The sequence below is a fragment of the Eumetopias jubatus genome, unplaced genomic scaffold (assembly GCF_037043125.1).
Source record: "Eumetopias jubatus isolate StellerSeaLion01/CBP00866 unplaced genomic scaffold, mEumJub1_p1.0 scaffold_5, whole genome shotgun sequence".
Taxonomy (NCBI): domain Eukaryota; kingdom Metazoa; phylum Chordata; class Mammalia; order Carnivora; family Otariidae; genus Eumetopias; species Eumetopias jubatus.
In genome coordinates, this window is record NW_028274811.1 from 14,551,682 (window position 1) to 14,840,039 (window position 288,358).

General features: G+C 40.7%; 2 protein-coding genes and 1 non-coding gene across 7 annotated transcripts in view; all 3 read left to right on the top strand.

The window, feature by feature from the left end:
• The first annotated feature begins 64,336 nt into the window (after window positions 1-64,336).
• On the top strand, window positions 64,337-192,225 carry DMXL1 (Dmx like 1). Of its 3 annotated transcripts, XM_088023239.1 has the most exons (45): window positions 64,337-64,863; window positions 80,168-80,293; window positions 83,185-83,256; window positions 85,991-86,069; window positions 90,649-90,781; window positions 95,000-95,066; window positions 96,199-96,377; window positions 100,358-100,547; window positions 102,371-102,539; window positions 106,177-106,389; window positions 107,230-107,483; window positions 107,595-108,279; window positions 108,370-108,491; window positions 110,863-110,952; window positions 111,033-111,138; window positions 113,659-113,778; window positions 114,081-114,302; window positions 116,711-118,396; window positions 119,282-119,389; window positions 121,845-122,014; window positions 122,761-122,858; window positions 123,891-124,056; window positions 125,426-125,687; window positions 127,479-128,572; window positions 129,036-129,227; window positions 131,999-132,075; window positions 134,930-135,057; window positions 135,579-135,827; window positions 136,175-136,288; window positions 143,627-143,805; window positions 148,585-148,715; window positions 151,177-151,262; window positions 152,415-152,616; window positions 153,623-153,740; window positions 157,486-157,548; window positions 167,749-167,835; window positions 170,663-170,784; window positions 171,490-171,631; window positions 175,095-175,155; window positions 176,824-176,951; window positions 181,117-181,209; window positions 183,614-183,705; window positions 184,991-185,043; window positions 188,007-188,224; window positions 190,117-192,225. In XM_088023239.1, the coding sequence occupies exons 1-45, from the start codon at window positions 64,777-64,779 to the stop codon at window positions 190,339-190,341; spliced, it is 9,258 nt and encodes a 3,085-aa protein (XP_087879365.1). In that variant the 5' UTR covers window positions 64,337-64,776; the 3' UTR covers window positions 190,342-192,225. The 3 variants fall into 3 exon arrangements, with proteins under 3 accessions (XP_087879365.1, XP_027959352.1, XP_027959353.1); XM_028103551.2 differs by lacking the exon at window positions 136,175-136,288; XM_028103552.2 differs by lacking the exons at window positions 136,175-136,288; window positions 157,486-157,548.
• LOC114209640 (U6 spliceosomal RNA) lies at window positions 177,348-177,454 on the top strand. Its single transcript, XR_003609372.1, has one exon. It is a non-coding gene; the product is annotated as a U6 spliceosomal RNA (small nuclear RNA).
• Window positions 192,226-202,615: 10,390 nt separating the features above from the next.
• Window positions 202,616-288,358, top strand: part of TNFAIP8 (TNF alpha induced protein 8) — a 111,708-nt gene continuing 25,965 nt past the window's right edge. The window contains exons 1-2 of one of the 3 annotated variants that reach the window (XM_088023240.1): window positions 202,616-202,774; window positions 254,549-254,720. In XM_088023240.1, the coding sequence (XP_087879366.1) occupies window positions 254,708-254,720 (13 nt within the window). In that variant the 5' untranslated portion in view covers window positions 202,616-202,774; window positions 254,549-254,707. Of the gene's footprint in view, window positions 202,775-254,548; window positions 254,721-277,532; window positions 277,716-288,358 lie in introns of those variants that run through there. The other 2 variants (XM_028103499.2, XM_028103497.2) reach the window with 2 other exon arrangements.

Consider the following 288,358-nt stretch of genomic DNA (forward strand, 5'->3'; position numbering starts at 1 on the left):
TCTCATGTTTAATATAATTTTTACAGGTAATCTAAAAATGATTGTTAAGAACAAGTGAATTAAATAGATGTAAGCAAGATCTAAGTTTATAAATGAAGTTTTCAGTAATATTTATGTCTACTTAAATAGTTTCCTCAAATCTTTTTGGTAACCTAAAACATTAGAGTTTGGCTAAGTTAAATTAAATTATGGATAGTCACTGTTACCCAGAACTGGGTTCCCCTCTCTGAGCCAAAAGATACAACCAAACCGAAGAATAGGAAAAGGAACGGTTGTACCTGAAACAAGTAAAGGAGACCACTAGGGATATTTCCCAACGTAAAGTCTCCTGAAACAACAAAACTGGGGAACTTTTAAGGTAATTGGGTGTATACATATTCATGAAGGGGCTTGAGCAATGGGGGAATTTAGCATAAAATTGGGGCAAAAGTCATCTTTTTTTAAAGATTTTATTTATTTATTTGAGAGTGAAAGCAAGAGAGATCACAGAGGGAGAGGGAGAAACAGGCTCCCTGCTAAGCAGAAAGCCCAATGTGGGGATCGATCCCAGGGCTCTGGGATCATGACCTGAGCCAAATGCAATCGCTTAACCGACTGAGCCACCCAGGCACCCCAGGGCAAAAGTCATCTTAAGGTAACAGTGCCTGATCAAAATCACCAGGGCCCACAAAGGTCAGCACCATCAATTCTCTGCCTTTAGTTGGGCCAGTATCTGGGTGCTCAAAGGGGTTTAAATCCTGCAAAGATAACTCAGGAATGTGCTTCAGGGAGATCTTTACTTCTGAACGAGCAATTGGGAGTTTTACCACTGATTTATTGTTCCTGATATGATTAGGCTATCTATGATTAGGCTATCTCAGGCCTAATAGTGGCTGTTTGTTCTTACGTTCTTTTGTTCCCTTAGGATTATTTCAGACTGCTGAGGTCTATTCTTTTGCAATTTCTATATATCCCAGGAAGTTCTGCAAGAAATACACTTTGGGCCAGTAGTGCTGGTCAGACCCAGACCACAAGATGGCAGGGAGCCTAAAATGACTCTTCTGATGTCAAGGAAGCTATGTCTTATCTTTCTTTTTCCAGGGACCCCTAACTCTTTGTGCTTACAATTAAATTTCTAGATATTTCCAAATAAGATAAAATACTGAAACATTAAATACTAAGCATAGGTTTATCTACTTTTGGCTTCTTATTAGAGAAACTGAAAGATATTTGGTTGCTACGTGAGAAAATAGAAAAAGGCATATCCTGGAGGGATGGGGTAACTGAGTGATGGACATTAAGGAGGGCACGTGATGTAATGAGCACTGGGTATCATTCATATAAGACTGATGAATCACCGAACTCTACCTCTGAAACTAATAACACACCATATGTTAATTAATTGAATTTAAATGAAAAAAAAGAAAAGAAAAAGGCATATCCTCTAGAAATTATGAAATATATTCATAAATTTGCACATCTAAAGAATGCTGGTATAACAGACAATTCACAATTACTACTTAGTTTTCAGAAGACATTATGGTTTCTGAGGACTAAAAAAAAATTCTAAAATATGTAATTAAAGCCACTCAGGTTTATAGAAAAGGAATCTTTGGAAAGGAATTTTAATATGTGAGAACTGGTAAGACGGAGAGGTTTGAATGATACATATGGTAATGGATCAGAATTGGAGACATCAGTATAAATTCATGTTTAGGTTAAGATGGATACAGATGGTTGATACAGAGAAATATCTGTAGATACGTATATGCACAGTAGAACGCATATATTTCCTTGTTCTGTCAGCTGACTGGGCTCAGGAGCAACAACATCCCCACGGCAATAAACACACCTATACCCACATCTTGCTTTCAAATGCTATTCAGTAATTAAAGGAACCAGGGATCCTTGGAGAAAGGGACAATTCCAGGACTGGGACAGGAAATATACAAAATGAACCTACACAGGGGTCCGTGGGTGGCTCAGTCCATTAAGCATCTGCTTTCGGCTCAGGTCATGATCCCAGCCACGGTCCTGGGATCAAGTCCTGCATCAGGTCCCCTGCTCAGTGGGGAGTCTGCTTCTCCCTCTGCCAGTGACCTTCCTCCTTGCTCCTGCCCTCACTTTCTCTCTCTCTCTCTCTCTCTCTCTCAAATGAATAAGTTTTTTTAAAAATCTTAAAAAAAAAACTCAAAATGAACTACACAGCATTTTATAGTGCCACAAAGTAAGGAAATGATAAAAATAAAAGTAATTTTAAAACATACACAATAATGGACATATGTAGAACGGACAAAGGAGCCAACTGAAAGAGAATGCAGCAGCCAAAATTAGAACAATTTGAGCCACAAAATAAATAACTCAACATGTAAATAAAAGTCTCTGAATTTATGTAGATATAAATAAATAACTGAGTAAATAAATAAAATGGGGGAAAAGAGACAAATCCCCCATGCAGAAGAATCCTAAATAATTTATGTAGATATGTAATAATTTATGTAGACATAACTCCCCACTCCTTAAATGTAGTCTGTGCATAGTGACTTCCTGAAAAAAAATACAGTATGGTAAGGGACTGGAGGGAGAGTACCTTTTCAGTGGAATAATCTGACAGATGTTCCCTCAGCAAGATGGTCAAGGTCAACATAAACAGTGATAAGTCATGATGAGAGATGATATTATGAAAATGGCAATTGTTCTCTGGGTTCTTCCTTTCCCAAAACCATAACTGCAGTCTAATCTGAGAAAAACATCTAACAGATTCCCAGTTGTGGAACTTGCAGCAAAATACCTGACCAGTGTTTCTTAAAACTGTCAAGGTGATTAAAAACAAAACCAAACAAAAAAGGTCTGAGGGCGCCTGGGTAGCCTCAGATGGTTGGGCGTCTGCCTTCGGCTCAGGTCATGATCCCAGGGTCCTGGGATTGAGTCCCGCATCGGGCTCCCTGCTCAGCGGGAGCCTGCTTCTCCCTCTGCATCTCTCTCTCTCTCTGTCTCTCATGAATAAATAAATACAAAGTTTAAAAAAAAAAAAAAGGTCTGAGAGCCTCTCACAGTTAAGAGAAGCCAAAAGACACAAAGTTACAAATGTATGATATTCTGGATAGGATCCTGCAATAGAAGAAGGACATTAGGTAAAAACAAAGGAAATCTGAATAAAATGTAGAGTCTAGTAAATAATAACATATTAATACTAGCTTATGAATTGTAATGAATATACCATAATGTAAGGTGTTAATAATAGTGGAACTGGGTGCTGGATGTAAAGGAATTTTCTGTACTAGCTTTATAATTTTTCTCTAAATCAAAAACCATTCTGAATATAAAGTGTTTTGTTTTGTTTTGTTTTTAAATGATAGTTGTAAGCAGTTAAAACATAAGCTACAAAAGGTTCCCTTTCATAACAGAAACATAAAATCCCTAGGACTCACCTTAATCAGAATTAAGTCCTATATGATGAAAAGAAGTAAAACTTCACTGAATGATATGAAAGATTTGATAACTGAAGATGAATAGCATTTGCCTTTGTAAAAAAACAAATATGATAAACATGTCATTTCTTCCCAAACTATATGATGAACCTAAATGGGGTCTAGTCACTGCTGGTAAACATGTAAAACGGTAGGGACACCCGGGTGACTCAGCTGATTGAGGGTTGGGCTCTTGGTTTGGCTCAGGTCATGATGCCAGGGTCCTGGGATCAAGCTCCATATCAGGCTCCCTGCTCAGCTCCCTGCTCCCTCTCTCTGTCAAATAAATAAAATCTTTTTTAAAATGTAATTTGGGAGCCGCTGGGTGGCTCAGTTGGTTGAGCGACTGCCTTCGGCTCAGGTCATGATCCTGGAGTCCCAGGATCGAGTCCCGTATCGGGCTCCCTGCTCAGCCGGGAGTCTGCTTCTCCCTCTGACCCTCTTCCCTCTCGTGCTCTCTGTCTCTCATTCTCTCTCTCTCTCAAATAAATAAATAAAATCTTAAAAAAAACACAAAAAAATAAAAAGTAAATAAAATGTAATTTGATGGCAGTTTCTTAAAAGTTAAATATATACCTGCCTTCAGACGCAGGCTTTTTACTCCTCCCCAAAATAAATGAAAATGTATGTCCACACAAAAATGTGTATTTAAATGTTCACAGTAGCTTTATTCACAGGATCCAAAAACTAGGGGAAAAAATATGAATATCCATCAATAAACTAACAGATAAACAAAACATGATATACCCATACTGATAAGGAAAATCTGTGTGCTAAGATGGCCGACCGAGCCAGCGAGAGAGTCCCAGTCCTTGCCCCAGGGCTCTTTCGGGTTCTTCTCCCTGCTCTGCTTCCTGCGCGCACCAGTCCGGGTTCTTCTCCCTGGCCTGCCCTGCCTCGCGCAGGTGCCAAAAGTGCCAAGTATGCAGAAGTAGAAGTGTATAAATTGCCCCCTTTGTGCTCAGGGCTCAGACCTTTGGAGATCACTGTCCTCTGAGCTGGCCGATGTTAAATAAACCTCCTATCCTCCAAGATCTCCAGGGGCCACTTGGTTCTTCCATCAGGCGATCCAGTCCAGGTCCCTTAACATTGGGTTCCCTGACCGGGAAACCCAACCACGCTGGTCCATTGTTGCCACCGGTTTGGGGGAAATGGCGGGGCGGTGATGGAATGAAGGATCCTAACAGAAAAGGCGCGCCCTGCCTAGTTTTCCGCAGTCTCCTGCCCCAGTTTCCTGGGGCCAGCCCCGCTCCGCTCTTCCCGCTGGACTCCAGGAGACCTGGCAGGTGAGGACCTGGTCCCAACATCGGATTCTGGTAAGGCCTGGGGCCCCAGGACCCAGACAGGCCCACCCCCATTGGGGTGGAAGGGGAGCCTGATCACTTCCCAGAGACCTCTTAGAGGTCTCACAGGTAGGGATTCCCAGGGAGCGAATGTAATAATTTCTGGAGTATGAATGTGTGAGTGATTATGCAGTCTGACCTGGCTTGCTCAAGCAGACTGATACTGTGACTCCACAGGATGGGTATCCTTAAGGGTCCCCAGAAGCCTACGGAGTCTGAGTAGGCCAGAGTCTGAGTACGCCCATCTGTGATTACATGGTGAACGGCATACGGTATATGGCGGCATTGGGATAGTTTCAGATTGTAAGTCACAACACTGAGACTGCTACAGCTAAGCCTCACCTAAGCTCCTGGATGTGTGGTTTTGCCCTGGGCTGTTGACTGTCACAGGCTGAGAGGGAGCAACAGGGTCTCCACCCAGTTAGGCTGAGCATCTTCACCAGCACTCAGCCCCTCATCCAGTGCGATGGGGCGTTGTCAGGGTTGGCTTCCTGGAGGAGGTGGTACCTCAAGCAGGTCTTGAAGAATGAGAAGGACTTAGAAGGGTGCTGGAGGGCGAGGTAACAGGCCCAGCCCTGGGGGGATGGACTCGGGAAGGATCTAACACACCCTCGGGACAGTTTTTGAGGATCCATGACCTCATCTCTTGGGAGGGCACCCACCTTCCACGGGCATCCTGGAGCCAGGCATCCGTGCCCCAGCTGGCTCAGACTGGAGGAAGCCCCCAGAGCCCCTGGGGAGGGTGCCGGTGCGAGAACACGGATGCCCAGTCCAGTGTTCTTCTCAGGCCCCCATCCGCTCTTATCCCGCCCCCCCCCACCAGCATAAGCACCCAGCCCAGCCCAGCCGTGGGCAATCCCAGGTCGTTGGGGGTCTCAAGCCAGCCCTCCCATGACCCCTACGCCATCCCCGGCCCACATCTGGAGCCGCTAGCTGATGGCGAGGTCAGCACAGAAAGTCTCAGCCCCCACCTGGCAAGGGGCAGCGCTGGACCCGGGACACATGGCCTCAGGCCGGCTCTCCCCCTGGCTGGGCGCTTGGCGGCCTTTGGCACGTAGCGGCTGTGTCTTTTCCTCCCTGCTGGGGCTGTGACGTGAGTGTGCATTCTGGGTCAGCAGGGAGACAGAGCCCAGCATGCAGAGTGAGAGCAGTCAGGAGGCACCGTGCCACCATGGCCCAGATGGGGAAACCGAGGCCCTGGAACCCCAGGGATCCCCCTCCTAGGGCCTACTAAAGGCTGGGAGGGGCTGATCCGGGGCTGACCAGGACCCCAGGGCTCCAGGACGAGGATAGCAGGGTCCCCCACTCCCTGGTGCCCCCTCGCCTGTCCCCCTGGAATCCCCTACCAGCTATGCCCAGTCATCACCTGCCCTGAGTCCCACTCCGTCTCTCATAAAGCCTTCCTGGCTCTCTCCCTCCTCTGAATCATTCTCTCACTCAGGGCAGAGGTCATTGTACCCCGGGCCATTCACCGAAGCCCTGCTGTGTGCCAGGAGCTGCCCGGTACCCTCCAGGGTCAGGAGGAAGGAGGCAGGTCTGAGCCCGGCCCCTGGGGGCCCTTCTTTCGCTCGGTGTGGATGGAGGCCCCCCGGCCCAGGGCAGGGAGACGTGGGGCTGATCGGGGAGCTCAGCTCATTGTGGCTATGGTGGCTTTTACTTCTACAGTGTGTTCAGTGCCATGCCTGCCACATGTGCCCCTCGCTGGTGGAGGGAAGCAACCCGCTGCTCACTCACTTGCTCGGCACACTTTTGTTGTGCACCTGCGATGTGGCAGGTCCTGAGGAGGTTCACAGACAGACAGACACGGTCTGTGCCCTCGAGGAGCTCCCAGTGTCTGAGGGAGGGCGGCAGGCATTAAATGACAAATCCAGCCTCATGTTATCCAGTTACCAGGTTCTAAAGGGAAATCTGGGGAGTGACAGTCCAGGGGGGCATGGCCTGATACCAGCAGGTCAGGGAGACCTCCTAGAGGAGGTGACTTAGAGCTGAGCCCAGAAGAGGAGGGGCTCGCCAGGAGGAGGTTGGGGGGAAGAGTGTGGCCAGCAAAAGAAACAGCATGTGCAAAGGCCCTGGGGAGGGCGGAGCTGTGGGAGTGTGAAGGGCTGGGATGGGGCTGGGGAAGGCACATCACCCCCTCACCTTTGCTGCCTGGCTGGCATCCAGCCCTTCCAGCCTCCCCTGCCAGGCGCCACCTTCCCCTCCCCTAATTTGGCCCAGCATTGTTCCTGGCCAAGCTGCCCACCCAGTGCCTGGCCATTGTCCGGGTGTCTCCTGCTTCCTGCCCTTGAGTCTCTTATCACGCAGAGAATCTGCTTGCTTGGGGGCATTTGGGGGCTGATGAGGCTTTACTGGAGCCAGCGCTAGCCCTTGCTAGCAAGTGCTGGCCAGCAGCGGCCAAAGGACACTCAGCAGAGTGGCCTGGCCTCCCTCCTTCCGGGACCTGCAGGACTGCCCCTCCTGTTCCACACCTTTCCCTCCATGTCCTACAAATCAAAGCACACCCACCTGCTTTTGACAGGCCCTTTTCTGGGCCTCAGTGTCTCCATCTGGGGTCATGGGATCGTGGGCATGGTCCAGACGCTCGACCAGGGGACAGAAGCAAGGCTGCCCTTGGCCCAAAGGAGGGGACACAAAGGTGGGGCTCTGGGCAGTCCGGACCACTGGAGAAGCCACGCTGTGCAGGCGAGGCTGGGGTTTCTCCCTTCCCAACGGGCCTGAGCCTCGGGCGACAAACAGAGGTTGCCACCCAGAAGAGGCTCTCCTGGAGGGAGGGCAGGACCCATGTCTACCAGAGCTCCCGCCCAGGCCAGGCCTTAGCCCCCAAATTCTCACGACCCCCTGGGAGGGGAGCACTATCCCCCCATTCTGTTTCATGTCGCATCTTGTAGATGTGACCACTGAGGCTCAAAGGGGAGGTGTACGTGCCCAGGTCTGTGTGGCTGGTCTCCGGGAGGGGGGATGCTGCTGCTTAACCACAGCCCTGCAGAGGTGGGGCCAGGACTCGGGGGCAGGACAGAGCTTCCCACAGTGAAGCTCTTTGGCTCTGCATGCAGTCCTCCAAGTGTGTGCACGGCTATTCATGGCCCTGCTGGGTGAGCATCTCCATTCCCATTTCACTGACGGGAAGACTGAGACCGCAGTGCATGTGTCCCTGCTGGGTCATTGCCGCCAACAACCCTCCAGGAGTCACCAGGGAGCCCAGTCCCAAGGATGTGCCTGAGAGGCCATAAAAGCCCTTGGTGGGCCGCTCAGGAGGCCCGGGGTGAAGGAGCAGCCTCCCCGATGGCCCTGGCTGGGAAAAGTTGGGGCCTGGCTGGTGCTGGGGTACCCTCTTGAGTGACACCCACAGGGAGCAAACCAGATGGCAGCCATCTCCGAGGGAGCTCAACTAGCCTGCACAGGCCCCCCAGAGGGCTATCTGGGTGCTGGGACCCTGGGCCAGGCACGGGAGCCCGTGGGAGTCCCTGCGCAGGGGGACCTGGTCTGGAGGGGGTGCCATGATGGTTTCTCCAGATGGGGCTCTGGACTCCATGGCCTCCAGGGATGCAGGCTGCGCCAGGTTTATAAACATGCAGCAGCAACAGCTGGGATTCGAGGAAGGGAGAGCTGGGAACCCGATTAGATCAGAAAGTTGCTGGGTGGGGATCCTGGGGCTGGGCTGCAGGTGGCCTGAAGATGGGGTGCTGGAGCCTCGGGGACCCCGGGGCCCTCCCCCAGCAGCAGGCCAGAGCCCAGGACACCAGGTATGGATTCAAGCCCCCACTGTGTAGAGAGTGCTGCCGTGTGACCTGGAGGTGCAGCCCCTCCCGGGTATGGGGGAGGTGCGCAGGGAGGGGCGCAGACCACACAGACTCCCATTCACCGCACGGCCTTGTGGCGGGTAAGACACGTGTCTTGCAGCGGGACAGATGGATAATAAATAGCTCAACAAGTGCATGGAACATTCTAGATGGCAAATGGGCTAGGAAGAAAGTAAAATAGGACAGTAGCACAGAGTTGGGCAGTCCGGTTTGGTAGGTACTGACCACACGTACCCACGGAGCCGCTGAAATGGTTTACAAGACTCAGTGCAAAAAAAAAAAAAAAAAAAATCTCATTAATAATCTTTATATTGATTACTTGTTAAATGCTCAAGCAGACTGATACTGTGACTCCACAGGGCAGGTACCCTTAAGGTCCCCAGAAGCCTATAGAGTCTGAGTGGGCCCGTTTGTGGTTCCATGGTGAACGGCATACAGTATATGGCGGCATCGGGATAGTTTCATATCGTAAGTCACAACACTGAGACCGCTACGACTAAGCCTCACCTAAGCTCCTTCGGGACATGGCCAGACAGGCATCTGATTGGTCTTCTCACCTCAGGAGGCACCTCCCCTTTGTCTGTCTCTGTGCCACCACACATGGGGACATCACCATGGGGTCAGGGCAGAGTAAACCTACAGTTCTAGAAACCATGATCAAAAATTTCAAGAAGGGGTTTTCGGGAGACTATGGAGTCAGGATGAACCCCAGAAAGTTGAGAACCCTATGCGAATTGGAATGGCCCAACTTTGATGTTGGGTGGCCTTCAGAAGGGGCACTGGATGTCCCAACGATTTGTCAAGTATGGCGAGTCATAACAGGAGAACCAGGACACCCTGACCAGTTTCCATACACTGACTCCTGGCTAGGAATTGCTCAGACCCTTCCCCCTAGGGTGCAGTTCACTTGCAATAGGCAGGGACAGGCCAGGGTCTTAATCGCCTCATCCAAGCGACCTAAAGAAAATCAGCAAAAGCCCCAGTCTCCACAAATCCTAGCCAGAGATCCCGAGGACAAAACGACCCTGCCCCCACTGTATGTACCCCCAAGACTGTCTACACCTGGTGCATCAGCTCCAGACACTCTGCTGCCATCAGTTTCACTGGCACCCCCAGGCCCAGAGGATCCACTGGCACCCCCAGGCCCAAAAGATCCAGAACCAGCAGCCAGGCCCTTGAAATACACGTACGAGAGACGCGGGAACCCGAGAGGCAGATGAAGACGGGATGGTCCAACCCAGCCATTCCATGATGTATTATCAGCCCTTTTCCACCACTGACCTCCTCAACTGGAAACATAACACCCCATCCTCTGAGAAACTATAGGCTATGGTAGACCTCATAGAATCCCTCTTCCAGACTCATCGGCCAACCTGGGAAGACTGCCAACAGTTACTCCACACCCTGTTTAACACAGAGCAAAGGAGGAGAATAATGAAAGGTGCACAGCAGTACCTAGAAGAGCACTCACCAGCGGGGGTCATCGACCCTACTGCCTAGGCTAATACGGCCGCACCTGAAGAGCAACCAGCATGGGACTTCACCACAACCGAGGGACAGGCCCACATCCGCTGGTACCAGGAGGCCCTCCTCTGGAGAATCCAGGCAGGAGCTAAGAAACCCATGAACATGACTAAGGTATCCTCGGTGACTCAACAACCAGAGGAGTCTCCCAGGGACTACTACGAAAGACTATGTGAAGCCTACAGGATATACATTCCATTTGACCCCGAGGCACAGGAAAGCCAACAGATCGTAAACACCTCCTTTGTGGTTCAGACCACCCCAGACATCAGAAAAAAACTTCAGAAACTAGAGGGTTTTGCCAGGATGAACATCACCCAACTAACAGAGATTGCCAATAAGGTCTACATGAAGAGGGAGGTCGCAGCCGAATGGGAAACTGACAAAAAGATGAAAAAGAAAGTCAGCCTCCTCGCCGCCGCACTGAAAGAGACTGCACAAAAGGCACAAAGGCCCTCCTACAGCTCCTGTCAGACTCGGGAAGACACAAATCTGCCAACAAGAGGTCCAATACCTTGGTTTCCTCCTCACCCAAGGGAAGAGAGGAAAAGGGTCATCATCTCCCTGCCACAGCCCCAGACAAAAAGAGGCCTACGAGAATTCCTGGGGGCTGCAGGATTCTGCCGCATCTGGATGCCTGGGTTCCCAGCAATAGCAAGACCCCTTTATGATCTCTCAGGGGGACCAGATCAAGAACCCCCTGCCTGGACTGAGGAAGCAGAAGCTGCCTTCACAGAGATAAAGACCACCCTGGGGCGGGCTCCTGCCCTGGGCCTACCAGATGTAGAAAAACCCTTCAATCTCTTTGTGCATGAAAAGGAAAAAATAGCGCTTGGGGTACTCACCCAGACTGTTGGACTCTGGCCATAGCCAGTTGCTTACCTGTCAAAGAAGCTGGACCCCGTGGCAGTGGGACAGCCACCATGCCTCAGGGCACTGGCAGCCACAATCCTATTCATCAAGGAGGCGGACAAACTTACGCTGGGGCAAGAACTTAACGTCAAGGTCCCTCATGCAGTTGTATCCCTCATGAATGTACAGGGACACCACTTCCTTTCCAACTCTCGGCTAGCACAATACCAAGGGCTCCTCTGCGAAAACCCGCGGGTCACCCTCAAAACAGTAAGGACATTAAATCCAGCAACCCTTCTACTCACAGAAGAGGGAACCAGACCATGACTGCTCCGAGGTGATGGATGAAGTCTATGCGAGCTGTCCAGATCTGCAGGATCAAGCCATAAAGAATCCAGAGCTCACACTGTTCAGCGATGGCAGCAGTTACCTACAAGAGGGTGCCTGGAAAGTGGGTTATGCAGTAACCACAACCACTGAAGTCTTAGAAGCTAAGGCATTTCCAGCTGGATGGTCAGCTCAATGGGCTGAATTATGCCTTAGTCCGAGCCCTCAGCCTTGGGGAAGGCAAGCAAGTCAACATCTATACTGACTCTCGGTATGCCTTTGCTACTGTACATATACATGGAGCCATCTACAAGGAAAGGGGCCTCCTAACCGCAGCAGAAAAAGCTATCAAGAACAAGGAGGAGATACTGAGACTCCTCGAAGCCATTTGGCTTCCAAAGGAAGTAGCAATCCTGCACTGTAAGGGACACCAGAAAGGAGATGGCCCCGTAGTGCAGGGAAATCATCTGGCAGATGAGGCAGCCAAGACGTCAGCCAGTGAGGACATGGACAGAGCCCCTTCCCTCACCATGGCCCTAACACTCCCAGAAGAAGTCCCTCTGCCCAGTTACACTAAAAAGGAAAAGGAATGGGCCATGGCTGAGGGAGCCACCCTAACTGAAAAGGGATGGGATGATGCCAGACGGGCACATCTTTGTTCCAACAGGTACTGGAGGGCATCTAGTCAAGGAATACCACCAAATCACTCATCTGGGGAAAACTGCATAGAGGCCCTTCTCAAGAAGCACTACTACATCAGTCAGCTGCCTGCACTATGCTGAGCAATGAGTGAACGGTGCATAACATGTGCTAAAAATAATGTTTGGTCTGCACCACTGTCCCTGCCAGGTGTCCAGAGGATGGGAGCAACCCCATTTGAAAATCTAGAGGTAGACTTCACAGATGTGCAGCCAAGCAGGGGATTCAGATATTTCCTACTAATAGTATGCACATACTCTGGGTGGGTCGAAGCCTTCCCAACCAGGACGGAGCAAAGCCGGGAAGTAAAGTCCTCTTGTGGGAGATCATGCCTTGGTTCGGCCTGCCATTAACAATCCATAGTGACAATGGACCTGCATTTGTGGCAGACATTGTACAGGTCTTGACCGAATCTCTCAGCATCACCTGGAGACTCCACACTGCTTACCAGCCCCAAAGTTCAGGGAAAGTAGAGCAAATGAATCACACCCTCAAGGGAACCTTAGCAAAGTTTTGTCAGGAGACTAACCTCCCATGGCCAGATCTGCTACCCCTAGCATTCCTGCATGCTCGCAGCATGCCCAGGACATCAGGGTTCTCCCCATTCGAATTAATATATGGACAGCCTCCTCCATGCTTGGGAAGCCTTCCAGGAAACTTGCATCAGGTTGGAGATAAAGGGATAAAGGAGCAGCTTCAGGCCCTGGGGCCACCCTAAATAAATCACAAAAGTACACCATTGAGAGGGCCCCAATCTTCTTAGGGTCTCAGATATACTTCTTCCAGACAGGGGACTCAGTTTGGGTCAAAAATTGGAAGAAAGACCACAGTGGACAGGGCCCCACACTGTTGTTCTAACCGCCCCTACTGCTCTCAAGGTCTCAGGTGTCACCCCATGGGTCTACCACTCCAGAGTGAAGAAAGATCATCATTTGGATGAGGAGCCGTGCCAGTGGAGAGTCCAGCCAGACTTCATGAACCGCTCTGGCTTCACCTTCGACGGGACCCCACCAACTGATGGACACCTGCTCACCATGGTCCCTGGCTGTCATCGGTGTGATTTCCCTCATCTTGGGAGTCAGACTCTACACTGCTGCCCCTCCTGACTGGACTTTTCCCCAGAGGCCTACTATTGTCATTGCTTATTGGGTGTCTCTAGGGTATACTGCACTTACTTGTCCACGGGTTTCATCTGCTGTCAGGTTAGCCACGATGGCTCCCTCTACCTAAGGTCATAGATCCCACTTTTACTGGCCCTCTGCTGTCTACTCCTGAGTGGATTTCACCATGGTTTTCCTGGCCCCAGTCGGTCCTGATCTTCTGCTACCTGGTGTGCTGTTCCTCTCCACTGCCTCTAGCTTGCCTGGCCAGGCAAGGGGGGCAAACTCTCATATCACCATTACTGGCAAATGGACTTTCGAGCTCATCCCCCTCAATCCCACACCAGTGCCCCCACTGACTTCTTCCACATGGGATGGGCACACACCAAGGGTTAACCTCCATTTTGATGGATGCCAGCTTCTTGATACCTCCTGGGAACTTCATAGACAGTGTTTCTACCATGGCCCTCACTCAGTTTACCAGATGGTAGATATCTACATCTGTGGGTGCCCTACGCCTCAAGAGCCAAACACCTGACCTCAGTTCTGCTTACAAGCCTAGGGATGTGAGGCATGGGTGGCAACTTGGCTGGGAATAGAATGATGGTCCACCAGGTGGTGCCTCAAACAGTGCAGTGACATCCGGATTTCCTTGTCACCCAATGCCACCCTCTCAGTCTTAGAACCCAATGCCACATCATGGGCTACAAGAATCGTTCTCCTGTTGGGCCAATATCACCCTATGGGAACCGACCCCATGGCCAAATTTATGATTAAGTCCATGTTCACTCCAAGCCTTACAGTCAACCCCCAGAGTCAGACAGAAAATAACTCGCCCTGGCGCATCCCTGGGTCCCCCATCCACACGCAGCAAGCATCTATAGCGCAACTGTTAGGTATAATTAACACCTTCCACCAAGCGTTTAACCACTTGAATCCACCCCTAGCGTCTGACTGCTGGATCTGTATGAAGCCCGGTCCCGTCCAATACCTAGGTGTCATCCTCAACCAATCTACCAGGTCACCTCCCACCTTGGCACTGGGGACCTCAGATTATCCCTTTCTGGCTCCGGTACCATTGTATGGCAACTCTTCCTCTCCCATCACGGGCCACAGTTGGGTCTGTGTGCCTAACAACACTTTTCTTGGTTGTGATCAAGGTGTATACATCTGCATCACCCCACACGATCAATCATGCACACTTGTCAGTCTCTTACCTGATCTTTCAGTCATCCCCAGGAGTGATGCCCCACTCATATGGAGATCTCCTAGCCAGCCTCAACGCTCCCCCATGGCTATCCCTCTTATCGTGAGTCTGCTGGCCACATCAGGTGTTGCCCTCGGTGCCACTGGCGTCAGGATGTCTCAGGCTCAGTACCAGGGATTAACTCAACAACTCACGGTGGATTTTTCCACCCTCACTCAGTCAGCCCTGACCCTGCAGTGCCAACTCGATTCACTGGCCTCGGTGTTTCTCGACTTGCTCACAGCCGCGCAAGGGAGGCTCTGCCTCTTCTTAGAGGAGGAATGTTGTTTCTATGCTAATGAGTCGGGAGTCATCCAAGAAACTCTGACCCAATTACAGGAATGAGTACATCGCCAGTGGGAAACACTCCAGCAGACAACTTGGTGGGATACCCTCTCACAATGGTTCCCTTTGTTCGCCCCCCTCGTTGGCCCCCTCCTATTGCTTCTCCTCTTAGTAGCATTTGGTCCTTGTATTCTTAATGCCCTTCCTAGGTTTATCACTACTCAAATTGCTAAAATCAGACTCCAGTTACTCCTTACTCACTATCGCCCCTTAGAAGATGAAAATGATGCCCTCTAAACTAGGTGTTTAAAGGGGTATCAAAGGGGGGAATATTAAGGAAAATCTGTGTCCTAAGATGGCTGGCCGAGCCAGCAAGAGAGTCCCAGTCCTTACCCCAGGGCTCCTTCAGGTTCTTCTCCCTGCTCTGCTTCCCGCACGCACCAATCTGGGTTCTTCTCCCTGCCCCGCCTCGCACACGTGCCAGAAGTGCCAAGTATGCGGAAGTAGAAGTGTATAAATTGCCCCCTCTGTTTGTGCTTGGGATTCAGACCTTTGGAGATCACTCTCCTCTGAGCTGGCCGATGTTAAATAAACCTCCTATCCTCCAAGATCTCTGGGTGCCACTTGGTTCTTCCATCAGGCGATCCAGTCCAGGTTCCGTAACAATACTAATGGAAGAATACAAACAACAGAAAAAAAAAAAAAAAGAATGAACTACTAATATATATAACAATGTGTTTGAATCTAAAAATCATGATGCTGAGTATGATTCTATATACATAAAACTCTAGAAAATTCGAACCAATCTATAGTGACAAACACATTGGTGTTGGCATGGGGCCAAGGACAGAAGAAGTGTTGTATAGCAAGTGGCTCAAGGAAACTTTTATTTTTTATATTTTTTATTTAAGTTCAACTGATTAACATATAATGTATTACTAGTTTTAGAGGTAGAGGTCAGTGATTCATCAGTCTTATATAATATCCAGCGCTCATTACATCATATGTGCTCCTTAATGTCCATCACCCAATTACCCCATCCCCTCACCCCCTCCCCTCCAGCAACCCTCACTTTGTTTCCTATGATTAAGAGTCTCTTATGGTTTGTCTCCCTCTCTGATTTCATCTTGTTTTATTTTTTCCTCTCTTTTCCTATGATACTCTGCCTTGTTGCTTAAATTCTACATAGGATAATTCTTTCTCTGATTGATTTATTTAGCTTAGCATAATACCCTCTAGTTCCATCCACATCATTGCAATTGGCAAGATTTCATTTTTTTTGAGGGCTGAGTAGTATTCTATTATATATATATATCACATCTTCTTTATCCATTCATCTGTGAATGGACATCTGGGCTTTTTCCATAGTTTGGCTATTGTGGACATTGCTGCTATAAACATTGGAGTGCAGGTGCCCCTTCGGATCACTACATTTGTATCTTTGGGGTAAATCCCTAATAGTGCAATTGCTGGGTCATGGGGTAGCTCTATTTTCAACTTTTTGAGGAACTGCCATACTGTTTTCCAGAGTGGCTGCACAAGCTTGCATTCCCCCCACAGTATAAGAGGGTTCCCTTTCTCTGCATCTTCACCAACATCGTTGTTTCCTGACTGGTTAATTTTAGCCATTCTCACTGGTGGGAGGTGGTATCTCATTGTGGGATTTTTTTGTTTTTTTTGTTCTGCCCGAGACAAAGACACCTGAGAATCAGTGCAACAGGCCCCTCCCCCAGAGGATCAGCAAGAACATCTGGCCAAGACCAAGCTTACTGATCACACAGAACTGCGCAATTCCAGTGCTTGGGGAAAATAGTACATAGAATTCATGTTTTTTTCCCCACTATTCTTAGTTTTTCAATTTTAATTTTTTTCTCTTTCCTTTTTCAACCAATTTCTTATTTTATCAACTTTTTAAAAAATCCTTTTTAACTTTCATTTTTATGTTACATTCTATCCTTTCACTGTATTTAATTTTATTTTTGTACATATGTAAGCTTTTCTTTCTTAACAATTTTGGGATGTAATTTTCTAATAAGCAGACCAAAATACACACAGGATCCAGTGTACTGCTGTTCTGTTCACCTGTCTGATTATATTCTCCTATTTTTTTTAAATTTAATTTTATGTTTTTCAGCTTGAGGCCTCTTCTGATTAGTGTATATTTCTCTGAGGTCATTGTTGCCATTTCAGTATTTTTTTTTTCTCTTGTTCATCTATTCTTCTATGGAAAGAATGAGAAGACAGAAAAGGTCACCTCAAAAAAGAGAGTAAGAGGCAATACTGACTGCCAGGGATCTAATCAGTATGGATGTAAGTAAGATGTCAGAACTAGAGTTCAGAATATTGATTGTAAAGATACTAGCTGGGCTTGAAAAAAGCATAGAAGACACCAGAGAATCCCCTTCTAGAGAAATAAAAGAACGAAAATTTAATCAAGTCAAAATCAAAAAGGCTATTAACGAGATGCAATTAAAAAATAGAGGCTCTAACTGCTAGGATAAATGAGGCAGAAGAGAGAATTAGTGATATAGAAGACAAAATGATGGAGAATAAAGAAGCTGAGAAAAAGTGATAAACAACTACTGGATCATGAGGGAAGAATTCAAGAGATAAGTGATACCATAAAGTAAAACAATATTAGAATCATTGGGATCCTAGAAGAAGTGGAAAGAGAGATTGGGGGGGAGGGGCAGATGGTATATTGGAGCAAATTATAGCAGAAAATTTCCCTAATCTGGGGAAGGAGACAGGCATTCAAGTCCCGGAGGCAGAGAACTTGCCTCAAAATCAATAAAAATAGTTCAACACCTTGACATGTAATAGTGAAACTTGCAAATTTCAGAGACAAAGAGAAAATCCTGAAAGCAGCTCGGGACAAGAGGTCCATAACCTACAAGGGTAGAAACATTAGACTGGCAGCAGGCCTACCCACAGAGACCTGGCAGGAAAGGACTGGCATGATATATTCAGGATGCTAAACGAGAAAAATATGCAGCCAAGAATACTTTAGCCAGCAAGGATGTCATTCAGAATAGAAGGGGAGATAAAAAGCTTCTAGGACAAACAGAAACTAAAAGAACTTGTGATCACTAAATTCACCCTGCAAGAAATATTAAGGGGTTCGGTCGGTAAAGCATCTGCCTTCGGCTCAGATCGTGATCCCGGAGCCCTGGAATGGAGCCACTTGTCATGCTCCCTGCTCAGCAGGGAGCCTGCTTCTCCTTCTCCTTCTGCTCCTCCCCTGATCGTGCTCACTCTCTCTTGCTCACTCTCTCAAATAAATAAATAAAATCTTTAAAAAAACAAAAACAATAAAAATAAAAATGATACCATCCTTAATAACTCAGAAGAAATATAGCTTACTATTTAGCTGACATCTATATAAGGAAGGTCTTTATAAGCATAAGGGCAATGCAACAAAAGCATAAATGACAAATGTTTATATGGTTACATTAAACTGTAGAACATTTGCATGCCAAAACCAACTTAATGAAATTTTTAAAAACTTAAAATCTATCACTCCCTTTTCACCCATAAAGAAAGGTCATTTGCCGTTTGACTTCCAAGTGTTTGTTGACATGACGGACAGAAAGATTTGGAGGGGTTATATCATGGAACCACTGAGTACGGATCTGGTAATCAGCCAATAGACATAGATATAGCCATATCCATTATTAAAATGCTGGTTTATAATAACTGCTGCCTGGAGCCCCACCTTCCCTACTCTTGGTCCAGCAGCCAAAAAGGTAAACTTGGCACAGCAGGAGGCCTCTGGGACCCTGATCCAGCCCTGCTATTCGCATCCACTCTGAATGAACAATTGGGCCCTATGTGATACTGATTATTAAATATTTTAATATCACCCTTTACTGTATAGATGTCATCCCAAAGCATTTTTAGTAGCAGCAGGAAGAACCATCTCTTCCCTTCCTCCCTCCCTCCCTCTCCTCCTGACCTAGAACTGTGGTACATGAGTTTACCTCTACAACTGCCAGGAAGAATGACAGAGAAAATTATTAACTAAAAATGTTTAAATAAGAAGATTCAGATAGTATCCAAGAAAATTATTATCTCTAATGCTAAATAAAAGACTTTAGTAATCTCTACTTCCAACATGGGGCTTGAACTCATGACCCTGAGATCAACTAAATAAAACACTTCAAAAGAGGGTGGAAAGTAGGGAGATCATGAGAGAAAAGCAAAGTGCAAAGAAGATGGATGGGGAGCCCCCATGAGAAGATGATGAAGGATAAATCCCCATCTGTCTGTGGGAATACCAAGTACACTCCCTAATCAGGGATTTCCAAAGTTGGTATCTATGGTCTAGGCTTATAGATGTCATGCCCTATGTTAAACTAAGGGGATAAAAATCTGAACCTTGAAATTACTTGCAAAATACCTCCTTCCTGACAGCTTTGAGCCCCAGAGATCATCTGGGTCTAACATGTCATTTGTTGCCAATTCCTCATTTGTGCTAATAACTAGAAGTCATATGCCCCCACCCCCACTTGCCTTTTAAATATTCCTGTATTTTGAAATGCAGTATAGAGGGAAATAGAAACTTTTTCTTAAAAGCTTCCTGGCAGCTATCTTTTGTTCTTCATCCTTAAATATCCTTGAGGGGGAAAGTTGCAAAAGTAATTATTAAGTAACTTTTGGTTTGGGGGTGCCTGGGTGGCTCAGTTGGTTAAGTAACCAACTGTTGGTTTCAGCTCAGGTCACGATCTCAGGGTCATGAAATCGAGCCCCGCATCAGGCTCCACACTTATGGCAGAGTCTGCTTGGGACTCTCTCTCCCTCTCCCTCTCCTCTCCCTCCCTCTCTCTCTCTAAAATAAATAAATAAATCTTAAAAAAAAAAAAAAAGAAAGAAAGAAACTCTTGGTTTCAAAGTTGACATTCCATAATCGGTATCTAGAGTCAAAATCCTTGAGCAGAGGGAGAGGATAGGTTTTGTTCATCAGCTTTCCCCCAAAGCAACAACCCTGTATGTGAGCTCCTGTAGTAACCCACAAGGACCTTAAACTCAAGATCTGTGCATCATCCTGTCCTTGGTGTTGTGAACCAGGAGCCTCAAAATGGTGCTAGAATTCAGCCTGAGATGAAAATATAGAAGCAGAAACCATCATCGTAGAATTGTGGAAATCTGGAATCACAGGCCTCCTTAAAGATAATCTTCTATAACCTACTTATTTTATAGCTAAGGAAATAGGGCCAGATATTTTAAGTTACTAATGAAACATCTGACAGCAAGGCAGTGCTAGACAGAGCCAAGTCTCCACTTCCTCTTTCATGTATTTTCTTAAAGGCACCAACTAAATAATTAGGAGAAATCAGACTGTAATAATGCTATCTATGGACCAATCATTCCATGGTAGGCAGAACACAGGACTTAACCTTCTTCTGTAGATTTAGACAGCTGAAAGTGAATATCTTATTTAGACAATTGGGGAAATCTGAATAAGGTCTGTAGATTAGAAAACAGTATTAAATCAATGTTCATTTTCTTCAAAATTGTATGGGGTTGTATAAGAGAATATCCTTGTATTGGGGAATTATACACTGAAGTATTTCAGCATGAGGCATCATGTCCGCAACTTCCTCTTAATTGGTTTTAAAAAGTGTGTTTGTGTATGTGGAGAGGGAGGGGGGAGAGAGACATGACTTGGACTAGAACGATAACAGAGAAATGAAAAGAAAGGCACAGATTGAGGTTGTGTTTTCCAAGTAAAGTCAAAATATTGGCTGATTGTTTAGATATACAGAGTAAGGGAAAAAAGAATCCTGGGAAACTCATAGATTTTTGGTTGGAGTAAATGAGTGATGATGGTGTCATCAACTGAGATAAGGAAGACTGGGGTGATAAATGAGTTTAGGGGAGAGCGGTGCCAAAATAGGGTACCAAAAATTCTGTTTTGTCCATGCCATGTTTCAAGCACCAACACTGAAATTATGTGGAGATACCAAGTGTGCTGTTGGATATAAGAATCTGGAATATTAAGCAGAGGACAAGGATGGAAATACAGATTTGAAATTAATGCTGATACTATTAAATGTGCTTTTTTTTTTTTTTTTAAGTAAGCTCCATGCCCAGCATGGAGCCCAATGGAGGGCTTGAACTCATGACCCTGAGATCAAGATCTGAGCTCAATAGTCAGAAGTTTAAGGGGCTGAGCCACCCAGGTACTACTAATTAAATGTGCTTTTGATTTTTAAAACAAAACAAAACAGAGATTTGGGGCACCTGGTTGGTTCAGCCGGTTGAGCAGCTGCTTTCAGCTCAGGTCATGATCTCAGGACCCTGGGATCAAGTCCCACATCCAACTTCTTGCTCAGTGGGGAGACTACTTCTCCCTCTGTCTTCCACTCCCCCTGCTTGTGCTCACTATGTCTCTCTCTCTCTGATTTAAAAACAAAAAAACAGAGATTCGACTGTAGCCTAGAAATACCAGGGGTTTATCTGATTCCAGAAGCAGATGCAAATAAAATGAGCCATCGCTGTAATTTTTATAGCTTTTACTACAGCTAGCTCCGTGAAATCTTCTCAAAGCCCTTTGATTGTATGGTAGACTTCCAAAAGATCTGGAACGTTGGTGCTTCTATATCTGTTTTCAGTTTATTGTTCATGGGGGTAGGACTGGTGGTGAAAGGAAAGGGGACAGATGAACAGGGAAAAATCTGATATTTCTCAAAACAAATGTGAATTGTTGAAATAGCATATATATATGATTTAACAGAAATAGAATTCTAAAATAAATATCCTTTGAATTTCATTATACTTTCGACCTCAAAATTCCTGCAAAGATGAACATGAGGTAGCCTTGCCAATTGACACACTCCTTAGAACAGTTTGAAACAGAGCAACACTACATTGAATTCCATGCTAAAGCAGATGGTGCTATACCAAAGCTCTGGTGTTGTTTCTGAAATTATAACTTTAATTTATATTTTCATTACAAATATTGAATTAATTTATATTTTAATTATTTTAAATTATAACATTTAATATAGCACTTAGCAATTTATAAAACCCTTTTACCAATCTTATTTCATTTTGTTCTTCCCTACATCCTTACAAGGTAAAGAAGATATATATATTATATATAAAGAAGATATATATATTTTTCCTTATCTGACAGATAAAGAAAAAAAATGACAGCCTTGGAAAATGTAGTGGCTTGTCTACATTAACATGGTTATTTTGAGTGACAAGACAAGGCAATGAAAGCCAGCCAGATCTTCTCCCTCTGGGGCTGATTCTCTTTCTGTGTTACTATGAAGACTCTCATTTTTTTCCAAACTGCTGAGTGGATATTTATTAATAATGTTCCCAATTTCATAATATACCAAACTGACATAACATAGAATGAAATGAATGCTTTGACATCATGAAATTAGATCAGAAAGAGCTAAAACTAGCATTTCTAGCTCCTGAGTTGCTATTTCTTAACTAATCCATTGAACATTCATTCACCAATCGTTCAGGGACAGATGTTCCACCATTGTAAACCATTGTCTCTATGACCAAAATACCTTGACCTAAAACCTATCACCAAAATATGCCTGGCATAAATTCTCCTGAAAATGCCTCTAATTCAGTTTCTTACCGCTTTTAACTACATTTTTTCTCAAGCTTCCAAAGAGATAATGGTTACATTATATAAGCAACATGCATGTTTTTAAAAACCCTTTTGCAGAAGGAAGTTTAAAAATCACAAAATTGCTGAAGCAGATGTGGCTATTGCCACAAAAAAAAAAAAAGGAAGTTTCAAGAAAAGCTAAACATACAAATAATGTTAGAATATCAGATGTTAGCATGCTGGAGTGGACTCATCTGGCAGTCACACATGGGAAATCTCACATTTTACATTTTGGAGACACGTTACACACAAAGCCCCTGTTCAGTGAAATTGTTATTATATGAGCATATGATGAATGATTTATTTTGTTTATTTTAGAAGAGGTGTGAGCACAGTTTAACACCAGCCCAGAGAATCTCAAGTTAAAATTTTCTCCTCTAAGCATCATGTTTCTCTTCTAAAATCTCTCTCTCTCTCTCTCTCTCTCGGTAAAAAACAGCATTCATTCTTGCATTCAAACTATAGCTTCTGAATACAAGCTCCAGAATTAGAATTCAATATGGTACCCTGTCAGTTGACAACAATTAATTTTGGCCTGAGGCATATAGGTAGAATCTCAATTAATTTGTTACTTATCCTGGAGTACTCCTGTACTAAAAACACAACTGTTATGTAAAACAGGCCAGAAGGCGAATACCAAAAAGATTTATACTCTTATTTAGCCAAACCAGAATTATTCTAAGACAATATAATCCATGATGTGAAAGATGAGTGGTATATGTAATTCAAAACAGTCCATATCTCCAAAAAGGAATTTAGGACCTGCATTTTAGTAGGATATGAATACTTGACATCCTGAGAGTTCACAACTGAAAAAACATGAAGTTATTTTATGAATACAGAAGATCTAACTGGACGAGAGGTAGGTTTGAAATTCTGGTTCCTAACCGCAATAGTTTCAAACCAAAAATCTTTGTAAAGAATCTGAAATGCATCCTGCTCTAGATAATTCACAAAGCCTGGCCAGCCCAATTACAGCTCTTACCCCAGTTCTCTGCCCCCATCTCTCCAAGTTCTCTTCACTCAGATAGAAGTTCTGATTCCCTGTCTGGCCCCAAGCTTTGGAACCAGTGCTGTCTTCCCTTTGGTAGGACAGTTTGGAAGTCCTTTTCATTCTGTTTTTGGGTATTTTCTAAATTCTCTATGAGAAGCAATTAAAAATCAGTTTTTAAGAAGCAATAAAAATATTTTTAAGGGATTTAAGGATCACTGGTTCAGCATGCAAGGGATTCAGTGATAAGTAATGACTATTCTTGCCATCGTTGCCTCCTAGCTCCAACTCCCAGGAGTGATCACCACCCTCAGACTCTGGGTCTTGTCCCCTCTACTATCACAGAGAGCTTGGGCCCTTCAGTGAGCCTGGCTCTTGCCACTCTCATCCCTGGAACTGGGCCCCCATTAACTGCTGGCTTCCTTCATTACAACACTCACTCTCAGGCCACCCCTTTCACATCTGGTTGAGCCTTTCTGAAGGTGACTACTTTCCTGGCTCACCACTGTTACCTGTTGCCGGGTTCCTTAGAGACCAAGTTCTGAAAGGCTTGGGGAGGTTGCCAACTGATGACCCATAGGGCAAATTTGGTCCTCTAACATAACTGGTATGGCATACTAGATATTTGCAATTTTAAAATGTCTTCAGGCCAAGGGCGCCTGGGTGGCTCAGTTGTTAAGCGTCTGCCTTCGGCTTGTGTCATGATCCCAGGGTACTGGGATCGAATCCCACATTGGGCTCCCTGCTCAGCGGGAACCCTGCTTCTCCCTCTGACCCTCTCCCCTGCTTGTGTTCCTGCTCTCGGTCTCTCTCTCTCTCTCTGTCAAATAAATAAACAAAAATCGTAAAATAAAATAAAATAAAATAAAATAAAATAAAATAAAATAAAATGTCTTCAGGCCAAAAAGATGTTCTCCAGTTTGCCATAGTCTCCAGCACTCCCTATTGTATTACACCTACCCCTTTATTAATTTTCTCACCTGCCTAGGAGTTGGAGCCATTTGAGTTAGAGCTCTAGAGAGAGAGCCCCTCCACTGTCCCAACAGAGCTCCCATCAATATCTCAGTGGGTTCTGTTTACCCCTTGCCTCAGCAGAATGTCTAATTTCAAGTCTCAATTTCTCCTGGTCTTTCTCACTCCATTGATGTCAGCAAGCCAACTGTGTGAAATGACAACACCATCTCGAGGCCAACAAAGAGGGGGATCAAGGGTCAATCCTTAGACACACTCTAGAATTCCTGACTTGTTTCCTACATCCCTCCAAATTACAGCTGCACTCTGAAGAAATTTGAAAAGAAACTCACCAGAAGAGGGAAGCAAAGAACAGCCCAGATGTGCATGAAGATGAATGACTACAGTTACTTTAGGAGTTAAAAGCAACAACCGCAAAGATGGACGGATGTTCATTGCCCGACCTCTCCATATGGAGTAGTTATCTTCAGAAAGTACAGCAAGTACTACGCCCACAATAGCCAAGCATTCACATTCCATGCAGTATATGATTTGTGGGATTTAAGGAAGCATTTCATATGAGCTTGGGGGAGATTTGGAGGGAGAAGGATTCAGGATAGGTGGGACCAAAAAAAGTCAGATGACAGAAGAGGCAAGCAAGCAAGCGTGGGTGGAAGTAAGGAGGAAGGGAGGCAGGGAAGCAGGAAGGCAAATTAACAGTTTATTGAGCATGTACTAGGTACCAAGTATGTACTAGGTACCAAGGACTCAATCCTTTTATAGACATCATCTCATTTAATATTCACACTGTCTCTTAAGTTCAGAGACTTGAGGATTTATTCAAGGTCACGGGGGGATAAAGCAACAAAGTCAAAATGTAAAGCCAAATCTGTGACTCAAAAGTCCTTGTGCTTTTCATTGTCACCAAAGTCTCTCCAAGGTGATTCATTTTAATTGGTGCAGCAGATGTGTTCATGAGAGCTAACTCAGTGGTTTCCCTTGTGGCTTAAACAAATAAGTGTGTTTAACTTTTAAAACGGTCCTGGGAGATAAGTGTTGTTTTTTCCTTTTTTCACAGAAAAGGAAACTAAAGGTCAAAGAACTTAAATATCATACCGAAAGTCAAGGGGTTTGCAAGCATCAGCACTGTCCCTTAGTGTAGGCAGCAGGCAGAAGGGTCACCCATTCTCTGGGCATCTTGCAAAGAGGGGAGCTAGGTAGGGCCAGGCGGCAGCTGAATATGTAACAGGGCTGTGCTTTCAAGGGAGGGATCCCACCCCCTGTGGCTCTCCCTTTTACAGGGCAGGATGACATCGGAATTATAAGCAAGGGACAGAGAGTCTGCGCTTGAGCACTAACTGGTCAAGCACTTGTCTGTGAACACTAGTTGGTTTGGGGCACAGTTCTTCCCACTGGGGAGAAAGGAAGCCACTGGTACCACAAGAAGGTGTTTCAGACGTAGCCCCTTCCACCAGTGAGGGGAGAGGCATCGCCTGCTCCAGCTAGTTCATCCAAACGACCCAGAAAGAACTTCTAGGATCCTTTAGTGGACAATCCAGCTTCTCTTTATTCATTCAACAAAAAAATTGGCAGAGGCAGAACTTGAATCCAGATCTTTCAACTTCAGAACCCAGGAAGGACTTAGAAACCTAGCCCTTGTTGAGTGAAGACAACAGCAGAATCCAGGGGCTATGGCAAAGTCAAGGTTGTGTCACATGACTTATTTGTGTTTTCAGGGGTTCAAAGAGCAGGTGATCGTCAAGTGGGTAAACGCCAGCATCCTGGTTCCAAGTGATGGATCCACTCATAATACCCCAGACACAGCTAAAGACTTGAGGAGGAAGATGTCTCCAACTGGGTGAGAAAGACCTCAGAGACTAACAAAGGAAGTCATAGGAAACCTTTTCCATTAAGCTCAAAAGACATTTCTACTTTAAGAGTTTGGCTCTTTCCTACTAATTAATAATATCATTTTTTGTTTGTAAAATAAAGTAGTAAACACGAGGGACTAATCACACATATAAGGAGTCCTATGAGAAATGCTTTCACGAATAACTTCTCCCATGATATTTTTAAAAATTTCCATTTAATTTTTAATTATAATTCATTTTTAAATACAGGTTTCCTTATACTACATTTACAGTTTTCTCTGACTGTTCTGTTTTCATTTTATCTTTAAAGTAGATTTAGAGCAAAGACCTGCATTTTCTTGTATTCTCTAAAAGGTCAAGGGATGTTTTGTTGTATCATGTGAAGAACCATTCTTATGAAACTGAACTGATCTGTGAATTTTCCTATTTTTATTTCTTTCTATCCTAAAACTGAACCAGAGATGACAGGGGAAAATAGTTTTCTTTTATAATAAAAAAATTCACAAATAGCTCATTCGATGAAGTGATATTACCTCCTTTTTGCCTGAGATCAAAATCAGGGCTCCAGTGTTCATTCGTTCCTACATTTGATCCTTGAAGGCATGGATTATGGGTCAAATGACACATTGCTAATGTACATGATTCACAAAGGTCATTTGAAAATGGAACATTCACAGGGCACCTGGGTGGCTCAGTCGTTAAGCGTCTGTCTGCCTTTGGCTCAGGTCATGATCCCAGGGTCCTGGGATTGAATCCCACATCGGACTCTCTGCTCCAAGGGAAGCCTGCTTCTCCCTCTCCCACTCCCCCTGCTTGTGTTCCCTCTCTTGCTGTCTCTCTCTCTGTCAAGTAAATAAAAATAAAATCTTAAAAAAAAAAATGGAACATTCACCCTGGAGATAGATTTCGTTTTTCTTTTATTTCCTTCCTTCTTCCTTCTTGCTTCCTTCCCTATTTCCCTTCTTCCCTTTGGCTGTAAACAACCTATAATTTAATTCATTAATATACTTCATACTAATAGTAAAGTTCTGTTTTGTGAAAAAAATGAAAGCCCTGAGTGTTAAAAGATAAATACTAGAAATTATTTTTTTTCTTACTGAATCTCTACTGCATTTTACTTTCTTTTTTTTTTTTAAAGATTTTATGTATTTATTTATTTGAGAGAGAGAATGAGAGAGAGAGAGCATGAGAGGGGGGAGGGTCAGAGGGAGAAATAGACTCCCCGCTGAGCAGGGAGCCCGATGTGGGACTCGATCCCGGGACTCCAGGATCATGACCTGAGACGAAGACAGTCGCTTAACCAACTGAGCCACCCAGGTGCCCTACTGCATTTTACTTTCTAAATACAGCTTATGTTACTGTTAATTTACTGTGCTTTGAACATGTATCTTGGTAGTTTTACAAGACCATTTCTTGGTACTTGGGATAGGTAGGGAGGTAGGGAAGTGGGGGGGTGGTGATTGGGTTTCCCTAGAAGCACATCCTGAGATGAGGAATTTGAGTGCAGGTAGTTAACTTGGGAAGTGAATTTCAGAAGCCCCATTAAGGGTGTGGGGAGGTGAGACAGGAAAGGGAAAAGTGGAAGGCAATAAAATTAGCTTTTATTAAGCAGATTACAGCTGTGAGCATCTGAGCCTCGATTCCACCAGATAGCACGCAGACAGGTAGAATTTGGTTTTGAGTCGTCCCATTGAGAACCAAGGCTTTCCTGAGGGAGAAGGGAGGTAGACATAAATACGGAAAGAGGGAAGATAAGAAAGACTCTGTGGTATTTGATTGGAACTGTCAGTATTAGTATGAACTCATAATTTTTAAAAAGCATGTGTGAGTGCCTGTGTGTGTGTGTGTGTGTGTGTGTGTGTGTGTGTGTGTGTGTGTGTTTAAAGGAAAGAACCTGGGCGCCTGGGTGGCTCAGTCAGTTAAGCGTCTGCCTTCGGCTCAGGTCATGATCCCAGGGTCTTGGGTTTGAGTCCTGTGTCACTTCAGGCTCCCTGCTCAGCAGGGAGTCTGCTTCTCCCTCTCCCTCTGCCGCTCCTCCACTTGTGCTCTCTCGCTCTATCTCTCTGTCAAATAAATAAATAAAATCTTAAAAAAAAAAAAAGGAAAGAACCTATATCTGAGGGAGCTAAGATAGGCAGTAGTGAACTGAAACAAGGTAAGAAATCCCAAAGGGGAAACCCAGAGGAAAAGAGATTTTTCTTCCTTTTTGGACAGTTTCCTTCTAGAGTTCTTCTCTGCTCTAAACAGGACATATTTTACATTTTTATTTAATGAGGGTGTTGCCTGAAAAGTCACTTTTCTATTACTCAGTTCAAGAAAGCAGGATAACATTTGCCATAACATAAGCCTTTCTTCATTTTTATAAAATAAACACGAGGAACTAATCACACAAATTCAATATTTGATAAGCAAAAGGGTTGTAATAGGAGGAGGGGTAGCATCAAGTAAAAGATTTGATCCTTTCTTTAAAAAACAGAGTGAGGGGCGCCTGGGTGGCTCAGTTGGTTAAGCGACTGCCTTCGGCTCAGGTCATGATCCTGGAGTCCCGGGATCGAGTCCCGCATCGGGCTCCCTGCTCAGCAGGGAGTCTGCTTCTCCCTCTGACCTTCCTCTCTCTCATGCTCTCTACCATTCTCTCTCTCTCAATAAATTTAAAATAAAAATCTTTAAAAAAAAAAAAACAGAGTGAGGTCATCCTGAGACAGGGAAACTGAAGAGACCCCCATGAGGAAAAAAAAACTATTTTTTTTCCTTCTCTGCTTTTCCAGCTTCTCATCTTGCTAGGACCTGCACACCCCACTCTACACATGCCTTGTAATATGAACAGCATGAGTCCTCCTGGCAAAGGACAAAGGACAAAAAATGATGGCTTTGGAGTCTTCCAGCACAATCGATAACATGTAAGTGTGAGAGGATGGGGTCGTCATAAACCTTGTCCAAGACCACCAACGCCAAACACGTTGACACCGAGACCCATGGCTTCAGGAAATGAGTGACTTAATGAGGGACACCTGGACCCTGTCCTTGTTTTGACCAGTTCCTGGATACCTAAGAGGACACGTGCAGCAAACCATAATCGTCAATAAAAACCCCAGACCCCAAGCAAAGAAGAGACTCATGCTCTTCTCCTTTTTGTGTCTCCCAGACACTCTGTCTGTATCTCTTTCTGTATATATATAGATCTATCTTCAATAAACTCTGCTTTCACTTCCTGCTGTTTGATTTCCATCCTTCGTGAAGCCGAGGACCCTCTTCGCTAGTCCTGTGGGACCACCTCTCTGGGTCTTCTGACCCCGCCTGCCTGCGTCAATCTGATTCTAAGAGTGGCAGATAATTCCAAGGAGCCTTTCCCCTGAGGACAGTTGTAACTGCAGGAAACACAAAACATCTAATCATGAGCATCAGCATACTAACAAGTGAATGAAGAACCGGATCAACATGCAGACGAAGAGCTCCAGGAAATGGACCTGAAATTTGGGACTACTTCTGTTCTGGGTATGTTACTCAGTTCCTGAAGAGGTAGCTGAGAGTCTGAATATATTGATATTCATAAATATATACTTGCTTTCCTTTGTCCTCTTAGCTTCTTTAGAAGACATAAAATTATTAAAGTAATAATTATAACAATGTATTTATTGTTTTGGCTTTGTGACATTTATAGGTGATGTTATAGACAATATACAGAACAATAATACCACAAAATGGGGGGGATGGAATAGATCTATATAGGAGTAATATTTTCATATCTCACTGAAATCAAGTTGTATGAATCTGAAACTGATGCTCATAAATGAAGATGTATATGGTAAGCCCTAGAGGAGCCACCAAGGAAATACGAACAAAAATACTAGTAAAATAAATCATTCCTGAAATTAAAATTTCCCCTTTTTATAAGACCACAGTCATTTTTTTAAATGATTTTATTTATTTATTTACTACAGAGAGAGAGAGAGAGAGAGAGAGAGAGAGAGAGAGACTGGCGTGAGAGAGTGTGAGAGCACAAGCAGGGAGAGTGGCAGACAGAGGGAGAAGCAGGCTCCCCACCAAGCAAGGGGCCCAATGTGGGGCTCGATCCCAGGACCCTGGGATCATGACCTGAGCCGAAGGCAGACGCTTAACCGACTGAGCCACCCAGGCGTCCCAAGGCCACAGTCATTTTGAATTAGGGCCCACTCGAATGACCTCATTTTTAAAAATTTATTTAAATTAAAACTTTATTTTTTACATCAGTTTTAGGTTCACAGCAGAAGGGCAGGCAATGTACAGAGATTTCACATATACCCCCTGCTGCTGCAACGAATGCATAGCCTCCCCCAGTAGCAACATTCCCACCAGACTGAAATATTTGGTACACAACTAATGAACCTAGATAGACCTATATTACTATTCTCACGTTTAAGTTTATTTAATGATGTAAGAAAATACACATTATATTGTTAATTGAGCAAAAATGAACACACAACAACCAGGTTTCCAAATCTGCTAGAAATTGTAGATACTTGCATCATTAAAAAAAAATGGAGGAAAACACCTCATACTATTTATGAAAGATTGTTTCTAGGTGATGAAATCATAGGCCATTTTCTCAATTATCTGCATTGTTTTTTGGTGCCCAAGGACCTCATCCTAACTTGATCCCCTGCGAAGACCCTCTGTCCAAATAAGATCACATTCACAGATACTGAGGTGAAGACGTCACCATCTTTAAGGGCAAGTACAATTCAACCCAGAGCAGCCGATTACAAGAATTAACCAAGGTAAAACACCCTCTTTATATCGAAGGGCCTTCTATGAACATAAAACGGAAAAATTTACCCAGTCCCATATAATCTCATCCTCTTCAGTCTTGGACTAAAAGAGAGTGACAGTCCAATGACTGTATTTGTCTGATTTTTGGCTCCAACAACCTTGCAAGAACTCCAGCTCTCTAGGTGTTGCCAGACTGTTTTGGGGTCCTCATGGAGTGACTCCTTACACTGTGTTCTCTTGCATGCTCACTAGTATCCATCACTTTCCTGCAGTACTGCTTCAGCTGATCCAGACCACGTTACCTTTCCTTGCTGATACCCAGGCTCCTGCCACTTGTCTCCTCATAGCGTCACCACTGCTCATGGATATGGTGTCCAACCTCTGCACCATTGGAGAGGGGCGACATAGTTCCCACATACTGCTATTGCATATTTATTTTTTTAAAAGATTTTATTTATTTATTTGACAGAGAGAGAGAAAGAGCACAGGCAGGGGGAGGGGCAGAGGGAGAAGCAGGGAGCCCGATGTGGGGCTTGATCCCAGGACCCTGGGATCATGACCCCAGCTGAAGGCAGACGCTTAACCCACTGAGCCACCCAGGCATCCCCGCCCCCATCTATATTTATTTACCCAAATGCCAATTCTACATGATCTTAGTAAATACAGCTTTGTAATAAGTCTTATATGTGATAGGGCAAGTGCTCCTCCCATCACCTACCTCTTTTTTTCCCCTTCTTTCTCAAGAATGTCTTGAGTGATCTTGGACCTTTGCTCTTCTATATTACATACATGTTAGAATCAGCTTGTTAGTTACAAGAAAAAGGTTATATTGAGGTTCTGATTGAAATGTCATTGAATCTATTGCCTTTTTCATATACTGAGTCTTCCTGCCATGTGTGGAATTACCTTGATGCAACGGTAGCCTCCCAGTATATTACTAGGCAGGCTATCTCAGACATCACAGAACAGAAAGGCTCAAGGCTAAATGAAAAAAGCTCACATCGCATGGTTTATTAAATCACTTTAAAATACACAGTCAGGGGGTGCCTGGGTGGCTCAGTCAGTTAAGTGTCTGCGTTCGGCTCAGGTCATGATCCCGGGGTCCTCCAATCGAGCCCTGCGTAGGGCTCCCTAATCAGCGGGAAGTCTGCTTTTCCCTCTGTCTCTCCCTCTGCTCGGGCTCGCTCTCTCAAATAAATAAATAATATCTTTAAAAAAATAAATAAAAATAAAATACACAGTGAGAAATAGGGGAAAGAGAGGGGTAAGTTAACACATTTAGGATAGGGTCCAAGCTACATGGCAAAGATAATAGTACCTGGCTCTTGTTTTCTCTGTATACTGCATGAGCCTTCCCCACGTGGGTGGATGGTGTGGTTTTGAGGACCAGAGGTGAGGTTTGAGCAAAGCAGCTCAGACAGAAGGTGCCCCGCACCAATGATATATAATTGCCCTACCAGAGAGACTCAGGGGCCAGCACACTTGGTTACAGCTTTAGCATTTCAGTTTAACCTGTTGAACAATCTTGGGTTTTATTTGCGTTATTGGGTAAGGGATACATGGGGCCAGAATGAGTGTCCAAAATGGGTGGTTGAATAAAGTCTTCATGAATATTGAATGCTTTCATACTTTATGTATACTTAGTATGTCCTGAATATTAAGTGCCTTTTGTGTATTGAATGTGTCATGAATATTAGGTCTTTAGTGCCTCATGAATATTAAGTATATCTTGGTTCTTTCATCCCTTTCTACTTAACACACATGTGTGCGCCATATTAACCTCTCATCCATAGTTAGTACATCTAAAGGCTTTCATTGATCTCGTTTGTTTTCTTTTAGAGCAGAATTGAATATTCTCAAACAAGACAATGTTGCACTAAGAAGTTGTACTTTTCATTTGGTTTAATTTATTTAAATCACTTTTAATATCTTTCATTCTGTTTTTTCCCTCCTTAAAGGACTCATGCAACATTTTTAAGTTATTCATTCCCAGGTACCTCCTATCATTTGTAGGCATTGTAAATGTGTCTTCTAAATCTTCAGTAATACATTTACTGACATTCTCTCACCCTACTCAGGCAATGCATTATACGTAAAAGAGCAGGATCTCTAAAGTCGGACACAACCAGGTACTCTACTTACTAGCTATGTGTTCTTGGGCTTTCCAACCTCGTGGAAGGTCAATTCATGAAATAAAGACAATAATACCTAATCCATGGCATTATTGTAACATTTCAGATATATTTGGTGCCAAGTTGTCCTGTGCATTGTAAACGGTTTAGTGGCAGCCCTAATTTTTATCCACTGATATCTCCAGCATGCTCCCATTCCCCAGTTAAAAGAAAAAAAAAAAAGATGAGAAAATGTATATAATATACATATAACCAGTAAGTTCTCAGTTATTATTAATGAGCCATTCTGGACATCTAGATAACTGAATTTTTATATTTAATGAGCATAGATTTCTTATTTCAATCAAGTTAGACAAAAATATGTCCAATATATATAAACTATCTGGGTCCAAAGAGAAAATTCTTGGAGTCATCATTATGAATTATTGTAAGTTCAATAGACGGGGAACGGATTTTACACTTGAATGTCTGTAGTATTTGGGGTAATTTATGTCCATCATAGGATTTAATCCCCAGAAGCTTTTAGAAGCAGGCACTGTTATCCTTTATAAAGGATCTTACCTCTTTAAAGGAGAAAGTTGAATTGCAGAGAAGGTAACCTCTCTAATGTTAAGTCACTGCTAACTGACCAGTCCTGTCTGATTCCAAAGCCCATGTCCTATTTGTCACCTGAGGGAACCACACAATGAATCCTTCAGAATAAATAATACATGTGGGGTTATTTGCCGTTACATCAAATGGCTCAGACCACGGTGGTTTTGAGTTTGTGTGTCTTGTTTTCTCTGTGGAAGACATGTGTGCAGCCATTCTATTGATTCCCTAGGCCATGATTCTCCACAGTCCATACGTTAGATTTGTTCCTTGGTAGAACCCCTGCTTGCTCAGGTCTAGCACAGCTTTGTGATTTAATGGAGGCTAGATCCCTCCCCAGCCCCAATGATCTTGATTAGTGCCAATTACTATCATTCTATTCCCCTTGCCAACGACTGGCTTAGGCATGGATATGTGAAACAATTTTGGCTAAGGAGACATGACAGGAAGCCTACTAGGGGGTGTCCAGCAGAAGTTTCTCCTAGGGCACCTGGGTGGCTCAGTCAGTTAAGCATCCACCTTCCACTCAGATCATGATCTTGGGTCCTGGGATCAAGGGAGCCGGCTTCTCTCTCTGCTTCTGCCCCTTTCTCTCGCTCTCTCCCATGAATCAATAAATTTTTTTTAAAGATTTTATTTATTTATTTGAGAGAGAGAGAATGAGAGATAGAGAGCACGAGAGGGAAGAGGGTCAGAGGGAGAAGCAGACTCCCTGCTGAGCAGGGAGCCTGATGTGGGACTCTATCCCGGGACTCCAGGATCATGACCCGAGCCGAAGGCAGTTGCTCAACCAACTGAGCCACCCAGGTGCCCTGAATAAATAAAATTTAAAAACAGAAAAAGAAAAAAAGAAGTTTCTTCTAGCTGATAATAATAGACCCATGGAAGAAAATGACTCCTGTTCTTCACCCTGATAACATATCATCTTGTGGTCATAAGTAGACAAGCCTCAGGGCAAGAACCAACATGTCACTGATGAAAGAGTGGAAAATGGAAAAATTCTGAGCCTTTAATGATATCATCAAAATTAATACATCGTGCATTCCTAGGAGGTAGAGCCTGGGTCATGCAGTTGGTGTTTTGTTTTGCTTTGTTTTGATCTCCTGTACACCACGTAATGGGCTGAACATCTTGTAATATTTTTAGATGCCTTCTTTCCTACAGGTGGAAACATTTGGAAAATAAAACCAAAATTAAGAAGGTTATAAAATGATTGAGAGAACCCTGAACGCTTTTCTTTGTTTTTGCCCTGTAATGTTATTTAGGAAATAGTCCTATCTCAAGACTATTCTACACTTTCAAAAAATGTTAAGGCTGACTACTTCATTGTTGTGGGAAGAGCAACAAGGAATGAGGTAAGATGCCAGGTGTTCATTATTGTGCCAGTTGTGTAGAATGCTGAAAAACCATTCCCTTGTCCTTAAAGGAGTGTGTCACACAGGAGGCGGGTGGCCAAAATGTTAATCATGGCTGGGAATCTCCCCTGCGGGCCTATCTGTGTGTTACACCGGTGGTACCACTATGATCAAGTCAGGTGGCCAGGATGTCTTAAGCATTTCAGGTACCAGATAACCCTCTGCCACTGCTGGTCATATTATTTTTGCTTTCCCCCATTTTCCCCTTCCCTTGGAGGCTGAAAGCATTCTTTTGTCTAAAAGTATATTAATATGAGACATTGTGAGAGCTTTTGTCATAGTTGTCATAGTTTGGGATCTACCCATGGGTAAAGTAGAAGGACTTTTCCATTCTTACAATCTATATTGTGTTTCCCTTGTACATTGGCATAGACACTCAATAAATTATGGTATGAGTGAACAAATGGATGCTAGTGTAAAATAAATGGAAATAAGTTTTGACTAATGTATTTATTCATTTATTCTCCTTGCTGTTGAAAAGCTCATTTAATAGTCATGACAAGGTAAATAGATAATTACAATAAGGAATTGCAGGTATTATGCTAGAGGTATACAGAGGGTACTATGGAGGAAGAGTGACTTTCTTAAGCTGTGTATTTCAAGCAGAGGAAACAGCATATTCAAAAGGACAGAGAGTTGTCCATTGTCTTTTGTGGCTGGAGTAAAGAATGAATGCTGGCCACTTCACCTACCATCTCCTTCCGGCATCATTCCCAGAACCATGATGCTGATTATGTCAACCTTTACACCTTTCAAGCCTGCATTGGGCCGTTTGACTTTGTAAGCAAAATCAGAAAGATCACAAAGTCGAAGGAAGACAGATGGGCATTAATGAGCCATGAGTGAGCTGAAATGTTGACTTAATCCATGGGGTAAAGAAAATTTATGAGCATAAAAGGATGAAGAGTATGTGAGCCAGTTGGTAATTGGAAGAGAAGCAAATAGACACCCTGAAACAGATTCCAAGAAAGTGGTAGAGGCGTATTACGAGGGAGTCCGTTACAGTTACAGATTTGAATTCTTGTGGTATCACCATGTTCCTTATTGATAATTACCATCTCAAGAAAGTTGGGCTGAATGAGTTTCTGTTCTTTACTACTCAAAAAGCCTAATGAAACCAACTTCTCTAACATGTGTTCTTGCTGTTCCTGTTGAGTAGGATTCTTCCTTCATTTTCCCACAAACATGTCTTTGTCATTTTTGCCTGCTTCCATCTTTTATGTCATTTATCTTAGACAATGTTCCTTTTCCTCTCTCCATCTAGGCATGCAGCTGACATCCTGAGCCTGAACCAACTGCCAGACACGCTGCTAGATGCTGGGGGCTAGAGTGATGACTCACACATGGTCCTTGCCTTCAAATCTGGAAGCAACCTAAATGTCCAAAAAGACATGGTCAAAGTAATTACGGTATGCCTGACGAAACAGGTGCCTTTACAGCCCTTAAGATCGTGTTATGAAGAATACTTAGTGACATGGGGAAATTCACACAGTCTAATGACAAATGACAAAAGCAGGTCAGGATAATGGTAGAGAATATAGGCTTTAATTTAGGCTTTGTAGTCAGATCAGTGGGCATTCTAGAGTTTGCTAAGACAATTTCTAAATGTATAATCTTGAATAAGTAACTCAACCACTCTGAGCCTCAGTTTTCTTGTCTATAAAATGGGAATGATAGTATCTACTTTTATATAAGGTCCTCGTGATGATTAAATGAGGTAATATATGTAAAATATTTAGTGCAGTGCCAGCTCATAAGAAATAGTTAATAAATGCAACCCAATATTAGTATATCATAGTATACTAAAAAAAATGAAATATACATTAAATGTGTATATAAAAACTGGAAGAAAATATTGTAAAATGGGAATAGTGAATTATACCTGAATGATATGACTATAGGTGATTTTTATTTTCTTCCTTATACATTTATGTGTTTTCTATATTTTCTACAACCACAGTGTTTTACCTTGTAACAAGAAAAGTTATTTGAAACAATTATTAAGGTTCTTTAAAACAGGTTAAATATTGTTTCCAGTTTGATTTTTTAGACAAGGGAAATATTACAAAATTTTAATTAGTAAAGTTAAAATTGGATTCTGTTGTAGTTTAAATTGTGATATTGTTCCAAATAACATGCCTAAGCACTTTCATTCTATTTCACAGTTTAACAAATACTAGATTATGAAGGACATTGAACTTCCCTTGCAAAATAACATATACCAAAGGTGTGTTTAGTTAGAAAGTCCTGCTCTAAATGAACAGTTTTGGAGTTAAATTGGCTGAGATTATGGGTGTGTGTGTGTGTGTGTGTGTGTGTGTGTGTGTGTCTCATCACAACAGCAGACTCTGACTTAGCATCAGTTCAAATCAAGTCGGTGCTGTGAAGACTGTGGATGAAGAGTCAGGAGGAAAGTATTGCTAGTCTCTTGGGCAGACAATATAACCATACCTATGTCTATACATAGGAATAATCACATTCTACCTTTTCAAAATTAAAGCATGGATCAAAAAATAAAAAGATACAGCCTCAGAAAACATGGATAGTCATGAATCTGGAGTCATTACACTTCGTGATTTCAAGCTATATTTCAAAGCTATTGTAATCAAAACAGGACAGTATTGCCTTAAAAACTGTTACATAGATCAACAGAACAGAGTAGAACCCAGAAATAAACGCAGGCATATATAGTTAATTATTTTATGACAAAGAAGCCAGCAATACACAATGGGGAAATGATAGTCTCCTCAATAAATGATGTTGGGAAAACTGGATAGCCAGATGCAAAGAATAAAGTTGGATCTCTATCCTACACCATACACAAAAATCAACTCAAAAGCAATTAAAGACTTGAAAGTAAGACCTGAAACCATAAAAACTCCCAGAAGAAAACACAGAGGGTAAACTCCTGGACATAGTATTGGCAATGATTTTTTGGATTTGACACCAAAAGCAAAGGCCACAAAAACTAAAATCAACAAGTGGGACTACATCAAACTGAAAAGCCTCTGCACAGCAAAAGAAACCATCAACACAATGAATAGACACCCTACAGAATGGGTGAAAATATTTGCATGTTGTGTATCTGATAAGCAGTTACTATCCGAAATATATAAAGAACTCATATACATCCATAGCAAAAAAATAAACAACCCAACCCAAAAATGAGCAGAAGAACTGAATAGACATTTTTCCAAAAAAGGACATACAAATGGTCAACAGGTACATGAAAATGTGCTCGGCATCACTCATCATCAGGGAATTTCAAATCAGGACCACAATGAGATATCCCCTCACACCTGTTAGAATGGCCATCCTCAAAGAAGTGTTTTGAAGATATGGAGAAAAGAGAACACTTGTACACTGCTGGTGGGAATGACCACTGGTGCAGCCCCTGTGGAAAACAGTACGGAGGTTCCTCAAAAAATTAAAAAAACAAAAAAAACAAAAAAAACAGAACTACCATATGATCTAGCAATTCCACTTTTGGGAATATATCCAAAGGAAATGAAAACAGGATATGAAAGAGATGGCTGTGGCTGTACTCCTGTGTTCACTGCAGCATTATTCACAATAGCAAGGCATGGAAACAATCTAAGTTCCCTCAGTGGATGAATGGATAAAGAAGATGTTTTATATATATATAACCATGTGTTTTATGTATATAACACATATAACACACACACATATATATGCACACAATGGAATATTATTCAGCCAGTTAAAGAAGGAAATCCTGCATTGGCAACAACCTGGATAAAAATTGGGCGCATTTGGCCCTCTCAAGTCTTTGCACTGGCTATGCCTTCCATCTGGAAGGCTCCTCCTCCAAACAACTGCATGGCTCACTCCCTCAATTCTTTAAGGTTTTTACCCAAAAGACACCTTCCCACAGAAGCCTTCCTCGGCAGCTGTCTCTAAAATTTCATTGCCTACTGCTGACATTTTATATACTCTTCCTTGCCTTTTATTTTTCAGTTCATCTCCTTCAAATATATTCCATATCTTACTAATTTCTGTAATTTATTATCTTTCTCCTAGAAAGCACACTCCACAAGGACCTGGAATATATCTGTTTACTCATTGATAATATAAACTGAAACAAAAGTTTCACAAAACAATACTTATCCTTACTGTGTGTGATTTATTCTGATATTTTCTTTTATTTCTTCTGTTAAAAACACTCACGGATCATGATCCACAGTTTATTTTTGTTTTTTTTTTTTAGGTGGTTTTTTTTTTTTTAGATTTTATTTATTTGAGACAGAGAGGGGGAGAGAGAGAGAGAGAGAGCATGAGTGGTGGGGAGGAGGGGCAGAGGGAGAAGCAGGCTCCTAGCTGAGCAAGGAACCCGAAGCAGAACTCCATCTCAGGACCCTGGGATCATGACCTGAGCCAAAGGCAGATGCTTAATGACTGAGCCACCCAGGCGCCCCGATCCACAGTTTATATTACACTAACCTAATGTAGGTTTTCATTGCATCTTGTGTGTTTGGTTTCAGAGTATAGCATCTCGCCCTCCCTCCACCCCTCCCACCCCCGTAGTCCATGCTCTCTGTCTTTCTGTTTATTCCCTCACATATTCTAAGTTCTATGAGGAGTCAGGGCCATCACTCACTGCTGTATTTCCAGCACCTAGAATAGCACTGTAACAAGTACGAGTTCTGTGCAAGCAGAAGTTAAAAGCCACAAACTGCAAGAAGTTGGCCACCACCCAGATGCTAAGCAGAAACCCAGAGGGAAGTAGAAACTATGAGCAGGTAGAGAGCAACAGAGCTGTAATCCATTTCTGAGTCTGTGCATATCTCTACAGCCAATGTCTTTACCCTCTCTCTTAATTAAGTTGCGGTTTTTGTGTTTTGAAAATCATGCTACATAAATAGCAGATGAATTAGACATTTTGATCAATCGGAGCAAACAATCTGAATACTTGGGTAAAATGAGTATCAAATTTCTAATTCTCACACGGGGGTTGACAGATAAACGGAGGAATTACTTTAAAGCCTGGAGACGGGAAGGCAGGAGAGTAAGCCTGCTTCAGTCAGCCCTCCTGTCCTCTTACCACCCAGCCATCTCCCTCCTTTGCTCTGCTGCAGGACCCTGCCACATGGGAAGGGCTCCTGCTGGACTCTGGGACCAGCAGAAGGATGATCTAGATTGTAGTGTGAAGGTGCTCTCAAAGGTAACAAAACTTACAGGAGTCATCTCTCTCTAGGTGTCCTTTCGTCTCAAGGGTTTAGGTGAAAACTAAATTTCATATAAGAGTTACAAAATCTTGAGCATCGAGTTTGACCACTGAGGGAGTGTGGTCTAACTCACTAGATTTCACATTGGAGGTAGGAGGCCAAAATCCCAGATAGAAATAACAGGTGCCTATGACTGTGTTGTTTTTGTTTTTGTTTTTAAAGATTTTATTTATTTGCCAGAGAGAGAGACAGCGAGAGAGGGAACACAAGCAGGGAGAGAGTGGGAGAGGGAGAAGAAGGCTTCTCGCCGAGCAGGGAGCCCGATGCAGGGCTCGATCCCAGGACCCTGGGATCATGACCTGAGCCGAAGGGAGCCACTTAACCGACTGAGCCACCCAGGCACCCTGTTTTTGGTTTTATACACAAACACATGCACATGCATGCACACACTCACACACACATTTGGGGGGTATGTATTAGGAAATATATATATATATATATTTATATATGTAAATATATTTCCTTGGCAGTGACCGATTTAACCATGAAGCTAATAAGTGTTAAACTTAAGTGCTTTTCATTTGCATGGGCCCCTTCTAAGAAATGAACCTAATTTTGTTTATTCTTTTTAAGAGGCCTCCAATTTTCCTACTCCATAAAATCTGGGTCTGCCCATGCCTTCAGGAATGTTGAGGGTAGAGTTACATGTTTTAGGAACTCAGGTCTGCCCAGTAGCACTAGCTCTTATGAGCCCAAACAGCTGTGGAACAAATTGAGGAGTGGCCACTGTGACATTAGAAGAAACGGTGGGGGGCGGGGGAGGAAGATGGAACAACATTTGGTTTCTACTTACCACTAAAGTGGGTAAATCAGGGCTCATAAAAAAATACAAATAGAGCTGAGAGACCATGGCTTAGCACATGAGTATAGGAGGAAATGCCAATAACCCAAATAAGTTCAGAATAAAAAATATACTTGCTCATCTTTATTTGACTTGTAATTTATACAGATATTTAGCTAATATTATTATGTACCATAATAATGTAAGATATTGATGATAAGGGAAACTAGGAATGGGGTCTATGGGGATTCCTTGAATTATTTTCTCCATTTTTCTACAAATCTAAAGCCATTCTAATCAAGTTTATTATTTTTTAAAAAAGGTTGTCAGTTATTCTAATAAAAGCATATCATTGACACACTGCATTTCTATTTAATGGCAATACTTTTGGGAGACTGACATTTGTTAATCTTAAAAAAATTATGCTGCAGACAGGTTTAATTCTACTTAACCAAAGTGGAGTAAGCAACTGATTTAATTCATTTAATTTATGGTAGGCACTGGATAGTGTGTGGATTTTTAAACTTAATTAGGAAACGTTTTTAAATTAAATCCAGCACTGAGTGTTTGTTTCTTTCCATTTATTTTATTTAACCTAATGATCAGAAGCATACTGAAGCAATAAAACTTTTTAATGAGATATTTCATTTGGAGAGGAGGTGGGCTCCCCCCCAACACACACTCACACAAATAGGTAATTCTAGCATTGGTCTATAACAAAACTCAACACCTGCTTGAAGTTTTATAAAACTATCTTTTAAAGTAAGGCTCTCTGGGTGTTATGCTGAGTGAAGTAAGTCAATCAGAGAAAGACATGTATCATATGACCTCACTGATATAAGGAATTCTTAATCTCAGGAAACAAACTGAGGGTTGCTGGAGTGGTGGGGGGGTGGGAGGGATTGGGTGGCTGGGTGATAGACATTGGGGAGGGTATGTGCTATGGTGAGCACTGTGAATTGTACAAGACTGATGAATCACGGATCTGTACTTCTGAAACAAATAATGCAATATATGTTAAGAAAAAAAAAAGAAGACGAAGATAGCAGGAGGGGAAGAATGAAGGGGAGTAAGTTGGAGGGGGAGACGAACCATTAGAGATGATGGACTCTGAAAAACAAACTGAGGGTCTAGAGAGGAGGGGGGTGGGGGGATGGGTTAGCCTGGTGATGGGTATTAAAGAGGGCACGTTCTGCGTGGAGCACTGGGTGTTATGCACAAACAATGAATCATGGAACACATCAAAAACTAATGATATAATGTATGGTTATTAACATAACAATAAAAATTATTTAAAAAAATAAAGTAAGGCTCTCTGACCTTACAATTTTCTAGCACCTTTTATAAGTGCATTGGAGCATTTCACAGGCACCTTATGGTGCATGTATAGTGACATTTCCTAAATGAGAGAAGCAGATGAGTCAAATGACTAATACCAGATTCTCTATGAGTCACAGGAGGAATTGTTCCATTGAGTCATTACCTGCCAGTCCTACAGTCATTTTCAGGAGAATTATTTAAACATAAACCACCTGAAATCATAGTAAGGCGCCATGTGCCTACCAGTTTTCAAAAGGAGGTTGTTTGAAACCAAATTTGAGGAGATTCCTTTCCCTAAAGATACTGCTAAACTGAAACACAAAGGTATTGTTCTCACCTTTAAAAAATATATGTAGACAAATATCTGTTGCAGTCATGCTACTCTTAAGGGCAAATGGTAGCTTAACCGACAGAGCTTAAATGCTATTATTCTAAAACCCTTTCTCTCTGTTATTGTGCCTATATAGGAGGTATATTAGACAAGTCAATAGCTCGCCATTAATTCTGTCAGTACTATCTCAGTATCCTAGCTTCTAAGATAACCACATATAAACAATTTAACAACATTGTAGCAGAAAACATAATTATGAAGTTTTTGAATGCCATAAACCAAGAATATCCTTCCACAGAGTTTTCACTGCCCCTTCCTTTAGTTAATGAGGTTTCTCATGAGAATACATAACAGAAATAGAACATCAGTATTTTGTATACAATTCCAAACTTAATTAAAATTAGTTCTTACTTATACCCAAAATAGGTTGGGCCCTGATAAGCTTGTTTTCAACCTATGAGGTACAAGCTTGTGCTAGTAAAAGACTGTGTTTCAGGTAACCCATTTAAAGCAGTATGGTTTGGGGTTGTTTTGTTGTTGTTGTTTTTAAGATTTTCTTTATTTCGTCCTTTTTAAAGTGGGTTCCATGCCCAATGTGGGGCTTGAACTCAGAACCCTAAGATCAAGAGCTGGATGCTATCCTGACTGAGCCACCCAGGAACCCCTAGAGATATTCTTTCTAAGTAATCTCTATACCCAACGTGGGGCTCAAACTCACAACCCCAAGATCAAGAGCTGCATACTCCAACTGAGCCAGCCAGGTGCTCCATAAAGCAGTATGGTTTTTTAAATGAGTAATAAATAGAAAAATACTTGATCTGAAGCACACTAGGGGAAAAAAAAATATTAACATAGATGATCCAGTAATTCTTGAACTGCTTGACATTGTCACAGGAGTTTCTAACCTTGTTGGTGGAGACCTTGAGGGCAATGAGAATTGTTGTGTCAAGTAAACAGCAGATTCTAATCAAATTCCTGGTTGCCTAGCTACAGTACTTGATAGTGAAAAAATAAAAACACTGTTCCCAATAGTTAGTACATGTTCTCTTAGTATAAATTTATGGTATCAGAGCTAATAAAACCCTGGGGCCTTGCCCTAAATGTGCATATAGTTTAGTATGAGGTAAGGCCTCGTTGAATCCTAGCAAAGTAGGATTAACTGCTAGAAATACCTAAAAGCCCTCCCTAGAGAGTTGTCTTATTGTGGACTGACAGCATGTACCCTGAGGGGAATACCTTGCCTTATATCATCACTCTAGCACCCTTCACAAATATAATACTCTGTATGAGTGGGATTACGCACCTTCCTTCATGATTGCCTCATAAATAATTCACTCTAGCGGGATCTAGGACCCACATCCTCAAGGACAGTCCAATTTCACTACAAATCTGTTTGACTTAAGTTTTCATTTAAACCAATTCCCATTTCCAAACAAATGACCCATTAATAGTGAGGGGGGTGACATAGTTCAACAAATTGCATTGAATGGAAAACCCAGTGTAGATGTGCTCTTCCCAAACACAGGTCTATCCAACATGACTGTGAAAGAGTTAGTTCTTCATGCTGTGACTGTGTTTACCCACTGGGATCTTGATGAGCAGCAGAACAGAGAAGGACAGGGAAGCAAGGCAAACGCGCCTAGACGCAGTGGGCAGCTCTAAGAAGATGTAAAACCTAATTGTAAAACTCAGGATAGAGGAGGTAGGCTAAGGACAAGGTTATCACTAAAAACATGCAAAAAAGAGGTAGAGATAAAAGAAGGGGCCCTCTGGGATTGGATTAGAAGCCCAACTTGACACAGGGCAAGATTAACAACAACAAAAACAAAGAATTCCCTAATATAGAAATCACCCTCGTCCCTGACTGACAAACCTAAGAAAAGACACTGCTTTATATATGTATGTGTAATTTTTTTAAGTTGCCATCTGGACTGTACAGCAATTGGCTTTCTTTTAAACATTATTTAAATTAATCCCAGCAATTCTGACATTCTATCAAGTTCATTTAAACGGGAGTTTAATTATATTAACTTTTTCCATTTTGTGAATCAATTTAGAGCAAATGGCCGGCAGGGAGAAACAATTCCTGTAGGAACTAACTGAATTTGACAGTAAGGGCAGAGCCAAATGTCTGGTTAGATTGGGAGAGTTGTGTCAAAAATCAGTGTGAGGCTATGTCCGGAAGAGTATCCAAAATGCAGTGGCTCTCTCCAGGAGCTGCATGGCTGGGAGACAAGAGCAGAAGAGAGACGTCTCACTATATACCCTTTTGTACCTTTTGGGTTTTTTACACCATATAACTGTATTATCTATTCAAAGAAGGAAATAGAATTTTTTAAACGTTAGATTGATGTGTTTCCCTTAAAATAGTGAAAAGATTGACGACAATGTAATCTAGTGGGAAGAGCCTATTCTTGAAACAGTCAAAGACACAGCAGATGTCATTCTATCCCTCAGGTTAATAAGCTCCCCTATCTTGTGATCAGAAAGAATGCAATCAAGTGTCTTTTGGGGTCAAAGAACAGTACTCCCGAAAGCCATTTCGCATCTGTATTTCATTGTGTGTCATCATACATTATTTAAGATAGTCTTTGGGGCCAAAAAATAGGTGTTGTTCCAAAATTAATACTTCTGGCTCCTGTAGATAAAAGGGAAAGTTAGAGCACAGAAGGAAAGCAATGTTGAATTTCTTTCTCTTCTAACATCTCAGAGGTTTTACTGATCCTGGAGCTGACAGAAACAGAAAAATCAAACTTTCAAGTAGGAGAATGGACGTGACCATGTATGACAGATATATGAATTATTCAGTGTAGCCCGTTTTAAGAGTTACATTAAAAAAAGTTTCCAATTGACCGTACTACTACTACTGAGGGGGATTTAAATTACTGAATCCATTTGTGATGACAAAGAAAAGATCTTTAAGGCTGAATTCTTCAAGAAATGGGATAGAGACATCAAAGAGCAGCCAATGGTGTGCAATGTAGAAGGTAGGAGATCATAATGATAACAGTATTTTTCTAGGGGCATGTCTCGGACTCTAGCTCCATACAAACACATCCTCCCTTCCTCTTTTCCTTCCTCCCTCCCTCCCTCTTCTTTCCTTCCCTCCCTCCTTCCTTCCTCCCTTGTTTCCTTCCTTTCTTCCTTCCAAGAAGACATGATCCCAGGCAGCGGTAGTTCTCAGACCTATATCCTGGATAGGTACTCGAATGACCAAACAAATCACATACAGCAAATACATGACAAATGCCATAAAAAAGAGCTATGGACACAGAAGGACAGATTTTGGTGTATTCTGACCTGGCCACATTCTGGTGCCTTGAGTTTCAGTTTTACCACAGCAAAACCTTGATCCACTGCAAATGAATATACAGTTTGGATCAAAGGCTGTGGTAAGGGAGAGGATTTAATAAACAACCTATTGTAAGTAGATGAATGGGTAAACACAACTCTGCTGCCCCTTGTGAATTAATGGCAATTATTTTCTGCTAAAACAATTTGTTCACTTATTACTGCAATTTAAAGTATTTATCAGTTTAAATGACCCATAGCTGTGCTTTGAATATTTGAGAGCAACTAATCACGTAAGACTACCATTCTGCTTTGTAATGCATTTGAGAAAACTGGAACCAAAGGTTTACTACCATCCTTATTACATTTTGCTTGGGCTAAAACCAAAATTAATTTTAATCTATTAAGACAATAATGAGCTTTAAGCTGAGTAAATTGGATGAGGGAAAACGCTAACTAAAATTTTGCTGGAGTTAGCCCATAGAGAAGGTAATCCAAACTCCAATATACATGCAAGGCATTTAAATCCAATCTAATAACGTTCTGTTCTCTTCCTATTATTCTTAAAAATTGTTTCCCCAAACCCTTCATGCTTTTTCAACTAATGCCAGCTAGCTATGGCTCCTTTTAGCTGCTTCTAACAGATTCAGATCAAGACTAGATTAGATACAGCAAGACTAAGCGATGGCATAAACAACCTCCCACAGCTAAACTGACCTGAAATAGGAAGGCAAAGAATCATAGAGACTGAGATGTGAGGTTCACAGAGGAAAACATTCAGTGTATTCACAAAGCCACTCATGTTGCAAGTGCCTCCTAGGGCCCAGGCATAGAATCCTTCTAGCATTTCTTTCCATGTCTACATCTACAATGAGACGCCCCAGTTCTGACCACATTTCAGTTTGTGACAATGATAGTTACAACTTAGGAATATTTGAAGGGGCTTGTATGCCTTGCTATTTTACTTAAAATAACAACCACCACTGACATTTATTATTGATAACATAATACTGTTTACTGTTTGTCAGAAACCGCGCTAATCACTTCACTGGCATTGTCTCTTCTATACCTCAGAAAGACTCCATGCAGGAGGTATTTTACAAAGGGAGAAACTAAGGCAAGGACACATAGTAAGTGTCATGACTGACTTAAAAGCCTATGCACTTATTCTCTGTACTGTACTACCTTTTGGAATTTTAGCGATGAGGAAGAAACCCGTGTTATTTATGTGACTATGGAGTGATTCACATTGGTATCTTGATGGTGTCTGCTCATATAAGTTATTTCAAGTTAAACCAACTTCATCCTCCTGTTTTACCTTTTAGACAAATCACATTCCTGTTAGGCATACATAAAAAAAAAAAAAAAAAAGCCATAGAACTAACAGCTAATATTAGCTGAGCCTCTAGCATGATTTTAGGTGCTGGTCTAATTCATGAAGTAGGTGCTATTTAAGCCCTAACATGCTAAGTTTACACTGCTCATGAGCACCAAAGCCAGGATTCAAACCCAGGCAGTCTGGCTCTAAGGATAGAAATCACTGCTCTATACAGCCCTTCAGTGAAAAGAGTTCCATTACTTTTACAGCATAACATTTCCTTCTTTGTGGCTAATCCTTTGGAAGAGCTAAATTTAAGTCAGAATTAAACATTGTAGGGGAGAGGAATGGCCATAGTTACTCAAGAGGTCTAGAGACCCACAGAATCAGCTCCCACTGAAGACCTTGTCATCAGCGCCACCCACTTCCTAATGGAGCAGCTGATAGGGTTCACTGAGGGTTCACTATTCACTGTATAGGAATAAACATGAAATTCTTCAGAGAAGATAAGTTTCTTCTGTCATTGCCCATCAGTTACAGAATGTCTGCTCCTCGGGGCACCTGGGTGGCTCAGTTGTTAAGTGTCTGCCTTCGGCTCAGGTCATGATCCCAGGGTCCTGGGATCGAGCCCCACATTGGGCTCCCTGCTCAGCAGGAAGCCTGTTTCTCCCTCTCCCACTGCCCCTGCTTGTGTTCCCTCTCTGTGTCTCTCTCTAGCAAAAAAAAAAAAAAAAAAAAAAAAGGGCGCCTGGGTGGCTCAGATGGTTAAGCGTCTGCCTTCGGCTCAGGTCATGATTGCAGGGTCCTGGGATCGAGTCCCGCATCAGGCTCCCTGCTCCTTGGGAACCTGCTTCTCCCTCTGCCTCTCTCTCTCTCTCTCTGTCTATCATGAATAAATAGATAAACTCTTAAAAAAAAATGCTCCTCCTATCTTATGGAGTCCATAACCTTGGGCTGAATGCTCTACATTTGTTTATCTTTGAAACATCTTAATAACACCTGAGTGGAAGGTCCACTATCAATACAAAATATTAATTTTACTTATCTTCAGGATTCTAAACTTAACTACAGATTTTTTAAAAGATTTTATTTATTTTTATTATTTAAGAGAGAGAGAGGGAGAGAGAGCATGAGAGTGGGGTGAGAAGCAGAGGGAGAAGCAGACTCCTCGCTGAGCAGGGAGCCCGATGCAGGACTCCATCCTGCGACTCCAGGATCATGACCCGAGCTAAAGACAGACACTTAACCCACTCAGCCACCCAGGCACCCCATAACTACAGATTTTAATGAGGCAACATAAATTAACATTTATTTAGTGCTTTAAAATTTCATAATCGTATTTACAAATAATTGCAATGTCATTTCTCTTCCTTAGTTGCAGAAATGGAAGTAACAGTTTGGCAAAGTGACTTACTTAAAGTGACATAGCATATTGGTAATTGATATTCCTAGCCTGCAGAGCAATTTGTCCATATTCAAGGTTCTAATGCCACTGACAGTTATTAAACATTAGCAAAAATGTATTGAGCATCTACCATGTTCCAGACACTATACTAATAAGTACTCTGGGTGCATAATCCGTTCCCATAACAATCCCACGATGAGTTAGTTGCTATCATTCCCATTTTATAGGTGAGAAAATGGAGTCTCAGAGAGGTTCGATCATTTACCTAAGATCCAAACCCTGGTCTCTCTCACTCCTCGGACTTCATTTCCATCTGAACCCTGGAAAAAGGAAGCACACAGGTAGAAATATTCCCCTTGCTTAAAATTTTAAAAAAAGGGAAGCGTTGGGGAGAGGACTGTATAAACGATGGCAATGTATCCTGAACCAGGAAGTATGATTATGAGCTTAACGTTATAAACCTGAACCCCAAAGAAGGGAAAAGATAAAAAGGACATGACATGCTCCTGTGCCTGTCATTAGGGTCTACATTGCTTATGCTCTAAATAAAAACCCACTGAGTAAGGACATTGAACTGTGGTTTCAGCTGGTTCAGTTCTCTCCATGTAGAGTGTTTACTAACAACACTGTTACTTCACAATAATAAGTAGAAAACCATTAGATGGTAGCCTGGAATGTTGGTTTCAGGTCATAAAGGATACTAAATAAATAGAAATGATACTTGTAGGTACACATAAACAGATACATACAAAGACACAGATACATATACAAACAGAATATTGACTGGCCAGGCCTGTAAATTACTTTGTGCACCTGAATATTAGAACATGACTTTTCCAATTGAATGGCATCTTTTCCAATTGAATAGTATCTGGTTAAAAGTAGATCCATTTGCACAAATTTATATTCATCCAGAATGAAGTTTCAAATATTTGCAGCAACTAGATTGTAGTGGGAGAAAGGGTATCAGTAGAATTTTGCATGTGACATAATTTTAAAAGCTGATTAAGTTCAGTTAAAAAATGAGTACAACTATCAGGATAAAGATATATTTATAATTGTGAAAATAGAAGCTTTTCAGGTAAAATGCTTTATTAATATTAAAATTATGCATTTACCCAATTACTTTCCTCTAAATAGCTTTATTTGAGGCAGGAATCAAGGTACACATTTTCCACAATATACATGTCATCTCTTATATGTCACTCAACTGCTCTAGCCACTCCAAGATGTTTCCCAGTCCCTGGACTGGTCAAGCCATTTCATAACCTTTGCTCAAGCTGCTAACTTTGTCTAGAAAGCACTCCATGTCCCCATTATATCCTCATCTCCCAAAGACTTACCTCAAGGGTAGCTTCCTCTGAGCAACCGTTCCAGATCCATTATGACTCTCCTTCCTTGTTTGAACTGACCATTTCCTCCATATTCCTTCTCCCTAAAACTTTGCCCACATGTTATTTCTTCATAGTGCCTATATCCCGTATTGTATTTTCTAACTTAAATGTTTCTCTTACCTGGCTGGACTGTAAGCTCTGTTGAATGCTGACTTTCTATATCAGATTCTTCAAAACCTCTCCAAAGATTGAGTTTTTTGAAGTGTATCATGAAGGCTAGGATCTTAGTTGAGTGCCAGAGCATTTCCTTTCACATTTGTATGAGCTCCTAGTTTTATGATAGCTATCTTCTTAGGAAACATGATGTTCAAAATTCTTTAAGTTGCTGGCCATCCTTAATTGGATTCCTTCTGAGGTGAAGAATTCTCTTTGTCTCCAGAGCACTTCAAGGACTACCACAAAAGTATATCTACTATCCTTGTAAATGTTCACACTCTTATCTAGCCAACAAACTCTACTGAGCACAAGGAGTTCTGACATCTGAGCAAATTTTTTCCTTCTGGTAAAGGGTTATATTCTAGAGCCGAAGTGAGTTTGTTTTATGCAGTGCATTTTACCTAACATTTTTCTATTTTAGTTTTAAAATACAACTCATCAAAAAAACAAGGTTAAGTCTGCATTTTCTAATTAGACTTCTAATAAATCTATTCAGGATGTGGATTTCACAAACAGAGGTTAGACAGTCATGAGTTTCCTCTTTTTCGGGCAATGAAAGGAAAGTAGCAGGATTTAAAGTATTATAACAATGATCAGAAATATGTAACAGAGAAAGTAATAGGATTTCCTAGGAGTTAAGCTTATTTACTTAGAAATGTGGTGTGTTTTCAGTGAAAACCAAAGATTGTACGGCATGAAGGAACATTGGAGTTAAAGAAGGCCCCCAAAACAGGTTGCCTCTGTCTACTAGTTGAGCTGCTGTGGTCACTGTGATTAAACAAACCACAGTGGAAGGCTGTTGAAGGGCTCATTTTAACTTGCAAAAGTTCTGTTCATGTTTGGGTTCCCAAAGCAGAGGTTTCACTACCAAGGACTTAGTTAAGTCATACAGCTGCTTTTAACACACAGTTTAAAGACATTGTTATTTCAGGGGCACCTGGGTGGCTCAGTCGGTTAAGCAGCTGCCTCCAGCTCAGGTCATGATCTCAGGGTCCTGCAATCAAGCCCCACATTGGGCTCTCTGCTCAGTGGGGAGTCTGCCCACTCTCCCTCTGCCCCTCCCTCCCACCCAACTCATAATTAGGAGTACAGCTCCACAACATATGACTCAGTCATGGTTTGAATGAAAAACAGTTGTTTTGTTTCTCTAGGTTTTTGACCTATGCAGGGATCCAGGGTCTGAGAATTAGGTTACATTTCTCCAAATATTAAGATTTTTCATTTTCATTTTCATTTTCATTTAGGATCTATAGCATTGTACTTAAAACCTCCTTGAGAAGTACAGAGATGCGAAATGTGACCCAATTCAAAATTAAGATGGAAAGAAAAATAAATACAATTATTACCAGTGGTTGTTAAAGACACTCCTGGTTAACTTGTCCGAGTAGAAACATGCAGGCTCTTGGCCCTTTAGGCATCTATTCTAGAGGTAATAAAGGAGAATTCTAGGAAAAGTTAGCTGTTCTATAAGGGAACTGTAGTCCTACCAAAAGCAGTGGAATCCCAAACACAAAGCTATATTAATCAGATTTCTTTTCATAACATTTTCATAGACTTATGTTTTGGTGTTTGAAAATTTTTTTGCTATTCAAGTGTGCTATTTTTCCTCAAATTTTAGTCTTCAGCTTTTGAGCTTTACCTTAGTTTTTTTTTTTTTTAAGATTTTATTTATTTGACAGAGAGAGACAGCGAGAGAAGGAACACAAGCAGGGGGAGTGGGAGAGGGAGAAGCAGGCTTCCTGCCGAGCAGGGAGCCAGGTGCGGGGCTCGATCCCAGGACCCTGGGATCATGACCTGAGCCGAAGGCAGACGCCCAATGACTGAGCCACCTCCCCTCCAGCAACTCTCAGTTTTTTTCCTATAGTTGAGAATCTCTCATGGTTTGTCTCCCTCTCTGATTTCTTCCCATTCAATTTTCCCTCCCTTCCCCTATGATCCTCTGCACTATTTCTTATATTCCACATATGAGTGAAACCATATGATAATTGTCTTTCTCTTACTGACTTATTTCACTCAGCTTATAATACCCTCCAGTTCCATCCCCATTGATGTAAATGGTAAGATTTCATCCTTTTTGATGACTGAGTAATATTCTTGTGTGTGTGTATATGTGTGTGTGTGTGTGTGTGTGTGTGTGTGTCTGTGTCTGTGTGTGTGTCTGTGTGTCTGTGTGTCTGTGTGTCTGTGTATGTATACCACATCTTCTTTATTCATTCACCTGTTGATGGGCCTCTGGGATCCCTTCACAGTTTGGCTATTATGGACATTGCTGCTATAAATATTGGTGTGCAGGTGCCCCTTCGGATCACTACATTTGTATTTTTGGGGTAAATGCCTAGTAGTGCAATAGCTGAGTCATAGGGTAGCTCTATTTTTAACTTCTTGAGGAACTTCTACTTTACTCAACCATCAATCGATAGACACTTGGCTGCTTCCACAACTTGGTTATTGTAAATAATGCTGCTATAAACATAGAGGTGCATGTATCCTTTGGAATTATTGTTTTTGTATTCTTTGAGTAAATACCCAGAAGTGCAATTGCTAGATCTCAAGGTAGTTCCATTTTTTAAACTTTTTGAGGAATCTCCATAGTGTTTTCCAGAGTGGCTGTACCAGTTTGCATTCCCACCAATAGCGCAAGAGGGTTCCTTTATCTCTACATCTTCACCAAAACTTGTTGTGTCTGGTGTTTTTGGTTTTAGCCATTCTGACAGGTGTGAGGTGATATCTCTTTGTAGTTTTGACTTGTATTTCCCTGATTCCAAGTGATGATGAGCATCTTTTCATGTGTCTGTTGGCCATCTAGAGGTCTTCTTTGGAGAAATGTCTGTTCATGTCTTCTGCCCATTTTTAAATTGGGTTATTTGTTTTTGGGGTGCTGAGTTTTATAAGTTCTTTGTTGAGTTATGAAGTTCTTTAACCCTGTATCAGATATTCATTTGCAAATATCTTCTCCCATTCTATAGGTTGCCTTTTAGTTTTGTTGACTGTTTTCTTCACTGTGTAGAAGCTTTTTGTTTTGTTCTAGTCCAAACAGTTTATTTTTGCTTTTGCTTCCCTTGCCTCAGGGGACCTATCTAGAAAAAAGTTGCTATGGTTGATGTTAGAGAAATTACTGCCTGTGCTTTCTAGGATTTTTATGTTTTCAGGTCTCACATTTAGGTCTTTAATCCACTTTGAATTTATTTTTCTCTTTGGTATAAGAAAGTGGTCCACTTTCATTCTTTTGCACGTTGCTGTCCAGTTTTCCCAACATCCTTTGTTGAAGAGACTGTCTTTTTCCCATGATAGTCTTTCCTGCTTGGCTGAAGATTAATTGACCATATAATTGTGGTTTAATTTCTGGATTTTCTAATCTGTGCCATTAATCCATGTCTATGTTTTTGTGTCAGTACCATACTGTTTTCATTACTACAGCTTTGTAATATAACATCAAGTCTGGAATTATGATGCCTCCAGCTTTGCTTTTCTTTTTCAAGATTGCTTTGGCTATTCAGGGCCTTTTGTGGTTTCATACAAATTTTAGGATTGTTCTAGCTCCATGAAAAATGCTGTTGGCATTTTGATAGGGATTGCACTGAATGTGTAGACTGCTTTGTGTAGTGTGGATATTTTGTGTGTGTGTGTAGTATGGACAATATTTGTTCTTTCAGCACATGAGCATGGAATGTCTTTCCATTTCTTTGGGTACATTCATCCCTTTTTAAAATAGGTTTACAAGATATAATTCACATGCTGTATAATTCATGCTCCTTCTTCAAGAAGAATTTGCATCCTACTTTGCAGAAAGACTTGAAGACTATCAAGTTGAACCTTTCTTACTTTACCTCCACCTTCTCTAGCTAAAGGTCTTTATCTCTATATTTACCATTTCCAAGTCCAACCCCTCCACCCTTGATTCCTTATATCATTGGTCTTTACTTCATCAAAAATCTTTTAAATCTTTCTATTTGTGTAAGGAATTAGTTCTTAGATAGGGTTTTCTGAAGGAGGCATAAGGAGAGGGTGTGACACAAATGGGGTTAGCTAAGCCATGTGGTCAGCCAGCAAGAGGTCTGGGCAAGGCGCTTGCTGACTAGACTGAGACTTCAGGGCTTGGCAAGCTTAGAAAACTGAACGGGCTTTAAAGCCTCTTCCCAAGGTAGCAATCAAGGTCAGAGAAGCAAACTAATTAGACTCTTCAGGATGGTGGTCCAGAGCCAGAGCCAGAAAGGACTTGTTCTCTGAAGCCTAGGAAACTATTGCCCTTTTATCTACTTTAGTCCAGGTATTCTCCAGTCAGCACCTCTCATTGTCAGAACCTTCTAGATACCAGGGAAGTTCGAACACTTCTTAATCCTTAACAAACTAACTAACTAACTAACTAACTAATTTTTAAAAGAAGCATGGAAGGAAGGGGGGAAGGAAAGAAAGAAGGAAGGAAGGAAAGATAAAGAAAGATAGTCTGTCTTTATCTATTCAAGAGCTGCCAGTAGCCAGTTTAAATTCAAGGGTTGGCTGGAAGATTGAGTTGCTCATGGTGGCCTAATTCTTCAGAGCCTTAAATTTTTTTTATTTTTTTAAGATTTTATTCATTTATTTAAGATAGAGAGTGAGAGAAGGAGCATGAGTGGTGGGGAGGGGGGTAGGCAGGGGGCTGAGGGAGAGGGAGAAGCAGACTCCCCACTGAGCAGGAAGCCTATCGAGGGGCTCGATCCCAGGACCCTGAGATCATGACTTGAGCTGAAGGCAGACGTTTAACCAACTGAGCCACCCAAGTACCCCAGAGCCTTGTGATTTTCTTCATAGTTTTCCACTCTCAGCACCCAGCTTAAGAAAAGGACAATGAGTAGATACAAAGGCAAAGACAATTTATAGATACTGTTGCCAGCCAACGCCTCCTTACAACCTCCTTGTGAGTTCCTGAAGTTCACTAATGACCTCCCAATATCCTAATCCAATGCTCTCTTCTTGGACTCGACTTCTTTTTACACTCTGAACAGCATACTTTTCCTTCTTTTTCAAATACCACACTTCTTAAAGTTCCTCCTATGGTTCCTACATGACCCTCCCACCCACCTGACTGCATTAGAGGAGTTGACCCCGACCACTACTGCGTAGTCACTAAGCTTTAGTTCTTTGTTCTCCACTGCTGGCTTTCTTCCCCTTCTCTTCCTGGAAACCACCTCCCTTTCTGAGGGTCAACTCTTGACACTTACTGAATATCTCCCAATTTTGCATTCCTGAGCTACAATCCCATCTCTCTGTCTCTTACCTTGGATGTCCTATGATTACTTTAAATTCAAACACTAAAATCAGTCTTGGCCTTACCCACCTAAAAAGGCTTGTCCTGCTATTTTCTCCCCATTTTTCACTACATTAGTAAAATGCCATTTCATGAGTCACCCAACTCTGTTAATCAGCAGCCTGTCTCTATTCCTACGCTTCTATGAGAAACTTTGAAAATCTCTTACCCCTTCTTCTCCAGGATGAAAATGTTCTAAGCAAACAAATGTACCATTTTAGACACCCAAGTTCATTATATACAGGAGAAAGAAACATGTAGAAATGCCATCCTATACTATTTTTTAATTTCATTTTTGAGAACACAAACTTGGTGAGATTGTTTTTCAGAACTATACACAGCAAAAGTGACTTTTTCATATATAGCAAAAAAACATTTCTTTTATCTACCTCAAGTTCTTAAGATTCAGGAAGCAAAAGACCCTATCTGCTGAAAATCCATTATTGATTCAGATAGATGTGCTTTAATTAAAGCACTGTTTACAACTTGGAGCACGTGCTCTCTCTGGATGCTTTTGATCTAAGAACTATAATCAAAAGCCTCTGCACTGAGAATATGGCAGTGTTCTTTCAGAACACAGGGAAAGAAAAGTACTCTGACCATTTGTAATTTCAGGCACAGAAATGAGGGTTTTTAGAATGCTGCTTACGGAATTTCCTTCTCAAAAAGGTTCTCTGTTTCTTTGCTATAAAGAAAAGGAAAAATCAACACATGAAGTCAATTCATCTCTGCTTTCTTCTATTTATTCAGAGCTCTGCCAGATTTTTTCTGTGGAATTAATTTTCTACCTGGTGTCTATACTTTTATTTTTTAAAAATCCTACCTGCAGCAATTGTGCCAAGTTATGTAGAGTTATATATAGAACACTTTTCAGGAATGATATTCTTCTTGGCTTTTTTCCTGTCTGATGTTCTTCTCTCTGCTGCTTCACATGTTAATATTTTCTGACAATTCAGGAAAATTGGAACTCTCTTGCTTGTTGGGCTGTAAGTTATTGCATATTAATCTTGGGATTCCAAGTGAAGAAACAGAATTAAAACTCAAACCCATTTAGGAAAAAAGAAAAGGTAGGGAAGATTTGGGGATCACATAATTGGGCAAGATAGGCATGATGCTGGACTGAACCAAGAGTTCGAGTGAGGTTGTCATGACATCCTCATCGTTCTGGTCAAAAATAGAACTAGCTCTACTTTTCTCTCTCCATTCTTCCCTAAAACACTCAATCATCATCTCTGGTCAGGGACCGTGGTCCTTTCTTTTAAAAAATGCAAGAGTTCTGGGGCGCCTGGGTGGCGGTTAAGTTGTGGCGGTTAACAGTCGGTTAAGAGTCTGCCTTCAGCTCAGGTCATGATCTCAGGGTCCTGGGATGAGCCCAGGGGGGGCCCCATGCTCAGTGGGGAGTCTGCTTGTCCCTCTCCCTCTGCCCCTTCCCCCCTCCTTGTGCTCTTTTTCTCTCACTCTCAAATAAAAAAAATCTTAAAAAAAAAAAATGCAAGTGTTCCCTGCTAGCTGCAGCAGAAAAATCCCAGAGAAGGATTCTGACTGACTCAGCTCGAGTCCATTCCTGAGTCAATTACTGTAGCCAGTGAACCTAAGGTGAGGCAGGACTGCCCAGTGATTAAGGGCACGTAATCTGGTGGGATTTTGTAGATTTCTGTCATCTACTTTGAATGTGCTTTCTGATGCTTGCCAAGTTTGTGATCCCATTGTCATGAGAACTGTCCCTGCCATTCCCCCCACTTTGGTGTAGGACCCTGGAGCCCAAGCATTGACCACGGAGAGGCAGTGAGGTTATGCTCACTTCTCATTTCATCCATCTCTCTCTAGCACCTATTTCTACTTCCCTAGGCAGAAGGGGTAAAAATAAGGATATGCTCTCAGTCCACTTCTTTCTAAATTTGGGATTATTTGTGAGGATTCTTATGATTTGTCTGTAACTTTCAAGGATTACTTCTTGGAGAGGCAAGTAAAGCCACACGAAGCCTGAGCAGAATCTTGGACTTGTGCAGGTGGGCATTTTTTTTTTTTTTGGTTTATCTCATGGGGTTGTGTTGCTTTCCTAATGTGGTTGTTGCTGACAAAAGTTTTACTGTTTTCAAATATATATTTATTAAGTATATATATAATGTATTTATTTAGTTTATATATATTGGTGGATGGTGCATGACCCAGCATTACTCTCCCATCTTTATGCAGAAATAGCCTCACTTATATTGCATAATTAAAGGGGCCACTTTAGTGCTTCTTACCTAGACACATATTGCTTCAAGGGTACTTGGCTATGTTGTCTGAGGCAGAAAAGAAGCTGGCAGTTTCTTTTGCTGGAAAATTTCATGTTCTGCCTCATCAGTTAGTCCATACCACATACATGATTGAGCGTAAGCATAGTTCCTGACAAGCTTCATTTATACTGTAATTGGGGAAAAACCTTTCTCCCCGCTCTGCACACACCTTCTGTTTTCTTTGCTTCCAGAATATTTTGGTGTTTTGTAGTTATTCCTTCCCACACTTGAGAAACATTCCCAACATTTTTGTTCGTTAATTTACCTTCCCTATCTCTTCTCACCTTTTCAGCTAGGGTGGCTCAGCAGGCATCCCAGTCATGGAGAAATCTTAAATATATATCACTAGGTGAAAGAAGCCAATCTGAAAAGGCTACACATTGTATCCTTCCAACTATATGACATTCTGAAGAAAACCAAAACCTGAGCCTTTGGCTCAGGTCATGATCCCAGGGTCCTCAGACTGAGTTCTGCATTGGGCTCCTTGCTCAGCAGGGAGCCTGCTTCTCTCTCTGCCTGTTGTTCCCCCTGTGTGCTCTAACAAGTACAAAAATAAAATCTTAAAAAAAAAAGATTCCTCCATGACTCATCATGGCTTAATACCTAATTTCTTTTTAGCACTGAATAATGTTCCATTGTCTGCATATACCACAGTTTATTTACCCATTTACTCATCAGTTATTCTATAACACATACATGATTGAGTGCAAGCATAGTTCCTGACAAGCTCTGTTTATACTCTAATTGGGGAAAAAAACTCTTTTTCCCCCTTCTGCATACATCTCTTTTCTTTGCTTCCAGAATATGTCGGTGTTCCTTCCTTGTTTTGGCAATTATAAGTAACATTGTTATAAACATTTATGTGCAGGATTTTATGTGGACATGAGTTTTCAACTCCTTTGGGTAAATACTAAGGAGCATGACTGCTGGATCATATGCAAGAGTATATTTTGTTTGTAAGAAACCACCGAACTATTTTCCACTGTGACTACCAATTTGCAGTCCCACCAACAATGAATGGAGTTCCTGTTGCTTCATATCCTCACCAGCATTTGGTGTTGTCAGTGTTTCAGATTTTAGCCATTCTAATAGATGCATAGTAATATCTCAGGTTGTTTGTTCTCTTATTGTTGAGTTTTAATAGTTTGTTGTATATTTTGGATAACAGTCCTTTTTTAGATTTTTTTTGCATATATTTTCCCCCAGTCTATGATTTGTCTTCTCATTCTGTTGATATGTCTTTCACAGAGCAAGCAAAAGTTTTTACTTTAATAAAGTCCACCTTATCCATTGTTTCTTTCATGGATCATGCCCTTGGTGTTGTATCTAAGAAGTAACATCGAACCCAAGGGCATCTGGGTTTTCTCTTATGTTATCTTCTAGGAATTTTATAGTTTTGTGTTTTATGCTTAGGTCTGTGATCCATTTTTGAGTTAGTTTTTGTTAAGGTTTTAGGTCTGTGTCAAGATTAATTTTTTGTACATGGTTGTCCAGTTTTTCTAGCACCATTTGTTGCAAAGACTATCTTTGCTTCACTGTATTGCCTTTGCTTCTTTGTCAAAGATCAGTTGACTATATTTATGTGGGTCTATTTCTGGGCTCTCTCTTCTGTTCCATTGATTTGTTTGTCTATTCTTTTGCCAATACCACATTGTCTGGATTACTGGAGCTTTATAGTAAGTCTTAAAATTGGCTAGTGTCAGTCCCCCAGCTTTTTTCTTCTCCTTCAATATTGTGTTTGCTGGTTGTGTGTCTTTTTCCTCACTATAAAACTAGAATCAATTTGCCAATATCCACAAAATCACTCGCTGGGATCTTGATTGCGATAGTCCCTTTTCTTTATTACTTTTCCAGAGTCCAGTGACCTCAGGTTGTTCCTGGATAAACAAAACTCCCTGCTGTTGTCTTGCTTCTCCTTTCTACACCTCCCCTTTTTTTCCCAAACAAAAGGTCCTACATATTTATTACTAAGTCAACCTATTAGTGCAGAAACATAAAAATAAAGAGAAGAGGCATACTCCCAATAAAACATGTCCAGCTGTCCAGATGGTAGTGATATTTTCAGTGATATAGTAAGATGTAAGTGATCTTGAAGCAGCCTAAGTGAGCACCATCTCATGTGTGATTCCTTAGAGACCTGAAAATGTTCTCCAAAGTCTCCTCTTGGAGTTGTACCTGATTCTACTACCAATTTTCATCCAAATCCATTGGAAAATCGGACAACTCCATTTTTGTTTCTTGGCCAGGAATTGTTTGATCCTGAAAGTCTTGTGAGAAGACACAGCAAAGGGTCAACTGCACATACCACAATGGCAGAGAAAGGGAGAGAGAGCAAAATTACATCTCCCGACTTCTACTTCCCCCTAATGAAAACTCCAATAGGCATAAGGAGAGTCATAGTCAGATGAAAGCCACAACTGAGGTATGTGTGTGACTTACTCATAATTTCAAGACTTTCCTAGTTAAGTATTTGCCTTTAACCAAGTGAATATCTACCTAATTGGAAGATTCTACCTTTTCCTTTTGTGTGTCTCTTCTCCCTCCATTCTTAATTCTTCTGCTCTGTTTGGGAAGAATGTGGAGGAAGAGCAGACTTCTGCCCCCACTGCTCTTACCCCTACTGTAGTGACCTTTGGAGATGACCCCTGCCTCCCCGCATCAACTCTCTTGTGTGTTGGAGAGAAGTGGCCTTCCCAGCAAAAAGTTGCATTCCTTGCAACTTGTTAATTTATTCTAATTTATTCATTTTGCCCCTCCCCCACACCAACCCCCATCTGAGCAGGGAGTACCGTGCCTCTTCCCTACAGCCTTCTGGTGTGGCCTGTCCAGGGAGAGGGCTTGGGTGCGGCCCAGTTGGAGGTTGATCTTGCTGTTAATGTTTCCTGTTCTTGTGTTTTTGTTCTCTGGCATTTGCTGAGAGAGAAAAGAAATGTGAGCAAAGCAGAAGGAGGTGGGAAATGAATCCAAACCCTAGTATGCCCGTTCCCACCCCACAACCTTTCCCTTAGTGGTAGCAAAGTATCAGGAGTCTCTTGGCTGGAGCTGTTTATCTTTCAACAAACTATGGTGTTTCTAGTTTGGGAGTGGGTCAAGGTAAGGAGGTCAGCTTTTCTTCCATCTTTAGGAAGGGGAAGAGAAAAGTATTTGGGGAAGATGGTTCTTTCTCCTGGAAAAATCACTGAAGAGCCAACTTAAAGAAGTCATCTCACCTTCCCTGTCTCCTCTCACATTGTCAGCAAGGAGGTTAAGTGGTAGACTCTGACTGAATTCACTTTGAGATTCAGGGGTCTTTGGAAAACACTTAAGAGGGCCTTTGCAGCCTACAAAGTCTGAGTTCCAATCCTTGGGTGGTGATATGATCCAAATCTAACATGACATTGGGCAGTATTTAGTCTCTTTTTAGATGTCTTCATTTGTAATATAGTGTTTGTTGCGATTTAAATGAAGTAAATAAAATACCTAAGAGAGTGTAGACTGGGTGTTTAAGGAACAGTAGCTTTTATAAATAACTGCCCTTTAAGTGCTTATGGGTAGAGAACTCTTCAGCTGAGCAAGTGAGTGTGAGCCAGGAGTCTTTAATGGCAATCTCCAAATTTTAGAGGTACTAGAATTAATGTTTCTATAGTAACAATATTACAAATGATGGCTAGGGTCCTATTTCATTGCTCAAATATCTATTTGGCCTGTAAAGACCGTGATAGATTTTGCTACAGCAAGGTTGCTGTTGCCAGTCCAGACAGGTTCCTGGGACAGTCAGTGTCTTAGATGCACAGACACCCTCATCTTATTTTTACCGAACAGTAAGTTCCAAATGCTTGTGTGAAATTCCAGCAACACAGTTCCCCTGATTCAGTCTTAGTTATAGGATGAGGGACTCTGTTTACTTCCAATCTCCCTCATCTACTGAGTGTTGGCAGCGGGGACCGAAGCCCCTATTGGTGGCTCCCGTGGCACAGGAACTGGGAGGACGGGGATTTATATTAATGAGTTTAGGATGAAGGTGGCGGGGAGGAGCATAATGACAAGGATTTCAGGAATCAGAGAGGGAAGAACAGGCATGAACACTTCTCGATCTGAGTGGGCGTCCTATATGCTCCTTTTTTCCCCCCCGGGTCTCAAACAGCTTGTTTGCTGTTCTTTACACTGTCACCACCCCCTGAGTCTAATTCAAGTCCCCCTTCCCCTTTGAGACTAGAACTTCTCCTGCATTGTTCAATGGTTAATTGTATTCAACTCTGCATTTGTGGTGTGAAAACAGCCATAGATAATACCTCAATGATTATGTATGGCTGTATCCCAATATAATTTTATTTATGGACATGTGACCTTTATGTAATTTTCACTTTTCATGAAATATTATTCTCCTATTGCTATTTTCAACCATTTAAAAATGTAAAAACCATGTTAGCTCAGGGCTGTATAAAACCAGACAGTAAGCAGGAGTCGCAGTGGAAGAAAAAAAGATAAATTACTAGCATTTAGCTGTTTCAATAAAACAGTTTATCTGCTATATATCAAACAGGTTGTTTAATGGGAAATTTAATAAAGTAGTAGGAGTATTTCTTATGAATAAGAAGTAAAGGAATACCCTGGATTTCCATTAGGTATCATAGTGCTATAGTTTTAGATAGACTAGAATGTCCTCAGAACATTTGTGGCAGTCTCAAGCATCCCTGGGAAGTTTGATTTGGACCGGGGTTTGATACCTTTTGGAAAACCTTAGAAAGAGTAACTATATGTTAAAAGGTTAGGTTTATTTAGTAACAATGATAATAATAATAACAGCTAACATCTATTGAACTCTATGTGCCAAACACTGTTCTTATTTAATCCTCATGATGATTATATGAAGAAAGTCTACTACTATCTCTTGCTTATATATAAGGAAAGTAAAGCACAGAGAGATTAAATAACCTAAGTGAGTGGTAAGGCTAGGATTCAAACTCAGGTAGTCTAACTCAAGGCTGAAGGAATTTAAGAAAAACTAACAGATGTCCTGAGTTGCAGGAATGAAAATGCCAAGCAAAATGTTGTTGATAGGTTAAACTTGCTGATTTTACAGATGAGGAAAATGAGTCTTAAAGTTCCAAGGTCACACAGCTAATGTGAGACCAGAAGTAGATCTCAGATTTCCTAACTACTAGGTCACTCAGTTTCTTTTATTCTGCTATACTGCATGCCCTTAAAAACCAAAAACTGGGCAGGATAGAATGAGTAAACACGTTGGGCCAGGTACAATTTATGTGGGACACAGAAAAAACTCCATTTAGAATCTAAAATATAAAATTAAAGCCACTCCGAATATGATTTGAAGATTAATAATTAAAACAGAAATTAAGTTGTAAGTATGTTAGACCTCAATAAAATAGTTTTTTTAAAAAACTAAGTTTTAAGTCCCTTATTTTTATAAAGAGACTGGGATAAATAATGGAATTCATTTACAACTTTCAAATAAAAAAACGGAGATGGCTCTTAAACTTGTTTTTAAAGTAACTTTTTATTGCAAAAAATTTTGGCAAAGGATAAAATTAATACTCCTCCCATCCAAGTATTGGTGTGAAGGTGTTTTTTTTTTTAACCACAAGAAAAGTATATAAAAATCAATTAAGCTATTTTTAGCAAACTACTTTTTTCAGGTGGAGAGTTCCTTATTTACATTCATCCGTTTCGCATTTATTCAACACCTACAGTGGAACAGTGACGGCGCTAGGGAGGACCGTCCGTATAAAATATAGGGAAGGAAACAGAAACATCTTTATCGATAATACCACAAAACTTGTGTCAAAATACACTGAGAGTATCTAGCAGTTGTAACTGTGACACTAATCATTTTGGAATCCTTAGGTTTTTGTTTGTGTGGGTTTTTTTGTTTTGTTTTTTTTTCCCGAAACAAACGCTCAACGTAGGGCTGGTGCAGTATTATTATCAGCACTACTTCAAAACCTATGTTCAGGACAACTGAGGTGAAAACACTTCATTTTAACACTTGTCGAGTATTTAAGTCTTTCAAAATCACCCTGTGTGGCGAGTCGGAAGGATGCGTAAGGCTGGAGAAAACTATCACGCCGGGACAGAGACCCTAGAAGGGTCGCGTCTATTTGGAGTCCCCAAGGGCCGCCTGGGGGAGCGGTGCTTGTTGGGACTTGTAGTCTCTACTAGGACGGAGGACATTGCACCTCCATTTATAATGCATTTCTCCCTTTCCAGCTTTCTGGCCCGACGGATTAAGCCCTAACCTAAAGCATAATTCGACTACTTCTTACCTCATTCTAGACTCATTGTGTTTCTGCTGGGGTCCTTCTGTGCAGCGCTCAAACCCACAGACTCTCTCACCAGTCTCAAAGCGACTGGCCTGTCCTCAGTGGTGGGCGGGGCCCTAGGTGGACTAGAGCTCGGGATTGGCCAGCATCTGACTAGACGAGGCGTTTTCTTATCCACTTGCTGATCTGTAAACTGTGGTGAAAAAGTGAGTCCTTTACCGCAGTACCCCTCTTCGCCGCGGGAAGTCTCGCGATATTTCGGCTGGGGCCCTAGCGACGCGTAGCGAGCGGCAAAGGCCAGTGGGGGTGGCGGGCACCGGAGCCGGGAAGGGACAGGTCAGGCAGGGAAGGCTTGCGCGTGCTGCCTGCGCCACTGGGGCTCCGCCTGGACCAGCCACCCGGAGCCGAGAAGAAGTGTGTGGACTGCGCGGCCCTCCTCGAGGCAGTCGGCCTCGGGTCTCGGCCCTTGAGTCCACCTGGAGCTTCACCTGGGCCCCCGCGGGCTGTGACAGGTGCGCGGAGGAGCGCAGCGCTGCGCGCTCTCCGCGGCCCGCCCCCTCCGGGCCTTGCCCGCCAGGGCTCGGGATGAACTGCGGGCCCCAGCTGAGCGGCTCCTGGCGCCTATCGCTGCCGCCGTCGCCGCCCCACAGCGGCCGCCGCCCCTGAGGGAAGGAGGGAGGGAAGCGGTAGCTGACCCTGGGCATGAGCCGGACGCGGCGTCCGTTGCTGGACTAAGGCGCAGACATGAACCTGCACCAGGTGCTGACCGGGGCTGTGAACCCTGGCGACCACTGCTTCTCCGTGGGCAGCGTCGGCGACCAGCGCTTCACGGTGAGTGAGGGAGGCTCCCGCGTCGCCCGTGGCAGGTCCGCGCCCCTGAGTCAGCCGGGATCGGCCCAGAATCACGAATCACGGGGCCGAGGCCAAGAACGCTTGGTCGCCCGCACTGGGGTCCCCAGGTCCCCCACGAAGGTCCCCGCCCCTAGGCCCGGGAGGACCTGGCTTTTGAGAGCGAAGGAGGTAGAAACATGTTCGTCATCAAGGCACTGAGTCGGAAGTTAAAATGTTTGGTAGGATTTTTTTTTTAAAGTTTCTAGTCTGACGTCCTTGGACTGGGATGGTTTATCAAAATCGTTTACCCAGAAATAATTGTTGTAATGTGTATGGGGGCTTTTCGTAGGCTTAAGTTGTCAAATGTAGAAACAGTTGGGATTGGTTTAATTTCTTTATACTAATTTAAGATCAAGCATCTTTGTAATTAAAAGATTACAGATTGTTTTAAGACAATTACTGATTGTTTGCTCTCAATATCTAGCGCCGAGTAATACAGTGAAAACAGTGTTTTCATTTACTTTTCTTCATATTCACCGGGGAATAACTTTAGAAAGGAAAAAATATTTTTCGTAAGTAATTCACTTTTGTCGTCCTTTGAATTCCATATGTAACAGTTTAGAAATCCTGGGGAACTTTTTGTTTATTTTAGATTGCTCACGTTAATTACTAAAAGTTACATTACAGTTTTTCAGTAAAACTCCTCTGGTGTGTAGTGGTAGTTCCAGGTTAAGATTTACTGAATATTGCTCGTTTTTCATTGGTCTTCCTCAGATATTGGAAGGAAGAAGGCCCCAAACTTCTGGCTACTTAGCAGTGTAGTGGCATTTTCTGCTTTAACTATAGTTTTTAATAATGATAATAATAATTTAATGTATATATAATAAATATAAATAATTTCAGACTGTAAGTAAGTACCACCCCCACTGGCCTTTGAATTCCTTTGTCTAAACATATTTATAATGCAGAGGATATTTGCTACAACTTGTGTTGTTATCTCTTAGTTATGATTAAAAGTAAAACTTAATTTTAGGTAAGCAAATGAAACAAAGTAAACAGCTTCACAGATCCCCCAGGTTTTCTTCTCTTTTACTTATGAATTATTTTGTGGTCTTTGTCAGTCAGAATAAATCTTAGGTTAAATAAAGTAATTATTTAACATCGTATAGGAATTCCATACCTGAACTGTGCTTTTAGATCTGTGACAACTAAGTATTTCGCTCTCAGAGAGCGTCTGTACCTCCACTCTGGAGAGATTCATGCACACCTTAGCTTACATTTGACGCTAGCAATTTTGAGATTCTGATGCTAGATGTTAATCTAGCCTGAATACTCAGGGGAAGAGTGAACTCTGAGGGCCTCAGGGAGCTACTACAAACTCCCTATAGCTGGACACTGCTCTCTGCTCTTGCTATTAAAGATGGAAGAAATGGAAGAAATAAGCAGCATCCCAAGGGGGTTTTCCTAGTGGGAGATTATAGGATGGTAATATCTCCTAAAGTTATGAGTGCTTTCTCCAATGTGAATTCTAACAACTTTTTCTAAGAAGGCTTTCGGGATCTATGCCATAGTGTGAACTTCAAAGTACATACAATATACTGGCCCATTTATACACTTGGATGACCCCTCTAAATGTATATAAAACCTTGGTGAATGTCTCCATGTTATTTTATTTTATTTATTTATTTTAGATTTTATTTATTCGAGACAGAAAGAGCGAGCGAGCGAGCGCACATGAGAGCGGGGAGGGTCAGAGGGGGAAGCACACTCCCTGCTGAGCAGGGAGCCGGATGCGGGACTCGATCCCGGGACTCGATCCCGGGACTCCAGGATCATGACCTGAGCCGAAGGCAGTCGCTTAACCACCTGAGCCACCCAGGTGCCCCCCATGTTATTTTAAAGAAGAGATGAGCTAATATACCAGAGACTATATGCGGTTATTCTACACCATAACGTTGCTTCTTCTGCGACCTTATTTTAAAATCTATTTCCATTGACCAGATTTTTTTTTTTAAGATTTATTTACCTCTCAGAGTGAGAGAGCGCGAGAGAGCTGCGCGTGCAGGGGGCAGGGGCATAAGGAGAGGGAGTGAGAGTCTTAAGCAGACTCCGCCCTGAGCGCGGAGCTAGGGGGTGGGGGCGGTGGGACTCAGTCTGTCCACCCGGAGCTTGCGCCACCCAGGTGCCCCTCCGGAGACCAGACGTGAATCTTCTACCAAGCCTACTGCAGATTTCTCCCAGATCTCAGGAAGGATTCTAGTAAATTAAAGTAAATTTTTCATTTCTTTAGTATAGAGAGATCCTAGTTCTCTAATTTGGGTGGTAGTTTAAGGATTAACAATCATCTTCTTACTTTGTACCCAATCCATCCTTGGCACTTTAACATTAAGTTGCTAATTTTATAACAAAACAAGTTTCTTGCCTTTAGTTTCCTCAACACCATATACATCTTAAATTTATCTCTCTTGAAATTGCCTGGTTTGGGGGCGCCTGGGTGACTCAGTCGTTAAGCGTCTGCCTTCGGCTCAGGTCATGATCCCAGGGTCCTGGGATCGAGCCCCGCATCGGGCTCCCGGCTTGGCGGGAAGCCTGCTTCTCCCTCTCCCACTCCCCCTGCTTGTGTTCCCTCTCTCGCTGTGTCTCTCTCTGTCAAATAAATAAATAAAGTCTTAAAAAAAAAAAAAGAAATTGCCTGTTTTTTTATGTTAAAAAGCAGATCTATTTATTGTTTACTCCCTGAATTCTGTTTTTAATCTCTTCTGATTTTTGACTTCTTTGATAGGAAGATAGCAAACATTAATGGTAGATTGTAAGTACAGAATTAAAAAAAAAATCTCTAGATTTCAGTTTGAATTCAGGGAGGGATATGAGATCTTCCTCTTGGAGACCCCTTTGCAAAATGATTTTATTTCTCCTGGTACTTCATGCCTTTTGTGAAGACATCCTGTGTTTGCAATTCCTCCCTTCTCATGTTTGCTGGTAACTTACCTGTTGTTTTGAAAGATTAAAAGAGATGAGATCCTCTTTTCCAAAGGAAGTCTGACAGGTTTTAAATGGAAATGAAATTGAATGCCAGCTCTCATGGATTCTAGATTTTAAAATACGTACTTACTAATACAATTTGTTTGTCTAAGTATTAGATAACACTTTTACTACTTAAGCTGGCATGAAATATTTTGACTTCCCTGTTAGTATGAGAACTCACAGTAGGCAGTGACCATATCTCTTATCCTGTCAAGGCACTTTATTTGTACTTTCATTATATCATTAACCAGTATTGCCTTGTGTCTCCCGTGGTTTCATTATGACCATCTAGAACAGTGATTAAGGTATTGGTGACTCCTGTTAATAGAGTTATTACTTGGATTTGATTTCCAGCCTCATCCCTTATAGTTAGTTGTACATCTATGAGTAAGTTCTTTTAAATTCCTTTTTTTCTCATCTGTAAAATGGGGCCAAAGTGGTACCTATTCATTGGGTTGTTACATGAAAATGTGCTAAGTTCTAAGTTCATTGTTTAATATATGTAAACCCCTCAAAAATGTCAATTATAAAAATTAAAGTTTTACTCATTCTAATCCTTGGCACATAAATACTGGTTGAATTGAAGAATAGTAGTTAAAGAAGCCTTACTGAAATATAATTAAAAGTCTCTGTGTTTTAAAATAGCTTTAATAATTTAGATTTGAGTCCAAATAAAATACTTCTCTATTAAATTTCCTTTAAACTTTTTTCACTTGTTGTACATTTTATCCTCAATATCAGGTGAGCAACGGTTTTCCTGTACACTAAGCAAAAATTCTTTATTTTTTCTTTCTTTACCTGAATGCTTCCCTGTCTTTTTTCCTTGTTAATTTCCTACATTTTTAGAGTGAAAATATGAGAGTAAACTGGTCCTGATCTGTTGACAACTTTTGTTTTTAGAATAAAAAATATTTTGTTTATGAAAGACAAATAGTTAAAAAGAGGCACACTTAATTTGAATCTAGATTTTCTAGTATTCCTGTGCATACTGATGACATATGTGCTTTAATATACAATAGATTTTTTTTCTTTTCATTTCATACTTTATAGTTAGTGTTGAAATGAAATGGAAAGGGAGTTAATTTATAAGAGACAGACTATGTTAATATTTAGGACTTCCTGTCTCTAGTTTGGAATTTAAACATCTTTGCTATAGGAGAGAGAGAGCGAACATGTTAGAGCTCCAGGCTCCCTTTTTTTGTATTAGCCCAGTGTTCACAGCCAGGGGACCCAGATTAGAAGTCAAAAGACTGACTGCAGCTATCTGGTTGTTGGTAGAGAAATGGAGGCTGAATTAGCATTCTTTCTCCTCTTTCTGTCATGGTAAGCATCCTTTAGTTTAGCTTTTTGTTTTGTTCACTCTAGGGAAACTTTTATAGGTGGGAGAATAGAAAGGGGTTTTTTGGTTGTCTGGTTTTTTTTGGAGGGGGCTTATGGGTCTTTGTAAGTGGAGAGAATACAGGAGGGGAAAGTTTGATACTATTTATCAAATCTGGAAAAAAGATTTTTGTGGTTCTCATATGCCATCACCAGTACATTAGACTTCTTTTTAAAAAGTGGCCTATTTTAAAATGCTATGTTTTAAATAGTATTAAGGTACCTTTAAGATTATTGAAGCAATACTAAATTTTAACATTATATGTTTAAAAATGAGAAAAATGTTAATTACAACATTTTACAATTCAAGTCATTTAACCAGGAATTATACCAGGAAGAAATTCCTTGGAGTATTTACCTGGTATGGTTGGTTAAAACAGAACAGTGAAAACAAGAAATCCAGGTGTTTTACAGACATCACAATACTTCCAAGTTCGAATATGAGCTGTTACAGCCTTGGGTAATTTTTGAAATTTAGAATATTTGAGAAGGTTTTCTGTCACAATTTCAAGTAAAAAATCATGATTATATGCTTGATAGCACATACATGAATTCAGGTCTTCCTGTGCATCTTGTTTAGTCTCAAAATTAGTAAACCTAATATTACAGGTACCTAATAAAAGAATTTTCACTTGTTAATTTCGTTGTCATTGGTTAGTAATAGATTGTTCTGATTACAGATCTCTTGACAGAAGCAGCTAATGTATCAATGATCAGTAAATGCACATTAATTTTGAGTACCAAATAGCATGGTAGTTTATTTGATAAGATAAATCAGTGCTGTTCTTACTGTTTTGATAATGTTATACAATATAGTCAGGACACCTTGAAGGCAGATTTTGAGAATTTATTTTAGAAAAATCTGTCAAACTAGTTTTAGATTTGGGTTTAGAAATACTATGTATCATATTACTTCTTACGTTTTTATTTAAACCACATTGATGGATTATATAAAGAATTCAGTGGTACATACTTGGCCACTTTAAAGCTGTTTTCCCTGTTTTTTGTGGGGAGAGTGCTTGGTATACTTCCATGCTTTTTACCTCATCATGTTGTATAACCTACAGAGAAGATTGAATTAATTTTAATAGTCTTCTAGAACTATGCATAAGAAGATGTGTCTATTTTAAGTGGTTTTTGAATGATACTCAGATTGGATTATCTGTATAGATTTATGTCTTTTTTTCCCAGCTTTATTGAGATATAATTGACATATATCATTGTTTAAGGTGTACATTGTGATGATTTGATACATGCATATGCTGCGAATGTTTATCACAGTAAGGCCAGTTAACATACCCTTTACTTTGCATCATTACTGTTTTGTTATTATGGTGAGAACATTAAAGCTTTACTCTTAGAGCAACTTTCAAGTATATAATACAATATTGTTAACTACAGTCACCATGCTGTACATTAGGTTCCTGGAACTTTCTTATCTTACAACTGAAAGTTTGTACCCTTTGACCAAAATCTCACATTTCCCCACCCCACAGCCCCTGGCAACCACCATTCTATTCTCTATTTCTATTAGTATAATGTTTTTAGATTCCATGTGTAAGTGGAATACATATATAGTGTATTTGTCTTTCTCTCTTTCACTTATTTACTTAGCATTATGCTGTCAGTGTTGTCACAAATGTCAGGATATTTTTCTTTTTTATGGCTGAATACTAGTCCATTGTGTATATATACCCTATTTTCTTTATCTACCCATCTGTTGTTGGACACTTAGGTTGTTTGCATGTCCTGGTTGTGAATAAATGCTGCAGTGAATATGGGAGTGCAGGTATTTCATTGAGATAACCATTTTATCATCTTTGGATATATACCCGGAAGTTGGATTGCTGAATCATATGGTAGTTCTATTTTTAATTTTTTTAGGAACTTTCCTACTGTTTTCCATAGCATCTATAACAGTTTACATTCCCAAAAAGAGTGCACAAGAATTTCCTTTGGTATACGTCTTCACCAACACGTTATCTCTTGTCTTTTTGATGACTGCCATTCTAATAGGTATAAGGTGATATCTCATTGTGGTTTTGATTTGTATTTCCCTAATGATTAGTGATGAAGAAATTTTTTTTCATATACCTACTAGCTACTTGTATGTCTTTTTTTGAAAAATGTCTATTCAAGTTCTTTACCTTTTTAAAAATCAGATTTTTTTTTTTTTTGCTATTGAGTTGAATGAGTTCCTTACATACTTTGGATATTAACTCCTTATCAGAGATGGTTTGCAAAATTTTCTCCCATTCTGTAGGTTGACTCACTGTTTGTGCTTTTGGTGTCATATCAAAAAAGTCATCACTAAGACCAATGTCAAGGAGCTTTTTCTCTGTGTTTTCTTCTAGGAGTTTTATGGTTTCAAGTCTTACATTTAAGTCTGTGATACATTTTGAGTTGATTTTTGTGTATAATGTAAGATAAGGTCCAGTTTTATTCTTTTGCATATGGATGTGCAGTTTCTCAACACCATTTATTAAAGAGACTATCCTTTCCCCGTTATGTATTCTTGGTGCCTTTGTCGAAGATTAGTTGACCGTATGTGCACAGGTTTATATCTGAGCTCATGATTCTCTGCCTTTTTTGTCCATGTGCCTGTCTTTATGCTAATAGCATACTGTTTTGGTTACTATAGCTTTGTAATATAGTTTGAGATCAGGAAGTGTGATGGCTGGAGCTTAGTTCTTGCTCAAGATTGCTTTGGCTTTTTGGTGTCTCCTGTGGTTTCATATGAATTTGGGGATTTTTTTTTTCCTGTGAAAAATGCCACTAGAATTTTAAGAGGGATTGCATTGAATCTATAGATTGCTTTGGATAGTATGGACGTTTAAACAGTATTCTTCCGGGGCGCCTGGGTGTCTCAGTTGGTTAGGCAACTGCCTTCGGCTCGGGTCATGATCCTGGAGTCCCGGGATCGAGTCCCGCATCAGGCTCCCTGCTCAGCGGGGAGTCTGCTTCTCTCTCTGACCCTCTTCCCTCTCGTGCTCTCTCTCTCTCATTCTCTGTCAAATAGATAAATAAAATCTTAAAAAAAAGTCTTTAAACAGTATTCTTCCAATCTAAGAACACAAGATATTTTTCCATTTATCTGTGTCATCTTCAATTTCTTTAATCAGTGTTTTATAGTTTTCAGTGTATAAGATCTTTCACCTTTTTAAAATTGATTAAGAATTTTACTTTTTGATGCTGTCATAAGTTTTCTTAAATTTCTTTTTTGAAAAATTCATTAACATAGAAATGCAACTGATTTTTGTGTATTAATTTCGTTTCCTACAACTTTGCTGAATTCATTTGTTCTAATTTTTTATTTTATATCTTTTGGTAGAGTCTTTAGGGTTTTCAATATATCTTGTTAAATGTAAACAGAAAGTTTATGTATTTCTTTCCAATTTGGATGCCTTTTATTTTTTTTTCATGCCTAATTGCTCTGGCAAGGACTTTTAGTACTTTTGAATAGACGTAATGAGAGTGGGCATCCTTGCCTTTCTCCTGATCTTACAGAAAAGCTTTGAGCTTTTCACCATTGAATATGGTGTTCATATTGTGGGCTTGTCATGTATGGTCCTTACTGAACTGTACTTGTATATCAGGGATGAATCCCACTTGACTGTGGTGTGTAATCTTTTTAATGTGCTGTTGAAATTGGTTTGCTAGTGTTTTGTTGAGGATTTTTGTATTTATGTCAACCAGGGATATTGGCATGTAATTTTCTTTTCCTGTAGTGCCCTTGTCTAGATTTCTGCTGGCTTTGCAGAATGAATTTGAAAGTATTCCCTCTTCAGTTTTTGGAAGACCTTGAGAAAGATTGGCATTAATTCTTCTTCAAATGTTTGGTAGAAATCACTGGTGAAGCCCTCTGATCCGGGCTTTTATTTGTTGGGAGGTTTTCATTACTGATTCAGTTGATGTATTATGTTTTCTCTGTTTTAATTTCTAAGAGAGAAAGTATTGATAGTGATAATGTACAAAAACTAAAGCCATTGAGGAGGGGTATGGGAGGATGGTTAACCTTAATATTTTCTTAAGAGTACAAAGAATTCCTGACACTAGAGAGTTTGAGAACCATTGCTTTATAGTATTCTTTTGTATGATTATACTATGGTTCATTTTATATTCCATTGTTGGTGGATGTTTGAGTTGGTTCTACTTTGGGGTATTTATGAATAGCTACAGATGTTCTTATTCATGTGTTTTAGTGCACATATGGACACATTTCTATTGGGTATAAACTTAGAAGTAGAATTGCTAGATTATTGGGTAGGCCTGTGTTTAGCTTTCCAAAGTAGTTGCACCATAATAATTTACATTCCTGTCAGCGGTTATGGGAGTTCTGGTTGCTTCAAAGTCCAAATAAGACATTCTTAATTATGGGAAGAAATTAGAGAAAAATTATTAAATTCATGCCAGTGTTTGTTTATAAGGCACTGAGTGATAGCATAACAGAGTAAGAGCATGTCCTTTCCCTCTAGTTATAACTAGGTTTCAGTCTTAGTTGTGCCTCCTGCTGGTTCTGAGACTTGAGCCAATTACTCAGTCTGTCAAAGCTTAATTTTCCTTAGCAGTAAAATGGGGTGATGATAGTAAGTACTTCACAGAATTTGTTGTAGGGATTAAATGGGTTACCAGTGAAAAGCACTTAGTATTGGCTTGTGGTATAGTGCCAAAGAGAAGAAAATAGGCCTGGAAGACTATAGTGAGTGAAAGATGAAAGAAAGCACAAAAAAGTGATAGCATTTTTTGTTTTAACTTTTTGAAAACAATTATTTAGGTTTTTTTTTTTTTTAAGATTTTATTTATTTATTCATGAGAGACAGAGGGAGAGAGAGAGAGAGAGAGAGAGAAGCAGAGGGAGAAGCAGGCTCCCAAGGAGCAGGGAGCCAGATGCGGGACTCGATCCCAGGACCCTGGGATCATGACCTGAGCCAAAGGCAGACGCTTAACCATCTGAGCCACCCAGGCGCCCTTATTTAGGTTTTAGATGTTTTCATTACTACATAGAAATAACTATTTAGAACTATATCCAGCTAGGCTGTCATTGAAAACAGAAGGAGAGATAAAAAGCTTCCAGGACAAACAAAAACTAAAGGAATTTGCAAACACAAAGCCAGCCCTACAAGAAATATTAAAAGGGGTCCTCTAAGCAAAGAGAGCCTAAAAGCAACATAGACCAGAAAAGAACACAGACAATATGCAGTAACAGTCACCTTACAGGCAATACAATGGCACTAAATTCATATCTTTCAGTAGTTACCCTGAATGTAAATGGGCTAAATGCCCCAATCAAAAGACACAGGCTATCAGATTGGGTAAAAAAACAAGAACCCATCGATATGCTGTCTGCAAGAGACTCATTTTAGACCTGAAGACACCCCCAGATTGAAAGTGAGGGGGTGGAAAACCATTTACCATGCTAATGGACACCAAAAGAAAGCTGGAGTGGCAATCCTTATATCAGACAAATTAGATTTTAAACCGAAGACTGTAATAATTAGAGATGAGGAAGGACACTATATCCTACTTAAAGGGTCTATCCAACAAGAAGATCTAACAGTTGTAAATATCTATGCCCCTAACATGGGAGCAGCCAGTTATATAAGGCAGTTAATAACAAAAGCAAAGAAACACATCAACAACAATACAGTAATAGTGGGGGACTTTAACACCCCCCTCACTGAAATGGACAGATCATCTAAGCAAAAGATCAACAAGGAAATAAAGACTTTAAATGACACACTGGACCAAATGGACTTCACAGATCTATTCAGAACATTCCATCCCAAAGGAACAAAATACACATTTCTTCTCTAGCGCCCATGGAACATTCTCCAGAATAGATCACATCCTAGGTCACAGATCAGGTCTCAACTGATACCAAAAGATTGGGATCATTCCCTGCATATTTTCAGACCACAATGCTTTGAAACTAGAACTCAATCACAAGAGGAAAGTCAGAAAGAACTCAAATACATGGAGGCTAAAGAGCATCCTACTAAAGAATGAATGGGTCAACGAGGAAATTAAAGAAGGATTAAAAAAACTCATGGAAACAAATGAAAATGAAAACACAACTGTGCAAAATCTTTGGGATACAGCAAAGGCAGTCCTGAGAGGAAAGTATATAGCAATACAAGCCTTTCTCAAGAAACAAGAAAGGTCTCAAATACACAACCTAACCCTACACCTAAAGGAGCTGGAGAAAGACAGCAAATAAAGCCTAAACCCAGCAGAAGAGAAATAATAAAGACAGAGCAGAAATCAATGAACTAGAAACCAAAAGAACAGTAGAACAGATCAACAAAACTAGGAGCTGGTTCTTTGAAAGAATTAACAAGATTGATAAACCCCTGGCCAGACTTACCAGAAAGAAAAGAGAAATGACCCAAATCAACAAAATCATGAATGAAAGAGGAGAGCTCACAACCAACACCAAAGAAATACAAACAATTCTAAGAACATATTATGAGCAACTCTATGCCAGCAAATTAGATAACCTGGAAGAAATGGATGCATTCCTAGAGATGTATCAACTACCAAAACTGAACCAGGAAGAAATAGAAAACCTGAACAGACCTATAACCACTAAGGAAATTGAAGCAGTCATCAAAAATCTTCCAAGAAACAAAAGCCCAGGGCCAGATGGCTTCCCAGGGAAATTCTCCCAAACATTTCAAGAAGAATTAATACCTATTCTCCTGAAACTGTTCCAAAAAATAGAAATGGAAGGAAAACTTCCAAACTCATTTTATGAGGCCACCATTACCTTGATCCCCAAACCAGACAAAGACCCCATCAAAAAGAAGAATTACCAATATCCTTGATGAACATGGATGCAAAAATTCTCACCAAAATACTAGCCAATAGGATCCAACAGTATATTAAAAGGATTATTCACCACGACCAAGTGGGATTTATCCCTGGGCTGCAAGGTTGGTTCAACATCTGCAAATCAATCAGTGTGATACAATACATTAATAAAAGAAAGAACAAGAACCCTACGATCTTTTCAATAGATGCAGAAAAAGCATTTGGGAAAGTACAGCATCCTTTCTCGATCAAAACGCTTCAGAGTATAGGGATAGAGGGTACACACCTCCATATCATAAGAGCCATCTATGAAAACCCCACAGCGAATATCATTCTCAATGGGGAAAAACTGAGAGCTTTCCCCCTAAGGTCAGGAACGCGGCAGGGATGTCCACTATCACCACTGCTATTCAACATAGTATTAGAAGGCCTAACCACAGCAGTCAGACAACAAAAAGAAATCAAAGGCATCCAAATCAGCAAGGAAGAAGTCAAGCTCTCACTCTTCGCAGATGGTATGATACTTTATGTGGAAAACCCAAAAGACTCCACCCCAAAACTTCTAGAACTCATACAGGAATTCAGTAAAGTGGCAGGATATAAAATCAGTGCACAGAAATCAGTGGCATTCCTATACACCAACAACAAGACAGAAGAAAAAGAAATTATATTCTTCAAATGGCACTGTTGAAACGAATAAAGAAAAAGAGAAATGATGCTAAAGAGACACAATAACTACATGTAATCCCATAGTCTTAATCTTGTACTTAGTTCCTCTGTTTCACTGTACCCTCCCCCACTCTGATTGATTTAAGTCTTTGAATATGCATTATGTCAATGTGTTTTCAAAAGTCGTTTTTTCTTGTATCTCTTCCACTTCATCCTACCCACCTTTGTAGGTAATCAACTTTATTGTTCCCTAGTTTTATCCATCCTGTGTTTTTTATTGTAATAAACAGATCCATGAATGTTTTCTTATTTTCCTTGTCCCTTACCCAAAAAATGACATATATGTCCTTTTGTACTTTGCTTTTTTTCACTTAGTAATATTCCGTAGAAATCACTCCATGCCAGTCATAGATGGCTTCCTTCTTATTTTTACAGCTATATGATACTCCATTACAGTTATGTACTATAGCTTATTCAGCTAATCTCCTATACACAGCAGGCTTTTTAGGGAGATACATTTACAAATTCTTAAAAATGATTAAGAAACAGAATGTACTGCAAATATGGTTTGAGTCGGTGCATCCTGTGTTTAATTATACAATCAAATAAACTGTAAAAATTTAAGCTCTGTAATCAAGAATACCAGAAGATATTTATTCTAACCCCTAGCGTGAAGTGTAGACTGCAGTTGGTTATATCCCTTTTCTCCCCCATATAGTAGTTTATTGTCATCCATTAGTTATAACTCTAAGAGAAAAAGTGGGGACTGAAAGATAGATATTCCAGCTAAGATCAGTCATTTTCAGTTGATTTGAAGTTTACCAAAACTAGAGAGAGAAAGCTTTGTATGTTTTAGTACTGTCACTGAGAGAAAGTCAAATGACAGGCTGTACTAGTGTAATACAGCTGCAGCAAAAGAACAAGGGTAATTCAGAACTGGGTTAATCTTTGAATGATCAAGGGTTAATTGTATAATAAGTTGGTATCTTCCTCTCTCTAGGGCTGTGTTTATTTCTGGGATAACTATGCACTTCTCAACTCTGCAGATGTTTAGTACTTGTATTAAACAGTAATTTTGTGAGGAACTTCAGGATTAATATGAACTTAATTCGGGAAAATTTAGAGTTGTAGTTGACAAAAATAGTTGCTATACAGTATCTGAAAGTAGGTAGACAATTTTAGGTATGGCAAAAGGAAAGCAAAGTTATGAAGACATGTTTAAAATATATATATGTATATTTCAGTTAATGGAACTCAAGTTTTTTGTTTAATGAGTAGGAAATCTAAATTGTAAACATTTAAATTTTGACAATGTTTTGGGATACAGTGACTATCGGTATTTTATCAGAATTTAATATTGAGGGGAAAAATCAGTTTCTAAAATATTAAGATGTTTAGAGTATTACAAATGAAAATTTTTCTTAAATTAGTTTTTGGAATTTATTCTTGCTAATAGTCTTGTGACAAGCCTTGTGGTCCCACTGTGGATATTTATATAGGTGAGCCAGACCATCATGAGATTTTTTGTTTGTTTGTTTACTGAGCCAATTTTTTCCACTATGTGACGCCAGTAGAACCAAACTTGATTGTCCCTAATTCCTTTTTGGAAAATTCTAGGCAAGGATACTTAACTAGGGAAGTCCTTATGGTGTCATACAAATAGCACTAGATCAAGAATCAAAAGAGATCAAGATTCTGAAGCCTACTCTGCCACTAAGAAGTTATGTCCGCCTATTTCAGCCTCATTTTCTTGTCTGTAATGTGAGCAGACTTATTTGTATGTTCTCTCAAATACCTTTCCAAATATTTTTTGCTGGCATGTACAGAAACATTTTGGCTTTGGCAAAAATTAAGGTCATGAAGTATAAATTATTATTTTCTACATTAAGTAAGGTATATGTGCAGGTGCAAAAGTGGTGAGAAAGTAAATAATTACTAATACTTTTTTTGAACTTATTTTTGGATGGGAAAAAGTTTGTGATAGATTTTTTATTGTCAGTGTCGTACTTCATGGTGGCCTATATAAGTAAATTCCAGGAAGACAGCCACGAAGAAACTCCTGTGATCTAAGAAGTTAGAGAAAAGGATACAAAAAGAATTCTGGTTGGAAGAGTTCTGCTAATTGTAAAGTTCAGAAAGAGCTATAAAATGCTTGCTAACAAGCCTTGAACAATACCTTTTTATTTGTTTGGTTATGGTGGCTGTTTTTGAAGTTAAATACTTCATTTATTCCATATGCATTTATAAAGAAGTGCCTTCATTTAGAATTGGAGAATAGAGCAGAGAGCAAGATACACTTGAACCCTATCATTTTGTTTTGTAACTTGCAGTAATGAAAATGGATAATAGGCAAGATACTTACAAATTGTGTTACCTGCTATGAAGAAGAATAAATAGTAATGTGATGGAAAGTAATGAGAGAGAGGGAGAGTGTATGTGTGTGCACGCACACGGTTGGGAACTAGGACCTGAATGTTGAAAAAAAGCTAGCTAGACAAAGACCAGGCAGAAGAGAAGTAGATAAAACACAGTAAGGTAGAAAAAGATTGATACGCCCCAGGACAAAGAAAGGCAGTGCAGGGACAGGGCCAATGGAGGGATGGAAAGAGTAGCTTGAGATGAGTTTGGAGAATTAGGACAGTAAGGGCATAGAACCATGGTAGGGAGTTGATTTTATTCCAAGTGCAATGGGTAAACTCTCAGGGGATTTAAGCAGGACAAATTACTTGCTTTAATAAACATTTTTTAAAATATTCTTTTATTTATATTAGACTGAGAGCGAGAGAGATCACATGGGGGGAGGGAGAAGCAGACTCGCCGCTGAGCAGGGAGCCTGATGTGGAGCTCGATTCCAGGACCCTGGGATCATGACTTGAGCCGGAGGCAGACGTTAACCGTCTGAGCCACCCAGGCTTCCCTTTAATAAACATTTTTTTTTAAAGTTTACCCTTTTTGGGGTGCCTGGCTGGCTCAGTCAGTAGAACATACAACTCTTGATCTTGGAGTCATGAATTTGAGCCCCACGTTACATGTGGAGTCTACTTAAAAAAAAAAAAAAAAGCATGACTGTGTGTGGAAAGGAATTAGAGGGAAGCAAGAATGGAAGCAGTCAGACTATTAATAGTAGTGGAGGAAGGAGATGGTGGTAGCTTAGACAAGAGCAGTAGCATTTAGTGGAGGTGGAAGAAGTGAATATTTTGCAGACAGGACTGCCTGAATTTGCTGATGGGACTGAATATCAGAGGTAAAGGAAATATTCTCAAATAATAAGAGTTTTTTTTAAAAGGGATATTTAAACTTGCTCTGTTAAAACATAATAGTTAAAAAACAGTATTTAATGCTAGTATTCTACCTGATAAATACTTTGACAAGTTTATCCTTTTTATTTTATTTTTTCCTTTTTTATCCCCCCCCTTTTTTTTAGGCTTATGCATCTGGATGTGACATTGTTATACTGGGAAGTGATTTTGAAAGATTACAAATAATCCCAGGAGCTAAACATGGAAATATTCAAGTAGGATGTGTAGACTGCTCAATGCAACAAGGCAAGGTTTGTAATCTTGTAATGTGAGATTTGTTTTGAATATGGTTTTTGTCAGGATAATCTCCAAAGTGTGTATTTCCTATTGAATTTGAAGCTTGCTTTGTTTCAAGGACAATGTAGCTACACGTTTCTTTGGCTCCCTAAGATGCACCATAGAGAACAAAATTCCTGACTCTCTCAGATGTGTCTTAGAGATTGTCAGGAAGTCTGCTCTTACATAATTTCAAAATACAACATAATCTTTTTCTGTGAGTTGATAAGTATTATTCATAGAACAGGTCTAAAGCTTACTTATTTAAAAATTTGAAGAAAAGGAATGACAATAAACCTTCGATAGTAGATTGAATAATAAACTACTGAAGAGAATCATTTGTTAGAGTCATTCTTTCTCTGTACAGGTATCTCCTTATAATTTCTGGATAAACTTTGTACTAAAATGGAGGTCAGCTCTTCTAAAGTGCATAGTTTTTATTAATTCATTCCAAGTCTCTAAGATTAATTTATTCCAAGTCTATAAGAAAAATGAAAAATTTTGTTTGGATTTTTATTTGCATATGAAAAGTAACAAGTAACCTTGAAAATAGAACAACAACGAAAGAATCAGGTTGTGATTCTTTATCAGGTGAAGTACAGTTCTATATAGTAGCAGAATTGGTAGTCATAGTTAGTAGGCAGCATAGTGTAAAGCTAAATACAGCACCATGTAGGCATAGGTAGCCAGGCCTAGGTATACTTGTAGCTAGAGTGGGCTCAACTTTGCACATTTACTTAATTTTTTGCTGGATATTTAAATATATTATTGCACTATATGATTCCACTGAAACATTTTGTGTGAGGAATTAAATGGACCCAATCTTTTTTTTTTTTAATCTAATCATTTCTAATGAACCTGCCAGTCTGAAAAGTTACCTCTTAGTACCTAGTTTGGTGGTACTTATGGTAAAATGAGTTTTGGTTCTTACCATCTTTACCTGTTTCTTGGACTACTGTGTTACTCCTGTGCCACTTCCCTTTACAGTACAAGTGTCTCTCATCTGTCTTTCCTTTGTTCACATCTTTCATTCTCACTATATTACAAAAATGATTTTTATTATGGAATGTTGAAAATCCTTGAGACTTCCCCCCCTTCTCTTCATGTTTGTTTGATATCCAGCTCTATAGTTCTATAATCTTCATTATTGTATTAGAACTTGCTTATAACATCTACACTCACATAGGCCTGGCTATGTTGGAAATCCCATTTAATAACTTTAAATATGAGTTATGTTTTCATGATAACCTAGATTACATGACAGTCCAGATTAAAATAAACAGGTCATTTGGTTTCTGGTCTTTTTTTTTTCTTTTGAAGATTTTATTTATTTATTTGAGAGAGAGAGAGCACAAGTAGGGGGAGTGGCAGAGGAGAGGGAGAAGCAGACTCCCTGCTGAGCAGGGAGAGGGCCACCCATAGCGGGGCTCCAGACCAAGACCCTGGGATCATGACCTGAGCTGAAAGCAGACACTTAACCGACTGAGCCACCCAGGCATCCCCTATAGTCATTTTCATAAAGGGCAGATTTCCTTTGTGTCACAGATATTCATACAAATAAATGACTTCTCACCGTATCAGGAAGAAAGTTTGCAGGTTATGATACTTTGAGATTTCTGTTTGCCTTTAAGAAGGAAGTGCTGCTTGATACCGTAGACATCCAGTATTTTAGCATTACTGGTTTTTTTCTCTGTAGGACTTAATTAATTTTCATTAATTTTCATGAGAAAATTCATCTGCATTTCTCTTATTCATTTGCTTAAAAACATTCTTTGCATCCCGTTACCTTGGGAAAGTTCAAATTGTTCACCTTGGCATGAGGCCCTGTACAACCTGGCTTAGATCTGCCTTTTTGGACATATGTACATCATTCTGTTAGAAGGGACACTGTTCCATCTCAGCTGGTAGTCACCTCTAGGCGTACATTGCCTCTTCTTCTAATCTTTGCACTTGTGTTCATACTTGTGTTATGCCTTTTTTCTACAATTGAATATTCACTGCTCTTTGAAGTCTGACCCACTCTTAAAAGCCCAAACTAAATACTCCTTCCCAGACTGACTCAGTGCAGGTGATTTCTATGTCCTATGAACTTCTCGGAACAATTAAAAATAGCCATTGAAAGTTTTTTTCCATTACATCCTCGTTCCTTGCCCCCTTCTTCTCAAGATTATATTCTCTTATTTTTATCCCTTATACATTTTTGTATTTATCAGTCTTCATTTCTGATATTTCATTGTTCTTCATTGTGGCTCACCCAAGCTATAATAGTAGCCACTTTTTTAAAACAGAGCCATTGGTTGAAAGAGTAAATTTTAAAGATACTCAGACAAAATGGAGTATTGAAAAAAAAATTTCTTAGAGCATTCACAAAGGAATAGATCTAAGTTTTATTTTTAAAAAGCTAAATACACAGTGACAGAATTGCCAGCTTTGAAGACAGATAACCTAGAAATGGATTAAGTCCTATCTAATTTCCACTTGACAAGGAATATATCAATACATTTTTTTCTATGAGGAAGGGAATTAATATTTACCATGTATCTTACAGGTAGTTATATATAGATGCTTTACAGATGTTGTTTTAATCCTCGAACTGATTCCATTAGGAAGATAGTATTATGCATATTATAAATATATGTAGAGACACTAAGGTACAAAGAGATTAACTTGCTGGTTACTCAGTAAGTGACAGTACTGGAATTCTGACTCAGGTATGGTGGTCTCTTAAAACTGCTATTCTCAAGTATGATAAATGAAATTGTGTGGGGGGGCTTATTTTAAGTTGTACTATTAATTTCTTTTGCTCTCTTGATTCATAAGTAAGTTAACACATCCATAAGTTTTCTTTCTTTTTTCTTTTTAAAAGATTGCAGCATCCTATGGAAATGTTATCTCTGTTTTTGAACCAGTTAACCTACCGAAGCAAAAGAAAAATTTGGTCAGTAATTTATCATTTTTCTTTTAGGAATTGAAATGTCTTGAGTATTAAAAGACACTATTTTTAAGAGTACAAAATCAGAGTGATCATCAGATAAATCGTATAAATTATACCATGATTAAAAGATAGATGTTAAATGCCACTTCCATATTTAAAATGTTTTAAATCTTAGATTGAAATAGAAGTAAATCAAATTGTGTTGATCAATTATATGTGGTTTTTTTTCTTCTGACATTTTTCTTTCATAATAAGTATTTGAAGAGTCACAACTTTAAGTTCGGTAGTTAATTATTGCTAATGGCAAACACCATTATCTAGCGAAGGGTGGCACTTTGTTTTCGGTTTTTATTATCTACTTTTATATAGTTTTTCTGCTTTTTCTTAAGTATTTTGTTCTTAGAGTTACATGTTTTAATTGCAGAGTCTTAATGTACCCTTCAGGACTTTTTTTTTTTTTAGCCCTTATTGTGTCATGTAATATAACTGTTAACAGGTCAATAAGTTTTTCTTTATGAAGAAACTATATTCAGAATTAGTTCTGAAAGCTGTTTAAAACAATAGTTTATAAATACTAGATTTCTTGGGTGCTTTAATGCTCTAAATATAATAGATCAGGTTATTTTACCCATTTCTACTGAAGGTTAAACTGGTGATTTAAACCATAAGAAAGAGGATCAGCATAGTATGGTCTTAAAACGTTATCTTAGGAGCCATAGGACTGCTTTCTTTCTTTCTCTGCTGCTTTCTAGCCATTTGATCCTAAGCCAGTCAGTCTTACTTTCAGTCTTTGCTCAATTCTGAAATTGGTTAATAGCTATTCATTCTTTGTGGGAATATTGGAACAATGACATGATGTCAAAAACTGTGCAGAAGTATGTTAACTATAAATAATTATGTTTTAATAATATACATACCTTTATATATATCTTTTAATATTTTTCATTTCATTTTCACTTAGGTCATTAGTATCTTACAAATTCCCTCTGTTTTAGTATGACAGCTGTTATTTATTTTTTTTTAATAAATAAGACAGCAGAGACCCAAAGGAAATTAGTTGGTTGACCATCAGAATAGCTGCTGAACCACAGAACTAAGTAAAACCAGCTGTATTGATTCCTAAGTGTGAGCATTCTTTTCCCTACCTTATGTAAATGAAAAACATTTTCTCTAGGTTAACTGATGCTCATTTTAAAATTTCATGGAGAGAGAGTCCACAGCCCTCCCCTGATTTATATTTGTGTTGTGTATTACCTAATGAATCCAATATTAGAGGCCCTGATAACCTATGAATTAGTAATTGATAGTAGTAGAAATAAGTGATTGCTGTGCTCAGAATGATGTATTTCAAATAGTACTTCATAAATATTTATTGAATGGAGGTAGCTGACTTTTAAAAAAGAGTTTTAGTTTTTGCCCATTTTCTCATGTACTAAATAAAATTGTTTAATGTAATGCTAAAAAGTCAGTGAGAAGAAGCTGGTTTATTAGTAGGCAGCACTGACTTTGCAGAAGGGGGTAAAAAAAAAAGCTTGATGAATAAGGGGAAAACTGGATCAAATGGAAAAATGGACCTGGAAGGTACATAGAATCTGTAATTTCTGGGTAGAGTCTCAGAGAATCTGTAGATTCTCATAAAAAAGATACTATTTCCTTTCCTGTATACATTCTAGAATATTTTTTTAAGGTGGTGATCTTCATGAGAGGAACACTTCAGAATCACCATGTATCCAGATCCTGCCTTGGGGATTTCTGTATCTGTAGGTGTGGGGTTGTGACTAGGCACTTCTATGTCTAGTTCTGGAGAGGGTTCTGATGTGCACTATGATTAAGAGCCATTCCTGCAAGGCAGTGTTTCATAAAAGCATATTCTGCAGACCACCTGTATCAGAATCACGTGAAGTGTTCATTTAAAGTACAGATTCCTCATTCTGGTTTTTTTGAGCCTGAACCTTTGGATATGTGCCTCAGAACATATCCAAAACATCTCAGGTTATTGCACTAAAGTATGAGAAACATTACATTAAAAGATTGTTTATGGGTCTCAGTCTTTTAGAGGTTAGTGAAATCAACTTAGTAGGCCACAGCCTAAATTTAAAAGAAAAGGAAGTAAAATGGAAAATGATATAGTAAGGGTAAACTTAGATCACATTTATGTGTGTGTATGTTTTGGGTCCCCTTGCAACATATATTTCCTACTGGTTTACAGGTAAAAACTTTTGAAAAAATGTTGCTTTAACGAATGAAAAAATCTTAAATTATATAATATAATGGAAGTATTACATCTCGTACTCTTGAGTTTTCACACGTACTTTTTGATCTCAGGTGAGGATGAAACATTAAAAGAAAAGGAAGCCTCAGATAGCACAGACACAGACACATTTAAAATTAAACTTGTAACTATAATAATATAAGGTAATCGTAATTTTAAAAATCTGAGGTTAACGAGAATGTTGTCCAAAGTGGCATATACTTACTGGATGTTTATGCTGAGACAGACTTTTGGACCTCCAGGAGTGGGTATTCATTCTCTCACTAATCTCTTCCATCACATATTTCTTATTATTCTCAACTAAATTGAACATTTTGTTCCCCATTAAAAATGACTGCATGGTCACTTGTACCCCCAAAAAATGGCTTCATGTATTACTAAGAATAATAAGCATGAATGTCTGTATTTGATACAGAAAAGCTGCCAATAATAATTGACTAAATGAGTTTTTTACTTTAATTTTAGGAATTATATAGTCAATGGCAGAAAAGTGGCCAATTTTTTCTGGAATCAATAGCACACAACATAACTTGGGATCCTGCAGGTAAGAAATGGATTAACTGAAATGTTAAGTGATATTTGTCACTTGCCTAGGCTGTTTCTTTTATTACTTTCCTGTATTTCAGTTCTGCTTTGTGTGAGATTGTGGGGATTAAGAAATAAGTAAAACATTATGTTCTTTTAGAGCTTATACTGAAATGAAGACAAATGCTGACTGTAATACCTATTGTTTTGGGAAAGAGACTTTAATTCTCTCTGGAGAATCAAAGTTTCATTGAAGAGGAGCTTTTTGGCCTGCAGTTAGGTAGATGTTAACATTGAGAATGGGGATAGATGGGAGGGGAGAAAAAGAAGTGAGTTCTAAGAAGAGATAATGTGTGTATATATCACTTACATATTTCTGATTAAAAAAAAATCCCAAAGCCATTTTTACTAATCTAATACAGTGAGCAAAGGCACAGAGAAAGAAAGCATAAGGTACATTCTCTTAATGCTTAGGACTTCATTGAGGCTGGAGTGAGTCTGGTGATAAGGAGATAAGACTGCCACATATTATGGAAGGCCTTTAAAGTTAGGCTAAGGTATTTGAATTTAATTCTTTTTGACTATCCAGAAAAATATTATAGGTTTTGAAAGTGGCTCATGATAATTTAAGTTTATGATTTTGTACGATTTTTCTGGTAGCAGTAAGTTGGAAGGAACAGGAGGATAAAATTTATAATTATTTATAATTACCTTTGCACAGTACGCATTTACAGTAATCTGAATGGGAAGTAAGAATTTATTTGAGGACCTTTAATGTAATAGGTTGAATGACTAATGAAAGGAGTGCAGAGATATGAAATGCATTTAGGCGATAGAATTGACATTACTTGACAGTTGGATTTTAGAGTATTTTGAGAATATCTGTGATCACAAGAGGAAGTGTGATATGTAGGAGTTATGGATAGTGGAACATAGGTTTTGTTTGGACATGTGGAATTTCACAGGCTTGCATATCATATAGCAATATCCAAAATATAGAAATTTTTTTTTAAAGATTTTATTTATTTATTTGACAGAGACAGAGATAGCGAGAAAAGGAACACAAGCAGGGGGAGTGGGAGAGGGAGAACAGGCTCCCCACGGAGCAGGGAGCCCGGCATGGGACTCGATCCCAGGACCCTGGGATCATGACCTGAGCCGAAGGCAGCCGCTTAATGACTGAGCCACCCAGGCGCCCCAAAATATAGAAATTTCTAGAATATAAGAAGTTATCTTTGAAACATAGAAGCCATCAGTTTAGAAAAGATAGCTTGCATCTTAATATAGTAGATGAACTGGCTGAGAAAAAAATATTTAGAAAACAAAGTTCAGAACCCTTGGAAATCATTTTAGAAGATAAAAGATTATCTTTGAGATACTTTTAAAAAAAAATCAGTGTTTTAAAATGTTTTTTCTTATGTAAGGATGTAGGATTGATGCCTTCTAGCTGGTGACGTACATGTATATTTCATGCGTACCAAAAGAGATCAGACATGGGTTCAAATTTGGCATGTAGTTTAGTACAGCAGTTTATGTATAACTCTACTAGATAGTGAGACTTATGTCCCAGATAATGCCTGTTTCTCCATTGCTTATTAATATTGTCACCTTCTGCTCTCAAAAAATTCCTATTTGGATGATACATTATATGGTTATTATAGCACAACAATTGTATTGTAATTATTTGTTTACATGGTTTAAATTTTTGATTAGACAAGGGCTGAGATTCTGGTTTATTCAGCATTTTCTTTATCTTTGAGGGGCCATTATATTAGGCTTCCAATAGGTGTTCATATATTTGACTATAAGTTTTATGATCATGAAGAAATTACCACTTGTAAATTAAGGTAATATCTATTTCACAAGCTAGGTTTTTTAATGATCAGATATGTCAGTGTATTTGAAAGTACTTGGTAAATAAGAGCCCTATTAAAAAAAATAGTGTTAGCAAGTGAACTAGCTACTTGAAGTGTCATATTTATAACTGCAATAAAAACATTTCATATTAGAATTAAGTGGTATTTCTTTAATAATAACATAATAGTTGCTTGGAAATTTTGTACCTTTGGTCTACCAGTAATAATGCTTTGGAGGATAGTATTAATGTTAAATTCCTCTGTCATCATTACAGAGTTGTATCAAAAGATAATTACCTATTTTCCTAACTATCTAGTAGTGACTTGACAACAGCTTATGACCATTCTCTCTTTATTCTGATTAAGTTAAAATTCACATAAAAGTTTATTATTTTTCTTTCTATAATCAAAAAGTTTAAAATTTAATGGTTTGGTTAAGAAATGGGTTATTGTAATAAATATTTGTAAGCAATTAGTATATTATTTTTGCAAGTGAACTCTATAAACAGATTTTAAACATTTTAAGTGAAGTATTAGTATTTTGGTTTTGATCGATACTTAACTATATGCCAGGTATTGGGATATAAAGAAATTTTTTCAGATGTTGCTACTAAATTGACTCTAGTGCCTTTGTGTTTGTTCCTGTTCCACTACCACATCTGGCTTAAATCATCAGATTTTTCTCTTTAAGACTCTTGATGCTTTGTTTCCCTACTTTATTATTCATACCTCTGCCCTTTGTGTTCAAGTCAATATACTGTACCATACGTTAGCTATTTTTGTATCATTTCATAACTGGGATTAATCATTTTGTATTCTATATTAATTTCTCAATCCTTCATGGTATACCTTAAGTTCAGCTTCAGTTTATGTTAAAGAAAATTTGTAAAAACTGAACTCATGAATACAGCGGTGAGATTGGCAGTTTCCAGAGGCAGGAACGAGGGGTGGATGAAATACATGAAGAATGGGGGTTCAAAGGCACAAAATTCCAGTTATAAAATAAATAAGTCCTGTGAATGTAATGTACAGCATGGTGACCATAGTTAACGATACTTATTTGTATATTTGAAAGTTGCTAAGAGAGTAGATCTTAAAAGTTCTTGCATCACAAGAAAAAAATTGTAACCAATGTGTGGTGTTGGATGTTAACTAGATTTTACTGTGCTGACCATTTTGCAGTATATGCAAAATCAGATCATTATGTTGTACACCTGAAATGAATACAATGTTATATGTAAGTTATATCTCAATTTAAAAAAAGAAAACTTGTGTCGTTATACTATACAGTGGAATAATAACCAAATGTAAATGGAATGTCTCATTGGTGCTTTCTAGCTGTTTTTATCTGTTCATGAGACTTTCTATCTAGTTGCTACTATTTATTGAGCTTCTGCTAAGTGCCTAGCCTGTGCTAGATGGGTAATACATATTATAGCTAATCATTAGAGCAACTCTATATACACTTCTGATTTTATAGATGAGAAGAAAATGGAGGCTCAGAGTTTGTCCCACTAGATCACATTCACATGACTAATTAAGTGACTTATTTGGGATTTAGACACAGGGATTTCTGATCTACAGTTTGTGTTTTGTCACAGACCCACTTTTGAAATAAAGTAATCTTTCCAGAGAGACACAAATCCACAGTCCTTAATTGCCAAAGTGAATGCCTTACTTATTTTGAACTTTTTGACCACAGATATGTCTCTTCCTTTCTCGTTTTTGTTTGGATGACAACACAGCCTTCTCCTCAATTACCCAAGTCATAAGTTGAAATCTGTCCTTGAAACCTCTTGTATCTCCTGTTTTTTAGTTGGTGTCAAGCCTTGAAAATTTTGCTTTTGAAATGGCTTTCAAATTCTTCTTATTTTCATATTTGATTCAGATCCTCATGATTTCTTTCGTGTATTATAGTCAGTTAACCAGGTTTCCCTGTGTTTTTGTTTTCCCTAATCTCATCTATCTCTAGTCTTAATTTTTAAAAAAGAATCTTTACCTTTCTTTGTGTACTGGAGCCTTTGAAAGCATGGTGAAAATTTTGGATTACCTCTCTAGAAAAATGTACATGCTATAAAGATAACTTTTGCATATTATCTCAGCAGAGGGAGGTTTACAGGCCTCTTCAAGTCCATCTTTTGATTACCCCCCACCCCAGTTCAGACCCCTTGTTCTAAAATACAGATCCACTTATGTAACCCCACACACTTAAAGCTCCCAACTATCTATAACAAGAGTCCAAATTCCTTATAAACTTCAAAAATGCTTTATAGTCTGACCCCAGAAACTTTTCCAACCTTACTTCTTTTTCCAAGTCTACTGTGCACTTTATTCCGTAGCCATAAACCAGATTATGAATCATTTTTGGGAATATATTTGAACTTTCATGACTTCACATCTCTCTTTACATGTCTCTACCAGAATGTGAAGTCGTTATGAAAAAGGACAGCACTTCATTTGTCATTGTATCCCTCCCAGTGGCTAGTGCAGTGCGTGGTACAAAGAAGATGCTCATTAAATGTTTGTTAAAGCAGAGATTATACAACCTATTCCCTTTTTTCCCAAGCTGCTCCAACAAAATTAAAATACAGCCTCCTTCCCTCTCCCCCAAATCTTGTTATTTAACTTTTCTTAGAAGTTGTGTTATTTTTATAGTATTATATGAAACTCTTGACCATGTGACTTAACTCACTAATTAAATACCTAAATAATAAATGGTGAATAATATATATATATTTTTAGGCAATCGTCTTTTAACTGGTTCTAGCTGTTTACAACTGTGGTCCAACGCTAACTTGGAGAAACCATCTGAAGATGAAAATCCAGATAAAACAGATCTTAATTTGGGGGACTGGAGATGCATTTGGCATTGCAAGTAAGCAATTAATTAGGGGATTAAAGTGATAAACCTGTTCATGGTGGGTTTTATTATAAATGACTTTTAGTTTGTGTAAAACAACACTAACATGGAAGTATTAATTTTTTATTCTGTGATGGGTCTTTTCTTACCTACAGAGGATGCACTATTTCCCATGTTCTGCAGATCCATTTTTTTTTTAATTGTTGAATAAAACACCTGGAAGGATACATAAGAAACTTGTTAAGCCTGTATAATTGTCATTAAATAGAAACTTGCTAAATTACACAAAAGGAGACAGAGACACTTTCCATGCTTTTGACTAGAAGTTTTCCTTTTGTGAAGAAGTGTATTTTTCCCAAGTTACTTTATAGATTGAACATAGTCCTTTTCAAAATTCCATTGGAATTTCTACTTTTGAGCATAGTTTTAAATTTCTTTTAAAAGGTTAAATATGGGGAAATCAGGGAAATTGAAAGAAATAAAAAAATGAAGATAGCATAGTAAAATGAATTCTAAAGCTAGAGCTGGTCAAGCAGTTTGTTTTTGATGTCGGAACAGATTAGGGTCCAGGATTAGACACAGTTACACAGGGAGATTCAATATATAAGGTGTCATTTTACATCATGGGGCAAACTTGGTATCTCTGTGGAGAAGAAAATGAAATTAGAGTCTGTTTCATACCTGACACCACAATAAGTGTCAAAAGAAGGAAACACTGAATTTCTATACAATGAAACAAATAATTAGAAGAAAATACAGGTAAATTTTCATAATTCAGAATTGCAGTGTCCATCATGGTAGCAACTAGTGACATACCGCTTTTGAGCACTTGAAATGTGACCAGTCTGAATTAAGATGTGCCATAGTATACAATACACACTGGATTTCAAGAACTTAACACAAAGGAAAACAGTTTAAAATATAGATTTTTTTTAATTGATTACATGTTGAAATGGTAATATTTTTGATATATTAGCTTAAATAAAATTTATTATTTTTTTAAGATTTTATTTATTTGAGAGAGAGTGATCGAGAGAGGCGAGTGTGCACAAAAGCAGTGGGGGGGCAGAGGGAGAGGGAGAAGCAGACTCCCTCACTGAGCACAGGCTCTGGGCCGGATCCGCAGGACTCCAGGATCATGACCTGAGCCAAAGGCAGACGCTTAACTGATTGAGCCACCCAGACTCCCCTTAAATAATTTCACCTGTTTCATTTTACTTTTTAAAAATGTGGCTACTAGGAAATTTAACATTTGGTTTATGTTCTATCACTACTGCATGAAAAATGCTGCCTTAGATTAGGGAAAGACTTTCTAGGTATGATGCCAGAACTAGAAACTGAAAGGAAGGGAAAGGAAAACATCAGTAGTTGTGACCATATCAATAAAAATTTCTGTAAAGCAGGGAAACTAAAAAGTTGAGGGGAAATATTTGCAATTTGGAGTTAATGCCTTTTTTAAAAGGAGGTCTTAAAAATTAACCAGAAAAAAACAGTAAACAAAAATGGACAATAAAGAGAAAAATTGTAAATGATAGTACGTATGAAAAATAGCAAATTAACTAAGAGTTGATGGACCTCACTCAAAATCAAGAAGTGCAAAATATCCAGAAAGAGTAGAACGAATAATATCCATTATTAGTGAGGGAGGTACTTTTATATTCTGTTAATAAGGGAATGCAATTGGTATTTTTCTGTAGAGCAATTTGGAAGTATGAATCGACAGACTTAATTTTTTTTATACCCTTGAGATACTAACTACAAGATTCATTCATTCATGCAGCAAATATTTGCTGAGTGTTTATCATGTTTCAGGCAGTGGTAAAAATGCTTGGAATATAGCATTGACCAGGCAGGGAGAGAGAGACTATAAACCAGTAAACTTATATGACAGAATGTTAAATGCCATTCTTCCTGAGTCAGTTTTATATGAAACAGTAATAAAATACATCAGATACCAAAGTGAGAATAAGGCAGACCTGGTGTAGAGAGTTTAGAGAGGAGGTTTCAAAGCAGCTGGTTCCATGTATTTTGCACCTCTCAGCTAGATCATATGGATTTTAAAAAGGGTTAACATATAGAGAAGGAATAGGATTTTGCAAAGAAAATTCTTTAGCAAGAGGTGTCTTTGCTCTGGAACCTTTCGTGTAAGCTTGTAGAGGGGAAGCAGCAAAGTGTTATATCGCCTTCACCGCAGGGCTTCTGGGCAAACCGAGAAGTTGAAATGTTTTTCGTGTATTTGGGAGAGGGGAAGAATCTAATCAAGATCAGAGTCCACAGTAGTGACTTGGACTAGACATACTATTTATTTGAGATGGTGATTTAATTAAGCAGAAAAGCCATGGCACTCGGGTTTCAATTTAGGAGCAGCTGATGATTACACTAATCGGAACACATTTAGGCATCGGGTTTGATCACATTCCTGTTGTGATGCGTTTAAAACACTGTTTATATATGTTAGATGAAGAACAGTAGTATGCTAGAGAAAAGTAAGTAGCGTAAGCTGAAAAGAGTAGAGATGACTTCTGAGTGTAGACTTGAAGGAAGTGAGGGAGCAAGCCATGTGAGGGGCTCTCTGGGGGAAGGATGTTGTAGGCACAGGGAACCTCAAGCACAGACTCTCCCGTCAGGGTGTGCAGGGTGTGTGTAGCTTGTGGCTGGAGTAAAGGCCACTTAGAGGTTATTGTGAGGCGTTTGCCTTTTATTCCGAGTTGGGAAGCTTTTGAGGATTTTGAGCCGAGGGAGGACTGAGAACTGATTTCCCCTTTAAAAGGACCTGCCTTAGCTGCTGTTTTGAGAAGACCTGGAGACAGAGGTCACAGTCATGGAGAGGATTGTCATGGAGATGAGGCACTTTTTAAGTATTTGTTTTAAGAATATCCTTAGAATTAAGCAGATGCATAAAAATGCATATACAAGGATGTTCACTGCACCACTTTTTTTGTAGCAGCAAAAATGAGAAAACAGCAGTGAGTAGTTAAATAACTTATTTTAAGGCGTTGCATATATCTATAATGGAATAGCATAGCCAGTAAAATAAGACAGACCTATACACGTTGATATGCAAACATGTTCGTTACATACTTTAAAATAAAGATTACAAAGCAAATTGTAAAGACGACCTCACTTTCCCTCCCCTCCTCCCCTATATCCTACCACAGAAAGTAGGCAGAGAAGGGAGGGTGGGGGCCTGGGTCTGGAAAGCTGTGTGTTAAAATGTTAGCAGTGGTTTTTCCTGGGAATGGGTGTTGTGGTGTAGGTGAAACTGATGATTTCATTCTCTTCTTTTGATACATATGTATTGATATTTTCTATTACATGTTTATTACATTTAAAATCAAGAAGTTATTTTTTTAGTTTCAGAGGTAGAGTTCAGTGATTCATCAGTTGCCTGTAACACCCAGTGCTCATTCCATCACATGCCCTCCTTAATGCCTGTCTCCCAGTTACCCCGTCCCCCGACCCATCTCTCCTCCAGCAGCCCTTGGTTTGTTTCCTAGAAGAAGTTATTTTAATTTGGAATGAACTGTGACAGAATTCCTCTTTGGCCTCCTTTACAAATAAATTTAAAATGAATTTATCTAAGCACGAAACTGGGTGAAGAAAAGGAAAGCAGCGATAGTGAAGGTGGTCTTGAGATCGGCATATATGGGTAGCCAGATAGGAAGGCAGTGAAGGGACAAGAGCGAAAGCTCCTTGAAGAAGAAAAAGGCAAGTGTGCACCAAGTGCATAGGTCAAGCTGACAGGCTGACTCCAGCCTGCTCGCAAGTCCCCCAGTAACCCACACATAATCTTTAATCAGGTCAGTGCTACCTTAAGGGAGAATTCATTTCAAAATCTTGATTTATTGTCCATGAAAATGTATGTTAGAATATAGATATCTCAGGGCTTTCGAAATTAGATTTCCAAACTGAAAAGTGAAACCTTTCTCTTTCTCATATTCTAAGGCAATGAGAGCTATGATTCTTTGTCCTAAGCTTTAAAGACTGATGATACCAGTCGTTCTTGCATGATTCTTATACATAGATAATTTCACATAAAAATAATTTTTATATTTAATTTAAACATTTATACTTTTCATTGTATATTATGAGATATACTTAAAATTGAATTTGAAACTTGTGTTATCACAAAATTTTCCACTATTTGAAGCAAGTTGCTGAACATAGTTTATAGAAGTAATATACAATTCTAATTTTTCCTTAAAAATTATTTCTTACCTGTTTGATTTACAGAACTGCTTCCCAAATTCATTTAATGAAATTTTCACCAGATGGAGAATTTTTTGCCACTGCTGGGAAGGTAATTTGTGAAAATGCTGTTGCTGTTGGTTTATTTTGATACATCAAAAACATGAACTGGCTTCATTCTTTTAATTTGTTTACATTGAAAATATTTTCTATTAAAATGTTAAATAGCAAAAATTGACAAAATATTATTGTGTTAAAAGGCAATATGGTATAATTGAAACATAGACTTAAAGGTATATCTGGATATAAATCTAACATTTACCAGCTTTTTGATTTTGGTCAAGTGGTTAATCTTTTTGAGCAAATACAAGAATTTACAGACTTTCTAGGAGGACATTTATAACCATTTTCATGTTTTTACCTGCTGATGTCAGAACAGTATATTTCCTTGAAATTATTCATTTGTAATCATTGGTTCACCGAATAGTTCCCTTACAACTAATTGTATGAAGTTAATTGTTCTCTTGGATCGTAGCTTTCTGTAGAGGGAGGATGTGAGATACCCTAAATCCTCAGGGAGGTTTTTGTTAGGAGAGAAGATTGACGTTAAGCATGGGAATGCAATTATAGCTTAAAAGCAGAACCTGGTACATTCTAGTCCCCTTGTTTTCCCTTACTCCCCAAATTAAGAGATGCCGTTTTCATTATACTTAGAATATTTTTATTATATTATTTTTATTATTTTATATTTTAATTATTATTTGATTATACTTAGAATGTTTTATATAGTAGTAGCTATTAACTCGTTATTATCATCTTCAATGTTTTCTTTGAGCATTCATTTGATACTTCATGAAAACTCTTGTTTTCAAAGATTAGCAGTCTCCATAAGCCTGCTGGTGGTAATGCATTCTTGTTTGATATTTGGCTAAGTCGGAAGACGAACCCTTCATCTCTCAGTCTTCTCAGTGACTCCATTTAGCATACTGTATGGTAACTAGCATTTTCCTTGATCCATTCCTTGCGAAGTATACATTCACACACTTTAATTCTCAAAGCACAATTATGGAATGTTGATAGAAAAGTACCAGAATTAGAGATTTTCTTCTCATTTCCTCCGTGCCCCACCATTCCTCCCATCCCTAAATTTCTGTGATTGCGGAGAAAATTCTTACCTTTGCTGTTTGACTGAATCTTTAATTTAATTCTGATGTGGATATTTTTCTTTTTTTTTTTTTTATTAGGATGACTGTCTTTTAAAGGTATGGTATAATGTAGAAAACTGGCGGACAGCTGTTACCTCTCCGGATAAAAGTTCAGAAAAACAATCCCAAGGAGAAATGGACTTTTCCTTTGTATATCTGGCCCATCCTCGAGCTGTAAATGGATTTTCCTGGCGTAAAACAAGCAAATACATGCCTAGGTCAGCGATTTAGTCATTTTGTCTATGTGTTAAGAGAACGTCATTTTGACATTGACTGCTCTTCTCACTTTAAGAATCTATAGCTATAGGACTTTTGCCTAGGAAGATTTTGGTAATATTAGATAATCCTTGGCCTGCAGATGTCTAGCCACGGGTCAGCTGTGATTGACACCTCAGAGGAGAGCCATGTGAAAGGACACTTGACCTCCATCGTAGCTGTCTTTAAGTGACAGAGTTGTACATCTTTCCTTCTCTTTGTTAGGTGTCCTGTTCTTTCGTCTCTTAGTCATTCCCCATATTGCCATTTGTGTGGAATTTTTCATGTTTCACTCCCTAATCTGCTACCTTCTCTGTGTATCTCCTCTGGTTTCCTTTTTGTTTTTAACTGCTTTATTGAAAGGATATACCGTGAGGCCTCAAACATTTCTCTAACTGTATCCAACATCTTTGTGGAAAAGAGAGTGTGGTAGTAGATTACTATGCCCTGCACTAGGTATTAGTTTAACCTATACGTGCATGTGCAAGTGCACCTGTCAATACTTCCTTTCTTTCCTGTGACCCTTGCAAGACCTGATATCCCATTGAATTTTTGCCTATACTTAGTAAGGCACAGAGACCTGCTTCTTAAGTGTAGGTAGAAATTGCTTTTTGTTTCATGGCCATTTTCAATTTGGCCACACCATGGAGCAGTACTGTTTTTCCCTTAACCTTTTGTCACTGATATTTAGTAGGACAGCTGGGTCATTTTTGACTTTAGTTTTGCTCTTTTGAGCCAGCAGAATATATCCAAATTTTTTTTACAAAATGTGTATTAAGACTGATTTTTTAAAGAATAGTTCAAGGTTCACAGCAAAATTGAGGGCAAGGTAGAGATTACCCCTATATCCATTGCACTCACACATGCATAGATAGCCTCCCCCAGAGTGGTATATTTGCTATAATTGACAAACCTGCATCAACACATTATCACCAAAAGTCCATGGTTTAGATTATGGTTTGCTCTTGGTGTTGTACACTGTATGGGCTTAGACAGATGTAGAATGACATGTTTGCATCCTTGTTACCTGATTTTTTTTGAGCTTTTTCTAGTACCATAGGTACTATTCTTCCTACCCCAGCCTACCAGTCCAGTAAAGCATGGGAGGAAGACACTGTAGGAACAGTAATGGTTCTGTTGTTAGGAGGATGTGCCCGAGTCTTCGGGCTAAGGGAGAGTGGTGTGGACAATCTATTGTTAGCAAAAGCCTGCTTCACTTTGAGAATGATTGCTCCGGTACCCCTGAGATCGTTGCCCACGTATGTAAAAATCTGTTTAGAATATAATGAGTTGTGGCATATGTTAATTCTCCTTTAAAAAGTTGTAAATGGCCCTAATAAAAGTAACTCATTGCAAACCATGAAGATTACATTATTTCAGAGGCTGATTTCTTCTGATATAGGCAAGTGTTTTGCACATGGTTAGACCACAAGAGTACTAAAAGAGAGATTTATGAAGTATTGTATCTTTTGAGAGAGGACAGTCACATCTGTTCCTGACCTAGTTCACACAGGATTGGTACAGGTGATCACAGGGTAGGCAGAAGCAGATGCCTTACACTGGGCCGTTACAAATGCCTGATAACACCAGTGAGACGTACCATTTCTGTTCCTGCCTGTGTTCATTTTATCTCTGCCAACTAAGTTCTGCAGCATAAGGAACTGTGGTATAGAACTAGAATTTTCTGTTTGATAGAGTATCTTGTAGAGGTCTCAAGAATTTTACTTTTGGTCCATGTCCTTTAAGAACCAGCTGATCTCCCCGAGCTCTTCTAGGTTTCATCTTTGCTTTACCAGCTGCCTGCAGGTATATGGTGGGAAGGCTGACCCTTTCTCATGAGAATGACAGAGATCCTGTCAAAATCAAAAACCATTGCTCTTTCTGATACAGCGTTTTCACTGGGCTGTACAGGTGCTTTGTTTTTCACATAAAATTAAGATACTTAGCCAAATGGTAATACTTTATGCAAGGTACCACTGCTCCCGAGAGAGATGAATGGGGAAGTGTTTGTAACGAGCATATACTTCTTCACTAAACACCGATGAATGCAGGATAAATTGGGAGGTTTGTTATACCCTCCCCAAAACATCCGAAAAGTTGGTTCTAGACAGCTAGTTTCAAAACCATCTTAGCCTGTTGCTACATCAAGATAGGACAGGGGTTGCACACTTACCATCACCTGGTTGTCTTTCATAGGGTTATTATAGCTTTCTTTGGAGGGAGGGAACAGTTATACCTAAATATGATATGCCATTGAAGAGAAAATCAGGTACCCTGATCTGAAGTAAGGAAGGGAGGTATTGCCAGAGAAATGCCTCAGACAGAGCAGGGTATTACTTCCATGCTCTCCTTAAATTACCTGGGAGCTGCTTGTACTGATTGTCTGTAAGTATCCTGAGGAGAGTCACCTGGGGCTGCCCTCACTCCCGGGTCAGAGCCCTCTCCGGGCTCTGCGCTGCGCGTTGTGCTGCTTTCTTGCTTGTTTTGTTGCTTTTGCCTCTTCTGATTGCTCTTATTCATTCCTTCAGTCTACTACCTTCTGCCCTTCCTTCATAAGTCTGCCCTTTCTGCCAGTTACAGATGGGCACCGTGAAGCTTCAGCTTTCCATATTGCCTTTTGATGTATTTTCTTTTTCTGATTGCCTACTTTTAATCAATCTGCTGTCACTGCCTGTGTGTCTGTGAATGTCTGTGCTAGAGAGATGCGGAGAGAAGGAAGGAGGTAGGAAGTCAGAAGGGGACAGAGAAAAAGTGAAGACAGGGAAAGACATGAGGGTGGGGAAAGGAGGGAGAACAGGATTGAGAAGGGAAAGGAGGAGGAGGGGCCCTGGCACGTGGGGAGAGGTAGAAAGGGAGAGTGGCCTGGAGAGGCTGGGAAACAGCACCTGGGGGGAGGGCACAGAGGGAGGGAGGGAGGCTCAGAGTGAATGGCAAGGGAAGCAAGTCAGGAGAGTAGGCAGAGTAAGGGGTGGAGAGGGGAGAGGTGAGAGCAGAGGAGGGAAGCCGCTGGGGAAAGCAGCCCACACAAAACATGCTGATTTCCTTTTTCTTCCCCTTTGTTAGAGATCTTCTTTTAATCAAGCAGATATGTTTAACAAAGTGACTACTACAGAATATTTTTATTTTTCTTTAATTTACTGAGTTACTTCATAGAAGCCTTGTACTGATTGTTCTTTTTAAATCTGATATGTTTGAATATGTGTCTATTACAGGATTTGTGACTTCTTTTTCTTTCTTTCCTTTTTTTTTTTTGATGAGTTACCCAATAAAAGGTAGTCTTTGTTGATGGGGATTCAACCTTTGAGCTCCTGATGCTTATGGGGTTTATTAATATGTATGTAATTGATCTTGCGTTTATTTTGTGACTGGAAAGACTGAATTCACTAGAAGTCAAGAATAAGGAAGGAGGTGGCTAGTAATTATTTTATCATGATTTTTCTATTCATGTAGTCACTGCTGTCTGCAAATGTTAAGCAAGGAGAGAATAAGTGTACTAAATAGTGTAACTTGTTACTGACTAGTGTGCGTGTAGCTTTACAGAAAGTAAAAACGAAGCATTATGAAGGAATCCGAATGGTAACCATCCACTGAGTAAATCAGAATATTTTAAAAGAAGATGTAGGTTTTTTCCTTGCTTATTAACTGAAGGATTATGGCATTGTTTCAGTCTTTGTTCTTTGGCTGTAAGAAGAATCTTAGATTCTTAAAACAAGAACTGCCAAATTCTAGGCAGAAAAGAAATGGGTTAGCAGGTATTTGCTGTGATGAAATCAAATACCCACTCAGTTTTAATGGTTTTGACTAAATACATTGCATACATGTATATTGACATTTTCGTCATCGGTACCTTTGTTGTAGGCGTTTAATTAATTACAGAAACACTGTAGAATGTTATACTGTTTGAGATTTATATTTTTGCCTCTAAAATCTTTTTATTCCTCAGGGCTTCTGTATGTAATGTACTGTTGACTTGCTGCAAAGATAATGTATGTCGTCTTTGGGTAGAGACATTTTTACCAAATGATTGTTTGCTATATGGAGGTGACTGCAGCCATTGGGCGGAACCAATTAATTTAACAAATAACTTCAGAAGAAACGCTTCCAGTAAAGAACGAGTTCAACATGCTTTAGATGTAAGTGTTTTTGTTAGATGTTATTTCCTACAAGTTTTAAAACCTTTTGTACATTGCCTATTTTGTAACATGCATCCTAATTAATATTCGAAGTTATATGGTTAGTTATGAAAAAAATATATATTAGAAAAACAGTTCTCAGAAAACTTTATTTTATTTGGTTCAAAAAATATGCTGAAGTATTTCAGAGCCTAAAACTACTTATAATTATGAAGTTAATCTTAGGTTAACTGATGGTAACAAAAGGAAGATACACTTAGCTAAAATAACAAATGAAAATCTGAAAATGCAAAGATTTGACTGTAAAAATAATTTATATTTTTACTTTGTTTAGAGGTTGGGGTGTTTTGTCCTGTCATAATTACAGGAATGATTAGAATAGTTTTATCAGATTCTGTTCTGTATTTGTTATCTTTAGAACCTTCTGGAACTTGAAGTTTTTTGTTTTGTTTGTTTTTGGTGGGTTTTTTATTTTTGTTTTTGTTTTGTTTTTGAGAGAGCGGGAGAGTATGGTGGGGCAGGGTGCAGAGGGAGAGGGAGAGAGAGAATCCTCAGCAGGCTCCATGCCCAGCATGGAGCCCGACCAGGAGCTCAATCTCATGACCTTGAGATAATGACCTGAGCTGAAATCAAGAGTCTGACACTCAACTGACTGATCCACGTAGGTGCCCCTTGAAGTATTTATTTTACTGAATAGTATAGAAAGTAAAAGTAAATTTTTGATGTTTAGATTAATTGAACATACACCAGTAATACAGATTCTTATTTTCTTGATATGGAAAACAAAGTGATCTAAAAGTGATTTGTCTTTGAATGCTTTGTATGATTATGGAAAAACTTTGTCACATTTGGAGAGTATTCTCAGGGCTCAGAATATAATTAAAAATATATTGCCTGGAGACTTAACAACTGATAGAATGGTTACGTGTAATAATAGCTGAAAGAGGTTGACTAGGAATGAAGACTCTCATTCTGTGTTTAGGTGACCTTGTGTTCTGTAGAAACTATTACATCATATGAAAGATGAGAATAAACAAATATCAGCACTCTGCCTTATGGGTCAAATGAAGTGATCTCTGTGAAAAAGCTTCACAAATCAGCCATGATATTTGAAATATCATCTTAATGTATGATGGCAGTATTGTTCAGTGCTTTATCGTCAGAAGGAGTAAACTGGACACAAAGACAGTATGCACAGAGACATCATTATCCACAGGCACATTGTTGTGAACTTTTGTTTTATGAAATTAATTATCAAAAAAATAAACCATATAAAAATTACAAAATATTGTGTGATGGTTGAAGGAAGTTAGACAGTTTAGTTCTAAGCTTATTCTTCAGATTTCAGATTTCCTGCACAAAAGTACTGAAAGATGTTTGTATATGTAAACTCATCTGAAATAGAGTATATATGAAGTAAGTCAGAGTAAGGCAGATACCATATGCTTTCACTCATATGTGGAATTTAAGAAACAAAAGAAATGAAAGAGACAAAAAAACTGAAGAGATGGTTACCAGAGGGTGGGGGGGGTGGGTGAAATAGGTGATGGGGATTAAGAGCGCACTTACCATGATGAGCACTGAGTAATGCATAGAATTGTGGAATCACTATATTGTATGCCTCAAACTAATGTAATGCTCTTAATTATACTGGAATTAAAAATTAGCTAATTAAAATGGAAAAATGAAATAGAATGTCTAAAAATCATTTATATATATATATATGTATGTTTATATATATATATATATATATATATATATATATATATATATATGCTTAGGACATTATAGCCACTGGTTTTACTTTGTTTTTACTGGTACAGGTAAATCTGAGACATTTTCGCAGAGGTCGGAGGAGATCACTTGCTGTTGTAGCACATACCGGATACCTGCCACACCAGCAGGACCCTCATCATGTCCACAGAAATGCTCCGCTGCATGCCAACGCACTTTGCCACTTTCATATTGCTGCCAGCATCAACCCAGCCACGGGTAATAGAACACTGTTCAACAACCGTTCTTGGACTTGAGTAAATTAATTTTATAACAGAGACATTTTACTTCTAGTTTTGAATAAGTAAAAAATTGAGGGTGACTTGCTTATCTAATTTTTCATTATAGCCAGCCAGCTCACTGATTACTTAAACATAGGTTTTCGTTTACTTGTTTGCTTTTTAAAGCTATATTTGGTTTCTGATTAAGATCTTAATAAGTCATTTGAGATTCTTAGTTTATTCAAAAGTTGAGATTTGAGCTAATACTTAACAGGTTAACAGCATAGAATAGTATTTTGTTAACTATTGTATAGTTCTTAAAATAAAACCGTTGTGTAGGGACGCCTGGGTGGCTCAGTCAGTTAAGCGTCTGCCTTCGGCTCAGGTCATGATCCCAGCGTCCTGGGATCGAGCCCTGCTTTGGGCTCCTTGCTCAGCGGGGAGCCTGCTTCTCCCTCTGCCTGCCACTCCCCCTGCCTGTAGCTCTCACTTTCTCTGGCAAATAAATAAATCAATAAAATCTTTAAAAAATAAATAAAACCATTGTGTCTAATGCTTGATCTTAGGTGGTCTTCCAGAAATAGGGCAGAAATATGTAGAAGTCATAACTGGAAGAATTAAGAAACTTACGTCAGTAGTCAAATATGTACTATTAGATTTAAAAAATCTAGAGTATCTGGATCTATCTATGAATTTGAAGATTTAAAGTGCTCATCTTTTAGTAAATGTTTTCTGTGAGTTTAAAAAACAGGTGGTCAGAGTTGGAATTTTAAAGAGGAACTTTAGAATATTACTGGGAAAAAGATTAAAAAACAGTATTTGCACATGATAAATACCATCTGTACAGAAAGTGGAAAGTGAAAGCCTCTTTTCACCTCTGCCCCACCCTAGTCGTTATCCCATGAGATAACCCCTATTGAGTTTCTGTATATTTGGAGATAACTCTTATGCATAAAATAAGCATAACCTATTTTTTTAAAAGAATTTTATTTATTTATTTGAGAGAGAGAATGAGAGAGAGAGAGCGAGCACATGAGAGGGGGAAGGGTCACAGGGAGAAGCAGACTCCCCGCTGAGCAGGGAGCCCGATGTGGGACTCGATCCTGGGACTCCAGGATCATGACCTGAGCCGAAGGCAGTCGCTTAACCAACTGAGCCACCCAGGTGCCCCATAACCTATTTTTTTAATACTCCATTTCTTTATTTTTTTAATTTTTTATTTAAATTCAATTAATTAACCTATAGTGTATTATTAGTTTTAGAGATAGAGTTCAGTGATTAATCAGTCTTATATAACACCCAGTGCTCATTACATCACGTGCCCTCCTTAATATTCATCACCCAGCCACCCCATCCCCCCTACCCCTCCCCCCTGTAGCAACCCTCAGTTTGTTTCTATGGTTAAGAGTATCTTATGGTTTGTCTCCCTGGATTTGCAGTACTATTACATTCTTCAAGGAAACAGCAATAAATGTGGTTCATTAGTTACCTGAATCAAAGAGAGAAATGTTTTGGTAAGTTAAGGGTAGAGATACTTCCACTAGGAATAAAAAGTGTTTGCTAATTTTCTTAGCTTTTATTTGGTTAACAACAGTCCCAGCTCTAAGAGAATCCATGAGCCAAGAAAATGAAAGGGGACGATATTGAACTATTTTTAGTAAAACCTTACATAGGCTTGGGAAATACCCTTACCTTTATCAAAAAACATATACCGGCAGTGCTTGTAATACCCAGAGGCAGCTCTGAGACTACTGGAGTTGTTGTGAAAGTCTCTTCGGAATAAAGGACAACATTTTGAGAATAAAGAAAGCTTGGTTTCTTACCTTTAATGGAAAAGGCTGAGGGATTACAGAAAAAGTAACCCTAAGTTCCAATGTAGCATCTCCCTGATGACCTTCCAATAAGGAAAACTCTAAAACCTTTCTTTAGCTAATAGGACCTTAAGGAAAAATCCATATATGTAGAATAAATCAGAGCAGAATAATATCATTAGCAGCTAGATTAGACACTATGGAGATCTCCTTTCCCTAAGTTAGACCTTTAGGAATGACATTTCTGGATGCTGTGTTTCTTATTGAAGGCCAAACTTTCAGATAGAGCTTCACTTATTTGCCCATCAGTAGAAATAGAGGAGAGGAGCTCCTAAGAGCATGTTTTTTTAATTCTAGTTCTTACACCCTTTCCCTGAAGATCTCTCATAAAAAATGGCCTTAATGAAATTCCTTGGGGTCAGGAGATAGAAGAAATTTAAGGTTCCTTTTACAGAGCATGCTGCTGCTAAAAGCCTGCATTAACCTCGCCTCTCCTTCTTCAATATTGAACACCTAGGCCTATGGTCTCCTAGAGGCATCGCTGATCTTTTTTGTGTTGGTTGTAACTTGAAAATCATACTGAATAGGATTCTTGAGGGCACTCTTTGGTTCCCTGGCACTAATTATATCCACCTAGGGATAATAGGATTGGCAGTACAGTCCCTCAGGACTTTTACTGAGTGTTTGGTCTGTGCCAAATAGCAACTAGAGATAGTGGTAGGAACTGAAGGTATAGTGGTGTTGGAAACTGGTGTGATCCTTGCTCTCCTGAAGCCTATCGTTAGGAAGGGGATAGATAAATACTAATGAAATAATTACAGTAATGAATGTGCATTTATAAACAGAGCTCAGATTGGATTGGATATATCTATCAACTCTTAGAACTTACCTCCAACAGAAGGGAGAGGGGAAAGGTTCTTTTATGCTTTCTTTATCATCCATCCCCTATAGTACTGTTTTTCATTGGTGTCTAACAATTGATTCCTTGTTCGAACAGGTAATTAAGTCAAATTGTTTCTCTTCTCCTTTAAAAAAAAATCAGTAAATTTGTTTGTGGAAAATAGTTTACCTTCCCTGAATCCATTTTAGCCTTTACTGTTCAGCAGATACCAGCATGATCTAGTTTATATTTGATTTAATATGATAGACAAACTTTTTTTCAACTCTCTATTAGTTAGGGATTATCATTTGTCACAATTTACTCTGAATTTGTACTTTAGTATACTTAATTTAACAATTAGATGAAAAATAATACCAAGAAAGAACTTTTTTTTACCTGGTTTTGTCTTGAATGTCTTCCTTGAGTGTAAGATGGGGATCTCAGTTTCTACTTTCCAAATTGAATCTTGATGCTAATAAATTGGCATTATCTAGCTTAGAGGTAAGTAGGACATTTAAAAATTTAAGTTGAAAAGTTGTTAAAATAGAGGTAAATAAGTCACTTATTCCTTTAACATATTGATGGCATTTTTCTTGGAGAAATTTTTAAGGAGACTTTCCTCTTAACATGTCTACAAATTATAGATTTATTTCTTAATGAGAATATTTTTTGAACTAAAGAAAATATCTATGTATATATAAATAAATTAGTCTGTGACCTAGAATATAGAATTGTTTTCCTTTATAATAGTTACGTTAAATTTACTATTTTTAAAGCTGTTATCATTAATAATATCTGTGGCAAACATTGTATTGGGAATCTTATTTAAAATCTAGTTTAGAGGTTTAAAGATAAATGTAACTGGTAAAAACAGGAGACATGAAAGTCTGGATGCTGGAATGATCGAAATATTGTGTGTATGTGTTTTGTTGTTGTTCTTATAGACATTCCACTTCTTCCTTCTATCACATCTCTAAGTCTAAGTGAAAATAATGAGAAGAGTGGGCCTTTTGTGGTACACTGGCTGAACAATAAAGAGTTGCATTTTACTTTGTCCATGGAAGTCTTTTTACAGCAACTCAGAAAAAGTTTTGAACAACCATCTTCTGAGGCCAGTGTAGAAGACTCTAATCAGGCAGATGTAAAATCTGATGAAGGTAAAGCTTTAAGAAGGATAAAAAAATGTTAAGTTTTATTGACAATAGCTAAGATTTTTGTATTGGGGTAACACTAGCTACTAGCTTCAGAAACTCAAAATTGCAGTGGCTTAATACAACTTTGGACTAGCTCAGTTAATAATCCAGTGTTGGTATTCCTGTTCCCGGTGGCTTGCTTTTTACAGGTTGATGCAGGCTCAGGATTCTCCATGCCTATGCTTCTGTCAACCCCTAAGGCCTTGCTACTTGAAGGACTATCTGTGGCCTAGTAGCATTATTACCTGGGAACTTGTTAGAAATTACCTATGTATTGAAGGAGATCTGGAAATTGGACACTGTAAATATATTCCTTTAAAGTAGTTTCTCTAAGGTGTCTCATATCAGTTATAAGTGCATATACCTAGAGCATCTCTAGTGTAGCTGACTCAGGTTTTAAAAATCCAATAATGTGAAGAAAGTACAAATTACATTCCAACTGAATTATTATTTGAATAATTCACCCCAGAATTATAGACCCAATTCTGCCTTCTTCATTGAGAAAAACTAAGGTCCAGGGAAGTAGTATGTTTTACTTCTGAGTAAATTGTGGTACAACCAGTTTACCTATTCTCCAGTCCAGTAATAGTCCTCTACCATTAATCCACTGACTCAGTTCTATAGGCCCTCTGACTGCTGAGTTAACTCTACTGGCCTTATATCCCTGGAGCAAAGTTATTTTTAAAGGGGAGCCAATTTCTTGTTTATTTGAAAGCTATTGTTTTTCATCTTGAATGCATTTACAAAGATCTTTCTTAATAGCTTGATTGTATTTACCTGGTTCATGAATTCTTTTGCTTATAGAAATGGATGATGGTGTGGATGATCTGAAAATAAATCATGAAAAGAAGGAATTGGGCAGTGATAAAATGGTACCAAATTCAAGTTTTGTACCGTTACCATCAGCTGCCATTGATCATCAGATTGAAGTACTTCTGTCTGAATGGAGTAAAAATGCAGACATGCTCTTCAGTATTCATCCCGTGGATGGCTCTTTGCTAGTTTGGCATGTGGATTGGCTGGACGAATACCAGCCTGGTATGTTTCGTCAAGTCCAGGTACTATTATTATGATCTCGGGAGAGCTGCTGCTTATTAAATGTGGGTACAGTTTTGTAATACTTCTTTGTATTATTTCATATGTTCTAATGCTTACTTTCTTAATTCTAGGTGTCCTTTGTTTCCAGAATTCCTGTAGCTTTTCCCACAGGTGATGCGAACTCTCTCTCTAAAAGCATAGTGATGTATGCCTGCACCAAGAATGTTGACTTGGCTATTCAGCAAGGGAAACAGAAACCTTCTAGCCTCACACGGTCTACATCAATGCTTATCTCTTCCGCCCACAGTAAATCAACTAATAGTTTAAAATTAAGTATTTTTACTCCTAATGTTATGATGATTTCAAAGCATGCTGATGGCTCTCTGAATCAGTGGCTGGTCAGTTTTGCTGAAGAATCTGCTTTTTCTACAGTTCTCAGTATTTCTCACAAATCCAGATACTGTGGTCATCGCTTTCATCTTAATGATTTAGCTTGCCACTCCGTATTACCATTATTGCTGACAACGTCACACCATAATGCACTAAGGACACCAGATGTTGATAATCAAAAGCAACCTTGTGATCCTGTAAATACTGAAGAGTGTTCTTTGGCACAACAGAATAAAAGCAGCATTGATGTGACATTTCAGGATCCCAATGCAGTTTATAGTGAGCTTATTCTTTGGAGGGTTGATCCGGTTGGGCCATTGTCTTTTTCTGGAGGTGTTTCTGAGCTTGCCCGGATTAATTCTCTACATGTTTCTGCATTTTCCAATGTGGCATGGCTGCCCACCCTTATACCCAGTTACTGTCTAGGTAAGCTTTCTGATTTTTATTTAAGAAACTTAGATTTTCTGATATCATCGTTTCAGGGTTAAATTTTAAATGTTTGTGAATACTTTCTAGGTGCATACTGCAACTCTCCTAGCGCATGTTTTGTAGCAAGTGATGGGCAGTATCTGAGATTATATGAGGCTGTTATTGATGCCAAGAAACTTCTGTATGAGCTTTCTAATCCTGAAATTTCTGTAAGTAAATAGCTTTTAAAATTAAGTGTATAGTATGAGGTTTTTAGATACTTAATTTATACTTTTTGGGCCTGTTCTAGAATTGTGACATATAATTTGTAATAAAAAGATGTATATTTTCTAGTTACTTTATTTTTTTCACATTTGCAATGTACCATTACAACGATTCTCAGCTTCTTTAAAAAGAAACCATTTCTTTCATTCATTCCGAAAATAGAGTCTAGTGTCATACAATATATGTTTCTCCAATGCTTCTTTGCCCAAGATAAATGAGGACTACTGGCAGTATAAATGTGGAAGTTAGGTTCGTTCATCTTCAGTTTTTTTCAAGGCAGTGGGAGCTGGAGTAATAGCAGTAGAATTTTAATCTTAACCCAGGAAGAAAAAAGCTCTCAGCTTGGTTGCAGTACAGTTAGGAGTCCTTCCAACACCATCCCAAAGCCTTTGTCTTGGGACAGGCGGCACTTCTTCCTGTGCACAGCTAATAGCAACCCACCGTCTGCATTATCTTAGCACCTCCAGCAAGCTAGTATTTCCACTCTTAGTTTTGGTGTTTTTAAATATCCCTTACCTTCAGCCATACTGAGCTTCTTGTTTAGGGGATTCAAGCCATCTCCTCAGCTACCAGTTAATGTTTTTGTTAATGTTCTGGTTATACAGCTGCATAGATGTCAGTGGTCTGCTCCAATCCTATCTTTTCCCTGAGTTATTTTTAATGTGTGGTTTTGCAGAATGCAAGGTTTTTCAAAAACACATACAATAGTGTTATAGTAGAAAAACATACATTTATTGAGGGCCTTCTATTTTTCAGGTAGTATTTAAGGGCTGGGAATTGAGAAGTGAAGAGAACAGACAAAAATCTGAGATTACATTCTAGTGAAAGGGTTATAGAAAAAAAGGTAAAAATATATTAATAAATAGTATAGAGAGAAACCATGTTGTACAAGGGAATGCTAGTAAGGTGCTGGTCAGAAAAAGCCTCACAGAAAGGGTACCATGAAGGATATGGATGTGGATATTTAGAGTATTTTCGGAATAGAAACAGCCAGGCAAAAATCCTGTGGTCAGGCCATGTTTGGTATATAAAGGAGCAGCAAGGAGGACATTGTGGCTGGGGCAGAGTAAGTGAGGTGGAGAGTAATCAGGGTTAAAGGTAGAAAATTAGCCTAGCCAGATCTTACAAGCCCTTCTGGGCCATTGTGGTAACTTTGGCTTTTACTGTGAATAACATAGAAAACATTGAAGACAATGCCAGATTGATACGCTCTCACTTAGGTTTTGAAAGGATCTCTGGCTGCTGAAAAATCAGACATGGGATGAGAAGTGGCATCAGAGAGGCTGATGCAGGGATCTTCACAGTAGTCCAGGAGAGAATCAAAGGGCCATAGGGCCATAGAGTGGTAGCAATTGGTAGTGGTAAAGATGATAAAATTGATCACATCTGGATGTGGTTTGAACATTGAATAGGCAGGATTGGACTGGATGTGGGGCTTGTACGAGAAGAAGAGGATGCTGCCTCATGTTTGTGTGTGAGCACAAGGAAGAATAGAATGACTTTGAGTGGAGTTAAGAAGAATGTGTCTAAGAGGCTGATTTTGAAGAGCAGGTGGATTTGAGAGCCTGGTGTTGAACATGTTAATTTTGAGATGACTGTTTGACACCCAAGAGACCTAGTATGCTCGTCTGTAGTTTAGAGGGAGGTCTGATCCGAAGGTATGAAATTAGTTGTCAGAATATGAATTTAAAGGTGTGGAGCTGGATGAGATCACGGACGGAAAGTAGAAGTGATAGGATTGAACCCTGGGGCATCCCATTGTTAAAAGTGTGGTGAATGTGGTACATAGTGGAAGCCAAGTGAGGACAGTTATTTCAAGAAGGGAGTGATCACTAGAATCAAAGTCTGCTCATAGATAAAGTGTGATGAAGATCGAACTTAACAGTGTGACCTTGACTAGAGCAGTTAGGACATACGTAGCTTTAGAAATCAGCATACATAGATAGTGTAGCAACATGTTTCTTAAGTTCCATCTTTCTCACCTCAAAATTAATGCCTAAAAAGCATTGATTTTAGAACACTTCTGTGACATTGAAGTCAGTCTTTCACATTTATAGATGTAAAATATTCTTCCCCCTAACAATTACCATGCCTTGCTTTTGTTCCTCTCTGCATCAACTGACCCATAACTCTTACTCATTCCTCTGTAATGAATAGTAAGGTAAAGTCCTCGAATGTTTATAATGAAAGCAACTTGTGAATTTATTTAGCCCCACTTGAACTTGCTTATTATTTATCTACTATGAAATTTTATATTGTTTATTAATTATTTTTTAATTGTTTAATAAAGGAGATATCCACTTTTTTTAAAAACAGAAATATGTTGGTGAAGTGTTTAACATCGTAAGTCAGCAGTCAACAGCCAGGCCAGGATGCATTATCGCATTAGATCCCATTACCAAACTTGTAAGTATTGTTTTTCTGGCCACTCAGCATTAGGTAAATAACATATATATCAACTTATGTTGGTGTTTATTTACATTCAGCAAGGCAGAAAAACCCAGCTGCTTCATGTTTTTCAAGAAGATTTCATTTTGAATAACCTTGAGAAGAAAAGTCTGGTGGGAAAAGACAGAATATTACCTGATGCAGGTAAAGAATAGTTTTTTTTTATGTAATGAGAAATATTATGTAGAGTGCGGTAAACAGTAAATAAAGATAAGTTGATATAATGTTTCATATCATCTATGTGAACTTAAAATTTTCCTGTGTAGGTTTGTGATGTTATTTACCATATACATACCAGTAGTTTTTTATTCTTTGATTTTTCTTTTTTAAGATATTTATTTGTTTATTTATTTATTTATTTGAGAGAGAGGGAGAACAGGAAAGAGCACGAGCAGGGGGAGCAGCAGGCAGAGGCAGAGGGAGAAGCAGGCTCCCCACTAAGCGCGGAACCCAATGCGGGGCTCAATCCCAGGACCCCGGGATCATGACCTGAGCCAAAGGCAGACACTCAACTGACTGAGCCACCCAGGTGCCCAGTAGTCTTTTATTCTTAAACCAGGAAATAAACATGAAAAATTAAAGGGGTTTGTCAATTATATTTTTTAAAATGCATAATAGAGATTTTTTTTTATTAGTAGTATAGAGTACTCTTTGCATGGATATAGTCCTGCACTAACGGTTTGGATAATATGGATGCCTGACCTTTTAGAAATCTACAATTTAAAGCAGTAGCTTAAAACTTCAAGTTATAATTTAAAGACAAAAGTGTTTTAATTCTTTTATAGTTAAACATTTAAAAAAATTAAACTCCTCCACTAAAAATTAACTGTTATTTTATATAGTGGAAAACAGAGCAAAATGAAACTCAGATCTCTTGGTCATCAGTTTTGATTACAGAGCCAAACCAAACTGAGAAATGTCTTTCCTTATAAATGAACCATACAGTTTTTGCCTGGTGCTTTTTTTTTTTTTTAATATTTTATTTATTTATTCATGAGAGACAGAGAGAGGCAGAGGGAGAAGCAGGCTCCCAAGCAGCAGGGAGCCCGATGTGGGACTCGATCCCAGGACTCTGGGATCATGACCTGAGCCGAAGGCAGACGCTTAACCATCTGAGCCACCCAGGCGCCCGTGCCTGTTGCTTTTAAAAGTCCGTTATTAATTAAGCCCCACGTAATACTATTTTCATTCTGTATTTGTTCCAGATTATTTTTCTTACTTCTCTTGTACTCTTAATTCCACGCATTTCCAGTTTTCTTTTCCTTTGAGGTTTGCACTGTTATGTTGAATGTGTAATTTCTTACCACTGTTTTCACTTAGTCATTTTCCCTGAGAATTTGTGAACTGTGCAAAGCACAGTGCTTTGATAAGCTCTGAATATAATGATGGAAAGATACTGAAAATGGAAAATAAAAATGTCAAGTACAGGATAAAGGGCTGTTTATATCAACAAAGTGTTCTTTATTTTTCCTTTTTTATATTGAAATATTAACATTAATATTTTTCTTTTTTTTAATCTCTTTAAGGGTTTTTTTAAAGAGATTAGGTGGAGTTTTGTTGTGATCTTAAATCTATTCTAGCGTTTTCTAGGATTCTTTAATTTTTAATTTATTTTTTTCTCTTTAAAACAATATTTTTCCTAGTTTTTCTTAAAATATCTTGGGAATTCTTTTACTCAAAAACTGTTATCTTCATTATCAGAGTTTTCCAGAAAACACCCAAGTATAATGTGTTCATCTTACGTTGTTCTAATATTAGGAACCAAAAAAACGTTTCACAGATACTTACATTATTAGGACATTCTTTCTTGTTAGTAAAATTATCAGAAATAGATTGATCTCTGATCTTTTATCTTTAGTCATAATCCCTTATCCTCTCCTTCCTCTTAATTCTTGTATAAGTGCGTAACTCACCCAGAACATATTACCAAGGTTACCTTTTCATTTAGTTTCTTAGCACAATACAACTTAAGATGTTTATGGTTATTTTTCTGATTTTTATATATTCTATGATTTATATAGTTTTTATAATTTTTCTTTACATAATTTTGTACATAGTGAAGACTAGTTTATAATTAAGAAACTTGGATTAAAGTCCATCATTAGACCAAGTTAATTTTTTTCAGGCAATAATGAGTCACTGATTTTATATTTTAGATGCAGTGTTTTTATTTTGAGCAGCTTGTGTGCTGCTTAAATGATGCAGTTTTGACTAAGAAAAGTTTTCTTAATGTGGTGAACGATGACTACTTTTATTTTGATTCTTAAACTTCGTTAATAGGTCATTCCATTATGGAAGTTATTTACTTTGAAATATGTTTGGCAATACAGTTTTAATCATGATATGTTGATTTAAAGTATCTGTCACATAGTGTTCCCACCTGTTCAGAAATTTTCTTATGGTCTAACCTATGTGAACAACGTGATAGTGATTACTGTGATATTTGACTTTTGTAAGCCTGTCGATTCAGGAATGAAAAGCATAGCATACGTTTAATTGTTAAAATTTTAATTTAATACAAATTCATGTGATCAGAAAGTTGATTGTATTCCTTAATGCTACTTTGTATATAGAATTTTAAAAATTCATTCATTTTTAACTTGCCATATTTAATAAGTTGTCTCATTTATCCATGTTAATAGTGAAAAATATTAATACCAACAGGCAGCTCACATAATGGATTTTCTGAGAAATTCTACCTAATTGTAATAGAATGTACCCAAGACAACCGTTCATTGTTACACATGTGGAATTTACATTTAAAGTCCATTCCTGTCTCATTGGGTGAGTCGTCTTTTTTTTTTTTTAAATCTTTTGAACTTCAAGTAGGCTTAAGTGAACAAATTATATATGGTTAGATAGTTAAGTACATATTTTTTAAACCTGTTCTTATTGAGTGAAAATAATTGTAGTTTTATTCAGTTACTTAAAAAAGCAAACGGATTCTCTGATTTTCTTTCCATAAAGAATCCTATTAATATGTTTTCTTATCCTTCATAAGGCCTTGAGATTATAAAATATAACAGTTTTAATACTTACAGGGTTCCCCCCCACCCAGTTTTTGGTTCTTTTCTTATGTTTTATAGATGAAAAAATAGATACAAAAATATCTGAAGCAGTTTGGCAGCCGGAAGAACATTATTCTTCTTCTCCAGAGAAGATCATATCTCCTTTTTCACAGAAGTATCAGGCTTGCAGAGCAAATCTCCAGAGCACCAGCAAGTTGACTCTGACTTCAGAAATGGTTTATAGCCAAGAGTTGCATTTGCCAGAAGGAGTTGAGATAATAAGTGTTAAGCCATCAGCAGGTTTGTAAAATTTGTGAAAAGAGACTAATCAAACTTGATAATCCATGAATATTTAGTAAGGTATTTAAAAAGAGGCACAACTTCTGTTTGTAAATCCACATGGAAGCAGAAATGGAAACACTATTTTAAGTATCCTACATTGAAAACTTAAATAAATTCTCATTATGGTTTTCACATTATTCTGACATTTGTCAGCCAGTTGTAGTCTTAAATATTGATTTCTGAAACAAATTTTCATGATGTCTTTATGAAGAAGAACCTGGAGTTTCCTGGGCAGAGATAGTAATGAGGTTGTGCCTTATTTACCAACTTTGATAATATTGGTAGTGACTGCCTGGAGCTGTGTGCTCTGAAGGATTCTGAGTGTGTGGGTCCTGGTATATATTTATCATCTTTATCCTAGGGCAGTGGTTCTCAAAATGTGATCCCCAGACTGGCAGCTTCAACATTATCTGGCACCTTGTTAGAAATAAAAATTCTTGGGCTTACCCCTAGGATTTACTGAATCACAGACTCTGGGGTGCACCTACCAGGCTGTTTTAACAAGGGTCCCACGTGACTCTAATTGCACACAACAGATCATGAACCACAATTCTAGGGTATCAAGAAAACCAACACAAAATCCATCTTTTTATCACCCATTTCTTTGGTTTTTGTAGTCAGAGTGTGCATTTTTGTTTTTTTCTACTTCTCTGTCTTTTTTTTGGACTGATGACTTTGAATGCTTTTCTGGTATTAGTATTGATAGCAATTTAGTGGCTTATAATAAACAGTGCCGTGTTATCAGGTACTTAATCTTTTTTAATTGGTGAAGTTAGCAGGAGTTGGGGTATTAACAGTGTTCTGGTAACTTTTAATTCTGCTTCTTTGTATATTTTACTAAAAGAGGCATCAGTGCAAGGAAAGTTAAAGTTTGAAAAAGAATGATGTTTGCATTGACACAATTTTAAGAGCTGTTCTCTTAGCCAGAATGGTATGATCTTCACTGCCGAACTCCAGTTAAAACATATGGCAAATGTAAGAGAAATATTTCTAGAAACAGCCCTCTTATTTAACTTTGGCCCAAGTTGAGTTTGGCAGAAGAAGAGGAGTTCTAGGGAAAGAGAAGAAATTCGTTTTGTTGGCAAAAACAGCATATAGTAAATGCTAGTCTTAAGAATTTTGTTTTTAATCAGGACTCTTCAGCAGGTAAACCTGCTAGTCTCTGTTCAGCTCAGAGATAACATGGACAGTGCTTGTTGTGTCCTTCTGCAACAGTGCTATACTCCTTGAGGACTTTAAACTTTATTAAAATTATGTTGAGGGGCGCCTGGGTGGCTCAGTCATTAAGCGTCTGCCTTTGGCTCAGGTCATGATCCTAGGGTCCTGGGATCGAGCCCCATGTCGGGCTTCCTGCTCTGCAGGAAGCCTGCTTCTCCCTCTCCTGCTCCCCCTGCTTGTGTTCCCTCTCTCGCTGTGTTTCTCTCTGTCAAATAAATAAATAAAATCTTAAAAAAAAAAATTATGTTGAAATGCTTTTGAAATACGATAAATGTTCTATATAACATTTATATATTATGTCCCTATATACATTTATATATTATAATTAGTAGTTTATATTTAATAATTTGGAACAGGAGTTGGCAGACTATGGGCCATCTACCTGTTTTGTAAATACATTTGATTGAACCTTGCCACACCTATGGATGACTCTTGGGTATACATGCTTTTGCTCTGGACTGGCAGGATGGAAGAGTTGCAGCAGAGACTCTGGCTAAGCAAAGCCTCACATAGTCACTGCTATCTTAAAGAAAAAGAAAGCTTGCCGATGGTTTGGGAAGTTAAGAGTATATAATTACGTTAAGGACAGCAAATGTTTGTCTCACTTAGGAATCTTAGCAGCATCAGTAGAATCAAATACCCCTCAGTTATGGAGGGCCCATTTAGTACATAGGTAAGCATGGGCTGCACACAAAATAGTAAAAACACTGAAGAGGAGGAGCCAATAAATGATGACACAGTTTTTAAAATGTATTGGTATCTTAAAAATGCAATTTATAAGAATTGGGTGAAAAGAATGCTGGCCTGAGAACCAGGACTAGAATTCAGGTTTTCTAATTCTGTCTTATTCTAGCTGTTTGATTTAGTGTAAGATACTACACACATTTGGTCAAGGGTCCTTATGTATAAAATGTAGGAATTGAAGTTACCTCAGAGTTCTCTTTCAGCTCTAGATTTTGGTAATATTTCCCTTTTTGTATACCTTTTTGATGTCATTAAAAGCTTTTTAGTGATCCTGTTGACTCCTAAACTAAATGTAGGCTGTCTTGTTAACAGTAGTTAATTCAAAGACCAAAAACCTTTGGTGCATGAAAACAGAAATATTTAACCACCTTTGACATTTTGTTAATAGATTATTTTTATTTTAGGCCATCTGAGTTCTTCTTCCATATATCCTGTGTGCAGTGCTCCTTATTTATTGGCAACTTCATGTTCGGATGAGAAAGTAAGATTCTGGAGATGCAGAGTAACAGATGGAGAACCTGACACATCAAAGAACGGAAAAATGGATCTTGTATACATTTGGGAAGAATGGCCATTACTTATTGAAGATGGACTTCATAGCAATAGTAGTATAACTGTCCCTGGTAGGCCTGTAGAAGTTAGCTGTGCACATACAAATCGGTTAGCAGTGGCGTACAAGCAGCCTGCATCTAATAGTAGGTCTTCTCAGGACTTCCTGATGCACGTCAGTATTTTTGAATGTGAGTCTACAGGAGGTTCATGTTGGGTCCTTGAACAGACGATTCATTTAGATGAATTGAATACAGTGTTAGATTCTGGTATTAGTATTGATAGCAATTTAGTGGCTTATAATAAACAAGAGGTGTATTTATCCAGTAAAGAGAGTATCACATCAAACACAAAGCATTTAGTTCACTTAGATTGGATGTCTAGGGAAGATGGTTCTCATATCCTCACTGTAGGAATTGGATCAAAACTTTTTATGTATGGACCCCTGGCTGGCAAGGTACAAGAACAGGCTGGTAAGGAAAGCCTAGCCTTTCCTCTCTGGGAAAGCCCTAAAGCTGTGCCTCTCTCTAAATTTGTCCTCTTAAGAAGTATGGACTTGGTTTCTTCTGTGGAAGGCTCTCCACCTTTTCCTGTTTCTTTATCATGGGTCCGGGATGGCATCCTGGTGGTAGGAATGGATTGTGAAATGCATGTATATTCCCAGTGGCAGCCATCTTCTAAACAGGAACCTGTTACAACAGATTCGTACAACGGGAGCACTCCATCTATAATAAGTTTAATAAAACAGAGCACCTCATCAAGTTCTGGATTACATCCTCCAAAGAAAACTCTGACTCGATCCATGACCAGTCTTGCACAGAAAATCTGTGGAAAGAAAACTGCCTTCGATCCTTCTGTGGATACGGAAGATTCAGGTCTTTTTGAAGCAGCTCATGTTCTTTCCCCAACTTTACCTCAGTACCATCCCTTGCAGCTTTTGGAACTCATGGACCTTGGCAAGGTTCGGAGAGCAAAGGCCATCTTGTCTCACCTTGTCAAGTGCATCGCTGGGGAGGTTGTGGCGCTGAATGAAGCTGAATCCAGCCACGAGCGCCGCCTCCGGTCTCTCGCTATCAGTGCTAGCGGAAGCACTACCAGGGACCCCCAGGCTTTCAACAAAAGTGAAAATACGGACTACACGGAAATAGATTGTGTCCCTCCGGTTCCCTTATACGCCTTACTTGCGGCAGACGACGACAGCTGCCACTCGTCTTTAGAGAAGTCTAGTAATCCGAGTACCTTAAATAACTCAAGCCAGTTGTCAAAAGAAAGCTATGATGAGCTTTTTCAGATCCCAACATTAATGACTGATCATCAAGTGGTAGAGACAGATGAGGAAACTGCCAAGCCCAGGGTCATCGACCTTTCGCAGTACAGCCCAACTTACTTTGGTCCTGAGCAGGCTCAGGTTCTCTCTGGCCACTTACTTCATTCCAGTCTACCGGGACTCAGCCGGATGGAGCAGATGTCTCTGATGGCCTTAGCAGATACAATTGCAACTACCAGCACTGATATCGGGGAGAGCAGAGACAGAAGCCAAGGTAAAACTAAATTGGGTACAGGATTGGAGGAGAAACTGATAATAAGTTTACTTATTTGCCCAGAAAATAATCTTTAGTGATTTTTATGAAAATTATGCCCAGGAAGGCTTTTTTAATCATTATTGCTCCTTTCCCAGTATATATAAAGTTTAACTTTAATATATGCTATTTATCCCATAAATCATAGTACTTTGAGAAAGTAGGCAGAGATTCATTATGCCAGCCATTTTTACCTAATTGCCCAATAATAGTAAAGATCCAGCTGAATCCTTTTGGAGTTTGGCAAAAGTTAACATTTTTATTAACTAATCACTTTAGATACCTGAAAATAAAAGGTGCTTTCTGCTTTACTTTTACTCCTGTTGTAATCACTATTAATTTGGTTTTTAAAATATTGAGGTTTTTTTTTTTTAATTAGCACTAATGTATATACTCCTACCTAGAATAGCAAAAATATAAGGATATTAAAATTAGGTCTTTTCCTCACCCAGAGAGCATTTTTTTCCTCTTAATCTCCTGAGTTATATATAAAAATAAAAAATTGAATGTAGAATTTCCATCATATCTCAACAAGATCTGAAATTAATAAGTCCAGCTTTGTACAGAGATCAGTAGGATGCACCCCTTGAACTATGCTTGAAAGGAACATGCACAGCTATTCTTTGCCATATTAGCAGCAGATTATTGGGATGGGTCTAGGACTTGAATCAAAACAGAAGATACTTTAGTATACTCCACAGTGAAGGTTAAACTCCTTTAAAATTTAGTCACATTTTGATTTAAATAAGATCAGATCTTATTAACATTTACTTGGATTTTGCTAATGAACTGGCTTTCTTATAAATACAAATAAGTGAATACTTTTTGTTTTGTTTTTTTTTGTAGGTGGAGAAACTCTTGATGAATGTGGCTTAAAATTTCTTTTGGCTGTTCGACTTCATACTTTCCTTACAACTTCCCTTCCAGCTTATCGAGCTCAGCTCCTTCACCAAGGTGATTTTAGTGGTAATCTACTAAAAGGAATGGGAGTAAAAGTAGGCTGGAGCACATTTGTTTGGTTTTGCCCAGATGTGATAACAATGACAAATTTGACACATTCTAAGTTTCCTTAACTTGCTTGTAAAAATACTTATTTCCACTTAGTTTTCTTTGCTTAAAATATTGGAATTTTTTTGGTAGATGGGAAGAGTTAATGAAAAAATGGATATTGGGCAGTTGGATATTCTGTGTTACATTTTCAAATGCACCGTACGTTAAAGGCCAATTAATACTGTTTTATTCTCTTTAACTTCTTTAGGTTATCTTCTTTCTCCTGTTTGACAATTATTGAAGTTCAGCTTTTTACCGAAAATCTGAGTAACATTTTTGTTACAGAAATAATATATATTTAATTTCTAATTGTCTTACAGAGTAGAGACCATTGAAAGTAAAAATTCACTTACACCCAAAACTACTCATTAATGTATATTTCAGATATTAGTTGAGTAACCTTTCAGATACTCTTAGGTAGTTAGTCAGGACTCAAAGTAACAAATAACTGTACTGAAATTTAAGGTAACTTAAAACAGGGTATTTCTTGGGTTAGGGTTAGTGCCCAGGAAGTTCAGAGGTAGAGCTGCATTCCAGCATTATTGGGTCTGTAGGTTTAAACAGTGTTATCGGGACTCCACAGGTTAGCCTCTGCTCATTGGTGTCTGTCTCTTGCTCTCTCTTTTCCTTTCTTTCTGTCTTTCTGTTTCCTCCTTACCTTCATTTTGTATTTAGCTTTGGAAAAGTAAAGCTTAAAATTCTAAGTCAAAATGTGTATTTATGAAACATTATTGAACTTGGTTGAGAGATAATAGGAATATAAAAATATTTAGAATATCAGTCCAGGGCGCCTGGGTGGCTCAGTTGGTTAAGCGACTGCCTTCAGCTCAGGTCATGATCCTGGAGTCCTGGGATCGAGCCCCACATCGGGCTCTCTGCTCAGCAGGGAGTCTGCTTCTCCCTCTGACCCCCCCCTCGTGCTCTCTCTCTCTCTCTCTCTCTCTCAAACAAATAAAATCTTTAAAAAAAAAATAGAATAGCAGTCCATTCACTGCATATGTGTTTTTCTTTTTTTTTTTTTAAGATTTTATTTATTTATTTGAGAGAGAGAGACTGAGAGATAGAGCGCACGAGAGGGAAGAGGGTCAAAGGGAGAAGCAGACTCCCTGCTGAGCAGGGAGCCCGATGCGGGACTCGATCCCGGGACTCCAGGATCATGACCTGAGCCGAAGGCAGTCGCTTAACCAACTGAGCCACCCAGGCGCCCTGCATATGTGTTTTTCTTTTTCTAAATTTGTTTCTTTCTTTCCAAAGACTTGGGTATAGTGAACACTTCATATTCCTTGGCATTTGATACTAGGTTTAAATGTTCAGTCCATATATGTCAAAGCCACATCTTACAATTAAGCATGTACTTCACCCAGAAATACTAAACAGAACATACCCTGAAGAGACAAAATAGAAGCTCAACAAGAAATACCACATGTACTGGCCAGTAGGTTCAGAGAATAGGTGCTGTAAATGATGCTGTTTAAATAGAAAAGTATCTGACATACTAGTTACCAGGTACGGTACTATTCTAAATGCTTTAACTATAGTATTTCAATCCTCACAACAATGTAATAAGGTAGTGCCATGATTATTCACATTTTATAAATGAGGAAAATTGATAAGTCAAGAGACTAAGTAACTTGCCCACAGTTCTATAGTTAGGGTTGGAGCTGGGCTTATTGTATACATTCGGATTCTGGAGTCTACAGTCTTTTTTTTTTTTTTTAAGATTTTATTTATTTGACAGAGAGAGAGGGAACACAAGCAGGGGGAGTGGGAGAGGTTTGAGAAGCAGGCTTCCCGCTGAGCAGGGAGCCCGATGCGGGGCTCAATCCCAGGACCCTGGGATCCTGACCTGAGCCAAAGGCAGACGCTTAATGACTGAGCCACCCAGGCACCCCTGGAGTCTACTCTACAGTCTTAAGTTCTGTTCAGTGTGCTGTCCCGTCTACTTAATGCTTTTTTAATTCCATGGAGTTAAATCCACAAAAACAAACGTTGACCAAAGGACAGTGAGAGTCAGCAATGAAGAACAATCATTTCAGCATAGAATAAAGCTTTACGTGTTTCTCATTTTCTAAGGAAAGGTCGTGGGTAATAGCTAAAGAACAAAAATACTCACAGTGGCATTTGCCATACAGAATTTTTTAATCTTTTAAAAAATGTTTTAATTATAGAAAATATATGCTTATTGTAGAAAACAATGAAGTGATAGAGTTGATAGGAGAAGCAAGGAAAAAAAAACCCATATTCCCTCCAACCTTAACTACTTAGTTGTAACTCTGTGAGTCTCATGAAAGTTTAGACATTTTTATGGCAAATATGAAACACACATTTCTTATAAACATTATTTTTGACATTTCTTCAGGCCTGTCTACTAGTCATTTTGCCTGGGCATTTCACTCAGTAGCAGAAGAAGAGCTGCTGAACATGTTGCCAGCCATGCAGAGAGATGATCCCACTTGGTCTGAACTGAGAGCCATGGGTGTGGGGTGGTGGGTCCGGAATACACGCACCTTACGCAAGTGCATAGAGAAGGTAAGTTGTGTTTTATTTTGGTATAAAAATGAATTAGGGGCGCCTGGGTGGCTCAGTGGGTTAAGTGTCTGCCTTCAGCTCAGGTCATGATCCCAGGGTCCTGGATTTGAGTCCCACGTCAAGTCGGGCTCCCTGTTCAGTGGGGAACCTGCTTCTCCCTTTCCCTCTGCCTTTCCCCCTGCTTGTGCTCTAATTCTCTCCATCCCCCCCATCAAATAAATAAATAAAATCTTTAAAAAAATGAATTAGTATATTCTGAGTTTCTTTAAAGGACATTCCATATTTCCTTTCTTGTTTCTCTTTCTTTAATTGAAGCAGTAAAATGCTTTTACATAGCCATTATATTTCAAAATATCACATTAATACAGGTTTTTAATGTTTATATTCTAATTCTTAAATTGCTAGTTGACACATTAGTAGTGTATGTCTGATTTTTACAAAATAGTATGTGCACATCTTTGGAAAAATAAAATAGTAACGAAGAGCTTGTAATGAAAAGTGTTGTCCTATGTTCCCACCTCTCTGTGTCTTTGGAGGCCATCATGATTACTTTTGTATAAAAAATATATGTATATCTGTGTATAATATGTGTTTGTGTGTGTGTGTGTATACATCCGTGCGTTAGTGTACATATTTTCTAAATTTATTGAACATTTAAATAAAATGTGCCAGTCTTCAATGTGAAATTATTTTGTTCATTTAAAAATTGTTTCTATGAAATTTTGACCAATATTTTCTAATTGTAGGTAGCCAAAGCAGCCTTTTATAGAAAGAATGATCCTTTAGATGCTGCCATTTTTTACCTTGCAATGAGAAAGAAAGCTGTGATTTGGGGATTATATAGGTAGGTGGGAAAACTATGCTTCAAAATGGGAAACTCTTCATGAAGAGTAAATGTATGAAGTAAAAGTAAAGATTTGTGGTTCTTGTTAAATGTGATTCTTGTAGATTCGTAGTTATTTTTGCATTTAAGGAGAGATTCATAGGAAAGAAGCCCAGGTGTTCTCCAGAACAAAAGAATCTTGATGAGGTCACTTTAGTTTGTTTTCAGGTTTATCAGTCCAGAAGAACATTTTTTTTGTTTGATTGTTTATTTTAAGAACTTCCCATGATATTTCTGTAGAACAAAGAACTAAACTAAAACCTTGCATCTGGAGTGGGGGAGATGAATTGGTGGTCTTGAACAGCGATCCACCCTCTGCCTTATCACGAGCTCATCGGCCAGGCCATCCCTCCAAACTACCCTCCTCCAGTGGTCCCTGACCTGACCCCATTATTGAGCTAGGGTCACTTGGACTTTGGGTCACTTGGTCATCTTTCACTAGTTCTCAGCAAGACTTGATAAACATGACCACCAAAAATAGTTCACCATTTATTTTGCATTCAGTTCCAGGTGATTCCATATGAATAGCAACCTTTGGGGGAAAATCATGGGTACCAGTCAGTCTTCTAAGAGACTAGATCTCTTAGGATTGTTTTGAATGAGGATACATTCCTTAGATTTTGATTACCAGTCATTATCAGGTGGGCATTGGGGGTGAAAGTGATTGATGAAGTTTAAATGGTAAAGTACCACACAAGTTAATATAAGGTATATATTTTGCATGGATTTAGACATAATTTCCTGAAGTACTGCTAAAGCAGTTTTCTTTATAGTTTGAAAGAAATTTTTTCAGTAGTCTCTGAGATTTGTATGAAGAAGTAGATGTTTACTGTAAGTGTTCTTTTGCTCAGAAGAGAAGCAGATGTATAGTACTTGATACGCAAATGTTTCTTTGGAGTCTTAACATTTAAATGGCTAACTTTGGTTAAAATTGGTTCTGATTGTGGAAACATTATGTTTCAAAATTTTCATACAGTTTTTTTTTCTTTATAGATCACAAAAAGACCCCAAGATGACACAGTTTTTTGGACACAACTTTGAGGATGAGAGATGGCGTAGAGCAGCTTTAAAGAATGCTTTTTCTTTGTTAGGCAAACAAAGATTTGAACATTCTGCAGCATTTTTTCTTTTAGCTGGTTGCCTCAGAGATGCAATTGAGGTAATGATGAAACTTCTTTAAAAAAGCATTGTCATCTTTTTAAGCTCTTTCTGTAAGCTCAATTTTTTATATTTTAATTTCAGTTTAAGTATAGTGGAAATTATGTAAGGCTAAATACTTAGTAATATTAAATAGTGACTTTTAAAATTTTGCCATTTAGCTTGAATGATACTTACACAGAATGAAGATTAGCCACATTGTATTGGTTGGTAGAGATAGTTGATCTAACTTTTAAGACTATTTATGAATAGGTTTAAAAAAAGTTTGTTCTATCAGTTTAAACATATGTGAATCTATATTTGGCTCTGTCTTAGTTGATGAACTGTAGCATATTTTTAACTGATTATTTTTCAGTAAACCTTAAAAAATTAAAACATTTGAGGTATAACCTGTCTATCAAATTGCTCTTTTTAAAAATATATATTTATTTGAGAGAGCGCACGCACGAGAGAGCAGGAGCAGAGGGGAGGGGCAGAGGGAGAAGAAGAAACAGACCCCCTGCTGAGCAGGGAGCCCAACATAGGGCTCAATCCCAGGATCCTGGAATCATGACCTGAGCTGAAGGCAGCCGCTTATCTGACTGAGCCACCCAGACACCCCTCAAATTGCCCTTGTGCTTGGAATTTTATACAAGTAATTCAAAACAGCTTTTTAATTAGGAAGGAAACCCTATATAGTCTGCTGAGATGGATGGGGAAGAGTAGAAGTTCTAGAAACAATGTCAGGAATGACATTCAGCTTGGGTAGCTCAGTTGGTTAAGCATCTCCCTTCAGCTCAGTTCATGATCCCACGGTCCTGGGTTTGAGTCCCGCGTCACATCGGGCTCCTTGCTTAGCAGGGAATCTGCTTTTCCCTCTCCTTCTGCCCCTCCTCCCTGTTCATGCTCTCTCTCTCTCTCTCTCTCAAAAAAAAAAAAAAAAAAAAAAGCGTCTCACTCCTGATTTCGGCTCAGGTCATGATCTCAGGGTCTTGAGATTGAAAGCCAAGTCGTGCTCCAAGCTGTGAAGCCTGGTTAGGATTTTCCCTCCCTCTTCCCCTACCCCTCTCCCTGCTGTCTCTCCTTCTCTCTCTCTCAAAAAAAAAAAAAGAAAAAGAAAAGAAAAGAAAAAAATGAAATAAAATGTTGTTTGAGTTGAATTTCTTGAGGGTAATTTAATATTTATAGGTTAATTCTTGTTGCAAGTAGGTATTTAGTAGCAGATAGATTTGCTAAAGGAAGCAGTATATGTTTTATTTGTTATTATCTTTGTTCACTTAGTTCAGATATCAGTGCCTTTTATTCATTGTAGTTATTAGTGAGTCAGTTGAGTTTATCTTAAAATGAAAGATGCCCCTGCTTATTTATGACCAGGAGTTCTTTTTTTGAAGGTATGTCTTGAGAAACTGAATGACATTCAATTGGCTCTTGTAATAGCAAGACTCTTTGAGTCTGAATTTGATACATCTGCAACATACAAATCTATTTTACGTAAAAAAGTTTTGGGGATTGATTCTCCTGTCAATGAATTCAGTTCACTGAACATAAATATGCATTATGATCCTTTTCTTCGGAGTATGGCATATTGGATTTTGGAAGATTATAGTGGTGCTCTGGAAACATTAATAAAGCAACCTGTCAGAGAGGATGATGGTAAGTTGTATTTCTAAGGTACTAATAATATATTAGCATTTGCTGGGTACAGAACACACTGTTGGGTGCTAAGGGTAATACAAAGTAAGTTGAAAACATGGACTAAGACTTTAAGGCTTAGGTGGGAACATAAGAGTTATGCATGTGTTTCTTTTTAGGTGGGGGGATTCCTTTTTTCAGAAAAATCCTTTGAAAACCAAGAACTTTGGTTTTTCTGTTTTTATAAAATCAATGTATTGAACATAACTATTATCAATGTTAGAGTATAAATTCTGGAGAAAATAGTGATGTAAGGGTGATTTTCTTAGGTGGAAGTTTGTGTATTTGATAATCAGTTTTATAATTTTTATAATAAAAATATTCAGTGTAAAGCAAGTTGACTTAAGTGATATGATTAATTTTTTTATGAGTATAGTAGAGAATTTTTTATAATTTTTTTTTGAGATCTACTTCTGCCTTTTGTTTTAGAAATCCCATTTGCTATAGCTTTTCTGGAGGTTAGTATAAAATGGAAATCTTTGTATAAATTATATAAAAATGGTATGTGCTTTTCAAATATTTTTCCATAGGTAGAATTGAATTGGTTCTGATAGCTGGTATCATAGGTGTCCTATTATTGGGAGTACTAACAGGCAAAGATTTTAGTTCATGGCTTTTTACATAGCATCATTCAATCAGGAAGTGTATCATGTGTCTTACTGTGAAAGACTTGTGAGAAAGCCATGTTCAGTTGTTCAAGTGTCCTGGCCATCTGAGCTGAAGATGTCTAGACCGGCTTTTCTGTGATGAAGGGGGGAAATAAAAGGCCTTTTCTTGTCACATTTTTATGCCTATACATATTCATGTCAAAAATGTATTTTGATTTGGAATTAATACATGATCACATACTTTTAGAGCCAATTAAATCTGTATTCTAGGAGAAAATTTTAAAAGGTAGTAGTGGTTTGGACCAGGATGATAGGAGTGGAGGCAGAGAAAAATGGTTGGATTTGGAATATAATTTTCAGGTGGACTAGATAGGATTGGATATGGAATGTGAAGGGAATAGAGTCAATTTTGATAACTCCTCTAAGTTTTTAGCTTGAGGTAAATGATATGGGCAAGACCAGGAGCCGGTGTGGAGGAGTGTTGTTTTAGACAGAGAAGACTTCTCTGGTAAGGTGACCTCTGAGCAGGGACCTGAGTGTCATGAGGTCAGTGTAGCTAATTGGGTGAAGAGTGGTTTACGTTAAAGGCTCACTAAATAAAAAGGCTTTGAGGCAAGAATGTGTGCATGGAAATGGAAATGTACTGTAGGCATGTGGATATAGCAGTTAAGATTTACAGGGTAAAGTTGGACCTGAAATAGATAATGCAAGTTATCGGTGTCTCGATGGTATTTGAAGCCATGGGACTGTTTGAATTCACTCATGGAGGGTAGATAGAAGTCAAGCCTTGAACTCTAGGACACTCTTAACATTCTAAAGTGGGAGATGAGGAAAATTTAGCAAAACAGACTGGGAAGGAATGTTGAGGGAAGTAGAATAAGAACTAAGAGTGTGAAAGTGGGTGTTTTAAGTAATCTTATATTGTTACTTGAAGAGGTGGGAAATCAGTATAACCTTTATTTTTCTTTTGTGTTAAAACACTTTCATTACAAATGTGTTCTTGTCTATTCATTGCTATGTATTAGTGTGTTCTCTTAGTAAAATGTTGTCGAAAGACCAGGTAGATAAAAGTGCCAAGGTAGGGAAAAGGACTGCAGTACAACTCTTGAACTTTTCTTAGCTGATAGAGTGAATTTTTTTTCAGATCAAGTCATGATGTCAGCCTGTAATCCTGCAGTTTTTAATTTCTACAATTATCTAAGAACACATCCTCTTTTGCTAAGACGTCATTTTGGATCATCTGATGTATTGTCCACACACATGAGTTTAACAGGAAAAAGCGGACTGGCAGGAACAATTAATTTAAGTGAAAGAAGATTATTTTTTACCACTGCCAGTGCTCATTTGAAAGCTGGCTGCCCTATGTTAGCTTTGGAAGTATTATCGAAGATGCCAAAAGTTATCAAGAAAACAAAACCTTTTTGCAGAACATCTAGCTTTTTGGATACTAGTCAAGACTGTTCTCCTTCTTCTCCATTAAAATTGGATGCAAAGGAAGATAAGTCTTCTGCTATTGATTGGTCACAGTCACTAATGAATGGTTTTGGGTCTTCTTCAGAAGGTTCCTCAGAGAAGCAGTCAAATTCCACTCTTTCTTTTGACTGGAGCCAACCAAGTGTTGTATTTCAGGATGACTCTTTAGAATTAAAATGGGACAGTGATAACGATGAAGAAGATGAGGATCTCCCTATTTCAATGAAAGAACTAAAACCTTTACAGAGAAAAATGGGGAAAAAAATAGATGAAACAAGTTCTAATTACACAGAATCTCTCAGCACCCTAGATGAAAACGACATTTTAAGTCCATCAGAAGATATAATTGCAGTTCAATTAAAATTTAGAGCATGTTTGAAGATTCTCACTGTAGAACTTCGTACATTATCTACTGGCTATGAAATAGATGGTGGAAAGTTGCGTTACCAACTCTACCACTGGCTTGAAAAAGAGGTGATAGCTCTTCAGAGGACTTGTGACTATTGTTCAGATGGTGAAGACTTACAGCATGCATTTGGTGAAAATGGAGATGAATTTGGATTAAATGGAGATGCTGAAGATTTGCTTCAGCAAACGAAAGTGAAACAACTGAGAGAAAATTTTCAGGAAAAAAGACAGTGGCTTTTGAAATATCAGTCACTCTTGAGGATGTTTCTGAGTTACTGCATACTTCATGGGTCCCATGGTGGCGGTCTTGCCTCTGTGAGAATGGAATTGATTTTGCTTTTACAAGAATCTCAGCAGGTATGTAACTTAGACGATGGCCAGTTGAAATAGTACACATAGGAGAAACGGTTTTTGGTATTGTTCTTTTTGTCTTTAAATATTAAAATTTTTGGTTGTCTTCATTACGCTCTTTTTTGTATGGTGCTTTGTATTATGAATTTGTAGAGTCGTGTGTGTGTAATGGTTTCAGGATCATTCAGCGTCGGGCCCTGTGATCAGGTGAATTCATACTCTGAATTCTTATATGAATGCTGTGTGAGCTGATGAGCTTCTCGTTAGGATAAGAGGTTGTTGTCCCCTCATTTTTTAATATATTTGGTGGAATGTTGACCTCCTCAGGTCCCATCTAACTCTATAAAAGTTTCTGTCATGCTTTTAATTTTTAGTTGTTCTAAGGTTTTCCAAGAGGCCCCTGAATTAGTGAAGTAATGGATTAAAACTATAAATAGTTGATTAACCTTTTTTTCCCTTTGTTTTTAAGGAAACCTCAGAACCAATATTTCCCAGCCCTCTGTCAGAGCAGACCTCGGTACCCCTCCTCTTTGCCTGTACAGCTAGTGCCAAGACAGTCGTTGCCAACCCGTTGCTGCACCTCAGTAACCTCACGCATGATATTCTGCATGCCATCATAAACTTGGATTCACCACCCCATCCTGACATCCAGAGCAGCAAAGTAAGGACGTTGGGTTCATTCTTTAAAACTTAGCTGCTTATTATGATAAAACCGAAAGAAAAATGTAAAGCAACACTTTTTAGAAATAGTTTTAAATATCAGACTACACGTAGGAATTGTTACATTACCACTTATAAATTTTTTGATCAAAGAAAACTTGTGGTTGTAGGCCTGGCTCACCTCACTTTGTTCTTATCCCAATAGGGTGTTTGAGTTTTTAATCACAGTGCTAGTTATTTAGTCTTATTTAGCCACTTTACTAAGATAAGAGTAATAGGTGTGTATACAAATACATGAGTGATTCTTTAGTATTACACTTAGGCAAAAAGCTGATTGCCTTTTAAAAATAGAAACTTAGAAATAATTTAGAAATTCCCTTTTAGAAATAATTTTGGTGTGAAGTTATTAATATACAAATAAAGTTTTCCTTTGTTAACATTAAAAAATTATATATTTTAAGGATAATGTGAAGTAATTTGCCCCTGTTGTTTCTCTAGGCCAGGCAGTGTTTTATTAATCAGCTACAGCAGAATCACCTGACATTCTTGTTAGAAGTTTGGATTCTTAAGTTGACTCCAAACTTATTGAATCAGTGTGTGAGAGTGAGTCCTAAGAATATGTATTTTTAGGAAATTTCTCAGGTGATTCTGATGCATAACTAATCATATAGTTAGATAATCATCCACATCATCTTGCCATCCATCACCACTATACTTTATGTACCATTAATATCACATTTCATGTTTCATCTTTACTCTCCAAACATACTGAAATCCTTTAAAGTATGACCAAGTTTGACTATTTCTCTTTTTTCTTTTCCTTGAATAGTCTGTCATCTGGTTCTCGCCCACCTCACAGGCTGTGATATCACACCAGTTCGATATTCTGCTTGCCTAATGGTGGCTTCTCCTACAGTTTTACCCTCTTGGATAACCTTAACCTTTGTCATTTAATTTTGTCACTTCCTGTGCTCTTCTGTAGTATAAATGCCCACATAGTGTGTTATACAGTAAGAATTTAATTTCCTTCAGATTGTGCACAATTTTAGTAATAAGCAGCTTTTGCTGCTTAGGAACCACACCAAAACATAGTATCTTCAAATGGCCATCATTTATTTTGCTCATGATTCAGTGGGTTGGCTTCTCAGTTCTTCTGATTTGGACCAGCTGGACTGACCTTTGGATATTTTCATTTGTCTTTGGCCGGCTGGTAGGCTGGCTGGATTCCGGATTAGGATGGCTGTATTTACATTTTTGGTGGTTGGCAGACTATTTCCAGGGCTGATAGTCGACTATCAAGCAAGAAAAACAGAACCAATAGGACCTGTGTATGTGTGTATAGAGCTTTGTTTTATAAGCAGTTGGCTCACATAATTATGGAGGTGGAGAAGTCCCAAGATCAGCGGTCGTCAAGCTAGAGAACCAGGACTTACTGTGTAGTTCCATTCTGGGTTTAGAGGCCTGAGAACCAGGAGGGCCAGTTGAGTGTAAGTTCTAGTCTGAAAGCCAGCAGGCTTGAGACCCCAAAAAAGCCAGTGTGTCTGTTCTAGCCTAAAGGCAGGAAAACACCACTGTTCTAGCTCAGTGCAGCCAGGCAGAAGTTCCCTTTTACAGCTTTGTTTTATTTCGGCCTTCAACTGATTGGATGAGGCCTACCCACATTAGGGAGGGCAGTCTTCCTTAGTCTTCCACTTCTACCAGTGTCATTTGCATCCCACATCAGCCTTACAGATACACCCAGAATGTTTGGCCAGATGTCTGGGCACCCCTTGGTCCAGTTAAGTTGATATATAAAATTAACCATCATGCATAGGTTATTTCACATAGAGGTTGCAGGGGTTTAAAAAGCAAGAGAATTTGCAAGCCCTTTTGAGGACTAGGTTCAGAAGTCACATATCATTTTGCCCTCTTGGTCAAAGCAAGTCCCAAGGCCAGTCCAGATTCAGTAAGTGGAGATAATAGACTCCACTTTTTGTTGGAGAAGCTGGAAAATATTCTGATCATTTTTGTAATTTCCCATATTTGGACTTGCTGTCTTCATTTTTATGATATTCTTGATTTTAATTCATACCACACATCTTAATTGATAATTGAAGGGGAAATAGCAATTCTATTTTTATCTACATAGAAGAGTGTCATACTTCATGATTAGGTCAAGAATCTAGTCTTTTAAATAGTCTAATCTAGTTTACTTTCTGACCTGGGTTGTGCTTCTCAGACCTTCTTCTCTCATTGCTTGTCATGGCATGTTTAGAGCCTTCTCTTTCTCGGTACAAATGTTTGCCCTTCAGTTGCTGTCTTTCAGGCCTTCTTTCTGTAAATAATTGCATTTTCTTTAGATTGCTCGTTTTCTCTAGTAGCTAGAATATGTGGTAGCATATGTTTCAATGACCTGTCCATGGGTAAACAGTCATTTCTCAGACTGAGCTTTTACATATTTTGGCTGAGGAAGAAGGGTGAAGCTTGGAGGGTTTTCTTTTAATACATGGCTTATGCACTGCTGAATAGCGAACATCTGTTCCCATTTGTTCTTGAAATAGAAATTAGGTAGCAGGTGTGTATTTTATGATTTCTGCCAATGGCCTTAGTGTTTTTAATTTGTCTGTAGTGCGATCTCTATAGGCATAAATGAGTGTTAAGGAAAAAAGGACATAGTTTCTAGGGACAAAATAGTTTTTCCATCTTTTTTACGTTGCTGAGTATAGTAGGTCTTGAAACAAGTTTGATTTTTTAAAAGTCATACTTAATTTTGTTTGTTTGTTTGTTTTTCAGGTATATGTAATGCATACTTTAGCAGCCTCACTTTCTGCTTGTATTTATCAGTGCCTTTGTGGTAGTCATAACTACAGGTAAATATCTTTTTGTGAAGTTTAGGAATGTTTGTGGTAACTGATGAGGTTTCAGAATTTGTGCCCTCTTGCTTTAGAAAAAACTGTTTTTCACAGTCTAAATAATGCAAAAGTATTTGAAGTAATAAGTACTATTTTTCCATCTTTGAATTTTAGCTTCTGCCTTTATGGCAAATGAATGTTCAGTAGACCCTTGTCAGTATAACTAATTTAGCTAACTTTTATTGATCACTCCCTAATGCCAGACATTGTGATATGCACTGAGATAAGTTCTCCTTTCCTGTGGTCTGTCTAGTTGGAAACAAACATGTGAGTTGGTAAGTGATATATACAACATGACATTACACTTAAGTGATAAGTACTGTAGTGTAGGTGTATTATAGTTATAAACAATATTATATACTATAGTATTATAGTGTACTATATTGTATAATTATAATGCATATAATATAGTGAAAGGCTCAGGGAGCACAAAGGAGGGAGTAATTGACTTGAAATTGAGAAAAACTTTACCAAAGAGTGATGTTTATGATTTGTCTCTTTATAGCCTAAGGTTTCACTATAATTTAGCTAGACTTTTAAAACATACTGTTTGACACTTTGGTATCTTCCTTTAGTTCTTTGAAATTCTCTTTCCTTTTTTTAAAATTTTTATTTAAATTCCAGTTAACATACAGTGTAATACTAGTTGCAGATGTACAATATAGTGATTTAGCACTTGCATACATCACGCTGTGCTCATCACAAGGGCACTGCTTAATCCCATCACCTATTTCACCCATCTCCCCCACCCACCTCCCCCGTCTGTGGCCATCAGTTTGTTCTCTAGAGTTAAGGTTTTCCTCTCTTTTTTCCCCTATGATCCTTTGTTTTGTTTCTTGACTTTATTTCTCTAAATATTTTGTCTTCTCTGTCCTATTTTTTATTAGACAGGTATTGGAATTTACAGGTTACTCTTATTTTCCTTTTAGCTTTCATCTCATATTTTCTTTTTTTTTTTTTTTAAAGATTTTATTTATTTATTTGACAGAGAGAGAGAGAGCGAGAGCAGGAACACAAGCAGGGGGAGTGGGAGAGGGAGAAGCAGGCTCCCCACTGAGCAGGGAGCCCGATGTGGGACTGGATCCCAGGACGCTGGGATCATGACCTGAGCCGAAGGCAGACACTTAATGACTGAGCCACCCAGGTGCCCTCTTTATTTTTGCTTTATTTCAGGAGAAATCCTGGTTTCGTTTTCCAGATGCTCACTCATTCTTCAGCAATGTCTTGTCTTTTATTTAGCCTGAGGTTGTGTTTTAGAAATTCTATTTTTCATTTTTAAGATCTCCTTGTTAATTTTAATGGTCACTTTTATTTTTATAACTTACTGTATTTCTTAATTGTTTTAACCTCTCTGAGTATAAAGCATCTTCTGTCATGTTCTGATAAGTCTGCTTCCTCAGGTGCAGGTCATTCACTGTGTTTGTTGTTTCTTACATGATGTTAGCCTTCCTTGGTGTTGATTTTTGCTTGTTGTATGTGTTTTAATTCTCCCATGGGAGTCTTAGTTTACTAATCTGCTTCTGTATTCCCAAGGTAGCTTCAACTTGATTTCTTTGGCCTTCGTCCTCCAAGAGTTCACTTTTCTTGTTATTGAATGTGGCTTTATTTTCATCAACATATCTTTATCTTTTTCATCATTTCCATAGGCTTATTGTAGCAGGGGGGATATTTTTGTTGGCAGCCTGCCATCTCGAAACTGGAAAGTAAAGCATGAGAAACTATTTACAAATGCGTCAGAATGTTATGACTAATAGAAGACTTGCCAATCAGAACAGATCTAAACCAATAAATGTGCTGTATTTAAATATGACATTCATTTACTTCACAGTTGAAATAGAAATTTATTACAGGATTTAACAAAAATTTTTGTACCATTTTCTGTCAGATTTATTTCATAGTTTATATCAAGCAGCAAGTTACTTTGTTCATTCATGTTTATTTATAGTTTAAAGTGCCATTTACTTGGAAAAGCTTACCCTGAATTCCCAAGTTGTATAAAATGCTCCCCCCTTTTGCTTCCATAGCCCTGTATGCATAGGTTTTGTCTCTAAAAGCAATATGATAGGGGCACCTGACTCTTGATTTCAGCTCAGGTCATGATCTCAGGGTCATGGGATCAAGTACCACTTTGGGCTCTGTGCTGGGTGTGGAGTCTGTTGAGATTCTCCCTCTCCCTCTGTAACCCCTCTTCCCCCCTCCCCTGCTCTCTCCCTCTCTCTCTCTCTCTCAAAAAAAAAAAAAGAAAAGGAAGCGGTATAATGAAATTATTTGTGTCTGATTCTTCCACCAGACTATAAATTTCATTGATATAGAAACCACATTTTTCATTATATCCCTGGTACCTTGTATATATACCTGATGTAACCTATCCTGATGGGGGGTTGACAGCCATTAAATATCAAGCTGAACCTAAACTGACTTTGTTTTCAACCAGATAACCTTGTTTTGAACTTTGATAGAATAGCTTGCTGTTTGTGGTCAATAGTGAGTTTTCTCATTTGTATGTATTCTATTTCTTGCATTAAATAAATATACTTACAACCTATCACATGTATTTTAATTTAGAAAGTTGGCATGTTTACACTTAAAGGATACTTGGTTTTATTATATCACCAGACTATAGAGAGCACTACTTAGATCAGTAGTAGCAGTATAACTAATAAAAATTTGAATTTTAAGATACCCAGAAGTTAGATCTAAAACATGGAAATATTACATGTGAAATTCATTTTAGATCATGATATTTTTATTATTGTTTTCTTATGTGGTTATTGTTGCAGATTATTCTTACTTAAATGTCTTCTTTTCTTAGTTCATTTCAAACAAATCAGTTTACTGGAATGATGTATCAGACAGTCCTGCTTCCCCATCGACATTCTTTGAAAACAGGAAGCTTAGATGAAGCAATAACTCCTAATACATCACCAGCACAATGGCCAGGTACAAAGAATTTATGTATATATGTACGTAAATAAATATATGTGAGTTTTTTCTTAGCCTTATTGAATTTAATCAGATGAGGAAAAAGTACATTTGGTGTGGTTTTGCTGCACGATAATCACTGTTAAATATTGTTATAATTGATACCACTTCAGTACTTACCACTCATTGTAAATTTCGCAGTTATTTAACATTGGTATTTCCTTGACCATTTACCAAAATAACTCAAATGTTTTGTTATATCACTTGTTATAATTTTTTGTCATAATAGAAATACATTTGTTGTGGGAATTAAATTTTATCTATCAGATTTGTATTAGATGATAGATTTTCATTGTTTCTCTAAATTGAACAAAGAGCTCAGTATTTGTGCATTAACTGTAATAACTTCTAGTTTGTGAATCTAGAGAAGAAAAAACTTTAATCCTGGTTTAATAAAGTTTTTTCAAAAATTAAAAATGTAGTTAATTTTTTATTTTTAAGATTTATTGTCAGTGGTAGCTGTTGTTTGTTTGTTCTAGGAATCACTTCTCTGATTCGACTTTTGAATTCTTCTGGCGAGGAAGCCCAGTCAGGGCTTACCGTCTTGCTCTGTGAGATTCTCACAGCAGTGTATCTGAGTCTCTTCATCCATGGCTTGGCAACACATTCTAGTAATGAACTGTTTCGGATCGTGGCCCATCCCCTGAACGAAAAAATGTGGTCTGCTGTGTTTGGTGGAGGTGCACATGTTCCCAGCAAAGAACACACACACTCAAAAGCTTTACCTGGTTAGTTTTTTCATGTTTGTTTGTTTATTTATTTTTAAGACTGAAACTTTATTTGTTCGTCTGAATGATAACTTTGTCAAATGTAATTACATTTAATTTATTCACAGAAAGTTTTTGTTACAGACCATTTTCTTAAAGCATGAACAAATGGTTTTATGGTGAAAATGCAGTGTCCAGTTTCTGGTGCAGTTTTCAAACTGTAAGACACTCGTGCACCAGTGATTAGAACTATCTAATGTAATTTTCTTAAATCTTTTGCTGTTGAAATGATCATTTGTTTTGAAATATACTGTAACACTGGTCTTTGTTCTATCCCAAATACAGATTCTCTCTTCTTTCTTTGGCAGGAAGGCACTTTGCTATGCCTAGCCCCCACCAGGTAGTGGTATTCTCCATGGAATGTGTGGGCTTTACCAAAGCTCTTTCAACCATCAGTTCTCATAGCCCTCCCAGTCTTGCAGGCAAGATACTAGCTTTAGAAATAGGCTTTTACGGCTCAGCTTGCTTTGTGTTGTTTTGGAGGGGTTGGGTTACCTTGGGCCTGTTTTATTTTGTATGGCTCTTGAAATAGAAAATTGAGAAATTTCCTTTAATCAAGCCATATTTTTGATTTAAAACAATGATTAGCATTTCAGAAAACCATCTCTGCTTTTTATTCTGCTTTTAAATTATTTTCCTTTGATTTTCTATTCCTTAGACTTTAACATCTTTTTAAATGTGTAGGAATAAATGTCAGTGCTAACCATGGTAAATCAGACTATGGCTTGAAATGTCTGGAAAACATTTCAAATGAGGCTGCTTTATGTTTTGCATACTATGATTCTGGCCATTAGGGGTTTTGGATTTCTAAGTGTTCATAACACCAGGAAAAGTGAATATTTTAAATAACTGTATCCCTATTTCTAAACTTTCTAATATTGAAACTATATATATTATATCTTGATGTGAAAAGAATCTTCATAATGCTTTCTACCTAGCTGTTAAATTTTCTTCTTGTAATTTATTAGCCCATATGTGATAATCTTTTTTAAAAAAAATCTTCACTTTTATGACATCTCTTCTCATTTTTAAGGAGTAATTTCCTGTGCTTTATTTTTTATATGGATGAAAAAAAAGAAAAAGACTATAACTTTTCATGAAGTTTGCCTTGGAATATATATATTTAACTTCAGATAACTGAATTCAATTAAAGAAAAACTTACAAAGTCTTAAGAGGGGGTAAGATTTATAACTCTACTGAGATTAGCATTAAAAAAATGGGTAAACTAATTGTGGCCCTGTTTTTAATGTGTCCTAAGAGAAAATCATTTAAAAATTTGATGTGGTTAGTATGAAATGTTAAAAAGGGATAAATTCTTGCTGTGGAATGTCCAGATACCTGTAAAAAATTAAAAATATTCTTACCAGTCACCATGTCTCAATTCCAACTATTTCTACTGAGTACAGATGTGTAAAGAACCTTACTCAAAGTCTGAGTTCTTTGTTGAACCACTCAGTTTTAGTTGTTTCTAACACACAAATACCATTACATAAATTATCTTATAGGTATCATCATAAACAGTATTCCATCACTTACTGAACCCTAAATAGTCAAAGTGACTGAAAATTACCTGCATCTGTACATTCAATCCCTTGGTGGCAAGTAACACAGAATACTTATGGTTCAGGCGCCTGGGGTGGCTCAGTTGGTTAAGCGACTGCCTTCGGCTCAGGTCATGATCCTGGAGTCCCGGGATCGAGTCCCGCATCGGGCTCCCCGCCCAGCGGGGAGTCTGCTTCTCCCTCTGACCCTCCCCCCTCTCATGTACTCTATCTCTCATTCTCTCTCTCTCAAATAAATAGATAAAATCTTTAAAAAAAAAAAAGAATACTTATGGTTCACTAGAACCCTCAGTTTGTTTCTCAGAGTCCATAGTCTCTCATGGTGCGTGTCTCCCTCCGATTTCCAGGGGATGGGGGTGGGGGAATGGGTTAGCCTGGTGATGGGTATTAAAGAGGGCCCGTATTGAATCGAGCATTGGGTGTTATACACAAACAATGAATCATGGAACACTACATCAAAAACTAATGATGTATGGTGATTAACATAACATAATAAAAAAATTAATTAAAAAAAAAAAAACATGTGGCTCACTTAGTGTTAAGGCCACATCCAGGTTATGTGATGCTCATCTGTCTTTGAGAACTCAGAAACTGTGGAATCAATCATAGATGTAACTTAGTACTAGAAGAGGAATTAAAAGTCACCATTTGTTTTCCTTGTTCTCGTGTAAATTCTCATTTCAGTTTTCTTTGCAATGATGGTCTCGTGAACTAAATTTTTTTTTCTTTTTTCTTTTTTATTTAAATTCAGTTAGCCAACATATAGTACATCATTCTCATGAACTAAATTATATTTCTCTCTACATGTCTTTTATATACTTAATATACTAATATTTTTAGTGACAAAATTTAAATATGACTAAGCCTTGTAATGTAAGAAAATAATAGATGATTTCTATTAGATTTCAGTTTGGCAGGTTAGAATTCTTAACAAAAATGTTAATGTAATCAGTAACTTTATTTTTTAATCAAATTTAACTTGGTGAATTCCACATCATATATTAATGAAGGACTTATTTTTTCTAACTAAAATTAGTGCAGGGGCATTTCGTGGAGTTAAGAACTATTTTGTTATTAGGGTTAATTTTTAAAATAGACAATCAGGTGAGCAATAGCAAGTTTGGGAAAATTTTTTTTTTCTGCTGATGGTTAGGAATCCATACTTTGCTTTTTATTGCATATTATAAAGCAAAGCAGTGTTTTTATTGAAGAATTTTTATTGTATTTTGTCATAATATTTGCAGTATGAGAACTGAATTTTCCATCTTCATCTTTTTTTTAACAAATATTGTTTTTTTTCTTTTTTTTCTTTTCAAGATTTTATTTATTTATTTGAGAGAGAGAGAATGAGAGATAGAGAGCATGAAAGGGAAGAGGGTCAGAGGGAAAAGCAGACTCCCCGCTGAGCAGGGAGCCCGATGCGGGACTCGATCCCGGGACTCCAGGATCATGACCTGAGCCGAAGGCAGTCGCTTAACCAACTGAGCCACCCAGGCGCCCTCCATCTTCATCTTGATAAATATATAGTAATGATTTTTTATGTCTCCACACTGAGGAATAAAATATAAAATGAGTATTTTATTTGTGGTAAGCATATCTTTTTTTTTTCTAACTGCTCATGATGTTTTAGACATTTTAAAGTATATTTTTGCCATTTGATTATTTATGGTAGATAAGGATCGGAAAATCCAAATGTTTTGCTTTTTCCCTAAAACTTGTATAAAAAAATAAAAGTTTTCTATTCAGTATTTAGCGATTATACATGTCATTGCTCTCCTTCCTTTAGCAAAATATATAAAATATCAACATTTCTTGACCAGAAAAAGTGTAAGACTTCAGCATTTTTACAATAGAAAACAATCAGCTATTTATAATACAGATGAATATGCCCAACAATTTCAACTGGCTACTGAACCAAAAAATAACTAGTTTTGCCAGAGAAGGGAATACATCTTTTGTTAGACTCCTTGGGCAGACGTTTTTTTGAGGGACAGATATAAATTTTCATTAAAAAGCATCTCTTCATTTCATAACTACCATATGTGTCCCTTTGTGACAGGCTTATTTCACTTAGCACAATGTCCTTGAGGTTCATCCATGTTGTGGCATATGATAGGGTTTTCTTTGTACAGCTGAGTAATATTTCACTGTATGTATGTACTCCATTCTCACTTTTAATGAGTCTGTTGAGCTGGAGATGAAATCTTACAGGCACACCCGTGGTCTTCCGGGTGATGGAAAAATACTGTTATCTCCAGATTTTTTATTATATAAACCTATCCACAAAACATGCGTGAGCAAATCCTCAGTATGTATGTATGTATTTATTTATAAATACATGTACTCTTGGTGATCCAGATATTAAACACTGACAGATTTTCTTCTTCCCCTTACCACCCCCCTCCCCTTTCTGCTCCCCTTGTCCCACCCCCTTTCTCGTTCCTTCCTCCACTCCACCTCTCCTCTCTTCTTTTCCTTCTCCCATTCTTACCCTGTTTCTCTTTTCTTCCTTCTCCCCACTTCTCCTTATTAAAAAATCTAAGTAGTAGTTGTAATATTTTCTTTCCATATTCTAGTGAATCGCTTTGAACACCAACTATCTTGGAAACTACTTGCTCTGTGATTTGGAGACAAATCACTACTTTCTACTAAGATAGTCGTCATTTCATTTTTATAGGTACTTATGAAGCAGGTACAAGGTACTACTGTGCCCTACCAATCCTTGAGAGTCCGTCTTTCTAAAATTGGAAAATTTCACCTGTCAGACATTTTTTTTGCATTAATTTTATTCTTTGAAGATTAAGAAGTACCTTAAATGTATTACTTCTTGAATCTGTTTTGGTCTTTTCCTTTTAAGAATCTTTGAAGTTTCCTTGTAAAGTCATGTTTTACATAAAATTTTGAGAATTTGTTTTTTTATATAATTTGTGTTGGCCTATATTTGTACTTCTCAAACTTTTTGCCTCAAGCGGTTGCTAGAGGAGAGTGAATATATATACCTCTTAGGAAATCTCTTATGCTGAATTATCTTGCCAAAAACAAGAAATAGATGCAGGATCTATTTTATCTTGAACTTACATGACTTTTATCTTCTCCATATCTTTGTTTCTTTCCAATAAAATATTTTAAATCATCATTTAAATTACTTTCTTCCTCCCACCCCCTAAATTTTGGAGCTAAACTTGAAGGTCCAGGACAATGTCCCCTCTGAAGTTTCATGTATTCTGTGGCACACTCATGAATAGTCTTGTGATAAGTGTGCCTTAGATTGAGAAGCAGAGAATGAAATTATTCTGCTGGTTACTTTGAGGTCACTTTTTAAAAGAAATAACAGTTAAGTCTAGGTTTAGAATATTAATTTTGTTTGATTTAAAATGATAAACTTGGGGCACCTGTGTGGCTCAGTCGGTTAAGCTCCTGCCTTCAGCTTAGGTCATGATCTCGGGATCTTGGGATCAAGCCCCGTGTCAGACTCCCCGCTCAGTGGGGAGTCTGCTTCTTCCTCTCCCTCTGCCCCCCCCCACTCAGGCTCACTTGTGCTTTCTCTCAAATAAATTCTTTTTAAAAAAATAAAAATTATAAACTCAAAAAGTGTTCACTTGTTTTGATTTTAATCAAAACAATATATGTACATGGTAATAAATCCAGTAGTCCGGAAGAATTTATGATAAAAAGCAACATTGTCTTTCTTACTCCTCTGTACCTCTTCTGCCCATTCTTTAGATGTGGCCTCTTAACCATTTCTCCATTTCTGTTTTGGTTCTTTAGGAAGTCACGTCCATAGTTCCAGGAAGTCACTGCAGAATGTACTAGGAGTGAGGATAGAAGTTCTTAAAATGGAGGGAAAGTCCACTATCTTGACTTTAAAAGTACTTCTTAAAAGTACTTTGTATGAATCCAAAGCAGCTAAGAAATTTGTGTTAGTGAGTGATTCTGTCTTTTCTTACCCGTGGGTATGTTGGTTTTTCTTTACCCACTTCCTAGCTTTTCTATGTTCCTTATAATTTCTAAGCTCTGTATCCAAGTTCCTTTTCAATTCTCTCTAATACTGGTTTTTTCCTTCTATTACTAGTAAAGTAGCCATTTACCCCCTTAGTAATGCAACACTAGAGTCAGTTTTTATCCAAAGAGTGACAGAGGTTCTTGATATTTGATTATTAGCATTTTCAAAAATCAGCAGTTGAGCCCTCAGCCACTGTGCAGTCTCTATTGGTCCTTCATGACTATGCTAACCCACTGTGATTTAAACATAAAATTGTCTTAAGTCTTGCTGTAATTTATGGTAAAAGAAGAAGCATCTACACTAATGAGAAGCTACAGGTTATTTCTTGTTTGCTGGGAGGCATCACTCAGGTCCTTTTATTTATAGCATTTCAAGTAATAGAACATTCAGTACTGTGAAACTGTTTGCCATTTTTTTCTTTGCTCATCAAAAGTATTTTAATAAGTAGTTTTATATTTTTGGTATTGAGTCTGTAATTTTAAACATTTACCCCAGTGTGGTAACTTTTCTTATTTTCATGTCAGTGTCTGGGTTCATTGACTATACTTGTAAATTTTTCTCTTTTTAAAAAATCTTCTTAGGTTTTGGTTTAAAAACTCTGATTTTTTTAATCATATAACTTTTGGCAAAAATGTATTCATTTAGTGTTTGTAAGTTTTGTTTTTCCAGAGATCCTTTAAGCTCCCATGTTCATATGCCTTCTAATCTAAAAACAAAAAAAAACAAAATAGTAATGTTAAAGTCAAATGATTGATTGATTTTAAACCACAGCATTAATTTTTGAAAGGTAAAAAGTACCTTTATATTCTAAATTTTTTACTTGATCAGAATTTGATAGAATCAGTTTAAGTTTTAGAATGAATATGAATGTATGCATATTAGAAACATGATTGTTGACTATCAGTTGCTTTTAAAAACAGAAAAAAAATTGGGGTACCTGAGTGACTCAGTTAGTTAAGCATCTGACTCTTGGTTTTGGCTCAGGTCGTGTTTTCAGGGTCTTGAGATCAGCCCCACATCAGGCTCCTGCTCAGTGTGGAGTCTGCTTCTTCCTCTCCCTCTGCCCCCCTCCCACTTGTGCATGTGCTCTCTCTCAAATAAATAAATCTTTAAAAAAAGGCAGAAATTTAACACATTTAATCTGAAAGTTCCTTTTAAAATCATTTGGGAGTTATGTAATAATCATACCACGTCTAAGCAATGTTTTAGAATTTTATCCATTTTAATTTCCTTTTTTTCTGAAATCACTAAATCACTGTTAAACTCAGCTTGGCTGTAGCTTGATATAATGCATGAGCATGCTGTTTATGCAAGCTGAGTAGCTTCAAACAATAAAACAAAATTATATTACAGGATACATATTTTCATTCCTTTGAAAGGTAAGTCAGTTCTCACTGGAACCATTGAAGGAGAATATTGGTGTGCCTTATTGCGGAGTAGTTTGCTTGTCAATTAGACATAGGCTTCTGTTTGGGACAGCCTTGGTTCTGTACTGGTGACTTGCATCTTGTGACTTAATATTTGTTATTTATATATTTGTGTAACTTGTTTTTCTTTCCTGAGGCCCTTAATACTCTAAAGTAAAATGCTAAGAGAATACTAACCACTAAGTGTTTTAAAAGTTAAAACAACAAAGATTGCATTTTCTCTCTCTTTATTATTCCACTGACCAGAAAATTCCATGTGCAAGCCATTTCCAGAAGTCTGAGTCATTTTAATTCAGTTGTTACATATTTGAATTTTTTATTTATTTTCAGTGAAAACATTCAGTTTTGTATGTAGATAAAAGGTCAAGGGATTACTAAAGAACCTCATAAGTTGAGTTGTTGCCTTCAGTTAACATTGACATCCCATGATACTCTTTGTTTTCCATGGTATTCTTCAAAGTAAAGGGATGTAGATAATTTGCTTTCATGATCTTAGCTCAGTTGTGGACTCATTTATAGGCAGGTATTATATCCTTTTACCCACATAACAATCAGAGATGCGGGATAAGTTGAGATAAAAGTAAAGATTGCGTTTTACAGTGATTTTTGTCTCACTTCTACTCATTTTTTTAAAACCTTACTATAGTAGTAATGATCTCAGTTTTGTGTTTGTGCTTATTTGTAACCTTAAATCTTATGTAAAGATAGGTGAAATTAGTACAATGGAAATAGTACTTACTTTAATAATACTTTTTTGTTTTCATTAGTTTCTTCGCTTGTGGAAGAAGGAGAGAAACAGAACAAACGTTTTAGGCCATCAAAAATTTCTTGCAGAGATTCTGCCCCACCGACCTCTTCCTCATCAGTAATCAACCAGGAGTCACTGACAGTCCAAGAGAAGTTCATTCCACCAGAGCTCAGTATCTGGGACTATTTCATAGCCAAGGTAATAAAAGTGCCACCTAGAACAACACTTTGAATAGTAGTGTTGCAATGAAATGGAAATGAAAATGTTTAAAATAAGTGGATTGTTGCTGCTTCCAAGTATTTTCCCACTCTGGTGTAGAAAGATTTCATTTTGTCAGGCTGCATAACAAAACAAAACAAAACAAAAAAACCTCAAAAATATTTGGCCTTTTCCATCCGGTTTTTAAGGCAGTCCTTTGATAAGTTATGATTTCTGTATTTTAAACAAAATACAGTTCTTAGATAAAAAGATAAATTGGTTAATACCGTAGTGCTAAGGTACTTGATGGTAATTGAGGAATCCAGACTACTAGCAGTCGCAGGGCCATTGCTGCTTTTGCTCCTTTTTTGTACTGCAGATGGTCCTACATGGTTCTCATATGCACATGTTATAGTTACTGCCATTTAGTGAAGTAACGAGTCCCACAACAACATGGTTCAGAGTTTCCACAGTCTATTAACTGTGAGGAATTACCTCAAGTACGAACTTCCCTGCTGGCTCTTCCATCCACATGTCACTGTGGAAATAGCAGATGCACCTCATGTGCAGTGATCAGTCACAACAGTTCTTTCAGAGTCTGTTGGCGATTGATCATTTAGGACCCGTTACTCAGTTTGTATACAGACAGCAAAGTGTCAAACTCAAGTGACATTTTACAAAAGAGGATAATGGGAAAAGGGAATTGGCTCACAAAAGTGGAAGTGCTACCAAACAGTGACAAGTGGTAGCACTGTAAGTGACATTCAGATCGAATGTAAGCAGTATGTCAGCTAATAGAATTTAAATAAAAAATGAAAAAAAAATAAATGTAAACAAAGTTTATGGAAAAATAGCTCACATTGGGGCTACTGACATTGCTGTCAGATTCTGGATGTGCAACCAGAGGACTTAGTGAGGGCTAACTTGTCAACAAAGGTGAGGAAAGTGTAACACAGGGATGAGGATGTTGTAGAGATAGTGAAATTGGCAAAAAAAAACCCACTTCACATTAAAGGAACTCTGGCTAATATTTCACAGCATTGCAAGTATGAAGAATAAAATATTAGAAGTTGATACAAACTTAGAAACAAGTATGGTGGTTTGCCAAGGATTAGAAAAGATGCTTGCTTTGTATCCTAAATTACGAGTTAGAAGAAGGCAAGCACTATTCCAAGTACTCTTGATGAATTTTTTACAAAGAAATAAAACACTTGATCAGGTGCCTGGGTGGCTCAGTCCTTAAGCGTCTGCCTTCGGCTCAGCAGGGAGCCTGCTTCTCCCTCTGCCTTTCCCTCTGCCTCTCACTTGTTCTCTCTCTCTCTCTCAAATAAATAAATAAAATCTTTAAAAAAAAAACATTTGAATTCTCAATATTTCTAATATTTTAATTATAGTGTGCTAAATAAATATGATTTTTACTGTTTTTTCATTTCCCTATACATTTATTGCCAACCATAAGAGTTTTAATGTTTTGAAAAATATTTTTCCTAGTCTCAGAATATTTGTAGTTTTTCCTTTGTTTATTAAGATAGCTTCACAATGGTTTCAGCTTGCTTGGTCGTTTTCATGTTCCTATGCTACTATGCAAAGCAAAAATGGCCTGTATGTGTCTTCTGCTTCTCCTGTGATCAGCCACGTCCCTCACATTCTCAACTTCTGCATGTTCTTTTTATTTTCTTCTATTTGATAGCTAAGTATTTTCTGCTGACAACAATCCTTTAGACATGTTAAGCAGTAGCTTAATTTTTTTTTTTTTTTTGTATTTTTCTCGGGGTAAAGACAGGTATTTGTCTCTCCTTGTTCTTCATTGCCTTTTGCAGAGTTATTCATTTATTCAACAAATGTTTATTGAGCCCCTTACTGATATGGGAATATCTTTATGTCATCTTCATTTTGGAAACACAGTTTTAAATGATAGAGGATCCATGATGAGGAAGGCTTTCTTTAGATCTCTTGTTCCTGGATCTTGTTAAATTTCTGGCTGGTCTGCCTTTGTCCCAATTCATATCACAGCCTCAGGCTAGTTGAGAGGTTAGCTTTTTCTAGTTGGTACTGAGATCTCTGTTGTTTTTGATGGTGCCACTGAGCCTGGAATTTTTAATCAAGTCATCCACCTCTGGCCAGGCAGCAGAGTTCTTCCTGCTCACGGACTGCCCGAGCGGCGTGGTAGGGTAGCAGCGGCCCCACCAAAATGCCATATTCTCACTGTTTCTCCAGGGATTCCAGTCAATTTTTCTTGAATAAATGCTTCTCTGTGTGTCGTATGCATTGATCAATTTCCAGTGTCTTTAAATGGGTCTTTTTTACAACTTTGTGCAGTTTTACTGTTGCTTTCTGGTGAGAGAACTTAGGAGCTTCTCTCTCAGCTCTTTCAAAAGTTCTCCTATCCCTGCTATGTGTCTTTACTGGGCTTCCCTACACTGAAGATTTATAACTTCAGATTTCCCATATCACCTCTTCCATCTTTGCTCTTAACTATAAGGTATTAAAACTCTTACCATCCTGTCATGAAGCTCTAACTACATTTGTTCCCATCATATTCATTCCTCCTGTTAATAAGGACGAAGGGTCCTTCCTATCGGAGACTTCAGTTCTGTTCTGAATCCCAACTGTGCTTTTCTTCTCTACTTTTGACTCTCTGTTGACTGCTTCCCATCAGGACAAAAGTGTGCTCTGCTGTCTCTCATTCCAAAGCATGCTTTGATCCCAAAACTTTTTCCAGCTATTACTCCATTTCTCTGCTTCCTGTTATCATTCAGCTTTTTAAAACTATACACACATTTTTTTTTCCCTGTTATCTTAGGTTCCTTTCATAGTTAGCCACTGTGTGACTTCTGACACAGCTACCCCACTGAAGCTGCTGTTGAGATTCAAAGGGGCATCACATATAACTGAAACTTCATCATCATCTCATTTGAACTCTTAGCAATATTCAACACATGCGACCATTTCCTCCTTGAAAATACTTTTTTGTCTTGTTCTCTTAATGCCATTCTCCTCTAGTTTTTTTTTTTTCCCTAATCTTACTATTTATCTTTCATAGTCTCTTTTCTTTATTCTTCCTTTTCCACTTGACCTGTGAATCTTGATCTTCAAATCTGGGTTTTTGATATTTATTTTGTCCAACACCTCCCTTTTATAACCAAAGTTCTCTCATACTAGTAAATGGCATCTTCATCCTAATGGTTTCTTAAGCCAGAAACCAAAAATAGTCTTTTTCCTCTCTGTCCCTTGCTCTCCAAACTTATCAGCATATCTGTCAGTGCTTCCCCAAAATATACTGTCAGTATGTTATTTCTCTCCCTCTTCATCACTAACACATAAATCCATGTTGTTGGAAACCTGTCTCTGTGCTCTGCAGCCAAAATATAACACGAAGACAGAGTGTGGGGATAAAGAAGAACAATAGTTTTATTGCTTTGCCAGGCAAAGGAGGCTATGGCTGGCCAGTGCTTTCAAAATTGCAGACTCGCCTGAGGTAAAAGGGTGCAGGAGTTTTAGAGGAAAATACAGGATCTGGGCGGTTTAGATAGGAATCTGGTATGAGCTTCCAGCTCTTCATCATGTCTTCAAGGTGCTGTCCGACTAGCGCCGGCCATCTGAGTCTCTTGACTGAGTATACTTTGAGGTCAGCGAGATGTCCACATTGATACTGAGTTCCCGGAACAAAGGATTCTACAGAAAAACAAGTCAAGGGTGGGGGGGCTTCAAGAATGAGGAAGAGAAAAAGCTGTTCCATTTAAAGTCAAGCCTTGCTGAAGCATGAGTGTGTCCATCTGAATTTCCATCCATCTTTATGTTTCTGTAGCAGTTTCATCCAGACTGTCAACTCTTGCCTTACTTAGTTACTCATTTCTAGTCTTGCCATTTGAGTTTTTCTCTCATAAGAGAGTGGACATAGTCATACTCTTAAGATGTAAATCTCAATACCTGTCCTCCACTTAAAACTCACTAGTGGCTTTCCATTACCCTCTTTACTGTGACCGACAAAGACCCTACCACACCTGTCTCCTGCCACTGTCTTCAGTGTTCATCCCAACACTTAGCCTCCTGCGATACTGGGCTTCAGCCACACCTGACTTTCCATACCACACTCTTTCCCATATTAACGCCTTCCCAGCTATGATTTCCACTGCCTAAGATGCTTTTCTTCCCTCTCGTTCTGTGGCTTACTTCTTGTCCTTTCAGTCTCAAGTGCCGCTTTACCGAGAGGCCTCTTTCACGATCCGCTTTTGTCAGTTCTTGTTAATGCTCTCAATCCCATCTGTCCTCTTCTGTATGGCCCAACTAAATACAGTTTGTGTTTAGTTTTCTGTTATTTGCCTGTTTTTTTCCACGAAAATGTAAGCTCTCTGAGTGCAGTGACTGTGTTTATGTCTTAAAAATAGACATAAACTATTTTTTTAGTTTGGCGCCCCCCAGATGGCTAAGCATCTGACTCTTGAGCTCAGGTCTTGATCTCAAGGTTGTCAGTTCAAGCCCCAGGTTGGGCTCCAGACTGGGTGTGGAGCCTACTTAAAAGAAAATATGGCAAGTATACTTTTTGACACATTGATACTTGATAAATTTTTTGTTGAATGGCTGCATTAATAAGAGAATTGGGTAAAGTGAGGTTGAAGGCATAGAATGTCAAAAAAGAAGCAGCCAAATACTGGTTACTTTACTTTTTTTTTACATTGAAGTATCTGAAAATGGGATAAATTGCTAATATTAGACTCTGTAATTGAATGTTTTAAATCAGCGAATTGCATGATAAATTCTGTAACTTTTTTATTTTAGCCTTTTCTACCCCCTTCCCAAAGTAGAGCAGAATATGATTCAGAGGAGAGTCTGGAAAGTGATGACGATGATGATGATGTTTTAGCATCAGATTTCCATCTCCAAGAACATTCTAATTCAAATTCATATAGGTATGGAATATTTAATTTTAAGCTTCTTTTTAAAAATTCATCGTGGCTTGGGGCGCCTGGGTGGCTCAGTCGGTTAAGCATCTGCCTTCAGCTCAGGTCATGATCTCAGGGTCCTGGGATCGAGCCCCGCATCGGGCTCCCTGCTCAGTGGAGAGTCTGCTTCTCCCTCTCCCTCTGCCTGCCACTCTCCCTGCTTATGCTCTCTCTCTCTGTCAAGTAAGTAAATAAAATCTTTAAAAACAAAATTCATCTTGGTTTATATACATATTTTTGAAAATAACACGTATGAAATTGGTAGCTTGTTGAATTATAGCACACATTATAACTCAGATTTCTTTAGATGAAATTGTTAAATTCCTTTCTTTAAGAATAATTACACAGTTAGTTTTTTATTATCCGTGAATCGGTTCTCACAAATGCTGTCTACTTTTCCTTGCCTTTGCTCCCTGAGATAAACAAACTCCACTGTTTTAGCCTAGAAAACATAATATCTTTTCAGTATAATAGTAATACTCTAAGATCAGTATAATACTAATACTCTAAGTCAATGATTACTGTCTTAAAAATGGCTTCCACATATTATAAAAATCATAAATATTCAAAATGTTCACCCTCAGCCCCAGTGCTGCTTTATCCTTATGTATGAGTAACAGGATATTATCTTGTCCTTTTGATACGTTGTATATCTCTGAAAGGTGTATATATTTTATTGAAACATTGTATGTTAATGATATGATAGAAAAATAGAAATTTTCCACAAGAAATAAGTAGTATATTAGCGAAAATGAAATAAAAATATTCCTTTATTGAATGGAAAAAATATTTGGAGATTTTTATTTACTGGTATATTGTTGGTTTTTTCCTGTTGACCTAGTTATATATAAATTATTTACATGTCTCAAAAGTCATTCAAACTCTGTAACTTAATAACAGCAAAAACCAAACAACCCAATTAAAAAAGCAGGCAAATGACTTGAATAGATATTTTTCCAAAGAAGATACACAGATGGCCAATAAGTACAAGAAAAGATGCTGTCATTAATCATTAGGGAAATGCAGATTGAAACCACAATGAGAGATCACTTCACGCCCCTTAGAATGACTACTATCCAAAAACTGGAAGACAACAGTGTTGGCAAGAATGTGGAGAAATTGGAACCCTTGTGCACTGTTGGTGGGAATGTGAAATGGTGCAGCCACTGTGGAAAACATTATGGTAGTGAGGAAATTAAAAATAGAATTACCATATGATCCAGCAATTTCACTTCTGAGTATATACCCAAAAGAATTAAAAGCAGGGTCTTGAAGAGGTATTTGTACAAACCGTGCTCACTTCAGCAGTGCATATGCTAAAAAAAATGGGATCGGTATTTGTAGAAACCATGTTCATAACAGCATAATAGCCAAGGGGTAAAAGCACCAAGTGTCTGTTGACAGATGAATGCATAAACAAAATGTGGCATATTCATGTAATGGAATAGTATCCAATCTAAAAAAAGGATGGAAATTCTGACACATGTTACAAAGTGGATGAACCTTGAGGACATTATGCTAAGTGAAATAACCAGTTCCAAATAGACAAATACCATTGCAGTGGTGAATAATTCCACATACGAGGTGCGTAGAGTAGTCAAGTTCATAGAGACAGAAGGTACAATGGTGGTTGCCAGGGGCTAGGAGAAGGGGGAAATGGGGAATTATTGCTTAATGGGGATAGTTCCAGTTTTGCAAGATGAAAAAAGTTCTAGAAATAGATGGTGGTGATGGTTGAATATACTTAATGCCACTGAACTGTACACTTAAAAATAATTAAGGTGGTAAACTCTATATATACAATTTAAAGTAATAAAAAGCCAATACTCTAAGAAATAAATGTGTTTCACTTTAAAAGAGAAGTTGAAATTTCTTTTTTTAATAAAAAAAAGCAAAACTATATAAAAATGTGAAATTGGAAGTCTCACATTTCTGTCTTCCACCCATTTCTTCTCTACACCCTCTACGTATACCCATTTTTATTAGTTTCTGTTTTATCCTTCTGTTTGCAAAAATAAGTGTGTTTGTAGGTGTGTAAAATCTTTTTTTCTCTGCTTTCTTACATGGAAGGTAGTAGTTGCATAGTATATATAATGTTCTATAATTTGATTAATACATGCTGGAGTTCACGTCATACTAACACTTCAAGATTCTTCTACATTCTTTTTTTATGGCTTCCTTAATATTCTGTGATTCCAAACCACAGTGTTTCAGCCAGTACTCTCCTGGCAGATAATTGGTTGTTTCTGCTCTTTTGCTCTCATAGGTAAGGCTGACATGAGTAACTGCATGCATATATTGTTTTGTTTTTCTGGAAGTATATCTGCAGAGTAGATTTTTGATAGTGAAATTGTTTGATTCAAGAGTGGTGTACTCTTCTAAAACCCTAAGTGAATTTTTAACAGACCTACTGTTGTTTTATTTTTAGTTGGTCATTGATGCGCTTGGCAATGGTGCAGTTAGTGCTCAACAATTTGAAGACGTTCTATCCCTTTGCAGGTCATGATCTTGCAGGTAATGAATATCTTAACATGATCTAATATTCCCATTGCTTTTGAATTACTGTTCAGCATTTTTTTTTCAAATAGTCAAGAAAAACTTTAGTAACTTCCTGTTGTAGAAGATAGGTTTCTTTTAACCAGACCAGCCATCTGTAAATGTGTCTATCATACTGTTAGGTGCCATTAGGAGGACAATGTCCAAGAAAGCAGGGGATGTGGACCTTACGTGATTGATTGTATTTGAGACTTTATTTATACCTCTAGTGGAGGTGTTGGGGGATTTAATAACAGTAGACACATAGAAAACTAAGCAAATGTCAAAACTTAGTGATTAACTCCAGAGGAAGAAAAGATTGTACAGAAAGAAAGGGGTGTGATAGTATACCACATGGTCCAGCTATGATCTGTATTTATAAATATAAATAACAAGGTAAACACAGAAACACCAATTTAACCAAAAATTATTATGTGGCTATGTTGGAATGATGGAGAGAGTAGTTTATTCTCATATTCTATAACATAGTAATAAATGAGTACCTCATTTCTAAAATTGAAAAATCCAGAATTCACAGTATAGGCATATTATCTAGATTTTTGGAGGTGAATAGCAAAAATAGCTAAAAGTTGAAAGTGGAGTGAGGAATCAGGAGAATGAAAGTATACAGAACTAGAAAGTGCTGAATTTCATGTTAAGTGTTATTTAACTTTTTTTTAACTTTTGTGTATTTTCATTTTCTAAGCAAATTTTAGTTACATACCACATAGAAATTGGGCTGATGCAAAGATTTAAAGCAATTATTTTTCCTCTCAACATATTTTCATAATATTCAGGTATATTTTTTCATGTGAAATTAAAGCCAAAAGCAGTAATTGATATAGCATTACTTTACATCGTAAGTCATAAATATTATTCCAAGTTGTAATAGTAAAACTGTGATATAATTTCAACTCAGGTTACTCTTTTTTTCTATTGTTCTGGGCCACCTAATTATGTTGAAATAGAGATTTATTACATCTTTTTTTTTTTAAAAAATCCTCTGGAGGTCTCTCCCCACTCTCTTGCACATATCCTCTGCCAAAGTGTCTATGTCAGTCATTCTTACAATCGACTGTAGCATTTTACTGAAGAAGACAAAAGTGGGTCATCTTTATTTTCTCTTTTTAGAGCTTCCAGTTAGCTCACCACTTTGTCATGCTGTTCTAAAAACTCTTCAGTGTTGGGAGCAAGTTCTTCTCCGACGACTCGAAATCCATGGTGGGCCGCCTCAAAACTATATTGCAAGTCATACCTCTGAAGAGAGTTTGTCTGCAGGTCCTGCAATTCTCCGCCATAAAGCTTTGCTGGAACCTACAAACACTCCTTTCAAGTAGGTTGTCCTGTGGATACTGTTTTTAAGTCAGAGTTTTACTAAATCAGTATGTTATTAATTAGTACTTTAAAAAAAAATTTAAGGCCTTCTGTGTTTCCTTTGCGGTTCTTGCCTCATATCTGTGTCTTTGTTTGATATATATTGTAGGCTTAGCAAACATTTCCTGCAAAGGTCCAGATAGTAAATATTTTAGGCTTCGTGGGCCCTATAATCCTTGTTTCTGCTATTAAACTGCCATTGTAGAGTGAAAGCAACTATAGACGATGAGTAAACAAATGGACATGGCTGTGATCCAATAAACTTTATTTTCCCCCAAAAATGAAACGCAGGCTGAATTTGACCTGTGGGCCATAGTTTACTTCCACCCACTCTGGAACAGTGCTGTTCAAAATACTTAGTTAGCAAGCTGTTTTATCGTTCATGAGGAGATGAAGCATTTGCACCAAAAGGTAAATGGATGCAGTGCTTTCTTCATCAATAAAGTTTTGCTGCAAAATGTTAACTGAATTTATAATAAACAGTGTACTTAGTGGTTTAGTGACGTAGTTGATTTACATTATTTCACAAGTTCTTTAGTGAGCATCAGTAACAGAGTCCATGGACCCTTTGAGTAGCTCTGCTTCTAGATCTCTTCTAGGAGAGATCTATTTTTGGTAGATACTATGTTTCTAGGGGTCGCAAACTGCAGCCCTGACAGCACATCCACCCATCCTCCTGCAGTGTAAATAAAGTTTTATTGGATCACAGCCATACCCTTTCATTTTAATATTTCCTCTGGGTGCTTTCCTATCAGTGACTGAGTTGAGTGGTTTAAAGACAGCCCACAAAGCCTAAAATATTTACTATCTGGTTTTTTAAGAAAAAATTTGCAGACTGCTACCCTCAGTGATATGGTCTGATTCCGGTTAATTTATTATTATAAACGTTCATAGAGCACCAAGGAAATGTGGCCAAGTTAATCAGAAATCTTCAAAGTGTATAATTAAATATCCTGTCTCTGTAGATCCAAACACCATCTGGCACTGTCTGTGAAGAGACTTTGGCAGTACTTGGTGAAGCAGGAAGAAATTCAGGAAACCTTTATCAGAAATATATTCACAAAGAAAAGATGTCTTAATGAGGTCTGTATAAGTTAAAACCTTTTTACTCTGTTATTACTGAAGTCTTTTGTATTATGTAACCATAAAAAACGTTGCATTTTACAGACTTTTAAAAAACTCACTTTTATATCATAAACACTTATTATGCAGTTAGTAGATGGAAAAAGGGACTGACAAGGAGAGAGGGTCAGTATTATCCTAAATCAAGTTTTAAAGTAACTAAGATGTATTTAGAACTCTTTTTCCCCCCAAAAAAGATTGTTTGAGTGAAGATTCTACATCTTGTTTGCTGTATTTTGAGTTGTCATGATTGCCTATCTAAGAGGCAAAGTAGAAATTTCCCATGATTTTCATATGATAGTTAAAAGAAGTTTATCTTAGAAGTTTAATTGAAACTAGGTTGGTATACTGAGAAAAAATTTCAAATATGTACATTTTCTTTTTATTCTTTTGATTATGCTTCTTAATGAAATTTTGTAAGCACAATTTATAAGTATACTCTTGTTGATTATACTTTGATACTATCATTATAATGATTATTTTTCTCATTTAGTTCAGTGCTTTAAAAACTTCGATTTTGATGATAATGGGGAACTTGCACCTGAATGTAAATTAACATATTACTTCTTTTTTTGTGACAGTATTGCTATTAAAAAATATCAGGTAAACTCAGTAGTGGACTTAGTGATGGTACTAATTCCTTATGTCCTCATGGACTAGTAACAAAGTTTCAAGACTGGCAGCTGGTCTGTGGATCACATTTTGAGAAGCATTGAACTAGGCTTCAGGCAAACTTTGCATGGTTTTTGAAGTGGGAGGGAAAACAAGAAGGTATTTCACTTGGAGAAATAAGGAAATGGAATGGCTTCTTTTTCCTAATTTCATTCTTTTTTTTAAAATATTTTTTGAGTACAGTTGACATACAATGTTACATTAGTTTCACTTGTACAACTTAGTGACTCAACAAGTTTATGTATCAGAATGGCTTCTTAATAGACAAGTTAGCAAAAAGCAAGATGGCATATAACCTTAATGAAAAAAAGGAAAGATTACATAGATCTCATTGCCTTTCAGTTTAAACACTGTTTTATAAGAGGCAACTGCGTGCACTGTTATTTAGTTTTTGCCAGATTATATATTTGAATGAGCCAAGCCAGGAAACAGACATAATTTTTGTCTAACTTAGAAAACTTCTGACTTATGTACCTTAGTATAACATTGAAAACTAAGCCAACAATAGATAAAATAGATAGAATATAAATGAAGTATTTTTATTTTACCTTATGTAAGATATATGTTAAATATTGAGTGTATGAATTAAACAGTTCAAGAAAATGTTGGGATAAATAAAACTAAAAATGTACTAGATCAGAAACTAATTAATTAGGGTATATTTACTGGTAAGGTAATGTTTATTTTATTTTAAATATATCTTTGCCTAAAATAATGTATAACAAGTTAAAGCATTCTTGACAATAATTTACAAAACCCTGCTACATTATTCTGTATAAAAAGTATGTTTAATTATAAGTATATAAATATTTATATACTGTTATTTCTTTGTTTTTCTGATGTAGCTTATAATATGAATATGAAAGTTGGCATGATAATTTCAAGTACAAAATCATTTATTTATTTATTTTAAAAGATTTTTTTTATTTATTTGACAGAGAGACACAGCGAGAGAGGGAACACAAGCAGGGGGAGTGGGAGAGGGAGAAGCAGGCTTCCTGCCGAGCAGGGAGCCGATGCGGGACTCGATCCCAGGACCCTGGGATCATGACCTGAGCCAAAGGCAGACGCTTAACGACTGAGCCACCCAGGCGCCCCCAAAATCATTTTTTAAAAAACAAGGCCATATTTGATTAATATAGGTGTAAAAATGAAAACATTTCTCTACTGCTGTTGTAGTCATTGTATTTGGGAAATTAAATAGTTCTCAAACAAAATAAAAAGCTGTTACACCACTAGATTGTCTAGCGGAATCATAAGGTAAGAGAGTAGCCTGAGCAAGCCAGAATGCATAAGGAAGGATAGCAGGTAAATGAGTATAAGTCACCTTTTTAATTCCTTTGCTATTTTATTTTTAGTTTTCTTAGGAGTTGTGATACCTTAAGAAAATTTTGAAGTTATTTTTGCGTTGTTATTTTAATCAAAAGCATGCTTATGGACGTTGGACTAAAAGCTTTATAATTATCAGTAAGCTGAGTATCTTATCTGAATTTTATCTGCAAAATGAGTATAATATCCCTTAATCTGCAATGTTCTGACCAGTAGATCTAACTTACTTAAAACCTGACATGATTAATGGTAGTTACTAGAAATTAATTTTTACCACTTTATTTTATTCTTTTTTAAAAATTTATTTTTTGTTTTTTATTGTTTTATTCTTGATGGTGATATTCCTTTTTTTTGGTAAAGATTTTATTTATTTATTTGACAGAGAGACACAGCTAGGGAGGGAACACAAGCAGGGGGGAGTGGGAGAGGGAGAAGCAGGCTTCCCGCTGAGCAGGGAGCCCGATGCGGGGCTGGATCCCAGGACCCTGGGATCATGACCTGAGCCGAAGGCAGACGCTTAGTGACTGAGGCACCCAGGCGCCCCTTGATGGTGATGTTCTTAAAAATAGTGATATTTTGATAAAGGGAATATGGAAATGAAAAATTTATATGGTGAATCAGATTGGATGGAATTGAATAGTAACTTCATAGAATTAGTATAATATTATTTAATCTTTACTGGACAGTTGACTAGCTTATTTTTGGTATTAACAAAATTACCTTCCATCTCTTTTTTTTATAAAATGATGGTTGTACTTAAGTAGCTTGAGTCCAAGTCACTGTGACCTTCCAGGTGTTTAGGAAGTGGGTACTAGACAGGCCCTGTGTTTTGGATGGGAGGATTCTGAGACTGCTGCTGCTTCTTACTCCTTACACATTGGAAAATGAAATTTTCTCCATCTGATGTTAAAATTTAAAATCCTTGTGTATCCTCAGATCTTTTCTTTTTATATACTGCATTTTTAACATAGAAGGTCTTTCCAGTTTATATTTATTTTGAAATTAAGTACAGATAGCTGCAAATAAACTATATCTGAATGGTTTCCAACCAGAAAAAAATACTTGACAGCTATCATCTTTGTCCCCTACTTAATATTTCTGTTTTCTTTCATTTTCTGCGAACTGAAGGTCTTGAACCACTTCTTTAACAAATGCTAATATCCCCTTTTAAGAAAGATGTGTGCCTTCAAGCAGTTTATTGACTATTTCTGGCTAAAAAAGAGAAAGAATTAGAAACCTAGAATTCTAAATTTTCTAATCAGGAGGTTTTCTGAGGAGTGAGATATCATGATGGAGACCAGGCATAGTAGTATGTATGGAGAAGAACAATTTGACTTTTACTTTTAGGTGAGAGTACTGTGGCACCAGTAGCTCTGAAATTTGTAATATCCAGAACTCTCGGCTCAATTTTGCTTGAATGTCAGCATTTTAAAATAAGTTAAGTTGGTTAAAATTTCTTGGGAGGTGAGATAAAATTTACGGTGGTGGTTAATGAGTTCTGAGGGATTACGTTTTCTCCAGCCCCTCACCATGCACCCCCACACATGCTCCTTTAAGATGTATGATATTTAAAAAATAATAACTCAGTCCAGTGTTATTTTCTGGTAAATTCGGTTGAAAATATAATTTTAAAAAAATCCCCAGTATTTTGCATGTTATATCTCGTCTTTACTCTTTGTCATGTGGTTATTCTTTCTTGATGAAGTCATTAGAGGACAACTGTGAAACCATCAAAAATTCTATGATGGAGGAGCCAAACATCAATAAGGTACAAAATATCATTCAACTGAATTAGAAATTGCATTCTTTAACAAGAAAAACAAATTGTGTTTTAGTTTTGAACTGGGCTTTGTTTCCAAAGCAATTAAATTATTGTTCCCTCAAAGTACTAGGTTTCAACAACTTAAATATGCAATCATAAAAATGGTTTATGTTTTGTTAATAAGAGAATGCAGTTTTAAAGGGAGTTGAATGTAACCTGTTTTGGCTACAGATTTTTCTGAGTAAATACAACTGAAGTTCTTAATAAAATGTAATTACAGTAGCCATTATAGAATTATAGTCGTATTGTTCTATTTTTGCAAGTGTTACTTTTGAAGTTAACATTTTCTCCTGTGATGTTAATTCCTTAAAATATATCAAATACTGTTATGTAACATTGTACATACGTTACATAACATGTACATAATATGTACATGTTACAACATGTGCACCTGTATAAGTACATGTTATGTAATTATTTTTCTGGTAGGAATAGCATATAGCAAATTGCCTTGTGTGTAGCAATTTCTTCTAACACTTGAGATGAAGAGCAAAAATTATAGGAATTTGTATAATCATGAAATACCTCCCAAATGTTCTATGATCATACATTCAAATATGATTTTTATTAAGTTGATATTTAACTAATCTGTTTCTTATTCCGATTTTAAGTTTCTCTCAACAAAGTAATTTTTAGGGGAAAAATTTCTCAGAAGATTTTTTTTAAGGCTACTAATTCCCACTGTTAATTCTTTCTCAAAGAAAACCTTTTGGTAAAAATAGGAAAAATAATTCTATACAATTAATAAAAAAGACTGATTAGCTGTCAAGTGTGTATTATAACTCAGACTTTGGCAGAATACGTTTATGCAGTTCATACTTTGGAAGTGTCTACCAGCCTTTGGGAGTTTTGAAAGAATATAGTTGAAACTTTTTATCAGTCAACAGTAATTCCTTGCCTAAGTTAATTACTAGTCTGTACATTATCATGAATTCTCATCCAAAGATTTTTCTTTTCACACTATTTATAAGATGTTAATAATCAGAATGTGGTATTTCTATAGTAATCACAGTACTTTAAAAGATAGTCATTCTGTTTGGTGAGTTAACATCATAACTATTTTTGGTCAGAATTTTCCAAGGGTCTGCTACAATTTGTTTTAAACAGGTTTATTAGGTATACCTGAGTTAAAACAACTGCACATATTTATTTAAGTATAGTTTGACTGGTCTTGGCATATGTATACCCTGGTTAAGCCATCACCACACTTGAGAAAACGAATATACATATATATATATAATATATATATTATATATAATCTCCCTCTTCCTCCTTTCCTCCCACCTCTGCCCTCTTGTTCTACAGGTAGCTACCAGTCTACTTCCTCATGTTATAGATTAGTTTGCATTTTCTAGTATTTTATGTAAATGGAATCATATAATATGTCCTTTTTTTCCCCCTAGCATAATTATTTTGAGATTCCTCCATATTGGGTATTTCAGTAATTCATTGCTTTTTATCGCTGAGGTGTATTCATTGTATCACTGCACCATAATTTGTTTATTTTTGTACCTGTTAGTGAACACTTGAGCTCTTCCCATTTCAGAACTATTTCAAATAAGAATGCTCAGAATAGTCATACACAAGTTTCTGTGTATGGGCATGGGCTTTCATTTGTCTTGTGCAAATGCTTAGGAGTGGAATGGCCAGATTACAGTGTAGGTGTGTGGTTAACTTTTTAAGAAACTCAAGTGTTTTCCAAGGTGGTGGTACCATTTTACACCCCCAGCAGCAATGCATGGAATCTCAGTTGCTTTACCTTCTCACCAATACCTGGCATGCTCAGCCTTTTTATTTTAGCCATTCCAGTAGGTGTGTAGTGGTTTTAATTTGCATTGAGCATCTTCTCATGTGCTTGTTTATCATTCGTATAACTTTTTGGTTGAAGTCTTGAAATGTGTCTTTCTTTGGGTTGTTTTCTTAATAGAGTTTTAACAGTTCTTTATAAATATAAGTCATAGCTGATTGGCTATTGGCTGTTCTACTCTATTGCATGTCTTTTTATTTCCTTTACAATTTGTTTTAAACTGAGTTTTTTTTTTTTTAACGACTTTATTTATTTGACAGAGACACAGCAAGAGAGGGAACACAAGCAGGGGGAGTGGGAGAGGGAGAAACAGGCTTCCCGCTGAGCAGGGAGCCTGATGTGGGGCTCGATTCCCATGACCTTGAGCCGAAGGCAGACTCTTAACTTCTAAGCCACGAGACGCCCTAAACGGAGAAGTTTTTAATGGATCAGTTGGATCTCATCAAAATTTGTTCTGTGTATGGACATCCTTTTTGGTGTCATATCTAAGAAATCTTTGCCTAACCTAAAAGTCACAAAGATTTTCTCCTGCTTTGCTCTAGTTTTAATTTTACAATTGGTGAAGATTACTTCCATCACTGCAACTTTCCAGTGAAAAAGAAATCTGGGGCGCCTGGGTGGCTCAGTCGATAAGCGTCTGCCTTCGGCTCAGCTCATGATCCCAGGGTCCTGGGATCGAGCCCTGCATCGGCCTTCCTGCTCACCAGAAAGCCTGCTTCTCCTTCTGCCACTCCCCTGTTTGTGTTCCTGCTCTTGCTGTTTCTCTCTCTGTCAAATAAATAAATAAAATCCTTAAAAAAAAAAAAAAAAAAAAAGAAATCTAAAGCTCTGCCCTACAAAGAAATCACAACACAAAGGCATTGTTTAAATCCTACAAAAAAATTTTGGAGTCATTTTTTTATATGGCACAAAGTATGGATTGCAGGTATTTTTTTTTAATCTTTGTATCAGTTAATCACCACTGTTTTCTGAAAAGATTATCTTTTCCTCCACTAGATTGCCTTTTCCTCCTTTTAAAAAACGAATTGACATATATGGGTCATGGATTCTGTTTTGGACCATTGATTTATTTATCTTTATACTAATCTCCCGCTCTTACTGCACTGACTAGAACTTCCAGTCCAATATTGATTCAGAAGTGGTAAAAGCAGACATTCTTATTTTGTTCCTGTTCATTAAGTATGCTGTTATCTATAGGGTTGTTTTAGATACCCTTTATAAGGTTGAGGAAGATTTTCTGTTCCTAGCTTGTTGAGAATTTTCAATCAGTAATAGATGTTGGATTTTGTCGCGTGTTTTTGTTTTTTGTTTTTTGGGTTTTTGTTTTTTTGTTGTTTTTTTTGCTACTATTGAGATGTTCATGTGGTTCTTATTTTATTCTGTTAATACAGCTAAATAATTTGGTTGACGAATTAGTTTAAGTTAAACTAACCTTTCATTCTCTGATTAAGCTTGCTTTGGTAGTGATGTGTTTGTTATATTTTTTATGTATTGGTAGATCTGTTAAAAATTTTGTTAAGAATTTTTGCATTTATGTTAATAAGGAATATTGGTTAATGGTTTTCTTAATGTTTTGTGGTTCTTTTTTGGTTTTAAACTGAAACTGGACTCAGAAATGAGTTGGGAAATATTCTCTTTAATTTTTTAGAAAAATTTGTGTAGAATTAGTATTATTTCTTAAGTGTTTGGTGGAATTCATGAGAGAAATCGTCTGGGCTTTTTTATCTACAAATTCAGTTTCTTCAACAGATACAGGGCAAAATCAGGGTATTTATTTCTTCTTGAGTGAACATTAGTAGTCCATGTCTTTAAATAAATTTGTCTGTCTGGGGTGCCTGGGTGACTCAGTTGGTTAAGTGTCCAACTCTTAATTTTGGCTCAAGTCATGATCCCGGGGTGCTGAGATCAAGCCCTGCATCAGCCTCTGTGCCGGGCATAGATCCTGCTTGGGATTCTCTCTCCCTCTGCCCCTCCCCCCTCTGTCCCTCTCTAAAATGAATAGTCAATAAAATTTAAAAAACAAATTTATCTGCTTCAAGTGTCAGATTTATCGGTGTAAAGTTATTCATAGTATTCCCCTGTTTTTTTAATACACAGTGAAATCTGTGGTGATGTCACCTTTCATTTTTCTGCTGCAGTTTTGAAAACAATTACTTCTTGAATATTTTTATTTCCTAATATTTTGAGTATTGGTGTCCTTTTATGTTCACTTGCAAGCTTCCCATTTCCTTGCAGTATGCCTTTGATACTCTTTAGATCTCCTTTTACTTTGTTTTGTTTTATTATACCATTAGAGTAGTGCTGAAGTAATCCAGATGCTCACCTTCACATTGTAGAAGGTGATAGTGACTGAAAATCACCAATTAGACCTGGAGTCTCAGGTAGCTTTTCTGTAGATCTCTTGTGGGACCTTGAGCTCTTTACACCCTTGAAGTCTTCTTTACTAATGTATAAAATTAGGGTTGATAGTTTTAAAAATGTTGACTGCTCTGATTTAAACAGTAGTGAAGTCCTGGATTTAGTCTGTTGTGGTCCTCTCTTCCTCAGTTCTTCAGGTAAGCTCTGTGGAACCTGAACATTGTTTAGATCAGTTCCTGTATAAAATTTCTCTTTAAGTGGTAGTAAAATATACAAATAAACTTTACGATTGTAATTGTTCTAAGCGTACAGTTGTGTGGCATTAAGTTCCTTTATATTGTTGTGTAGCCATCACCACCATCAATCTCTAGAGCTTTTTCATCTTCCCAAACTGAACCCTGTCCCCATTAGACAGCAGCTCTCCATTTTCTCCCCCCCCCCCCGCCCCATCTAACCTAGCCCACCACCCACCATCCTGCTGTCTCTGAATTTTACTACTCTGGCTATCTATATAAGTGGAATCATACAGTACCTGTCATTTTGTGACTGGCTTCTTTCACATAGTTTACCATCTTGTATGTATGTAGTATGTATCAGAATCTCCTTTGTTCTTAGGCTTAAATGGTATTCCATTGTGTATACGTCTCACATACTGTGTAGCCATTCCTCTGTCGATGGACATTTAGTTGGTTTCCATCTTTTGCCTGTTGTGAATGCTGCTGTGAACATTGATGTACACATCTGTTTAAGTCTCTGCTTTCAGTTCTTTTGGATATATACCCAATCTATGGTAATTCTGTTTCTACTTTTTGATCTGCATAATCTCTTAAAATCTCTTTTAGCACTAATATTTGTATTCTTTTTTCCTCACATATCCAGCACAGTCAAATTTTAAAGCATGGCCTGAAGCCTTACATTAAGGTTTATATTAAACTTACATTAACCTTTACATCAAGACCGTATTCGCTGTGGGTTTTTTTTTTAACTATGATTTTATGTGGTATTACCTTTAGCAAATGAAATTATATTCCTAGTACATGCAAGTCCTCTTTTTTTAGCTGACCACATCATGTTTCCACTTCCTTCCTGGCCTACCTTAGATTTCATGATCCATCATTATGATCAGTCCTTTACAAAAACCCTCAACCCTTTTGTGCTCTTCTCTCTCTGGTGTATTTGCCTTGAAAATTCCCAAACCTGTACATGCAGCTTTCTGTCTATTCTGTGCCATTGTAACCGAACCAATGTGAGTTCCTTCCTCAGTGAGTCACAAATTCCAGATTGAACTGTCACACAGAGAAAACTTTATTTGCAGCAGATAAGGAGATCACAGGGAAAGGCTTCCAAAGCTTTGCATCCCCGAGCAAGGGTGAATGGGTTCCTTTTATTTAGGATTAGGATGCATATTTTGATGGAGAAGCCTGGTCATCCTGTACAGAGGCAGCCGAAGGTCACGCATGCGCCTTAAGGAAACATGCCTATACACCCGTTGTATGTTATGCAGATGAGGCGTGCCCTCCTTGGGCGGAGGTCTAGTACTAAATGAGGTAAAGGTAGTCATCCTCATTCTAGAGGTCACTCTCTGGTCCATCTGTGCAAGTAGAAGTCGGAAGTTGAGATCACACTGGTCTGGGTGGCCTGGGCCAGCGGGCGGTCTTGTCAGGGCAGGTGCTGTTGCTGGAAGGGTGGTTTTGCTTTCTCTTTGCCTGACTTAAGAGATAGGCTGGAAAGAAGAGCTCAAGGAAAAATGTGGGACAGAGGTGGGGGAGTACAAGCAAGTGGGCCGTAAAGGTCAGGTCTTGGGGTCTAGCTGGTGACATATTCACCCAAATAGCTGAACATGGATGAAGAAAAAGCACAAACCATGGGGGCTTGCCTGGAAATTTATAGCCACAAATCCCAAGTTAAACTACCTGACCATCAAAATAAATGACTGTAGTAAATTTGTTTTCTTGTTCTCTTTTCCATTCTCCCCACTTCTGCCCTCTTTCCTCAGACTTCCAGTATTCCTTTGCTATTTCCCACCGGTGTCCTTGTTTTGCCAGCAAAATAAGTGTAGGGGATTTAGGCTAATCTTCTTACCTCCAAATCTAACTTCTGCTCTATATGCACATACTTTGTTCTGCCTTTTCTAACACTAAACAGGCTGTCACTTTTCGTCCAAGACCAGATCTTCCATTTGTACATTGATCCTCTCCGTTTTCTCTACCCGAGGACCTTGCTTCACTTGCTATCCTCCCTCCTTCTTCCATGATAAATGTTTATCTTTCCCTTAAATTATTCTCCGCATAAGCAAATATATTTTTTTGTCTTAGTTTCAAATGAAAACCAAAAAACCTACCTTTGAATCTTTCTACTCCCCCATTTCTGTAATCCCCTATCTAGGAAAATTCATTTATAGAATTGCCTATAAAATCATCAGAGAAGACTTAAAGAGTTATGTTGCAGACACCCTGTGGAGGAACCACCCAGTTTAAGAAATAAAACATTTATCAATTCAGTTGAGTACCCCTGTGAATCTTCCCCAATAGACTTCCCTCCCTATTCACCGATGTCACGTGCCTCTCTGATTTAGTTAAGTGTTATCTCCAGCCTACTCCACTGAGATTTTACTAGTCCAAGTCACTCACCCTTGACTTCCAGGATGCTAAATTCAGTAGTCAGTTCTGTCTTTCTTTACTTCAGTTGTTCGGTAGGTACCCTTTGATACTGTTGACTGCAGCCACCTTCCTGAAACTTGCTTCACTTGGTTTCTCTAACATCATATTTGATGATTAGTATTCACAGTTGGAGATTGTTTCCTGTTCTGTCGGAATGTTTCCTGTTCTGTCAGTTTATTCTGTCACAATTTCTTTCCCCAAACTACTTCCATCTTGAATTGGCTTATCTTTTTCCTTTCTTGGAAACGTTGGGTGTCTCAGGACTTAGTTCTCTAACCTTTTCTCTTCCCTGTCTTTGCTTTCTCTTTGGGCTGTCTCATGGTTTAAATATCCACAGCCATCTATTAAATGGTAACTCTTAAATCAATTCTTTCTGGCCCATTCATTTCCTGAACTCTGGACTTGCCTTATAAATCTAATAGCTATCTCACCCTGAATGTCTAAACACAGAATTTTCTTTCTTCTCCTAATCTTAATCCAAATCCCCCCTTTTCCTTCACTTTTGTCTCATTAAATGGTACCTTCACTCACGCAGTTATCAGATCTGAAATCGAGGAGTTATCCTTGCTTTTTCTCTTTTGCTCCTACTGTAATTCCAGTCCATTAGCAAAATTTATCCTAATTCCAACCACTCATTACTACCACCATTGCTGAAGTAGCCTCTTAACTGATCTGGCAGCCGTTGTCACACCCTGTATACTTTGCCTCACAACATGCAGAATTATCTAAACCCTTGCAGAGACTTCCTAGCTTTAAAATAAAATCTGAACTCTTTATTTAGGCTTTTAAGGCCCTCTGCACACTGAATCCTGCCTGGTCTCCAAGCTCATTTCCTACCATTTGCCATTTTTCTCAAAATTAAATATGCATAAGCTTTTGAGATGCTAAACACGATGCTTTCCCCCTCCCTCCAGCTGATTCTCGTGCAGGTGATCTTGGGGCCACAGTATTAAGAACTAATGTTTTATTAAATCTAGGTAATGAGAGGACAGGAATGTATTTTCACATTGAAGAAGCTTTTTTTTTTTTTTTGAAGATTGTATTTATTTATTTGAGAGAAAGAGAGGGAGAGTGATGGAGATAGCGCAAGAGAGCCCTGAGTGGGCAGGAGAGGGAGAAGCAAGCTCCCGCCGAGCAGGGAGCCTGACGTGGGGCTCGATCCCAGAACCCTGGGATCATGACCTGAGCCAAAGGCAGATGCTTAACTGACTGAGCCACCCAGGCGTCCCTGAAGAAGGTTTATTGAAGTTTATGCCTATTGGAGTTTTTTCTCCGTAAATTTAAAGTTTGAAAAAGCTCTGCAGGTAAAATGAATATATTTGCCCCCCACCTACCCATTACCAGCAAATAACATACTCCTCCGTGGCCTGCAAATATCATTTGTCTTTCTTTCCCATTTCTTCAGAATCCAATAGTGGACACTTAGTGTGCTTTAGATACCAGGTAGATACGTGACTAAGTTGAGATTTTGTCATAAAATTACAGAATTTGACTTATACATTATATACATTTGATGGACCTCTTGTAGCCAGAGGTAAGATTATCCTTAGAAAAGAAGTTGACCCTAAAATCATCCACAATGTTTGGCAAGCACTGAAATTCTTTTATGTTTGTTACCAGATGGTATTTTAGATTAGAATATATTTGACATCTTTATATCCAGTGACCATGAGTTTTGTTTGCATAGGATTTGCAGGGTTTGGTTATCTTATAAGTCTCAACTTGCCATTCAACAGGCTTCTTATTTGCCATTTTTTTTTAAAGATTTTATTTATTTATTTGAGAGAGAGAGAGAATGAGAGATAGAAAGCACGAGAAGGAAGAGGGTCAGAGGGAGAAGCAGACTCCCTGCTGAGCAGGGAGCCCGATGCGGGACTCGATCCTGGGACTCCAGGATCATGACCTGAGCTGAAGGCAGTCGCTTAACCAACTGAGCCACCCAGGCGCCCTCTTATTTGCCATTTTTAAAAATAGTGCTAACTTACTTTCTCTTGGTCAAACAATGGACAGGCATTGGTGATGTTTTTATCTCAACTTTGCAGGAATTATATTTGTTATATTCTTTTTTTTTAAAGATTTTATTTTTAAGTAATCTCTATACCCAGTGTGGGGCTCAAACTCCCAACCCTGAGATCAAGAGCTGTGTGCTCTCCTGACTTGGCTAGCCAGATGCCTCAAGTTTGTTCTAATTTTTTTTTGAGATTTTATTTATTTGACAGAGAGAGACACAGTGAGAGAGGGAACACAAGCAGGGGGAGTGGGAGAGGGAGAAGCAGGCTTCCCGCAGAGCAGGGAGCCCAATGCAGGGCTTGATCCCAGGATGCTGGGATCATGACCTGAGCTGAAGGCAGACGCTTAATGACTGAGCCACCCAGGCGCCCCTGTTCTAATTTTTTGTCAAATTAATAACTTCTGTGCTTCAAAATGAGTTGTGAACTATTTCATACTAACTCATTTTAAAGATTGAAGGTTAGGTGGTAAAATAAGATAAAACAGTATCCTACATTAACATTTCTCTTAATAATTGCCTCGTCCTTTTACCTGTTTATTTTAGCAAATGTTGATTTTAAACAATATTATCTTCTGCATTCAAAGGCCTTGTATATACCTTCTCTGGGGTAAGCAGAAGGTTGATATAGTTCCCTCATCTAAAGAATACTGAGTTATGATCTATTCACCTATTGAAATGACTACTGACCTGGGCAAATTACTGTGCCTTTCAGGGTTTCAGGTTGTTTTTTTTTATAAATTAAAAGTTGTTTTAGACTAGGAGCCCATAAACTATGTTCAGCTGGCCATATTTGACCTGTTCTTCTATAGGTAGTAAACTAAGAATGGTCCTTATATTTTTAAAAGGTTGTTTAAAAAAAAAAGATTAATATGCAACAGTGATCCTCTTTGGTGTGCAAAACCTAAAAATATTTGCCTTTTTAACCTTCTGATATTTATAAAATATTATCCAATGATTATAATGCTAAGAAATAGGGCAAACAAATCTTTTTTTAATAATTAGAATGTCTTGATCTTTTAAAGTTAATTCATTTGTGTTAATTTATTGGGAACAAACGCAATTAATGAAGTTGTATCTTGTATCAGCTGTCTTTTTATATATGGGAAGGCAAGCTGGAAACAGTTTAAATTTCCCTGGTCAAATAAGTTTTGTTTTAGGGATAATTAGCATGTGAAATAGTACCTTGCTAGGAAATGTCTAAGAAGTTTCTTAAAATAATTCATGCAAGTATTAAATGACAGATTGGCATACACTATTTTTTTCTGTGACTAAAATCACTATGTTTTTGTGTTTTCTTTCCTTCCATTTAGATAGAAGCAGACTTGGGATATCCTGGAGGTAAAGCAAGGATTATTCACAAGGAATCTGACATCATTACTGCCTTTGCTGTTAATAAAGTAAGTGCATAGACTTTTTATTCTTTAAGTATTCATTGTTGAAGAATGTCTCCTGTTTTGTCAGTTTATTCAGTATTAGTATTTCTCTTTCCCAGAGCTAATTCCTACTGCCTAAATTGCAGTCTGAATAAGTTACTTTATTTTATAAAATGATTATATTGTTTGATAATTAAATTTATTGGATATGTAGCAATAAAATAATGTTTTATTACTACACAGAGAGAACTATCAAATATTTATATGTGCAGTAGCCTTTAGAATTTATATAACACATTATAGCATTTGATTCAAAAAAAGGTTTTTTATTTTCCTTATGTGAATATGTTGAATGGAATTATTAATATTAGATCAAATTCAAGGTTTTATATGACTTACAGAAATTCTCACTCATTAACTTACAGCTATAGTAGCTGCCTAGTTTTTCCTTTACATTCCTTCGTCTTCTACTCAACATGTTCCTTAAAGCTCTCTGTGAGCTCCTGAAAGAAGGGGTGGCCTCGGCTATACGGTCTTCCCTAAATGCCTTGCTGCAGTTTTATTTGCACGCACACACACACACGCACACACACACAACATATGTACACAAGTGTGTGTATCTCCTTTTTCACATATTCCTAATTTTAAAATAATTTTAAATGTTATTTAGATAAATACCCTATGGCATTATGCATTCAGTAATCATTTCTCCAGTTGGTTCTCCATCTTCCTATGATACGTCTTTGATTTCTCCTAGATAGTTCCTTTGCCCTTCTCTCATCTTTCCCTATGTCCTTTGTCTCGTTTCCTTCCACACCCCTGAACAGTGACTACTTCTGTTGAAGACAGGCAAGTCTGGAATCAGCCCTTTAACCAGGCAGTTCTGTTGTAATATCTGTGCAATATGGTATATATGTGTCAGATACAAATATAAAATTATTATCTACACCCAACAAGTATCTTCCTTCCCTTGAAAAAAAATAGGATTTTAAATATTCTGTGCTATAAAATAAACTTGTTTCTTTTTCTATATATATATAAGTAGTAATGAACAGTCATCCACATATATAAAATCTGTTGTTCACCATGCAGGAAGAGTGTACCTGTTTAATTTTTATTTCTCCAGATTGATTATTATTTTACATCATTGCTAAATTTGTATATGAGAAATAATACCTTTTGCTTTAAATTGCATTATTTTAAAATGCTGATGAGATTGAACTTTTTCCCATTTGTTTAGTTGTGAATTATCTGTGTTAAGAACTGTGAAAGGCCTGAGATTTTTCTCTGCATTCAAGCTAACAAGTTATATTTCTCAGTTTAATGGATGCTGTAAGAAGACACAGACTCATGGACCAGAGACAAAAGACAGTTTATTACTAATAGCAGAAGCAGTATCCAGAATATCAGCATTTATGCTCTGGTTCCCTCTGTTAACATTACCACAGAGTGGCAGGAAGGGGGCCAAATGATAACTGCACACAGAGTAGGTTGCATTATAGGAAAGGAACACTGAGTTTAGGGAACCAAAATCTTTTCTAATGGACATTAAGTATACCTGTCCTTTGATCTGGAGGGAGACACCATAGATATATAGCCATTCTGCAGAACAAACAGCAGTCAGTACGTCACTCACCGGACATTCAGAAACAGAGAGACGTGGAGAATTATCTCTGAGCAGTCTCGTTATATCCTTTTTCCATTTATGTCTGGGGTATTCATTTTTTTGTTTCAGTTCATTTTAGCATTTTACATAATGGAAATGTTAATCCTATTTTCCCTTTGCTGTCATCATTTTATTTTCTCTTTTAGAAATGTACATTTTCAGTTCATAGATGTTTAAAATTTTATGTCATTTAATCTGACCAGTTCTTTTTGTTAGAGATTTATTTATTTTAAAGAGGGATAGAGAGAGTGAGCATGGGGGTGGAGGAGAGGGCAGAGGGAAAGAGAAAAAAACTTTTTTTTTTAAAGACTTTATTTATTTAAGAGAGAGAGAGCGCAAGAGAGAGCACAAAGCAGGGTGAAGGGCAGAGGGAGAAGCAGAGTCTCCACTAAGCAGGGAGCCCGATGCAGGACTCGATCCCGGGACTCTGGGATCATGATCTGAGCCAAAGGCAGACACTTAACCAACTGAACCACCTAGGCGACCGAGAGAGAGAGAGAGAGAGAGAGAAACTTTAGCACACTCTGCACTGAGCCTTGATCTCATAACCCTGAGATCACAACCTGAGCTGAAACCAAGAGTCACTTAACCGACTTCATCACTCAGCTGCCCCTAATATAACCAACTTTTAATTTATGATTATTCTGACATACTTTCCCCACACTTTTCTACCCCCATACCTTTCCTTTGTGACCATTTCCCAAATTTTTTTCTTGTTTAAGACTGAAAAGCTTTACATGAAAGTGATACTTATCCTATTTGAATAATGCATTGTTATTTCTTTAGTTTGATGTTCCTTCTCTCCCTCACCTTTTTCTACCTTCTAGAGCTTCTATCCAACCCCTCCCTCCACATTTCGGAACTGTGCAAACCTCAGGGAGATTGTACCGTACTAGCAGACTGGAGAGAGAGTGCTGGGAGAAGAAATAAAGTGGTACATGCATTACCGTTTAGAGGAGCCTTCTTTTAGATGCTCTTGAATTCTTAGAACATAAACATATCTCCAAGATCAAGCTGATAATTATTGCACTCAGGATTTAATTAGTAAAATTAATTTTAAACATTCATCTGTGAAAATGCTTTCTTTTCTGTAAAAGTTTCTAGGGGCTATTTTGTAGTTTCCATTTTTAGAAGTAGTTCATGTACATGTACTTTTTTATTTAAAAATTATGATTTGTTTTTCAGGCAAATAGAAACTGCATAGCAATTGCTTCAAGCCATGATGTTCAAGAACTGGATGTTTCTGGAATTCTGGCTACACAGATCTATACTTGGGTAGATGATGATGCTGAAATGGAAAGCAAGGGGTACTTTTATACTTTGTTTTTAATTCAGTAACATTGTGTTAAAAGTGATGATATCACAGAACTATAGCTTTCAAAAGATTTTTAGAGGAACGTTCCTAGATTGTAAATATAGTGGATGCTGATATGATAAAGAGTGAAAAAGGGGTGGCAGGAGCTTTAAAGAAAGGAATTGAGGTTTAGAAGAGATTAAAGTGAGAAATCAAAAAAAAAACACTAATTGGAAAAGATATATGCACCACTATGTTTACTGCAACATTATTTGCATTAGCTAAGATATGGGAGCAAACTAAGTGTCCACTGACAGATGAATACTTAAGGAAAACACACACACACAAACACACACACGCACACACACACACACACACACAGGAACATTACGCAGCCATAAGAAAGGATGAGATAATGCTATTTGCAACAACATGGATGGACCTAAAGGGAATTAAGTTAAATAAGTCAGACTGAGAAAGAAAAATGCCATATGGTTCTACGCATATGTGGAATCTAAAAACACAATAAAGAAACAAACAAAAAAAGTGAGAGATTCTGCAGTTGTTCACATACGAAATTACTGTCTATGAGTTAGGAGTTAAGAGCTGAAGAAAATTTTAGAGGGAAATACAAAAGCATATATTAGAGCTTTCACGTATAAAAGAAGAAATGAGGAACTGATGGGTTGCTTTCATTCCAGCTGACGTTCTTTTGTAGATCAGAAGAGTTCTTGGTTATACATGCTCGTGATGATTTAACAGCTGTGCAGGGTACAACCCCATATACACACAGCAATCCCGGCACTCCAATCAACATGCCGTGGCTCGGCAGTACACAGACTGGCAGAGGAGCATCTGTGGTATGTAGAGTGCAGCATGCTGTGCATAGGGGCACCTGGGTGGCTCCATCGGCTGAGCATCTGACTCTCAACTTCAGCGCAGGCCTTGATCTCGGGGGCGTGAGTTCAGGTCCTGCATTGGGTTCCATGCTGGGCATGGAGCCTACTTACTTAAACACACACACACACACACACACACACAGACACACACACACAAACACACACAAAGTAAAAATATTGTGTTTAAATATCCTTTTTTCCCCTCTAGTTTAATAAAGGATGATTTAAACATTTTTTTTAAATTTTTAACTTTTTAGTAAGTCATACTTGCTGGAAATTATAAATTTAGATTGTGAAGAATAATATGTTTTCATATGAAAAGAATATGACATTATTTTAAATAATTTAAAATACAAAGAGCTGTATTTTAAGTAATAATTATTTGGAATTTACTGGTATAAATCAGGCATCAGCAAGCTATGGTCTGTGGGTCAAGCTATTTTTGTATAAACGTGCTTGAGAATAGTGTTTACATTTTTCAGTGGTAGAAAAAAAAGTCAAAAGAATGGTATTTTGTGACACATGAAAATTATACCAAATTCAGATTTCATTATCTATAAGTAAGTTTTATTGGAACATAGCCACAGTCATTTGTTTATATTTTGTCTGAGGATCTTCTTGAGCCCTGATTAAGATGTGATCCATGTTTATCCCTCAATGAGATTCTTTTATTAATACTTAATCATACATGGAGTCAGAGAAACCCAGGACCAGTAATTCTTTCTGGCTTTCTGGTGGTGTGGTTATTTTCAGTTTCCTAATTCCTGTAGAATTCTTTCCTTGGCCTCCCCATCCCCGCCCCAACACATACATCAAAAATTTTTTTCAAGGGCTCCTGGGTGGCTCAAACGTTAAGCATCTGCCATCTGCTCAGGTCATGATCCCAGGGTCCTGGGATCAAGCCCCACATCCCGCTCCCAGCTCTGCGGGAAGCTTCTCCCTCTCCCACTACCTCTGCTTGTGTTCTCTCTCTGGCTGTCTCTCTCTCTCTGTCAAATATATAAAATCTTAAAAAAAAAAAAATTTTTTTTTTTTTACTAATTAGTAAGGGTATTTAATCCTTAGTAATACTGATAGTATTTTATATTAATGTAGTTTCTCTGTTGCTCGTATAACCTTATTTTTGTTCATAAATAACCCTATTATGCTTTGAGATATCTGTTGAAATAGTTGTTATAATACTCCTACTTATCATTTTTCAGATGAAGCTTAAGATCCAGAAAGGTCTAGTGATTCAATTTAGGTCATTATCTCAAATTTGTGGTAGAGCTTATATTAAAGCCTTCCATATTCTCTCAGTTCATTGATTTCAGGTAGGAGTGTTTGAAGTATTGAAGAGTTTGAAAAGCAATCTAGTAATTATTCAAATGAACTGTCTTGATCATTTATATTTCATTTTTTCCAACAGACAGATACATTAAAATTCACTTTAAAGACCTACTGATATTATCATCTTTTAAAGGAAACTTAAAGAGAATATACAAAATATATAAAAAGAAATGATAGGCAGTTTTTCCAACTCCAGTTTCGGAGAATACAATGCCCTTCTTCCTGTCACAGACTTCTTGCTGGTCTCTCTGCTTCCACACTTGCTCCCTGTGTTCTGGATACAGCGGCCAGAGTTGCTCTTTTCTAGAGCATCATTTAGGTTGTCACTCCAGTGTTTAAGACTTGGATTTCCCAGTACAACTTTAAAAAAACAAGTCCTTCAAGTGGCCTCTCCAGTCTTCTGTGATTTAACCCCTGGCAACCTCTGCAGCTTCATCTCTCTTCATTCTGTACTTGATTCGCTTTGCTCTAATTACAGTGGCCCTCTTTCTGTCTCTCAAAAACATCAAGCTCCATTGCCCTGTCAGAGCCTTTGCCTTGCTTTCTGCTTCAAATGTTCTTCTTTTACCATTCAGATCTCAACTCACGTTCCCAGGGATTTCCCTTGCTTCCCTAGTGAAGGCATCTGTCCCTCCCTACTCTATCCGTAGTCAGTCTGTATGTCATATTATCGCCCATTGTATCATCTTTAATGGCCTGTATCAGTTTTGGAAATTATCTGTTCACTCTTTGTCTTTTTTAATGTACTCTGTAATGTAAACTCTGTGAGAGATTGTTTTGCCTGCCTTAGACACTGATGATCTCTAACTAGAATGGCGTTTGGCATTCTCAAAAAATACTTGTTGTTACTACAGAGCATTATAATACAGAAATTTACCTTTGTCATTCTTGTTAGGATGGAATTGTCTTTCTGTCTCCATCTTAGAAGGACCTCTTTTTAGAGGGGATCATTGTGATTTGTTAGCATAATTAGTCTAATTGGTCCCACTCCGTCCTCAAGAAAAGATACCAATATAATCAGGTGATTCTTTTTTATAAGGATCTTCTAAAATAAGTTATGATTTCTTTCCTTTATAATGTTCTGCATATGCTCTTAGAAATTTTATTAAACCTGTGTTTATGTATTTTTTTGTTAATGGTTTTACTTTGATACTTTAGTCAGAAAAGTAAAAGAATAGGAATATTTAGGCATTTCTTTAACTAAAAGGAACATAAGATTTCAACAAGTTTGCTAAACAAAAGTAACATTCAGCAAGTTTTCGGGTTTTTTTGTGGAGAATTAACGAAATATTTTCTTAATTCTATTGCTTCATTGACTTATTCATTCTAACAAAAAAGAATACTTGTTATGACCAACTTCTCTTTTGCAGTATAATTACAACCATAACCATCTTTCATTGTTTCTGTCCTTCACCACTTCTGCTAGCCTGTCTCTTCCTCCCTACCCAATCCCCACTTAACTCACAACTTTAGTCTAATGGACAATTTAAAATCCACAAGGACAACAACAACAAATCTACTCAGGATTGATGCTACAAACTTAGGATAACATATAATTGTAGTTATGGTGCTGTATAAATAGGAATTGTTCTATTAATTAAAATTATCTCTTTAATTTCACATATTATTTGACAGGCTGCTTAAATCATTGAAAATATGATTTAAAAATGGATATATAAACAGTTCCACACTATCAATTAAAAATTTATACAATTTTCTGTTTACCTCTTTTTTTTTTTTTTTCACATGCTTCTGCCTGTCTTTTTAACCTTATACTATTCAGGATTATTCCAATAAAATTAATGGGATCAGAAAAGAATTGGCAAGAAAGGAGGTAAGACTAAATTCTCAAGGTGAATTTGTTCTTAGAGCCTAGTCAATGATGCAGAAAATGTACGTGCACTGAAACATAAGAGAGCTGAGCTATTAAATTTAATTTCTGTTACTACGTTTAGTATTTTTAGCACCCACAATGGTAGTTAGGAATCACATAAAAATAAATAAATAAATGTTATTTGAATTTCCTGTCACATTTTGTACTTTTAATACTACTTTTTATTGTAACTATAGAAGAATGATTTTTCTTTGTTAACAGATGATTAAGAAAGCCATTAATAATGTCAGAAGAATGACTTCTCATCCAACTCTTCCTTACTGTAAGTTGATAATAATTAGCCAGTGTTCTAAGGAATTTAAAGCAGGTTTTTAGTTTCACTGAGAGGTAGTCAACTATTTTACTTTTTTTTGTAGAGAATGTCTGCTAGCAAATAAAGTCTTCATTTCAAATTTGGATAACAATAGAAAAAGAAATTTCCCTGAATTAGTAGAGAAGGCTAGCTTGATGCAGTTACTCTTTACTATGTTGACTGCCTATTTCTAAGTTAGAACATTTTATTTTTTAACATTTTTGGACTCTTTACACAATTATAAGTTACAGTCATAATTGTGTTAATAATGGGATCACTCCCATCTTTTATCACATAGATCAGAACCCTATCTTGGTCATTTGTTGCCTCATCATAGTCACTTTGTATTTTATTAATATTTTGTCAGTTTGCCTTTTATCAGACACACTAATAGTTAATATTCCTGGGAATCTCAAAAGTTTTTCTCCTTTAACAAGGAACTTAACTAATGGGGAATTTATTTGGATGTATTGAAGCAGAGAAAAAACAAGAAAGACAACTTTAAATATACTTTTGGGTTGGAATCAGTATTCATATTGGCATGTCAGTAGTCAAGTTTTTTTAATATGATTTTTAAGTTGTGCCTGTCATCAAGTTGTCCTGCCACACAGTAATAAGCACAGTGTCTGTTAATTAAAAAATATTCATGTTCCTTCAATTTCGTAACATATAAAAAAATTATACTTTTATAATGAGAGATAATCTGATGAAATACATTTGACAAAACCAGTGTTCTTTTCTACTTCACTGTCCTAAGTACTACAAGCAGCTATCATCAAAATTGTATACCAGTGTCCAACAAAAGGGTTCAAGAGAACCATATATTTAAAATGAAGAGAGTAACTTCTATTACTCATTCTAAAGGTGTGAAATAATGTAAATATTAATGTAAAAAATTATCAGTGTTTTTACTACATTGAATACCATATTACTACTGATAATTATACTTAACATAAATTGAGTCGTCCATGTTAAGCATATTTCTAAATGATTTTTATGGATTATCTCATTTACTTCTCATAGCTGTCCATTAACTTACATATCATTCATTATTCCCCTTTTACAGGACAATTTGAAATGGGCTCAGGGAGATTAATTAAGGTTCCTAGTATCACAAAATTAGTAAATGGCAAACTGATGAATTAATAATTATTTAGCTTGTTCACATTCCTTAGTGAAACATACAACACATTTGAGCTATCCAGTTAATCAGAATAACTATTAGAAGTGATTTTTTTCTTTACCATGCATGACATTCAAGACTTTCTACAGTCTTTTTTTTTTCCAGAGAAAATTTATAAGTTTAAACATTAATAGTAGGGCTGATAAGAATTGGCTCTTTAGTTCACCCAGGAATTTAACTGGTTATTATACAACACTGAGATAATTTCAGAAAGAAACAGAATTTACAGAGGTCTGATTTAATTGCTTCTGTTGTGTAGTGTGAGGGTATATTCTTAGTCAAATGAAAGTACATCAAAACACTCAAGCAAAATTCCATAACAAAGGTAAGTTCATGTAATTGACTATGATTCTTTTCAAAGGTGTTTCTTTCATAAAGGTTTTCACTTGGATTCAAAAATAAACCTTCCAAAGATTACTGCAATAAATTTGCCATTTTTGCCCTTCATAATGCAGATCTGACAGGAGCTCAAGATGGAAGTGTCAGAATGTTTGAATGGGGCCATTCTCAACAAATAACCTGTTTTCGATCTGGTGGCAATTCAAGAGTTACGAGAATGAGATTTAACTACCAAGGAAATAAGGTAGTATATAAAAATATAAATGGGAATATGGTTTGATTATGTTGGAAGTTTATAAATGTAACTAGTCTGTGTTTCTGAAGAGAACAGCTCGGTGAGCTAAAGATAAAGTATTAATCTATGTGAAGTTTTTCTTATAAAAGTCTTTTCAAAGAACACATTCATTTCATTCTTCCTGGAATGACATTTTGTGTATGCCTGGGCATGTTGTGTGTGTATGTGTGTATATATCCATTAAAATTCACTTAAATGATGTTTTAAGGACCAAAGGATTATAGAACCACCATATATTACACATTTTTGATTAAATACTTCTACTTTCTTTGTCCTCTGGAACCTACTCAAAGTACGGTCAGTTAGCAAGTAAAATCTGGGAGCTTATTAAAAATGCAGATTATTGTGCTCAGTTCGGCAGCACATACACTAAAATTGGGACGATACAGAAAAGATTAGCATGGCCCCTGCGCAAGGATGACACACAAATTTGTAAAGTGTTCCATATTTTTTTAAAAATGCAGATTATTAACTCTACCACAGACCTACTGAGTCACTGTCTGCATTTTAACCGGATACTTTTGTGATTCGTACATACATTAAACTTTTTGAGGACTGGTCTAGAACAAGGCATCAACAAATCGTGGCCTAGCTACATTTTATTTGTAAATAAAGTTTTACTAGAACACAGCTACCTCACTCATTATTTGTTTTCTTTAATTACTTTTCCACTACAACAGCAGAGTTCAAGAAAGCAAAGACTTTATAGACAGCAAGCCTAAAATATTTACTGTATGACCCTTTAAGATACAGTTTTTCAACCCTCCTCTAGAATATCCCTTACTGTCTTCACTTCCCATAGGCCTGTTTTCCTCAGACTGCATCTCAACCCCCTCTAGTATCTCACTATCACTTTAAACAACAGGTACAGGGGAAATCAGCCTGCTCTTTTTTGTCTTCAGAGCCATGTTTCACTAAAACGACACGGCAACCTCACAGATGGTCCGTCTTGCCTTTCCTTTTCTCTCAACTTCCAAACCTTCAGCTCTCCTCATGTGTTGTTTGTATCTTGGTGTGCTGCAGCCTTATTGCCTACCACATTTATCACTTAGCTGTGTTATCATTTCACTAAACTCAATGGTAATTTTTCACGTAGTTATGAAACAAACTTTTGAGAGCATACGGTTTCTTAATACCAATTGGCAACATTCTTTGCTCCGTAAGGGGTAATTGAGGGGACTTAATCTAAAAGCTTTTAGAGTTCTATTGTAATTTCAGTTGTGTAACATATACTTTAGTGCTCATGCTTTTCTACTTTGGCTGTCAATATTGCTCCTAAGCTAGGCTCTGTACCTCAACTCTTAACCTTTCTAATGCATTCTTCATGTTGCCAACACAGTTATATAACAAATAATATAGTTGTATAACCACACTGTAAGGGAAGATCCCATTATTGTTCTTTTCAAGAGCCCTTCAAGGCTCCTCATTGTGTCTAGAAGCCCATATTCTTTGGCATGGCATTCAGTACCTTCTGTAGTCTGAATTATTTTATAGACTTAACACTCATTATAGCCTTCCACATATACTATTTTAAGGCACAAAAAACTATTCTTCATTACCTGCCCAAGTATATTTAACAGGCAGTCTACTTACTGTCTATTCACCATAGGCATGATGGAGCCAAACAGCACAACACCTAAGCGGGCTATCTCCCTTAGTGTAGGGAAGCCTGCTGTGGTAAATAGAATAGAGGACAGTAATGCTGGTCTGTTTGTCAATTATGATCAGAAATGGGCTGCCAACAGTTATTGAGCCTAAAAAGAGGCATTAAGCAGAATAAATGACCTATGAGGAACAATTCCTCAGATTCAGGAAGATACTGCATTCTAAAATAAAAAGCTGCTATGAAGTAAAGGCAGAAGAACAGGAAAGAATTTTTTTTTAAACATGTGATTCCCAAAATTAGGTTAGTAGAACTACTACTCATTATAAGGGCTGAATTACAGAATGAAAATAGTTGAAAATCAAGTTTATGACTGGAAGAACAAATTAGGAAATTATCCTTTGATAAAAATAACACAAGAAACAAATTCAGACTAGACCCAGGAAAATTTATAAAAGACAATAAAAAGGTATTTCAGAAGAAGGAAGAAAATGATGGAATAGAAAGAAGCACTATATTCAAAGGAATTATTAGAATAAAAATATTCCCAAAACAAAGAAAAATAGAATTTTTGAAAAGAACCTACCAAGTACTAGGCAAAAGTGTTGAGAAACATCACATGCCTAAACACATCCTGATATATTTGATTTTTGTTTTTTTAACCCAAGAATAAAGAGAGCTTCTAGTAAGGGGTAGGGTTAAAGTGATTACTTAGAAACTCTTCACCCCTCCCCTCTAAAATTAATGGCATTCACCTACTCAAAAATAAAGATTACACATAGGAAAGCAATATTCACAGAATTCTGATGGACAATGACTGGGAATTAGGTGTCATTATCTGTCCAAACAGTCATTCAAATTTGATGAAAAACATATTAAAAAATATATTTTTAACTGTGCAGAGACTTAACACATTCCTTATATCCTTTCTGAAGACCACATGTAGATCTTCTCCAGAAAACAGAATGAATCAGAAAAAGGATAGGCCTTGGGAAAATATCTATAACAAATACAGTAAACAATGAGTTAATGTTTCTGATATTTGCCTTATCAAATTTTTTAAAAGAGAACTTAATAGAGAAGTAGATAAAGGATATGATCAGGTCAATTTACAAAACAACTATGCATGGCCAACAATCCTGACCAATAATTGAAGAAATGTACATTCAAATTAGCCTTTTTTTCTATATACCAACAAATATTTAAAATTTTAGTAATAAGCAGTGTTGACTAATGTGTAAGAAAAATGGGTATGTAAATTGATATTACCACTTAGGATTAAATTTTAGCTTCACCTGCCAATGTTAAATGATGCCATTTGACAAAACTTTCCCATTTCTAGATACCTATCCTACATAAATACTCAAAGGTTTATAGAATATAAGAATATTTATTTATTCTAAAGATTTTATTTGAGAGAGAGAGAGTGAGCGAGAGAGAAAGAGACACAAGCAGGGGTGGGGGGAGAGGCAGAGGGAGAAGCAGACTCTCCCACTGAGCAGGGAGCCCAGCAGGGAGCCCAACATGGGGCTTGATCCCCAGACCCTGGGATCATGACCTGAGCCAAAGGCAGAACCACCCAGGCGCCCCTCTACCAGAATATTTAAAGCAACACTTTGTAATAGGGAAAAATGGAAACTGTCTATAAGGAACAAGTTTTCAAAAAAGTTACAATACAACTATATAATGTAATACTACACGGCACAAGAATGAAGTAGAGTAAATGTACTGATATGAAAAGATGGCTATAATAGGTAAAAAATGTAATTGTGGAACTGTGTATTTATTGTGATCCTCATTTTTTTTAAAAACCTGTGTGAATGTTTGACTATTCATAGAACAAATTTGAAATGGAACACATCAAATTGTTAATAGTTGCTAGATCTGGAGATGGGAGAGGGCAGGAGTCCAAAGTAGACATTTGTTTTATTTTATAAACTGTGTAGGTTATTTTTGTAAACTAAAGAAAAAAATGCTTTGTCTTACTCATCCTTTTATATCTGTAACATATACTCCCTCATGGATAATTTTGACATTTTCTCAATCAGATTACTGTGAGTTCCCATAGTGGGAATTCTTTTACTGTAACAATCTTTGTTTCATTTTACTTTCCACTCTTGTTGACACATTTTTCTTATGTATATCTGGAAATCCTTATTTTTTTCTTTGTCATAATGACAGTTTTCTATATTAATATACTAAACGTTAGTTGCATGACTTAATGTGTAAATCCAGCATCCTATTTGTTGAGTACTTTTAGAGACTATATAGACTCTGCTTTTGGTTAGTATAATAAAATGTGTGTCTGTTGTTTGTTTCTTCTGTGTCACCTGGAGTTTTTTAAGCAGGAGCTAAATGTTTTTCTGGACTAGATCCATGCATAGGTGAAGTAAAAGTCATTTTATCAATTAAATATTTAAGATCAAAATATGAGATTCACAGTGAAAGTATGGGTTGATATGTGCTTTTGTATTAGTATTAGATACTTAAAAAAATTTTTTTTCTCTTAAGTTTGGAATAGTTGATGCTGATGGATATTTAAGTTTATATCAAACAAACTGGAAATGTTGCCCAGTAACTGGAAGCATGCCTAAGCCATACCTGGTAAGCCAAAAATTCTTACCTTTAAACTTTTTAGAATTTTTATTTTATTTTATTTTTGTTATTTTTGAGAGAGGGAGAGAGAGTCGGGGGAAGGGCAGAGGGAGAGAGAAAATCCCAAGCAGGCTCACATGCCCAGCATAGAGCCCTGCATGGGGCTCAGTGTCACAACCCTGAGATCATGACCTGAGCCGAAATCTAGAGTGGGACATTGAAGTGACTGAGCCCCCCAGATACCCCTTAAACTTTTATTTTTAAGAAATCAAGAATATATATTTGAGGCAATAAATATTAAAGCCAAAAAGTAAAATCTACGTAGTTCTGTGTATTCAGTCACTTTACTCTAAGCTACTGTCCTTGTGTTATGTGAAAATTAGTCCGTGATGTATAAAAATTCTTAGTCTCTGGTAACTTGGAAAGTTAACCTATATCAAAGAAACATGGTACCTCCAGAGCAACCTGTGGGTTACTCAAGCCCTTTTCCAGCCTCACTAAGCTACAGTGGGGATTGTACCTAAAAAGAATGATCAACAGACCACGCATCTGGTGTTTTCCTTTTTTGCTTTTAGCCCTTATGAACAAACAAAGGAGAAAGGATATGCTATAGCTGGCACAATTCTTTTCTTTTTTTTTTTTTAAAGATTTTATTTATTCATTTCAGACACAGAGATAGAGAGAGTATGAGCAGGGGGAGAGCCAGAGGGAGAGGGAGAAGCGGGCTCCATGTTGAGCCAGGAGCCTGATGTGGTGCTCGATCCCAGGACCCTGGGATCATGACCTGAGCCGAAGGCAGCCGCTTAACCATCTGAGCCACCCAGGCGCCCCTGGCACAATTACTTTCTTGCCCATGTCTTTTTTTTTTTTTTCCAGATTTTATTTATTTATTTGAGAGAGAGAGAGCAGGAGAAGGAGCAGAGGGAGAGGGACAAGCAAACTCCACGCTGAGTGCAGAGCCCAACATGGGGCTCTCTATCTCACAACAATCATGACCCAAGTAGAAATCAAGAGTCAGAGCTTAAGTGACTGAGCCACCCAGGTGCCCCTTGCCCCTATCTTTAAAAAAAAAAAAAATTGATACATCTCTATACGGGACTGCACAAGCTTAATGAACCTTCTACAGCTTCATAGAACACTGAGTTTGTATTTAATATATTCTTTAATGAAGCCCTTCATAGGACTAAGCAATACCTATTAGGAAAACATTAAGAATATGAGTTAAGATTCTGGTAATTCACTCAAGGTTAAATTCTGGAATATGGTACTGATCTAAATGAAAGTAAGCAAGGGGAGGGTTGGTGAGGGTACTTTGAAAGCATATTTTTCCTCATGTTTTTATTAAGCCAATGGATTTAAATATATGTTTATGTTCCCTTAGGGGCTGACCTTTTTTGTTGTTGTTTAAGTTCTAAAAAGATAAATTGGATTGAAAATGTACGTTATTGGTTTTGTGGGGTTAAAGTATATTTTGTTTGTTTTAAGGACATATCTAGCCCAGCTCCAGTGGTAGTCAGGGGAAATGGGGCAGTGACTCAAAGGAAAAATCTTATGTGATGATTTTGACATACTTAAAAAAAAAAATCTTTTTTTTTTGAAAGGAAACATTTGAACAAATATGGCTTAGAAGTCTTTGTAATAGGCTAAACCTCATATATTAAGTTATTGTTTGTTGGAGTATTCAGAAGTATTGTCAATTTTCTAGTTTTGTTGACTTAATATGTTTTTATTCCCATATTTGAAAAATTATTTAACCATGAGAGACTCTAACTATAGGAAACAAACTGAGGGTTGCTGGAGGGGTGGTGGGTAGGGTGATGGGAAACTGGGGGATGGGCATTAAGGAGGGCACGTGATGTGATCAGCACTGGGTGTTATACACAACTGATAAATTACTGAACATCTGAAACAAATGATGTACTATATGTTGGCTAATTGAATTTAAATTAAAAAGAAAGAAAAATTATGAGTTTAAACATTTCTGAAAATAAATAATTTAGTCCAAGATAGTCTAAAATTCTAGTTTTTCTAAGAAAAAAGATTTCACAAATATCTAAGAAATATTTAACATTTAACCTCCTTTTGTTTTCTTTTGAACTTTTAGATAAACAAAAGCACAGGGTCTTGTAAAGTCTTATAATGCATATGGTTCAGGGAAAGAGTGTGGGAGAGAAAGAGAAAAAGAGAAGGAGGCAAAACAAGTGTTGCAAAATGTTCACAGTTGGTGAATCTGTATAAATGGTGTATGAGAATTCTCTGTATTACTCTTGAAACTTGTCTGAAGTTTGGCAGGGGAGACTAACTCAGCTTAAGTAAGCCACAAATTGTATGATCCCTTTTTGATTAATGCATGTACTGGGTTTTAAAATTGCTAGTGACAGCAGTAACGCTTGTTTGTTTCCAACTGTTCCAGACTTGGCAGTGTCACAACAAAACAGCCAATGATTTTGTCTTTGTTAGTTCCTCCTCTTTGATAGCTACAGCCGGTCTTTCAACTGACAATAGGTAAGAGATTATAGCTGAAAGTGAAGTGTGCATCTGTACAGCTGAACTGTATTTTTTATTTACTTTATAGTTTTGTGTCTCAAGAATGTTTTCACAATTATGCTTTTCAATATTTTTATTATAAAGACTTGTTTCTTAGAGCAGTTTTAGTGTTTTAATTATAAAGCTAGGGAAATTCTGGTGGCATTAAAAACAAAATCCATTCCTTCTGTATTATTAATATTCTAATGTTAAGACTTCAGGAGAAAAGGATTTGATAGTGAAATTAATTTTTCTCCCTATTATTCCTTATGTGTTAAGAAAGCTTGAGGCAAAAAAAAAAACAAAACTATTATTTATTGGTCCACCTTTCTCATTAATCCTCACAGTGGCTCTGTTAGGTTAAGGTATTATCAGTGTTTCAGGATAAGAAAACTGGAAACTCAAAAGACTTTTTAGTTGAACAGTAGCTAGTGACTGGCAGCCTATTGCCATCTCCCCCAAAACCTTAAATATGTGAGAAGATGTCTCCCCCTGCCTCAATCTCCATGACCCCCTGTTTCACTTCCCTGATATAGTGGAATTCTGAGCAAATGCCTACTGAGGTTGCTGATCTTTTCTATTTATCTGTGAGGCCTTACTTTGTACCAGAAATTGGATTGTAGGAATATGGAGTCTTCAGCCCATCTTGCATAGAAATTCTTACATTCTTACATATATTGGTGCCTCCTTTGCAACTCACAGAAAGGAGTAAAAGCTACTCCCATTCATAGCGGAAATAAGTTTTCTATGTGCTCTGAAAAATTCAGTGTATCCTGCTATTTTTTTTAAAGATTTTATTTATTTGAGAGAGAGAATGAGAGAGAGAGAGAGAGCATGAGAGGGGGGAGGGTCAGAGGGAGAAGCAGACTCCCTGCCGAGCAGGGAGCCCGATGCGGGACTCGATCCCGGGACTCCAGGACCATGACCTGAGCCACCCAGGCGCCCTATCCTGCTATTTTTATATGTCCATCCATCTGTTACATTAGAGAATCAACAGATACAAAAAGTAGTTTCTGCATTCAGGCTTTATATAGTATTTGTAAATACATGTCAGTCTAAAGTTACTCAGTTTTTTAAGTTAGTAGTTTTTTAAATTTTGTGTGAAAATTATGCATAAATATATTGGTTACTGGTATTTGGATCTTTTATGGATTTGAGAACTTTTTGTGAGAGCAAGGTTCAAAGGTTACGTAACGATATGAGACAAGCTTACTTTTTATTGTTAAAATTTTGTGTCACTCAAGACGTAATTTTTTTTTTTCAGGAACATATGTTTGTGGGATACTCTTGTAGCACCTGCCAATAGTTTAGTCCATGGTAAGTTTTGAAAACATTTTGTAGGTTTTGGAAGTCAAGAAATTCATAAACTAAAAGAATTTTTTAATGGATTTGTCTTTAGTGAAATGTATTTATTAGCCTAAGAGGTTTATTTTGCCCACAGTGGCACAGAGTTTGAAAGCAGAAAAATGCAATATACAGAATTAACACTTTACTATGAAGGACAGTAGTAGAACATAGATAATATAAAAATCATGTTTTTACTTTGGATCTGATAGCCACTCCTATTCTGCATTGTACTGGGAGTCCTAACAAATGCAGTAAGACAAGAAAAAGAATTAAAATGTATTCATTTGGGAGAGAAGTAATAAAACTGCCTTCCTTCACAGATGACATAATTATATAGAAAATCTTAAAGAATCTACAAAAGAAACCCAAAATATTTTAAATAGAAACTTTTGCAACTAATGTGCAAGTATAGTAGAATCATGGGATTCCAGGTCAACATACTAAAATCATTTGCTTTTATATATACCAGCAACGAACAATTGGGATTTGAAATTTTAAAAAAATCACCATTTATAATAGCACCCAAAATAATGAAGTACTGAGGTATAAATCTAACAAAATATGTATAGCCTCTAGTGGTGAAAACTATAGGAAAAAGATAAAAGAAATCAAAGATCTAAATAAATGGAGAGCTAGTCCACATCCATTGTTGTTATCCAATGTTGTTAAGATGTCCCTGCCTTCCAACTTTACAGATTAAATGCAGTCCTAATCACAATCTCAGCAAACTGTGTTGTCTATATCAACAAACTGGTACTACAAGTTCCTATAGAGAGGCAGCAGACCTAGAATACTGGATTCTGAAGAAAAACAAATGAAGGACTCATACTACCTGATTTCAGGGCTTGGTATAAAACTACAGTAATGAAAGACATTATGAGTTAAGAAGAGACACAGATCATGGAACAGAAACTATAACCCTTCTAGAAGGCAATACAGGAGAAAATCTGGGCAACCTTGGGTTTAGTCATGAGTTTTTAGATACAACATCTACAGCACAATCCAAGACTTGAAAAAATTACCGTCTTCTCAGTATCTAAATGGCAAGTAAGCATATGAATAGGTGCTTAACATCGGTAGTCATTAGGGAAATGGAAACTAAATTCACCGTAAGATACTACTCTATACCCTAAAATGGCCAAAATCAGTGATTCTAGAATACCAAGTATTGGTGAGGATGTAGAGAACCTGGAACCCTAATGATTTGCTGACAGAGTATAAAATGGTACAGCTGCTTTGGAAAACTGACTGACAGTTTCTGACAAAGTTAAACGGGCACCTATATATAGGCCCAAGAGAAATGAAAACACATGTCCACAAAAAGATTGTGTGGGAACGTTGTTAGCAGCTTCATTTATAATAGCCGAAAACTAGAAACAATGCAAATATGTCCAACAGGAACCTGGTCTATTTATGTAATAGAATACTATTAAGCAATTAAAAAGGGCATGACCTACTGATACATGGGACGATATTCATTAACCTCTAAAACATTATGTTGAAAAGAAGCCAGGCACAAGAGAGTATATATCATAAAATTCCATTTATGTGAATTTCAAGAACAAGTAAACCTAATCAGATAGAAATCAGAATAGTGATTGCCTTTGTGGAAGAGGAGGGTTGACTACAGAGAGGCGTGAGGGAACTTTCTGGGATGATGACAGCATTCTGTGTCTTGACCTGAGTGATGGTTACACAGATGTCTCCATTCGTCAAAGCTCATCAACGGTGTACACTTAGAATTTCTGCATTTTACTCTGTGTTAATTATGTCTCAAAGTACTGGCAAAACTCAAAAAATCCTCCCCTCTAATTTTTTCTTCAGATTCTTACAATAAGTATATTGCTTATGCAGACACTCTGCATGTTTTGAATATATTAACTAATTTAGTCCTCACAAAAACCTATTAGGCAGGCTGGATTATCTCTGTTTACAAATGATGAAACCGAGACTTATATTTAAAAAAAAAAGTAATTCACCTAAGGTATACATTTAAACCCATGCAAAAAATCAAGATTTAAATCTTGACATTCTAACTCCCAGATACTCATTCTTCATCTTTATGCCATTTTATCTTTGAGCTATTTACAGACTTTTTTTTCCCTAAGATTTGTTAGGCTAGACTTTTTTTTTTTTTTTAAGAAAAAAATATTCATTGTATATATGTATTTCTGGTACTTATATTGGTATGTCTTCAAGTTCACCAGTTTGGGGTTTGTTTGTTTTATGGCATTGTTTAATCTGCTCTTAATCCGAAGCAGTATATTTTTCACTAGAATATTATAGTTTTAATCTCGGGACCTTTTATTTGTATCTTTCATGTCTCTACTTAAAAGGCTCAGTCTTTCATCGAGCTTCTTGAACATAGGGAATATAGTTAAAATGACTTTTAATTTCTTTATCTACTAATTCTATCATCTGTATAATTTCTAGGTTGGTTTCAGTGGACAGATTTTCTTCTTATGGATTGTATTTTCCATGCCTGTTAATTTTTTATTAGATGCCGGCATTATGAATTTTACCTACTTCTAAGGCAAACCCTTCTGAGTACTCTATTCTGTGCCTTGTGAATTATAAGGTTTTCCACTATGGCTGGTGGGAATAGGAACCCACACCAATTGGGGTCCCCTTGTGCCATGGCCAGGAAACACTCGGTAGTCAATAAACGGGCAGTTGTATGGCTCACCCAAGTTTGCTTCCCATCTCTTAGAAATCATTTTCTCTTTGCTTGCTGTCCAGTGTCTCAAACCATTGTTTCCTATATATCATTTTTTAAATTGTTTCAGGTAGGTGGGTAAATCTGGTAATCTCTCATTCTACCTTGGCCAGAAGCCAGAAGTCTGTTTCTTAAACCATTAAATGGCTTTTCCTTTTCTATTTTATTATTTTATTTTATTTTATTTTATTTTATTTTATTTTATTTTATTTTTTAGCTTTTACATGCCATGATAGTGGAGCTACTGTTTTAGCATATGCTCCAAAACATCAGCTGCTAATATCAGGTGGCAGAAAAGGCTTTACATGTGCATTTGACCTTCGGCAACGACAGCAGAGGCAGCTTTTCCAGAGCCATGATTCTCCTGTTAAAGCCATTGCTATTGATCCGACGGAAGAGTACTTTGTTACAGGATCTGCTGAAGGCAACATAAAGGTAAATACAGTAATGCCATGGTATCTACAAAATGAAAAAAATCTTCAGAAACCTTAAGTCTTTAATCATATTGAGGATACCAGTCTATTTAAATAACAGAAATATTAACTCCTACTTGTGGTCAGCATGTTAGTTGCTATTTAATAAACCTTTTAATGAATGAAATGATGTTTAACTTGAAATTGTCTCTTTTTCAATTGTTGTCAACTATGTTTAACTAATGTGCAAAAGAACATTATTTTCCATAGATAACAAACATATTTCAGGCAGTGGAATTAGTCTTGACTCCCATTTTCAGAGTCACTGAATTCAGTTTCAGGTACTATGAAATATACTAACATTTTCCTTTATCCTGAATTACTCCCTTTTTTTTTTTCATTTGTAGCATTAGCATCCAGCCACTCAGTGCCTGATTCAAGAATTCTGAATGTACCTGGATAAACCCTGTCCTTCTCAAACTCTGCTGTGTTTAAATCTTAGAGCTTGTTTAAAATGTTAAGCAGCTTATTAAAATGCATCCCATCCTAGAAATACTGTTGCTAGGCCCACCCCAGAGATACTCAGATGGTAACTCTCAAGCTCAGGAATTTGCATTTTTATAATAAATACCTAGCAGTCTTGATGGAGGGTCCTCTGGCCACACTTGGAAAGATCTGCAGGGATAAATCAGTTTAGACTCGTCCATAAGTTATTGTAATGGTCAGCAACCCACTGAAGGAGCCTACATTTTTTTTAATTTAATTTAATTTTATTATGTTACATTAGTCTCCATACATCATTAGTTTTTTGATGTAGTTATCTACGATTCATTGTTTTCGTATAACACCCAGTGCTCCATGCAGTATGTGCCCGCATTCTTAGAATCCATTGTTTCAACCCCCTAGTGAGACTATTTAGTAAGAATAAGTTGGGCTACTTTGTTAGAACCTGTATATTGTTTTCATAATTATCAGCCAGAAAAAAATTAACTAGAAATGTAGAATTCTGAAAAGGCTTTTCAATCAGTTATATACACCAACTTCCAGACAGAGTTCTTTTCCTTCAGTTTGAAGCTAGTTTCTTATTTGAACTGCCTTCAGTTTAGAATAACATGTATTATATTTTAGATTAGTTCTTCAGATTAGTTTGTGCTCTGCTCCTGAGGTTTATTACTTAATCAAGTAAAAAAAGAAACTATACCATGTAGTATTCAGAAGTCACAACTTAACAATCCTGTCCAGAGTAGTATGAACTAAAGAATTTCTTAGGGAAAAGAAAGATTAAAAACAAAACAAAAAACAACAATGATCTCAAAAAATCAGGAACTAATTGGATTTCCCCAAACTTAAAATAGATGTCCTGAAAGCATTTAGGTCCTTCACATAAGTGAAGATGCTTATAAATTACTTTATAAGTAATTTAATAACAGGAACATTTATTTTGGTAGAGGCTGAAAATAGAAAATCTCAGTAAATTAAGTATACTAAAGTTGTGATAATTTATCTTACAGTTGGAACATAGTTTTTCCTTTTCTGAGGCCCTATTTCCAGTGGTTCTAATCCCTTGCTGGGTATTATAAAGGATCACCCCATTATAAACTACAGAGCACAAGCTTTGCTGAGAATCCTATAATATTACAAGTTTCTATAGCATTGTACACTTAACTTCCTCTACCTCAGTTCTTCTCTCCAATGCAGGGTTTAAAATACTTTTCTTTCTAAATGGATGGATTTTGAAGAATGTAATAATATCAAAGGGATTTGGAAAATTGCAACACAGAGTCAAAAGGTTATGACCTTAGGCTTACACAGGTTTTTTTCCATCTTTTTTTAGAAATTCCTTATTTGCACAAGAAAGTAAGCCTAAATTTTTCATCACCCTCAATTTTTAATTTTGTTCCTAATGTCTTTCAGATTTGGAGTCTGTCTACCTTTAATCTTCTCCACACTTTTATCAATGAACATGCCCGGCAGTCCATTTTCAGAAATATTGGAACTGGAGTGATGCAAATTGAGACAGGACCAGCAAATCACATTTTTTCATGTGGAGCTGATGGAACAATGAAAATGAGGATACTGCCGGATCAGTTTAGCCCATTAAATGAAGTGTTGAAAAATGATGTGAAATTTATGCTATAACATTTTGACAATAGATGTATAATTTATTCCCTGTTCCATGGAAGTAGCCAACACATATAATGTACAGTGATCACTCTCTCTGCCACAGATAAGCTAATGCTTTCTTGTTTTCATATTTATTTTATGGAGCTTTGCCCTTGATGCACTGATGCCTTAAAAATTAACAAGGTCATTCAGAATTAGACTATATTGCCTAAAGTAGACTGCATAAATAATACTGTAATAATACATATTTATAGTATGTTATAGTGAGTATGTTAGTGTTAAAAGAGTTTTGTGTTCTTATTGTTGATAAACTCTTCTGCAGATGTCTCTGTATGAATTTCTTTAACAGTAAAAATACCCTTTCTATAAAGGCAGTTGACATCAGTCATCACTTCATTCACCACCCCCTTACTTCTTTTCTCAAACTGATAGATCTCAAACTCTTCTTCTGTTAGTTCATGATAGATTGACAGTTGGGCAAGAATAAAAAACATAATGAACATCTTCATGAAAAACTGTCACTGGGAATTCAGTGATTAGGACCCAAATGGCTCATTAGATCAGGTTCCCCGTTTCCTGTCTGGAGCCCAAGTGTGTTTGTATATATGTAATATATCTTACACATCTTATTTGAGCTTAGTCTGTGTATATATCAGAGAAAATTACATGTCTTTCCATGAGTTTTTGTGCCATAGCAACTCCTGCCACTAGAATAACTTTTTTTGCGACTGTTTTTTTCCATGTTTTTTTGTTCTTAATTTTTGAATTCCCATCCTAATTCTCAAATAATTTCAGGAAGACATCTGAGATTATTATTTTAAATATTATCTTGAGTCAAATAAGTCTTAGCAGGCAATAACAATTCTGTGTTGACATATATGAGACACTTAAAAGTAAGTTTATAAAATTGTCAAAGGATTTTAGGGCACCAAACATTTTACTTACTTTTTTTTTTTTTAGGTGCTTTTAGTCTCAAAGTTCTGAACACCTTATAGCAGTGTCTTTAGAAACAAATGTGAAAACAAATTAAATAGATAATATTTACACATGTAAAATACCTGCCAGATCTACCATTAATAGAAAATAAACTAAACCTTATATTTTATTTTTGCCAAAATATATTATTTTACTATAAAATATGACCAAAATATTAAAAATGCACAATGCTTTTAACTTAAATGTGCTAATAACCCTATTTCTGTCTGTTTTGTGCTATATCTTTTCTGATTAAAAATTATAGGCCACTTGATAAATACTTGATTTTAGCCAAGGAGACTGGAGGCAGATGGGACTCAGTGTTTAAGGGACAATTATATACTATGTAGCTTAAATATATTTTGTTAATAGGAACTATAAAAACATTTTTATGTGACAAAATATGAACAACTGTTATCTTGGAAATTAAAGAGTCAAAGTGAAGAAATGAAGGGCTGGTAAAATGAATTTTGTAATATCCTCAGGATACTTTTATCTTAAAAGTATATTGTTAAAGATTTTGTAAATTGTATTCATAATTTTAAATGTGTTAAGCTAGTTGCAGTGAAAACACTGTCATTGATTATGTAGAGATTTCATGTGCACATAATAACCTGTGTCGATAACCGTGCGGTGACAGTAACCATATGTGACTGCTTGGCTCCAGAGACATCCGTGGCAACGTTGCAAACGATACTGCTGTGTGATGTAGTTCAGCTTAAGTTATTTTCCAGTAACTGCACAAATCAAGATTCAAAAGGCTTTAAACACTTTCAGTGAGATAGAAAATTTATTATGCTTATTAGAAAAAAGACATCATGGATGAACAATGAAGCATTTTAATTGAGGGTTTATATGAGTAATAAATTATGTAAGCCCATATGTATTTACATCAGAGTCATAATATTTTAAATAAACAATCATGCAGTGACTTTTTTTTTAGCATGCTATTGTTTTAAGTAATATTTAACAACTTTAGTTGACTTAAAGTATATGTGACATTTTAAAATAGAGAATTTCTATATTTATATTTGGTAAATATAGGAAGGATTGAGTAATTTTCCTAAATACCTTGTTCTTCCTTTTCTATAATCTTTTTAACTTAATATATAAGCATTATTCAAAAAGTGAGAATAAAAAGTTGAAATGTATATTTAAGTATAAAATGATGTACATACAAGTAAAATTTTATCCACATTAATGGAATGGGTTCATCAAAATATGTTTTTTAAATTGTGCATTTTCTGAGAATGTGGCTTTGTAATGATGGAAAAGTTTACAACATTGCAAGTCTCATTTTCTGAAATGGAGGATTTTTCTTATGTAGAATCATGGGACAGTCAATTCCATCCTCCTTTCTTGTTCTCTTTGTTTTGCCCAAATTAATTTCTCCTTTTTTAAAAAATTACTTTAAAAAATTGCAACAATTTCTCACTCTGGTCTCAATAGTCAGAGTACAATACAAACATACCCACTTTAAGAAAGTCCTTATACGATCTTAAAGTGGTGATGATCTTTTTAACAGGGTTGGAAAGCCAGACAGACATATTTTACTAAACAAAAAAACATAATCGCATGGCAGGGGACCATCGTCAAAGTTAAAAGAACAGGTAGACTATAAGAACTATTTGTATAGTAATAGGAAAATTATTAATGTTCATATATGCAGAAAGAACTTTAAAATGAAATTGTTGGAGAAATCAATTCACAGAACAGGACATTGAAAAAGTCAGCAAGTATAAAGTATGTTCATCCTCACTAATGGTTAAAGGAATGTTAAAAAAAAAAAAAGCAACAATTGTCATCTGTTAGATTGGTATAAAGTCAAGGGACAACATCAGTTTGGTGGAGATGCAAGGAAACAGGCACCCTGAAACACTACTGGTAGGAGTAAGTTGCCACAGAGTCACCTAGATGCATGTCAAGTTTGAATACACATACTTTCACTAAGCATTCTTACTTTTGAGAAATTATCCTATAAGGATAAAAGCACCTATGCGCATAAATATGTGTACATAGATGTTTATTGAGCTATATGGAGAAAAAAAAACTAGAAATCTAAATGTCAATTAGTTGGTAAATAGTTAAATAAAATTGTCGAACATCCATAGAATTGCATATTCTCTCAACACTAAAAGAATGCCAGATTTGTAACTGTTGATCTCAAAAGAGGTTAGTGAGAAAAATTGCTAAAAGGTAAATATCCCATATTGTTTCAGGTTTTTTAGTCCTTTATGTATATACAGACAAATATGTATGGAGGAATACACAAAAGTTTAACATGGGAGAAGGGAAGAAGGAGTTAATACTTTTCCAAACTCCTTTTGACCTCACTGAGTAACAGGGTATCAGGAGACAGAAAATCTGTATCTTTAAACCACATAGAACTTAATGACTGAGAGCTGCTCTGTTGAATGAAGTGGCCTTGTTAAGAATACTCTGGATTGAGATACTTTGATGCTTGATTAGAAAGGTTAAAATGTTGCCCTTTGGAGTACTTGGAAAAAGTTGAACATAGTTACTTAAATGTCTTACAGAAGTGTGTATAGCTTTTGCTACAGTTATTTTCAGATCTGTTCTTTAGCTTTTTGTTTTGTTTTTTAAAGATTTTATTTATTTATTTGACAGAGACACAGCTAAAGACAAGCAGGGGCAGTAGGAGAGGGAGAAGCAGGGTCCCCGTGGAGCAGAGAGCTCGATGCAGGGCTCAATCCCAAGACCCTGGGATCATGACCTGAGCCGAAGGCAGACGCTTAATGACTGAGCCACCCAGTCACCCCTTGTTTTGTTTTTTTAAAGATTTTATTTGTCAGAGGGAGAGAACACAAGCAAGGACAGTGGCAAGCAGAGGGAGAAGCAGGCTCCCCACTGAGCAAGGAGTCTGATGTAGGGCTCCATCCCAGGACCCTGGGATCATGACCTGAGCCAAAGGCAGACGCTTAACTGACTGAGCCACCCACGAATCCCTGTTCTTTAGTTTTTCGTGACTTTTTCCCCCCTTCTGCTTGCTTGTTTTTCTCCTGTGTATATGTGGCCAATAATTGAAGAAGCTCATGCAGTCAGAGTATCGAAATGTTTCACAAGGCTCCTGGGAATAAATATTTCTTAGGTTCTCCCACAGCAAATACACATGGGTGATAGAAATCACTGGTGTGACAAAACATTTCTTTCCACAGTAGAAATGTTTTACTCCCGTGTAATTGTTCACCCAGTGTAGGTATGACGTATGTAACAGATTCTAAGCAGTACAGTACATCAGCCCCGGATAAGTGTTAAATCATTTTAAAATCTGTATCCCTCCCCACATACAAAATACGCACCAAAACTCCAGTATTTTCATCCTCTTACTGCTCCCAGGTCAGGCTTGATCCCCAGGATCCCGTTATGGAAATCAGGTCCTAGTGTGTATTTGGCTCCTTGAACGAGGTTCCTTGTGTCGAGTACTTCTCAGTCTAAAGACCTATGAACTAAGGAGACAAGTTATGTGCCTTGCACTCACCAAACACACAGTTGTGAGACAGAGTATCTCCCTCTCTAAAAGAGGGGAAATAAGAGTCACACAGTACCCAGTCCATTGAGATTCTGAAGTTCAGCTGAGAAGTCACCAGTCCCTTGAGTAATCCTTGAATTAATTCTCCACAACTCTTGGCTCCACCCATGAGCTGTTTTTCCTTTTAAATTCTGAGTGAGCTTTTTTCTGTAAAAGTGGCCCATGTTTTTAACTGAAAAGAGTGTCAGCCTGTTCCTTGGCAAGAGTTGTTTCAGGGTTCAGAATCCTCTTTACATTTTGTGCCATCCCTGTCCCTTATACTTCAATCTAGTAAAATTGCTTTAAGAAACTGTGTTTCTTCTGTATTAACTTCATCCACTCAGAAAAAAAGGCACACTCATACTTTTTTTTCTGAAATGAGCTCTGACCTACCTCGAGCTACCTCCAAGGTTGCTGTGGTATACCACGTTAAGATTCTTAGAAATTCTAGGATCTCATGAAAAGGGTCTACATGGCACACTCAATTTTCCTGAGATCTCAACAAAAGGACTTAAGAAACACAATATTGGCCGTGTCTCGATTCCAAGATAATTTATAATCCACTACAATGTTGGATAATTTTTTAAAAATATCCATGAGGCCCAACAAACAGGGTTGCTGGAGTGGAGGGGGGTGGGAGGGATGGGGTGGCTGAACGATGGACATGCAGGAGGATATGTGCTATGGTGAGCGCTGTGAATTGTGCAAGACTGTTGAATCACAGACCTGTACCCCTGAAACAAATAATACATTATATGTTAATAAAAATAAAATATCCATGAGGCCATTGTTATGTGGAGAGACAGATGCGTGTGTGCTCACACGGACACAGATAACTCACACAAGCAGCTAGCACAGCAAATCTTTACTCTGAAGATCGGTAATCAGAGGGAAAAAGAGGCTATTACAGGAGAACAAGAGCCCACTTGGTGAGGGTGCTGTGCTGGGAGTATTCAAGTAGTAAGATGGGAGCTTTCCTGGTTTAAAATCAAGCGCAGGGTTGCGAACTTGGACTAGCATTTCATGGGTAAGTACACAGGAGAACTCCAAGGGTTTTAGACCATATTTGTAGAAAAAAATCTTTTCAAAGTAGAATCACACAGCCAAAGACAAGACAAAACAAAACTAAGCTTTGTAGTATTTGGGATAGGCTCAAGTGAGATTTGAGATAGTCAAAAAGAAGAAAATTCAGGTGAGGAAGAACCTACATAGACAAGGAGTCCAGTGGTGCAACCACAGAAAATTAAGCGTTCTAACTAGGGGCAGCACTTCAGTTTCCTTTTTTTTTTTTTTTAAGATTTTATTTATTTATTCGACAGAGACACAGCGAGAGAGGGAACACAAGCAGGGGGAGAGGGAGAGGGAGAAGGAGGCCTCCTACCGAGCAGGGAGCCTGATGTGGGGCTCGATCCCAGGACACTGAGATCACGACCCGAGCCGAAGGCAGACGCCCAACGACTGAGCCACCCAGGCACCCCAGCACTTTAGTTTCTATACAGAATGGCTCAAAGTGGGGCGCCTGGGTGGCTCAGATGGTTAAGCATCTGCCTTCGGCTCAGGTCATGATCCCAGGGTCCTGGGATCGAGTCCTACATTGGGTTCCCTGCTCTGCGGGGAGCCTGCTTCTCCCTCTTCCTCTCTCTTTCTCTCTCTGACTCTCATGAATAAATAAAAAACATTTAAAAAAATGGCTCAAAGTTTGAAAATCTGGAAACATGGAGAGAACTTGGTTTCATGGGGAGGGTGGTTGATTGAATTGGCTAAGATTGTGGATAAAGTCACCCTTTGATACAGGCAATAGTTCTAGCAAGCTTTCTTCAGAAGAGGTGCGTTTCAGTGACTGTTATAGGAGCTAAGTAATTCTGAATAAAGAGTGAAAAATACTCTGTGATGAATGTTTAATCACCAGTGATCTGTACTAGCTATGAGTTGGGGTTGTGGTCTATGGAAGTAATAGGAAAAGATATCGATCCCCAAATTTTTATTCTATCCTCAAGTTTCTAGTTTGCCTGACATTGAACAATTCTCCTACCCGACCCAATCTGCAACTTTATTTGGAAAAAATGTATATACTTTTTACTCATGTGGTTACATTAAGGACAAGATTACATGTTATGACAATGCTCTGAAAAGAAAAATAGGCCTGGAAAGAGTTGAAGCAGCAGGCCGTCAGAAAATGAGTTTGGAGGCTGGTGACATTATAGCCATGTTTTGAATCAGGCATGTTCTTTCACAGACTTTCATGAAAATGTGGTTAATGCACAAAGGCCACATAAACATGTGTTTAAGATGCACACAGCCTTGCTTCAGTGCATTTAGCCTGCTGGGAAATGTTAGACCTGATCTTACCTCTCTCCCTGGACACTTCCCGGAGAGCCCTTCTGTCCGCCTGGAAAACTTCAGTTCATCCTTTTTGACTTGGTTGGATGGAAGCTCCTTTGTGAAAGCTTCCCCGTTCACCCAGGGAATATGGGTCACTTCCACTCTCCTCCCAGAGTGTATGTGCATACGTTTTTATTGCACATATCGTGGTACCATGTAGTTCTTTGCTTGCACTAAAAAAAAAAAACAAAAAGAAACTACGGCTCAGTAAGCCCAGTAGGGGCTTCAAACGAGAGAGGAGGGGCACCTGGGTGGCTCAGTCGTTGGGCGTCTGCCTTCGGCTCAGGTCATGATCCCAGGGTCCTGAGATCGAGCCCCGCATCGGGCTCCCTGCTCCGCGGGAAGCCTGCTTCTCCCTCTCCCACTCCTCCTGCTTGTGTTCCCTCTCTCGCTGTGTCTCTCTCTGTCAAATAAATAAATAAAAAAAAAAAAAAAAAAAAAAAAACGAGAGAGGAGAGTATAGGAGAAACAGGATCAGAAGATTTTTGAAAACTTACAAATGTGTCTAAAGTTAGTTCCTACCTTCACCTGATAGAACCAAAAACAGGCAGGCACAGAGGCATTTTTGGCAGGCAGCTAGAGTCACAGTTGTCTCTACTTCATGTGATTTATAGGGTGTTGGTGTCTTGTGTCTTGGGTTTTTGGTCTGGGAGGATTCATTAATCCAGACAGAGCTGCAAGTCCTTACAAATATATTTAGCCACTCACTAACAGACCAGTGATTAGAAGATTCCTAGATTCTAATGCTTTTTTTTTTTTTGACTCCACATTGGAAATAACACAAGAGCTAATTTGAAAATGAAGTGATCCAAGTGTTTATTGGCTCAAGTAAGATAGGAAAGGTAACTTTGCTAACTTCTAAATATTATCACACTGTGAAATATGGTGGAAGAGTAACAGTTCTTTAAGACAGTAATGCAAGTTGCCTGAGATTGTAGAGTCCCCTTCCCTCCCCAGCCCCCTAAAGTAAGCCCTGAGGTGATGGCCACTCTGCATTGTTTCTATTTGCAGCACCTGTGGCCTGTCAGGTCTAGATGGCCCCAGTAAAGTGTGTTGGAGTGAGAGAAGGTGGCAGGGTCCTTGGAGAATTTTTAACTTTGCATTATTTTTATTTTTAGCATTTTTAAAAGAGTTATTTTAGAGTGAGAGAGTGTGCAAGTGGAGAGAAGGGCTGAAGAAGGAGAATCCCAAGTGGACCTCACACTCAGCGTGGAGCCCGACATAGGGCTCCATCTCATGACACTGAGATCATGACCTGAGCCGAAACCAGTAGTTGGTCACTTAACTGACTGAGCCACCCACCCAGGCTCCCCTAAAGTTTTGCAAGGAAAGAAAAGAACTGGAGAGGTTGAGGATAAAAGAGAAGGGAGGGACACCTGGGTGATTCAGTGGGTTAAGCGGCTGCCTTCGGCTCAAGTCATGATCCCCGGGTCCTGGGATCAAGTCCCACGTCGAGCTCCCTGCTCAGCGGGAAGTCTGCTTCCCCCACCCCCTCTGTTTGTTCTCTCTCTCTCAAATAAATAAAATCTTGAGAGAGAGAGGGAGAGAAAGGATATTTAATGGAATGCAGCCCATGTAGATAGAAGCGAGGGCTCTGTGGGGACCCAGAGAACTGGTGAGAGGGTTTACTCTGGATCCACTTGGATGAGAGGAAAGGAAACCAAGATGAGTGGATGCAGATGGTATTTTTAATAGCTCCAACAGGAAGTCGAGCAAACGCTATTGCTGATCTATTTTGTATTAGGAGGTAAGATGGTATATTAAGAGCAGGAAGGGCGAGGGGTGGGAAAGATGTCTCCAGGAAAGGGGTAAAGATTGAACCCCCTTCATTCCACTCATGATGCACAAGGATATCTAGGCTGCACGCAGACTTAGCTGAGATTGGAGGTCATGAGTCTGTAGAGGATCAAGTGTCACCTTTTTGGGTTCTTCCTGAGTCCATATCGAAAATGTGGATGACCAGGAAGATTCGCCAAGTGCGTACAAGGAAAGGACGATGAGGTAAAGGAATAGGAGGCACTAGCAGTGAGTGGCTAAAGTGTCGGTTGGTGGGGTCAGGCTGGGTAGGAGAGGAAGCAGACTGGGAGAAATGCAAGTGTATGTCAGGTAAAGGAAGAGTCAAAAATTAAGTTAAGGATAAGAGACTAGTCCAGGTGTAGAATGTTGAAGATAGGGGCGCCTGGGTGGCTCAGTTGGTTAAGTGTCTGCCTTCGGCTCAGGTCATGATCCCGGGGTCCATCCCGGGATGGAGCCCCGCGTTGGTCTCCTTGCTCAGCCAACAGTTTGCTTCTCCCTCTGTCACTCCCCCTGCTTGTGCTCTCTCTCTCTGTCAAATAAATAAGTAAATAAATAAATATCTTTAAAAAGAATGTTGAAGATAGATTATAGAACTGTGATAAAGACAGAAGGGGCTCTGGGCAGTGCTGTTTTAGGGTGCAGCTGGGAACAAGGGAGACAGAAGTGAAGCAATGGGGATGGTTCCTGGAGCTGAGTCTGGCTGACTCTCACAGCAGTCATGCAGACTCCCAGCTCCCAGGCCGCTGCCCAGCCCCGCTCTTCCTTCTTTCTCAGACAGCAGACACCAGGTCTCCTTAATGCTTTGTGCTTTGTCCTAAGTCATCCAGTTTACACGCGGCAGACACCGTACTACAGTTCTCAGTTGGTGGTGACAAATATCACTGCGCATGGGCTTTCAGGCAGCAATCATTTCTAATCATTTGGGGGGTGGGGAAGGATGGGAGTGTACAAACTCTTCTAATTTAGTTGCATCACTGCAGACTCAAAAAATGTTTAGAAAGTAAATGCCTTTGTCCCTCCCTCTAATGGGTGGCACCACCAAAACAGCCTGCCAAACCAGAAATCCCATGAATCAACCTAGATGACTCTCCTTCCCTCAACCCCCACATCCCATCAATTTCCAGGGCCTGCATGAGCCACCTTCTTTCCAACCACTTAGTTTAGGCCTTCAGCGTCTCTGTTAAATTCCCGTTACTGTCAACAACAAAATTACCACCAATGTAAGGTTTTAAGACACAAATTTATTATTTTACAGTACTGTAGGTCAGAAGTCCAGTGTGGGTCTCAACAGGATAAAATCAAAGTGCACCTCCAGAGCTGAGTTCCCTTCTGTAGGCTCTAAGGGAGGGTCCCCTTTCCCCTGCTCAGTTGGGTTATTGGCAGAATTCACTTCCTTGTGGCCGTGGGACTGAAATTCTCACTTTTTGTTGGCTGAGGTCCATTTCCAACTTCTAAAGGCCACCCAATCCTTGGCTTCTGAACTAGGTCCAGCTCCTCTCATATTTTGAATCTCTCCGACACACTCTTTCACTTTACAGAACTCACATGATTAGATTAGACTCACTCAAATAATCCAGGATAGGCTCCCCATCTCATTGTCTTTAAACTTAAGCACATCTGCAAAGTGTTCCAGGGATTAGGGAGTGGACATCCTTCCCGGATTCATTATTCTGCCTACCACAGTATCCCAACCTGTCAGATTTCAGTAACTTCATAAGCAAGTTTCCTGGCTCTGGCATTCTCTTTGCTGTTTTCAGATTAACCTTTCTGGAACAATTGACATGTCCCCCATGATTAAAATCCTTCTGGCTTTCTACTAAGCAAGGGTCAAATTAATGCTCCTTAGCTCCTATAGCTATAGAAAAAAAAAGCACTTGGATTTCAATGGTCCTCTTTTGTTATTTTAGCTTCATTCCAATCTCCACTTTTCCCCCAACCCTTCTGAATGCTTGAAAAATGTTCACCGCGCCCATTTCTCCACCTGTAGCTGCTCCTGAACTCCTATTCCTTCTTCCAAACCCAGCTCAGACATCACCTCCTTGCGGAAGGTCTTCCTGACACTCCCCTCCCCATAGCTATAACCACAGGACAGTGTTCTTTTCTGAACACCGCTGAACCTTGTGCATATTCTTATTTGGGGCATTAAACACAAATGTGTTGTGATTTTCTGGTCTACTACACCTATAAAGTATTTAATTACCTGTCTCCCAGCCATACTGTGCCACTTCCTAAATGTGTAACTTTGGGCAGGCTATTTTAATTCACTATGCCCCCCTTTCCCTTTGTAAAATTAAGGTGGGTAGCTAGAGGATCTACATTATAGGCTGTCGTAAGGCTTAGAACGGTGGCCGGCACCTACTAAGTTTTGCTAGTATTATTAACAGCCCTCTGCACAGAGCCACCATACAGTAGGTGTTTAATGGATGTTTGCGGTATGGATGGATCCATCGTGCTCCCATGAAGGTCAGCACCTTCATGAACCGCTACCCCGTATCCGGGCTCCTCCGCAGAAGGCAGGCACATCTTCTGTCCCATCCCGGGGGCGAGGTAGCCTTTGCCCCCACAGCCAGTAGCAGTCACAGTGAAGTCCGCGGAAGTGGCTGAGACCAGACCGGCCTCCCAGGAGCCAATGAGCCTTTAACTGCAAGAGGAAGCCCTGCAATCTCCACGAATGGCAACCAGGAATCATGAGTGCGTCAGACGTCGCCGGGTAGACTTGAGGCCAGAAGCCGAAAGGGGGCGGGGGAGAAGGTAAGAGCAAATGGGATTTAGGGGCTTAAATAGTTCTAATCAATAATAATGGCAACACTCGGTGACAGTCATGCGTACCTGTTTCGTGCCAGGTACGGTAAACATGCATGAGCTCATTTAATCATCTCAACACACTATGAGGCTGGTATCTCATTTTTGCGACTAAAGAAACCGAGGCGCGAACGTGTCCCTCAAGCCAGTCCCGACCTCTCGCGTCCAACGGTCCCTCCTTCCAGTCCAGATCCGGCTCCCAGGCCGCTGCCCAGCCCCGCTCCGCCTTCTTCGGAGCACCTGCCGCGCCAACCTGGCGTCAGGCTCGGTTCGCCCCGTCCAGGATATCTGGCTCCTCCTCCCCGCCCCTGACCTTCTAGGTTCTTCTGCTAGCCCCGCCGCTCTTCCTCATCCGCGCCTTCTTCGCCTCTCGGCTCCTCTTCCGGCCGGCTCTGCGCCGGGACTCCTAGCTCCTCCTCTCAGCTCCGCCCCCGACCTTCTAGCTCCTCATGGCCCGCCCCCGACAATCTAGCTCCTCCCACATCCCTGCCCCCGGCTCCTCCTACCTGGCCCGCTCTGCCCCCAGCTTCCAGGCTCCTCCTCCAAGCTCCGCCCCCGACCGCCTAGCCCCGCCTGTATCCCCGCCCCTGGTCCCTCCTCCTCGACCGGCTCTGTCTCCACCCTCCTAGCTCCTCCTCTCGGCTCCGCCTCTGGACTCCTAGCTCCTCGTGGCCCCGCCCCCGACCCTCTAGCCCCTCCTCCTGGCCCCGCCCCGGCTTCCTCGAGCCTCCCGTAGCCCCGCCCCTGGCTCCCTCTCTCCCGCCCCGCCGCGGCCGCTCCGCGCCTCCCTCTGCCCGGTCCGCCCCGCCCCCGGCCCCTGGCTCCTTTTCTCCCGCCGGCTCTGGCCCGCGCTCTGCTGATCGGTCGGTGGAAGCCCGCGAGCGTTCGAGCCTAGGGAACTCCGCGCCGTCAGATCACCAGGTTCGCCTCTGTGTCCCGGCGCCGCCGCGCCCTCTCTTCCGAGTAAGTGCCTTCCGGCGCGCGGGTCTCGCACACACAACCTCTCGGGGCTTCCCCGGCCGCTGGGCAGCCGGCTGCTCCTGGGGGCGCGCTTTCCGCCCCCGCCGCCAGACTTTCGGGAGTGAGTGGGTGTGAGTGGGTGCATGTGAGCGAGTGTGTGGAAGTGTGTGTGCAGGCGCGTACAGCCCCGGAAACTCCCCGAAGTTTTACCCAGTTTCTGCGTCGCGGCGACTGTCTTAGACCTCCGGCTAGCAGCCCCTACCTACTCGGGCCGACCCTTTCCTTCACTTCCACGTCTCCCTCTGAGCCCCACTCGCGATTCCTTCCTTCTCTGCGTAGACGCGGCCCCCGCTATGTGTCACGCCGCCTGTTAACAGCTCATGCTGTCCAAAGAACTGCCCGGGTTGTCACAATGCCCCAGATTGCAGACCGAGATGCTAGCCTGAGATTGTAATCCAGCCCTGCATTGTCAAACGGGCACACTAGAGTTTTCGCCTTGAGATCGTTCGGTGGAGACTGCCTATGAAGAAGAAAATTTTGTGTGTGTGTGTGTCCTTGTGCGCGCTCGTGTGACACTCGAGCCTTAAGCACCTGATGGAGGAACACCTGATGCGCCTTGGGACCCAGGGAGGCTAATAGGCTTGTTCAAGACCAGGCTGACCAACCAAACTTTGACACCTAAAGGATGTTTATTGATTCAGTGACACGGTAATGCGAAAGCCAACTGATGTCCTAAAACACAGCAGTAGTTAGAGCAGTACCCTGGGGGATGATGGAAGGAAGGGGACAGTAGTTGAGAGCCCAGCCTTGCAACCAACAAAATCCTTGAGTTACTTAAGACTGATAGTTCCATCCCTCTGTAAATTCTTTCAGGGGGGGCGGGGTGCTCAATACTATCTCAATGTAGAGTACATTTCTGCATTTAAAAAAAGGTTAATTGATAGCGTTAATTGGTTTATTGCATTTAAAAAAAGGTTAATTGATAGTACTTGAATCCATCCATAAAATGATTCCCTGGGTTGCTGAGGAGGTTCCATCCACTTCTAATAGTCTCTGAATTCTCCTGTATCTCATTTTATTCTTGCTATGTTCTTCCTGGAAAGTAGAGATCCCCATACAATTTCCCCGCTTCCTAGATAAGAATTCATTTATCCAAATTTTTCATTGAGATGTAAGGTTGGCAGAAAGCTATGTGGCTAAAGGAAATCACCAGAACAGAGCAGGCTTTACGTTGCCATTGTACATTGGCATATGAAAGCAAGAGCTGATAAATCACTTTAAGTGCTGCTTATCACAGCAGATATTTTTATCCTGGTTTCAATCCTGTGTTACACAAAAGTGTTTCCACAGTGTTTTAACTAAGGAAACATTATGCTGTGAAATGTAAACATATGACTCCATCTCTCTTAAAGGAAAGAAATAATTATCACACTTAATTAAACACCTGGAAACATTTATTGCCACCTTCTAATTAGATCTGTCATGGGGAGTTAAGTCAGCAAGTTATTGCTAATTTTCTAGCTGGTAACACAATTAGCTTTTTTGTAGATTTTGTGGATGGCTGTGCCCCTCGGTACATATTATTTGCCTCCCCCCACCCCTGGCCCACCTTTTCAGTTTCTATCTGTTATTTGAGTAAATAGTTTCGGGAAGTGGATACCACCTACCTCCCTGTAAAATGTGAATGCTTTAGATATTGACTGTTTTGTATTCATAAGCCATTATATTCATCTAGATTATCAGATGATTTAAGAATCATGGAGAAATCACTGCATCTGAGGAGAGTCCCCCCAAAGCATAGTGATTCTGCACAAAGTGAGCCCTGAAATTTTGTTCTTTAAGGGAGATTTTAATCTCTTGTGCCTTTTGGTCTCGTGTGCTTAAATTCACTGAGAAATGGGGTGGCATGAGCTGGAAAATCTCATCTTCGTTGTCCCTTAATTTTCCGTTTCTGACTATATTGCCAGATACAGTGTTCGTCCTCCTAGCGAGGTGTTGTGGGCACAGCCCGCTGTGGGTTCCCAACAGAATGGCCCAGAAACTGAGGGTGAGCGCGCCCCCGCCAGAAGAGTGTTTTACGAGACCTATTCTCTGCAGTTCTTCGTTCTGTTGAAATTGGAGGAAAGGGTGTGTGGGGAGAAATGATTGCATCCAAACAGCACTCATTAGGAAATGCCATGCGGGAGGAGGGGTGGATTTATAGATTTTTTCTGGCTTGGGGAATTTCAGCTACTTGCTCCTTGCCATTCCCCATCCCCATCCCCTCCATGTTTGCACACATTGAAGGGATGGAACATGGGGGAAACTAAGGGAGGCAGGGGAGGATCGGTGATAACAAGTGAGGGCCACCTGTTTTCTCACAGAGATGAAAGGCAGCCTTAGTGGGCCCTGGGGCCGTGCACAGGGGCCCAACCTGGGTTAAAAAAAAAAAAAAAGTGGACCCTTGATCCCCTATTGGCATTCTCAGTCAGCTCAGTTATGAGACAGAAGTTGACGGATTCCGGCGCTGTGTGTAGGGCTGGATTAACTTTTATCACCTCACCCCTCCTCACACTGCCCACATCCTGCATTTAATACCAAATGCACACAGTAAGAACTCAACAAACGCTAAAAAGGAGCTTTTAACACCCCAACCTTTATGTTTCCCTGTGGGTAACAGTTTACTTTCCTCTCTCCTGTCCCTGGTTTTGATGACTCTGGCCCTGTAGTCTGAGTTGACTGCAGTTTCTAGACTTTTGTCTGCAAGTGGTGCTTACCAACAGCTGAAAATGGGTGATTCTTTGAGGGTAAAAAAAAAAAAAAAAAAAAAATTCAGTGAACCTTGTTGCAAAACATAAATGAGGTCAAATAGTATCCAGTGGACATTAGTTTGCATGTGACATCCATTTCTGAGTAAGAGGAGGAAATGAGCTACAAGTGGAGGATAGATAATTCTAGAAACAAGAGGCATCCAGGCACGTGCGAAACAATCTGGCTTACGAGTCTAAGACCAGAACGTCTATACAAATCTGGGGGTGTATCCCTCGTCCAGCTTGCAGGCGGGGAGCACCGTTCATTCACACGGCAGGCATTGATAGAGCTCCTCCTGTGTGCACGGCACTGAACAACCCTCTCATGTTCACAGGAGGGCTGGCAATTTGCCGGAAAATGTGGGTAAGAACGGGCCCCCTCAGGGAAGCTGTTGGTGGCAAAAGTGGGTTTAGAATTCTTCTGTTTCACAAAGGGAAGTAAAGGCACTTCCTTACGATAGAAGAACCATTTTCAAAATACTTCTATCTCAAAATGATAAGAAACTGAAATAAGCACATCTCTTCTGATGTCCGTTTCAGATAGCCAGGGGTGGAATTGTAATTAGCTTGATTCCTAGGACTTTGTTTCCTTGGCCTTTCTGGTGGAACAGAGAAGTTACCTGAGAAACTTGTTTTAGTACGTCACAGGCTCTTCAGTAATCAAGTAATGCCCACTCATCCTTTTTGAGAGCCGTTGCTTTTTCTCTAGAGGCAAGTATTTATGGTTCAGGACCAAGGTAGTGGACGTTCAGAACCAGCTGCAAAGCTGAATGGGCATCTACAAGTTTATTGAGGGTGTGCTTTATTGAGGGTGAGAGGTGATAGACCGACATGGGGATGTTTCTCTCGACGTGACTGGGGGCCAGGCATACAGTGATCTGCCCCACCAAAAAGGAAAAAAAAAAAGAATGGATGAGAGAACACAGGAATGGGCCTCTGCTTAAGCACCCCAAGCTGACTTATAAACAAATCGAGGTTTGTTTCTTTAATAACAGAGAATGGAATTAAATCCAAAATTCCACTTGTAGTTTCCGTAAACATTGGGAATAAGGATGACTTCTCCTTGAGTCACAACGTGGTTGGTTCACATGACTCTGCAGGATTCAGCTGTTAGGTCTCAGCTGCACGTGGCTGTGTGACTTGGACAATCCACTCAAGCTCTCTGAGCCTCTTTCTCCAGCTCAAAACTGGGGATAGTATTTACATCATGGGTTTTGTGATGTGGACTAAAACAGAAGGTCCCTCTCTTGGTGTCTAGTATGCAGAAGGCACCCAGCAAAGGGTGGGCTTTTCTGGATTGGCCAAGTTGGGCTCATTTCAAGAGGATGGTGTTTGTACTGGGTCAGAGCGGAGGGGAGAGGAAGAATGATAACTTGTACCACATGTGCTTTTAGCGTAAACTTTCTTTTTTTCCCTGTAATGATGCCAGAGGAGCCCAGAGAATGGGGGTGAATATAGCCCAATTTCAATGATTCCCAGCTGCAGGGTCATGTGATTATGGAGGGACATCTTGCTTCTGCTGCTGAAGAGAAATGAGCCAGAGCAGGGCATCTGGGCTTTATGTATCTGAGCATGAGAAGAGCCACAGCATCCTGGGAGCCTCCCTGGGCATGACGGAAGCTTTTCTCTTCCTGCCTTCCTGCCTTCCTGCCTTCCTGCCTTCCTTCCTTTTCTTCCCTCCTTCCTTCCTTCCTTCCTTCCTTCCTTCCTTCCTTCCTTCCTTCCTTCCTTCCTTCCTTCCTTCTTTTTAGAGAGAGAGAATGCAGGAGGGGCAAGGGACTGGGCAGAGGGAGAGGGAGGGAGAGAATCTTAGGCAGGCTCCACGCCCAGCTTGGAGCCCAGCCAGGGGGCTCGATCTCATGACCCTGAGATCATGACTTGAGCCAAAATCAAGAGTTGGACGCTCAACCGACTGAGCCACCCAGGCGCCCCAAGAGGGAAGCTTTTACAAAAAACCTGTTACAGTTAAGATGTGAGCAGTCTGTTGGCCTTTCACCTCTGGAGGCCCTTGTTTAAAACAGGTGTTGGATGACACCCGATTATCTAAGACGGACAGGCAGGTATGTCTCAGCTGTCCTCGATGTCCCAAAGGGACCCAGGCTGGCATGTCCTCGGCGAAGTTGTGAGATTTCCAGAGAGCAGGAATGCGTCTTCACGGTTGTCCTCTGGGTCAGGGTCTGCTGGGCACACTTCTCTCTCTCTGTGCAGGGCATGCAGTACCCTCATGTATATTTGAAATGAGCCAACCTTCTCCACTCCCGACCATTAAAAAAAAAAGTTTCTTACAATATGACTGTAACCAAAATACCAAAATGAAGGAGGCAGGGGTTGTCGTTTGTGTTTGTGAAGACCTAACTGTCTTCATCCTTCCCTACCTCAAGCCCTTGAGCTGACTATGTTCAGGCTCTCTCTCTCTCTCTCACACATACACACACACACACATGCAGAAGTGACAAAGGAATTCTGCAGAGATGCCAGTCTTCTGAGAAAATTGGCAGATGCCATGTTGGCAACAGATTGCAGAGTTCAGAACAATCTTTGACTATCCAAACCTTTAAGGAATAAGTCTCGGACTCGGTTCCACTGCTCAGTGATCAGGAAATAACTCCTTTGTGTTTCTTTCTTCTCTCTCTCTTTTTTAAAGATTTTACTTATTTATTTGAGAGAGAGAGCACAGAGGGAGAGAGAGAGAGAGGGAGAAGCAGGCTCCCTGCTGAGCAGGGAGCCCCATGCAGGGCTCAATCCCAGGACCCCAGGGTCATGACCTGAGCCGAAGGCAGACGCTTAACCAACTGAGTCACCCAGGCACCCCCTCTTCTCTCTTTACAAAGATGAGGTAGTTTTCTGGGAAAGGCTGGTGTTTGATTCCATGTTATCACTGCCCAAGGGCAGAGCAGTCCTGATTTAGTGGTGGAATCCCCTTGTGCCTGGGTGAAGGGACAGGCTCCCAGGAAGTCACAGAGGGTACCGGGGACAGATGAGGGGGCTCAGACCTCCCCTCTGTGAGCTCCTTTGCTTCTCTGTCCTGGAATGCTCAGCCTGCTCTGACTTGCCAGGGTCAGACACCACCTTCTGAGGAAGCAGGGGCTCTGGGGGTCCCTGGCCTGTGTGCCCCAAGTGGGATGGTTTGAACGTGTGAGTACCTGGGCAGCCACAAAGGTGAGAGACCAAATGAAGCTTTGAACTTTTCCAGCATGCTGCTGTAGTGCAGGGCCCATCAGGGGCCAGAGCTTGCCACCTGACTGCACATCACGATCCCCTGGGACCCTTGACACCAACGGCGCAGATTCCTGGGCTCCGCCTACAATAGCTGGGCCTGGGACTCTGTATTTCTGACCCCACCCCCTTGACTGATGCACAGCAAATTCTAAACCCCTAGCCTGGGAGACCAGTTTTAATGTCTTGTTCTATCAAGAAGACTATTCAGGCAGCAGATGATCTGTAGGGTTGTTTTTTGTTTGTTTTGGGGGGAGCCGAGGGTGGTTTTGGCAGTGGAAAGAGCAGATTTCTTGAAAGTCCAGAGCGGTTTTAAAAGTTTAAAGATTAAAATGAACTCGCACAAAATGAACACCTGGGTACCCATCTTAAGGAACAACAAAGTGGTTTTTCTAGTAGGTCTTCACTGGGTAGAGAAATATTGACCAATGATGAGGTCAGAGACGAAAAAATAACAACCAAAACCAACAGTGGTGTCCCACGAATAGATCCAGGAATTGAGAGCCATGAAGCAGGGACCCTGGGGAATCTGCTCAGGGTTCGTTAGTTAAAAATCTAGATTACCGGTCACTGGCTCTGCTGACGTCGTCGGCTGGCGCCGGCCGCCTGGAGACCATCTCCTTGTAGATCACTCATGGGATGGGTGCCCCCTTTTTCAAGAGTGGCGGATGATGGGGGGCGCTCCAGGGCCAGGACTCGGTCACCGAGTGGCCGGTAAAGCCTACCCTAGGTCCCCTCCCCGTCCTGAGGTCCTGGCACCTCCCGGGCTGTCCTGTTCTTGGGATGTCCCTCTCATTTCAAAATGGTGGGCAATGGCAAGTTGGAGAACACAGTTTCTTTCTTTGAAGCCACCTTTCCGTAACTTCCTCCACTTCCTCTTCCTCCTCCCCCTTCTTCTTTTTTTAAATTCTTTTTCTTTTTTTTGCATTTTGAGTTGGGCCGGTACTTGAGACTTTCTTCCCTGTTTCTGAATTCTGGTCACTTCTCAATTTATCATTCTAGTAAGAGACACGGAGTATATTAAAGGTCTGCTTCTGATGATACATAATAGTCATTTTAGTAGAGCCTCTGTCTTTCCCTGGAGGTTTAAGTATTTGACCAGGGATCAACAGGGATGAAAAGGGACGACTCTGAGTCATGCTTGAGCCCCCCTCTCTAGGCACCATCCCGCAGCACACCAGGGGGATGGCCTTCGAGCCTCGCAGTTTGGGAGAAGAGATGGTTGTAGGAAGTTGGGCTTCCTACACCTGGACTCTGAGCTCCTTCAAGGCACACCTACCCGAAATTCACCTTCCATCCTTCTGTTGTAAGTTCTGTTCCCTTTTATGGTTACCCTTAGGGCTTTTATATTCCTGATAATAAATAGTATGCTATATCACCATATTGGTTTGCACAGGCTGCTGTAACAAAATACCAGACTGGACGGCTTTAACAGCAGATCTGTATTTCTCCCAGTTCTGTATTCTCTCCGGTTCTGGAGGCTGGAAGGCCAAGATCAAGGTGTCAGCAAGTTTGGTGTCTCTCAAGGCCTCTCCCTGTGGCTTGCAAATGGCTACTTTCTATTATATCCTCCCTTGGCCTTTTCTCTGGGAGGCATCCCTGGTGTTTCTCTCTCTCTTTATGTAAGGACACCAGCCCTGTCAGATTAGGACCCCACCCTTGTGATCTCATTTCACCATAATTATCTCTTTAAAGGGCATATCTCCGAAGATATGGGGCTTGGTCACAATGGGGCTTGGGGCTTCCAAATATGAATTTGGTGCGGGACAGAAGTCTCTCTGTAACAATCGCCTTTGTAAAGGATATTACAAATGATAGTCTTTACGTTAGCATTGTACATTTTACATCTATGTAGAGTGTTCAGAAATCACAGTTATTATTTTTCACTTTAGACAACTATCTTTTGAAAAAATTAAAACATGAGAAAAAAGCTTTTTTCCTAGTTATCTACTTAATCACAATATTTGGGGCTCTTGATTCTTTAGCATGGACTCGTTTCCATTAGGGTGTTTTCTTGTCTCTCTGCCTGAAGAGCTTCCTTTATTATTTCTTGCAGCTCAGATCTGCTGGCACCAAATGTTCTCAGCTTCTTCTGTGTGTGCCTTTCATGTGTGTGTCCAATTTCCTTCTTATAAGGACACCAGTCATATTGTTTTAGGGCTTTCCCTAACGGCCTCATTTTAGTCGAATCATGTCTTTAAAGATCTTCTCTCCAAATACAGTCCTGTTTTGAGGTACTGGGGTTCAGGTCTCAACATTGGAATTTGTGAGGGGGATGCAGTGTAGGCCGTAACATTCAGGATACTTTAGGCAGCACGTAAGAGAATGCCCAACTAACAGGTTTGAACAGTAAAGTCATTAAGTTATCTTTTGTGAAGGGCAGTCCGTGCTTGGTGCAATCCGGTGTTGAACCAGTGGCTCAGACAGTATCACCAGGGCCCGGGTTCTTTCCGTCCTTCCGCTCTCCCATCGTTAGCATGTTACCTTTTCTTCGGCAGACTTGCTGCCTCGTGGGCAGAAAAGGGCGTCCTCGGCACCAGGTATTGCACACTGCCTCCAACTCCATCCAAAGGCACAAAGTGTGTGTGTGTATATGGAGGGGAGAGGTGGGGCACAGAGAGGGCGATGATGAATCTGTTCCCCTGCAGTGTCCATGTCTTTCTATCCGGGGGTAGGATCTTTCCTGAAGTCTCCTCAGGCCTCACGGAGCAGAGCTGAGTCATAGTTGCAGGAGAGCTGTGAAAGTGAGTAGCCGTCGTTAGAGGAAAACTCTACTGTGGGAGGTTGGCCGTGCCAATAGGAAGAAGGGAGAGGGCATGCCGAGTGGGCACACAGCACCTGCACTGGCCCCAGACTCCCACGCTCTAGTAGCTGTTGTAGCTAAGGCCATCACTGTTAATGAGAATGATAAAACCAGGTTTCATTGGAATTAAAACTAACCACCCATGATGAGTAGTTGGGAGAAAAACAGAAGATGTAGGAGGTGTTGAAAACCGCATATACTTAATTACTCCTAGTAGTGACTTTTTAATGTGAAGGGTCATGGATTTAGAAAAATAGCACAACTTACTCTGGAGACAGCATCCTACATTCAAACCTGGAAGATGTCCATCAGATAGGGAGTTCTTCATGTTTCTGGAAACGTTCACAACCACAATAGCAATAATGACACACATTTATGGAGTACTTAGAGTGGATCAGGCACTGTGCTGAGTGCTTTATACACATTGTTTAATTTCATCTTCAAAATGGTTGTATGAGAAGGGTGTGAGTGTTAATCTGTGTTTACAGATGAGGAATTGAGGTTTGGGGAAGTTAAGTAAGCCCACAGGTGCCTGGCCGCACTGGGATTGGTACCGTGGAAATTCTCCCACCCCCCTTACGTGTGCTCTGAGCTGCGATAGTGCATTACCCCTCAATAAACCTGCTACGAACTCCCTCATTTCCTGTGGACTCTCAAAAGCTATTCTCTCTCCAGCCAGCCACTGTCTGCTTCTTGGACAAAAGTCCTAGGATTATTTCAGATGTAATTCACCTTTCAAAGTAAGCAGTGTGGACGTTCAAAACCCATGAAACTGAGCTGCTCAAGTTGTGAGGATAACTCTGATGTCCTATTTTGTAAAGGGAAAAAGGTGGACAGGTTTCGTAACCCAGAGAAATGCATCTTTCGTTGCTGGCTCGTGCCGCCGAGTGCCCGTCTGAGTGGTGGCAAATGTGCCCTCCGGTTTATAGAGTCTTGGCGTGAGGCACGTTTTCTAAGAGCTGGGACAGGTTCTTGTATTGCAGAGACTGCCCCCCGGGGAGTACCTGGGTGGTTGGGGGTCAGCCACAGTAGATGCAGGGCTCTGCGTATGTCTCGTCCGGTGGCTTTGATGGCCAGCAACGCAAGAGACCCACTGCTCCAGTGTCCCATCCCCACAGCTCAGAACCAGGGCCGACCCCAGGAGCCTGTATTTCTTCACTTAGTTCCTGAACTCACGTTGCTAAAGCTGTAACAGCACCTGGGGTGGGACAGTTCGGTTAGACTTGAGGATTGCTAAAGTTTGGGGGGAAAGGTTCTGTTCATTCGCTCTCTTAATCCCCTGTTGCTAATAGCTTGCATGGGGAGCCGAGTAAGGGAGAGAGTAAAGGGTGTACCTTCCTTGTCTAATTCTGGGAACTCGAAGCTACGACTTTGAGTCAAGTGAAGACTCTCATGTCTGTAAGAACCCAATATCCAACAGCTTTTGGCAATTCCACTAGGCACCCAGGAGGACGTTTTGCACTGAGATTGCCTTTGGCATATTTTGGAGCACATCAGTTGCTATAAGCTTTAGGAAATTATTGTAAGTGTTATAAGGCGAATTTTAAAACATTATAGATGCAGTCATTTACCTTAAACACAAGAAGTACATTGAAACAGAAGGCCTTCATCAGACACCTGCTCCCAGTTGATCTGCTGCCGGGACGCTTTCCTCTCTATACCTTGTGATCCCCTGCAGCAGTTGGCCCTTTCTGTGTTGACACACCTAGATTTTCTCAATGCCTTTTTTTTTTAACCTCTGTATTATAAAATGAAACATAAATACCAAAACCCACACAAAGCAAACACACACTTTAGTGACTTACTCTAAGACAAACACTCGTATAAGCATCCCTCCAGGCAAGAAATACCATTTGGCCAGCCACTCCACAAGTGCCTTCACATACCCAGCCCGGGTCATATTCTCCTTTGTCCCTCCAAAAGCAAATGCCACCCTGACTTTTAGAGTAATCACTTCCTTGCATCTCTTTATGTCTTTTATCACCCAAGTGAGCAGTCTGACCCATGATAGTCATGATAGTTGAGTCTTGCTCATTTTTTTAAAAAACTTGATGTGTCTTTTAGATCTCTTTGAATCTACAGATTCCCTTAACATCCTCCACTATTTAAAAAAATAATTTTTTTTGTTTGTTTTTTTGTTGAAGGACCTGGGCTGTTTGATCTGTAGAGTTTCCCACGGTGTTAACAAGATGTGCACTCATGGTGAAGTTCAGTTTGTGCCTTTGCTGTGTGTTTCCTGCATCTGGGTCCAGAGGCTTGATCAGACTCGGGTTTGATCCCTTTGGGGCAAGGTGACAGGTGCTGTTGGATTCTTTCACGGGAGGCATAAGACGTCTTCTTCTCCCACTCTTTTTTGCTGTTTGCAGCTGTTGATCCTCGCTCTCTGGATCTATTATTAGTTCATTGGGGATTGCAGACTGGTATATTCTAATTGCACCATTTTGATTTCATTTCTTAGCTGCAATCATCTGACAAGGATAGACTCCCCTTCAAACGATTATTCGGTTGCCCAGTGGTACAGTTCACGTAGAAAAACTTCAGAGTGAATGTTTGGTTCTTTCCTTTGATTTACCCACTTTTCAAGAATTGGTTTCCTGTCATTTTCAAAAGGTGACCAGTTTGGTGGGTTTTTTTTTTTTTTATTATTGTTATAGTCGTGGAATTAAATGTATTTGATGGGTTGCAATCCACTGAAATTTTAACTTTTACCAGGACTCAGATTAGTCCCGCCTTCACCAGTGGGATCTTCTTCCAGTTGGATCCTTAGTCTTTCTGACATGACCTTGGTAATCTTTGATAGCTTCCCTGCTCTTTGGTATGTTAAGGTTATCCAGGCTTGTCGTGTACATTTCCTGTCTAGACCTGGAATCAGCCATTTCTTCGAGAATCCCTGTTTATTTGTTTGTTTGTTTGTTTAATGAGAAATGGTATTTCAGGACCATAATCCGGGCACTAGGGATGCTTATTCACTGGAGTGGTCATTGTCTTTAGGTCTTTTTACTGGTCAGAACTGGGAAAACACATATGTAGACATATATATATCTACATACAAGCATATATATACACATATAAAAATAAAATGTACTGTGAGTTCATAATGATATTTCCAAGGCAAGTTTAAGATTAAGGGTTTTTGTTTAACTTCTTCTTTATTACATTTGTATTTTCTTTCTTACAGACTTAGAATCCTGTTTTTTTTAGTCACAGGGGAGATAGAATGTCATAATTACCCATTTGATTGTCCTGCATGGTACGTAAGCCATCTCCACATAATCAGTTTTGATTATTGAAACAGTAAAAATAATGTCTTTGACATACACCCTACTCATTCTTCTCCAGTATTTTTTTTAAGGCTGTACTGTATCTCCACTGTCAGATCCTATAGCCATTGTATAGTAAAATATCTCCCTTTTAATGCTCATTTAGTCTTATTCCTGCAGGTAACTATGTATGTCTTGCTTATTATCCGTCCTCATATCAGTGTCTCTAGACATTTTGATTGTAGCTCTTTCTCTGATAGATTCCTTAGGTAATTCCCTGATTTTTTTTTTTTGTTTCCCTAATTTCTTTCTTTCTTTCTTTCTTAAGGATTTTATTTTTAAATAATCTCTACACCCAATGTGGGGCTCAAACTCACAACTCCGAGACTGAATTGCACGCTCCAGCGACTGAGCCAGCCAGGTTCCCCATCCCCTGATTTCTTGATAGCACTTTGTGACCTTTATAGTAATGTCCTTGGCCCACATTTTCTTTTCTTGAGAATCTTAAATACGTAAGACCATTTTCTTCTGATCAAGTATTGTCAAAATTCTGATGATGATAATTTAATTTTCTTTCCTTCTATATGACCTACTCTTTCAGCATTTCTGGGAGCCTCAGCTGTATGCCTATTCCTATTCCCTTCCATTGACTATCTACCTACTCTTCCAATACAATGATTAGTGAGCTAAAATGTTACCAAATCCAGGTCAATGACTTGGCCAGCCCTGGTGCCAAATAATCGCTCTCTCCTGTTAACCCAAAATAAGCCACTTACTCTGAGTAAGTATAGCTTCTTATCTTTGTAACCTCAGCTGTACCTTGTAAAGTGCACAGAATTAGCGCTAAATATATACTTGTTTATGAAATAAACGTTGGGGAAGGATGTGGGTTTTTTCCTTTCCTTTTTAGCCTGTCGGGAACTGCCCTGCCCCTTCAGCTCTGTTCCTCCAATCAGGCACGGCTTGGCCCGGGACCTGGCTGCGCGCACTGAGGCAGGCTCCGCCCCCAGGAGCAGGTGTGCGGCTGCAGCGCCCATGGGGCCCTGGCTTGTCCTAGGGTCGGGCTGTCAGGCCATGTTCTCACGTTCCCAGCGCCCTGGGAACCCCTGGCTCACAGAGGGTCTGGCCCCACCCCGAATGCCACTGTGGCCGCATGCCTGCTTGCACTCCCCTTGACCGTACCTTGACCTCTTCTTGTGGGTTTTAAGGCCCCGGCCCGTGGCATGTGGGCCCAGACCCTAGCCTCTCACAGGCCTGGAGCTGCCACCTGTCCTTTCCTTTCTTGGCTGACCTTTCTGCTCTTCACTTCTTGGCTGTCAGAACCCACGGCAGGACCGCGAAATGGATGCCCTCGGCCCACATGTGAGGCCCAATGCATCGGGTTCAACAAGCGCACTGTGTTTCGCTTGTAAAAATGAAATGCCAATGAGTGGGGCATGCATGCCAGTTTGTCCAAAGCCTCGCTGCTGAATTAGCCTGAGCAGTCACACATTTCATTCATCTGCCTGACTCCTTGCGTTTGGAACCTCTGACTTCTGCTCTCTCATACTTCTCAGAGCATTTGCCACGGGGCATGACCCGTGGGCTGTCCGCTTTTATGCCTGGCCTGCACTGGTTCAGCAACATCCTTGCCCTGGCTCTTTTCATTAGGCCCTGGCCTGTGGGCCTTGCAGAATTTTTTTCCCCCTTCCTCTTGATCAACTCAGTGCCACGCAATTAACAGGAAAAAAAAAAAGATTGTAATACATAGCTTTTACAAATATTCACCCTACAAAAGCAATGATAAGAAGATTCTAGGAAGGGGCGCCTGGGTGGCTCAGTCGGTTAAGCGTCTGCCTTCAGCTCAGGTCATGATCCCTGGGTCCTGGGATCGAGCCCCGCATCGGGCTCCCTGCTCAGCAGGGAGTCTGCTTCTCCCTCTCCCCAAAAGATTCCAGAAGTAATGGAATAGTGGCTCTTCTCCAATGGATGTGAACAGTGAGGTGATCTCAGGTATGCAGAAAGACTGGAACCCCATTGCCTGGAGCACATCAGAGAAATCTCATTGGCACCCTGAGTCAGTGATATGGAAAAACTGCCCATGATGTGAGAAATTACTCTGGTTGCCCCACTTTTCTGTTCTTGGTCAGTGGCCCTGAGGAGAGGAACTGCACTTGGGGCTCTGCACTCCCAAGGTTGACCTGCCCTTGTGAGGTTTTCCCCAGATCTAGCATTTCAAGTGTCGATCAAAACAGTCCTAGGAATGACTCCTTGCTCCTAGGAGTTACCATGGATGACTATGGACTTGTGTGAAAATGGAAGCATTTTCCAGTCTGCTTTTATTAATTCAGCAGAAACCATACCGAAGACTTCTTCTTTTCCTGCTCCTAGGTGCCTGTATTTTTGCCTTTTGCCTCTGGTTGCCTCTGGTGTGAACCAGCTAGGGTGGTAGAGGCTCCAGATTTACTGAGCGCTTACTGTATGCTGGGCATTATGCTAAGCTTTTAGGTACCTTGCCAAGTCCCAGGTTCTGTCATTATCATACCCATTTTAAAAAACAAGGAAACTGAGACCGCAAGAGTCAAAGTCGTTACCCAAGTCAGAAGCAAAAGCTGATATTTAAATCTATTGGTTCTTAACCACATCACTGTACTTCCTTTTGCAAAAACGCAGATTTTTACCTCTCTGGTTTGCAGGTGCTTGCAGTAAGTGACAGAGCTGGGCTCCAAGGATTGAAAGGTGGAGCTGGCTACTCTATGACATTTAGATCTTGAACAGACTGTTCTCGGAGCTATTCGAGATCCCTGATTTAGACTCTGTAGCATCAATGGAAGGGGAGTAATACAAATATGGCTCTAGAGTCTCTCAGCCTTATGTCGCCCCAGGTTTGAAAATCCGTTGTGGAGAACTGCCTGTCTCAAGTGTTACAAGTCAGCAGTGTTACTGGCACTTACTTGTTAACACCTCAACAGGGGTCAGGAGACCGAGGTGAAACCCAAATGTGTAAATTCTGAAACTTGTTAGACATTCTAGTAGTGAATTCGGTGGAGACGTAAGTTAAAATGATTTAAAAATGAGGTTGTTGGATTTCTTACTACGTGTGCCATCTCTCCATAGGTATATGGTCTCAGAATGTTCTTTTTTTTCCTCCCCCTCAGGACGACCATGTATGGCCACTGAGGTTGTGTACTGCACAATGCAGGGGACACCATCCGCAAAGATTATAATTTAAATGGTGCTTCTGAAGCTGTACCGTGCACGAGCAGCAAACCTTATTTCGTAGACCTGTATTTTTTTTTTGAATTTTTAATTGAAGTACAGTTGGCATATTATGTTAGTTTTAGGTGTACAACATAATGATTTGACAAATATATACATTACAGAATGCTCACCGTGATAAGTGGAGTCACCATCTGTCACCGTACAAAATTATTACAATTTTATTGACGATATTCCCTCTGCTGTACTGTTCATCCTCATGGCTTATTTACTTTTATAACTACAAGTTTTTGTACCTCCTAGTGCCGTTCACCTCTTTTGCCCTTCCCCTACTGTCCTTCCCTTTTTTTTTTTTTTTTAAGCATTATTCTTTCTACCCAAGGGAATAGTATAGACAAATTTTGCTTCCATGGTCTTTTTGAAGTAATTAAGAAGAGCATGCAGATTTACTATATACTGGAAAAAGCTCTGGACGGGAGCGTGGAAGGTGGGCTGTGGAGTGACTGGCTGTGTAATCTCGCTGGGATATTCAAACCTCTGGGTCAAAATTGCCACATCTAAGAAATATAAGGTGTCCACTCTATAATCTCGAACCTTCCCCCCGCCCCCCCCAGCTGTGCAATTCTATGATTCTGGTTGTTATCACCTGCACTTTTCATTGGCATTTGAAGCCTGTCAACCAAGGAGCCTGAAGCCACTGGTAGAGCAAGAAGGGGAGAGCCCTGGGACCCTCTGGAAGGAAATCTGTCCTGCCCCCAGTGTGGAGTGAAGAATTCTGCACGAGGGGGTCAGGCTCGGAAGGCAGAACTCTGGCCCTGAGTCTTTCCAGGAGGCTCCAGGGCGCCAGAACATCCTGAGATACTCTTGGGAGTGAATTTATTTTTAGATTATCTTTATGTTCCCCTTCATTGCTAAGATAAGCAACTGTTAACTGCATTAACATATGAGGAAATGGGCTGAATTATGTCTTATACGAGAGAGCCCATCTGTATCCATCCAAGACGCTGATACAGCTAACCATGAGTGAATTCATTCTGGGACAAAAAGAGTTCATTACAGTGTTGATTTTAAAAAGGGGGGAAAGAATCTCTCAACAACTTATGTATGCATCAGCTGCTAATATGTATTACGGTACTTCCTTGAGCTGAAACATTATGCGCTTTTACAACAAGGCTGGTCTCTGTGCACTGATAGGAAGAGATCTCCAAGAGAGATTAAATAAAAAAGCAAAATAATGATCTCATTATGTTTTTAAAAAGCATATTGTATGCTTATGAGGGCACAAGCATTTCTTTTTTTACAGGAATGAACAATATGCTATGAAGAGTGGAGCTGTGGGTTGGAAGATTGGGAAGGAGTTTAACTTTTCGTTTGGTACCTTTCCACAGTGCTTACATTTCACAGTAGAAGTACATTTGGTAGAGGAGAGAATTTAGATTTCAGTTGGGTTTTTGAGGCATTCTAATACTTCTTTAGAAAAATCTGTCTAAACAGAGCCTGCTGAGCAAAAGCAAGATGTTGTCCGTTAACACTTGAGGCTCTGAACATTGGGAACAGCCCCCCACCCCCGCCACCTCCCTAACCTTTAGTCTACTCCTCTCAACGCACAGCTCCCCAGTGATTGCATTATCCCTCTAACGCAGAATTGTCAGTGGCTCCCAATGTTCAACAAAACCCAGTCCAGGAGAGCAATAAGCTGGAGCAGCAGATCATGGGCGTATGGTCTGTTTGTCTTCAGTGCATTTGGGGGAGTGTTTGTCAAGGACCAGGCACAGTGCTGCTAGGGGATGTAGGAGAATGACATGCTGTTCAGAGACTATGTCTGACTTTTTGGAGCCTCAGCTTAGAAGCTTCCTACTTGTGGGCGCCTGGGTGGCTCAGTGGGTTAAGCGTCTGCCTTTGGCTCAGGTCATGATCCCAGGGTCCTGGGCTTGAGCCCCACATAGTGCCCCACATCTGGTTCCCTGCTCAGTGGGGACGCTGCTTCTCTCTCTTTCCCTCTGCCCCTCCCCCTGCTCGTGCTCTCTTGCTCTCTCTCTCTCAGATAAATACATACAATCTTAAAAAAAGAAACCTTCTTGTAAAAAACTCATTGTCATAAGTAAATACAGCACCAAATGGAAGGCTCCTTGCCCAGGCCCCAAAGAACAATATTTGCTCACTTGCCCCACCCTTCCCTCCAAGTTCAAGGCCTGGTCTGACCCCCATTTCTTCTCTGCATATTTCCGTTGGTCCCCATTCCTAAACTGCATTGTCCCAGAACACACCGCATCCCTCCCTGCTGTTGTCTTTGCTGGCTATATCTCCCTAGTCTTCAAGGTCCAACACTTCTCCTTTCTGGACAGAATTAGACTATCCTTCGGGATCCATTTCAGACGTGGCCTCCACGCCACCTTTCCTGGTTCTCTTCTTTACTGGGGGGGGGGGGGGTAGGCCAGATGTATTCTCTTCCTCTCCAGAGTAGCTCATTCTGGTCTCTATAATGATTATATCACCGATGACATCTTCCTTAGTTTACAGGGTCTGAGCATTGCTAGATAGCCTTCCTGAGCGCAGTGACTAAGTCTTGTTCATCTCTAGACCTCATCTTTGTTCCCACATTCTCAGTAAATATGTGTTAATGAGTGACTTCATTTTCATGATTTGCCCAAGTATTATTTTACTTTCATTTAAAGGATGATTTTAGTTTGAAGCTAAAAAAAGAAAAAGGGACACTTCCTTGAAATGCACTATTTTTAGCAGGTTAGACAGAGTTCCTTTCCCCTTGCAGGGATTAAACTTGGAAGTTGTAGAGCTACTGTCCCTGAAGAATGTTCAGGAAGAGACAGGCAGACATTTATCTAGGGTGGTCCAGGCAATCGCCACCCTTTACGAGAGTAACTGGCTCACAAGTTCTTGTCTGATGAGGTGAGATCTTATCCTGATAATTTTAAGAAAGCAAACAAACTACACCCACTATTAAGACAACTCCCAGCAGAGGTAAAGGAAATTTAGAAAGAAACTGCGTAGTAAGGTTGTAGATGTGTGGGAGAAAACTGCTCTTTCATTTTCCTGTTTCTTTCCATCATTACCCACAGTTACATGGATCTCTGTTCTAATCCATATTAGAACAGTGACCATAGGGTATACACAGTTTGATATTCTTATTTTCTCTTTACATTATTTCCTACACATTTTCCCATGTCTTCATTGCCACTTGATTCCGGTTCTCTATGAAACCACTGGGGTTCAGTTGTTGGGGCCTGTAGAACACAGTTGTAGCCTGGGGGAATGTCAGTGTTGTATATTTTTTTAAAAGACTGCCATCTTCTTCTGGTATTGCTGAGATGTACTGGAGCACAAATAGGAACACACAATTTGATTGAAGTTTGCAGCACAGTAAATGAGATTAAGATCATGAGCTGCTTTAAATCATTTTCTTAAGTAAATACATATCTTTAAGAGATTAGACAGAGTTTTTCCCAAGCAGTGCCTTTTTATATTTACAAAGCCCTGTTGGGAACAGATGGTAAGGCAGCCTTCCCTTATCAGCCCCAAGTTGTTTGCTAATGAATTTCAGGGCTCCAGCACTAATAGAATGGAATAATTTTACATAGAAGAATCAATCTCTAGCCTCCTTTTTTCAGAAGAAACTAATCTGGCTGGTGCCTGTAGGCAATGAGGTGTGTTGTACAGAAGGAAGTCATTAGGGCTAACTACCAGAATCTCTTTGAGGTCTGTGCATATAGTCTCCAAAGAGAGAGTGGGGCCTTTAAAATTAACTGCACAGAATCCTAACAAGCACTATACATTCCTTGTTGGAACGAGTCTTGCTCTGGCCTTAGGCTAAATTGACTAGTTTTGTACTCTCTTTGTTGACTTAAAGCCACATTGACTCCTTTTTACGGTGTTAACCAACTGTCTCCTAACATGATGATGTAGCTAGATGGGGGTTCTTAATTATTTTGCTATTTCTATCATTAGTCATAGTCATTAATACAAATGACAGTCAAGGTAAATTTGCCTTCCTGGTCAGCTTACCCATCAGGAATAATATATTTTATAATTATGTTGTTTGTCTATACTTATTGTATATCATCTCATAATTTAGCACAGAGATGATGATCAGATTTCTTTGTGTTTCCCAGAGGGGTGACTGCATCTTGGTGTGGCTCCCATGGCTTGGTCTATACCAGGACCCTCAAAACATTGCTCCTGGTAATTTTTTGTTTTAATTTATGGCATAAAGAGAGGTATTCAGTCTTGCTAGCCACCCAGACCAACTACAATGAGTCCCAAAGGGAACAGTCCTTACAAGAAGGACTCTGTTGGATCCTAACTTACTCCTGAGTTCATGAGAGGACATGCACTGGGCTGGAATCTTCTTTAAAATGTTGGAGGATTCAGAAGAAATCTTAATTAGAAGTCTGTGAAATAGCTTCAGTTCCTGGGAGTGGGACCAGGGTGCCTGCAATGCGGGTGGGGGCAGGGTTCTGCCAGGATCGGGCTGTTGGGACAAAGTTTTTGAGCAAACCTTTGAAAGGGGCTGCATTTATTATTGCTGGCCTCCTACCCTCATTACCTTGTCTGACTCTGACCTATTCATCACCTGTAGCACTGCACAGCTGCTCGTGCCGAGTTAAGTGAGGGAGATCTGGGTGGGAGGCAAGTCCTGGGGTAGAGGTGAGGCGAGGTTGCTCTGTGTTCCTGGTGGGATTTCTTAAAATCCAGGGCTGGGATCAGAGTCCAGACTACAATTGTTACTCCCTCCACATGACCAAGTCCTTAAAGTTAAAATATATATATATATAAAAAGAAAAGAAATGAAAAGAAAATTAAAAATTACAAAACTATCCAAAGCCGCTCTGAATTCAGCCCAGGGAACAACTTTACCAAGGGTTTTGTTTTCTTTTTCTGTTCTTATCATTCAATCAACTAATGATGACTGAGTGACTTACTAAAGCTAGCAGAGAACTGAACAACAACAAAGGAGGTCCCTGCCCTCTGGGAAACATTCATCCAGTTCTAAGACAAAGGTTAGGATACAAATAATTGGAATGTGATGGAGACCCCATCAAAGAGGTCTGTCAGTTATCTATTGCTGCGTAACAAATTGCCCTAAAGCTTAGCAGCTAAAAACAACAATAAGCATCTATTATTACATAAGTGCCTGGAATCCGGGAGCAACTTAGCTGGGCGATACTTACTTGGGTTCTCTCAGGAGTCAGCAACTTGTTTGGAGACATCTGAAGATCTTTCGTTTTTTTTTTTCCTCTCTGTGTGTGCGCGCGCGTGCGTGTGTGCGCACGCGCACATGCACGTTTTCTCCTAAGTATGTGATTCCAAGGTGGTTCGCTTGCACGACTACAAGTCTGTGCTGTCTCTGAACAGGAGGCCTCGGTCCCTCACCATGCAGCCCTCTCCACCTCCACGCAGTGTCCTCCTGATGCGGTGAATGGCTTTGCACACGTCAAAGTGGAAGCCTTTCACATCTTTCACAGTCAAGCCTTGAACGTCACTCGCCGTCACCTGCACAATATCTCATTGGTTACACAGCTCTCACCATCCATCCATCCTGGGTGGGGATGCCGGGGATGTGGGAAGCGTTGCAGGCCGTCTTGGGGACTGGCTGTCCCAAGACGCAGAGATCTTGTGTAGTAATGAAAAGTCAGTGTTGGGGCGCCTCCGGGAGGAGTCTGATTGTGAAACAGCTGGATTTTTCAGTAGCTGAGGTGGTGGGAGAGACTGTTGAGAAGGATGGAGACTCAAGAGCAAAAAAGGTTGGGCAGAGACAGCTATCTGTGTGTTCAAGGAGCATTTGCCAGAGCAAAGCCGGGCAAGGTAAAGGAACCAGTGACTGTGCGGTCTTGAAGTCCAGGCCAGGGAGTTTGGACTTTCTTTGATTATCAGGGATGAGTCATGGGAAGTTCTTGAGCAGGTGAGTGACCTCATCATTGGCCTGTTTTAGCTTTAATCTGTGTGCGAGCTTTAGGTTTTCCATGCCCTTCCTTCCTTTGGCTCCTCTGTACCATCCAGCTTGGCAATCCTCTGATTTTGAAAATTCTGTAGTACTTCTCCACCGGTGCCCCCTGATCCCATCCTACCTGGGACTGTTAGGTTTTCGTGTTTCTATCTTATCATAAGTAGATTGCAAGGGCCATAAGGGCCATATCTTTATCCATTTCTGTTTCCCCTGCTGTGCCTAGTGCACTGAGTGCCCAATAAATATTTGCTCACTGATTGGATAATAGCAAGCAATTACTACATGTGGGTACAGCCCTTGCTTCCAGCCTGAGGTGCCTCATTTACAGTGAAACCTTTTTCCAAAGAGCGAGCAGTTTGCAGTGGATTTGATTTATGTAAGCTGGAAAAAGTGGTTCAAACCAGTTTTGTGTGCTTGGCATTTGCCAAAATATAGGAAACTTGGAATAATAGTTTTCTTTTTAAAAACCCGTGGTTTATTTTCAGCTTCAAAGAGAGTTCTTAGTTTGCCTCAGTGAGGCAAGTGACATATTAACCAGACAGAGTAAAAGATGGGCTGCTTGCCTCTTTCAATAGTGAAGGGCAGGCTCATTCATACACATAGAAGACGTTTAGGGAATAAAGCTCTTGTTCAGAATTTGGGGGCGGGTTTTGTCTCCCTCCCCCCCTTACTCAGTTTGAATGAAATGATCATTGTCCATGTATTTTCATTGAGCAACTCAGGATTGCACCCTCGTCCCATGAAAGCAGGAAAGGTCTGGTTTCAAGCTAGCCAAGACAGTGTTCTCTTGAAAATCTCTATCAAACAACCCAACAAGCAAAAACTCAGGAATGCGGACTCTGTTGTCAAAAACGTTGCAGACCTCCATAACCTTGAACCACCCAGGACTTGAAGAGAGAAAGCAGACGAGGTGGCAGCAAATGAGCTTGCAGAGAGAAGGGGGTCAAGAAGAGAGTATCTGTGGGAGGGGGAGGGGAGCAGGCCGTGCTCGCAGAGTCCCAGGAAGGCCCGGAAATGGCCTGGGTTCCAGAGGCGAGGCCAAAGGCCTCAGGGTGAGAGAGGGGGTGTCAGTGGGCAAGGAGTGAGGAAGATTCTCATGATAATGAAGCAGGGAAGTCCCTCCAGGACAGCTCTGGAATAAAGTAGCCAGTCCGGAGAGTGGAGAGTGGGCCAGAGGGCTGTTTCTGGGATGAACAATGAAACTGATGAAAAAAAGAAGAAAAAAGAAAGAATGGGAAGTTTTGGGTTTGAATCCTGTCTCTGTCACCAGCGAATCTGTGAATGTAAACAAATCAGTATTTTTGGACTTCCTTTTCCTTGTTTGGGAGCAGGGGCGCCCGGGTGGCTCAGTCAGTTAAGCGTCTGCCTTTGGTTCAGGTCATGATCCCAGGGTCCTGGGATCGAGCCCCGCTTCGGGCTCCTTGCTCAGCGGGGAGCCTGCTTCTCCCTCTGCCTGCCACTCCCCTTGCCTGTGCTCTCTCTTTCTCTCTCTGACAAATAAAGAAAATCTTAAGAAAAAAACCAAAAAGGTTGGAACATATAATGTTTAGGGTCCAAACTCTGATACGTTGGGATTCTACTGGGTAAACAAGGCTCCAAAAACCCCAGCAGTTCTACTCTGAAGTGTCTACCTAAGAGAAAGGAAACCTATGTCCACGCAAACTCTTCTATGCAAATATTCATAGACATATTCTACATAAAAGCCCCAGACTTGAAACAGTCTAAAGAGCCACCCGTTGGTGAATGGGTAACAAAACGTTAGGTATTTATACAACGGAATACTATTCAGCACTAAAAAAAGAAGAAAGAGCTTTATCGGCTACGACATGGATGACCCTCAAAAACACTACGCTCAGTGGAAGAAACCAGACGTGAGGCTATGTATTGTATGGTTCCCTCTAATTAAAGCAATGCCCAGAAAAGGCAGATGTATGAAGACAAGAAGTATATTACTGGTGGCCTGAAGCTGAGATGAGAATGGAAATTAACTGCAAGGGGGCACTTTGGGGATGATGAAATGTTCTAAAACTGGCGCATGGTGATGGTTGTACAACTTTCTAAATTTACCAAAATCATGGCATTTTACAGTTACAATTGCATGTGCTTCTATTGTATTCTTGTAAATTATACCCCAATAAAGCTGTAAAAAGGACAAGGTAACCAACAAGGGGTAGGAGGAGGGAGGGGTAGAAGTGAAATGAGATTGGCAATATGTTGATTATTGTCAAAGGTGGCTAAGGGGTAATGAGGGCTCCTTATACTCTTCTTTCTACTTTTATGTGTGTCTGAAATTTTGCGTAATAAAAGTTTTAAAAAACCCAAGGATAAAGCAAAAAAGGCAATCACAAGGCTGTTATGGTGTGGCGGTCAGATAACACAGCATGTGTTTTACATTTTCCAGTGGGGAATGTCCTAGACACTGTTGGGATATGATTTAACCTCCACTGACACCAGATCCACAGAATATCAAGTCACTTTTAATGTGTTAGCTGTGTGTTAGCTTTTCCCAATACCTTCAGCAGGCACTTGACAAAATCATGGTGATCACATCATCAGGAAGAAGGTTATATTTTCATAGGCATATTCTGTTTTAGTAAGTGTGATACATTTTGGAAAGGATAAAATTAAAGTAAGCTTTAGTTCAAGGGAAGTCTCAGTCTTAGAGAAGTAGACCTTCTAAAACCGTGTCATTTGTAAGAGCTCTGATACCTGGATTTTTCTATGCCTGAAACCTAGAGGCAACATTCCATGTCATTTTTTTTAAGACTTTATTTATTTGAGAGAGAGACAGAGCACATGAGTAGTGGGGAGGGGCAGAGGGAGAGGGAGAAGCAGACTCCCTGCTGAGCAGGGAGCCCCACATGGGGCTCAATCCCAGGACCCTGAGATCATGACCTGAGCTGAAGGCAGACATTTAACTGACTGAGCCACCTAGGCGCCCCGTCATTGGTGATTTTTAAAGATTTTTAACAAATTTTTATATGGAAAAGAATTGGAACTAATCTGGAAGTATTAAGGCACATATTCATAATGTGCCAGAAATGTAGTCCTATTTCTTAGGGTAAAATATATTCCAAGTATTAGCCAAGATACCAAGGATTTTGCCACTGTGCCCCTTTCCCTGTCCAGTGTCACATCTAACTCTTTTGTATTGGGGAAAGTGGAAGAAAATGTGAATCCAGGAACTGGAGAGGGATAGATGTTCCTAGGAATTTTCCACCTTGTCCTCCGGAAAGAAGATAACACTTAGATTACATAATTTCTACGATCCCATCAAACCCTGAAATACTTTTAGTGGTTTCAGTCCTCATCTTAGCAAATAAGAGAAAGGAAGGGTTAATTATTCACTCTCTAGATATTTGGAATCAGAGGGCCAAAATTGGTGACCTCTTTGGGGTCAGACTGGCCAGTGCATTGAACTTGACCTTCAAACCCCTGTATGTCCAGGTCATTTGGTTCTTAGGTGTAGCTCTCCTGCAACTGTTTACTGGCATCTTGTGCCCTAGAGATCCCCATGCTTCAGGGGTGAAAGCCTCCAAGGCTTATATTCCAGAGATAATCCAGAAACAGGCACCTCCCTTTATTAGAGAAGATAATTTCTAGAGAACCCCGACTAGTTTTTTTTTTTTTTTTCTCCTCTGCTTCTAGTATATTTCTTCTTAGTCACTGGGTAAAAGTTAAAAATAAACATACACCTTTCTTCAGGAAGGATGGGAAAAATGAGTTTTATTTCTCTTGAGAAATGGTTCTGCAGAGCTGTCAAATTATTCACCTATATCGGGTGGGACAGCATCTGATGTTCCGCAGTTGCTTCCCAATTTTTTCCCATTATCTTTTTTTTTTTTTTTTAGAGAGAGAAAGAGGGAGGAGGGGCAGAAGAAGAAGAGAGAGAATCTTAAGCAGACTCCCCGCTGAGCATGGAGCTGCCTCGGGGGCTCGATCTCAGGACCCTGAGATCATAACCTGAGCCGAAATCAAGAGTCCGATGCTTAACCACCTGCGCCATCCAGACGCCCCCAGTGGGCATTTTATGACTCACCTGGAGGGTGTTCCTCATCTGACTGTCATTTTTTTCATTGAGGTTAGCTGGATCTGTGCATTCAATTTCATTCTTAATTAACACTTACAAGCGTATGATCTAAGAGGGTTCACCCACAAAAATGAGAATCCAGGATTGCAAAGCCAAGCAAGTCTCCTGTCATACGCTGAGGAGAGAAGAAGAAAAGTGAAAATATTCCTGGACCTTCTCCCTGCCCTAATTTTGCATCAGTGTTGAGAGATAGCTCCTAATTGGGATTTCGAATTCTGGGTGGAGAGCTGATATTGTAGATTGTTATGCTTTGAGCCATTAGAGACTATAATTTCTATCTTCATTCATTTGGTTTTATTATATAGTTTTAGAAATCTGCTTGAAAAGCCCCACTCGTCTCCTCTTCTTCTCTTCCCTGAGAAAGACTCCTCCTGCACTGTAGAGTCCTACCGAGCAGAAACCACAAACTAGGAAATTAGGGAACCAGGGTCTGGTTTCCTGGTGGATTCCTTTAGGGGAACAGCTCTGCAGCCAGAATAAACATTCCAGTTTGGTTAGCAATAACTTTTTGGTTTTCTATTACCCATGCCAGTGAGGTCATGAAGAATATGCTCATTTTAATGAGCGTCGTGTTTTGTTTAAAGTGTGTGTTGTCTGGTAGAAAATGCTTGGAGTTCAGAAGCCTGCGAATTGGGTCCCAGTTAATGTTTTGCTACTGGTAGCCTATTATGCAGAAAACAGTTGAGCTCCTTTTTTTCTGCCTCTGCTCTCTCTTGAGGTGTATGGTGTGAGCACAACTGTGTGTTCTGGGCTGGGCCCAGTTAGATGTACCTGCGCCTCTTGTGGATAAATGTAACTGTGCATCTTGGCTTGAATCCCAGATTCCTCAGAGATTGGAGACAATACTTTCTCTTCCACCATCTTGTGGGTGCAAGTGAGTGAAGTAAATCCAAAGCAGTAGATAATGGCATGAAATCAGAAAGGTTGAATGCTTGCTTCAGACAAATAAAACAGAGAGGAAAAACAAGTTGAGTTTAAGTAACAGTTTCTCGGGGCATGTGCTGAGGAAAACAAGTCATCATGGGCAGTAACAGGAACTGATGGGGAGAAAGGGTGAACTTCCCCGCAAAGGGGCACATGCATTCATGAGATGGTCACCCTTTCCGCACGTTCTTACCGGTCACATTGTTTAAGTGAATCCAGTAGTAAGAAGTAAATACAAAACAGCCACAATTAGTTTCTGGCACCTTGTGCAATAGTCACCCCACCCCACCTGCGCCTTGTTAGGGGGTGAAATATTTCACCTAAGTAAATTTAACAGGTAAGTGTCAACATTTCAACCAGTTTGAGTGGAGATTTTGTCAACTTTTTTCTTCTCTATAATTAGAGAGACTGCCTTCCCTGGCTCTTCCTCCCAAGGGCTCGAGGATTTTTCTAAGAGAGAGATCCCATTCTGTCGTTCCCCAGCTTGAAATTCTCAAAAGTGTTTTCAGGATGAAGTTCAAACTCCTTCACCTAACATAATAAAGGTCTGATGACCTGGGTCTAGTCCAACTTCCCAGCCTCATTTCCTTCCCCTCTTCCAAAGGCACTCTGTGCTTCAGCCACGAACTATTTCTTACGGTTAAATGAATCTAAACCTTTACACATATTGTTTCTTCTGCTTGGATTGCCTGACCTTCATTTGGCTAATTCCTCTGGATTCAAGCTTTGAGATGCTTCCAAGTGGGCCCCCCTCCCCTATAAATCCCTGGTGCCCCCAAATAAATTGGATGCTGTTCTTCCAGTTTCCCCTGGGGCCTCTATCATGAACATACTCCTATGCTGTAAGTGTGGGACTCCTGGCCTGCTTTCCCCACTAACAGTCATAATACAGACGATTCTTGATCTACCTCACTGGGTTACATCCTGGCAAACCCATTGTAAGTTGAAAATACCATGATGCCGAAAATACATCTAATACACCTAAGTTACCGCACATCCTAGTTTAGTCTAGCCGACCTTAAACGTGCTCAGAATACTTATACTTAAATCAGTCCACAGTTGGGTAATGTCCTCTAACACAAAGCCTCTTTTATCATTAAGTGTTGAAGATCCTGTGTAATTGATCAATTACTGTTCTGAAAGTGAAAAATGAAATGGTTGTGAGTGTATCGGTTATTTACCCTGGTGATCGTGTGGCTGCCTGGGAGCTGGGGTTCCCTGCTGCCATCCAGCATCTCGACAGAGTATCGTACACATAACACTAGTCCGGGAAAAGATAAAATTCAAAATTCCAAGTACGGTTTGTACTGACTGCGTATCACGTTAGCACCATTGTAAAGCTGAAAAATCATCAAACCATCCTAGGTTGGGAACTGTCCATTGCTAGCATTTATTGAGCAGTTACTAAACATTGGGTGCTTTTCTAAGGGTTTTATTGTATTAACTCATTTAATCCCCAGAGGAAGCCTTTACATTAGGAACTATTGTGTTCTGCATCTTAAAGATGAGGACACTGGGTCATGGGATGCTATTCACCTTAACCAAGGTCTTGCTGCTACCCGCTGGTACAAGGAGGATTTGCTCTCAGGCATCCTGGCTTCACCGCATCAACCACCGTACCCACTGCCTCTGTCTGCAGGGGCTGGGTCCCTCGTTAGGGTACCCAGTGGGCGTGCCATATTTATAGGAATGAATGAATGAGTGAGCGCAATGTTGCACTGTGAGCTTGCAGAGCCGGGATGGTGCGAAACAAGGGATATACCAGACTGGTGTTTAAAACTCTCTTTAGGGATGCCTGGGTGGCTCAGTCAGTTAAGTGTCTGCCTTCAGCTAAGGCCATGGTCTCAGGGTCCTGGAACCGAGCCCCCTGACAGGCTCCCTGCTCATCAGGGAGCCTGCTTCTTCCTCTCCCTCTGCCCTCCCAGCCCCCGCTCGTGCTCTCTTTTGCTCTCTCTCTCTCTCGAATAAATAAAAAAAAATATTAAAATAAATAAATAAAAATAAAATTATCTTTAACCTGACTGCCTCCTCATAGGTAGTTGTCAGGTTTTGGTGTGACCCCTACTATTCTTACCTTGATTAGTAAGAAAAAATCTTTATTGTCTTATTTAAACACAGACTGAATTGTCAAGAGAGAAGGGCTTGTGTGTGTGTGTTGAGGGGTGTGTGTAGAATTTGACTGCAGTGGAAGGTACTGATGACCTTCTGGAAACTTCTGGCCCTCCATGACCCACAGAGGAACCTGAACCCCTTCCCTGCTGCAATTCATGGCAAAGTCCTGAAAGCCTTCAGAATCCATGGCGTATACGATGCATAGGCATCACCATTCTTGTCTCGTTGGGGATGTTGTGACATCAAGGACCATGATTACATGAACTCACTTCTATCAGATGAAAGTAGCATAACTACCTCTGGGTTAGTTTTTTGTTTTTTGTTTTTTTATTCAGGGAATAATTTCTTTTCACTAAACTGACAGTATCCTTTTAGAAATTATTTTCAATCATCTTCTGTTTAAATCTGGCAGCATAGGTTTCTCTTTTGGATGCATCAGGAAACAAATCAACACATCTCTCTTTAATACAATTTAACTTAAATGATTCATTTTCCTAAATTCTAACTCTGTGCTTGAAACTGCATCTCAGCAGAACAGACAAGTCCTGAGGAACGGTGAGGGGAAAATTATCTTTGAAGGAGGACATATAATTAAGTCCTTTGCAAGTAAGCCAATGTGCTATGGCTTCTATCATGATGGGTGGAGAAAATAATACCACATTACTTAGAGGGAGTGAGGTAAACTTAAATCTTTAGACTTCAGCTGAAACACAGAGGAAGAGCCATTTGAAGTGTAAGTTCTGGGATGCTGAGCTCCCAGTTACAGGCTCACCTTATAAGCAGAATCTTAATAAGCTGATTTGCAGAAGATAATGGGAGGTCTGAGAAAATATAGGGTATTTAAAGCATCTTTTTGATACTCATGTTAGGGGTTCCTCCTCTTAAAAAGGAACTGATTTTTTTAGGGTGCCTGGGTGGCTCAGTGGGTTAAGCATCTGCTTTCAGCTCAGGTCATGATCTCAGGGACCTGGGATTGAGCCTGAATGAGGCTCCCTGCTCAGTGGGGCGTCTGCTTCTTCTCTCCCTCTGCCCCTTCTCCCTGCTCATGCTCTCTCTCAGTCTCAAATAAATAAATAAAATCTTTAAAAAAAAAAACTGATTTTTTTAAGAGACCATTTTTCTTAACCGAATATGTTGGGGGAGACATGAGTGTTTCTTAAGATCTAGATCCTTCCTATTTGAATGGTAGTATCACTTCTAATTTTAAAAGTCATTGGGAACGAAATTTGTGAAACTCTGCCGCCTCAGATCTACTTTTCACGAATTATAAAGGTGGCCCACCTTGGGTCACGAATACAGGTATTGAAATCGTAAGAGCGCAAGCCGCTGTTAGACGGTTTGTAGGAATTACTCTGCCTTCGATCTGGGTGGGCCAGAGGAATCTGCATTTTCACCAGCCTCCCTTGGTGAGACTGAGGATGGAAGACCGCAGGTGGGAAACACTGGCCTAAGGTCTTCACCTGCTGGGGGTTCTTCAGGGCCCCAGACTGCCTGTGCCCGGGTCCTGACCCTGTCCTTCTGGCTGCCATCCTCTGCTGCATGTGCTTGGCCTTGGCCAGAACCTGTCTCCCACCCCGCTCTCTGCCTCAGAGCAGAAGGCTTGCTCGGCTTTGCAGAGCCATTTCCCAGAGGACAGGACTCTCCCTCTGAATTTCCAACCCTCTCCACTCCCAACACAGACACCAGGCTGTAGCTTTTGGCAAGACTTCCTGAATGATCAGGAAGCAGAGAAGAAGTAACACCCTGCTAGGTGCTCAGAATCCCTTTTAGTGAAGATCCCCTTTCTTCGGTCCTTACTTTTCATTTTTTATAAAATGAAAAGTCTCATGGGGGTGGTTTCCCCGGAAGGGATAGCCTGTCAATGGTTGTCCAAGCAACTACCTTTCAGAAGCCTGAAACTACTCAACAGTTGGTTTGTTACATTTTTATTTGGAAATAATATGTGTTTAATGAAAGCTTAAGGAATATGAGGTAAAGTAAAATAAAACAAATAAAACCTCTTTCTCCTCTCCTTACTTTAGAGTTACAAGTAGCTTTCCAGAAAGTTTCTGTGCATGTATGTATTACATGAGGGATCACACCACTGTATTTCATGGGCTCTAAGGTGCCATTGACTATATAATATACTCCAGTTTCACAGATGGTGAGATGTGAACAAATGTGCATTTTACTGTTGATAAAATAAAGGCAGTTACTCTTCTGAGACTCACTTTTTTTTTTTTTTTACTTCATGGTATTTCATATTCCAAATCTGTATTCAAATACATATCTGTATTCCAAATTTATGAAAGTATCGTGATTTGTTTAAGAATTTCCTTATTATTGGACATTCATAATACTTAGAGGTTTCCATGTTCCACGTCATCCTGCTGCAAACATCCTTGTTTGTATGTCACTGTATACAAGCAGTTATATTTATAAGGTAAGTTTCTAGAAGTAGAATTGCTGGATCAAAAGGTATACACATAGTATGTTTTATTTCTTTGGTGCAACTTTTATAAGACTCTTTGACTAGTTCCTTTTGTTTTCAGGGTTAGAAAGGAACCCCACACACAGATGAATAGCTTCTGCCAGTGTCCTTTGTAAAGAGAATTGTATAATAATAATAATAATAATAATAATAAAAAATATATTGTGTATCTTGCAATCAGTGGCATTTTGGAACTGACGGAATACGATGTAGTTAAGTGTATGTGTTTGTATGTAGATGCCCTTCAAGAGTTTTATTCTTTTCCCATTGAAGCAGTCTTGGAAACCAGCCAGAGTTTTTCAGATGCCCTGTTTTTTTTATCAGCAACGACTGCTCTCCTTTAGAATTTGCACCTGTAATTTGAAAGCGAGACTTCTTTTACTAAAGAGCCCTATTTCAAGGAAAAATCAAGTCGTAAACAGCAGCTTGACAAACAGCAATGCCATGTCTCTTGGAGATACAGAATTTAGAAGCGGATTCCAGCCCCCACCCCTAATGTATGGAGGAGGAAACTTCTTAGGGCTCAACATGCGCCCTGAGAGAACGATACAAAAATAATATTATTAAGTGAACGTGGCCAAGCTCAAAGGCACCCTTGAGTCACGAAATGATAGCTTTGGTGCAGACGACAGCATTGTCCCTTGTCCTGCTGACTTTCTGGCATTCTTGTACCTGTGAACTCCGTGGGGTCCCCATTATTTCCCAGGGGCTCAGCGTGGACGAGTCAGCCCCTCACATCTGCCTCTCCCTTTCTGTTTAATTAGGTTTGAGATCTGTATTTTCCTCTCTACCCCTCTTCCTCCGCCTTTACTTTTTAGTTTTCCAGCTGGTATGCCTTTGCCTGCCTCTTGGCACCAGGAAGCTTTCATGACATCAAGGGATGGCCTTGGTCCTTGTCTTAAACAGTTGGCACTTAATAGATGTTCTTGGCTGTCCTAGCGGTCCTGGCCCTTCTTCAGGCCATTCTGAGAGTGCCCTTGTGGGGTGTCTAAGCTCGTGTGTGCTCCTCTCTGCCCCAGAGAAGTCAACTCATTTTCTCGCTGGTTATCTATCCTCTGCCTGGTCACAAAGCAAGGGCCGTCGTGCACGTGTGTGATAAAAATTGTTAAACTGCTTCTTGTTAACGGTCAACTGGTATTGCCGGAGACAGTTATTTGCAGGTTCAGTTGCTTTTTGTGAAATACAAAGATCAAAGACCTTTTCTGCAGTTTCCTCCCCTTCTCAAACCACAGTTTCCTTCCTCTGTATTCAGAGCCTCTGCAACGCACATTCGAATTCTACTTTCTCACCCCGAGTAACAAATAATACCTGCATCACACCAACAGGACATGTGGGCCGCTTCTTCGGTCACTGCTGGGTGCCTGTGAGCAGACCGTCTTACGAGACACCTAGAGGGAGAGTGAGAAGTCTCTCTGTCTTAAGGGAGATAAGTCTTAATGGAGGTAGGCCTCACTAGTTTTCGACTTTTCTGGACCCTTCAGAGAATCTGCGGCAAGCTTGAGGGTGGTGGGGGTGATGCTTGGTAACGGAGGAGAGCCGCGGTTCACCCTGGCACATTCTCCAAAAGTGATCCCCCCTTCAAGGGTTGTTTAAATAATAGGTTAACTACGACCCAGCAATTGCACTACTGGGTATTTACGCCAAAGATACAAACGTAGTGATCCGAAGGGGCACCTGCACCCCAATGTTTATAGCAGCAATGTCCACAATAGCCAAACTGTGGAAAGAACCTAGATGTCCATCAACAGATGAATGGATAAAGAAGATGTGAGATATATATATATATATATATATATATATATATATATATATGTGAAATGGAATATTATGCAGCCATCAAAAACCCCTGAAATCTTGCCATTTGCAACAATGTGGATGGAACTAGAGGGTATTATGCTGAATGAAATAAGTGAATCGGAGAAAGACAAGTATCATATGATCTCACCGATATGAGGAATTTGAGAAACAAGACAGGACCACAGGGGAAGGGAGGGAAAAATGAAACAAGACGAAATCAGAGAGGGAGACAAACTATACGAGACTCTTAATCTCAGGAAACAAACTGAGGGTTGCTGGAGTGGTGGAGGGCTGGTGGGAGGGATGGGGTGGCTGGGTGATAGACATTGGGGAGGGTATGTGCTATGGTGAGCGCTGTGAATTGTGTAAGACTGATGAATCACAGACCTGTACCCCTGAAACAAATAATATGTTATATGTTAATAAAAAATAAAAAATAAAAAATAAATAAATAACAGGTTAACAAGATTGCTCTCGAGACTAACAAGATGATAGTAAGATTGCTCTGAAATAGGTGAAGACCAGGGGTGGGCAGGGCCCTACGTAATTGAAGCAAAGGAGATGAAATGAGAACCTTTTATTTATGTATTTATGTATTTATTTTTGAAGATTTTATTTCAGAGAGAGAGAGAGAGACCAGGGGCAGAGGGAGAGAGAGAGAAGCAGACTCCCTACTGAGCAGTAGCCCCATGTGGGACTCAATCCCAGGACCCCGGGATCATGACCTGAGCCGAAGGCAGACGCTCAATGACTGAACGACCCACACATCCCGAAATGGGAACATTTTAAATGACCCTCCCAGAAAAGGCACAGCACCCCAGACTTGAGACATTCTGATACCCTCAAAGCGCACCCAGGGGTTGCTAGGGGTCTGTGGGTCTCAGGTTAGAAAGTTGGGCTCTCGGGCGCCTGGGTGGCTCAGTCGTTAAGCATCTGCTTTCGGCTCAGGTCATGATCCCAGGGTCCTGGGATCGAGTCCCACATCGGGCTCCCTGCTCGGCGGGAAGCCTGCTTCTCCCTCTCCCACTCCCCCTGCTCGTGTTCCCTCTCTCGCTGTATCTCTCTCTGTCAAATAAATAAAATAAAATCTTTAAAAAAAAAAAAAAAAGAAAGTTGGGTTCTCCAGCTTGATGGAAGTTACTTGTGGGCCCAAGAAGCCCCGTGCTGACTGTTACCTGAATTTGAGCTGTAACACTTCCCAGACGTGCGTGTAACTGGGCCAGTCAAGTTACCTCGCTTCTTTTAAACCACTGGTTTTCCATCGAAAGTGAAAGAGAGAAAATCAGGCGCACAGGATTATGGGAGGTCTAACTGGGGATAACCTGGGTAAAACCCCTGGCACATCGTGGGATTTCAGCAGTTGGCTGTCCCGGGGGGAACCCCTGTGTCCATCTTTGCTTTAGTGAGGAGAGGTTTTCTCCTCCAGTGTGGAGATGGATTTCTGAACAACAGATAGCACTTATGGCACTGAGGCAAATTGTTATCTCTCAGGACACACACTTTGGCAGAGATTAGGAAATAGATGTTACTCTTCAGAGCCCCCACCTCCCCACCAAACACACACACAGGATGCCTCTGGGGGGCACTGTCTCAGAAGACTGGAACGGAGTGGGGTCACCCTAGGAGCACCCCTTGTGGCTCACTCGCAGAAGTTGACCCTCGCCCAGGACAGTAACTCCAGAAGTTGACCCTCGCCCAGGACAGTAACTCCAGCGGGGGACACACCCCTGGGAAGAGCCCGAGTCTGGAGGATCACAGCCCAGCTCTCCACAGTGGAGGAAAGCAAGGTCTCAGAAATCTCGGAGAGGAGAACCAGACTTGGTCATGGCCAAAGCCTAGTTTTAAAGGCTGATGAAAATGCTCTGAGAGCAGGGGTTCCCCTTCCCTTCCTTCTCCTTCACCTTTTCCTTCTCTGCTCTCCAAAATCCACTTCAGAGTTTTTGAACAAAAATGTTGATCCAGTTGAGAGTTGGCGAACAAAAACATTATACTCCAAATGCTTAAACATTCCTAGCTTTGTTTGGCGTTCATTTTAAAAGGAACAAAAGGGGGAAATGACAACATGAATTTTGAAAGGTTAAAATGCGTATTAAGCACCTAATGAATGAGCCCTTTGCGATCCATTGGGTGGGATAGAAAATAGGATGATTAGCAAACGTGGGGTAAAATTAGTATGGAGTATTGACGAAGGGACCTCGTGGGTATTCACTCAGGAAGGAGGAGCAAAGCTCTGGGTTGTGGCGTTTGGGTATTAAGCAGAGGAATAAAAGTGTCCGCAAACCTGTGGTCCATCCCAGGACGGGCAGAAGGTGATTCTGTTGTTTCTGCAGGATGGTGATAAAGTTCAGGACCGGCTTCCTCACAGCACAGGGATTCTTACCCGGTTTCCACCATGTCCATCCTTAGAGAACCACTCCTCTCATCTGTGATTCCCTTTTTTCTCTGCGTCCTTTCTGTTGCATTATTTTTCCGGGCCCTTTTTGTTGTGGAAGATAGATGTAGCGTCATGATATGGGCTCTTGAAAATAGCAATCTCTGACAACCTTGTGATTGTAACTCAGGATCGGTTTAAATGGAACTCTTATCTAGAACATTTTCAATGGGAACCCAGGCACTATGTTTATCAGGAGGGACATGTTAGGTAACTACCCAGAGCGGTACCGGGGCTGTGTGCTTTGGGGTGTCGTTTTTTTACTTAGCTGATAGGCAGACTTTGACAAAGCCCAGGGTTGGAGGGAAAGTGGGAAACAGGTCTTCTCAATCTCAAACACTATTGAAAAGATTGCAATTTTGCACCTTTCCGGGGAGCAGTCTGTCAATACTGTGGTTTCAAGATTGAAAAGACCCAGCAATTCCACTTCTAGGAATTAATTCTTCTGTAATAATTGGACGCATGCGTGAATGTATTATGCTCAGATGCATTCCGAGCTTAGCCACTGCAATATTACATGTAATAGAAAAAATCTGAAAGGGCCTAAATGATCATCAGATTTAACCGAACCTAATTGAACTAAGGTTAGCTTAGTTGTGACCCTGCCAGACGACAGAAAGAAGAAAGAACTATATATGCTTCTTTTAAATTCTGCGATTGTGTATTAAGAAGCGGCTTAAGATGGAGTGGTTTTAGTTATTACGTATGAGCAGAATGTGATCCTGGTGGTTAAGAAGTTTATAGTCTGCCCGGAAGATAAGGCTCAAGCACATGGCACACATTTGTGTATCTTGCTTAGCTTGTGAACGAAGTGCTAAATTGCAAGGCGTGGACTGATTCATTTACTCAACAAATATCTGAGTGCTTACTTCATGCTAGGCATTTATATGTTAGGTCCGGGGTTAAAATCAGGAGCAAAGTTTAGGTTTGCACCCTGTAGACAGAGTAATTTGTTCAAAAGCAATTAGCACGCAACATAACTGAGCCAAGAGGGTCTGTAGCATGGTGCCCGGGCGCCTGGGTGGCTCAGTTGGTCAAGCGTCTGACTTCAGCCCAAGTCCTGACCATTCAGTCATAGCTGTGGACTGAGTAATGCTCAGAAGTAGTCCATGCCTCTGGGAGCTTACAGACTTAGTGGTAAAACCAGCTTTCCCATCAGATATGTTCTGTAGGATGTTTCTCTCTGTCTCTGTCTCGCTTGTGTGAACACAAGCTGGGGTTTTCTTGACATTGCTAGGTGAGGTGAAGTGGGATTGTTCTACAGGACTTCTCATTTTGATTCTTCAGGAAGGGTGCTGGATATGGTCTGTCACATTCACTGAAGTCCTTTGCTCATTAATGTGTATGGGACCAGCCTCTTTGGGAATGGTTGATTCGGCCATACAAAGGCCTATGGAAATCTGGAGAAGGAAGACTCCAGGAATATAGGAAACTTTACCTCTTCTTTTTTTTTTTTTTTTTTAAAGATTTTATCTATTTATTTGAGAGAGAGAGAATGAGAGATAGAGAGCACGAGAGGGAAGAGGGTCAGAGGGAGAAGCAGACTCCCTGCTGAGCAGGGAGCCCGATGTGGGACTCGATCCCCGGACTCCAGGATCATGACCTGAGCCGAAGGCAGTCGCTTAACCAACTGAGCCACCCAGGCGCCCAACTTTACCTCTTCTAGCACCTAAAACGGTGCTTAGCACAGCTTAATAAATTTTTAGGGGGAGGAGAGCACCCCAGATCCAAGGATCAGAGTGTCCCAGTAAGGTAGTTTTGCCTTAGACTTTATCCATATATATGCATACGTACATACATACATACATACATATATATCTCCACTCACTTGTGTGCGGCTAAATGGGTAAGTGAATGCACGAGAGGATTCAAAGTGAAGGAGATAGTACGTGATTCACCTATGGAGGAGGGGACCCTCAGAGCCAAGTCACAGAGTTTGGTGTGAGCGGAGCGTGTTTGTGGAAGATAGTAGAAATTGGTCGGATTGATTGATTCCAATCAATCGATTCCAATTTCCGACTGGAATTGGAAATTGCTCTAGTCCTAGAATTTTGCGGTTTTATGGTGGGAAATAGTAAGGAGGACACTGACCGGTTACTCTAGGATCTGAGCAAAAGAGGCTTTCAGCCTCTTTTGGGTGCGCAGAAGAGTTTGGACTATCAGACAGAGGGAACTGTGGTAGATTTTTAACCAGAAGAGGGACAGCTTGGAAGTGGCGCTGAAAGAAGATTTGACATCTGTGTGCAAGGTGGATGGCAGTTACGCGAGCCAGCTCAGAGGCACTTGCCAATCCAAGAGTGAGAAATGAGAGTCCTTGTAAGGAAAATAGGGCACTAGGGGGACGCTTGAAAAAAGAACCAGTAAAGCCTCGTGAGTGTGAGGGGTCAAAGCCGAACGCCAAGTGTTCACTGAAGGCAAGAACAGAAAGAGACCCACACAGTGCGCTGTGGTCTCGTGGATAGAGTCTGGGACCAACTCTGGATATTATGCCTCTTCTCTCTATTTGGGAAATTCTCTCCTGACCTAGCGTTTCTAACCCAAATCAGTGAGAGCTTGAAATAGTCACAGTTGGTGGAGTTCAGCCACTGATTTGGGTTCTTTTTGGAGAACTGGGAGACACAGCGTTGTATGGTGGGGAAGAGCCCGGGCTTTGATGTCGGAGAGAAATGGGTCCTGATTTTGCCTTGGCTGAATTTCTTACACTGCCTAAGCCGCAGAGGAGGCTAGGAAGGACATTCCTGTCCTTGTCTATCGAAATGGGATGTTAATAGCATCTCCTCGAGGGCGCTGGCGGCAGTCGGTGAGATCATGCGTGCACGGCGCTTAGCAAGGTACCAGATGCGCAGTAAACAGTCATGTCTGCCGATGCTTACTATTCCTGAACTGGGGGAAGAATCCCTGTCCTTTGTGTTTGCATGTGTGTGTCTACTTGTTTTTTTTTTTTTTTTTTTTCTTTTTTTCCCCTGAAGAAACAACTGGTAGGCTGGCACAAGGTCGATGGGGGAGGCCACTGCCACACTGAAACTTGGGGGGGGGGGGAACCGTGCCCTTGGGGGCCGTGGCATGCCGTTCTTTGCAAAACTTGGAACCCGGCCCAGTGTGGTTGAGCAGACCAAGGAGGCTGGCATAGCGAGGAAAGGAGAATTTCCATGCTCACGGTCATGGAGCCTTTGTACAGGAGTCCAGCTTTGCCCTCAGCTCCAGGTAGGTCGCTGGTCGTGTCATCTGCTGTGAGGACGACCCCACCCCACCCCACCCCCGCCCCAGGAAGGGCATGAGTGAGTTCCCATGAGAGTTCTCTGGGTTTCTTCCCAGCCCACAGATTGTGTATTATTTTTAACGAACTCAGCATTTCTCCAAGGCTGGGTTAGTGGCACGGGTTAAAAAACTGTCTTCGTGGGATAGCTGCAGTTTCCACCCTGTGAAGAAATAGTTCTGTGCTTCCCACCTCTGCAGCTTGGTTTCTACATCCCCCACACCGTAGAGCGTTTCGAGAGGCAGTGTTGGCATTCAAATAAATCTTTATGCTCTAGTTCCCGTCCCATCAAAAGGGCAAAGAAGTTCGCAGGTCAGAGCTCCAGTTAACCTTTTTTCTTTCCTGTTTCTTCTGCTTTCTTCTGTTTACTGTCATCATGTCCATCAAGATAAGAACTACTCTAATTTGGGGGAATAGAAGGCATTTTGGTGTTGTGCGACATTGATTCGGTGACTCACTTGGTGTCATCGATGTACTCTAGAGCACAGATTCTCGTACTTGGCTGCTTAGTAGCATCCCCTGGCTTTCAAAAATCCAGATGCCCAGGACCTAGCCCAAATGAATTAAATCACAATCTCTCGGGAAATTAGTATTTTTGAAAATTCCTCATGTGCTTTCAAAGTGTAACTAAGAACCAGCACTTCAGTACAGTGGCTCTTAACCGGGGGCAGTTTGCCTCTCCCAGCCCCACCCCCCACCCGGGGGACCTTTGGCAATATCTGGAGATATTTTTGGTTGTCACTGCTAGGGGAAGGGTATTTTACTGGTATCTAGTGGGTAGATGCTGCTTAACATCTTACAATGCACGGGACAGCTCCACCGTAACAAATAATTGTCAGGCTCAAAATGTCAGGAGTCCTGAGGTTGAGAAACAGTGCTCTAGAATATTCAGACTTAAAATATAGGATATGCCAGAGCAATGTATATGCCCATGGTGAGGAAATCACAGCACGTAGAAGTTTACATTTTTGGCCTCCCAGCAAGATGAGGAAAGGGAGATGGCTTCGTGAATGCCTCTCCCCCTTGAATCCCTTCCACGCCTCCTGTCGTGGTGGTCCGATGAGGTGGTCCTCGCCTGCGTTTGTAGGTGGTGCACCTCCTGGTTCTGATTTTTGGGGCAGGATCTCTTCCTATGGTTCCAAGAGTTGATTGTTCTTGAATGGCTTGGAAGAAGACCAAAGCTAGGAAAATTAAACCCATAAAAATTAGCCAAAAGAAATGATTTTAAAATAAGCTTGTGAGTCGCTTGTTTTTTTAATATGAAGTTTTCTAAAGTGAGGGAGTAGACCATTTGAAAGTGGTTATGCATGGGCTATAAAAAAAAGTCTGATTTTATGTGCTGTCAAGAGTTCTTTGGCTTTTTCTTTCCTTTCCATTGGAAAAGAGGAGGCTAGGAAAGGCATTTTTTGATTTTAGCACGGTATAGTTTTCTTTGATTTTGAGACATTCTGAAATACTTTTATAACAGGTTAACTTTAACCTATATTTATTATATTGAATCATTAATTCAATTCATTCAATTATCTTGAATCATTAATCTCATGAACTCTGTCTTAGTCTGGACACGTCCAAGTTTCCAGAGTGTGACCCGCTAAAAGATCTTTGCCATAAATAAGTTGTTTTTGTGTTTGTATATACTTGTGAAGTTTAAAGTATTTAGTTAAGGGGAGCCTGGGTGGCTCAGCTGGTTGAGCGTCTGCCTTTGGCTCAGGTCATGATCCCAAGGTCCTGGGCTCTCTGCTCAGCGGGGAACCTGCTTCTCCCTCTCCTTCTGCCTACTTGTGCGCCTCTCTCTCTCTGTCAAATAAATAAATGAAATCTTTAAAAAAATAAAGTGTTTAGCTGAGGCAGTGAATTTCAATATTGAATATGCATATAATATATCACATATACTCAAAACTGTGTTTCCGAAAACTAACAAGGAAAGTGGATAGTTACGGCTCTTGAAGTTGCCCTAACTCATAATAAGATCGATTCATTGATCTTATTATGCAGGGGGTTGACTGAGGATTCTTTTTTTGTTTTTATTTTGTTCCTTAAAGAGATTTCAAGTGGTAGCTTTAATGTTCTACCTCAACTGCATCAAACTTTTGTTCTAGAATTCAATTCATGTGTATAAATCTGGGGTTATAATCATTTTTCAGTTTTTTCCTGGGTTTTGTTTTTTTTCCTGTTGCATAAACTGTGACTCCAGTGTAATGCAGTTTATTTGGTAAACAGTTCAAGCCCCACTATGTGCATTTTGCATTAATTAGTATAATAGCTTTAAAACTTGGTTAGCCTAGTTTAGTGTAACTTGAGGCACTAAAGGCAATACTCCTGTGTGCTGTGTTCCTTTTGCACCTACTGGCTGGAATGTTTTCAATTAAGGCTAGCAGAGTAACAGCTCCTGTGATATTTGGCGTGAATATTCCAAACTTCAGGGTTGGAATAACATATCTTGTTTCTTCATGGAGTTTTAGCAATGACTCCCTCATCAAGCCTAGTTTTTGTAGCTGTGCTTTTAACTTAATTTATAATTGCATTTTTGGAGGTTCTCTTTGCATATGTAAACATTCAAGTTTTTCCTCTGCCTTTGAGGTTTTGTTGTATGAAGTATGTAGGAAATTAATCCACGCTTATGGTATAGAGATTTTTTTCCCTAAAATTCAAGTGCCATGTGAACCAATACAAAGCTTGCTTAATAACAGGTGTGCTTAATAATAATCGGTCAAACATTCTCCTACCTGCGGGTCTGAGTGAGTGTCCCATGTGTGGGTGTGTGTGTGTTTGTCTGTGTTGCGGGGGTGGTGGTTCTCTGAGATTAGGGTCAGAATGGGAAGATGAGAATCAATTTAGTGCTTAAGGACCAAGTAGAGCCAATCCAAATCTTGAAGTCCAAGTAGTCTGGAACCATTTTGGTTTCTTAGAAACCAGGGTTATTGTGGGTTGTTCATATATATATATATATATATATACCTTTTATTTGGGTATGTTTGTCTATACCTTTAGCCTATTGAAGATCAGCTAGGTCAGTGGGTAGCCCCTGTCTAGATATTTCCTGGAGCAGCGACCCGTTTGTCCACGCATGGAAAAAGAACTGATTTTCAGGTGTGGGGAATAAAGTGTGTAAAGGGTGGGGCGAGAGTTTGTAGTTGAAAATGTTTGAAAGGCATAGACGAGCAAGCAGACACGTTCTGTGTACCCTGAAGGCACGTAACCAGAGCCAGTGGCTTGAAATAGGGGAAAACAGATTCTAGCTCGTTTCAGGGAGTGTCCAAAGAGTTCAGGAACCATGGGTTGGTGAAGGGTACGGGTGGATGGAGTGAAGAACTGTAGGAATTCTCTTCCAGTGGCGGTCATCAGGAAGACCATGAATGGGATCGGACACGGGAATTTGAGCACTGGACCTGGGAATGAGCACTGGACCAGATGATCTTTAAGTTCCTTTCCAGTCTAGCCATTCTGCGAATTTTAGGACCTATTACATCCCCTGAAGAGTAGAGAGTGAAGACACCAGCATTTGAAGGGGAATTTCAGACTTGAGAGTTCAGGCTGCCTAATGCTTTTTTTTCTCTCCAGCTTCAAGTCCTCCTGCAATTATACCTCCTCCTCTGCAACATCAGCTTCTTTTTCCATTTGGGAACATCCTCATCAGCATCAGAACATGCCTTTCTATCCACTGCCTTGAAAGGCAAATGACAAACAAAATTCCTGAACCCAGAGAAGTAGCCTGCCAGTTCCCTCCGGGCTTCTCTGCTCTCCGGCTGTGGTGGAAACCCCAAAAAAGTTGTCTCTGATTACAGCCTCCCCTTCTTGGTGCCCCTTCTCACCCCTCCACTCTCCAAAACCAGAGACCTCCTTTTTAACAAATCCCATGGCCGCTTCCCCATCATAGCCTCTGCCATATTCTGCATCATCCATCCCTCCTTCTTCTTAAACCGCCTTCTTGACTTGGCTTCCTCTTGTCCAGCTTACCTCGGTCACCTCCCCTTTGGAGGCTCTCTGCATTCTGAAGTGCCCCAGCTCCATCCTCGGCGCTTCTCCACACTCTCTGGGCAGTGGTTCTTAACCTGGCTTGGGCTGCGAAAAATGTGGGGGGTGGGTAGGTCCTCTTTAATTAATCCAGAATCCCCAAGGAAGACCATGAACATCAGTCATTAAAATGTTGTTTCGTTTGTTTGTTTTTGTTACTTGACTACTAGTGTGTGGCCAAGATTGAGAATCCAGGTGATTTTATCTAGTCCCGTGGAATCAATACCAAATACCAGCTATGACTCCCAATTAATGTATGTAATTCATCTTTCCTAGATGTCAGACTCAATTATGCTCTTGTCTGTTTCACATTTCCTCTAGGGATAGGCACCTTCACTTCACCCGCTTCCTCCGGCCCCCCAAACCTGCTCCTCCCCTGGGTTTGCCCTTCTCAATCAACACATTGGATATACAGCTCTCAATCTCAAAGCCTAGGTGACCTCTTGAGTCCCTCTCCTCCTTCCCTCGGGGGCTACACAGCTGACCCAAGAGCAAGTCCTGTCCATTTTCCTTGGTGATCTACTCTCCTGGTTATCTTCTTGCTTCTCTTTCTGTTCCCTTTCATCTCCTTTGCGGCCCCCTCCCTCTTCTTTGTCCCTTCAGTGTTGGCCTTGGTTTGACTTTTCTGCTGTTCTTCTCATTCCGCTCTCTTCCTTGATCATCCTACCCGTTCCTGAGCCTTCAGATTCCCTCTATGGCAATGACATCCCAATGTATATTTCAAGCCCAATCTCTTGTCCAGGTTCTAGACCTGCTGCATGTCCAGCTGTGGAGTGTTCATCAGCACTAGGCAGCTCAATTTCAATGTGAAATGAGGTGAACTTACCCTCTCTGCCAGTTTCCTCCCAGTGAATTATGCAGTTGAATATCCAGAAATCTGCAAGGCGTCTCCCTCTACCTCATCTGTTTGCCCCATCCGTTGCAACTGTGATCAATATTGCCAATATGAAATAGCTGTAGAATCTGTACACTGCTTGTCAGCAGGCTGTTCCTGTTGGAATTTCTGCCTCTCTCCTTCCACACCCCCCATCCCATCACCCGAATACATACACATGACCTCCTCTGGCCCCTTATTTATCATGAATCCTTAGGGCTACCACAGGGCGCGGTAAGACCTCAATAAATACTTGTTGAATACATGTGGGAAGGCAGTAGCTCTGGATGGTAATCACCACCCGTCTTCCAGTTGTGATTTACCTTGCCTTAAAAACTGAAAGGCTTCCAGAGTCAAAAATTTCTGTACATGTGGTAGATGGTAATCGCCACCTGTCTTCCAATTCTGATTTACCTTGCCTTAAAAACTGAAAGGCTTCCAGAGTCGAAAATTTCTGTTTTGTCGAATAGTCCATATGGGTTTCCCTCAGCTCCATAGTTTCCAGGGGATTATTTAAATAAAAAAAAAAAGAAAGAAAAAGGAACTAGGAGAAGTAGGTGGGCGTTGGCTAGCCAGTCATTCGCGGTCTGTGCTCTTTGAATGGCCGTGGAGGGCTGAGCTTGGAGGCTGGCCAAACAGTGCGGACCAAGCAAACCACCTTCATGACCCAGGCAGGCAGGGCAGCAGACTGGCTGTGGCTGGAGCCTCTGCAGTGAACTTTCTCAGCGTGGGCATGCGAAAGCCAGGATCCGAATGCCTGAGAAGTGCAGGGACTTGTCCGAACTGTTGATTGCATTTTCAAACCTGTTTGGGGAGGAGGAGCCTGGAACACAACGGCGTGCTTGGGTCTTATCTGCAGCTGATCTGGTTGAAAAGAAACAGACAAGAACTTAATCGTGTTTAACCTGTAGGAACGTGCGGGGGACTTTCTCAGTCTCGGTTGCCATGGATCTAAAGGAGAAGGGGGAAGGGTTTTTTTTTCCTTTAGAAGGTTCGGGTCCGTGTTTCAGACTTCACCCTCAGGGCTGGGAGCTCCTGGGTGGGGTTTCCATGTCTCCGTCCTCTTGCAACTCCTATCTCTAACCTCTTCATGACAAGGCTTAGAAGGGCCTACAGTCAATGCTGAGTCAGAGGGATAAGCGAGAAGGGAATGACACACTTCCTGCCCTAAGTTCTAGGGAGTTTTTATGGTTTGTTTTTCTGTTTTGCTTTGAAGATTCCCTAAAAAGACAGAAGATTGCCCTCGCCCATCTTTGGATCAGCCGCCTCTATTTATTTCTTGATCTCCTAGGATACCTACCCTGCTATGCCTCCTTGTTACTCACAGGTTTTTTGTTTGTTTGTTTGTTTATTACCAAAGCATCACATGCTTGTGTAGTATATTTTATCAACTATTAACTATCATTAAACCGAAAGAATGAAAAATGGGGGTGGGGGGGAAGGTACTCCTTAATTTTACCACCCAGGAAAAAACGTCGGAGAATATCACTCCAGGCTTTTTCTGTACACCTCTATTTTTTTCTCTACAAAAATTATATGGTACTTCATAAAATTTCTTTTATCTATTGCTTTGTAGGCTTTGCGAAGAGTTCTCACGTTATTAATTACTTGACACGATCAGTCTGAAAGACTGTATTACGTGCCATGATATAGACGTGCCGTAATTCACTTAGCCCGTCCCCCAGACGGATGCTCGGGCTGCTTTCAGCCTCCGGCGTTATTAGAACACCACACAGCTCCCTTGGACTACAGCTGCCCACACTTGTCCCCGTTTCATTGGATGTAGTCCTGGAAGTGGTTCAAAGGACATGTGGAGTTTTCAGGTTTTGGTCGTTCCTGCCACTCCGCCTTCCAGACATTGGTCCTGTTTCACATTCTCACCATATAAAACTCTCACCATGTCCCATATGGCGCTGTCTATTCTGGCCTTTGCCTGACTCCCATCTGCTTCTCCCACCCTTCATCTTCCGCTGCTTCCAACACGCAGCGCCACCGGCCCCTCTGCAGCATGCTGAGCTTGTCCTGTCTTGGGCTGGTGCACCTGCTCCTCCCACCGCCTGGCCTGTTCTTCCTCAGGCTCTTGGCACACTCCTCCCCTGCCACCCCTGCCAGAGTGGTCTCCGTCACCACTCCCCGTTCATTTCTAGTCTGGCACCTCTCACCATCTGTCCTTCAATTATTTATGTGTTTTGTGGGTTGCCATCTCTTCCCCCCATGGAATGTTAATTTCGTAGCTCAGGCAACCTCGTGTATTTTCCTTTGCACTCTGTTCCCGGCGTCTCCGTCAGTACCTGGCATGCAGTAGGTACTGGATAAATACAGGTGGGCGCTGTCGAATGAATGGAGAAATCTCCCTGTCATCTACAAAGGTACAGTGGAGTGCAGAGGAGGAAATGGGGACAGCAGCGGCTGTCGCTTGGGGCAACATGTGCTGAATGCTATGCCAAAGCTGCCAGGTGGCATAGGGAGACAGGAGTGGGGGCTGGCCTCTGGCTACTAGCATCCTGCAGGCCTTGTGTGAGCTGAGCCTCGGGTCACTGGCCATGGTTTGTGACTGAGGATGGTGGAAAGGACATAGAGGCTGGGGAGTGCGGGTGAGCGGGTGTCCGGAGGGAGGACAGCGGGAAGCCGGCTGTGGCCAGGACTGGGGGCCACCCCATGTCCCGTGCAGAGGACGGCCCGTAAATGAGGATATGCAAGCCCTTTTTAAACTCAGTTCTAGGCACAGATGGTGGGGTTAGGTGACGGAGCTGCACTTTGGGAAGATGTCCTGGGAGAGCGGCTAAGTGGAAGGAGCAGTTCCTGCCAGAGGATGAGGTCTGGCTGGAGGTGGGTGACAAGGAAGGCAGAAGGGGCATTTCAGAGGCGGGGGAACAGGAGGGCTTGGGGGTGGTGGTGGGGGAGCAGGGGGTCCACAGTGATACTGAGGCTTCCGGGCTGCATGACCAATGGGTAGGTGAGATACGGAGCCCCAGAGGAGAAGCCAGTCCAGGGTACGGGAGCATAGGATTTCAGCTGGGGTCTACCCCTCTGCTATATGACTGAGCACTTTGGAGACTGAATCAGCTCATGGGCCCTCCCTTGCCCTGAAGGGCTTCGGGTGATGGGAAGAGAGAGGCAGGGGGGCCAGAAATAAGCCACAGGATAGCAGCCTCAGGCTCCCACAGCCCCCTTCTCCTTTGACGTGTGGAAGGAGCCCGGTCCATGTCAGCTTGTCGTGGGGTGAATTTGTTCAGTTGTGAGGCTGCGGGGGGTGGGGTGGGGTGGAGCACAGGTGGCTGTGTGTTGGCTGCATGAGCACAGCACTCTGGGTACAAATGTCACCCAGACCCGGGTGACAGAGCGTGCTTGCCCTGCAAACGGTCAAACCTGATACGTGTTTTTCCTGAAGGGAAAAATCTGAGAAACTTTACTTGAGACACGCTGTAGTTTCTGATTACTCTCTAAACGGACAAGTTTCTCAAAGTTATGTTTTGTTTGTTTGTTTGTTTTTTACTGTAGGTTTGAAAATAACTGCGGGGGGTAAAACTGCATAATGACAGGGACGCCTGGGTGGCTCAGTCGGCGAAGCGTCTGCCTTTGGCTCAGCTCATGATCCCGGGGTTCTGGGATCGAGCCCCACTTTGGGCTCCTTGCTCAGCAGAGTCTGCTTCTCCTTCTGCCTGCCGCTCCCCCTGCTTGTGCTCTCTCTTGCTGACAAATAAATACATAAAATCTTTTAAAAAAAACTGCATAATGACAAAGCTCTCTATCCTCTAAAGGAGGAAGGACCAGTAGAACTGCTTGTTGGCATTCCCTAGAAAGTTGTCTTTTCAAGAAACCAGGTTGTGCCTCCTCTAAAGCAAAGGGTTTGACAGAGTCCACATGACTAGAACAGCAGAAGCACGGGGGGAAGGCAGCAGTCCTTGGTGAATGCGGGACCATCCGAGCCCAGAGAGGAATCCGCAGTGACCACGGGACAGGGTGGTAGTGGAAGGCAGAGAGGTTAAAAACACAGAGAAAAATAGTCGGGTTTGGCAGGGGAGGGTTGCGGGGGAATTCAGCTCGGGAAATATCACATGTTGCATATTAACTAGAAATTCTAGAAATTTATAGAGAAATTGACTGTGCAATTGCAGAGTTTTTCTTGGCACATAGAAAGTTGAATTAGCTTAGTGTTCTCTCACTAGGGCTCACACTCACTTTCACAGGGAGGTTTGCAATGGGAGAATGCTGGAAAGTGTCAGGATTCCATTTATATTCGGTTCAGCAGAAAGTAAACCACATTCGAGTGCCAGCATATTTATTGCAGCAGACGCTCAGTGTTTTTTTTGTTGTTGTTGTTGTTGTTTACCTTGTAAATGCTGATCTAGTGTTTTCGTTGGTGGCACGGGTATGAAGAGAGCCTGGAGCCTGTGTCTGAGGAAGACAGACATAAATGCTCCTTCTGGAGTCCTAGGGTCCTGTCCTCACTGCACTTGCCCTGTTTAACCAGCTGGCGGTGTGATGTGGGGCACGACTTTCGGCTTCCTTGGGCTGCTTCCTTTTCCTTGCCTGTGCAAGAAGGTTGGATGATATCGGAGGTCTTGCCAACACCGAAGTTCCATGAATTTCAAAAAAGAAAAGAGAAAGATGGTCTTCTGGGGGAGGGAGGGGCTCTGAGTTGCACTGTATACAATTTATGCTTAAAACATAGAAACACATACGATGTGATAGAAAGGTCTGCCACCCCACGGTTTATTTTTTTGTGCCGCTCGTTCTGGGGGTTGGCTGTGAACGGCAGCAGACATGATAACAGATTTGAGAAGTCACCCCCCGCCCCCAGTCCTGTCTCTGATGCCATACTCATACCCGCTCAAACTGTCTCACTCATTGTTCTCCTGGCTTTGAAAGGTGGGTTGCCAGGTGTTCCTTTTTTTTTTTCTAGACGCTGAGTTGTTTGTGCTTTCTGTCTGGTCAACCAAGGACATTTTCGTGAATATGATGGGAAGAGAAAAGCCAACAGATTCAGGGGGCGCCTGGGTGGCTCAGTTGGTTAAGCGACTGCCTTCAGCTCAGGTCATGATCCTGGAGTCCCGGAATCGAGTCCCACATCGGGCTCCCTGCTCAGCGGGGAGTCGGCTTCTCCCTCTGACCCTCTTCCCTCTCGTGCTCTCTCTCTCTCTCAAATAAATAAAAAAATAAATAATCTTAAAAAAAAAAAAGCCAACAGATTCAGGGCAAGCCATACCTGGGTTCCTGGGCTGGCGTTGAACTGAGCAGGTACATGTGTGGTGCTTGCTCTCCTCGCCTGTAACCTGGGGATTGTGGCGCCCACCTCCTGGGGTTTCAGTGAGGACTGAGTGAACGTGGGGAAAGCATCGTGCATGCTTCCTGGCATCGAGAGTGTGCTTGACAGCAGTGGGATTTTCCCACCCTTGTCTAGGCATGAATCATGTGCTTCTTTGCCAATGCCAGGTGTCCCTGGGTGAGAGAGGGTGGGTCTGACTACCTGCTGTCTCCATGGCAGCATCTGTGAGATGGCTTCTAGAGCACTTTGCCAAGCTCAGGCATTGACTCTCCTGGAATGACTCCCACTCAGCCCGCTTTCTTCCCTGCTCTGCCCGGGACTTCTTCATCCTTGAAGAAGAGCAGAGTGACAAAGAGAAGCAACTCAAGTTGAGGAAGAGGCTCTGGTGCGGGCCATGGTTTTCGGGAGGCCCCTGAAAGAGTTGAGGTGGCTGGAAGAGGCAGAAGAGAGGAGGTCTGGAGAGGCCCTAAAGGGGGAGGAGGGGATCAGCCCTCTTCTTGGGGGCCATGCTGGTATACCCTAGGGACTAGGGAGCATCTTGGAAATACCAGAGCAGGAAGGTTAAGGTGTTTTGTAGACATCTCCAGTTCTGTCTCTAAGGCGATACAATCAGATGAAGTAAACAGATGCAGGTATCTTGCTCATGCAGGCACAAATTTCACGATTGTTATGGTGATTTTGTTGAACGTGCAGCCGATAAGGATGTGGGTAACTGTCAGGCAGTATTTTTCTTGGGGTACGTAATACGCAGTCGATGAAACTAGGCCAGAGAGAGTATGCGCTCTGGAGATGGTGCTGGGTGGGTAGGGCTTGCAATGTCCTGTTGGCTCTGCTCCTCAACCTCTTTTGCTCTGCCAGTCTCTGTGGAAACTGGGATTGCCACCCACTTTCCCTGGGTGTGGGGACTGTGGAAGGATGTAAGTGATAGAGCCTTGCTCTGAGATGCCTAGATAACCTGGAGCACCTGCATACCGAGGAGGAGAACCTGGTGTTCCAGAGTCATGCGGTCAGAGATAGCTGGTGAAGAAATGCCATAGAAGATGGACCCCGACTTGCCTAACTTATTTAGCCTCACAGTGAAACTCCAGAGCACTTCTAATCATCGGCAGTGCCAGGAGCGCGTGATTGGGGGAGGTGGGGTGCTGAGCCGTGCTCCCCAGAAAAGACAGCCAGGTGCATTCCTGAGCACAAACTGCCTTAGTGCAGCTGAATCTGGACCGATTCCTCCGTCAGCGGGCCACCAGGCCTGGAGCGTGTGTGGGGACCCTGCCGCCATGTTGGCGGCTATTTTCTGTGATGCTGGAGGCCCCCTCCTCCAGTTTTCCCTTCCCAGGCCTTCACGGTGCAGCTCCACCCTCCCCTGCTGTAGTGGACAGACTGGTTCTTGGTAGCCACCTTGCCACGCATCTACCACGAAGGCCCCGTTTTAAGGAAATGTGAGAGACCAGTTCTTGTGTTTAGATGTGGCATTTTACACCGTGTAGCTTGGAATCACCAATGGGTTTAGGGTTTGCATGGTCATAGTAATTCGGGATCTTTTCCTTCCAAGAGGAGGAGGAGCGTAGTCTCTCCGCATCTCCTGTGACCCTTAGTCTCTGATGACGTTGTCATAGCCTAAAGGGGCCACTGAGAATTTGGGGCGATGACACAAGGAACGCATAAGGATGGTTTCTCAGGGGTAAGCGTCAAACCATCATGAGTTAGTCACATGATAATGTAGGCTACAGACCCATAAGAAATGGATAATGTATTTGTAAAGTGATATGGATCTGGTCTCTCTTTCAGCCTCCTCCTCGAATCAGTAGTAGGCGTTTGGTTTATAATTCAGGTCAACAATAATGCTCATTGCTCTTTGAGCCCTCACTGTGCATCAGGCAAGGTGTTATTTGCTTCCCATGGTTCTCTTTACATCCTGAGAGCAATTCTATGAGGTAGATAATGTTATTTGCATTTGACAACAGAATAAAATTGCTCAGAGAGGTGACATAAGTTGCAATTCTGTCAAAGCAGGAAGTGGCGTAGATGGAATATGAACCAGGACCAGTAGACTCCAGAATATTTGTCCATTGCTTTCCACTTGGTGTGCGTTGTGCTGAGTACCTGATAGCCTTGGGACAGTGTCATTGCCACGGAGAATAAAAATCAAATCAAGAAACTTACCGCGGAGTTGAGGATAAGACAGATAGACCACTAAAGATAATTCATGGACAACTGTGATAGGTACCCAGAAAGTCTTACCAGGGAAGTTCAAGGGAGGTACCAGCGGGGCTAAAGGGGGAAGGTGAGATCCTACATAGCTGGTTGGGACAAAGTCTTCATAGAGGCGGTGCCCTTCACAGAGGCAGGGCCTTGCAGGCCTGGTAGAATCTTGCCCAGTGGGGATGGATAAGGGAACAGTTTGTGGGTGGTGGTGATGATTGTCAGATGCTCAGGTAAGTCAGCAAGCCTCTGAAGAGACTATTAGATCGTATATACGCATATATCTTTCTTTTTTTTTTAAGATTTTATTTATTTGACAGAGAGAGACACAGCGAGAGAGGGAACACAAGCAGGGGGAGTGGGAGAGGGAGAAACAGGCTTCCCGCGGAGCAGGGAGCCCGATGCGGGACTCGATCCCAGGACCCCGGGATCATGACCTGAGCCAAAGGCAGACGCCTAATGACTGAGCCACCCAGGCGCCCCTACGCATATATCTTTCTGTATGGACATGTGTGTACTGTGTACGCCTGGATACAGTCACATTCTTTATAAAGACCTTATACTCTTTTCCAAAAGTGAAAGGCTAATGGTTTTCAGTCGCAACATTGTCCAAACTCTGTTCTCTACTTCTGAGAAGCAGAATACCTCTGAGCAGTAGTTACTATGAATAGACATTCATGTTTATACTGGCCAGGTAGGAATGAAGAGCTTTTTTGATTTTTTTTTTCCCCAGGCAGCATCTATGATTGGAGCTGCTCCCTTTTTTTTTTTTTTTTTAAAGTGTCGGCTCCTGTTTTCTAGCATGTTGAAACGTTAAGACTTCCTGTGTCTGCTTGATTTTGGAAACATCTCCTGTTCGCCTCTCACGGGTAATCGCTGTGTTTCTGTGGAGCCCTCGTTTATGGGGAACAAATGGAAACAGCAACCAGTCTCTCCCCATTGTGGATGTGGGGACCTCTCTGGATTCACAATGAAAGGCTACCTAATGCATTCCACTACAGGTGACGAAACCCAGCTCCCAGAATAACAAGCAAGACAACTTTGAAAGGGACTCTTGGTGACCAGTGTCTTTTGTGCGTTCACTAAGCATACGGTGGATTTTTTTTTTTTAAGGATGGTATAAATTCTTGGGAATTATTCTCGGGGAAGACTGACTCTTCCTGAAGGCGATACATAGAATCCATATCAACAGGGTGGCTGTGTACGTTCCTCCAGGCCGTGTGACGACCAACACACCGTGGAGCTGTCCTCCTGACCGAGGACTGGGGGAAAATGCTGAAACTCGGTGAGTTCGAACGGCCCTCAGACTCACATTCACATGACTCAGGAACATGGCGTTGTTGTCTGCAAGGGAGTAGCATTCAGGCGTGGCTTTAAAGTGTTTGTGTCAAACACATCACTGCTTTTCTTTTTCTGACTGGGTGTGGGGACCTGGTGTTAAGCTGAGGGAGGTACGAATATTGTGGGTGGAAGAAATGGCATCTGAAGTTTGCATGGAGGTTGTGACTCTCTGTAAACGAATGAAGGATCAAAGTGCTTCAGAAATGGGACTCTGACAAGACTGGAGAGCTGTTTCCCTTAAAGTTTCTCCTTTTTACATTTTCCATGTGTTTGTTAACTGTAAGGTGTCTCTGGGTCCCAGTACGTCGGCAGTGACCTGCAAACATGGGGGTGTTTATTTCTGTTCTCTTGCTGCGTAGATGTTGCTCAGAATACTATTCTCCCTAACAGCCAATAAGCAATTTCACTCAACAGATACGTGAACTTTTGGGAGGATAGACTTTTAAAACACGTCTGGGGCTTGTTTTCAGCCATAGTTCAAGCTTCTACAAGTAGACTTAATTTTATTTTTGAGATAAATTGGAAAACTTTTTGAGCATGGAAATAGAACAATTTAAATAGCCCTTAAAGTTATATAGGGATTTGCACGCTTGTTCAAGTCTATGCCGAATATTTGTTGAAGTTCCTCTAAAATTTGTCTGCTCTAAAGACTTTCTGGAGCTTCAGCTGAATACGAGGGGATTAGAAATTGGAAGACATAGCCAGGCATCAGTTTATATCTAGTTTCTTGGCCCATTAATTGAACCTTGGCAGCCAATGCAATTTCCTAGAGCCATGACTTCTTTTTCTGTGTGGAAAGTGGTCACCTGCACATCATTTATGTTAAATGTACATTTGCGCACCAGCTGCCCAGAGCTGTGCGTGTGATTCTCCGTCTGCTTTCTTTATATATATATCTAGGCACATTCTATCAAATATATGAAAATGGTTATAAGTCTGTGACTGTATCTCACGGCACATATGCATTTGGGATCAGAGCCAGGTTTGGTTGGGAAGGTTTCCTGGAAGACGTGAGTTTTGTGTGTGTGTGTGGGGGGGGTTGTTTCAAAGGGACGTAAGTATCACAGTTTGGCAGAAGGAAGAAGCATAGGTAAAGCTCCCAAGGCCGGGGTGATTAAGTCAGATGTATTCAGTGAGTAAGCGTGAACCGTGTAAGAGCAGTTTGTAAATTAGTGGTTGAAAATCGCCAGGCTACCAGGGAAGAAGAGGCGAGGGCTGTGTGTGAAGGAGGAGGAGAGGCTTGTGGGAGCTGCCTCTGTGTGTTGCTAGTAAATTTCACGCCTGGATACCCCTGTGCGCTGACCATGTTGCCATCTAGTGGAGCCCGCCGAAATGCACCTGCTACCTCTTTTCGCTTCAGGTTAAGTAATGTGGTATCTCAGCAGTAGGGAAGCTCTTTTTTTCCCTAGGAATTCTAAATAAGGAGTTAGAGGAGATGGATGCAACTGGGCGCCCCCCAAATGATATTAATTTGACTCTAGGAAATAGAGCTGAACCCCAATAGAAAGCATTTCTCCTAGACAATGCTTGGAGGTCGTGGAGTCCATTGTGGTACAGTGGTGGCAGAGGAGAGTCCTCCCACCAGAGGCACCACAGTGCAGAGACCTCAGGGCTGGAAGACACTGTAGAAGGCCGTATCCCCCCATCCTCCGTTGCATCCATCCATGCCTGCATCCATTCAGCAGAACTTCCTGAGTTCCTGTTACCTGTCAGTCTCTCTTCCAGGTACTGGGGATACACCAGTGAGGAGAGCAGTTAGAGATCCCGGCTCATGAGAAAAAAATAAAGAAATAAAATAGAGAAATCAAGAAATCCCTGCCCTTGGAGCACGGACATTCTAGTGGGAAAGATGGACAATAAACAAAGAAGTAAAATATATAGTAGGAGGGATTCTGCTAAGGAGAAAAAAAATTTTTTTAAGTCTAAAGTGGGGGATAAAGATTGTTGTACATGTCTGTGGGGTGGTGGGGGCAGAGGGAGGATTTTCAATCTTTGTGTCCTCGCTGAGATTGTGATATTAGTCTCTCCTAAAGGTTTGAGGAAGCCAGACATGTGAAGATCCTGGGGAGGAGAATTCCAGGCAGAGGAGAAGCAGATACAAAGGCCCTGAGGTGGGAATGGTCCTCGTGTGTTCCCAAAACCTCAAGGGGGATGATCAGAGGAAGGATGAGCCAGAGAGATGGGAAGGGGCCAGATCAGCTTGGGCCATGGGGATGGTTAAAACGAATTTGACATTTCCTGGACATGAGAGGAGAAGCCATTCCATCTAGCCTAATCTCTTTGACAAATGAAACTTAGGACAACGAAATCAGGTCAGGTGTCCGTGGTTAATCAACATCATTGTGCTGGAGCTGGGATGAGAATGTGCCTTCTAACCCAGCGTTCTTCCTGCCAGCCTAGCCTGCCCCGGTGGGGATGCAAGACCCTCTGGAGGCTCAGGCTTCCAAGTGCAGCGGTCCCGAATTAGCCCGGTGCTGTGGGATCCTCCAACAGCTTCGTGTCAGCACAGTTCATTCTGGTCCTTCCCTCAGGATGACCACGGCACACAGAACGGAGCAGACCTCTTACCTCTCAGGGCTCCTCTGCCAAATGCTGCCTTCCTTCATTTTGGAGATGAATCCTTTGGGTTTTGCCAGTGGTGAGACCCCTCAACCTCCAATGTCATGAAGGCTCCCTACGTTCATTGTGCAGTTACTTCGATATGGTGAATGTAAGATTTTTCCGTCTTACAGGGGTGGATCACAGTTCTCATCGTGAGAGGTAGTAAGATTGAATAGTGAAAGTTGTTTAAAATGAATTTGAAAATAGGAGTGCGTGGAGTGGCTCAGTTGGTTAAGCGTCCGACTCTTGATTTTGGCTCAGGGCATGATCTGAGGATCATGCAATCAAGCCCCGCATCGGGCTCCATGCTCACCGGGGGACAGCTTGGGATTCTCTCTCCCTCTTTCTCTCTCTCAAATAAATATCTTTAAAAAAAGAAAAAAGAATTTGAAAATAGAATCACCAGGTGAGCTGCTGGTTGTCACCAAATGCAGCTGGGCCTGGATGGTTTTGCCCAACATTCTTGTCTTCTTTCTTTACTGTGAGCCTGTTCAAGCACCGCCCTCCCCCACCTTCTTTAGATCTTATGACCCGTTGTCCTCTGGACGTGAGCCAAATCCTCTAATCTCACTTTCTGATGCAGGTCAGACTAGTGCTCAGTATAGAGGAGAACCCGCACGGTCTCCTCTCCGTCATCCGCCACAGCCTGGATCCTGTATACGGAGTAACAGGAGGTCCTGGCCCCAGCTCGGTCCCATCCTGTGGAGGAGACTAACTCATAACTCGCTCTCTTGCTCCTTTCTTCCCTTTCTTCCAAACCAAAGCTCTCAGGATAGGTAATGTGAGGTTTACATCATCTTATTTGGCACGTACATTTGTTTGTATAGTACTGTCTCTCTCTTCTTTTTTTATTTATTTTTTGCCAACCAAGGTAATTTCATATGTCCATTTGCCTATTTTTTTTTTTTTTTAATGAGCTCTGAAATCCCATGACCTCAGACTATCAGGATCAGCCCTGATTTGTATCCTTGGGAATCCATAGTCCCTTCAGTAGCTAAGCTCTTTGTTTATCTCTAGAGGCTGAGGGCACAATTCCCTGGGATCCTTTGGTTTGGGTCTTTAGGAGAGTGGGTGCTCCTGGGAGTACTTTTACTTTTTCCTGCCTTCAAATCTTGCTGTTTTCGCAAGGAAGGCAGCCACCCCTTGTGGCAAGGATGTTCCCCTGTCGGGTCCATCAGGAGGCTCCATCAGGGATGGTGGGGCAGCGCCATACCGGGAGTGGAGGACCCACGTCCTGTCCGTCAGCCTCTCTTCTCTGTCTGTGTCACTGAGGTTGCTCAGCATCCCCCGCTCTTGAGTCCCTGTGCTTGGCTACCTACCCCTGCCATCAGACAGGCGAGACTTGGCTGTGCAGGAGAGGGGGTTTCCAGGCTGTCCTCTGACTTTGTTAGGCAGCCAGCTTGAGGAAATGGGGGAGAAACTATTGGTCATTTGTGTATCCCGGGGATCCTTTGCGCACTGTCCTTTAGGGGCTGGGCATGTGGTAGAGCCGGCAGCAAGATTAGAAGTCCTCCAGCATGCTCCTCATTCGCTGTCCAGAATGGTCTGTCAGTTACGGCTCTTATTATGCAAGAAAGAGAAACCCCAGTTTGGATTGGCTCATACAAAAGAGAATTTTTTATTAGCTTGCATAACTGGAACGAAATTTGGCTTAGCCTCTCAGTGATGTCAGGAACCCATCTTCTTTCTAATCTGCCCTCTGTGGTTGAGTTTCATCCTCAGCTAGCTTCTCTCATGGTGGTTAAATGTCTGCAGCAATTCTGACTGCATATGCACAATGCACTGTCCAGGAGGAGAGAGAGAACTGGCTTCTGGCAGCTCTATCAGAGGTGAGAGTGACCTTTTCCAGAAGCCCCCAGCAAATTTCTCATGTCTCAGTGCCCAATCTTAAGCCAGTTTATTGGCTGTAGAATGGGGTCGTAAGTGGCATAGGTTTGTGTCGTCTAAACCAGTCACTTGGGACGCCTGGGTGGCTCAGTCGGTTAAGCGTCTGTCTTAGGCTCAGGTCGTGATCCTGGAGTCCTGGGATCAAGCCCCTCAAGGTCCTGGGATCGAGTCCCACATCAGGCTCCTTGCTCAGCGTGGAGCCTGCTTCTCCCTCTGCCTGACGCTTCCCCTGCTTATGTTCTCTCTTTCTCTTTGACAAATAAATAAATAAAATCTTAAAAAAAAAAACAAAAACAAACAGTCACTCTATGGCAAGGGGGCTAGGATTACCGTGACTGAGTTGAAATGGTCAAGGTAAACCTGGGAGCTAGGGATGGGCTCAGTCTCCCTCAAACAGCACGCTGCTCCTCAAGGAGAGGGGATAGAAGTGATGAGTGGGCCATGGTTGTCTACCGAACAGACTTCCTTTCACTGTGGTTTTTTCTGTTTTGTTCTTTTCTCCTATTGCTTCGTACTTGGTGACTGGCAATGGTATAATAATACCGTGAATGGAGCCCTGCATATTGGCTTCCCAGCAGCCCTGCCCCCGTGACAGTGACATGGATACTATCAGGGATAACAAAGACATCCCATCCATGAACCCCAACAGCACTGCCGATCAGGAGGGGAATTCTCACCGGTCAATAAAACATCCCCAAAGTATCATAGACGTGGTCTGGTAGGGACTGAACAATGAGAATAAGAACTAGAGAAAATTAATTACAAGCAGCCCTTCCATCTATGGTAATTATATGTCCCCATAAAACACTGAAGTCCAATATAATTTTTCTTTTAAAACAATGTCATAAGGCCATTTGTTCCTGTAAAGAATACCCTTATGTTTTATAGATAGGAACTTAATTGTCATATCTGGTTATTTTATATATTTTAAACGATATTCCTGGACTCTGGATAATGTAGACTTCGAAACTGTGCACACGAATAAACAAAATAGGGCAGTTGGTCATATAGGATGTTATTTTGTTTACTCTAGATGATACCTCCAGGAGAATGGCCGTCAAGGTCAGGGGAAGGGACTAGGGCTATGTACAGGGGCTCTGGGGGGAGAAAAAGGCACAGTGTACAAAGAAAAACACCACTTTTGGGGCACCTGGGTGGCTCAGTCGGTGAAGCGTCTGCCTTTGGCTCAGATCATGATCTCAGGGTCCTGGGATCAAGCCCCACATCGGGCTCCTTGCTCAGCAGGGAGCCTGCTTCTCCCTCTCCTGCTCCCCCTGATTGTGCTCTCCCGCTCTGTGTCAAATAAATAAATAAAACCTTAAAAAAAGAAAGAAAGAAAGAAGAAAAAGAAAACCACCACTTTCATGCTGAGTAAGTTGGAGGACGAGAGGTATGAGTTTATCTTTGTACATGACCTCCATGAGTAGCAAATGGAATTCCAAACTCCAGAGCCCTGTCTCCAGCCAACCAGTATTCCTGCCACATCCCTGACAGAAATAGACACACAGAAGGCCAAGCAGGGCCGATCCGGAGCCCTTTATTGTAGGTGGGCTTTGACCCAAACCCTGATGATGACCTCGAGTGAGCCAGACTGCACCTGCGGGTCACCAAAATCCAGGCCAGGACACCGGACTAGGCTGCAGAAGGATGCGGGTGCCTTTAAAGGCACGATGCTCTGTCACAGAGAGGCCACCTGCACAGTGGAGGTCTCAGAGGTGGAAGTTCTAGTGCACGTTAAGACACTTGCATGATGAGCTCTGGACATGTTGTATCAACTTTCCGGGGCCTAATTTCTCATCGATGAGCAAGTCTGAGCTGAGACTGAACAAGAGGACTTGCAAAGCTTCCTGTAAGCCCGCGAGTTCTGGTTCTTGGGCTCTGCGCAGACTGTGATGGGAGGCGTCATTGCGGAACTGTGGTGGGGTGAGGGGTAGGGAACTGAAATCCTCTGTGCCTGGACATACGGACACACAGGTGATGGCAGTTTCTGCATTGCGTGCTACAGGTGTCTTCAAGAGCTACCAAGCCGGACTGGCTAAGGGCTGGATGCCAACAGCCCCAACTTGCGTGTTTCACAACATACTACAGATCCTGGGCAGAGATGCAGCTCACTGAATAGAGGGGCTGTTTCCTTTGCCAAGCCCGCCTTGGATGATGGCTGCCAGGCTTGTGTTCCAGATGTCGGGGGTCTTGCGGGAGCTGTGGACGATGGGGGCGGCGAGATCAGACGGTGACCACTGCTGGCTGAAACTTCTGTTAAAACATGGTTTCAGAGCCGTGGTCATGTGGCTTATCTTGGGAGCGGTGAGCCCGGCTGTGTTTTTTGGTCTCCCGTTTTGTTAAGAGTCCGATTACAAGTGGTGTTGCACCCGGTTGTGGTTTTTCGGTTTTTAGTGCTCTCATTGCTCAATTACCCAACTCCCAAACGGTTGGCTCTGGAGCTGTACCTTGATGGGAGAGAGATTGTTGTTTGTGTTCCGTGTGAGTCTGGATAAACCAGTGGTCCCAAACACAAATGTCTACAAGAGCCAGGTAAGAAACAAGAATGTGAAATTACTGCTTTCTACAGATAATTGGAAGTCATGACCCCTGGGGCCGACTTGGAGAGAATGGGTCCTATCCCCAGGCATTGACATTCAGATGAAAAACAAAATTTATCTGGTCCAAGAAAACCTTCTATGGCTGGATTCAATCCTAAGGCTACCAGTGTGTGATTCCTGGGCTATGAATCAGCCAACTTTAGCTGTCGTTCACGTTTGCTTAGCCTCAGAGATATCAGATGTTACAGATATGAGCCCTTTGTAGTTTTGTGTCTCAGTAGATTTTAGCTCTTTACCTTAGATGACAAGGCGATCCCTGGGCTAAGTAGGCCACCCTAACTTTGACCCGCAAATTGGAAATCCTTCCAACGAAATAATGTCCTCATGAATATCGTTCCTTTGGTTCACGGCCTTTGGAGGCTGAATCAATTTAGAGAAGCAAAGATGGAAATCTCATTCAAAACAGTTCTGAGTATTTTACATCATTTAAAAAAAAAATTTGTGTCACTAAAAACAAGGAACCTCCAGCATTTGAAAGACACATTCCTGCCTTGCCAGTTGTTTGCTGGCTATATTCACTCCTCTTTGCCTTGTCTCTGAGTTAGGCCGGCTTGGGGGTAGGGATCAGGGTGGAATCTGGAATGGAACAAGCTCGAGTTAGCCCTTTCCCACCCCTTCCAAGCCTCTCCATGCTCACGTTCTTAATTTCTGCATCTCTGCTCTCCCCCACCCCCCCTCTCCCCGCCCAAGAAGGAACAAAGAAACCAGTGGATTGATTTACACGCTGAGGTGTGAGTCATCCACAGGCCTTAAGAGACACTTGTATTTTTCAGAGAACCTGATGGTATAACAGGAAATAGGGCAAAGTTTAGCCAGAAGTCATGCTCCTTAATGAGAATATTTCTTATCGTGCTAACTGGATAGTTTGGGGCTGGGCAGCCTTCCAGGCACCCCAGAAACAGCACCTCAATAGCCCTGCTTCAGGTAAGACCCTCTGGACTAGCACTGGCCACTGAGCATGGGGGCAAGGGGGTTCGGCTCTTTCCTGTTTTATTTACATTATCCAAACTCCTGTCAGAGCCCATGAAAATTCCTGCAAATGTGTTTTTGTAGGAGACTGATGGTGCCCAGCTCCCCTGTGTCTGGCCAGTGGGAGAGTTGTGGGGATTTAAATATCCCTTCAGCAAAGCCACTCAGTTAAAACTATGCTAAAACTGTGCTCTTCTGAAAGTGCTTACTCACCAGAGTACTGTCTCAATTTCTCCCTTTCTGTGAGACTTCGTAAAGGAATAGTCCACAGTTCTCTATGTCCTTAAGAGCAGTTTATTCCTGAACCCCTTGCAATGTGGCTTCTGTGTCTAGTCATGTTACTCAATTGTCTTTTCTCCAAGAATGCCAGTGACCACCTCATCATCATATCCACTGACCTTTTCTTTAGCTTTACTTTCCGGTGCATTGTTTTTTCACCTGTTAGCTCTACCAGGAACCATTCTTTCTTTCTTTCTCCCTTACCTCCCCTTCCTTGGCAAATTCCTCCACCCTCAGGTTTTAGCTTAGGAATCATTTCTTCCAGGAAGCCTTCCCTGATTGACTCCCTCCCCCGTGACTGATTTACAATACTTGTCCTACCAGCTTTCAAAGCACCCTGTACTTTCTTGCTTTTGCACTTACATTATATTTTAATTAGTGTCTTCCCCCTCCCCTGCCTATAATATAGGCTCCATGAGGACAGCCTCCAGTGTTGTTTTATCTGCACCATTTGCCTTGTACCTGTACATGGTCAATGTTCCATAAGTATTTGCAGACTGAAGAACTATATAAATGAAGACAGCATCTGAACAGTGCCATCTATGGCTTCTTCTAGAGCAGGTGATGAACCCCTGGCTTCCTCCATCAAGCTTTGGTTCTCCCTAGGTCCCTAGGACTTCCAATTAGTAGATGTAGAGGGGTTGTTAGATGCTGTCGATAAAAAGTGACATCTGGGTCTGAGGGAGAAGGCAAGTGTCAGGAAATCCTGACCATTCGTATGCATCCCCTTCATGACCAGGCAGTAACTCTCCGCATCGCTTATGTTGGACAAGGGATGGCTGGCTCCCTGTTGATGAACCCCACGGAGTGGATGAGGTTTGAGGGTTCTGACCACTAACAGAATAGGAAACACATTGTTCAGAGAGCCAGGCAAGGGGGCACTAATGATTTTATCATCACCATGGAGGGAGAACTTGAATATTTGATTGGCAGTTCTAGAGAAACACTGACTAATTCTTAAAGGAACTGATAAGTGTTGTGTAGATACAAAAGTGCCTAGACAGTACTGTACTTTTGGGCCATTTAAGGAGTTTTTAAGATAATTTCAACTATATACAATTTTGCTTTACTGATTTGAGAACCCAGTGTCCCTTCTCTAACCTCTGAAAACATGACTCATCTATGTTAAGAGCGTTGCACCTGCTCTGTAGAGCTGTATAGTGGGATGGGCTTTCTAGAGCATTTGAGAAGAACGTGAAATCTTGATCACATGCTTCTTTTTTTTTTTAAGATTTTATTTATGTATCTGACAGAGAGAGATAGCGAGAGCGGGAACCACAAGCAGGGCGAGTGGGAGAGGGAGAAACAGGCTTCCCGCGGAGCAGGGAGCCCGATGTGGGGCTCGATCCCAGTGACCCGAGCCGAAGGCAGACGCTTAACGACTGAGCCACCCAGGCGCCCCCACATTCCTCTTCTTGTGTCTTGAAGTTGGATAGGAATTGTTGACTGGGTGTAAAGACAATGGAAAAGGACAACTTTATTTAGGCCAGGTTTAGTGAACAAAAGTAGGTTTATATCTGTACTACAGAATAGTGTGATCAGCAAAAAAAGTAATAGTAATGTTCCATAGCCTTTGTTCGGTGAAGAGGAGATATTCTACGCCATCTGTTTTAGAAATAGTTTCATCAGAAGCTGTGGCTTTATAGAAAGAACAGCCCTCCATGGACAAGCCCAGCTCATGTGGGAGATTGATCTGATAGAAGAGGCTCAAGCACATCCCCCCACTGGTGGCCCTGCTCAGACCTCAGACTCCGAGGTGTGAAGTGGGACTCCTCCCTCTCCCCTTGCCACGCCTGTTCCTCTCTGGACTTCCCCGTCTTCTATTAATGCCTCTCTTCCTCCCAGTCAGCCAGGCTCAGATCCTCCCTTAATGTCTCTTAACTGCTGTACACCCCTCTTCTGGTGGAGCATATGCTATGTTTGTCTTGAGGTAAAATTATTGGTGCTCTGCTCAATCACAGACTGTATAGGGTGGGGGAAAGTAGCACAGAATGAGGTCAGAGGACCCGCCTTCCAGTCTCAGTCCTCTCTAAGTGACCTTGGTCCAGCCCCTTAATGTCTCTGAGCATCAGTATCCTCATCAGAAGCAAATGGAGCCAATAATACCCAAGATTTCTTCCCTACGGGATTGTTAATGAGGATCAGTGGCAATGTATGCAGACACACTTCAAGCCCTAGAAAGCACCGCCTTGCTGAGATGTGGTAAGATGGAGATGTGTTCTGTAATGTGCCTGGCTCGAGACTTAGCATGTAGTAGGTGCTTGATAAACTATGCCTGATGTGACAAAAGCCACAGCTTTTCATTGCATAGACATATGCATTAAAACAGATTGCATAGAATATCTGCTTTTCACTAAACAAGGCATAAGACAGGCATAATTTAAGACAGCTGAATATAAACATAAACATCATTTGGTTCTGAACTGAGCTGCTGGTTCAGAATTTGGCGATGGCCAAGTGGAATATTGCTTCCTTCCCCTGGCCCAGATAACAGGATATTTGGGACACCCAAGGTTCTGCCTTTTTACATTCAAAGGTTAATCTCATCCATTAAGCACACAGATGACAAAATTAAGTACGTCTTACGCCAACAATGGATCCCAGGTTGGCTTTAAGAAAACACAGCGTCTTATAAATGCAAACAGCCTCCGAGGGGGAGCTCCTTCCTAAGACACTGGGTTAATAGAATGTTTATCGCCCAAGAGCCGTTCATGCCTTGAGTAAAGAGGTGCCTGGAATTCCCATCTGGGACTTATTAGTATATATATTCAGGTGGCGCAGTGCTGGATGTTCGTTTTTCACCTAAAGGAAACAAAACTCCCGTTCTGAGGATGGCGAGGTCACTGCTCTTTGAAGATGGGCAGCTGCCGCTGGTACCTTGCTGGCCCTGGAACTTGCATCCAGGGAACTGGAATTGGGTTCAGTCCCGCTTATCAGTGGTTCCGAGGGCAACTCCGGGGCGGGGGCGGGGCTGGTTCCTGGGTGGCTGGCAAGGCTGCGTCTGTAAAGATAAGCACAATCCATTAGTTGAAGCCCTGACTCCAGGGGCTTCAACGGGGGGTTGGGGGGGTGGGGATGTTTGCCTTTGCTGGTCTCTGTGTTTAGGAAGATGTTAAAAGGAAGTGCGTGCATTCTGTGCCTGTTGTAAAACAGAAGGTTTGCAGCTGTCAGAGTTATTTTCTTCTTGGCTCTTTATCTGATGGACTTTTTTGTAAACCTGACAGATTTATGGATTGTTGCAGATCACCCACGCCAGCTCTTGAGATGTAATGCAAATTTTCTTTTTGTGTTTCTTTCTTTGAAGGGCACAGAGATTTATGTATGCATTTCCTTGTAATGTATTTTGGAGGTAAGGGGAAATTAAAATTATCCTTACATGTTGTCATAATTCAATATTACGAACTGATTCAATGATGATTTTATTAGTGCTATAGTGCCTCTGAAGCCTCCAACATGTTCTCCTTAAAAAGGAGGGGGGAAAAACCCCACAAGGTATAATCGTGTGTTTTTTTATTTTTTTTATTTTTTATTTATTTGACAGAGAGAGACATAGCGAGAGAGGGAACACAAGCAGGGGGAGTGGGAGAGGGAGAAGTAGGCTTCCCGCGGAGCAGGGAGCCCAAGTGCGGGGCTCGATCCCAGGACCCTGGGATCATGACCTGAGCCGAAGGCAGACGCTTAACGACTGAGCCACCCAGGTGCCCCTAATCATGTGTTTTTAATAGCTTACAAATCAGCCTGAGAAGACAACGGACATCAAGATGATCAACTTTCAGCATTATAGAAGTTCGCTCTGGAAGTGTAGGTTCACTGTGGGCTTCCATAGGCTTTCTGGAGGAATCAAGACCTGAGCAAGGTTTGGGGAGGGGTTCAGAAAAAAAAACAAAAGGTGTAATGTAGGAGGAAAAATAGACCTGCGGTAGCCGCTCTTCCCACAAGGTGGCTTGTGGCTGCAAAGGTGTCATGGTTCGCTGTAAGGTTTGTTTCCAGTAATTTCCAGTGAATGAAACAAAACAAGTGTCGAAGTTTCTGAATGAGGACTTTTCAGATCATTCATTTCTGCTTGTTGGGGGGTTGTGCATTCATGGTTTTGCCCGTGGCGGCGGCGTCCTGCCTCTGTGCTTGGTTGCCTTCGCCCTCTGGGGGAGCGGGTGGTCCTCCAGCCGGCATCCCGAGGGTCTCAACCCTCAGCCTGTGGATCTCTGTGTCTCCCTGGGTGCAGGGGCCGAGGCAGCCAGGACTAGTGGCAGGCACAGATTATTCTGTCTAGCCTCTGTGGACACGTGAAGTGTCCACCCCCCGGGCTCTCTGCAGGGAAATGGGCTTACAACCTGTTAGATTATACCAGCTAGAGATGATGGTTGATTAACAGCCGTAGGAATGGAGGGAAGAAGGTCTGTCAAGCAGACATTTTGACTGTGGGACTTAGTGAGATTAGAAATAAGGGGAGACAGAGCAGCCTAAGTTGGGGACCATGGTAGGTGTCTAGCCACTGTTGCCTCCGTGAGAAATAATTTGATACTGTGAAGAAAATCAAGATGCTGTGTGTGTGTGCGTGTGTGTGTGTGTATATGTGTGTGTGTCGCTGCTGGTGGGAGTGGGGGGGTCTGTCTGTGCCCTCAGAAGGAAGGATACTCCTGGATGGGGGGAACATAAGGAGCCATCCAAGTGGACAGGCCCTTCTGGCAACCGAAAATGTGTAGGCAGGAGCAAAGGTTCCTGACAATATTCACTCATGGACCCTTTAGTGTCTCTGTATTATTTTCATATCGTTTTCTTGGACACAAGGAATACCTCACAGTTCCATTTATTAAGTGCTTAGGTCTAAATAACTTACTATATATTTCTCTACTAATAACCTGGTAGCTGTGTGGAAAACATGATACATATAAATCGAGAGATAAAAAAGAATGTTGTTTTTATTTCATTCTTCACCACAGTGACTAGTAGAATGAGTGCTCCTGCTGAGCCTTGCGTGGTTCAGCCAGGATCCAATCAGGAGACACGAAAATAGGAACAGGAGAGTTTAATATAAATAAATACGAACTAGCACTATAGTGGGTGGCTCCTCAAAAGATTAAAAATAGAAAATCACTGTACAATCTAGCAATTCCACTTCTGGGGATGTACCCCAAAGAACTGAAAGCAGGGACTTGAACAGGTCTTGGTGTACCTATGATCGTAGTGGAATTATTCGCAGTAGTCAGAAGGGGCTAGCTACCCAGTTGCCCATTGAATGGTCCATGAATGGACAAACAAAATGTGATACGTGATATCTACATGCAATAGAATATCATTCAGTCATAAAAAGGAAGGAAATTTTGGCCCAAGCTACAACATGGATGAACCTTTGGGACATTTAAGTGAAATACGCCAATCACGCACAAAAACACAAATACTCTGTAATTCCACTTATATGGGGTGTCTACGGTTCAGAGGTTCAGAGACAGAAAGAATGGTGGTTGCTGGGGACTGTGCGGAGGGGAGAATGGAAAGTTAGCTTTTAATGGGTACAGAGTTTCAGTTTTGCAAGATGAAAAGAGTTGGAAATGGGTGGTGGTAAGGGTTGCCCAACAATGTAACAGCATTCAGTACAATTGAACTGTACCCTTAAAAATGATTAAGATGGCAAATTTTATGTGATGTGCCTTTTACCACAATTAATAATAATAAAACAATCAAAAGAAATACTAACTTTAGTGAGGACTATCTAGCCAGTGAAGAGAATTGTAAAGAATAGAGGAATAGCTAATGTAAGGAGCAACTACTTACCATGGGTTCAAGATAGAGCACCAAGCGTGAGCATCTCCCTGTTCCACACCAGACCTTGATCGAAGAGGATGGCCAGCTACAGCATCTTGGATGGCGGAGAAGTTACCATAATGCTGTGCTGGTAGAACTTGCTAGAAACCCCCCTCTAGGATGCTGAGGAAATCTATCTATGGGGAGGTTTCTCGAAAAAGCACACCAGAACCAGGAGGGGAATGTTTTCCTTCCCGTAATGTCTCCACAGTGCCCCCCACTGACAAAGCTTAGAATTGTATTGGCTGGCGAAAGAGAAAATATATTCCAAGTCCCGTATTTCTTTTCTCAAAGCAGGTGATGAAGGGTGAATTTGGGGCTGTTGGGCAATAAATTGATCACTGGCCAACTCACAACTTCTCAAACCTTGAAATCAGATTGGATCTCACTATGCTAATTTCCTGTCTTACGTACTTTTAAAATATAATACTTGCTTTTTATCACAGTAACTGCCAACAGCCTAGCTTTGCAAAGAAATGATGTCATCAAAAGAAATGTAGCACAATCTAATGTTACACTGTGAATTTGCTTGAAGTAGTAGTTCATACAGTTTCTGAGAGATGTTGAATAATGCTTTGTTTTCCTCAAAAATTTAAAATATCCTGCGACACCCCTGTGAGCTTGCCCTCAGCACCACAGCATTCAATTTGGGGATCTTGGGGCTAAAATTATGAGTCTGTTTCAACAACTCTAACATGTGAGAATCTAAGGTGCCAGTTGGGTTAAGAGGACGGAAGAGTCACGGGCAAAGTCAAAACTGTCTGGGGTAATGTTATTTTTGAAAACCTCTTAGGAAGTTACCAGATTGGAGAATAACATATCACTTTCCAGCAAGTAGAAGACTTACTGTCTGTTTCCTCCACCACTGGAATGGGTTGCTAGGTGAAATAGTTGGCTTGTCTTTGGAGGCACTTTGATATGAAAATAAATACATAGCCTTAAATACAACATTCACCATCAGCGCATGAGATGCTCACCGTGTGAGGAGACCCGTACAGAGATGAGAGTCAGGGAGGGACTCGCCAATTCCTAGCTCTGTCTCAGGCTCGCCCTGCAGCAGAAAATCATTATATGGAATGGTAGCAGATGCATTTATATGGTTAACGTTTTCTCTCTTTCGGGCTGCTTGCACGTAGTTAAAATTGAGAAAGTTAAATGGAATTTGATGGCACTTTGCTGAATTCAGTAGTCAGAATTCTGTTGGAGTAGATCTCAGATTAAGAAAGCTTTTGAGTTTTAGTGCTCTTCTGTTTCTGTTGGGAAAGGTATGGGCTTCGTAAGACCTTTTCTCGTTAAAGGGGCACCCTGTTCATATTAGCAGCTTCTCAGAAAAAAGTATTTATTTTGGTGAAGTCTCCAACTTGGTGAATCATAAATACTACATATTTCTAGAGCTCTTCTTTAAGGAGAAGCAGAATGACTGAAGTTTTGCAACCTGACCTGTTCAAGTGGAAAAACTGACCCATGCCTTTCAGTGCTACCTGCAGAACAGCCCCCCGCTTTCCGAAAAGCCTGTTTGGATAAGTTCTGCTTTGGTTCACATTTTTACCACCTGCTGAGTCTGTCTGTAGGGTCTCAGCCCTGGCTGCTTTCACCTGGCAAGCCTGCCCAGCCCTGGAGCTCTGCCTACCAGCCTTTCTGCCTCTTAAAACAGTGATGTTAATTTAATAGCCATTCTACCCGTGTCAGAAACTCAGTGTCAAAATCAAATCAGGACAGCTTGGAGCAGGTTAGACTTTAAAACGGATCTCAGGCCAGGAGTGTGTGTATGGTCCAAATTCCACATATGAAGCACGACTTTTGTTTCCTTGTGGATTTCATATTTTGTTTGTAAACCAGAATAAAGCTTCTTAACTCCTCAGATGCGATTAACCAACCTGTCTTGGCAGCACTTTCTATGGCTTTAGCGTGAGCCCACGGAAGAGAAAAGAGATGATCACTAGCAAGTGACTCTTGGTTTCAGCTCAGGTCATGATGTCAGGGTCATGAGATCGAGCGCCGCGTCCGGCTCCACACTGAATGTGGAGCCTGCTTGGAATTCTCTCCACCCTCTGCCCTCTGCCCCTCCTGCTCTTGCCCCCCCCCCAAATCTATCTTTATCTTGTTAAAGAATTATTTCCTTGCTGCAAGGTGTAAAGGCATTTAGGGCTTCTAGATACATGTCCCACAACCTAAAACAACCTGGCCTCATTCGCAAAAGTATTCGGGAAAGGGGCGCCTGGGTGGCTCAGTTGGTTAAGCTGCTGCCTTCGGCTCAGGTCGTGATCCCAGGGTCCTGGGATCGAGCCCCGCATCGGGCTCCCTGCTCGGCAGGAAGCCTGCTTCTCCCTCTCCCACTCCCCCTGCTTGTGTTCCTGCTCTTGCTATCTCTCTCTCTGTCAAATAAATAAATAAGAAATCTTTAAAAAAAAAAGTATTCGGGAAAGAGTCGAAGCGGGATTTCAGAATTTTCAGCGCTTTGTCCCATTCCTGCCTCATTTCACTATTGTTTCTCCTCTGTTAAGTAAGTGGCCATGGACCCCATTTTATCAATGGCACACAGAAGCCCAGAGACGTTCAGTGGCTTGCCCGTGTAAAAAAAAAATTTTTTTTTAAAGATTTATTTATTTTAGAGAGAGAACAAGCAGGTGGGGGGCAGAAGGGGAGAGGAAGAGAGAATCTCAAGCAGACTGTGCACTGAGCACAGAGCCCCACGTGGGGCTTGATGCAGGGCTCCATACGGGGCTCAATCTCACAACCCTGAGATCACGACCTGAGCCGAAACCAGGAGTCAGTAGCTTAACCGACCGCACAACCCAGGCGCCCCTGGCTTGCCCATTTTTAGCAGAAAAGTGATAGGAGAAGGAACAGGACAAAACCATCCTAATTAACAGGAGGCAGTCCTTCCGGGGTTTATGGTGGTTGGGCCCAGATCTCCCCCACCGAGCCTGGTGGTCTTTTCCCTTCTCTTGGCAGCCTCATAGTCCAGGAGCTTTAATTAGGGTCCTGACTGAACTTTTAATTTAAAAAAAAAAAAATGGTAGTGGTTTCATGTAGCTGAATAAATGGAAGCTGTTGAACTTATAGTGTATGTAAAGCATCGAATATCTGGAGTGGAATAACTTTCATTTGAACCTGTGATCTAAGCCCTCAGACAGAGCCAGTTGAACAGTCTATGCAAGCTCTGGCTCAAACTCTGGAAACCTCCCATTGTAGCCGTCTTTGAGGTACCCTTCTGCAAAATAAAGGACTTGAATTTTACGTGAGTAGTTTTATAGAGTCAGAAAGTCTAGAGAGAGGGCGCAGGACGCCGAGACTGCATTGGCTGCGGTCTGAAGAACACCACTCCCTAGTTTTGTGATCTTGAGCAAATCATATAACCTCCCTTTCTTTAATGACATATCTGTAAAATGGGTATGATTGCCCCAAGGGAGATCATTGGGAAGTCTGAATAAAACCTTTTTTTTTTAGGGATGCCTGGGTGGCTCAGTCGGTTAAGCGTCTGCCTTCGGCTCAGGTCATAATCCCGGGGTCCTGGGATCGAGTCCCTCAGCAGGGAGCCTGCTTCTCCCTCTGCCTGCCGCTCCCCCTGCTTGTGCTCTCTCTCTCTCTCTCTGACAAATAAATAAAATCTTTAAATAAAATAAAATCTTTTTTTAATTAAAATCTATGTAAATGCATGGCATCATTGCTAAATATTATACAAGAAAGACCATGCATCATACACTCTTCAGATAATATTTTCAGGCCTGATTTTGAGTGTGTGTGTGTGTGTGTGTGTGTGTGTGTGTGTGTGTGTTTAATCATCTGCTAAGCACTTTTGAGCAAGGAAGATTTCCTAGGAGAAAAATAACACAAACAATGGAAGCCGAGGAAACAGGTGTATCCCAGATGTACTGTAGTCTCCATCCGCGCTCACCTCAGACCTCAGCACTCCTTCCCACTCCCTCAGAATTATCCACTCACACCCGGAGCGAGCGTTGGCGAGGATGAAGGATTTGCTGAAGGTGTCAACCGGGGTAGAATGCAGGGCCCTGGGAGGCAGCTCTCCTCCCTCCTCCATGGCCACACTCAACGTTGGCAGATCGTTCTTGACTTGCAGGAGCTCTGTGCCCCACCCTCCCACTCCCCAGCCTCATCCCAGCACCCAGCAGTGCCTAAGCATCTGGGCGCCTGGCCTCCTGAGAAGCTGCATGAGTGACCTCCACTCTCATCTGAGTGCTCCCTTCTCCATTTCGGGTAAATAAAAATTTCCTCGAGGCAAGGAGAGCAAGATCACCACGGCCGGGTGCGGGGAGGAGAGGACTCTGGAGAGACACCCATGTAGCCTCACCTCTTTTTCGGAAGGTAAAATGCAGAAGAGTCTGAGAAGAATAACAAGGACTCAAAGCCTGCAGCCCCAACCAGGTGAGACCGAGAACACAGCCCTTCCCTGTGTGTGAGGAGAGAGACCGAAAGCCAACTGTTTGTATAGACCACTGGAGTCTTCGAAAGAACTTTTTTTTTCCCTAAAGATTTTATTTATGTGTTTGATAGGGAGAGAGACAGTGAGAGAGGGAACACAAGCAGGGGGAGCGTGAGAGGGAGAAGCAGGCTCCCCGCTGAGCAGGGAGCCCAATGCGGGGCTCGATCCCAGGACCCTGGGATCATGACCTGAGCTGAAGGCAGAAGCTTAACCTACTGAGCCACCCAGGCGCCCCTTCCAAAGAACTTTTAAGGGTGTGGACATAAGTAATATAAGAAGAGTTGAGGAAAGCTTCAAAGTCAAATAGAAGAAAGCCACTTTTTATGCTAAGTAGACAACTTTTTTTTCTGACCTAAAATGTCATGTGTACCTAGTCAGCCTCTTGTCAGCAGGGTAGAAATAAAAAGTATTAATACAGTGCATGTTGTTACGACCTGGCGTTCTTGTGACCTGGGAGGGTAGGTCTGACTCATTTATACAGATGCGTAGTATTTTTCACTGCAGAGAATTTACAACATTGTTGAATGTGAGTAGAGTTTGTTACCTCCTGAATAAACCTCTTCTTCTCTCCTCGATTCTGCTGGTCTTTTCATTTGTGTGAGTCTGAAAACTTGCTGACCTTCCTGTTCTTAATACACATCTGGACAGCTCTGAGCCAAAGACCCCAAAGTCCAGGCTTTCTTTCTTTAATTTAAAAAGGGCATTTTTTTGAGGTATAATTTAAGAGATTTTTCTGCTGCTCTGTGATAAAATTCAGTGAAGGGGTGGTTTTGATAAACCTTCCTTAGAATCAAGGTCACTTGGAAGGTTGAGTTATTTAGATCTGTGGTCACGATTACCAAAATTAGGGACACCTGGGTGGCGCAGTCCGTTAAGCATCTGCCTTCAGCTCAGGTCATGATCCCCAGGGTCCTGGGATCGAGTCCCACATAGGGCTTCTTGCTCAGTGGGGAGTCTGCTTCTCCCTCTGATGCTCCACCTGCTTGCTCCGTCTCTCTCTCTCTCTCTCTGACAAAAAAATAATTACCAAATTTATACCAGTAAGCTCCAGATAAACAGGTCCCATTCACATGTGATACATATACATATTTGATAATGCCCAAATGAATGAAAAAGATCATCAGACTCTTAGGCACCATTTTACCTCTCCCATCTGGGCACAGAAGCAGGGAGATCCACTGTTCCACACGCATAGAAGTTCAACCTAGTATGTAAGTGCAGTGTGGTATTAACTGACAAGTGTTGCTAACTTAATTGCTATTTTGTATCGGCTGGTCTATAATGATTGTTGGTGCAACTTCTAAGTGTATTGCCAGTCTAAAGCAAGCTGGAGTATTTCCAAATATTCAAGGGTGAACAGATTCCGCGTACAGGAGGTAGATGACTATAAGGTACTAGAGCATTATTCTCTGGAGGCTTAAAAGCGACTAATCCCCTTTGGAACAAAAGCGGAGCAAAATCAAGATGAGGTGACTGATGGAGCATAGATCGTAGATCGGAAGTGAGAGGAAAGCAAGCCCCAGAGAATCAGCTGTCCTTTGGCTTCACTTTGTAGGCTGGGAACGGTGCTGTTTGCCCAAGGTTATACTGGCGACTGAGGAGCGTCCTTGTCTACATACAGTCTTTTAAAATAAGCTGAGCATTCCTTGCGGTTGAGTTAGATCAGGACATCCTTCCCCAAGGTGACTGCTGGATTGCATTTAAATACTAGAGAAGTTTTTCTTTTCCAGGTTCCCTGAGGATCGGGTGAGTGTTCAAAGATGGAGATTCTAAAATGACTCTAAAATGAATTACAAGGCTGACCTGGCAGGAATGGGACTGTTCATTCAGCAGTCCTTCTCCTTGGCTAACCTGAAGGCTTTTCTGTGTGAATCGGGTGTGAAAACAAGCCAAATGTTAGGGGCATGTATTTTAGCACATCTCATGTGGTTTGTACGTAACTGGACTTGCAAAAGGACATTTAATAAATAATTCTGAGTCGGGCCCTTTCTGAAGGAAGAAGGTGAAAGGGAGCCCTGCGTGCAGCAGATGGGGCTTGGAATTTGGGTTGTCTGAATTTGCATAATCATCACCTTGAACAAGGTGTTGCATCTTAGTCCAATTATAGCTGAATGGGAGCTATCTTATCTGTATGACACAGGCCCCGCTGAGGTCCGGTAGGGCTCCTGGTAGCCATCTGTGGACATCTGGGCTGTGGGGAGGGAGGGCAAGGGCAGATGATGTGTGTGGGAGGGAGGGCTCCCAGAATGATGCCTTGGACAGGACCAGAAAGGTCGCTTCTTCCTGGTGAGGGAGCATTTCTCTGGGTTCAAAATGATCACGTCTCCTTTGGAAGTTTGAGGTTACTGAGGGAAGGTATGCATTTTCGCTGCTCCTGACCCAGAATGTGTGACGAGAGGGACTGCGCAGTTAACTGTGACTTTCAGAAGGGTGCACATTGTTATCCTTTTTGTGGTGAGGTCGCTTTACAGGAGGCTCCGCAACACTGATATTTTCCAGATGTTTCTCCCCTTCTCTCTTCTTGATTGGCTATGTCTCCCTCTACCATCCTGCCCTTTCAGTGAAATTGAGATAAGTCAGGTTGGGGTTTTAGGCATGTTAGAATCACTCAGTAATAGGAAGTGATCTACTATTCAGGCCTTATATTAATATTTATAATCACTTTGACTGCTTGTGACTTGCATAAATCCTTCTTTCCCGTTTGAACCCAATATTGAAGTAAAACACCTGAGCATCTTTTACAAAAATTTACTTTTAATGGTGCAAGAGTTAGTAATAATCTGCAGTACGTATGGTTTTCAAATCCTTTTTTGCTTGTATTACCTTATTTTATACCAAACAAATCTGTGAAGCAAATACTACTTTTAATCCTCATTTTACCTGTGAGGGAAGCGGGGGAAGGGGCAGAGAGATTAAAGAATTTGCTCAAGGTTATAAAAATGATAAATTTTCTTTCAGGCTCTTTAAATCCATATCTTTTGTGCATTCTTTTCATTAAATTTATATCCTAGTGTCTACCCTTGTTTTTGTTTTTTTGTGGTTGTTTTTTTTGCCCATATAAAAATGGGAAATGAGGAAAAAGAAAGCCGCTGGGAAATAAACTTAGGAGAAAAAAATATAACTTTTCTCACAATTCCCTAATCGATCTTTCAGGTGCGTTATTAGAGGATCTTTTGCCTTAAATTGGTGATAGAACTAGTGCTTTGCAAAATACCCCGATTAAGACAGGTCCATCAGTGTCAGCTCTGTTCCTCGCTCCTCGGAAGAGAAAACCCAAGTTTCGCCAAGTCAAGACGCCCACCTCGCGGCCGATTGTAAGAGCCTGGGGGACAGGACCTGAGGGCAGGAACTGAGTTGTCTTCCCCAGGCTCTGCAGACCTTCTATTCTATCAGCATTTCAGAAGCCGAACACCCGCCTCCGCCTTTGGCGTTTGGAAGGAATTTATCCCCGGTTGCTGTTGCGAGTGGCGCGGGGAGGGAAGGGCGCGCTCCCTCCGGGGACCACCCTTGGGGCTAACTGCAGAGGGGCTCGTGCGCCTGGGGCTGCGGTTTGAGTTAAGAGTGCTCGCCCGGGTTATGCTGAGTAAGCCGCCTTGTCTGCTTTCCCCGTGCAAAGGTAAGGGGTGGGGGCCGCCCCCACTTTCTTCAAAAGGCCTGGCGAAACTGGTCCTTCCAGCCACATGGACCGATATCCATGTTACTTTCCTGCGAAAATAACGTACAAACCGGAGCAGCTTGAAGATCCTTATTTTTCAGGCGTATAAGATCCCCCAGGACAAGGCAAGTTTAAATGGGCGCCGAAAAATGTTAACGCAGAGATCCAGAGGCGTTTCTTTGACCGCGTGTGTATTTCTTATTTATGTACGACTGCCGCGCGCGCTCAGAGGAGTGAGACCTTCTTCCTTACTGCACATTTATTTCCCAGGCGTAGCCCGTCCGGGTCACGTTTGCCCCCGGCGCCCCTCGGCCTTGCCTGGGCGCAGAGTCGGGCTGCGGTCCCGGCCTCCGGCCCACCTGCGTGCGCCCCGGCCCCGCCAGCCCCGCCAGCCGCGCCAGGTCGCCTCCGCCCCGCGACGGGCCGGGGCGCGCGGCTCCGGGGGCGGACTCCCGCCGCCCAGCTGAGACGCGATTCGTCACTCTTGCAGAACTTTCCCCCTGAAAATCCCTGCACCAGAACCAGCCCTCCGCCCCGCGGAGGTTTTGATTTTAGTGGCTTTCCTTCCTTTTATTTTCTGTCGTGCGCGGGTTTTGGCCTCGGGGCGAACTTGCAGCTCGTCCGAGTACATGTCCGCGGTAATCGCCCCTGCAGCCGGTTACCCTGCCACCATGCACTGCGAAGCAGAAGAATCCAAGGAAGGTATGAGTCTGATTTCTCGGGGCGGGGGCGGCGGGGGGGGCAAGATCCCGCGGAGGAATGTGGAGGAAAGGCGGAGTAGGGGCGCAGATGGGGATTTTAAAGGGAGCGGTGGGTATTTTGTCCCTCGCCTTGCGTCTTCGCAGCTCATAGCGGAGTCTGCGGAGCCCTTCTGGAGCCTTCTCACCCTGCAGCCTTTCCGAGACAAGAGGAGGAAGAGTCTCGGACTTAGTTCAGCCAGCCCACGGAAGGCTGCTTTGTAGATTAATCTGGAAACGAAACGGAATGCAAAATGTGCTTTGGAAAGCGCTGCCTGCCTGCATCAGGACAGCCTAAAGCGACTCCCCTTGGAAGAGCCCAAAGAGTCCAGGGTCCCTTGAAAAAGGTTTCAGAAATTGGAAACTCCTTGTGTTTCCGGTTAAAAGGGGAAGCTGAGTGAGGGGGAGAAGTGAAAGATCTTCATTTGGGGAATAGGTTGGTTGGTGGGTTTTTTTGCTGTCTTTTTTTGCCCCCTTGCTGACTTTTCAGCAGTGAATTCATTTTGTTGGGGGCCTAAGGCAGCGGAAAGATAGGAGGGGCGCCTTGTGCAGCTTGCAACTGAGGCGAGTTTGTCTGTTTCTACCTTTGCCAAGGCAAAGGGTTTCATTTACTCCTAACAGAGAACGGGTGGGTGACAGGGCTGGAAAAACTCCAACCAAAACACAATTATACTCTGGTGTTAGTTCGGGGAGTTTATTTGTGTTTGAGTGTTTGTATGCTTTGTTTCCTGAAACTTTATGTATACAAAAGTCCTCTTGTAAGTGGGTGGGAGTGAGGATAGTTGGGGAAAATTAAGAGAGTAGGAGAGGAGACTGTTCATAATTATGAAAATTCCTTTTCTTTTCAAGTAGCCTCTTGGGAAACTGGTAAGTTTCAGGTCAGTCACAGCAGCTGCTGGGAGCGGGGGTGGGGGGAGCAGAAAGGAACCCCAACATTCTCCACTTGGTAGAGAGGAGGTGGTGAGATCCCTTGGAACTTGTCCTCTTCTGTCTGCTATGGAGTTCCCTCCCAAAGTAAAGCTCTGTGTTTCATAATGTAGTCTCTGTGGGCTGGTGTTTACCTTATTATGCAGTGTGGGGGGAGCAGTCCGTAAAAGAGGCTTGTTTAATAGAAATACAAGGCTGTGGTGAAGAAAAACGACAGCCAGGAGCATTGTTTTTGAGCTTGATGTGGAGCTTGGGGGATGAATGTTTCCTTGCTGTGGCCTCTGTCCTGTTGGAGCTGTGTGCTGATGGATGCCTTTTCTGTCTTTATAACAGCAAGTTATAGTAAGTCAAAAGTAGTCGAAGGCAAATAGGAAACAGGCTGAGAGAATCCAGCCTGGTGAACTTTTGTGTAGGTACGAGTAACATTTAAATTGGTATTCTTTTCCTGAGTGTGTTTTTCCTTTCTTCTGGGAAAGGAGGAGGTGGAAACACGGTATCCCAAAGTGTGTAATGTATTCCTTCCTCTAGTTTCCACATTGTTCCCTCCTGCCCAGCTCTCTGGATGTTCCCCTAAGAACTGGAGTGTGATGGGGTCCCTCGAGGGTCCCTTCCTACCTTGTCCTCACCTTGCCTCCACTCGCCATCATTTACATTCTGCAGATCTGCAGCAGTTTATCTGGCTTCAGCCTTTTACAGAAAGCCCGGGTTTTTTTAAAAAAATAATAAGAATATGAGGTGCTAGAGTTTTAAATTGATGACAGTTAAGGTAGAATATGGAAAAACTCTTCAGAGAGATGGAAGGAATACTTATTAATAGAATCATTGCAACTTCTGCCTGGAAGTAAAGGGTGTGTGTGTGTGTGTGTGTGTCCATTTTCCTGGGCAGTTCTTGTAAGACTGGGTATTAGCTGTGATCTAGAACCTTCTGTTTGGCTACTACCTCTCAGAAGTCTATGAAAAGAGCCACGCGGTGTAAATTATTTTTTATTATCTTCTCTATCCTTACTAATCCTTTCCCCCCCTCCTTTTTTTTTTCTTTTTCCTCCTGATGGACTTCAGTATCCCATTTAGTGTGAGATCACCACAAACTCTTCACAATGTCTCCATTGCAAGAAAATTGCCTTCTGATGCTTTGTGCTGATTGGCTGTAATGGGGAGGGGTACTTTTAAGTCATCATTCTGAGCCACAGTGAGGGACTAGTATGCTTTCTTTGGGGTTAAATCTGAAAAAAATAGCAAGTCGATTCAGAAGTCCTTGGACTCCAGCAGATTTGTGGATGTGAGTGAATGTGGAAGCAAATGACTAGGGATATTGTTAAAGCCATCGTAGCTTAGAACATACTTGACTCTGTGCCAGGAAGGCTGAACCTCCATCCTAGTCTAGGGCCACCTCCTAGAGAATTGGTTTAATTTTGCCTGCTGACAAATGCATAGGTGATTGTGCTTGAGCATGAAACAGAGAGAGGTAATCTAGGCCTCGCTTTATTAAAAGTGGACTGAATTTAAGATAGCCGGGTGTGATGTGACTGAGAGAGCAAGAGAAATGAAGGGATAAACCCAGTGTGTTAAAAAGGGGAAGGTCATGGGAAGGAGGCTGTCAACGGTTTCCAGTGGACGGGGGCTTCCTGAGGAGATAGGTTGATGGCCACATTCTTCGAATTTATTGGCATCCTGTTGCGTAAAGTACTTAATTATGAAATAGGAAAAAAAAAATGAATGGAAGCTAAGGTCTCTGAGGACCTTTCTAGTGCTAAGCATCAAGGGATCCAGGGCTCCTTTGTCCCCCTTCTTACAGTGCTGGTTTCAGGACGTGAGAAAGCCATTGGGAGGGAGGGGTTGCTGTGTGCGGACTTGGGAAGAAGTAAGGGTTGAGAGGTGAGTGAGCTCGGCTCCTCCTCTGTGGCCCATAATAACATCCCATCCCCCCACCCTCCCCCCCCCACCTCTCAGCCAGATTCTCTCCTGCCCCCTCACCAGGCCTGCTATTTCACAAAGAAAACAGCAGCCTTTAGACAGCGCCCTCGACTCCCTGCTCCCAGGGTGACAGACCCGCCTTCACCCACACCCTCCCTCCTGGTGTCTGTGGAGCAGGGGTCCTTCCCTCTGCGGGTGGCCGCTCCTTCCACCTGGGGCTCCTCACCCACCCGTGGGCCCCACGGCTTTCTTGGTCCCCTTCTTTCAGCTCCCTACTTGAAAGTGTTTGCACTTGCTGGTTCTCCTGCCCGAATTAGCCTTCTCGCCACCTGACCCCCTTCTCAGTTCCTCGGAGGGGCTTTCTCTGAACCTCCAGCCTGAATGAGAACCCCCGATTGACCTCTCTCAGCACCCATTCTTGCACTCGCTGACCATGTTCACCATCTCTTCTCCAGAACACAAGCTCTTGAGGTCAAGACCATGGCTGTTTTCTTCCCCCACTGGGCGTGGTAAGAGGTGATCATTGCCTACTTATAAAATGAGGGGCGCCTGGGTGGCTCAGTCCGTTAAGCATCTGCCTTCAGCTCTGGTCATGCTCTCAGGGTCCTGGGATCGAGTCCTCCATCAGGCCCCATGCTCAGCAGGGAGCTTGCTTCTCCCTCTGCCTGCCATTCCCCCTGCTTGTGCGCTCGCTCGCTTGCTCTCTCTCTCTCTCTCTCTGACAAATAAATAAAATCTTTAAAAAATTTTTTTTATCCCACAGTCCCTACCTTCTCAATCTTTGTCATCCCTCATCCCACCGAAGTCTGTCTTTTTCTCCACCATTCCATGGAAACCGCCAGAATCACCAGGGACCCAGCGTTCGTATTTTGTCCTGTCCGGCCCTCCTTTCCTTTTTCTAGCTGTTTTCTGTCTAATCTCCCGGACCTCCAGCCGGGGCTCTTCTGCGAAGAGCCTGGTACACACCACGCTTTGAGTGTCACACAGGAGCCTCACGCGCAGCAGGTCTGGATGGAGCCCATCATTTCTTCCTCTTCGCGGATCTGATCTGCCTTTTGTCTTTCCCCTGATTACCATTGCTCTCTTTTTGGCTTCCAGACTCCACATCTGCAAGGGGTCCTCGACCCTGCCCTCTCGTTTATCTTCATCTTCCACCTGGTACTTCATCCTCCTCATTATCTGTTAGATGCATCTCTTTCTCTTCTCCCGTGTCCCTGCCTTGGGCCAGGCCCTCAGCGTCCGTACCCTGACGGTTGCAGTAACCGGCTCTGTCATCAGGGCTCTTGGCTCTAAGAAGTGGAAACTGACTCCTGCTCTCATAAGCAGAGGAATTTATTGGAAGCACATGGCAGAGTTCACAAGTCCACGGAAAGGCTGAGAATGGGCCCCTGAAATGCATCAGGAGATGGAGCTGAGGCCGTACCCCAGGATTGCCTGGTTAGGACCTCACCGCAGCCGTCGCCTCTGCTGTATTTTTCAGCTTTGTCACTCCTAGGCCTCGGGATGTGGCTCAGTGTTTTCTGGTCATCCTCCGCATTCAGAAATCCCTGAAATGAGGTTGTCGGATTGGTCAGTGTGAGATCGTGCACCTGCCCCTTGCTGCCCCTGGGGAGTGAGGGAACGTCTGCTTCTGGCTTTGGGAGTGGGAAAGAGGGGTCTAACTCCTACCACATCTTGCAAAACGAGGGCTCCTCCAGAAACAGGAAGGGGGTTCCGACATGAAATCACCAAACAACAACAAATATCTACTGCCCCACTGGGCTTGTCCTGTCCAGCCTTGGTGTTGCCTTGGTGTTGCCCGCTCACATGCTCCCTTGTTCCCTCATCAAATGCTGTTTCCTCTGTGGGTTCACCCTCATGTCGGTGTTATTTCCACCCAGACCCAGTTTGGAGTAGATGCTTCTTCAGGGCATTTTCCCTAACACCCTAAACTTCCCTCCATTGTACCATCTTTTCACGTATTACTGTTATTAATTTCCTTTTCCTTTGCCTCCACTTTATTATGAGCCTTCTGAGAGCAAGGTTTGTGCATGTTTTATTTCCTGAAGCCCCCGTGGCTGACCTAGAGCCTCTCCTAGAAGAGAGCCTAATAAAGCATTGTCAAATTCATCGATTAAAATGAGATTATGTCATATGATGAAAACCTTTGAACACTTCTTCCGGTTTCTAGAGTGCCTTCCCAACCTAAAGGACCAACCTATTTAGGGTTTCTTAAATTCCCCACTCTTACTGGTAGAGTCAAAACAAGCGTGTGTCTTTGATCTCTAGGGTCAGGGCCGGCAGTGACTTGCCTTCAAGACTGAAGATGCAGTTTTGGAACTAAAACGTATTGAGCTCTTCCCTGTGCGAGGCATGGTGCTAAAGCATAGGATTATGTATATTATCCCATTTCATCCTTGTATAATAACCTGTTGTGTCGACTCCACAAAACAGTAAAGAGATCGGACGTTCAGAGAGGTTAAAAACTGTGCCTAAAATCACACAGCTAGAAAAAGTGGAACCAGGATTTGAATGGAGGCTCTGTGGTGCTAACCCTCCCCTGTCTTCAAGCCTGGCACTCAGGAGGATGCTCTCTGTGGTCTTGTGCCTGTTTGTACCCCAGTTTGAGAAACCGGGAGTGGAGAGACCAGGTGTTTGGAGGAGAAAGTGGAGAGTCCGCGCCTTGGCTCTTCATGTGCCCCTCGGGGGCGGAGGTAGTGAGGCTTGAGTGATCCTTCTTCCCCTGATGAGAGGATCTGGGAGCCCCGCAGGGCTGGTAGGAGGTGCCTGGCGCCCACTCCAGTGGGAGGCACCCAAGCACCCATGGGAAAAGGGGGGGGCTCACATTTCTAAGCGGCCAGCATCACTGTACTAGTTCTGTCCGCTCACCCCTCCCTGCGCCCACCCTGGCTTTGCAGAGGCAATGAAGAGGAAAGGCTCTGACGAAATGCATCGCCCTGGGTGCAGCTGACCTTGATGTCATGTATAATGTAAAAGGTACAGCATATGCCCCCAAACACTGGACTTTGATGTGATTCTGCTTCCTTTTATGTAGTCATTAGCCTTGGAGTGCGGTGTGCTCCCAAGGACTAAAAGTGGAAAATCCATTTTGAGATCCACGTCACGCTGTCTCTTGTGCAGTGGACATCACTGATGACCGCCCCACACCCCCCAGCTCTGTCAGCTTCAGGACATTTGGGCCTTTTTCTTCCTCACTTCTGAGAGTTTCATCAGACTGAGTGTGCCTCACGCCTTTCTTGTCCCCAAATTATGATGCCAGGGAACAATCAGGGTAACACAGACGATTAAGTTCCCTGTTCCCGGTTGTTGGTAATCCAAGAAGTAGCCAAAAAGTGGGCAGGTGAAAGAGCATGAAGTGGGCCAGAAAAATCTCAGGCCCCGGGGATTTCACTTCAGAATAATGCAGAGTCCCTAGATCTGCCGCAAATAGTTAATTTGTCAACATTTCCGTCTGTGCGAGGAAGATGCTGACAACCTGGAAAAGAAGGAGGTGAGCGTGGTTGTGTACCTCTCTTCATTTAGTGGGTTGTGCCTAAAATGATAGTGTGAGCTGAATGTTAAAGAAATCGACTCATTATGCCTATCTGTAATATTTCAGGAAGATCTGCAGTAAGAAGACTTTGTAATTAGAATGATTCTCCTACAAACACAAGCTAGAATCACCACGGTTTAGAGTTAAAAGCAACTTTGCACGCTCTTTTATCTTACCTCTAATTTTAAGAAATGCAGGGGCACCATGCGGCTCAGTTGGTTAAGCGTCCCTGTGGCTCAGGTCATGATCCCAGGGTCCTGGGATCAAGCCCCACATCCGGCTCCTTGCTCAGTGGGGTGTCTGCTTCTCCCTCTCCCCCCTGCTGCTCCCCCTGCTTGTGCACCCTCACTCGCTCTCTCTGTCAAATAAATAAATAAAATCTTAAAAAAAAAAGAGAGGTGCAGAACTGAGGCCCAGAGAGGTGAAGTCCAGGCCCTCTTGACGCCCCAACCCTCATGCCTTTTGGGCAAACAAGAAGTTTTGCCGTCCCAGGTTTTCGCATCCTGGATTTGTGCCTGAGATCTCTCTAAGGCAGGACAGACCTCATTTGTTTGTATAGGCTCCATTCACCAGATTTGGGGGTGGAATTTACAAAACCAAAGGGGAGTGGTCAAACACCTGGAGGTTTCCTATTTCCCCTTCTCCTAAGTGGAACGCAGGTGAGGACAACGAGGGGGCATCGTGAGATAAGATTTATTAGCTCCGCAAGTAGTTCCTAGTCAGTCCCTGGCTTAGAAAGTGGGAGACCAAGGGAGAGGCAATTAAGCAGTGAGCTCATTTGTTTTCATTCCTTTGAGAAGAACATCATCAAGGAAAGTTAGCTGTGGAGGGTGCTGGTTGCGCAGGGGAGCTCTTCCTTGGGGAGAACGTGTGCCTGTGTGTGGGTGGGAAGTGTTCAGACACCAGAAGTGTGGTCGCAGTACCACATGGGCACCCCAGAGCCCCGCGGGCCTGGTGGGTTCTGGGAATCCACCCACTGCTCCCCCCCCCCCCCCCCCCCCCCCGCCGCTGACCAGGAAACCTGAAAGAGCAGTTACTTAAATCTCGGTTCTTAGAGCTTAAGATCCTTGAAGAAGAGTTAGTGCGTCCTGAGTGAGTGACAGCTGAGTGGGCAGTAAATGTCTGGGGCGCTGCTCTGGGGGATCTGTAAGACTCTGCAAAGCCTGTGGCATTATTAGGTGGTACTTTGCGGTATTTATGGTTTTGAAGATGGCTGGGGGTTTGGTGTTTGCGTGTGTAGGATCGTCTGCGTGCTGACGTGGGAGTACACTCTCCAGGTTTGCAGTGACCAGATTTAATTTTGTAAAGAAGCGGGAGCAGAGTTTCTCCCAAGGAAACGGTGGAGCAAAGAGGTCACTAAGCAGAAGGCCCTGAATGACCATGACAGCTTTGGGCTCCTGGAGCCTCATTGGCCAAGTCCCGGTTGACTGTCAAGAGGAGAATGAGCGGCTCATGAACTCTCCTTCCAGAGTGACATGTCCCCTCTGCTTGATGCCAGCTCCCCTGGCCCAGGTTTTTGTGTTTTGCTGTTGGCTCCCTCAACTAGACTGAGGAGCTGGGGACCAGAGGTGTCCCCGGAAGCACAGGCTGTTCCGTGTGCCATGGACAGTCCAGTAGAATCCTGCTTCCAGAGTCAGCCTCTGTCTGTCATCACTGGGCCTCCAAGACTAATAGCAACAAATGTTGACTGAGTTAGAACTTCCTCTGTGGGGCCTAGGGTAGCAGAGATGTGTGTGTGTGTGTGTGTGTGTGTGTGTGTGTGTGTGTGTGTGTGTGTGTGTAGAGGGCACTGCCCTCAAAGGACTTTGGGTCAGGGATCCTACACAGCACATGTGCATTTATAGGAGAGCATACATGACGGGGAGCTTAGGATGAGTACTGACAAGGATGAGTATTCACCACACATCATCAGCAGTGACTTCACAGAGGAGTTAGCTAGGACTTCAGCTGCGCCCTTTGGGCAGGAGGAGAGGCGAGGATACTGAAGGAAGGAGGTTTACAGCAGGGTGTAGTGGAGGGCTCATGAACTGGAAGGCATCGGTGGGCCATGTTGCAGCAGTACACGGGGCCCGAGTAGAGGCCGGGCTGCCCAGAGGGACACTGAGTAACAGACAAGGCTCCAGGAGTCAGGACACCACTTCTACTCCTGACCTTGCCCTTGGTTGTCTGTGCAGCCTTCAGTCACTGATCAGCGTCTCTGAACTTCAGCTTCCTCGTTAGGAAAGTGCAGGCATGATGGTAGACTGAAGCATGCCCAAGATCCCTCCTAGGAGGGAAACAGGATTACTGTACGGGAACTGGGGCGGGGAGAGGGTTCAAGCTGGAAGAGGGCAGGTGCAATGGAGTGTTTTAGGAATACCAAGCTGGTAAGAGCCACGGGTTGGTCTGGAGGGCAGGACTGAGCCCGAGTAAAGGAGCCTGGGCAGCAGTGTGTGAATATCCAACCAGAAGAGGAGAGTTGATCTCTCAGGGAAATGCTAAAGGGAGATGGGGTCTGAGCCCTGGGGTTCGCCTCTGAGAACACCCACCTTTGACAAAGGAAAGAGGTAAATGCAACCTGTAAAAGAAACAGATGAGGAGTAGCTCAAGAGGCAGGACGGAGACAAGGAGAGGACCAGGCTTTGGGAGCCAGGAGGATGAGAGCCAGCAGGGACAGTGACAGCGATGTCTAAGGAGACGTCCTGAAAACGATTGCTTTGCCGCCTTCTCTTTGGGGCCTCAGCAGAGCTGGGAGCCTAAGATCTCATCCGCTAAGGGATGAGAACACATCGTGAGCACCCAGCCGATGCCGAGTAGGAATGAGGGCAGGCGTGTGGGGCGCAGGCTGGCTGCCCCAGCTGGGAGCGGGTGCCCGGTCTCCTGAGGAAGGGGGACGTTCAGCATCTCCACTGGTGCACGCCTTCAAGTCTTCGACGCCTCCCCTTCACCTTCCCGTCCTCTCCCCTGCCTGCCCAACCCTGTGTCTTGTCTCCCTGAGGGCACGTCAAGAGACTGCTGATGTGTTTGCCAGGGCCACCCTAGATTTGACAGACGAACGGGAACTCTTCGGGCTTTAGTCTTAGACAGGGTAAATAGGATTTGGGCCGCACTCATTAGTTGAGCCACGCTGAGAAACTTTTGTGTTTCTCCTGAGGTGGCCAGCAGTTGTCACAGTGGTGGAAATATGCTCGTCCCCTCTGAGAGCCCCCGAGAGAAGGCTTGTGTCTGACGAGACAGCCTCCCTCAGCAGGTGCTGTGTGAATAAGGAGGCTTATAATGACACCCAAAGACAGAGCGCGTCCGGGGCCTGCCTACCATATTCACCTGACAGAGTCTCCATTTCACATTCTGTAGAAAGCGTGGAAGGGTGGGCTCGTCCCAAGGGACTTTTTTCCTTCTGTGAAGTTATTTGATAAAAGTAAAATACTAGTGCCCTGACTGTTCTCCTGATCCTAAAGGGCTTATAACACCATTTCACCTCTTGAGGGTTAAAATGAAAATGCAGCCAGTTGCGAAATAACTGGAATGAAAAATGAGACCTTTCCCCAGGGTCGCCAAGTCTACCCCTAAACGTTGGACTCCCGTTTTCTGGAGAAAGGAGATGATAAAGGAGTCTGTTGGGGGAGTTTTCAAGGAGTTAAGAGTACCTACTGTGCGGGAAGGAGAAGGCTGCTGGAAAACCAGAAGAGCAAGGATCGGGGAGGGAGTGGCCATTGGGCAGATTTCACAATTTCATGGGAACAATGAGGAAGAAATGGTGAATGGGAGCGGTGTGGGGCGGGCGGGGGTGGGGGTCGCAGGGTGGGATCCGGGCCTGATGCAGAGCCTCCCAGGGAAGGGGTAGGCAAGTGAAGAGGCGGGAAGGGAGGAGCAAGGGAGTAACTCTGGAATAAAAAAAAGAAAGAAAAAGAAGAAGAAACAAAAACTCGGGCCAAAGGAGAGAGGTGAGCAGCCGTGTACCGGAGATCATGGGGTACGCTGTTTCAGCGGTCTCTTTGGTCTGAGTTCACAGTCGCTGTGAGGGTGAGCCTCCCCCCTCCCCCCAGAACGAGGCCAACTTGGAGGCCTGGAGGCCGGGGAAACAGTGGCGTGTGGAGGACCCACAAGCTCTGCCGTTCTCCCCGGGTGGGTGGCATTCATGCCGGGCCCGTAAACGAGGACATGACAGTGAGGAATGCAGCTGCCTTTCCAGCTGCTAAATTGGGGGCCCGTCCGAAGCCAGGGCTGTGTTGTGTTGGCTTGGATTTCTAGGGACA

Bases quoted from the DNA above. Each gene is read 5' to 3' on its own strand.
- DMXL1 (XM_088023239.1), top strand. From the start codon at position 64,777: ATGAACCTGCACCAGGTGCTGACCGGGGCTGTGAACCCTGGCGACCAC. The intron at 96,378-100,357 runs GTCAGCGATTTA...TTTATTCCTCAG, and splicing joins ACAAGCAAATACATGCCTAG to GGCTTCTGTATGTAATGTAC. The intron at 136,289-143,626 runs GCAAGATACTAG...TGTTTTCATTAG, and splicing joins TAGCCCTCCCAGTCTTGCAG to TTTCTTCGCTTGTGGAAGAA.